This window comes from Rhea pennata, chromosome 2 (assembly GCF_028389875.1).
Source record: "Rhea pennata isolate bPtePen1 chromosome 2, bPtePen1.pri, whole genome shotgun sequence".
NCBI lineage: Eukaryota > Metazoa > Chordata > Aves > Rheiformes > Rheidae > Rhea > Rhea pennata.
The window spans coordinates 52,345,515-52,633,872 of NC_084664.1; the positions used below are offsets into that span (position 1 = coordinate 52,345,515).

Genomic DNA, 288,358 nt, shown 5'->3' on the forward strand with positions numbered 1-288,358 from the left:
TTTCCCTTTTATCAAATGGAAATTAAAATTGTATGTTTTTGTGGCAGTTTCAGTAATAAAAGCCTCTTTTTGCTTTCTGCTCCTGTTGCATATGGGACCCTCAGCCTCCAGAGTATTGACTGATGTGCACCAGCAGCCTTGAATAGGCTTCACATTGGTATGCTGGGATCTGGAAAAGGCATGTGTCTCTCTTTCCTGGCTGAGGATGTGTGGAGTTTTGCTATTGTTATCATTACAGCAGTCTTAAAATGTGTATTTTGAGTTTTAGGTTTCCATATAAGGTATACATCTTCTTAGGCTTTGGGGAATTAAATGTAGTGATCTGTTTCTCCCATAGTGAAGTTTATAATCACTTAATATTTTTTTGGTTCCTGTCCTCAGAAATTGGACGTTTCTTAGGATACTTAATAGTTCTTTGTTTTTGTTCTTTTCCCATTCCATGAAAGATGCTAGTTATGGGCTATACTTTGTCAAGCGTGACTTAAGTGCAGTGGACCAAACTGAAATAGTCTATATAATATTCATACAACATCAGATGGAGCAAATAAGTTCCCTTTCCCCCCTAAATGACCTAATTAAAGAATGCAGTGGAGATTATAGAGTTACCGTCTTCTTTTTTTCTTAACGAAAAACATAAAACCAAGTTCACTTCTATAAATAACTCATAAAGTAATCACGTAACTGTTTCTTAACATAATGGGAGAGATGTGTTAAGTACAAGAGCTTAGTCAGACTGGAGTTTTAACTGCTTCTAGATTTTTTTAGGGACTATGCAAATAAGGCATTAGTTTAGTGTTTAAATAAAGGAAATGAGTTAGGGTAAAAGCATGAAAGAGAGTCTCATTTTGAATAGTGTTTTTTGTTTCTTAGAATGTCATAAAATACCAATAGTAGTGCCAATACAACTTTAAACTAATATGCTCCAGCCCACAAATACTTGTGATTATAAAATATCCTTGTTTAGACACACATAGCTAAAAGCCAAAGACTGTATCAAAGTTTTGGCTGCCTTTTTAACAGAGGTTATAGGATCCCAAGTTTGTTCAAACTGAAATGTTAGAACATTGTGTTGCAAGCGAATTCATATGGATTATGTTTTATGTTGAACTTTATTCTAGTTAAACATGCATTCAGCGTCCCTCATATACTTAAAATTTTATGGACCTGTACACGTGTGCATAGATGCACAAAAATATATAGTAAATCTCTTTATAAAGATAAGTCTTAAAACATTTACCAAGCATCCTCTAGTGTCCTAAAGATTATACATTGTTAATTAAGGTGAAAAACATATTATTATCTCTGTACTATTTTGGTACCTGGACTGATGTGGTTTGGCAACATTCTATTTCAGATTTCTTATTAAAAATTATTTGTAAATCCACTCAAATTCCAGCTCTGCCACTTTTAACCCCTCTTTCTATGAGCAATATTAAAACTTTCTTTCCTAATAGTTCCTGATTCTCTGTTCTAAGATGATGATTCCAAATTGTGCAGAAACAAGACTGAATGCCAAGATTGTTTCATTCTGTAATTCAGACTTCTTGTCTGCAATGTTACTGTCCATCCACAGCAGTGCAATGGAAAGTATTTTCTCCTCTTTAGGGTTTGTTAAATTGAGAAACTTTCTTTCGATTTGCTTTTTCAAGAAGTGACACCTCTTTCACAGTGTCATTATGGATACCTTACAGAGTCAGGATAAGCAGAAGCTGGCTGCCTCTCCCCCGGAGCGTGGGGTAACCACTTCCCAGCTCTGAGGAGCTCTGATCCTCCAGAGCACGGCCAGCTTGGGACTGTGGAGATCTGTGTGGTTGTGGATATTCATAATATTGCAAATTAGAGATGTTAGAAAAGGAGTGAGCATGCATTGCATATTATTTTACACTGTATCTCTGATCTAGGGGTTGTCACCTTCAATTTTCTCTCTCCTGCAGGCTGTCATTTGCACTGGCTCTAGCCTTTCTCTGTGAACACTTGAGTTAGTTTCTTTATGTATTAAAATTATTTTAAAGGCACATTGGCTCAAAACAAGCACATCTCTATAGATTTTTTTCACTGTAAAACAGTGACAGCCATAATTTCCTACAGTTGCCATGTAATACTGTGTGACTTTTTAGAGAAGTTGTAATTAAGCCAATGGTAATTACATGCTAACTTAGGGCTGTGCTAGCACAGCACTGTACAGCAATGGGGGATCTTGGAGGAATCGAAAGAAGTGCAGTGCAGGGCGCTGATAGTTCTTCTTGGTTGCAGTTTATTCTTCTTGGTTCCTCCTCCTCTTGGTTGCAGCTTCTAAAGCAGCAACCAGGTGACATCCGCATCTGGTGGCCATTGGGCAAATGAATACAGTAGTTGTTCAGTTTCTAGTTAGGCAGGTCCCTGCAACAAAAGCCACTGGGACTGGGCAGGTGGGTTTTCCAAGTGAAGACCGTGGCCTGGGTGGCCGTGGAGACTGGGTGGGTTCAGGGTGTGGTGGGCACCTCTGGAGGCTGATGTTGAAGCACGTCAACAGGCCTGCGCTAGAGAGACCTTTGCTTGCTGAGCCATGTGAGCACCTCTTGGTGGCTAGACAGCTTGAATCTCCTGCGCTTTCAGTAAGCATTTAATTTCACTGAAAGGAAAAAGGATGAATAGCAGAGTGTATGCTGTAATCTTTGCCACTGTTTATATTTTGGAAACTTTATTAATCCAAGAAAGTATTTAGCCTTGTTATTTAGATCTATGATTCCTACTTGTTACTGAGCTGATGTCTGCAAGAAAAATTGCTTTAGCATTTGGAGACGCTGTGTATCGCCCAGTTTTATTCGAGTAAGGGAAGGACTTAGACGTTTTCTAACTTGGATCAGGCAATGTATCTTTTTCAAATTAATCAGAATGATCAAACAACATGTAAAATTCAGAACAGTCGTCTCTCTGTGCAGCCAAAATGACATAGGTTCTGCGGTTCCCTAACTGCAAGCTTGTTCTTCAAAGGAGTCTTGCCAATCTTTCTCGCTCAAGCCACAGTCTCCTGAGAAAATGCTGAAATTGAAAATTAAGAAATCTGTTTTTGAATGAGGAAGAGAAGATAAATAGTTACAGATTAAAGTCATTCAAGTTGTAAGATTCATCATGGCAGAGCAGATGGTAAGTGCTAAACATATTACCATTTCTATGTAGAAGTACTGAGTTTGCCATGTCTCTGGCCAACACATCATTTCTTCTAGCAGCCCGTCACCATGGGGAAGAGGGTAAAAGTACTCGACAGTGAGCTGGCATAAGCTACCTAGAAGTAGACCTCCACGCTGCCCATAAACTTTTATGCCACCAAACATGAGAATTAGTGGAATGGCATATCCTGATTAATTTAGCTGTGGATATTCTGGTCCATGCATATGTCTCCCTATCTTCCTGAGTATTTTGAAAATCTTTTCCTTACTAATGCAACAGGCCATTCTGGAAAAGAGTTGTAGGATTGAAAATAACTGGCCCTTCTTTATCCCTTAACAAAATGGGCACTACTTCCCTGTGCCTAGAAATGGAAAAGTCCATAGTTTTGGAGAGAGTTTATAGGCTGAAATAAGTAAGTTGCAAAATACACAACAAGAAGACAATCCCACAGTTCTTATCAGTATATGTTGCTGTGAAGAGTATCTAGGGTTTATAGAGTACTTTGCCTTTAAAATAATGGCAATTATTGCTAGGCTAGGAACAGAGTTAAGTGACCCTTCTAGGAAAGATGATAAAATGAGAGATTGGCAAAAAAAAAAAAAAAAAAAAAAAAAAAGAGTTAGGTGAAAACATGAGATCTTCCTTCATGGTAATCAAAATAATAAATAGGCTGTGCTATCTTCAGAAAGCAAATGATTCATTTTCTGGCACAGGGATCTAGAATTGGCTTCCCCTGAAAGTGTCCTCATCTTGAAGCTCTGCAGCCACCCTGAGTATTATCTGAATGTTATTTAAAGAACAACACGCCTAAGCCTTGAAATTCCAGTGAGTGTTAGTCAGTGAATTAAAATCTCATCCAACTGTGAACTAAGTATTGGAGATAGGTAGCTTAGTTAAGTGTGAGAGTTTTCCCCTCGGCCCCCCTCCATTCTCCTGTTCAGCACCAGGTAGCACGTTTAGGACATTATGATTCTGCAGGACATTAGACTCTTCAACCTGGAGGATGAAGGACAAGCTGTGTGTGCTTTATGCAGGGCCTGCCACTGTGGGACCCCTTCCTAAGATGAACCTGCAGGCTCCTGTGGCAATAGAAATGTTGCTATAAATATAGGGTGTGCAGGACAGGTCCAGGTTGTCTGTATGTGTAAGCTCCCTTTATACATATATATATATATATATGTATAAAAATCACTTGTTCAGTCCATTGATGGGGGAAGAGGAAAGAGTACCTGCAGCAATGGCCAGTATAAATAGGGTCTTACAAAAACATCTGGAGTTGCTAGTACCTGCTATATCTGGACTTCTTTTAAACACTGTTGGATACAAATGCCTTACTTGCTTGTACTGGTATGATACTTTGAAGAAACAAATATACTTCATGATTAGAGATAGCCTTTTTGCTTGGAGAGCTGAAACTGAGCTGGCACCTGATGGACAGACCTTTGGGGACCTCAATAAACCACCTGGTTGGTCACAGCCAGCAGCCTCCTTTAGGGAAGAGTTCCTCTTCCATGTACTATTTATCTACAACTACTCATTAAACACTTTCTTTCACTTGTCTTCACTGACATCTTCCAGGGCATATGCATCAGTGTCCCTGTGGAGCAACCCACTTGCTGTCCTCCAACTGGCAGAATATGAGGGTGGCTTTTCTGGGAGCCAAAAACCAGAATGGACCTGCTGGTTATTTTATAGCTTTCAGGGAGACTGAGTGTAAGAGGCAAATGCAGGAAGTCATTGACATATTTTTAGATGGAGAATAAGTGTGTGTGTTTTGACGAAAGATGCTGAGTATGGAGAAGCTGGAATTAGAGTTTACTTTAGATAAGCCTTAATACTAACTAAAAATAGAAATCAGTTTATGTATTGGTATGGACATCCTTCAGCAGGATCCTGATGGTTTCAGAAAGCCCTCTGTGGTTGCAGTAATGGCATCTCACAGCAAGGGAATCAAATAAATGCAGTGCACAAGAGGAGGTAAAAATAACTCCAGTTTGTGCCCTTTTGACAAGGTGACAATTAAACCGTGCTTGTTTCTCATGTTGCTGCTGCTGTCAACTAATTGTGAGCAAAGTTTGTTTAATGTGTCGCTCTGGGCTGCCTGGATTGCTCCACCGGGTGTCAGGTAAAGCAAGGTAATTAGATATCTCGCACGATCTCACGTGTGCCGTGACCAGCCCGGCCAGGCTGGTCCCAGTCACTTCAGTGATGGTGCTGGGGATGGGAGATGGCTTGCACTAGGCTGACATGCACAACCCTGTTACACACTCACAAAGAACGTAGGGAAGGCTGACAAACTGAATTTTTGTAATCGGAGATTAGTCTAAGATTCAACAAACTCTCTGTCATGGACCCCAGTCTCGCAGCTTAGCATGACAGTCGCTTTCTCTGTTTTGGAAGTCATCCTGAGCCTTTTCTTCCTTTCCTTCCTTCCCTAAAGGAAGCCCCAGTTGGCCAGTCCTCATTAATGAAACGGCAAGGGCTAGGATCCTTCAGCATTGCTTTAGAACAATGATGCTAGAAGTAATTCAAGAAACCAGCAGGTACTTTGCATTGCACTTCTATTTTTCAATTTTGCCAGAATACTCCTTTCAAAGTCAAATTTTTGTTTGCAATTACCTTTCCTAGCCTGATGTAAAAATCCAGTTCTCTGTCTGAAACTTGTGTTGTTAAATATCCCCCAAAGGCCAAGGATGTAGAATCACAACCCTGTGACATCTCCTCCAAATTTGTCCTATTTTCTGGTACTGCTGATCTATGAGATGACAAGGTTTTATTATCAAATTCTTCCCAGGACTTCTCTTACACCTGGGGCCAGTCATTGGGGAGTATGATAACACCACTCCTAAACAAGAGAGGGTAGCAAATTCTTTACCTTAATTCCATCATTTTGATTTGAATTATACCTGCAAATAAATTGTCCTAGAGCTTTTTTTTTTTCTTTTTAATTGCTGGCATCAGCACAATGGTCTTGCTATCAGGAGACTTGAATTCAGTGCCTTTCACATTACTAAGCTAGACAACTATACCTTTTCTGGCACATCTCATGCTTGTAAATCCTGTGGCGTCCCAGAGTTTGCTTTTCTGAACTACTGTGTACGTGTAGCACACACCAAATTAAGCCATAGCATATTAAACGATTTTGGAATAACTGGGTCACAGCAGGGTCTTGTATATCACAAATTATTTGGTTAAGGGCTCAAGCTTTGGCTGCCCATGCACACAACTGCAAAAAGTGTCATTTCTTTTCAGGAGGAGAGTGAGTTTGGATCTCTCGAACATGATAAATAGGTTATTGTTCATCTGAACTTTTCACACAAGTATTGTATGATAGTTAACATGTGAAATAATAAGCACTGAATGGCAAGCTAATGGAAAGCAGATGTGCCAAGAATTCCAAGCAAAATGCCTGAAAGCTGTGGTGTAAATTGGACCTTTCGACAAGTGGCCTCAACTCGTGTGACCACCAGGGTCTCAGAGTAATAGATTCAGAAGTGGAGGCTAACCGGGAAAATACAGACTACACTTCGATTTATAAATCAGTGAGATTTAGCATCTTACAGAAAAACCAGTGGATCACAGGATCCACCATGAGGCCAATATTTCACAACATGCTGGTACGTGCTCCCTGCCTTGTGATTTTTGTTTTGATGCAGTGAAATGAGATAAACGAGTTAAAATTTACTCCTACTTAAGCTAAGAAAAAAATCTGCACAATCCAGATCCATTAAGATTTCTGGGAATCCTTCCCTGAATTTCAGCGGGACATATTCAGGCTGCTGAAATAGATCCCTTTCTCCAGATTTTTGCGAATGAAAATAGAATGAAAGTAGAATGAAGTTGAGGATCGTCAATCTTTTTCAATCATAAGCTTTAAACCTTTGTCTTAAGCTGTAATTTTATTAAAAAGATACGATGTACAAAGGTAACGGCGTGTAAGATGGTGTATTTTTAAAGTCCCGTTAATTCCAGTAAGCAGAGTAAGATTTAAAATTTTCCTTCTGAAAGTATGACAGGTCCTGGTTTGTAATCCTGCGTTGGTTTTGCAGGTCTCGTTACAGTGATAAGCTGTGGAGTACGATAACAGCTCTGCTAGCAGGGAGGGTCTGGGAAGCACTGAGGCTATAAGCTTCCGTGATAACGTTGCAGAAATATTGACTGAGTCAGGGTTAGGACTGTAATGTGGCTTCCCTGCCTCTGGCTCAGCGCTTTGCGTGGCGGGATTACTGCATTGCGGGTAATGCTCGCAGAATTTCATTTACAGCTTATCCTTCTTACCGCAGGGTTGCAGCGGGCCTGGTTTCCTCGTGTCCTTCGTCCTTGGGATCCTTTGGGAGAAGGGGGGAAGCTGTCGGTGGTTTGCAGCACAGATACCAGCTGGGGAACAGGGTTAAGGTATTTAAGAAAACCGTGATAAGAACCCATTGTGTCTGTGCGTCTCAGGCGCCCCAATTCTTGTCGGCCTGAGGTTGACGTAGAACCTGCAACTTTCATGGCAGGCCTAATCGTCTCCTGGTGATGAACAAAGACCTGTAATCAGGAGCCCGATTTGGTTTATCATTTCTCTTTGATGTATGTCTCCAGGTAGCCTGGTACTCTTCCCAGAAATCCCAGGGTTGGCAGTAAACAGTAAAAAAGAGTTCTTCTGGGACGAGTCACGATTCCAGCATTCACCTCCTTTATTTATAATCCCCATGAGGTTTTTAGGAAGATTACAGAGAAAAGATACAGTTCAGGGCAGTGCCTTTCGAAAGCTAATGATGCTTTTTTCTCCAACTCATCCGGCACATTCAGTAGCCTCATCTAATGTGTGTTTAAACCTCAGACATAGGTGAGAGTTAGCTAGGTAGCCCACAATATCAAGTTAGAAAAGATTGGGATAATGCTGGCAAGTCAATTTGATTAAGAGTGTATCAGCCTCCTTAAGTAAGAGGGTATTAATGAGTTGTGTTTTAGGGCTATCATTAATTATATTTCTGGTTGCATTTAAATGATCATTTAGGAGGTACTGAAAAAGGCTAACTTTGGTGTCATGCAGTTAGTATTTCTGGAGTTCCTCTGTAGTCATAGGTGAGAGATGGGTTTTGTTGGTTGATCATTTCTGAAAGCAAAATGAAAGCAGCTCAGAAGCTCTGAGCTGGCTCCTAGTGGAGCTTCTCTTCTCCTTAGCAATCACTCTCGTACCTTGATAGCCCGTCTCCCTTGGCAGAAGGATTGTCATGGGATGTCATCTATCAGCGGAGATGAAGGAACTGGCATTTCTCCATCATTTCCCTTAAGAAAGGCCGCTGTGTTGGTGAGGCAGCTACTTAAGAATTCCCTCTTTTTACCCTTGGGTCTGAATTGGCCCAAAGCTGTTGACCCTTAGTGCACTGCATAAAGCACACTGACTAGTTATTGAAGAAAGCTGAACTGTAGTGAAAGACGGGTCTTGAGGTAACTACCTGAGCTGCATTGCATGTGCTTCTGAATATGTTGCCACATGGTTTATTTTTGGATTTATGGATTTTTATCCATAAGTCCTCCTATAGCCACTCTAAAATACATACATCAAAAGGAATAGTAAGTACAGAGAGGATTTAATTGCAATATATTGCCAAATAAAAGTGTATTTCCTCTGGTTATGATGATAAAAGCTTTCTGATCTGTTGATCTCTGTGCTCTGGTAAGGTTCAATCACCTCTGGCACATGATTTTATGGATGCCAGTGTGAAATAAATACGTGCCGTGACAGTTCCACTAGTGAAACCAATGCTAGTAAACAAAAATAATTCAAAATAAACCTGTATGTGTGTGCTTGATTCTACTGTGTGCGTGTGTATTTGTACACACACTATTTTTAAGTGTGTAGTATACAAATGTATATGACATAGTTGTAATTCTATCCATATGCAAACAAACATCTGATTGCTGTTGGAAAATATGAGCTACAAACTTGACCAGTACTTGCTGTTAGCAGCTCATCCGTAAGTGAGCCTGAGTCCCAGTTCATCCCAAGCACATGCTTAGCTTTAGATCTGCCATTCCATTCCCTTTAAGTCTATAAAGTATAAGCATGCATTCATATTTAAGGATGTACTTAATGAAGCACATAGCTGAATAAAGAGAGACTGCTGAATAGAGATCTGTTACGAGTACGAAAATGCAGAGATCTGGATCTACTAAAGAAAGGAAAAAATCTTTATCAAGGGGGGAAAAAATTACCTGATGGATTTTCTTTTTTATTATTTGGCTCAGATAAATTCCTTCAGTTACTGATGTATGGCGTATGTTAAATGTTCTAGAAATATGTTTCCTATTATATGATGCATTTTCATTTGGGCATGAACTGGCTATAAATCAGCTTGAAATATACCCCAATATGGAAAGCCAGGGCAAGTGTTTAATGCATAGTTTTCAAGGGGATAGAAGAATGGTGTCATTAAACAGACCAGTTTGCTTCTAAAATAGTACAACAAAGTACCACAAAGGCACAACTGATTTTTGCATATGAGGCTCTGAAAACCCTGGACTTTCACGCTATTTTTTCTAGCTATTATTATGAAAAGAAGATTTTTTTTTGATTGAATTATTGGCTCCTATACCCCTGGAAGATTTGTACCGAGTCCCTCTTCAACTCAGATAAATCTTTTCGGATTCTCAAGCTACTTAGAAGACTGTAGTAGAGCTCTACAAGGAAGGCAAGAAACAGTGGTTGAAGAGCTAGCAACAGCAAATAAAAAAAATTTGAGGGAATGATTTTTCTTTCTCTCCTATTAACTCAAGCAAGAGAACCAATTACAGCCAAGTGGGAGAGCAGAATGTTAGGAAATAAATGTGTATAAAATGCTAAAAAGAGATCAGCTTAAGCACCTCATTAAACTTTGCAGGAGGAACTTAACCTGAACCTGTTATCTATCAAAAGTAATTTTTCTTGCATTCTTTAATGTAAAAATTGAGGGAGACATGTCCTTCACTTAATGGGAATAATGTATGAAAATACTGTTAGATATTGTTCGTACTATGACAATTGCAGCCTAGTTTTGCCAATAAATCTAGATGCTGAAAATGATTTATGATTTGACAGGCTGAAACATTATGAGCTTAAATGTAGAGAGCTTCTCAGAGTGTAACTGCAGTTATTTAGGAAACACAGAGCTCTGTCCCTGTCTATCCAACAATTTCCTACTTCATTCACCGGCAGACACACGAATATGGGGAATTCCCTTTTTATGAATTATATTTGATATTTACCATATATATGTATATGAATGACATATATATATATATGAAATTAATGTATTTTTCTGGTCTTTCTTAGCTACCCCTTTTACGTGTTTATGTTAATTGTGAGGCAAAATCCTACCCTTTGGCAGCTCCAGCAGAAGGGAGAGAAGAGAAGGGAGGGAGAGGGAAGGGAAAGGAAGAGGAGGGAAGGGGAGGGGGAAAAGTCACCCTTTTCTTTACAGTGTAATGAAAAGTGGCTGAGCTCTTCTCTATGGTTCCACTGGGGAGAAGCCAGGATGAATCTTTTTAACAAAGTCCTATAAGAAGAGCAACTGAAAAGGATGCTATTTCTCTGATACGCAAGGAGAGCTACAGAAATTACTTGTAATGTGGAAACTATCTCTTCCATCGAAAGACCGCAGGAGTTCAGCTTCCTTAGCATCTCAAAGGAGTTCGAAGGTGGATTAGATCACATACCTCTGTAACCAAGTAACCAAGGAGAAACTGTACTTCTCAAAAAGTAATATGAAGTCAGAATATCAGGTTTTCTTTCGTGGTTTATGGTAAGATCATAACATTATCATTAAGACCTGATTTAAAACTGTAATTTCCATTTTCCTCGTATTGAGCAATAGTCAAAGAAATACGGGCAACACATGCAAAGAATTGGCCAGTCTCATACCTGCAGCGGGAAAGCGTTAACTTGAGCTGGCTTTAAGCATCGTCAGCCCTCCCCGGCACTGAGCAGGCGCACGGCGTCCCTCCAGCCCCAGCTCAGCTCCGACCATGGGGAGCTGGGGCAAGTTGCGGGCTGGTGACCACTGGTAAGAAACCCCACGCGACCATAATGTAAAGTAATGGGTATCTGGAAGAAGCGAGGGAAAACGTGGAGTTACTTGTGGATGGAGACGGGTTGACAATAGGCAGCAAAACCTCAACCGCGACGGCAGCACGGGAACACCGCTGCGGTACCTTGACCTAACTGCTAATCCTTGTGAAGAAAAGCAAGTGATTAGCGCGCCAGAAAGCAGTGCCCTAAAATTAAGTGAAGAATTGGCCAAAATAAGCAAAATGAGTACAACTGAGTACATATTGAGTCGAATGTGTACAGATTCGGAACAAAATTATAAAAAACTCACTTGAAAGGTAGCTTTTGGGGATGTGAAATTTCCAGGAGGGGAACTATCTGTTAATACTCAGTGTTGATGAACCAGGTCTAAACGTGATGTATACAATAAATAATGCAGACACTGGGCATTTTTTTCTTTCTCTTTGCTTAGTCAGGACATCGTCGTGCTGTTTTTTCCTTACCTCTACAGCTGAAGTTATTAATTAAAAAGTATTGTCATGGGTGCTTTTTTTCAATTTACAGTAACTTCTCCAATTCAAAACCTAATCTGGAGCCTGAGCTCTGCCAAAATACAGCATATTAAATTCCGGTAAAGTGCTTAATTAATATAGATGTGTATAAACTACAAATTACTGATGTAATACAGGTATACAGCCTCCTTAGTGCAAACATCAAGGTTTAAACAGAGACAATTGGTATTCAGAAATGCAGATATAGCTAATCCTAAATTGCATAGTTCCTTAACAAAGGGTTAGCATATGATTTAATTTGTTAGTCCTTTTTCTTAGGCTTTATTTTTACCATCATAATCATTTAAATGCATATTATCATTATTATTATACTTGTAGTTGCAGGCTTTTTCCAGTGCATGCTAGGATTTTATCAGATAAAACTAAAAGCTCTGAGCATGCAGTTTCTGCTTCTGCTCTGACAGAATTCCCATTGGTTTAAATGTTGTGAGATGACTCGAGTATTTGGATGCACATTAAAAAAAAATAATAAAAAAATGGATGGAATGACAGTGTTCCAGGCCTTTCTCTGGATAGTCTTCCTTGCCAAGAATGGAGAGCTGAATTTTTTTATGGACTGACACACTTCTGTATTGTATCACTTCTAACTGAGGTTAAGTCCTCCTGAGAGCACTCTGCAATATGAGAGACAAGTGTTTCATTCACCTGATCCAGCCACTTTGCTTCCCTCTTCCCTGTGGAGAGGAATGGACCCACTGGTCTCTCCAGCGTGTCAGCTCTCATTTCTTTAACAGTATTGGAGAGCTGTCTAGTGTCATTTGGTACTTTGGATAATTAATTGAAAAGCCCCGTCCCTTTCTTGCTTCAAAATGTGGAGAATCTGGCTTGGTTTTGCTAATGGGATTGCATGTCATGGCTGGAATTTGCTTAATCACTGCCTATTGACTTTCTGCCGAAACCAGATTACGTTTATCTCTATTGATTGCACAGTTTTAAAACTCCGGTGCAAATCTATTCATTAAATGTTTTAAATATTCCTGCTAATATGATGTGAATGGCCCGTTGTTTTCATGTGGTGCTCTAATGAGTAAACCAATTCTTTCAATTTCATTGTACACTAAAGGTTGAAATTATCGATAAAAGATTTTTCCTTTTTATTTGATGTTAAGCACCCTGCTACTATTCCACCCTGCCACTACTCCTGCCACACTTTTCTGGTTAATACTGGAAAAAATTCACTGTTTACATCTGTGTAACTGCAGATATGTTTATCTGTATATGTCTATATACACGTGGAGGTAGAACTGCGCATAGATAGGAACATAATGTGTAAAAACGAATGAGGCTAGTTCTAGCGTGGGCTAGGCTGGTGTTGTCTTGCTCAGCCAAATCTCTCCTGAGCTACTGGCGGTGTTGCTGGAGTTATAGCAAGCTAGAGACAAGGTCTGTGGAAGGAGGACCGACCTTTCGTTAGTCCAACTCATCTTTTAAAGACAACATGCTGCCCAGTCATTGCAGCGTCACTCACAACAACTTTACCGCCAGTAACTGATGACTCGGAGAAAGCCAACCTTTTCACAAGCCACTTGAATGAGAGCCTTAAATAATTATACCACCAAGCTTTATGTAGCAAATATAAAATATGTTATTGATCGGAAACTTCCATTCCTCCATTGATTTTTTTTTCCACTACAAAATCTATAATTATTGCTTCTTTATTAAACTTGTCCCTGGAGTATACTAACATCCACTTTCCAGCATCACAGTCAATGTGAATAGTAGTTTCCAAACTGCAACATATGGATATATGCATATATATATATACACACACACACATATAGAATCAAATGTGACTATAAAATCAGCCAACGAATATGACCAGGATACCAGTAATTGCCATCCTAAACACCCTGAGATGGCTGTCAGGCAGCCAGATCCCTAGACACTAAGGCATTTGGTCTGAGGATGATGATCAGGTGCAATGCTTACCAACAGTCTGGCGATGGCTTTTACCTGACAAGGATCCTCCCCTGGAGAAACAGATTACATTTCTGAAAAAGCCAGGCTGATGTTGTGAAACATCTTAGCACAAAAGTTCGCTCCCCACTGAACATGGTTCCTGCTGGCCACTCTCGGCACAGAACCTTTCCAGAAAATTAAACTTTATTAAACTTCAGCTGAGACCTCCTTGCACTGAAAGAGGATCCTATCTTCAACACAGTTTTCCTGCATCAATTTTCAAGTAGCCCCAAAATCCTGCACTCTTCATTAAAGTTCACAGTCAACACGAGAAGAAAATACCCTGTGAACCATCAGGGGTCAAATGGACCTCAAATGGGCCCTAGCAACAAATACTGATCTTGTCAGTGCATCTCCCATTGCTTGCCAGAAGAAGCAATTCCTACCCTATCAAAATGCCTGGACCCTATACCTTGGCATTTCCTAAAATCTAACATGTTTCTCCCAGCACACCTTCTCCTGGATGAGAGGAGAGCATGAAATTCAATAGCCAAAACAGGTGCTAACAACCAGCAATGCAACTCCCGGTTATTTCTGAGGGAACATTTCTTCTGACCTCCCAGTCTTGAACCTCTAGGGGGATTTAAAAAACACTTTAACTAGGATCCTGCACTAGAATGTATAACTTTACTGAATAATAAAACCCCGGGCTGTGTGAGTTTTATAGCACATAACTTCCTCCCCGTCTCCACTGCATGTGTGACCTTTCATCTCACCCCCAGGAGAGGCATAGCTTCCTCCCATTGCTCTTGCCCACCTTTTGCTGCATGGAGAGCTGATTAATTTTGCTCTCAGATAGTCTGACCAGTAAAATACTTAAAGCAGCTATTTCCAGCTTGTATTTAGCTGTGCCGGTTGCTGCTGCTTTCCCATCCTTGAGGAGTTCGTGTCAGAACAGGTAGGGCTCTTTTTTCTTTTTTTTTTTTTTTCCTCCCTCAAGTGAAAAAAAAAAAATCCTGTTTTTGCCACTGGCACAAATGACACACTGCCCGCACACTGCCCCGTCCCCGGGACGTGCCCGGCGCCGCTGCCGAGCGCCCCCAGGGCCGCGGCGTCGCCCCGGGCGGCCGCAGCCCGGGCGGCGCCGCCCGCGGCCGCCAGGGGGCGCCGCAGCGCCGGGCGGAGCGCGCAGCGCCCGAGCCGGGACGGGCTGAGCCGCGCAGAGCCGCGCAGAGCCGCGCCGAGCCGCGCCGCGGGCACAGGAGTGTGGACCGCGCCGCCTGCGAGGGAGAGCAGCGCCGGCTCGGCGGGCGGCGGCGGCGGACGGCGGACGGCGGAGGCTCCCGCTCCCGCTCCCTCCCACCTCGGGCTCGCAGGATGCCGCGGAGCTGCGCGCGGGTGCTGGGGGCGCTGCTGGCGGTGGCCCTGGCGCGCTGCTACAACGTGGACGTGGCCCGGCCCGTGGTGTACCAGGGCCCCAACGGTTCCTTCTTCGGGTACTCGGTGCTGCAGCACTTCCACGACAGCACGCGGTGGTGAGTGGCGCGGTCGCGGCGGCAGCGCGGAGCGGAGCGGGCGGCTCCGCGGGGCAGCGGCGCGGGGCGTTGGGCTTGAGCGCTCCCGTGTCGCAGCCGTCCCGGCCGGGCACCGAGGCGGCGGGGGGCAGCGGGACCTCGCCGCCTGCAAACGCCCGGGGTGCGCGGCGCTGTGGCAGGGTCCTTTGCGCGGTCCGCGCCGATGCGGAGGAAAAAAAAAAAAGAAAAAAAAACCCCCAAATTTAGCAGCTCATTTCCCTGACAGAAAATGCGTGCGGTATGAAATATGATAGGTCGTGCCGCGTTAAATGAGAAGATTTTTAGTAGCAGGAGCCTCCGGCGGGAGCAGTACGTTTAGCGTTGACAGTGCTGATCTGTGTGAAGAGGAGGGCTCTGCGCTCCGCGCTGCGATGGAGAAACGACCTTTGGTGACCGGAGAGCCGCTTCCAAACCGGGAGGCATGGGTCTGCCGTGTGCGCGCCCTCGGGCAGAGGGGGGCTTCTGCAGCCCCTCTGCGCGAGGTTTTTTATTTATTTATTTATTTATTATTTTTTATTAATTATTGGATAATGAACGATGGTATAAAGTTTTTGTACATCTCAAAAAAATTATGCAAACTGGCAAGCTTGTTGTTTTCCCTGTTGACTGAAAAGAGCCTTGGAACGTAGTCTGTCTCTCTCTTGTCTGGGTCAGAGGCTCTTTGTTAGAATTAAAAACTGATTTCTCTTAATTGGACCTAGCTGATGTCATCTGGTGCACTTTTAATGTGAGCAGGAGCCACTGCTGCCAATAAATGTCCACAAAGCTTGTCTTTATCTTTTACACTTAGATATGGCCCGATTACTCAGCTGTTGATGTTGGAACTGTAGTGCTCTGTGATATAAATAAATGTATTCATCCTGGCGTCCAGTTCTTTAAAATGAATTTCTTTCACACCCTTTAATTCACAAGTAGTTGTAAGCTTTGCCTTTCTGCATGAGGGCTTTCATAGCGCGTTCATTATTAAGGACTTATCAGAAGGCATCATAGAGGAAAAAAACCTCTTGCAAGAAATAAAAGCCCTCAGTTCAAAGCAATGCTTAACTTGTTGCAGAAACCATCAAAGGACAAAAAGGCTGGAAGCGACCTGTATTCGACCCAAATTACTGGGGATTCAGTGGTGTGAATGAAGCGCCAGTCTAGGAGGATAGGATGAGATGAAAACGATATAATTTGTTGCTCTTTGTTGTTTGGCTGGTTACATTCTGATCGATATTAAGGAATTATCTTTAGATAGTGTCTGACAGTGTAATTTTTGGACACACATCTCACTTTTGTTTGGGAAGCTACGCAAGGGATAAATGTTGGGTGCCCGTTTGAAGGCAGACATCTGAAAGTCTGTTCCTCAGACATTTTATTTCCCTCCAGCTTTATGAAAATGGAGGTTCTTCACAATGATTCAGCTGTGGCACCCAACAATAAAAAGTATCCAAAATCATAAACTGCTTTTAAAAAAAACAAGTTAGCTCTTAAAATGCCATTAGCAGCCCCTAAACATGGCCAGCATCAGCACTAGGTTACACTGCCAAAAGTGTTGAGGGTGGGATTGTCACCAGTGGCTGTAAAACGTCTCCTTCTGTTGCGGAACAAGGAGAACTTATTTTCATGGAGGCTTCAAAGTCTTGTGCCCAACAAAGGTGACAACAGGGACATTCTTGATTTTGGTTTACTGGTGTAACTGGCTATTGATATAGGTGTACACTCTAAAGATTGAGGGGCAGTAATGAATTTCTTCACTCTTAAAAGTGTATGCAGTCTTCCAGTTTTCTGAAGATGTCGTCTCTGGGTACTGGATGGGCATATTCTGAGTGCAGTTTTATTTTTTTGAATATTACTACCTAAGGTCAGTTTTAAACTGTCAGTGTTTAAAATATATTTTCTGGAAGGTTTAGAAGTTTGGCCAGCCTTTCCTGACATTCAGACCACCAAAGAATTGAACCCTTGTAAGTGCCTTTAGCTGTGCCCACTTCCTTTGACTGGGACATAAAGGCTTGCAGTATTATATATTACTGTTTTAAAACCATCTTCATGCTATATAGCATATTATTTCTTCCTACAGATATCACTTTGGGGCGTAAAAGTGTCTTCACTTTCCAGCTTAAAGTGATTACAGGTTACTCAATTCTTTTTTTTTTCCTTCTTCTTCTTCTTCTTCTTCTTTTTTTTTTTTTTTTTTTTTTTTTTTTTTTTTTTTATGCATGAGTGTAGAGGGGAAATAGTTAGCAGACATGTTAGATGAGAGTTTGGGGATCTGTCAGTTTTCCTTGTGTGAAGCTGTTGTGTGCCAAGCTATTTAGCTATTCCCCTGACTGGCTGGCAGAGTTACCAGGTGATGTTTTTTATCTTTCAAAATGGGAAATTCTGGTGGAGGAGTGAAATCTATTATATATGCAATATGCAATAAAAGTATGTTTCTATCTTTTCATGTAGCAAATAGCTCCTATTAATAGCCCAGAATTATTGTTTGTTTTCTGCATAATTTTTGTTCTTAGCTTCATAGTTTCTCTTTACCCAGAGAAGAGTGAAGATTTCAGTTTCTCCTGTCTGTTTGGCTTATTCACTACTCTGGGAAGATGTCTGAGTTAACTTTGTGCCACTGTGTTTTGGGCATATGTGGCTTGCTTGGTGAGCTATGCTATGTGAACCTGTGCAAATGGGATAGGTAAAATCCAAGGCTGAAAGGGCTATTGTTTCTCTAAAATTACTTAATTTGTTAATATGCTCTCAAGCTTTGGAGATTGTTTTTGTGATACTTATGGGTTTCTTACTCTTTGTTGCCCAAGGGCCCAATATTCATTCATCTACCTAATGCACTTCTGATCAGGAGAGGATCTTAGCTGAATTGTGTTCTCAGCCTTTTCATGTGCTAATATATATATGTCATGGTTTTACATTAAAGTGATACCTGGACTGGGCAGCTCTTGAACTTCAATGTTTCAGTCATTCATTTTCCAACACCCTAAAAGCACCAGTCCGTGTTATCTGCAATAAGCCTGCAGGTTTTCAGTAGCCAGTTCAGGGTTTGATGACTCTTGAAGATTTACATAAGCCAAATACTCTTGCAGTATTCTTGAAAGAAGGGCAGAGATTTTGGTTGAAATATTATCTCAGACAAATAAGAATAGTCAGGCTGCTACACGGCCCCAGACAGAAATTATAGTGGAATAAAGTATTCAGGCTCCATGACAGTAGTGGAGTAAGTTGGTGCCTTCAACCTGAAATAGTTAATTGCCATGATGCTTCCATTTAGGACTTGTTTTTACATGATTTTGTAAAAATCTTTTCTTGATTCTCAAGAAAAGTTTGTTATCTGCAGATGTGCTGAGGGTATTGTTTTTCTAACAATGTCTCTTGTTTTCCTTCCTTAAGCGGATTAGGTGAATGCAGATCTTGAAAGTTTTGCCTAGCTCTCAGAATTTACTGTTTTCAGCAGAGTAGGGAACCAGATGGTTGCTTGCATTTAGACCATAGACAAGCAGAAATGCTTCTGTTTTCTGGATATAATTCAGATGCTTGGGGCAAAGACCCCCAAAGTGACCAAGGATATTGCTTTTCCTACTTCTCTTAAGAGACCATTTAATAAGAAAGAAACAAAAGTCAATCTTGTCCTAATAAAAATGTTAATAATGTGACAGCTCTACTTTTTTCCCCCAATATGATGTTATTTTATCTCTCTTCTCCCCTTCCCTCCTTTCCCCCCCCCCAAAAAAAAAAAATCCAAAAATAAAAAAAACCCAGCCAGTGGTCACAACTTTATCCTTTCTGGCAGCACAGTCTGGCACAAAAGAGTAATAGAGTCAGTTTAGGTCCATGGCTTCCAACTATGATTGCTACAATAGAGAACAAGTCTGGTTTTGGGTTGTTGCTTCGCTGCTTGTGTCCTGTTCTTTGCCCTGCTGTGCTGCCCCTGAAACTGAAAGGGAATTTTGCATCTCATGCTGATGGCTGCATGTTGTGTTAGCACATGATGCCCTTGTGTGCAGCCAGAAAGGGAGCGATGGCTGGAGGACCAGCCTGGTGGAAGGTTACTGATGACGAGTTAGAGTAGCGATGCAGGAGAAGCTGCCACGGTGGTTTGGGAAGGCAGGAGCCTGGGTTTGGTGTTGCTGCTCACAAGTTGTCCCTCTGCTTCCTGAATAACAGCTCTGCACTCTGCACATAATGGACAAACCATAGGGATTTTCATTTCAAGGACTTAACGAGTGGTGTAGACCTTCCTGACAGGAGGAACTGCAATGGGCATATGCTGGGGCACACTCCTCCTGGTGCTGCTTTTGAAGTCTGCTGTGGCATGTGAAGCTATTTAAAGACTTCTTTCCCACCCTGCTACTTAACATTGCAGGGAGGTGAGGTACCTGTGTTCCCCAGTCCTTGAGCTATGACTGCCTAGTTGCTGCTGGCATGCTGTGGGCTGATGTGAGTGTGCTTGGCACCTCTCTGTGCCATCTGTCAGCTTGACATGTCCTTGTTCCCTGATCTTCCTGCTGAATATAGCATTTAATCTCCACCTCTGCTGGTCCTGAGGATCAGTCATGAGCGAAGCGATAGTTCCTGCTCTGCAGGAAGTAATTGTAGGGAAGAGTAGATTTTCCTGTAGCCAAAAAGGCTTCTTGCTGTCCATTAATACTGGTTGCTGTGGCATGTTCTCCTGCAATGTGACATATTTCTGGCTGCATAAGTACCTAATTCCTCCAGATAGATGACAGCATTTGTACTTAATAACCTGAGTATGAACGAAATAGGAGAAGGTTAAATAGTTTCTCTACCTGCTGGTCCTCATGCTAGTTTGGACCTCAGTACCTTGGTTCACAGAACCTGTGAGATGCAGGTGGTTCTTACAGATTTCTGTGCATGTCAAGCAATAATGACTGTAAAGTGGCCCCCAAACTTACAGCTTTTAGTTCCCTTCTGTTGAAAATAATCCCTTTCTCTCCGTGGGGTTTCCTGCTCAAGGCATCTCTGTGCAGTTACTCACAGACATCCTCGGGTTTTCTACAGGGGATTACAGTTGCGGTGAAAGCCTGCACTGGTGGATAATTTCTGCAGAGAGCACTGACCACATCGTAACCCTTTTGGTGAAAGGCTGAAAACCCACTGGGTCTTGCCTGCTGACAGTCCAGGCAGTCCTAAAGCAGTGCTGAAGAACTCAGCCACAATATTCGGCTCTTTAAACTAGAGCTGGTTAAACTAGTTGTAATGTGCTGGAAGGTTGCCTGATAATAGCAAGAGATCAGGGTTACTCCTCTGTGGGCTGTTTATGTATTTACTGTGTTTAGACCAGGCAGGAATCCACAGCGGTGAAATGCAAGAAGATTACATGCGACTCTTAAGTCTTTGTTTGGATATGTATTTGTGTTTTGGTATGGTACCAGAGAAAAACACCTTCTCTGGTTGCAGTGTTGTTCCATAGAAACTGCAGAAGACTTCAATAGTCTTGTAATTGATGAGGAAGAAACAAAACAGGCATCTGTCTTATTCAAACTGAGTTCCAAAATGTTAAAATACAGATGAATTTTCTGTCCAAGTCTGCTGAAAAGTCTCATGACAGATAAATAGGTGAGTTTCTTCCAATAATTTAAGCAGATGCTTACAGAAACTAATGAAAGTGTAAGGGAGTTTTTATTAATGAAGGTCCAGCTCATTCTGGATGTCATCTCCAGATATATGGAAGAAAAGAAGGTGATCAGGATTAGACAGCAGGGATTCACCAAGGGGAAATCCTGCTTAACCAATCTGATAGCCTTCTATGATGGAGTGACTGGCTGAGTGGATGAGGGGAGAGCAGTGGACGTTGTGTACCTTGACTTCAGCAAGGCTTTTGACACTGTCTCCCATAACATCCTACTAGATAAGCTCAGGAAGTGTGGGTTAGATGAGTGGACAGTGAGGTGGATTGAGAACTGGCTCAAAGGCAGAGCTCGGAGGGTTGTCATCAGCGGTGTGGAGTCTGGTTGGAGGCCTGTGGCTAGTGGCACCCCACAGGGCTCAGTCCTGGGTCCCATCCTGTTCAACTTCTTCATCAATGACCTGGATGAGGGGACAGAGTGCATCCTCAGCAGGTTTGCTGAGGATACCAAGCTGGGAGGAGTGGCAGACACACCTGTGGGCTGTGCTGCCATTCAGAGAGACCTAGACAGGCTGGAGAGTTGGGCGGAGAGGAACCTCATGAGGTTCAACAAGGGCAAGTGCAGAGTCCTGCACCTAGGGAAAAATAACCCTAGGCACCAGTACAAGCTGGGGGCTGACCTTCTGGAGAGCAGCTCTGCAGAGAAAGACCTGGGAGTGCTTGTGGATGACAAATTGACCATGAGCCAGCAATGTGCCCTTGTGGCCAAGAAGGCCAATGGGATCCTGGGCTGCATTAGGAAGACTGTTGCCAGCAGGTGGAGGGAGGTGATCCTGTCCCTCTACTCAGCCCTGGGGAGGCCTCATCTCGAGTACTGTGTCCAGTTCTGGGCTCCCCAGTACAAGAGAGACATTGAGCTACTGGAGAGAGTCCAGTGTAGGGCTACAAAGATGATCAGAGGGCTGGAGCATCTGCCCTATGAGGAACGGCTGTGAGAGGCTCTCTCTTAGCCTGGGGAAGAGAAGAGTGAGGGGGGATCTTATCAATGTGTATAAGTACCTGAAGGGAGGGTGTCAAGGGGATGGGGACAAACTCTTTTCAGTTGTCCCATGTGACAGGACAAGAGGCAATGGGCAGAAGTTGAACCACAGGAAGTTCCACCTGAATGTGAGGGGGAATTTCTTCACTGTGAGAGTGACAGAGCACTGCACCAGGTTGCCCAGAGAGGTTGTGGAATCTCCTTCTCTGGAGATCTCCAAGCTCTTCTGTCTAACATGCTCTAGGTGACCCTGCTGAGCAGGGAGGTTGGACTAGATGATCTCCAGAGGTCCCTTCCAACCTTACTGATTCTATGATTCTATGAATATTCCAGTTTCAAATCTCCAAATAAAACCAAAACAAGTTGTAGGTGGCAAATAGCAACTGGACCAACTAAAAAGCATAGGAACCTATAGAAAACCTCCAGCCTCCCTGAAGGTGACTTTTTCAGGGCATGGGCAAGCATGGGTCATGCCAAACAGAACTGGAGATCTGCAAGGGCTGCACCCACTAGGGAACAAGTGCAAGAGGGTGAGTGAATGACACAAGGTAGATTAATGCACGATGTGTGTGAGTCGTCGATTTGAATGTCCAGGCACTCAGAACAATCCCAAATTGATTTGCTGTTGGCACATGTCAGCAGTTGCCCTTACTGGCTGCTTCTTTGTGCTCTATCTGCATAGGGAAATGAGGACAAGTCTTGTTTTTGAAAGATGCATGCACTCTAGACAGTTTGGGTAATTTAATCTGTGCCTGTAGCCTACTCAAATCATTAATTATCACTTTTTCTCATTCAGCTTTTCAAAGAGAACTAATGAGTCTCTGTAATTTAGGCTTCTTAAACACCATCCTGTATTCTACAACCTAAGGTATTTTTTGTGCTAATTGCTGAATCAAATTTACTTTTCTTAGGTTGGAATAAAGCTTCATTTAAACCAGAGGTGAACGTGGTTTACGTTATCTTATTGTTATAACAGGTCATAGAAACAGTTTCTTGCCATTTGCAATTTGAACCAGTAACTCTTTAAGCTAGTAATATCCCCCCTTATTTATTTTTGTTAGACCTCATGAATGTCAATAAGTGAATGACATGCATTCATCGCCTGTGTAGGTTAAATGATTGGCACTTGATTTTCTGCCTGGTGCTGGTCTGTTGGGATTTCCATTTGGAGCTATTATTTCAGGCTCCTTGGCGCTTGCTCCCCAGTGTGTGCAGGCTTTGTAGGTTTCAGCAACTTAAGTATTTCAGACATTAATTCGTCTCACTTGTGAAAACATGATGTGCATTATGAAGTGCAGCCCCATCAAACTTCTGCAAACGTTAATCCTTAGCTTGTGAAACTTCGGAGAAAATAGCCACTTACCTGCATGCTCAGATATGTTTTTGTCACATCCTGTATCCAAGGAAGCCTGTATGATAGCTGCGGCACAGAACTACTGCGCGAGCTACTCTTTGGGATAGAGTAGGCTCCTGCTGGAAGTTCTCCCAGGTGGCTCAGGCTGATCCCAGGTGTGTGCATACGTTGTGACATAGCTCTCTTCACCTCCATATTTACCGTGATGATAGGGAGCAGTTGAGAAAGGCATTTTAAGTTAGAGGCTGGCAAGAAGGATGAGCAGGAGTCCTGTCAAGCCAGGAATACTTCCATTCTGGAGCTTGTGTTGGGTGATCTATCTGTGCCATGGGTGGGTTATGGATGTGGACCAGGTATGCACCAGAGCTTTTTATTCCTTTAATGACTAACCTGAGAGCAGTGCCCTCATGGTCAGCCTTGCCTCCCCAGTAACAGGCTTGTCTCCCACACGAAGCTTGTTCTTTTAGAGATGACTGTCTCTAATTCCAGCCCAGGACTTGCCTGAATGAGGGTTGTTTTATATACAAAAGCCAATACTCTGCCTCACAGTGCAAAAGTATCAACAGAGCTGATACTGGACTGCTTGGCACCCTGAGCTGCCTTCCTCCTGCTTAACCTCTCTCCTCACCCTCATGTGCCTAGATCCAGATTTGCAACCAGTTGAAGAGAAGACTGTCGCTTTCATGAGGAGACAATGCAAGGGCTCCCCAGATACTTGTGATTCATACATCCTCAAAAGCATCCTGATGCCTTCTGCATGATCAGCTGCTAGACTGCTAAATGGTTAGCTGGACACAAGTGATGGAAGTGTTCATCTTCTTTCAAGGATATGTCTAAGAGATCTGTGGTCAGAACTATGTACTGGTGTTTCCCAGAGATGCTAGCTCTCACATGCAAGATAAATAGAACAGGTTTTGTCTTTGCTGCTTTAATGATAAATGGTCGGTAGCGGTGCCTCATGCAAGAGATTTGTTCCTGGTTTTCTGAAGCAATAATTACCTAAAATGTTCTGAGCAGGAGGTGCCTCAACTTCTTAAATGAGCTTATTAATCTTTGGCTGTCTGGAAAGCCTGTTGGTTCAGATTGCATTCCCTTGTGGGCATGCGTATTGGCTCTGTGGATTTGGGGGTTGATAGGGATATAGCTAGAACTGTAGAAAAATGGATGCAGCTGCTCTTGTCTGTCTTCATACTTTTCTAAATGCTTTTTTCTTGGGGGGGGGGGTGAAGGAATTGCTTTAAATGTGTTATGCCCCTAATAGAAATTTAACTTGTTAGAGAGTTCATGGATTCACTGCAGAAAACTGCCTTTATTGTGTGTGGTGTTTTCAGTTCGTGAATCAATGTCATCATTTTACAAGGTCATTGGAAAAAGCTCTTTTTCCGAGGAAGCTCTGGCAATGTGAACCTTGCTGTTGTTTATTATTTTTTCTTTTCTCCTAAAATTAATCACTTGTTACTTTGCTTTTGGTTTCCAGGGTCTTGGTTGGTGCTCCCAAGGCAGAATCTAAGTACAGCACCTCTGTTCAGTCCCCAGGAGCAGTGTTTAAATGTCGAGTCCATACAAATCCTGACAGAAGATGCACAGAACTGGATATGGGCCGAGGTGGGTAGTTATGATGCCTTTTTTCTTTTCTTTTCCTTTCTTTTCTTTCCCCCTTTTGTTTTTTAAGAGCACTTTGGAGCACTGTTGCCCGTTCCAAGCAGTCTCAAAATGATAGTGTGTGGGATGGCCCCAGATGATGTGGTGATGGGTGCATGGTGTACTGTGCTATTAGCAACATAGCAATCTGTGGGTTCCCTCATGATGCAGTAAATGATTCCTTTTGTTTACCTCTAAAGGAAATAAAAGTTTCTCTGGGAGAGCAATGCTTGTCTGTTATTGCATGTGATCATGATTCCCTTTGGCTGCTCTGAAGTATGGTCCAAACCAGATGAAGATAGTGTTCCTGTTCCTAAATTAAGGCTCTGATCCAAAACCTTGTGCTGAATTCTGATGGAGAAATTTGGAGTCATTAAATCTTTCATTTCTTTTGGTGACATGATTCACATTAATGCTTTCTCTGCCTGTAGAAAATACATGTTAGTATTGTTTCACTAATCTTTTCAAAATAGGAGTAAAATAGTAATTCACTTTTAAGAAGTGTACTTGTGTTAAAGCAGTACTTTTGGCTAATTTTGATTTGTCTTCTTACCACCAAAGTGTTCATGATAATTTGTGAATTCATGACTACTACCTGACAGAATTAAATATCTGAGCCCCCCCCCCCCTTTTTTTTAAAGCCCACCATCTCATTTTCAAGAATAACTTCACTTGGACTGTATTCTGCAGGCAATTACACACATCTCCCATTGACTTCAGTGGCATTGATTATCCAAGCAAAGCTGTTGACATGCTGTAATAGCTGCTGGCTTTACACCCTGTTTGGGACACCCGGGTCTGTCTTCCACCGTGTATTTGCATGATGTCTAGTAAGAATGAGAGGATCATCCTGAGCAATGCACACAAGACTTAATAATGATGATGAAAGAGGGAAAAGGAAAGCACTCTCAGGTGGATGTTTGATCAATGCTCTCTTTTCCTATAGGGATTCTATAGGAATCTCATGTCTCCTTGCCTTCACTGCCTTTCCCCTCTCTCTGTAGGCAATTCCCGGGGCATGCTGTGTGGGAAGACCTGTAAGGAGGACAGGGATGATGAATGGATGGGCGTGAGCTTGGCCAGACAGCCTAAGGCTGGTGGAAGTGTGCTGGTAAGTCCACTCTTTTCTTTGATCTCATTAAAATCGTTGCTGCTGTCTGACTCTAATGCTAAACATGTCAGGATTAATGTGTTCAGTAGTGATTGACAGAGTCCAGCTTTACGGGCGGCTAATTCTGTAGTCCCTTCCTTGAAGCGGAAGGAAAATGAGCCCCAGCCACAAAACTTTATTTATAGAGGGAAGACTTCAAAGCAGTCACACCTGACTTGTGTCACACAAGGGCTTCCTCCTAAATCTGAGGGATTAAATCTTTGAACAGAATAAATAGAACTTTGAGGTATCTACTAGTTTGTCCCTTTTGCGGTTGGCCTGTGTTTATGTAGGGAATATATACTTGTTCGTTCTCCAGGAATGTGTCTATTGGGCATCGGAACTTACCAGGAAAAGTAAGATGAATGTTTGCAGCACTATTTTGTCTTGTTGTACATGAAATTTCTATTAATGAGGCAGAGGAGTTGAGAGTGGAGATAACTTAGTTTTGTGTGGGCGTCCTTGTTGTCTTTGAAATGGTTACCATGCAAATAGAGAGGTCAAGGAGAGCAGATGGGATCCTTAGGATGTGGAATTTATCTTTGCAAAACATTTCCTATGCTGGAAAAAGATCATAAAGAAAGCTGGGCAAATACCTTTTAAAAATACGTGGGTATATTGCAATCAATAACTGTGTCTGTGTTTACATCCGCTGTTGGCTTCTGACTGTCTACCAGATGAGTCTGCAGGAATGTGACCCAAAATGAAAATTTGCAACAAAACATACAGTGCATCATGTATGTGGAAAGCAAATTTTAAGTTTCTATCTGAGTAACCCTAACAACAATCTAATCCTAAACACATCCACTCAGGAGTTGGAAACTTACCCTGTCTTTCCAATGAGATGCAGAATATCCGTGGTACATGGAACAAACTATTCATAAATGTACTAGTGGCAAAAAAACTAGTGCAATAACTTCTGTGCTTAACCACCTATGTCAGTCAAGTGGAGAAAGCTACCTTGCACAAAGGCAGTCATCTCAGCGTGTATTTAGACTCCAAACAGTTATGCTACAACTTGGTGCATACCAACTTCATCATGGGGGGGGAGTAGGTGTTTTTTGCACCTTTCTGTGGTAGGCAGGGATGTACTGTGGTACTTTATCTGATTTAGTGTACAGCTTGCAATGCTTTAGAGGCTGATTGATTCTGGATATTTTAAGTATGTGCCCTGCAGCAGGGATGCGGGGAACACAGAGGAGCATAAGTTAAAAAAAAAATCCTCTCTCCCCATCTAACAATATAAACATGTGCAGCAGAACACAAAATTAAGGCATTCATACTATAAGAGCAGTGTATGCAGTTCATGTTTTCAAGGGATATCCCAATCTGTGCTTGAGCACAGGAGAGGAATAATGTGTGTTGCTTTGTCTTGAGACAGTGTTTTTGTGATCATCCTCATGATTTTCTGGGTATTTGTTTGAATTAGGCAAATGCTTGTCTCATTTTGAGAAGCTAATGCATGCAGCTACTTTTGGGCAACACTGACATTTTTGTCAATATGATAGTTACCTTGAGAATAGTGGCTTTGTGTATTTTGGTTCAAGGGAGAATGGGTTGCATCTGGAGCTGCTCTCTAGGGAGATGACACCTAAACAAAAGCAAAGAAAGGGAAGGGAAGCTAGTGAAAAAACCAGGCATCTACTAAGGTAAAGGCTAGCTGAGGGAAGGCTACAAGGATGAAATACAAGGCCAGATGGAGAGGGCTTAGTTTGAGAGGGGACTTTCACAGTCATTTTTAGGAGAAGGAAAACCCAAGTGAAGGTAGAGGAGAATTTGAGGACATGGCTGGGATTGGTGAGCAAGTCTGGAATGAAATGGTGTGGAATGGATGGAAAATATGAAGAAGCAGCCTTTTTAAAGTGACTTTTCCGCTGTGCTGAAGAAGGAGTGGGCTGCTTAACTCCCATGTCTCGTTGATCAATAGGAAGGCAATGTTTTAAGGGTAGCTGCCTGGACAGCTTTCATCAAGCACAATTCAAGCCTTCATCCCAAGGGCTCCCATGCTGCATGCCTGGCAGGATGCTGCTTCTGCCCTCCTAAACAGGAAGGTCTTTCCCGCTGCTGCCGTTGTCTTGTTTGCTCCTCCTGCCATGACGGGCAGCTTTCCCCCTCGGCTAAAGGGACTCTCCGTGGGGAGGGTGGTACCCCCTCTTGAAGGGCCTGAGCCCTCCTGCGAGGGGGCACATCAGGAATGTCAGACATAAAGCATGTTAAAAGCGAAGTGTAGCCCAAGGAAAAACCAGCACAGCTGGTTGGTATCCTTATTTTGCTGCAGCTTAGGTTGGTGAAACATCTCCACAAGTTCGAATCCTAAGCCAGCCCTCTCGCAAGCTTGTGCTGCCTCCACCAAGTAGATCACATCCAGATGTTTAGGGATGTTTGTGTCTAATTCTCATTGAAATCAGTGATATAGTTACCACTGAAGTGCTCAGTCTTATACTATTAATTAAACATCTGTCTACATCTGTGTGTACACAGGATCTGAAATAAGGAATACAGATTCTTCCAGCAATCCTTGGTGGAAAATACCCTGCTGTTTCAGGGCAGTGTTACACTCTATCTGAAGAGCATGCATCTGAAATACCTTTTTAATGCAAAAGGTGCATGATTTCCCTGTAAACAGATTGTTTGTGGTTCATGCAATCTTCTAATTTTAAAGATCAAGATTTCTTTATAATGCAACTCTTTTTAAAGTGTCTAAGAGAAATTCTTATTCAGAGAAAACACATTGTCTGTGTGTGTATTCAGAGCTGTATCTGCTGATTAACTTTTTAATGAAATTGTGAGCTAACTCTTGCTAATCTGGCTTTTTGTATCTTTGGTCAATATTGCAGACTAGTCATCAAAAATAAAACCAGCATTTTAAGCACTTTTTGCTGCAGATGAATTAATACTTATAATACAATAAAATTACCATTGCCGCCACGTAAAGTTGCTTTGCAAAGGATGCAGTGTTTTTTACACATTTAATGAAAAATAAACTTTATTACCTATATTTGCACTTGCCAATGACAGTACAAAGCTTGTTTATTCATAACTAGGCAAATAATAGGACTTCAGCATTCATTTAGGGCTCTCCCACCTTGCCTGCACTTGGAGAGTAAGAGGAGCTTTGCCCATGAAGTTAGTGCAGCATATCAGCTTGTCCTTGGTCAGCCCTGGGTCTGCTGGGAGAAGTGGTCTCCAGCAACTTGGAGCATGTACAGCCCATTTCATCAGGCATCATGGCAGTATTTACTGTGGCACTTCCTAGGGATTCCTTTAAGTCAGAGCTGTATCTTTGTGTTTAATAGCCCCGGCTTTTTTTTTTTTTTTTTTTTTTTTTTTTTTTTTTTTTTTTATGAATATGCCCAATCAGTTTTTTTAAACCCCTATGTGCTACTCATACTCATGATGTCCCATGTCAGGGAAGTTAGAGTCCCACAGTTTAATGGTGGACGGCATAAGGAAGTTGTTCTTCTTGCTTTGAATCTGTCTAGTGGCTGAAATTTCTCTCTCGTCAGCCTTCTCAATTGCCAGATAAAAATACTAACTTTGGTGAAAAGGGGCAAAAGGGAGATTAAGAATATGCTGTTTGTCAGTGAGGCTTAGCTGATGATTGCTAACATGGGTTGTGTTCAAGTCCATATGGTGCCAGCATGTTACTGAACCAGAGTTTTATTTTGTGTGAAGGAAATGAGAACAAAATAGAAAAGCATCTAATAATAATGAAGATTAGAACAAACGAGCAAGAAAGATTAGCTGAAAAGGCCGAGCAGATTTGCAGTTCAATGGTCTCCTGTCCTGGCATATGCCAGCAGTCAATATTTGCATTATTGTAAGTGCTACAATATATACAGCTGAGCTTGCCAGTTCTTTCCAAACTGAAGTGATGAAATTCATTCTTTCGGTTTGTGTTAGGAGGGGAACTAGAGGCAGCGCTTTCTGACTTGTTGATAAGTCACATCCTTTAATCTTGCTCTTCCTCAGTACCTGCCACATCTATCATTACAGTTTGTTTTTATCGAGTGTTGCCATTTTTCATTTCAAGTAGCCAACTTACTGGACAGTTAATCATAAACTGTGTGTGTGTGGCAGGGGAAACAACAACAAAAACTGGGAAAATGTCCCATCCTGGAGCCGCGGTATGAGGAGTCCAGGGGAGCAGCTACTGGGAAAGCTGTGGTGGAGCACATCTCCTGGAGCTGCGGGGAGGAGCTCTTGGCAGATGTGCCGGCTGGGGGCAACAGCGGCGTGCACGCCAGAAAGGATGGGGAGGAACAGATCAGGGAAGTGCTCCTAGCATGACTTTCTTTCTTCCCGTGCCTTTCTTGGCCTCCGCGGGCAGAGCCGCTCCTGCTCGGGAGGAAATGCTGCTGCTCTCCCTGGTTCTCAGTCATGCATGCTCCTTTGGAAGAGATTATGAGGTTAATTTATGTGAGTCCCTGGCAGTTTTTGAGAGAGAAAATATCAGGGAATTTGCAGGATCTCAATCCTTTATTTATATTTTCATAATTCAAAAAAAAAACAAAAAACCCTTTGATCTGTTTCCATTTCAGTTTACATTTGGAACTGAAGTTGAATTGCATGTTGCTTTAATGCTGTGTGTCCGTGTGGTACAGTCTTTAATGGGGCTGTGCACGTGTACATTTGTGCCCACCAAACAGGTCCTTCATGAGAGAGAGAATTCCCTGACCACTGTGAAAATAAAGGTTTCGTGCATTAGTGGTTTTCTTTGTCCCCCCCCCTTTTTTTTTTGCTGCTGGTGACTTTTGAATGAGGAGTGCATGGGATTAAAATCAGAACTGGGTTTTCTTTTAAAAAAGCAAATAATAGAGCCCCCAAAGATGCGCTTTACAAGTTTCCTTCGGTACATCTGGCTGTCAAGCGGAGAGCCATTGTACGCATCCTCCACGTAATGCATGGCACTCGGCGACGCAGGATGCAGTGCAGAGCTTGCCAGAGTCCCCGGAGTCCTTCATTATCCCTGCGCGATAACTATCTTCAGGAAATGCATGCTTCTGGTTGAGTACCCGAGCCTGATATTTATTGCTCTTCTAACTTCCAAGTGCAGCGCTGTTAACTGCAGAGCAGGCTTGTGCATAACTGGTTTTGCTCCATTTCAATAGAAAATGAGAGGGGAGTATTAGCCGTTATGTCTTTCTGGGGTCAAGTACACAGGAAGGAGCCTCTGCTGGCGGCTGGGTTGAATTCTGAGTTTCCCAGTGTTGACCCGTTTCCCAGGTCCTTATGGGGCAGGTGACTCAGCTGTGCCCAGTTTGCAGAGTTTTTCCCCCGATAGGGTGCTTGCAGAGGCAACGTGCTCAGCCCTGGGGTGGCGAGTCCGAAAAGTGGAGCTGGGCAAAGGGGAGGAAGGGAGAGGGTGTCTTCTCTGGAGAGGGGGGGATCACAGAGGTGGCAGTCCCTGGCCCCGCTGAACCAGCAGGCCTGATGCAAGGCCTCTGGGAAGAGCTGAAGGTATGTGGAGGAGACTGTTGGTAGCAGAGAGCTGGCTGTGTGCATATGGGGCCAAGCCTTGGACAATACAAACCGATGCATCTGTGCTAACTTCAGTGACTTGCCCCAGCTGGAGGTATGGCCCAGCATGTCTTAAAATTCAAAGCCCTTGCTGTTTTGCGTTACATTTCCTTGTATTCTGAGTAACCCTCCGGGCACAGGGCTATTTGTGGTTTGTCTGGCAGCAATGGAGTGTTAATTCTTGGAGCAAATGGATTCTGGGGAAGTGTGAATCAGGCTCTGTGCTGTTTGCGTGCATGACTTTGTGTGGCCATTGTAGCGAGTGCCGTATCCTGGTGAGACTGCTTTAGCTGTGATTTTGAAAGTTTATCTCATCTTCCACTATGAAGGAGAAAACATCCTGTTCTTTGTGCCTCATCTGCACCTTGACTCTGTTGCCACTCTCCTTGCTGCAGAATCTCTGGCATCTTATCTTCAATTCATTATCACTAACTCAGGTCCAGCTTTCCTGTTACTGGAAAAAAATCACCTCTTCCAGGATACAGGCCTTTGACTGATGCATCCTCTGGTGGGGTAACCTCTTAGTATGGCCTTAGTAACCCTCTGAGTCCTAGCATCCCTTCTGGTCTCCTTACATGTATTCTCACTGTCCCTTTTCCCCCATTTTTCCTCTTTTTCTGGCATGGGGGTTCTATTCATTGCACCTCTGTTTAGAAGAGCTTCATTGGCCATGAGGATTCATACAAAATGAGGAAGATCTTGAAATTTGGAGCACGGGCTCCGTCTTGCTCTGAGACCTGCTGATGTGCGTGACTAGGAAAACATAGGAAGACTGAGATCTGAGCCACCAGGTCAGGCAATGTCATGAACTGCAGAAGATTGCAGTAAGAAGATACTTTACTGAGAAAAAGCAGGGTGCAAGGGGAGGATAAGAGAGGATGAGGGGGAAAAGGTGATACTGAGAAGTCCTGCTCCTGCACTCTGCATGCCCTGCCTTGCTCGGAGGGCTGTCCTGTTACTCTAGGCCAGTAATGCCTGTGGTATAATCTGTTTAGGCCTGTGCACATCGCTGGAAAAACATCTACTATGAGACAGAGTACATCCTCCCGCACGGCTTCTGCAACATCATCCCACCCAACCTGCAGCCCACCGGCCGGAGGCTCTTGCCCTGCTATGAAGGTAAGGCGTGGAGGTCGCCTCCGGGCATATCCTCTTCTGTAATGGTCAATGTGTTTTCTGTTTGTTTCCAAAAACTGTCTGCTGTAACCCTCAGTGCTGATACTTTTCTCTTTTTGTTTCTGTGCCTTGAGGCACAGCTGGGAAGGACGCTGGTCTTTGGATAAAGTTTGCAGAAAAGTGCTGTGATTGAACGGATCCTGTGAATTACTGTGCACGGCCATGCTTAGTTAATACAAGAACAATACATTTTTGAACAGTGTTTTCAGGTAAAAGTTCTCTCCCTTATATGAATATCAGTAGATGTTGATGTGAGCTCAGACCATTAGTCATGGCCTCATGCCTAGCTGCACCCTGGAGTAAATATGCTGAATTGTGTTGTAGCTAGGAACCAATTTGTTCATCTTATGGAAATATTTTCCTTCTTGTGATTCAGAAGAAGAATACTGGAGGGAAAAAGCGTTGTTTGACACCCTGAAGACTTGTATGGCAGACGAGTGTAACTGCTGTCATGTTTCAGATATTGTAAGGTGTCTGATCCCTTTTGGGACCTCTGAAGGTCTGGGTTTACGTGGGCGAAGGGAGACGTGGAGAGACACGCAGAGAGCGAGCTCTGAACAATGGGTGACTGTGTCTGTTGTTTCTACGCTAAATCCCAAGTGTCGACTTTTAATTTTCAAACTCCGGTGCTTATGTGATTTTTGTATCAGATTTCCTTTCCCAAAGGCTTCAGAGACAGCTTCTCCTCAGTGAGCAGCAATTAAGTAATCCAGAGATATAAGTATGTTATTAGGAAGAAGATAGAGTATCATCTCTTAAGATTTTTCAGCCCCCAAACATTTCACTCGGGAAAACACCTTCTAGGGTTCCTTCTGTCTGTCTTGGGCATCATCTTTTCCTGCTCAGCTGTCGGAGCCTGAGGAAGCGTAGGAGTTTGGAGGCCAAAGTTTGATGTGGACAAAGCCTTTGATTTTCTTTTTTCTTCCTTTCCCTCCCCCCCCCCAAATTTGGCAGCAGCTGGTGACAGCCTTGCTGCTGACGTTAGTACGTGGGAGAGGGATAATGTGGTAGATGCCCCTGTGTCTTCCTCTCCTGCTGAAGAGCAGACTTGTCTCAGCTGGGAGGCCTGGGAAATGGGGTCTACCATGGAGCAGGGTGAGACCTGGTAGAGGGTTTCTGCTTCTTTTGGTGTGGTTTCTCACCTCACCTGGGGTTTTGCTCTGGGACCAGTGATTCTTTCAACCCAGCGCAGCCAAGGTGAAGCTCAGAGCAAACTAGGATGAGCATGTGTTGAGCGTTTCCCAACCCTGAAATTATTCATTTTTTGAAATCTGAGGGGGGTTGAGTCTTTCTTGAAGCAGCTGTTCCAGCTGATCTGCAACAAAATACAAATAAACAGCATAGCCTTCCTGTTCTGGAAACATCTAATTTTATTCATTCTTTGTTCTTGCCAGCAAAATCAGGCTAAGGCTTCGCACTTAAGCAACGCAACGTAAATCATCTGATACTCACTTTAATGATCACCACCTATGTGCAGAGTCACTTCCAGGGCGTCCCACGCACCTTTGCCATCACTCTCGCGTTTTCTTAAAAACTGCCAGTCTGAAATCATTGCAGAGAGGTGGTTCCTGGAGGAGACAACCCGCTTGTATTTTTCTGTGTGTCAAATCTTTGGAGTAAAAACTGTTGCTAATCTGACAGGATATTTGCCAGGAATTGCTAGAAAATAGAAATGTGTGGGCCTAGTGTACACGAAGCGGCCAGTGGAAAATTGGCGGGGCTGGTGCGGTACAATGTTGGCTTAATTTCATTGTATGCTAGAATGAAAATTGGGGGTTTGGGACTGAATCCCTCCACGCTGTCAGGTGTCAGGCTGCGAGGTATCACTGGGGATGACTGAATTTGCTTACTTCTGAAACATTCAGGTTTCAGTAAAACAAGCCCTGATCCTCAAAGCGAGGGATAGCTGGGATCCAGGCAGAAAGATTCACGGTTAGGGATTGAGGGCAATCCTCTCATTTTACCACCTTTGCAACTTTTCTGTCTTCTCCTTGTAGAAAGCGAAGGAAAAATCCTCCTCCATTTTAACAAAATGTGGGTTAACAGAAGCAGTCTGAAGGGGGGGGGGGAAATGGGAGTTTGACAGCAGTACTAAATGCAATGCGTAACGTAACCGAGGCTCTGCTAAGCTAAGAGCTTCCCTGGCAGCCGCCGGAGCCTGCCGGACTTTGCGGTTGCGAGCGCCGCTTCTCCGCGCGCGCCTGGGCGCCCTTGCATTGCCACTCGCTCTGAGAGTGTCTGCGAGCGACCGGGGGCAGCCTGGTGGTCTGCAGGCGCCGCGCAGCGGTGCTCCTGCGCCGGGGGAGCCCCGCGAGAGGCCGGCGCGGCCACGCGGTCCGCAGCCAGGGCTGGCCCTGGCCTGGCCGGCTGGGAGCACGAGCCCCGCGAGCCCTGGGAGGGTGCACGCGCGCGCGCCACCACGGGTTGTTACCTTGTGTGACAAGCACCGGGTGCCAAAACAGAGAGGAGCCCGACCTTGGGCTAGACGTACTTAATGCATACAGTATGTTTTTCTCCGCGTAAAGCAGGCTTAATAATTAAGGACGAAAGAGGAAATGGAAATTTCCTGACTGGGTGGTAGTGGTGCAACAGTGCAGTAGTCTCAATCCATCTTGTTCTTGTCCAGCTTCCTTGAAACAGCTGACAGAAGTCTGGAAGCTATTGAGAGCTAATGAGAACAGCAGCAAGCCGAAAACTTAAAGGCAGTCTTTCTGAGTAGGAACTAATCTGGTTTATATGAGTGGGATGTCCTTTGAGGTATAGTTGAGGTATGGCCTTCCAAGCTGTGGTTTCACTTGTTTAATTTTTTTTTGTTGGTTTGTTTTTAATGGCCTGCAAGAATAGGAAGCTGCCTATTCACTGCCCTGATGCAGTCGATCGGCAAAGAGGAAGGGCGGCTGCGCCTAGCGTAAGAGGTAGTCCAGCTCTACGGGGAAGAGATGGGCTGGTTTCCTAACCCTCTGTGGTAGAGCTGGGGGCGGAGGTGGGGAACGCTGATGGGCACTTTGGTTAGTAAATGAGGGGGCTAGAGCCTGCTCGCACGCCTCCCGTCCGAAGGGAAACACGAGTTTGCCCGCAGGGTCCAGACCGCGTTTGGTTTTCTGGGAGCCATCAAGACTTCTCTGCTTTGTGGTGTAAACCCAGTACCACAGCGCTTGGTCAGAAAGATTACTACCGCTTTCTCCCAGCGGAGTGAAACATTGCAAGATAGGAAAGAGGAGATCACAATTTAAACGGATGTTTTTGGTTTCCAGCACAAATGATGGTTTATTGCAGCCATCCATTTTGCTTCCATCTGGGAAGATGGCAGATAAAGTATTTTAAAGGGTTTTATTGCACTGGGGAGCTGACGGTATGTTATGGTCCTGGAGCTGGCTTAGACACTCTTCTCTGTTGTGTCAGAAGAGGTTGCAGAGTGCTGCCTTCTGAATCATTACACATGTCATGGCTTATCCTTTTTGTTTATTATCTGATTACTTCTTCCTCAGCTTTCGTAACCTAAGGTCACCCTGGCTACAAAACACTGCCATCTTTTGCTTGCTTGCTTGCTTTACGTATTTATTCATGGCATATTTTTGGAGTCAGGAAGGCGCTCGACTGTCAGCCCCATCTTACTTCTTTGTGCGGTTGCCTCAGTAATTAATTTGGTGGGTTGTGGCCTGTGTAAGCAGCGGTGCACGGCAGTGTGCAGATGGGTGTGAAGGAAAGACAGATGTGTAAAACCAGAGGAGCCATTTGTGACAGCAGTTGTATCGCCTGGAGCTACCTGGAAACTACTGGACCCACTCTGTGCAATATCAAGCCTCATGCAACATCTAAGCCTCATGTAAATCTTGATATTCGGGTGTGCAAAAGCTGTGATCTGACTTAACTACTGCATGGTCCCCTGCTGGCTGACCTTTTTACTGTATTGATGGATGGATGGATGGATGGATGGATGGAGGTATAGCATGTGTGACAGAGGCCACTGCTATGTCCTGGAGAGGGCACCTCCACCAAGGGAGGCTGGAGGAGTCAGAGGCCTCCAGGAGGCTCTGCGGGATGGTGGCGTCGGGATGCGTGTGAAGAGGAGGGGTGGCTTTGCGCCAGGTGTGTATTCACGTCAACGTTTTAATGTCTCTTCACAATTCACAGAAGCAGTGGCAATAGGCAAACTCAGAATCCGCTGGAAACGCTGCAATCCCTGCTGTCCACCACTGTTACAACCAGAGTGTAACCAGTTACTTAATGAGATGTAAGGCCATTAGTTGGGCAGATAGTACCAGCAATGTAAGTGGCTTAGGAATGCTGAATATTACCAAAAAACGATGAACTATGTCTGTTAAAAGGTAAGCCTCAGGGGATGTACCAAGCCAGTTTATTGCGCAGTCGTTGAAACCGCCAAATCTTTCCCATTCCTAACACATTGCAGTTAGTAATTGTTCAGCTCCTTTAAAGAATAATTGGTTTTTCATTGCCTGACAATGCGAACAATAATGTGCTTGTTTCTATTCTTTTTCTAATAAGTATATTGCAGGTGAAGATCAGCTGTGTTGTGCTCCTTTGATGTTGGGGCTTTTGTTTCAAGTTACTCCTAGATCTGAATTTGTATGGTTTTCTTTTCCTTAAAGTAGGCAACATTATATTATAATAAGAAACAAAACTATAAATTTGATTAAATTTTTTGAACTTGATTGGAGAACTAGTTTAATTTTTGTGCACGTATTCTTGTATCTTCTGAAAAACCTTTAAGAAAATCAATACTCTCTTCATCCCAAGAAACAAAGTAATTCTGTATGTTCATTAAATGCCTGACTGCACAAAATGTGGAATCATCTATCAACCCCGAATAACCACATTGTTCTATTGCTAAAACAGTTATGATTTCTTCTGTCATCATCTTGCAGTTTTATATTCACTTGTGTTTTATTTGCAAGTAAATTCAAGGGACAGCTTGTGTGAGCTGGATCATTTACACCTCCAAATCCTTGTGGATGCTGCCTTTCAGTTGCCTTCAGTTCTGCAGGGTGCTGGTTTGGAGGCAGAAGGCAAAGCGTGAGGCAAAGTATATGTCAAAACTGATTTGTGGGGCAGTATTTGAGGTCTCTATTTGTGCTACAGAGGGCTTGATGTAAGGGCCAACCATGTAAATGGGGTGCTATGAAAACAAAAAGCTCAATAAAATAGTTGAGTCATGTCTTTAAGCCAAAGTCTGTTTATCAAAGCAGAAAAGGAGAAGTTTGAAAATCCGATGTACAAAATAAGTTTAATTTGCCTCTCATCCTATGCTCCGGCATTCAATATGGTTATTTCATTATTTGCCTGACTTAAATCTTTCACTGCATAAATTTAAATATTCCATGGCAATTTTCCTCCTGTATTTCAAGATGAATTGTACTGGGGTTTTTTTGAAGGATATACTTAAAGAAACCATGAGCCAAGGCTAATACACTTTTTTATAGTGAAATATAACACTTATAAATCTATCAAAACATCAGCGGGGTTCACACGCAGCAGTCAGACATCTGCCACAGCAAGACATTCAGGTTTGCTATCCGAGTAAAAAGGGTTCGTGTCTATACACGAAATTGTAAAAAAAAAAAAAAAAAAAAAGTAAAAAAAATTGCAAAGCCAGCATTTCACAGCCTCAGCACGTTCTTCATAGCCATGAGATAACATAGCCGACTCAGCGTTGGTTTTACTTTTTATTTATTTATTTGTGAGTCTCGGCAGCCAATGGCTTCGAGGTTCAAGCCCCTGCTCTCTGAGCAGTCTGTCCCATCAAACCTCGCTCTCTCAGCAGCTGGGGTGACTTCAGCAAAGTACGGGAATTGCAAGCGTCTTTTCAGATGTTAGGGAGAGACTTGTCACCTAATTGATTAGATTCATAATGTTTTTACTAATATAAATGCTCAGAAAAGATTACTTTAAAATTGAGTCTTTTCAGTATGTTGTGCGTGTGTGTGTATGTATATGTACACACACACTATACCTATATATATACATATATATAAAAAATTCTATGAGGAGGCAACAGTCTGTTAATAATTCCTTTTGGTTGTCAAGATAATAAAATATGGCTCATGAAAAATGTACTTGGTTCCAAAGAAGGGGATATACTCAGTAATTTCATGGAAGTCTGTTATCATTAATAATGAATTAATGATGATTTTTTTAAAAAAAGCGACTAGACTATAAGGTAAATGCTTTTGGAGGCTGAATTACTTTTTTTTTTTTTTTTTTTTTTCCCTTCCCCCTGGTGCTCCCTTTGGTACATACTATAATATTCAGAAATTGGCAATATATTAAGTTGTTCACTCATTAATGTGGTAGATCTTTGAACATAACACTGAGGGGAAAGAACCCTGCAAAGCCTCTGATCCAGCTGTGCATTTCAGATCCTCCTAAAAATCAAAATACTTGGATTAGGGCTGAGGGGAAAAAGATTTTCCCATCTCTTAAGAACTTGTGTGTTTCTTTTACTGGAAAAGCGAAGGGATAGAGTAGGCATTGCTCAAACTTCACAGGAGAAGCAAAAACTGTGGGCACAGGGATTGAGGCAGCATCTCCTGTGAACGGTGAGCTCTGCACATGTGGCCAGGAAGAGCAGCATCCCCCAAACTAGGTGATGATCCCAAAGGGTCCCTCCATCAGAAATGCTGTGGCAACCCTGTACGTGCCCTGATAGCGCCGTTGTTAGCATTGCAGTGGGGCAAAAAAAAAAAAAAAAAAAAGGATTTTAGGCTCAGTTTTGTTGCCTGTTTTCTACATTGCCGCCAGGCTAAGTGGTCAGGGAAAGTCTGCGGTGAGGCCACGCTGTTGGAGGGACCTGTGGCCATTCCTCCTGCTGCTGCTCCTCTGCAGCAAAGCCTGGTCGACCGTCACGGCTGGCAGCGTCCTCTGCGTTTCTGAGATTTGCTGGATTCTTGACGTTTTTCCTCCCTTGGCCGCAGCGCGGGCGCCCTGCGGCTCGGTGCACGCAGTCCCCGTGGGACCGAGCATCCCGAACAGTGAGCCGACCTGAAGTGACCGTGGTTTGTCTTCTCCCCTTCTTCTCCCATCCAGAGTATAAGAAGAAATACGGGGAGGAGCACGGCTCGTGCCAGGCTGGAATCGCGGGCTTCTTCACCGAGGTGAGCAGAGACGCGCGCGACGCAGGGGTCGGATTTGTGAATGGGCTTCCCTTCCTGCTTTTCATTTATTTTCATTTTGTTTTTGCCTTGTGCACCAGGGAAGAGAACCAGAAAATATGACTTCAGCAGCTGGCTATGCACTTAGCACATTTCCTTTGTACCGTCCTAACTTTAATAAACACAGTGAGCAGCCTCCCATCTCTTATGTTTTCTGCCCTCCCACCATTCTGGGTGGGGATTTCTGTGTTGCAAACTTCATATGAAGTGTTTCACATGGAAACAGGCTTATTTTTTAAAGCCTGTGGAAAACGATGAATGAACGAGCTCTGAACACTGTCCTCAAGGAGTATTTTGTAGTATCACATACAACCCAGGTACATTATCACACATATCCCCAAACTTGCCTAGAGGTTTCTCTGTGTCTTAAGTTTAACTGTTATCTTCTGTGAGGGATGATGTCTTCCCTGAATTATTTTGTTTGTGCATATTGATATATTAAAAAAAAAAAGGATAGAAAACATTTCAGTCCTTCTGCTTCAGATTTTGCCATGTTGTAGTTGTATCAGAGGTGAATTTATTCGCTCGTGTCTGTGTTCGTATTTACAATATTCCAGGCAAAAAAGCTCTTTGAGCATCGAATTCTTAGTTGCTGCCGTGTCAGGTGGGTGCTGCCTTCTGTTTATAGATGTATTAATCTGTGCAGTTCGTTGTCTGGGGTGATATACGGAGAATCAAGGTGTCCTCTCTGAGACGGGATAAGGTGACTGCTGAGTAAATGAAGATGGTGGTGATGTTGCCCCCGAGGTACTGTGGGACGACTGGATGTTCATCAGCCACAGCTGTTTCCTGTCTCATCTGCTCTCTCGGGCCCGTTTCTGTTCCCGCGCCTTCAGTCCTCCTTCGCTAGCCCGGTTCAAATGATGTCTTTGAACTTTCGCTAACTCAGCCTGATGGGATGGCAGCTCCAGCGCTTCCAGACTGAGCAGGAAGTGCAGATAAATGGCTTTTTTGGTCAAACAGGCAAGCCCCCACTGTATTATTCTGTCCTGCTGGTGCCGCTCTTTCTGCCAGTAAGTGATCCCATGACCTCCAGGGCACAGCTGCTTCCAAGGGAAAAAAGATGTTGCCAAGCACATCTCGCTCTTTAACGGAGCGTTGCAGTCCTGTCCCAGGGGCTGGTTATGAAATTCCTTCATTTGACGCTGTCTGGAGCGGGAGGTGCGGTGGTCACAGTGCTGTTTTCCCCCCACCAGCACTAAACCTGCCTGGGACCTGCTGTGCTCAGGGCCATGGGCAAGAAAAAAAGGGGTTTTATACCTCAGACTTTGCAGTTTGGTTGCATAAAGCGATGTTTTACGTTAAAACTGATGCAACCTGTGATGCAATACGCTACTCTGCCCTGCCTGAGCTGAGAAGTGACTTGTGCTGAGGTCGTTGCGTTACACTTCTCAGTCACGTGCTAAGGGGATTCCTGCAGTTTCCTCGGGACTTGAGCAAAGTCTGTCCAAATTTAGGAAGCCAAGTTAAGAGGGTTTGCTCTCCTGAGCTTGGAACTTACTGGTTCAGGTTGCAAACCACTGGAATTGTGCAAATGACTGAAGTTTTGGTTTAGCAGCAAAATAGTAGTGACAGAAGTGGTATAATAACTAATTGGTCTTGCAAGCTAAATTTCAAAAGATATGTTTTTTCGTACTGAAGTCTTTTTAAAATTCTGCTTGATGGAAAATGTTCCTTCTTTTTTCTTTTTATTTTTTTTTTCCCAAAATGACATTTTTTCCCCCCTTTTAAAGACAACCTTAGGAGGAAATGCAGGTTCCCACTAGTTCCAGGGCTAGTGAACCTACCTAGGTTTAATGCTATCCAGGCTTAACTCAATCTTCTGCCAGAGGTATGTAAACCCACACCTGCCACTTTTTGGAAGGAAGCTCCCCTGTGAAGACAGGAGATGCTTTTGGGCAATGTGTTCTCAGTCAATCTTGTTTTGTTGTTCTGGTGAACAAACAAATATTTCACAGAGCAAGGGCTTGACCCTGGGTGCTCCACTGGGCTGAGAGTCATTACTACTTGAGTAGGGAAGTATTTTGCAGAGGAACAGGTTCACCCCGTTTGTCCATGGGCTGGACCTGGCTGCCCCGAGGTGAGCATCCCTTGGTGCTCTGCTTGGAGAACCTGCAACCACCAAACGTGCCTTCTGCTTGCAGGTGCTGAAATGCAACCTGGGTCATTTTGAATGTTTAGTCCTTCACGGTGCCCTGATTTGTCAGTTCCCTGGTGGAAAGCAGGGAGCACACCCTGCATCGTCTCCTCCCTTAAATTTTTTTCTTTACAAAATTGGTTTGTTATCAAAAAAAATTTTTTTGCGTGATGTTATCATTCATTGAAAGAACTGGTTGTCTCCCTCCTCTGTAAACAACAGATCACCACTGACCAAATGATGGTAGGACAGACACCTTGAGGAATTTTAAATAAGCATGTGCCTTAACCATGGCATATACACTGCTATTTGATGCTAAAGCTTGGTCCTAGAGAGTGGAAAAATGCATATACTGTGTTACCAGCAGTGAGGGAGAGGCTAGTCTTCTGCAAGCAGAGCACAATTGATTGGAATTAAAAAATGCACATTGAATATTGCAGGTCAGTGCATTAGCTCTCTAATTTTGTGTGTAAGAATACCTGTTTTATATGGAAGAATATCCTGGAGCTGGGTTTACAGGTTTATCTAGATTTCCATGTTTGAAAAGTAAAACAGAACAAGACGGTTTTCTTACAAATCTGTAAGTAGGAAGAATTTCCCCTCTCTTTATCGTGCTCTCCTGAATAACCAGCAAAACAGGGATATTTGTACTTTTTATGGCCTGGTACTCGATAAGGTGACTTGCATTGTTGGCAATTGTTAGAAGAAAATACTTTTTTAATCACTTTTTAAATTATTAAGTGCACTCTCCTTCAGTGGGAAAGAGCTCTGAGTGTTGCACACACAGCTGTCCTTGTGGAGTGAGCAATTCAGATGAGGGGGAAAAACTAGCCTTTTTGAGCAATATGACGTCTCTTATAGGTATTCAGGGGCAGGTTACGAGCTGCATCCAGGAGCGGCCAGGAAAGGTCACTCTGGAGGATATTGAAATGGAAGCACGTTTTCAGTCAGTTAATTTACTTCAGAGGCGGCTGGTCCTTACGATGGGCTGATATAACCTCCTGCTCCCACTCTCACTTGAGCTGCGCAGCTAAATCATCAAATGTTACTCCGAGCTTTTTCAGCTGTGCTTGGAGGTCAGCCAGCAATTTCAGCGTGTAGGGTTTAGCTTGGAGCTCACCTTATTTTCCTCTTCCCACCTTCTCCGTCATAACTACCATTTAAAATGTCTGTGGTATCTTTGCTGCATCTTCTCTGCTCTTGCTTGTGACTTCACCTGCTCACGAGAATGATGGGATTTTTTTTTGTCTGGGCATTGATTTCTTTTTATTTTTTTTCTCTATTTTTTTAATCAAAAGTGTTGTTCTGTGCAAGCTTTTAGCTTTGAATATCAGGTTTCAGTGATCTCGGTTCAAACATTAAAAATATTTATTTTTTTTAAAAAAAAGCCTCATTTCCAGTCTTTTAAAATCCTAAATCAGTCTGGGTGTCTATAATGAAACATAGTCAGGTTTGCTCTTACAGAGTGTTCTGTATTGTTAATTTTGAGGCCAGAACAGGGCAAACTGTTCCATCCTCAAATTACGCAGACCTCGCTCTTTGAGTGAGTGAGGCATGGCGGCTATTTAGCTTTGTAGTCATAAAATGAAAACCTGTCGTGATAGTTAGCCCCATCTTTCCCAGTGCTGGCTGGTGTAGCGTGTTGGCAGAGTTGAGGCACGCCCTGTAGCTGAGGGGGTCTGGGCAGACTAGCATTTCCATCACGTGGTGGAGGTCTTCACTTCTGCTTGGGGCTGCTAGGAAAATGCGGCAGTTTTGGGGAGGCGTGTTTTGGGGAGGACCATATTAGCAGGGCTGAGTTTGATAGCTAGTGAAGCCGTGGAAGGTCTCCTCTCCTGCTGAGGTGGTGGACCATTAAGCAACACTGAGTCTGTACAAAGTGAGACCTTGTATCTTCAGGGTCTGTGTAGTGACCTCTGTGTTTGGGAAGAGAAATGCCATCTGTGTGCACACAAAACGATGATTTTTATAGATAGACTTAGTGTTTTAAGTTAATGTCCTCTCCCCTTTCTCATTGCTCCATGAAGCATGAATTCCTTCTTGGTTTTGATTTTCAGCCTTCACACTCCCTTTTGGTTTTCCTGTTGTAGGAGTTGGTCATCATGGGGGCACCGGGATCTTATTACTGGACAGGAACTGTCAAAGTCCTGAATCTCACTGACAACATGTATTACAAGCTGAACGATGATGCCGTGATAGCCAGGCGATACACGTACCTTGGTAAGCCGCTCTTTGGTGCTCACTGCGAGAATGGGATCGGCTCAACAGCGTAGTTCAGGGCTTGGATGCCATAAAGCTGACACTGGTGGTTTTTGATGGTGTAGAGTGTTTTATGAAAAGCAGGAAAGGAAGAATGACTGGATTAAAGGGTTACCTACCTGGAAATATGTATAGGTAAAGAGGTGGCCAGAATATCCACTTAAAAAACAAAACAAAACAAAACATTGCCATAATTCTTTGAATAATGCAGAAAATGCATTTGGATGGAGAAGCGATATGGCTGGTGGTGGGCCTCCTGCATTCTTGCCTTTGCCCTGTGGTGGGCGCACTATGTGTCGCTGCTTAGGCTGTGTACCTGGTTGCATCTGCCTGTAAAATGGGCACAATGTAATTACATGACAGTATATTGCAGAGACTAATTTATTTGAGCAAAAATAGCACTGTGACTTGTAACAGAAGGAGACTGTGAAAGGATTGGCTACAAGTATGAAATTATCTGTTATGTTAAGACAGTAGGTTTTACTTGTTCTAAAATCAGGTAATATCACAAATGTAATTAATTTAAAGGATTCCTAATCCCTAATGCCTAAGACTGTTGAGACTGAAAAGATATTTCAACAGATAGCAGTTTGGTATGATTTGACTGAAGACTCACAGTGACGACCTCTTTCCCCCCTCCCCCTTAACCTTTAGTGTGTAACAAAAAATATACTACTTAGAAGGTGCTGTTTGGAGGTGGTTAAATGGGGAGTATATACATACGTTTAAGAACACATATAGGTTTTATCACTGATAGACCTGAATTATAGTGTTTATCATGTAGGCAAGAGACTCATAATTCAAAATGGAAGAGTAAATTAAATATAAGACAGCCTTAGAAGGAAAGTAAAGTACTTTCTTCTTCTTTAGTTATTATATATCATTTTGTCGTAACAAATAAGACCAAATCTTTGATCTCCTTTCAAATACGCTCTTTCTTTGATCTGTTCTGCCATTTTTCTTCTTGCCTAAACAAAAATCTTCTTAAGCCATTAACTTCTCTGCCCTCTTTGTCTACTGTCCCCTGCTTTCCCCCCAAGTTGAGAAGGCACTTAATTTTCCAAGCCTTTTTGGGCAGTGATTTTAACTGAAGGTGAACTCTTCCTAGCTGACGTGAGTCACCCTCTGTGATACTGTTCTGCAGTGATGTGATCTCTTTATTCTGATTGTGTATGCATGTGAATACATGTTTTTATTTTATTGCTTCCCTTTCCTTTTTACAGCTGGCTTCATGGTTACCTAACCGTTCCCCCGCTCTGTTTTGCTGCTACCTGCTCCTTGCCAAACTCCACCTGCACCTTTACTCTTTTGGCTTTTGGATGAGTGCTGGAGAGCTCGCTGTGATTTCCTGGGGTGATGTGCTCATGCTGAATGGTGGTGCGTCCTGGACAAAAAATAGTTGTATAATGTTAATTCTTCACAGCCCGAGAGGAACTGTGAAATGTGATGAGTACAATCCAGATGGCTGACCTGTTCCTCAGGCTCTTTCCTTTTGTGACTTTATTTATTTATTTATTTACTTCCCCTCTCCTCTCCCATCCCACCCCATCTCCTGCACAGGATATGCGGTGACAGCAGGTCATTTCTCTCAGCCGACTACCACAGACGTTGTCGGAGGAGCTCCCCAGGACGGAGGCGTCGGAAAGGTGTGACTTTATGTCAAACAATAACACTGTCAGGTGCAACTGGGGAAAAAAATTGGTTCAGTTCCCACAAGTTTGAGACACCAAGAGATTTTTGGCTACAGAGTAGTTTGGAGCACTGTGCAGGGGAGAGGTGAGGTACTTGGATGAGGTCAGCAGATTTCTCCACCTGTCCCTTCTGGTGCCTCACCTCCCTCCTCCCTCCCTTTCCTCTCTCTCCCACCCAATCCTTAAAATAGCTATTTTTAAAAGGCACTGTTGAGGTTTCTTTAATGCCACTTCTGCTTTGGATTTTTAACATATTACTGTAAGCCTCACTTAAGTCTTGCCTGGAAATGAGAAAACTTGGGAAAGAGAGTTTGTCTTCTGCTTGTTTTCTTCATACACTTTGCAATACTTTGCGTATGGACTGTTCCGTTATTCCCCTTAGGGTAGCATCTGAAATGGCGTGAAATGCCATTTACAAGTAGATTTGGTATCTCTTTTAAAACTTCATAGTATGTTGATGTTTCTTGCTACCAAGAAGACAAGCGCAAAGACCTGGTTTCCTCCTCCCAGGTGCTCTGTCGTGGTTGCTCCAATGCACTGTCCTTCCAGCTTGCTTCCTCTGTACAACAGATTTAAGCTCTGGCTAAGGAGGGGGGAAAAACAGCTGCTAAAACGAGAGTGCCATGAGAAAGCAGCTGGCTCTATAAGTTAAAGGCTGTTCTACCTGACGAAGTTGCTGTTATTCTCCCTCCCTGAGGGACGTGGGTAGCAGGAGCAAATGCCAAAGGGGGGTGCGAGGGATGTTGCGAGACAGTACGTGACGCTGGGCAGTCCTGCTGTGCTCTCCGCAGTCACTGATAACCTAATCCCGACCACGTCCCTGATAGAAAGTGGTTAACGCTGTCCCACCCATGTTATTGAGGGGAAGGAAATCTGAGACGCTTAACACGACAGTGATTTTCCAAAGTCACCGGGATTGTCCTCAGTGGAGCTGGATTCAGAGTCCTGACACCTGGGAATGCGCATCCACTGCTGGACGTGCCACTGCAAAACTGGGAGCCCTTTCTAGCTAGAGCAGTTATCTGCCATTAAATATGTGCTGTGCTCTCAGCTAAATATCGCTTTGAACTTTCTGCATCATCACCTATTAATAACTCACCACATACCCGACTACATAAGTGCTCGGCTCTGGAAGTAAGGGATCCTCGGTCTCACCGGTTGGGAAGGAGCCTGGGATTTTGCACGCCGAGTGAGCCAGCGTGCCTGCAGAAGCAAGTCCCTTTCTAAAAGCCGCGTGTTTTTAGGTTTTGGATTGTGGTACAAGATCTGTTACTGAAATTCTATCAATATTTTTATCTCTATTTTATCCTGGTTAAAAAGTTTCTTCTATGGAAACAAGCAACTTACTTTCCATCACTGTTTATGTCTATACTGGGGATTGCACAGTCCTTATGAGAAGTGTCTCTTTGCTTTTGTTTAACTTAAGAATTTTTTGGGGTTTCATCCAAGCTTTCAAGCTTTCCCACCACTTTAATGACAAAACTAGCTACTCCTGATTTCTTTTACCTACTATGACTCATTTGCCATCTTGTATCAATCAGTCTTATATGAATCCTGTAAACCATAGTAAATGAAAGAGAAGTCATCTGCAAGTAAACCTCTGGCTCAAAGCTGCAGTTTATGAATGAGTAACTGCAAACAACAGTGAAGTTAATTTATGTGGCAAGCAGCCCAGAGGTGAAGATCAATCACATTTGGGGTGAGCTCTCATATAATTACATTGGGAGGTCCTAATCCTCTATAAAGAGAACCATTTTAATGCTGATACAACTGGCGGGAGTGAAATTTGCGGTGCTGCTGTTTCTCATTCTAATTTACAGATCGTTTCAGACGGAAGCAGCGCAAATGCATTTCCTGGCCTCCCAGCAAAGGTCGGAGCAGGAATTCCTAAAGCACCCGGGTGTTTTGCCGGGCGGCACGTGCAGGCTGCGTCTTCGAGACGGGGAGGTTGGCCGAGGGCGCTGGGGCAGGATTGTGCCTGTTACGCCAGTGCTCGGCGTGGTGCAGATTTACGCAGAAAGGAGCCATGCTGAGGTGTTACGCGTTTTGTAGCCAGCACTGGTAAGTGTTGGTTAACTTTTTTCTTTTTTTCACTTTTCAGGTTTATATTTTCAGAACAGACAGGCGGTCAGGCTCTTTAATAAAGATTTTTCAAGCTTCAGGAAAAAAGGTGAGCTTTTTTTGTGCTTATGTTTTCATTCTGGGGGGAGGAGAGAAGGGGAAATAGTGGGGTCATCTCGGAGTATCACTTTTAATCCACTGCTTCATGACTTATCAAGCTGATTCTGTTTCTCCTTGTCCTCCCAGAAGATTTAAACATGTTGTACAGACATGGCCGGTTACACAGACTCCCACTCCGTTTTTTTTTTTTTTTTTTTTTTTTTCTGGGGTGATATTAGAATTAAGCTGTTTTGTTGAGGAGCAGCTTCATTGCCTTTAGAGGGAATGATTTTTCCCTCTTCCTGTCACGAATCAGTCCTGAACGTTGTTCTTAGGAGTGGTACTTTAGAGCTGAAAAAAAGAAAAAAAATCATAAAATTTAGTGGATTCTGGTGAATTCCAGCTGCGGGGAGTTGTGTTTGAGTGGGAAATGGCCTGTGCTCTTCACTAAGGATTTCCCTCTGTCCGTGGAAAGCAAAATGGACAGTAGGTCTAGCTGTTGGTAACAATAAAAGATGATTTATTTGGCAGTAGCACTCTGAGGGAAGGATAGCCCCTTCCTGGCACAGAAGGCTGAGGAGTATTTGTAATTGTCTGTATTCTCCTGCAGCGAGAGGAAATCCAGAAGAGAAAGGTCGCTGGTGAGGTCCAGCTCTAGCAAGAGTTGGCACCCTCACAAGGACCCAGAGCATTTGCCTGTACCATCAGGTTGGGACTATTAGCAAGTTTCCCCCTCCAAGCAGAGCTGCACTCTTTAAACACTCTTGAGAAGCTGGGGTAGACGAAGGTTACAAGAACGCATAGCTGGATGCTGTGACTTGTGTTTTAGGCTCTCTCCACAATTTATCTCGCTCTGCACTAGCAGAATCGCAGACCTTTTGGAAGGAAAAGACCTCCCAGCTCATCCCGGGCATCTCCTGTGTTTAATTGCTTCCTGTTCATTTTTTTTTCCCCGTTGACTTTTAAATGGCCCTTAGGATGTGCTCTGGGAGAACTATTCCTCAACCTAATAAACAGAACTATCAGGAAGTTTCCAGGTTTTAGCCAAAAACTTTCCTTTCTAAATTTAATTGCATTATTCTTATTTCTAACTTAATTACTTAATGTTTACATCCGTTGTACTTCTAGACTGTCATCTCTTTCTTCCCTAGTAGTGTCTGTCTTCTACAGATTCTGTAAAATCCAGACTAGAATTTATTTTGAGAGAAGCCCATCCTAAATCACCCTTTCTCTGGTTTTGGTTGAAATATAACCAGACATGCTCAGCAATGAGCACTGCTTGGAAATGAGCTCTCACAAAACCCTGTGTGAAAGTTCATTGCTATGATATTCTTGTTACACAGACATTAAAAGCAGCAGTTTCTCCCATCTCTTTTACTTGAGACTGAACAAGAAAATCAAAAGCAGAAAAAAGAAATGAAATGCCATGTGCCAAATGTTAAGTGCACAAACTTCAGGTTCTCACAGTACTGTGAACTCATCCACATTGCAGATGTACGATGTTACAGTTAGGTAAATAATAACCTTTCCCTGAAAACTGCCTGAATTCATAGTGAAATGTTTTTAAGAACTTTCACTCCTTACCCATGAGAATTTTATTTTAAAACACTAGTGGATTAAAAACAAATAAACAAATAAAAAATCCACAAGGGGACTTAAGCTACAAAATAACTAGAATCAAATGGTATTTGAGGTCTGACCTTAAACCCACACAAACACAAAAATCTGAATTATAAACTGAAACTTTATCCTTAACTTACCCCACTATATATATTTAGCAGCTTTTAAATCTTACAGACAGTGAAGAACAGAGATGCTGCTGTCCATCTCTTAGCAATCCCCATAGCCCTGGCTCATGTATCCTAACCTATCAAATGGGTAATGGGGCATGACAGAGATTAGAAATGAGGAATGTAAAAATTCGCAACAAATATGCAATTTATTCATTTTAACCTAAATAATTATTTTGTGCCCTCATTTTTTTCTTGCTATCTAAACAGCTTTTAGTCTCAAATATGAAGGGGTATCTCTAATTTTTCTTTAGCAATTGCTTTTAATTTGAGACTATGGTTAATAACTGCTCTCAAAATGAGGTGGATGAAGAAGAATTATGCCTTTTTTTTTTTCCTTTTAGAGTATATGTTGTTGTACCTTTACAGAAGTGGTTGAAATAAGGATGGAATATCATTCTTGTTTTTGGTTTCCTTTTTGTGTTTAAATTTGTTTTTATTTTTTTAATGTGGATGCCAGTTAGAAGATGGTTAATATTTACTATTAACCACTATCAAAAACACTTAATTATTTAATGAAATTAATTTTGTTAAATTTAAACAATTTTTAAAATCAAACAATAGTAACTAAAGATTGGACATGGCTTAGCTGTTTCTGTATCAACTAAAGAATTTCTCTTGAAAATCATCTTTTGTGCCATCTCACCTGACTGTATGTAAGAGAAAGTCAGGGAAAAGCTAAGATCAGCCCAAGACTATTACTGTTTGAGGGCTACAGATATATATGGTGAAATAGAAAGAGCATGCAGGGGAAAAAATATTCCACAGATGAGGGATGATTTTTAGATACCTCTTTTCTGGGAATATCTCTTTGAAAAAAAAAGAAAAAGAAGGGGGGTGGGCAAGGTATCCATGAACATCTGAGCAACTTGACTTCAGGTCCCTTTTGGAAGTCTACCACTGGGCATGAATAAATCATTAGGCAGGACTGAGAGTCCTGATTTAGGAAACTCATTTCACTCCTTCTTGATTTGAAGCATTTGATGAGTGAAAGCCAGTCTAAGGAAGCTCTTTAAATGTCTCACTTCAGCTTGTCCCAGGGTGTAAGTGTACAAACCATCCAAGCTAATGCGCTGTTACAGTAAAGTGTTTAATTCTTGCCAGAAATATCCCCTAGGATTTATCTGTAGGGGCACTTTTGAGCGATAAAGCAGCAAGTCATCATTTGAAATTACAAAAAAAAAAAAGAGCTCGAGCCTAAATGATTTCCTCCTGTGTGTGGGCAGATACTGAACGCTTTGTTGTGACTCGGCTTGGTTGCAGATGGGCTCTTACTTTGGCTCCTCCTTATGTGCAGTTGATCTGAACTCGGACGGACTTTCAGACCTGCTGGTCGGCGCACCGATGTTTTCCGAGATCAGGGATGAGGGTCAAGTCACAGTCTATATCAACAGAGGCAACGTGAGTATGTGCAGGAGAAGAATTTGGAAGGGATGAGGATGTGGGTCCGGGTGGACTAATGCTCATGTCGCCCCAGCGCTGCCCGGCAAAACTCGATGTCTCACGTAGCGGCGTTCTGGGTGTCTCTAGCAAAGCATGAAGTCACGGAAAACTTGTCTGCTATCATGTTTTCCCAGACACCAGCCCACATTCATCACAGAGCCGTGAATCTTTCGAGGAGGTCTGGGAAAGTTTCTGGTTTTATGTTGAAACTTGGCAGTATTTGTGGCTTTATATAGTTTGGATGCCAAAACCTAGTAAAAATCGGAGGCTTTGACTGAGTTTTGCTTTATGTTTTGGGTGGTCATTGGAAACTACAAATCAGAAAAAAAGCTGTGGGGATTTGGGAACTCTTGTGAAGAGAAACCAAAGGTTAAATTTTTGCTATCTTTACATTAGGCCTTATATGAAAGCCTTTGATTTTTATCAGCTGAAACTGTTGGATTTCACGTGACCCAACAGCCGTCTTAGACAAGTCTGAACTTTCTTGCATCAACAAAACATCATCATTATTATGGCATATTTTTAGGCAAACAATGATTGTTTACTTTTATTTAATGTTTGCATCCAAACCCTGCTGTCTCAATGGGATTGTTGTTACAGACTTAAATGAAATTGGTTTGTCTTATCAGGATTTTGAGAACTTTTATATAGGTGGTTTATTTCTGCATTCACCCAGAAGTCCTACAGGCAGCATTTGAGAGACTTCAAAATTGCTTTTGGTGTAATTTGATCTTAAATTATCAATACTCCTTTAAATAAGTCTTATCTTTTTAGGCTAAATCCACAGGTTATCCAACATTTTGTATTGCGGTGTTGCTATTTAGCCATCAAAATGGGATCCAGAATGCCAGAGAGATGATAACCAACACTGCCTGCTTACGGTGTAAATGTACCTGAATTATTCATTTTTACTGTGCAAAACAGTCAAGAAGCTAACAGGAATTTCTTTCACTCCTGCAGTAAGAGTTACTTGCAGGAACACTGGCAGGATTGTGGCCTTTCTTTTGGACACGGTTCTTTAAACCACAATTTCATTCTGCAGGCACTAGTACTTAAGACGTCATTGCAGTGCATCAATGCAGAAAAATGCATTATAATACAAGCATGCATCATGATGCTTGGTTTAATATGTTTCCATTTCCCCCCTTCCTATGAGTAGGATTGCAGAGAACTAAGTTGCACATACAGGCCTGCCTGATTCCTCTCCGTTGTGTTTCAATTTCATTATGTGGGATTTTTTTGAAGTCAGCAACTCCCTGCAGCCAACAAAAAGATTTTATTACATGTTTCAGAGGGCAGTTTACCCTCGTTCATAAAGGAAGCAAAAACAAAACAAAACATCCCTTGAGGTGGGTACAAAGTTGGGTTGTGTAAATACATTTTGTTTTCTTGTGGAAATGTTGCTTCCCTCCTGAGGGAAGACTACAAGAAACTAAAGCTTATGAATCTGACCAGAAAGTGGGTGGGCAAGAAATAGTGGATCCATATAAGGCTTCTCGTGGCATATGAATACAAAGCTGCTTGTATTTTGAACTTTTCCCTGTCTCTTTATTTCATTAAATATCTCTCCTTATTCTTCATTTCAGAAAACTTTTTGGAGGGGTTTGCTTTAATCTTTCTGTCCAGTGCTTAAAAAGTTTCAAATTGCCCAAATGTTCTCTGCTTAGGGGAAAATTCTACTGAATTCACTGGGGTTTAGCAGAATAAGCCTTTACTGAGGGTTTCATTCATCAGATGCAGTCTGCCAGTAAAGCAAGCCCTAGGCTGTTACATTTAGGGGTCTGGAAACCTTCACGAGCTCACCAAGTCCTGTGACTGTGAGCATTTTAGGTGCATCATTTGATTATTTGTATTTTTTTTAACCCAAAACTAAAAGACAAAAGAATTTTCTTTTTAAAAATAAAAAAGTATCTGCCTAAACTTATTCACACTAAGCCTTAAAAAAGGCTGTTCAGTTATAGCTGAGCACTATTGAATGTCATCTGTTAGTAATGCTGAGAAATAGAGATTTTTTAGAAGAGAAAGGATAAATTCTTGTTTCAGTGGATACTTGTAACTTTCTTTCCTTTTTAGTACTAAATTCCAAAAAGTGACTATCTACTAAAATTATCACTCTTGGGCAGTTTGTCTGTTTACCTGTTCACCTAGAGCTGGGAGCCTTCAGATCCTTGGCTCGCTGCCCTTGCCTCTCGGGGAGGTTTCTGTTTAGCCTGGCAGCTTGCATCGGAAATGCCACTTAGGGCTGTGGAGTGTGCCCTGAGAGACCCAGCCAGGCTGGTTCAAACCGCTGTTGGAGTTGATTATACTGTTTTTTTTTTAACCCTTTTGATTTACAATACACAAGCAATTTGTGTTCATTGGGACCTCAGTGGTAGGGCAAAAGTCAGGCTGCAGCTCCGCCCCAGGTGTTTCCTGGGAAAAAAAAATGTTTGTGAGTGTGTATGTGTGCGTTCCCATGAAGAGGCCTCATGTATTTTAGGGCTTACTGTGTTTTTTCTGAGCCTATTTTATTTCCTGTTTGCTAGGGAGTCCTGGAAGAGCAGATGGTTCTGGACGGTGACAGTGCCTACAACGCACACTTTGGGGAGAGCCTGGCCTCCCTCGGCGATATCGATGACGACGGGTTCCCAGGTTGGTGCGTTTTGTCTGTGGCACATTTCTCAAACAAGCTCAGGCTTAAAGCAAAGGACATCAGCAGAGCTGGTGGCGCTGCCGATCTCCTCCGTGCTGGCAGCTCTGGGACACTGATGGCCGGTCCCATGTGACATCGTTCCTCTGGACCCAGCCAACAACTGGGCTTTGGCCAAGAAGAGCCATGCTTACACATGGTTTGTCTGCTAGAGCCTTTTGTAGCTGATGGTACCTGATGTGCATTTAACTGACTTCCGTATAAGTTATGCCTTTCTCATTAATTGTAGTTTGCTTCCTTGTTGTTACTTTTTCTTCTCTTTTCATGTGTTTTGTGAAAGGCTTTAAGTTCCCACTACCCCAGAACAGAAACTTATGTCTGACCTTTTCTGCTTTCCTGTTCCTTTTTGTCTCCAAGCCTTTCCAGCTTTATTGGCACAATTATGTTTCTTATCATAAAGTGTAATTAAGAAGTAGCCTCTTACTACTCCTGTTGTATACTCTATTAATAATCTCTCTGCTTTGCTTTATTATATCCCTCCTCCTTTCACGGGCCATTTGGTTTGAGGCCCCGAGCTGTGATAACGATAGGTGAGAAGGAAGTGTTGACACTGGCACCTTTTCTGCCCTAATTTCTGGCAGCTCAGATTAAAGACTTTGGATTGATCGATACTTCATGTGTGCCTGGCTTTATTCCTTCCAAAACATTCAGGGTGCAGTTTCACATCACGCCTAATCCAGTCTCACTCTAGGTTGCCATCGCAAGTGATGGGCCAGTTCTTCTTCTGAGGTGGTACATGAATGCTAGTTGCTTCTTGTGTATCAGGTCTGGTGATCAGGAGGCTGCAGAGTGAATTGGACTGGTCCATGGATGTGAAGCCTCCAGGAAGAATTTACTTTTAGTGGCTGTGTAATCACTAGATCCATCAAGGAGAGGAGAGTGGGAGATGGGATCATTCTTTCTGCAGTGGTTTGGAGTTAGATTGGATCAAGCATAATTTGAAACTACATCCTCAGCAGCTCCTTCTTCTACCTTCCTAACCATTTAATGTAGCCAACTTATTTTGGAACCTGGGTTTTCAAGTACGCTTACTGTTATGCTACAGTAAATCTGTTTTGCCAAGGGTGTCTTGATTCACAAAGCTGATGTTCCCCTGGGATGAGGATTTTGATATGAAAGGATTTTAAATAGTCTTTTTGAGCATGACTGTTGGTTAAGGAACACACATTTTCATAACAAAAACACATGTTTCTGATTAGGCACACACACACACAGCCGCATGCATCTACAAATTTGTATACATTTACCTATTTTAAAATTTATTTTAGCATGAGCTCTTCATTAAATCAAACAAGTTTTTCTAGCCAGGCTGACATGAGCAGTGTGCTGATCATCATCATCATCATCATGGTAAGCTGTCTTCCTATAGATAGCTGGCGAGTAAAATTGGGAAAAAGTGGAGTAGTGGAATGGACTGTGAGATGTTTGTAATCTCTGCTGTTTTGCAGATGTTGCCATTGGGGCACCGAAGGAGGACAACTACATAGGAGCAGTGTATATTTATCATGGAGACGCCAATGGTATTGTCCCTCAGTACTCTATGGTACGTGATGCTGTGTTCTGCGATCCCCCTGTGTGAAATCACTCACCTGGGACCTGCAGAAATAAACCAGACTTAGGGGGCAAAACACTGTCATGGGATTTTTTGAACCTTGTCCTCCACTGTAAGTGGCATTTTTTCAAAGTGAATCCCTTTACAGGTAGCCTCGTGCAATTCAAAGACCGCGTACTTTTCTCAGTCACGGTTTGCAGACAATTTCTTCCAAAGCTTGCCCATATCCACACTAGGAGGTCAAATTATATTAGTTAAGAGATACGTTTCCCCATCTTTTGTTACAGTTTACAGCTGTGGCTTCCTCCTTGGTGCAAGTGGAGTCCGGGGGCTTGAATGGCAGCTCTTAGAGACAGTAGTGCCGCGGAGGAGGAAGGAAAACCGTTGGAGGGTACAAATTGCGGAAAGACCAGCAGAGAGTTAGGAGGCTTCTCTTTCTCCCCACAGCAGCAAGGATAGTGAGAAGAAAGAGGCACTTAAGTTTCTCTTCTGTTCCCTGCAGGAACTTCTTTACCGAATTTGTTGGCTTTCTCTTTCCAACATGACAATATATCACGCTGCAGTGTTGGGCTACCATTTCCTGACCATTATTCTGAAATAAAAACTAGGCTGAGATATGCTGCGGAATCTTGTGCTGAGCCCTGGATATGATGCAGTGCAATTTAGCCACAGTAGCTAGGCAGTAGAGAAAATAAATTCATAGTGGTGCTGCCCAGCATGTGTCCCCTAGTCTCTGTCTAGCTCATTCCTGTTTTCAGAGCCTGATTCCTCCCTCCCTCTCTCCGTGTGTTTGAAGTTTGAACTGTTTTGTTTTGTTGCTGGGTGGGATCCTTTGCAGTTAAATCAGTTTAAGCAGAATTAAAGAGTTTAGTGGTTGTATTGGAGACTCTTATAACAGACCACAGAAGATTAGTCCTCCTTCCTTTTACCATCTCTGTGCTATGCACTACATTTTAGAAAAGATGGTTAAATGCCTCTTCTGCTTCTAAAATGCACTGATTAGTGGTATGTGGAGAACTCTGTCCTGTTCTTGCTGAGAGCCACTGATCAGGAGTGTTTCCTCTGGCTTTTTAAAGCTTTGGGAATTTCCAGCTCCTGCTGAAAAGTATCAGATTTTTTTTCCCTTCCTTCTCATGGGGGGGATTGAGCATTTTATAAAGGGGCCAGATTAGCAGCATGGCAAGCAAAATGTCCCGCTTGCTATGTCTACCTCCCCTGGGAGCGAGGGCAGCAGACGCAGCGCACAGGACCTACAGGACAGAGCGCAGCTCGAGGGGGTGACAGGATGCCCTGCTCGTTCAGTCCTGATGTCGTTCCCGTCCTTACCTCGTGTCCTGAAGCAGCCGAGGGCGGCCCCACTTATGGGCAGTACTTTGGTGCCATTTCCTAGCATCTGCTGCAGGGCAGCGAACCTGCCACTGATTCATTTCCCACGTGCAACCAAAGCAGCTGTGCAGCAACTTCAGCTCTTTACTGACTTGCCCTGGGTTTGAACCTAGAGGTGAAAGACTTTTTGTATCTTATTACTATACCCCTGAGCCATCTTAATGCCCTGGATTTTCTTTTTAAAAATACGCTGAGAGGTTTTGAGCTTTAAAATAAGATGTAGGCCTGCAGAAAATGTGTATGTGTGTATACATATATATATATATATTTAAATATATATATATATATATACATACATATATTTATTTATTTATATATAAATAAAATAATTAGCTTTTCTCCCTTCATTTAAATTGCTGATCAGTGTTGTTGCCTCACATGCCCAGAGCCACCGTAGTAGTGGCTATGAGCAGAAGCAGCTTAATAGGCTTGCAGCATCATGTATGTGCTAAATAAATACTCTCCAAAGTAGGCTTTGTGGCCTGCTGTTTTCGGTCATGGCACTTAAAAGCAGAGCAGTGTTACACCTCTGCCTTTTAGACTAATAGCCTGCAGATGTCTGCTGGGATGTTTGCAGGCAAGATTTACCACCCTAACTGGGACCCCCACACCACCCCCCCAAAAAATGTATTTGCATTCGCTGATGTAAATGTGAAGTGGGGAGGACGGTACTTCCAGTTGTCTTAATCTTATCTGCCCTTGTGTAGGAAAACAGTGTTCTGCACATTGCAGAGCACTGATTTCCGTCTAAACTGGCTGCCAAGACTACAGGATAGCTCTCTTCCCCTCAACTGGTCTCTCTTCCTTTCTTTTCTTTTTTTCTTTTTTTTCCTAATGATTTTCCTGTCTGACTTTTTGTCAAATATTAATGACCTTTTTATAGTTGGGCCAAGAAAAGCTGGTAACATGTCACAAACTGTGAAGCACCACCAGCAGGCTAGGAATTATATACTGGGGTAGGTTTCTTCTTGTCTTTAAACATCTTCCTTCAGATTTTAGTTTGAATTCAAGTCTTGTACTGGTGGGACAACATAATGAGTAAGAGCTGGGAGACGTCAGATTGCTGCAGAAAATGAGATTTTGGTGTATTAATTTGCTTCAGACGAAAGCACTTACAATGCAGACAATCTAGAGAAGGGTTTCGTGTTAGTAATCAAAAAAAGAAAAGCTATGTTAGAAGTTAATCTCTGTATTGGGGAGACAGAAATGAGATACAGCTTCCATGCTGGCACAAAATACCGAGTAATTGCTGATGAAAAACAGAATTTCCAAGTGGAGATGAATATTAATCATTTTGACTTTGCGTATGTTAGCTAGCTTTGTGAAAAGAAGTCGTGCAGGATTTTCTGTGTCGTTTAATGATTTATTTTCTTAAGATGTAGTATAATACCTCTACTTACCTAAATGGAGTTAATACTTAAAAAAAAAAAAAACAAAAAAAAAAAAACAAGCACACGCATAAGATCGCACTTAAATTTCCGTTTTTCTTTTCCCCATAAGAAGCCTACTTGATGGGCGTTTTATTTTGCTTGGGTCCGCCTGCGAGGCGGAAGCCCTGGGTGCCGAGAGCGGCGTTCCCGCGCGGGACGCGTGGCCGAAGCGCGGGGCTGCCGGCCCGCCGCAAGGAGCCCCGGCGACTTGCAAATCAAGCTCCCAACTTTTCTCAGAGGCTCCCGTGTGTTACCGACCAGTTCCCGCTCGTGTGTTTTCTGTTGCAGAAGCTGTCCGGGCAGACGATAAGCCCGATGCTGCGGATGTTCGGCCAGTCCATCTCCGGGGGGGTCGATATGGACGGCAACGGTTATCCAGGTGACTCGGAAAACGGCAGACCGCGTCGCTGGTTCGGGTCCCCTCGGTTACCGGCGGCTGCATGCGCGATCTGCCCTTTTCTCCCGGTTATCCCAAGCTCCCCGTCAGAATTTGAGCTGGTTGCTTGATTCGGGTGCTGGGGCAATCGTGGCAAAGGGTTGAGGTAGGCGGCAGAGAGTGCTGTTACCCTGCCAAGGTACTAAGCTGCTTGGAGGCAGCTCAGACTTAATGATAAACTTAAAAAAAAAAAAATCACGGTAATAGAGTAGTAATGGTAAAGAAGACAATGAGGTAGAAGCGTGCTAACTTCACAAACCCAATCCTGCACTTAAAAGAGTTTTGACATATTAATGTTTTAATGGACCAACCGACTGCACTCAGAAAAATGCGTTTTTAGATGTACGCTCTGTAGTGCCTCTCCAGCTGGCACGAGGGGACTGCATTCTGTGCCTGCCAGACTGTCCTAGCTGCCTAACGTTACAATACGTTGCATTATAGATATGACCGTTGGAGCCTTCTTGTCGGACAATGTGGTACTTCTAAGGTGAGACTGATGCCGGTTTCCTCCATGGTTTTCCCTTCGTGTCTATGTTCTCCTCGTACGTTACGTGGTCTAAGCCCTCCACCGCTAAAATTTTTTCCCTGGTGTATTGTGACCAGAACCAACCGGTTGGATTTCTTTTTAAGCAGAACATTAGGGATCAATGATTTCAAAGAACGTGTAATCTAATTTAAACAGCATAGTAAGGGATGACAATATATGGCAGTTCTAAGACTATGAAGAAAATAAAGGTTTAGAGCCAAAAGGAGATATGTATTGTGTCTCAGAGCCCCTTTAAAAAGGTTATTTTTTACAAAAAAAGCTTTTCAAATTCATGGGAAGATTTTTTTTCCCTGGTTCTTACATTTACATAAAGTAAACAAATTATGATTTAAGGGAACAAAGCTGAGCAAAAAGCCAGCTGTTTACGATGCCAGAATGTAACTCCACAAGTTATGGAATGCATAATGAAATAAGAGCCCTCAAGGAAATGAAATATGGAGATGTTTTCAATACACACAGGATCTGGGCTACTGTTTCAAATGTGTAAGTGATGTGCAATTGCTTGTTTCATGCCTGATGGAGAGAGATGTGATGGCTTGATAGATCAAATTACAAAGGTTAGGGTAGGATTGGGACTGAGGCTCACAGCCCTGGGGAAGAGAATAGGAAGTTTTAATTTTGCTGGTAGCTCCATTGTTGCACTTTTTAATATTTAATGATAAAATCCTGTCAATAGTTAGATGTCACTGGGGAGTTCTGCATCTTAATGGAAGTTATAGGGATGTAGCAAGAATGCTTGAGTTGCAGAACGAATGTGCCAACCTGCGTTCTGTTAAGGGCAGGGAGAGCTTGACTCTATTTCCATTAAAAAAAAAAAAAAAAAAGTGAGAGAGAAAAGAGAGTAAGAAATGCTCTTGGTGATCAGTGTGGCGGAAGGTCAAGTCTTGTAAAGACGTTTCTGTCCCATTGCCATGCAGGCAGCTGTGCTCTGGGTGGGACTTGCAGCCCTGCTTCTCAGGAGCTGCTCAAAACCCTTCCGACGATTTCTTCTGCATTGTTATTACTGAAGGGCAAAAAAAAAAAAAAAAAAAAAAAAGGGAGGGGATTGGACTCCGGAAAGTTTCTTGTGATGTTTAAAACAATGTATATCACAACAGCAGGGTAACTTGAATTCAGGTGTTCAGTCACTGCCTGTTTCTGTATGTCTTTGGTGCTTTGTGGACTGACTTTATGGTCAGCCTGATTAATTACAGCTACTGCCAGTTGGGGAGTGTGTCACTCTTGCTGTTCAGATTCAGATTAGGATAAAGAAAGCATTTTTTTTTTCCTCACCCCTTCAGAAGTATTTGTGAAGTCCTTTGGCCAAAACCAACAGGGGTTTTGCCAAGTGATATTAAAGGCTTTTGTGGAAGCCACTGTGACTTGGGGCGGATGGTAGTTGCAATAGTGCTCGCGTGTGTTTATAGCCGTTTGACAAATGCATTGGTTTTTTCCAGTGACTAATCAAGAATGTTAACCTTAGGGAAAAGTCACACAGTGCATCACAGCTGGAGAAATATTTTTTTTTTCAAGATCAATTATAGCTTTTATTCTTTTACATCTGCCTAAGAATTTGGAAAGAGGTTTTCTTTCCACGGTATGAAATAATTCTAAGAAGCTCATTCTTTTTCTTGCTTTTTCCTTTTTTTCCCCCCTTTTTTATTCCCTTGCTCTCTATATTTCCAGGGATAGCATTTGTCTTCATCCTCCATCTTGAAAGGCCAACTTGCACTGTTGTTTTAGGCTGCGGTAAGAGAGACCGAGCAGCTGTCTCGGAGACTGCCGTTAATCTTATTCCAGTCGATATGAATTAGTTGTAACCACAATCCCTGCTCTCCTGTTCTCCGTCTTCCCCCACCTCCAAATTAAGTGGCTTATGGAGAGTGAGCCCTAAAGTGGTTTGCTTACACAGTCTGATCCTGGGTGGCTGCTGGAGCCACCTTAGAAATGAATCTGCTGGTTGCTGCACATTTTTTACTACTCGAGTTGGTTTTGGAAGAGCGTGTTCACCCCAAACACGTACAGGATTGAAGCCATGAAGAATAATAACATTTGATGAATTCTTGGGCTGGGATCCCTTGCTGGGACAGCTCTGGGAGCCTGGATTTCCCAGCTGTTGTCTCCCTGGCTCACTGCACTTGAGCATCGCATGGCGGGAGATCTGCCGCGGCCCCGTTGGCCCTCTGGTTTCATTCGCTGGGCACCGGGTAATGCTCAAAACGGAGTACTGCAAAGGCAAAAGAGTATTCGACTCTCAGCACCAGGAAGGAATTAACCAAGTGTTCCCTCTTCTAGAAAATATGACCGTGGTGTCTGTTGTCCCTCTTGTATTGTAAGAAAAATCAGCTATAAATCCATCTCTTACCCCTATGTGCTCTCCTTGACTATCAGTTCACAAATATAGCTGTTTCTGTGGAAACATCAAGGTCTCTGCTTACCCTCTCCTAACAATCCAGGCCCTTTAGCTAGCAATCACACTTGCATGAGGTTGTTGTTTTTCTTTGCAGATGTGCTATTTTTATTATCCTCTCCAGTCATCAGACTTTATGCCCTTTTTGCTGGAGATGATTGTTTATTATCGCTTTCACCAGATACCTGCCTGCAGTCTAAATATCTGAGCATTGTTCAGTTACTTCAAGCTGATACTGAGATTTTTTTTTTCATTCCTACCCTACTTGTCCTTACTAGCTAGGTAAAGTGCTAATTGTCTTAGAGTTCATATGCTTTCTTTTATTTTTAATGTCTGCTTGAAATTGTGCAATTTACTGAATTATTTTTCTTTGACTGAGAAACTTCCCCCGGAATTGTCACTAAATTCCATTTCTTTCGCGATCTCCAGGTCTAGGCCTGTCATTACCATGGACATCTCCATCTTCCTGCCAACATCCATCAACATCACAGCTCCTCAGTGCCATGACGGCTTGCAGCCAGTGAACTGCCTCAATGTCACAGCATGCTTTCGCTTCAGTGGCAAGCACGTTCCTGGAGAAATAGGTAATGTACCTTCACCAACGCAGGGCGTGGGCATGCCAGCAGGTAGACATGGAGCCAAGGGTTCCCTATGGAATCAATAACGGAGCCTTTCTGTGGAAGAAATTATTGCAAGGTGAGCTGGGGCATTCAACTGCAGAACATTGGAGGCTCCCAGGGTATTTTCTTGTGTGTATTTTTGCCTTCTGATGAGGATGAGGTGACATGGGGTAGTTTCCTCCTCCAGAGAGGAATGGGAAGGTATCCTTGGATGCTCCACAAGGCTAGAGAGCACAGAAGCAATTGATACTTTATAAGTTCACATCCCCTCTGATTACTTCTTGATAACTCATTGCTATATCCATAACCTGTACTGAGGTTTTTAGAAAGCAACTGAGACTGTAGATGATCAATTTGGAAATGCACAAGGAGCTCTTGAAACAGAGCACTGTTAAGTCTGAACTCCTGAGTATTATTACTGCTAGGCATGAGCAGATCTTTTCTGAGCATCAGTTTATCTATCCATAAAATGGTTATAAATAGGCCAATATTTACTTGATGGCAAGAATATCTTCCAGTTTGCCCACTCTCTCTAAAACACTTTGAGCTTCTCAGATGAATAGAGGTTTTAAAGTCAAAACTGTTGCACTGATGGTATTGAAATACAACCTGCATCTCTTAAACCTGTAAACCCCACAACATAAGATACTGTGTGAAGTGATATGAGATAGATACAGCATTTCTAAATACAATAAGGATTGGGCTTATTTGTTTCAGCCATGCTGTTTTACTTTAGCTTTGCTTTAAGAATGGTGGAGAACCTGCAGTTTTCGGCAAAGTGATGGTACTTTTTCCTTCCCTGTAAACACTGATGGACACTCAGCAGACAAGTGTCTACTTAAGTAAAATGTCTTTTTCTAACCGACTGAGCAGCAGGCAGTACAAAACACTTAGCTGTAGGTGCTCTGTTGATTCCTATCTGAAAATTGGTTAAGTCTACTGAATGTCTAGGTTTTCTTATGTTCCTGGGAGCACTGTTTAAAATGTTTCCTTTGCTTTAATTTCCTATCTCTTGACCTGTGGCTAGGAAAGGAGCTGCCTTTTTCTCATTTCAAATATACATTCCTCCATTTTTGGAAGAGATCTTGCTTCATCATGATTTGTAAGAGCCAGTTAAATTCCCCTCCTCCAGTCATGCAGATGAACCCTTGGTGATCTGTTGTGGTGAAAGCAGATGTGCATCTTCTTTGGCAAGTAACAAGTATCTCATTGCAGAAATTTCTTTTTACTATTAAGTAGATTTAAGTAGATTTTTTTTACTATTAAGTAGGTGATTATAAAACTTCCAACCATTGTCCTTTTGCACAATGCCTCTAGGCAAGCAATTTGTCTTGAAAATGTTGCAGTCAGAATTATCTGTGTGAAAACTCTTGGGGGCACGATTTGGATATAGTATCGCAAATAAGCTTTCAGTTTGTAATCTAACAGTAAATTCAATTTAATTATGTCCTAGTTGAAGACTTATCAATAAACAAAGCATGGAACAATTCATGGAACTACTTCAACTGCTCTTCTGTTGCATGGTTAAATATGGAAAAAATAAAAGTATTACTGTAAATATTAGCTCAGTCAGTTAGAGCGTGGTGCTGCTAACACCAAGGTCGCGGGTTCAGTCCCCATATGGGCTCCGCTGAGGGTTGGACTAGATGATCTCTAGAGGTCCCTTCCAACCTTACCATTCTATGATACTCTATGAAATACATTACTGTCCAGTTTGCGCACTGAAAGGAGTAAGGAGCTAATTTGCTGTATCAAAGTTTTGTGACGGCAGCTTTGGGGTTACTTCAGCTTCAAATGTTGGGGAACAATTTGATAGACCAGTGATAACAAAGGGCTGTTTTGAAAATGCAGCTCCCTTAAGACTGGTCAGTTTGGCCTTAAGACTCAGAACTGCTGGTTACTAGTGAAAATCGGGGCATTGCTGTTACTTTTGGCCACCTACAACAAAATACTTAGAAAAATAACTGAACATACAGGCAGAGTTCTTCTGTGGCAAATGTGTGTCTAAAATGTTTACTTGAATATGTGATTATTTCATTAACTGACATGTAAAGGAAAGCTGTCTTCATCTTGTAGTGCCTGCCGTTTACATAAAAATCCTTCTGCTGCCCCAACACTAGCTGCGTACTGCTGGTCATGGAACAGCTCTCTGACAATCTCTGTTTATTGGTTCTACTGCCAATGCAGTATAATTCCTACCCTTCCTGTGGACACTTTTTGCAGACTATTGTCTTCAGAAGTCTCAATTTATAGCTGAAAAGGTTGTGTCTGAACAAACTCAAGTGAAGCATGTGCTCTGCACTGGGTGCCGGTCAGACCCTTCGCTCTGTCTCAGTGCTTATTAGAGAGCTGAGTTTCTAGTTGTCTGTCCACTAACAGAGGCAACCTCAATTGTGGTACATCTTGGATATGTGAGAAATAGGGTATTTTAATTTTAACTCTTTATCCTCAGGGTCTCATTCAGGCTGCCCCTGCCCCACTTGAGGGGCTGCTGTTATGTCTCCTCTGGTGTCTCTGTATTTGCAAATTGTTCATGGCACACTCTCCTTCTGCAATGCTGCATTTGCTTTCAACACTTGCAAGGTGAGAAGGAAAGAAAGCAGCTTTCCTGGACAAGGCAAAGTATTGCATACTTTGTTCTTTTTTTTAAAAAAAAATCTTGAACTGACAGGAAATGCTTAATCCTTCCCCTTGAGCTTCCTCTACACTAGGAAATGGGTTGAATTTAGGTCTTATTTAGCTGTTGGCATGCAGCATGTTTCCACAGCAGGTGGTGAGCTTGCAGGATAGACTCACAATAATGATGAAGACATGACAAGGACTCTAGCACATGCTGGAAATAGTGGTCAAAGCTTCCTCAGGGCTCTGTGTACAGACTGTGGTTGAATCATGGGCTACAGCCTGCTCCACTGCTATTCACTGCTGTGGAGTGGCAATCCTCTGTTGTGAACTGGACGAGGTGTGTGTATGCTACAACGTCACTGCAGTTTTGTTGTCTAATGGTGCCTGATGCTTCACCTGTCCCTACCTACATCTAATGAGGTGACACCTGTAGCTTTGTAAACATAAGGCTGAGTTACAGCTTAGAAAGAGCAGGGATGAGGAAAAGGACTTCCCTGGTCTGAACGAGGCCCTTCTCTGTCCAACCCGTGCAGTTCTGGGTGACTTGAGCAAGAAAATGGAGGCTGCTGGTATCTCCCATGCATCAGGGACTGTTACTGCATTCAGCCCCACAGAAGAATGGAAATAAACTTCTGTCCACAATCTGGATAATTTCCTTTACAAAGAAAAGGGAATTTAAATGCCAGTGTAACAATTAGATGAATTGTAGTGGTTGTGAAAAGAAAGGGTTTTGGTTAGAGCTAGGCAGATGCATTAGAAACCTCTTCAAAGAGTTCTTTTTTTTTTTTTTTTTTTTTGTACTCCTCACTTTGGATGTACACCATTTGTGCAGTGAGCCATTGCTAGGGAACTCCAGATACCCCAGATTTTGTTGTCTGGAAGACTAATGAGTGATTTGGCATGGAATAACAGGTGGGTTGGAATTTTACTCTGGATCTGTTTCTAGGACACACCTGATTTCTCCAGAACCTGACAAAAAAGGGCACTCCATTTCTTGTCTATATCGCGCCACGGTTTGATGTGGGAGTATTATTCCCATCTCTCTCCTCATTTTTCCAGTCTGTTTGCACATAGGCCTGAATCAGTACTGCGGTCTGGATGTCCCAGAGGCCGTGTTGCTGCAGGGATGTGTTCTTCAGCGTGAGCCCAAGCAGCAGGGATGGCTGCCTGTTCAGAAGCTAGGGGAAAACACTACGAGAAAGGATTTGAAATAAAGTTTAAAGTAAGAGGAAAAGAAAGCTTTTGGATGAGGATAGTGTGTGTGTTGGGGGGATTGTCCTATGTATGTTGTCATTTGCTAGGGCAATTCTAAAAATGCTTTTGGTACTTAAGAATTTTCTCTTTAAGCAAAGTTCACAAATCACTTTATTCTCACAATTACTGTTAGAGAAGATGAAGGGATACCTTCCTCTGCTGGTGGCCTTTCGTTATTGTTCAGTAAATGCTCTGTTTTACCCCCAGCCCCAGAGTCGGTGCTATAGCTACTAGTTTAGCAGGCAGCTCTGGCTGTGTTCGTTCCTGCTTTGCCACGTGCTTTGTGTGCACCGCAGCATCCCTGCGCGGCCGGGAAGGGATGTTCTCCTCGCTCCCGTCCGTGCCACCGCTGCCTCCAGCCCTGCGCAGGGAACGTGCCACTTCTTAGCAAAGAAAATCCAGTATAAAATGCTCACTGCCGTCAACTCAGCATGTGCCTTACAGGGGTGGTCAGACACTGGCTGGAGCATCTTGCCTGCTCTGCCAGCTGATGGTCCTCTTGCAGAAATGACAAAAACATTTCTGAGGGAGGGAGCTTTTAACATTAATTCTGGGAAAGGAGTAGTCATTAAAAAAAGCAAAAAAAACTCCAAAGCCCTTCACCTAAGGGCTTGCCAGAGGATGAAACCCTTTCAAGGTATTATCTTTCTGAACAACTTACTCTGCCAAAACACAAGCAAAAAAAAGTCCCCGCAGAGCTGCTCTGTGATGGTCGTTAGGCCGATTCCGTAGCTGTGGTATTTGACATAAGCTAGAGAGTATCTGTATGACTGCTTTGAGTGAATTTGTGAATGTGCTTTTAATCAAAAAGTGACATACAGCAAATTGCAGTGAGGTCTCTGAAGTGAATTAAGAAAGTTCAGAGAAACTTTTGCACCAAGTCTTACAAATCACTAAATAAATTATTTAAATTAGTGAATAAGTGTTTGGAGGTGATACTGTTGACCACAGGATAAAATTAGATCAGAATTTATGGGGAGTATTTTATCTAGCATAAATCATTTTGGACTAAAATGAAATATAAATAAAAAAGCAGTAATTGCTGAGTGCCCTGTGGATATAATACACATGGATTTGCGCAGGAGCTGGTACTGGCTGCCATGTGCAAGCTTAAAAACTAATTAAGCCATTTATAAGTGGGTCATCTCATGGTACTCCCATTATTGGTTTAATGTCAGCTGAAATTAATACAGGCTAGGACCTGTCCTGAGAGAAAGGACCTCACAGCCGTGTTTCGCTTTACCATAGCAAAATGAGTGTTCACACTTCTGTTGCAGTTTCACAGCTTCCCTTGCTCTTGTTTCACTTGCCAAGAGAAAATGTATAATCAGCTTGGATTACTCAATCAGTAAGCAACTATTTGACTAACAAATGAGCTTTCTTTTGGACACAAATGCAAGCAATCACAAATCAACTGATCTTGTTAAGCTACTGATTCTGTAGCACAGCCAGAAAAGAGGATTTACAGAGAGAGCTTGTTAGGCTTGGGGTATGTTTTCTATAAAATTCTAGGGGTGTATTACCCAAAAGTGGGGTTATTGAGTATGAGTCAGTGATCTCCAGTTAAGGCCTAAATGCTAGGAAGATTGCAAATTGACAAAAATAATTGTCAGGAAATGCCACATTCTGGTTGACATTTGTATAGTTTATGTTATTTTAGATGGAAAACAAAGCTGAGGGGTGCATTTTGTTTTCACCTTTCCTGTCAGGAGAACAGTTAAAGCATCTCTTGTTTCTTTTTGTGGTGTGCGTGTTTCTACCCATAACTTCCTAGTGCTGCTCAGCATCCTCCAGGAAGGGCTGGGGTGTGTGGCGACGCAAAACTTGGGAGTATGTCAGTGATTGGGTTTGGCTGTGTGCAGCCACAGGAAACCCTGTGATTGATTGATGTCCTGCAAGGGCTGACCCTTCTTCAAGCATGCACGCCTCAGGGGGCAGTGGGCTCCTTGGGTGGGTCACTAGAAAATAACTATTGTTAACTGACATCCTTTATTTTCTTCTTCTTCCTTTTCAAATCAGGTTTGAATTACAACTTGACTGCTGATGTGGCAAAGAAGGAAAAGAGCCAACAGCCCAGAGTTTACTTTGTGACTTCTGGAGAGTCCGTGGGACAGGTCACAGAGAAGTTACAACTGTCATACATGCAGGAAAAGTGTGAGCATTACCTAGCATACGTCAAGGTCAGTTCATTCCTGTGCTTCCTGGCCTCGTTGCAATTCCACTTATTCTTTTTTCTTTTTTTTATTTATTCTACCAATTAAACTGGTGGTGTTTGAGTTCAGATGCCCTTGGTTCTCTTGACAGGTAGACGCTGTTTTTTTTGGACGTGGAAGCTCAGAACTTCTTTACTGTGCATGACTTCAGTGTGTGCACCTTTGGCCTTTTGAGACGTTTCCAGGAATATGTATTTTATTTACTTTTAATCTGGTGCATTTGTGTGGAATTTCTTTCTTTTTTTGGTTTGTTTGGTTGTTACATGCCTTATACTCAAAATAAGGATGCGAATATTTATTTTAGCAGGAGCAGCAGGTTCAGCACTTGATATATTAGTTTTGTGTAAGGTGTTTTCCTCAGTCTACACATGGGGCTTGTGATACAGTGTGAATGGAAATGAGAGGATAACTCTCATAATTTTTGTGTGTGGCTGTTGAGATGAGATACAATAAGGGGACCAGCAAGGAGGCAATGATGTCTATTAGGGGGCATATATGTCTGAGAGGAGACTAGGTATCTTCTATGTTTTTCTGCTTCTGGAACGACTTTTGTTTTTTGCTGTGGAAAAGCTCATTAAAGAGAAGGTAGACATATGAGATTACTGTTACTTAGAAAATCTGGAGTTTACTAATTCTGGTCTTTCTCAAATGAGCACATCTGGCTTTCATGAACTGAGTTCAATTGAAAAGAAGTATGTCCCTTTCTAACCTAACCCAATAATGATTTCTTTCATACCAATCCTGTTGTAGTCTTGGGTGCTATACAGAATTCATTAAAGAGAAAAACATGTCCAGGAAACAATTTCATTTATTGTAGCATTGATGGCTGATACTGGAAGTGCAAAGGTAAGAAATACTTTTCTGGAAGATTCCTGGAAAATTTGACTTTATAGGCAAGAGAAACATTTAAACATATTTAAATACATGAAAAATTTCAAGTAAAACAACTGGTAAAAACAAAGCTACTGACTTCTTATGTGATGTAAGTAGCTATTTTTTCCCAGTTTGTAAGAATAGCAGGAAATGTCATTTGTCTGTGTAAGGGAGAGTGCAAAGCAGTGAAGAAAGATAATCTCGGTGTCCTCATGGGAGAGGAGATACGGTCTGCAATGCTACTTGACATCAGAAACATCAAAGAAAGCCTTGTAGACTCTGGAGGAGTGGAAATGGGTTCATGATCTTTTGCTGCTGTCAATCCTTAAGTAACAGATAGTGAAAAATCCCCCCTCCTCAGCCAGCAAGCTCTTTGATTGCATAGTTTTGTGATGGAATGGATGATAGAAGATCTAGACTTTAAATACTACTTATTAGGTATTTCCCTTGGGCTTTCCTCCTCCCTTTTCTTTACTGTATGCCTGGTGAAGTGGCCTCCCTGGCAAGTTGGGAGAGCAAGTCGGGGAGCTGCTATGTAGCTTTGCCAGGAATGATGGCTACAGTGAGATGCAGAGCTCAATACCAGTAGCAGAGTTGATATATTTGGGTCTGTTGCTTTATTTATTTATTTATTTATTTACTCCCCCCCCCCCAAGCCTACTTTCTGATTTCAAGTTAAGAAACTTGAATGCTTTAGTACATGTGATTTCTATTATAGTGCCTCAGGTGTCATCTACAAAAGCTGTATTTGATTATTTGATTAATTTAAACAACCTGGGCAGGTTTTTTTGTTGTTTTTGTTTGTTTTTTAATATGCATCCAGTAGGGGATGTGCAGCTGGTGCCAGTGTTCACTAATTGCAATATTCACGAGTATTGCAGGTTTTCCCACATTAGTGCTTAACCGATGCCCTGCTGTTTCTTGGGAGGCCTCTGCTGCTGGACAATTCCTCCCCTGCCCCTATACAGGGCGACAACGCTAGCAGTGTAGACCCTCTGCTTGGACTGTGGAAAACCAGTACCAGCAGATGATTTTACCAAACAGGAAGGGTTTAGATCTGATCAACTCTTCTGTAAAAGCATTTATCTCTCAGTAGAAGGAACAGCAAAAAAAAAAAAAAAAAAAAAAAAAAAAAAAAAAAAAAAAAAAGAGAGAGAGAGAGAGAAATGGGAACTTGACACTAAACGAGGGTAAAGGAGAAGATGCAGAAGGCAGCAGAACAGAAAAGAGGAGGAAAATGAGTGGGCTTGGAGGCTTTAAAAATGTCTGCTTCAGCTGAGTATCTGGGCCTGCAGCTGAAATAAGTAGCTTTTGCTTAGCTCTTAAGACATGGCAGTGATCTGATGATGCTCAGAATGCTTCAGCTTTGTATTTGCTTCATGCTACCATCAGGACATAAGCTCTGGGGAAAATTTTGTTACCTGTTTGCAGTAGCTGCCTTGGCTGATTCCTGCTTTTGGAGGTTCCTCTAATATTTAGGACAGATTTGTCGGTAATTAGGACAAGAGAATTTGACACAGATAGCAAATCACATAGTGGCTGTAGATTTATGTGAGGTAAAATCTTATCTTCTGCGTTTTATCAGAAAGTTACAATAATGATGATGGTGAAAGCCCCTCATGCTATTGCTGCATTAAAAAAAAAAATTCTTAGTGCACTGAGGACCAGCCAGCTGGATGGTTGTTGCTACCAGTCATTGCTGTCCCTTTTCAAAGTGATGTTTTTAATAGCTTCAAATGCCATCAGCAGTTGTGCTACACATTAAACCAGACACAACATTTATGTTTTCCGGCGATCTTTATCTCGGTGAGTGTCTGGCTGTGTTGAATGGTCTCATGTTGCTCATTGAGTTAACTCTTGCTGGCTCTGGACACAGCTCGGGGGAGAATGGAGCTGTGAAGGGGCAGATGTGAAAGGTGGTGTATAAGGGCACACAGGCAAGGGGGTTGTGCTGTGCATGTATGGCCAGGGACATAACAAAATACAGAAATCACAGCACTGTTTTTGCTTGCTGCTGAATTCTGTAGATGAAGATTCACTTTTTTGCATCTTTGGCCTTTGCCTGGGATCACTGTTGCCTCTGGTCTCCGCAGAGACTCCGGGCTACTGATCACGCACGGTGTAGCCTCCAGTACTCACTGACTTTGGTCATTGTTTGGGTTGTGATTGTATCTCTCTCTGCTGTTTGATCTTATCAAAGGGAGATATGTAAATTAAAAACAATCTTTTATTCTTAACACACAGTGATCTGACTCTTTCTTGGAGCCCTGGTACCAAAACAGTCAGACTTTCTCACTGTCACAAGTGACATACAGATAGTATCGCCACAACTGTATGCCAGAAATGCTTGCTTCTGAAACGTGTCTGCCTGTGAATAAACATCTCTGCATGAAGGTGGAAACAAGCACTAGGTGTGCCTGGTGGTGGTACAGAATGGAGACACAGCCAGAGCAGCTCAGCCAGGAGCTTAGTTTGAGGGTTTGTTTCACAGGACTGGCTTGTCCATCACTGTCAGCACTAAGCCACTGAAGCTGTGACCTTCTGGAGGAGGTTTTCAGGGGCAGAGCTTGTCGCTGAAGTGTTGAGGTTAGGCTTGGTTGCTTCAGACTGAGCCTGGTTGCTCCTGCTTGGTGCGAGGCCTGTGTGAGACGCTGGCACTGAGCGATGGGTCGTATTGCCTGCGTGGATGGTAACTGCTGTTTTGCAAGAAAGGAGGTGATAGCTGGTCCTTTGTGGAGCGAAACTCCCCTTGGGAGTGAACCAGTTGGCTCTGCTTGGCTTGTTCTCCTCTTCCCCCTTGAACCAAAGCTGAGTGAATGCATCATGGGAATCCAGTGTGCATGAGGGAGAGAAACTGGAGGGGGGATAATATCTGAAGCAGAGACAGAAAAATGAAAAATTGGTCATGAATATGTAGAATTTCACAAGACTTAGACTGCTGGGCAGACAAAGGGAGCAATAACCTATTGCTGCCTTCAGCAGGAAGTGTATAATCACTGTAAGTAAGATGAAAGCTGCGTGTAGCTTTGCCAGGAATGATGACTACGGTGAGATGCAGAGCTCAATACCAGTAGCAGAGCTGATATGTTTGGGTTTGTTCCTTTATATATTTATTTATTTATTTAACTTTTCTTTCCTTCCTTTTTGCTGAGCTGACTGGAGCAACTATCAGGCTGAGCCAGACAGTCACACAAATGTTCAGTGTCAAAGGGCTCTGGGATAGGTGAGGCAATCATTAAATGCGAAGGTTGATTTACAGAAGTATAACTTAGTGGACAACTGTCTTCCAAAACTGCACAAAATGTGCTCATAATCTATTAATACGGGCTAATTAAGCTTGCCTTCCATCTAGCAGAGGTGAGTTGGCTGAGGACAGCAAACCTGTTAGCAAAATAAATGCAATGTTTTGTGTCATCTCACTCTGATATAAAGTGACCAACCTCTGCTCCTGGCCAGCACTGTATAGAGCTGATGTCCCACCTTGAAAAAGAAACCAGGGAAAGTAGAAGCTACTTTTTTACTGAGAAATTCATGTGGGAGAGGGAACAACAGCTCTTGGCTGCAGAGCTTTGGGTTCCTTTTTATTGTATATTAAATGCAGGGATTTCGATGTACTGGAACAACAGTGTTAGGAGTTGGTGGGAAGACTAACTTATTTGAGCTGAGCCTGAAAAATGTCAAAATTTATGTATTACCAATGACTATGTAGGTCTTCTGGCTTTTGGAAGATATTGCAAGGTTTAGTCTTGGCTTGCTCTTGACATCTTTAAAGTTTTAAAGTGTGAGCTTATACTTGGGGTCAAAACTGTCCTGCACAATGTGGCCAAAATTAAGCAGCCACCTTTTCAGAGGGGACCCTTGTTGCAAGTGGCTAAATGCTGTAAAATACATAGGCTGTTGAAATGTGTTCACTAAGGTTCGTAGCACTGCTATGCAGGACAGCAAGTCATGAAAGATACTGTGCTGTTAACTTTCTGGCAGCATAACTGTAAGGCCATGTGGTAGCCCAAAGGGTCCTGTGTCCCTGAGGCTAGTGAGTGAAGGCAGAGAGCTGTTGACCAGACGCTCTCCTCTGCCTGTCTACCCATGTTTTAAAGGAAGAAATCACTTTTTTCCCCCTTCACTGATAGATGAGACAACCAGGCCAATCACCTCTTTCTAGCTAGTGAGTGTTTTTGAATGTTTTTCTACTCTGTATGAAACCTATTAAAAAAAAAAAAAAAAAAAAAAAAAACTTCTCCCATTTCAAATTTTGGCCCTCAGCAGCAAAGTAATTAATTTTATGTATTAATTTCCCTTTCTTCTTCAATCTTTTGTATGAAAAAGGCCAAATAAGTTGTTTATGGCTCAGGCAGAAACTTAGTTGATCTATTAGACATGCTATATGAAGAATTGCTTAGTTAATCTCGTTTATAAAACCGATTAGAGAGATTTTATGCTCCTGAAATGGAAAAAATATCCTCCCGAAGAAGGCTCAATCTGTAGACTTCATGCACAGTGGCTACTGAGATTCTGCTTTGCCCATCTCGTATTTCTTTTTACCTGCTGTGTCCACTGCTAAATGCTGAATGGATCCAAATTTTTAATCTTGAACCCTTTGATATACTTATCCCTTTGATATATTCTACAGTGGGAAAGAAATGTGATTTTTTTTTTCCTAGTAGAGTCCCTCAAAAGTAGGCATTTCTTAAATTTTAACCGAGTTGAGAACTACTTTTACTGCATGTAAAACCTACATAACGGATGACATTTGATGGCTCTTCTAAAAAAAAATACAGTAGGAGCCATATCCCTAATTTTGTTGCCTGCCCATTGATGCATCTCGTTTGATACTACAGTCCCTCAGAAATAGATTTCAGTTGCAAATAAAACTTCTTGGAGGCCCAGGAGGGGCAGATTTACCCCTGGAGGAAGGATGAGAGAAGTTACCAGCGCTCACCCAGGTTTACAGAGGTTGTGCCAGGGGCTTTGGTCTTAGAGAATTCATTGCATTTCCCAGTGATGGCACTGTGAGGAAATGAATGGCCAAACAGAGATAAAAGAGGTGCTGCACTTTGTGCTAGGATAAGTCATTTCAAAAGGCAGGTAATGATGGAAAGGAATTTTTCACTTTTTCTGGCACTCCTGGTTAACCAAAGAGCTTGTTTTTTCAGGTGGAAGTAAGCAGCAAAGAAGACAACACTACTGTTTTAAAAACTTTCTACACTTTTTTTTTGTGTGTGTGTGTACAGAGTGAAAGAAGCTGGGCACATGATGGCATGTTGTGCTGTAAAAGTTTATTAGTACTTCTTAGGGGCAAATTTACACTTAGGGGGAATACACTTAATCCCGAATGCCAGACTCCTGCTACAGAAAATTACAATAGGGAATAGCTTGTTTGTCTTGGTGGTTTTCCTGTTTATAACACATGGAGGAATATTGGCCTGTGTGGTTATCACGGACACACACATGTGCAGGGTGCACAGCTTATCCTGTCCAAACTGGGGAGTGCCTAAAATTATCACCCTTTCATTTTGTTACCCTTAGGAAGGAGTGGGCAAAGCACTTCATCAGGAAACACTAGTGACAACATCCAACAGAAAACTCCTCTCCAGGCTAAAAAAAATAAAAAAAAAAAGCAATTAATTCTGAAGGCTGTGGCTTCTGGATGTGGTCCAAAGCAATAACCTCTTAATATTCAGAATAGACTTAGGTATCCTGGGAGATTTGTCCAGATACTGCCTTTGGTTTGCTTTGGTTGGCAAACAGGTAATGCTAATCCAGAGTTGTAATTCATATTGAAAGCACCTGGCAAGTGTGTTTGAAGAAATGCGTGAGTCCTGTGTTGTAGTTCTGGAGCTTTCGTGGCAGAAGATGCCTTCTCTCCCTTCCTTCCCGCCATATACCTTTGGTTATGGGACTGCATTCATCCTGGGCTCTCAAGTTCAAAACTGGTTGAGGAAAAGCCTTTTCCCATGCCATAACCCTCAGCTCGCCCCAGCCCACTCCACTCTGCGTTGCCATACGCAAATGACTAATTCCAGCCAGCATGGTTGTGCTGGGGAGGAAAAGTTACATCCTTCATCGTGCGAAGTGCAACTGTTGTGGAAGTATCGTCGTTGTGAAATGTAAATACTGTTTCTGTTTGTAGAGCTCCGTGACCTCTCCTTGGGAATCCCATTTATTTTAGGGAACGTTAAGGTTGCAACCTCACGTTCTTGGTACAATCTGATTGGAATACTTAGTGTTTCGCAGGAAAATTTAACCAGAGCATCTCCTTATTGGTTGTTGTGGAGGTATTGACCACTTATTCTGCCTAAGTTACATCTGCTAGTGTTCATGATTTCTCTTTGGTTCACAAGAGCAGGTTCCTGTAAATAACTTTAAAGTCCTTTGAAATTATTTGTGATCGTTTACCTTCTCCTTAAAAGCCTGTAAATTACATAATAATGAGCAGATATTTTTCATGCTTTGTATGCAATATCAAATTAGCTATTTTATTGCCATCTTGCTCTTCTAGATGTTTCTTTTTAAATCTTCATTTATTTGTATGTTTTAAGGCACTGAATATCATAGAATCAGTAAGGTTGGAAGGGACCTCTGGAGGTCATCTAGTCCAACCTCCCTGCTCAGCAGGCTCGCCTTGTGATATGTGAACATGCCCAATACGATAAAGTTCTGGTCCTGGCAGAGTCTGGTGCTTCCATAATAGCAAAAAATAATAAAAAATTAGAGAATCCTATAAGAGCTTAGACTGCATTTTTTTTGTCCTGGGTCTAATGTTAAATGCTAAACTGAAACATGAAGAGTTAGCTCTAAACTTAAGGGAATGTAATCAGAGTACATTAAGTTTAGTCTTTCCTTCTTTTGGCATGTGCACTGCATAACTTAAGACTTTCTTAGATGCAAAATAAATTTTAAAAGCAATTGGTTGAACTTGCCATGACTTAGTAATTTTTGTCCTACAAGCAATCACACTGCTCTTCTCATCTGGCAAAGCTGAGTGCAGGGGAATTGACATTAATGTAACTTTGGTGAGAAGAAGGGAGTGTAAAAATAGAAACCACTGACAGAAAGATTTAAGTTACAGAAGAGTATGTCTTATTTGAACTTACGTCTAGTTTCACATATTTTTGGCCTAGTAGGATAAAGAAAGCACTAAGTTAGACATACCGTTAGCTATGGAAAAGTGGCTTCAGTGGAGCCCAAGGACAGAGGTCTGATGGAACAACTTTCGAAGTCCTTTCTGTGAAAGAGTTTAAGCCCTGTCACTTTGCATGCGAATTTGGCTCATACGCTTGCTCTGTAAGCTAGAAAGGATGGGAAAATTGAAATGCCTGAAACTACATCCATTTCATCTTCCTTTTTATCCCCTGGGAGCAGATGTAAAGCTTTATCCCCTTTCATCTCCCCCTTTTCACTTGAGCAAGCAAGGGAGCACTGACACTTTGAGAACTGTCTGGATATCTGAGATTGACTTTAAGATACAGTGAAAGCTTTTAGGCAGCATTGAGGTTTTCAGTCCGGAAAATAGTAAGGAAATTCACGGCAGCAGAGTGGGAGCGAAGGAGCAGGAATGACCCGTGCTGGTTGCGCACCTCTGTGTCGCGGCAGTGCCTGTGGCGGACTCGAACCAGCGACGGCGCGGTCGCGGGAAGGCGGCTGCAGGGGACGTTTCTGGTCTTTCTTCGTTTGCCTGTGGGACTGGTGTCACGAAAACTGCCCCAGCCCATGCTGGGCGAGCAGCAGCAGCAAGAAGCACGAGCTCGGGTGGAGAGGCCCAAACACTGGCGTACGGCCAGCTGCAGACCCCTCGCCTGCGCTCTGCGCCGAGCGTCCCTGCCAGCGGACTGCAGCGCCAAAATCTGCCGTCGGCATCAGCAAGGGGCTGAGGAGCTCGCCTCGCTCGCTCCAGCCCCTAGCAAAATTCCTACCAAACCTACTGAATATTTCTGGGGCAGCTAGCGGGCAGGCGGGGGTTTAAGCCAGTTCGGACTGTGCTCGCGTCACGAGTATTTTCATTCCTGCTAAATGCACCGGGCAGGTTGTGCGGTCAGTGTCTTTCCTTTCCTGATACGTGTTGAGTCGGTTGTGGCAAAATGCTTCCCTGAAATGGAGATTTTTGCATGAAACTCTGCTGTGACACTGTGCCGGTTGCAAGCAATAAATATTATCCAAAGGGCTGGTTTTTATTTGTCCCTTTCAAGAACTTGGAGAAATGCCAGGATTTATTTTTAAACTTTATATAAGCAATTTAAATATTTGTGATGGCTCATTTTTCTTTCCTTGCTATTTTGGGAACAGCATTCATTTTGCCCTGTGTTGTTTCTGCTGCGCTTTTCTGATGTTGGTTTGCTCCCCTTCCACCTTGTATCAAAGTGCTCTGATGTCTGGTGACAAGTGAGGGCTGGTGGTTTCAAAACTAAGGCTGCTTGCTTCAGGGAACGAGCTCGTAACATATTTACAGAGCTTCTGGTGTACCTGTCCCCCCTGTCCCATTGAGGCAGCTGTTTGAAAATTAGTGTTTTTGACGGTATAATCTGTGCATCCCTTATTTTGGGGGTTAACGCTGTTTATTCTGCCTTGCAAGGACTGACCCTGAGCGTGGCTTGGGGAACTGCAGGGTGGGCAGCCAGCTTAATGCTTACTCACGTGTTACTGCCATCAGGCTCTTGGCTCTTCCAAGCCCTTATCGTATGTGCGCTCCTCCGATCCTTTAGTGCAGCGGTTCTCGGAGTATCAACCTTGAAAATGCTGTGAAGGTAAAATGCTGTTTCATTCCGTCGCTCTCTTCCTGAAGGCTGCGCGAGGGCCGGTGCGGTCCGGGAGCCGCTGCTCCGGGGGATGCTGCGGGCGCGGAGACAGCTGCGGCTCCTCTGCCGGACGCCGGCTGTGCTGCTACCTGCTTCGCTTGTGAAATGCAGCAACGCATCTGCCTTTAATAATGAGGTCTCCTACAGCCTGTTTATTTCTTCAGCAGCCTGCTGCATCAGGCCAGGGTTTGGGATTGTGTCTGGATGAGGGACCACCTTCAGCACAGAACCTGCTGTAAAGAACCGCAGTGCTCATGGCCAAAAACATGCAAGGAGACGGCTACCCTGACAAATGAGGAATTAGTAAAATTTGAATTATTAACACTGTTTTATATATGAATTTTAAATCTTTCTCAAAAGTAAAGTTTAGACTGAGGTCCTGTAAAAGAAGATTATTACACTTCCAGGTTCTGGCTTGCCTGTAGATGTGTTGTTGGAGTATTTTTGGAAATATATGTGTTCTTATTGCTTTAGTATTAGTTGGAATGAGGAAGAAAAGTCAGAAATAATGAGTAGTTTATTAAGAAAAAGAGATCATCTAAAGCTTGAAAAGACCCAGTCCAGGATTCACATAAAGCTTTCTGTTTTGTTTTATTTTGGATTTAGTTGCTTTCTTCATTTTCTGAACAGTACAATATTCTGCTAGTGGCCAAGAAGCAAAAATGAAACTAAGTAGGTATGAAAACCAACAATATCGGTGACAGACTAGATTGTTATGTATATTTTTTATGTCAGTATGCAAGGACTATTTAAATGAGTTTAAAATATGATGATATATTTCCTGTTATTATGCTTGTGTGTGTTCCTCTTCATTTTTTTTTTTCAGCTTCTCTCTGTGTTTGGGTTTAGAGGAATTCTTAGAGACCTGTGTTACGTGTGAGGTAGAGGGTAATTTAATCAGCCAGATAAAATGCTTATACTTTGCCAAGTATTTTGCCAAGGACTCGTTACAAAATCTATTAGGTTGATATCTGGAAATCTTTTCCACAGCTGAACTGATTTTGTTAGCAATGTTGTTTTTACTACCATGAAATCTCTCTTCGTTCTGCTGAATGCATTCCTCTAGTGCCAGGTTGGATGACAGGCGCAGGCTGCGGGACAAGCATTATGTAGCAGTTTTACCTTGCCAGCAGCTCAGCAGTATCCAAAGACGGTGTGGTTTATGGTCCCTGGAGAGCATGGTATGTAAGTTGGCCTTGATTACCATGAAGCCTCCTGCCAAATATGTCCCAGCATCCAGACAGCTTATTGCTCTATGCTGGACCTACGTGCAACTTTAGGTTTTGGCAGGGGTATTTAGCGTACCACCACTGCAAGCCACTTCTCTTCCAACATCATTTTGTCTGCTGACAACTGTGAAAACCATTCCTGGAGCTACAGATTACAAAGCTGCATATGAGTCTGTTAGATTACCTTAACCACTACCGAGCCGTTAATAATTGAAAGGTGTTAAGAAGAGGTGTGATCAATTTTTGCTTTCCTGTGTACCTTCTGCAGTTTTGAACAGGTAACACATTCTTCAGCTTTGGCCTCATCATTTGGTCTGTGTTCTGTCCTCAGAGAAGCTCTTCATTTCAAAGTGTTGCAAAAAGTGACTTTTGTTCATGCGTGGTACTGAATCTGAGAATGAAACAAAGACAGGACTACATGAAGCCGTGGGCTGCAAATGATTATCTTACATACACGGTAAACACATAGGATACAAAGTCTTAACTCAGGAGATTTCTTCACAGGGCAGATTGCTGGAACTAACTAACTAAATCTAAGTTCCCTTAGAAAAAGCCTTTGGGTCAAATAGTGTCTACATCTAAACTTTATTACTATTTTTACCCTTAGTTTACTAATATTTTATTAATACTCACAACTTTTTAGTATGTATTTTCAAATTATCCTCCACTTTATACAAGTCCATGCACTTTTGAGTAATAACTGGACTAAACTGTGGACATTCAAATAACAAAGCCTTCTACCATTCCCCATTTCTCTTATTTTGGAACAGCCGTCTTCATGTTAATGGAGATGGAACAATACTCATTTTTATGGTAATTATATTTACAAAAACCATCCCTAATCAAAACAACATGTTTTTGAAAGAGAAAACATGCTCAGAAGTGTGCTTATGAGACATCTGCTTGAGGAGAAACAGAAAGGGTTATTATACTAGCATCTAAAAAAATGCTAAAGAGACTTGAACTTTGCTGTTGCTAGGCATGAACAAACATAAGGTTGAACATACGTGTTCCACTCTTCAGATGTGATAGTGTCACGACTGCTGGTACTTTCTTGATGTGTTGGGATGTAAATTGTGCCATGGTCATAGTTTGGGGTGATCTAAGAAAGGAGAACTCACCGATGGGACTGAGAGATGGCTGCAGCTCTTTGAATACAAAGTGCTATATTCTGTAGTTAGGTTTATGGATGTAATTGCGAAGGGGGAGGGGGATAAACATCCATGACTTTCACCTGCTGATCTATACCACACAGAAGCATTTACTGTCACATGCAAAAATAGTATTCCAGACCCTTCCCTATGGAGACAGTGGTGAGGAGAAGGTGAGTGTGACACTCGAAATAAACTCTGCCCTTTAGTTGGAAGGCGGCTATGGAGATCAATGCATGGCCTGTAGTCACAAGACAATACATGTGGATCTGTTTTGTTTGACCACTTAAGTCCCTACCTACAGCTGATTGAAACTTTTGTTACTATCTGCCCGAGTTTAATCTGTGATTAAAAAGTGTATTGATGTTTTAATGTTGCATTCGCAAATGGATGTTTTCAATTGACTGTCCTCAGATTTTATCTGAAATACTGAAAACAGGTTGTTTTCCTGTTCTGTAGAAGAACATGGTATTTCTAGGTAATCCCTTTCCCAGTAACACAAAGCGATGATAGGAAGCTCGCTGAGCTGCAGCTCGGTCATCAACGCTCGTTATGTCACAGCTTCCCAGGTCGCTGGGGAAGAAATAACATCCAGCAGAGAATCCACTCTGTGTCCACTCAAAGAGAAGGTAGCGTGACTTAAGACACTTTTAAGGTGTTTATCTGGCACAAGGTGCCAACAGTGATCACCTGATAGAGGATGTGACAGCAGCAGGGGCATAGATGAGGCTGATGAACATGGCTGGGTGATATTAATTTCACCACACTTCTTGTAGCTACTCACCTTTGGTTGCCCTTACAATCAGTTGTGAGCAACAAGTGTTTTTAGGGCATGATTCCCATGGCTCACTTAGCAGGTTTTAGGGCCATTCACATCTCCCACTTAGGCCGAGACAGGTCAGACTGCATTGCCTGGACCTCCACTGACTCAAAGGAAAGCCAAGGGAGACTTGTTGGAGGGAACATCTGCCTTCCAGATGTGTACATTTAGCCAAATGAATCCCACTGAATCCAGTCCAGTGTTGTCTGACATTACTTGCAAGTTAAGAAGGAAGAATGCTCAGTTAGTAATGATGCACTGATCTGTTTCCAATATTCTGTTTATGAGTGAATCAGATTGAATTTTAGCCAACTTGAATAGAGAAGTGGTACAGTCAAAAACCCACAATATTTTTTTTAACTCCCTGCAGTCAAATAACTAGAAAAAATCAAAAATTTCAGCCGTAAATCTCAACATGAGACAAACGTGGTCTAGTCGAATGAAAAGGAATAAAAACTAGCACAATGCAATTGCCACCATGTACTCCTGTCTTTACTATCTTCTGGTTGTATGCTAAAGAGATGTAGGAGTCTTTTTTACAAGCAGATCCTGATAATTTTCTTTGGCCTCAGTGAAATGTGATATGAAGGTTCTCCATACTCAGCAAATGTGTACTCTTCATTACAGCTGGCTGTCCTACATGTCCCCACCTTGCTTTTAAAGTGGCAACCAGCATACTGTGGGAGTCAGTCTTAGCCTTTCTGTTGGTTCAACAGTAGTTGGATCAGAGCCTTGGTGAACAACTCAACATCTGTGAAAGATGTTAGCTAAATGGTTTTAAATAGTTTATATTACTCTTGCTCAAGAGCTTATTGGTAGCATTGTTATGGTCTACTTGCTTTTCATGTCTGAAATGGCTGTACAGTTACCTTGCATTTGAAGCCAATCATATTTTACACCTCATCTTTTGAAAATGGAGTGGGCGTAAGGGTAGAACCTGTTTTGTTGGAAATGGGATCTACATGAACATAATAGTACAGTTCATTTACTTTTCTTCTGTCATCACTTAAGGTTTGGAGAACAGATTGTGGAGTATAGAAGGCAGATTATGCAGCATGGGAATTTAATGCAAGGGACTTGCTGAGGTTTGTGTTTTGGACTCCACCAGGATCAATCAAGCAGCAAAAGCTTCTGGCATTTGTGTCTTCAGTTGTCTTCAATACTTTTGCAAACAAACCTATAGGAGTAAAAGAAAAATAAATAGTACTTTTAGTCTAAGCACCCAGAGGTTCTTCCAGTGTAGTATGGAGAGTACATTTCTTCTACTCTTCTGTGAAAACTCTTTTCCCTTCCTGACAGAATAAAAACCTATTTTATTGTGGAAGGTGAAGCTTAGTCAGAAGGTAAAAATATGAACTGTGTCTTCTGATTTTTGATAAATGATGGCTGATGTGGCTTTAAGAGCTAGTGAATAGATTTGTTCTTGTTTTGTGGTTAGTCGTATCTCAGGAAAGTTGCATTAAATTTTCTTGAGTTTCTCTCAGGCCCCTTAAGGAATAAGGTGCTGATGAAATGTTTATTCTCACGTTCCAGTGTTAAGCAATTGAGCTGAGATTTTTGTGTTAAGATTTTTCTGACTCGCTTGCTTTATCAGAGTTATTAATAAAATCTTTCAGATCTTTAACTATAGTCATAGGAAAATAGGGGAAAAATAGCTAAAACATGTTCCTGAGCATTGTTAAGTAAAGCCATGGGAAAATTCATCTCCTTTGTTCTCTCTCTCTCTCTCTCTCTGTGTGTGTGTGTGTGTGTATGTTGGTTTTTTTTGGTGTTTTGTTTGTTTGTTTTTGGTTTTTTTAAGTTCCAGGTAGAATTTGTTTTGGGTTATTCTTATTGCCTGATAATTGAGTGGGTTCATAACAAGATAAATGATAAAACCCACTTAATCCATCCTAAAAGAGTTTGCTATCTAATTTTAGATCTGCTATTAGAAAGAAAGGAGGAGGTTGAAATGAAGACGGCAGCACCATCCCTCTGAAAGACTGCAGTCTAATTTCAGAGAGAGGTTGTTGGTGTGAGACTGTCTTTACTATGGTGGGAAATTGCTGCCTGTAGAGAAGCATCCAGTAGAGACTGGGAGGGTGCCTAACTGATCTGATGTGTAGATAAAAGCAGTTTTCTATTCAAAAGAAGTATTAATTTCTTGTGAAAAATTTGGCAGTCAGCAAGTTGGTTTTCTTTCTTTCTTTTCTTTTTCTTTTTTTCTCTCCATGGAAATCTTCATTTTTCTGTAGAAAGCAAGCATTTTCAGGAAAAGAAAACCCTACTGTTTTTCCCTGAAAAAGTATTTCAACAGTTTTACTTGCCCTGTTATTGAGTAACTGCCACCCTCTTCAAGGCAAAATGGGTAACTATTGAAACGGCTGCGTCAGACCTAAATAATCCTTGTAATGCTTGTGAAGGCGAATGAAAATGTAGGGCTTGTCTCTTTATTGCCGCTGTGTTGAGGCTGGTCCAGAATGTACCAAAATCAGAGGAAAGAGCTGTACTAATCTGAAAGGGCTTTGAATGAAGGACAGGATTTCCAATGCCATGGGGGGGGGGGGGGGGCTGGTGGAGAAAGGAGGAGGGCCAGGAGCTGGAGGAAGTCTAGGAGAGATATTGTTACTGTTGGTGAGTGAGGATAAGGAGGTTGGCAGTGCCCATGTCTGGGCAAGCCTATCCACCCTGGCTGGACCTGCAGAGCAGCAGCCAGCTGGATTTCTAGGTATTCAGCAAAGCAAAGAAGGTGCAATCTGCTGCCCCAGCTGGTGCCACGTCTGCGGGTGCTTGGCACCGGCTATGCCCAGGCTACGCATGGTGGAGTGGATCCACGCTCTGCTCTGCTCATGAGTGCTGTCAGGTTCCTCTCCATGTCCTGGTAAGGAGCATCTCATTGCTGAGGGGCTCTTAGCAGAGGGATCTGGGTTGCGAGGGTCACGTGCTGCCCATGGGCCAGGCATCTTCCATCACTGGGGGGCAAACATGATGATGATACCAAAAATGTTGAGTTAATTTTGGCTGACTTCAGTCTGTCCTATTCTCTTCTTAACTTCCTAAATGTGTGCTAAGGAAGTCATTGCAACACGCTCTCGCTGTCTTTGCTTCCCCACAGTGTTCGTCTCAAAAGCTCTAGAGGGGCAGAGACGGAACTTCTCTAGTTTTGTGCCAGTTTCTCTCAAGCCCAGACTGTCACAATAAAAATAAATAATTTTTGGCCCATAAATCACTGCTTTCAGTGGAACATGATGGCACTTTCAATTTTTATTCATGTAACCTTTTGGTGCCTATGGCAAAATGTAAAATTTGACTCCCTCCCTGCCTTTGGCTGCAGCTTCTGCTGAATTCATATCACATTTCCTCCCTCAAAAAACAGTGAAGAAAACATCAAAGGAAATAATTGGAGATGTGAGGAATGGGGCAGCAAGCAAGGAAGGTCAGGCAGTTTGCCTTCAACAAGGAAAGGACATTTTAATCTGCAGTGTCTTCGCTGCAGGGGTTAGATGGTGGCGATGGAGGTGGAAGGAGACCTGGTGAGGGCACGTTCCTATTTCTCCCAGTAGCAGCTTGTGTCTGAGGAAAGCGTACTCTCTATTTATATGGTCACCACTGCATGCTTGACAGATCTCATTTGCCATCTCGTGAATGGAAAAGTTAATCTCAGTGTGGTGGTTTATTTTTAGTTTGTCTACAAAAAAGTAAAACGAAAGAGGGAGCAGAGTTGGCCTCACATTATCCTGGATTAAAAAGTCTAATTTTATATATATTGCAAAAGCTTTCAGAGTTTATTTTCACTCTTTCCTTTCTATAGTAAACCACTGCTGCTTTTAATGTAAAAGCAATTCCTTCTCTTTTCTTAGCCCTGAAACATTCTTTTGAGCTTTTCCTTTTAGAGGTTTGTTTTTTTGCCTCATTTTAACCAGTAATCATGATTTAGAGGAAGGAATTTGATCCCTGGGAAGATTGTGAACAGCAGATTTAGAATCACAGAATTAGTAAGGTTGGAAGGGACCTCTGGAGATCATCTAGTCCAACCTCCCCGCTCAGCAGGGTCACCTAGAGCATGTTAGACAGGGTTGCATGCAGGCGGGCCTTGAAGGTCTCCACAGAAGGAGACTCCACAACCTCTCTGGGCAACCTGTGCCAGTGCTCTGTCACTCTCACAGTGAAGAAATTCCCCCTCATGTTCAGGCAGAACTTCCTGTAGTTCAATTTCTGTCACACGGGACAACTGAAAAGAGTTTGTTTCCGTCCCCTTGACATCCTCCCTTCAGGTACTTATATTTCTTAAGGTACCCTCATTGCTTCTTCCTGTGGCTCTGTGCTTCTTGGCACATTTCCTGAAGGAGAGGTAGTTCAGGTCATAGTGATTGCTTCTAAACCTGGAGGAAAAAAAAACATTTTTTGTTACTGATGGGGTGAACTTTAGGAGGATTTTCATTCCTGATGTTTGGCTAGGAAAACTTCTGAATACCACCATTTTTTTTGTAAGCATCTTGGTAGTGTTCAGGAAGTGGCAGATGGGCAGGCAAAGTAGAAGCTCACTGCCACCTTACCCAGAGCTTTAACTCATACCTTGGCATTTTTTCCTATGTTATGCTCAGCAGCTCCTCTCAGAATAAGATGGAATAAAATAGTTGGTAGGCCATGGCATATTGCCACGTGAACGAATGGTGGGTTTTAACAGCTTCCTTAGGAAATATAACGGGACAAGTGGAAACATCACATTTTTTTAGAAACCAAACTTACTTACACTAAGTGGCTGATGTTTTCATGATGGTAAAATTTTGTAGCCCTTGTCTGGTCTGTAAAACCAAGTATAGGTATAGAGCAAATTTCCTAATGCCATTGCACAAAGCTGCCTCAGGCCATTGCGTGGGAATTGCAGGGGAGAAAGGAGTGTTTTCCTGCCCTTTTTCTCCTGCCTGCTTTTCTGTCATCTGTTTTATGTGAACGTTTGCCAGCTGTGCCCAGGGCCTGAACTGAGGATGTTGTTCATGCTGGTACTGTCCTCTGCCATCTCTGTACAGCTTCCATGGTCCTCCTCTGGAGGTGTCCATGGTCAGTGAAGTCCTACTGATGCAAAAAGCAGTGCCCAGAAAACACAGTTTATTTCTATGGCGGTACCCGCGGGAGGGGAAGCTCAGGGAGGAAGGTGTGTTTGATACTTAAAAAATAAAATAATCCAGAGATTCCAGCTCAGGGTGAAATCACGACAGGGAATTTTAATTTTTGTTTTAAACAAATGACCTTCAGGCACTAGAGTGCCATTACTGCTACGTGGGTGACAGAAGTGGTATAAGCCCTATTCTTGGCTCCTCGTGCATGTAATCTTGCTGAAGTGAGTGGAGCTGTGTGTATGCGTAAAGCAAGGAAACTTAGTCTCGTAACTTCTTACTAAGCTGTTCATATCTTCTTGTGAAGATTTGTAGCTGTACAAGGAATATTGCCCCAGATCAGCATGACATTATTTTAAGTATCAGAGTTGCATCACTCAGTGGGTGAAGGGAACCCTGACGGAGCAGGAAGCAAAGATACAAACTCACACACCCACCACTCTCACCATCCTGCAGCTGCTTCCAGGGGTCCCTGTGGCATGAGGCAGCATGCAGAAAGGCAGAACCATGCCAGCGAGTTTCTGATGGCCGAGCCGTCCTTGCCCTGCTGCAGGAGGGGGGAGCGAGCGGACTGCTTTCACGGTTGTACGTAAAGCAATGCTGTGGGTTGCATTGCCAGTGCCCAGCCAGCTGTACCTACTGGTGTGGACTGTTGCGTGCATCCTATGGAAAGGATGTTGTGAGTAGCCTGGTGTCTCTAGGATGCCCAAATACACTGTATGAGATTGTATTTCTCCTCTTATGTAGTAAGAGAGAAGCTCTCAGCTTTGAATCTGTGTAGAGGTTAGATGGTACTCCCCTCACTCTTGACACGGTCTTTCTCTGCTTTCCATTGCTGGTCTGTTTTTGGTGTTTCCTCACAGCTCCTCCTCTTGTTGCCTTCTTCCTGCATGAGGCAGCCAGGCTGGATCTGGTCTTTCACATATTTATGGCCCTGCTCCTTTTCCAGAAGATGTCTGGGACAGCCACCAGTCCCCCTGGACAGCAATGGCAAAAATGCGTTTTTTTTTTTTTTTTTAACAGCCAGGCTCTCACTGTGTTCTATGATTTCCCTGACTTTCATTAACCATTTAATGCCATCATATATATGGCAGAAAATAGTTTTTCCCAGCTATCTGGAAGCACAGTGCTGATTGTATTATCTAATACAGACATCAAGATAATCAAATTTCCTTATCTCTAACACTTGTTTTTCTTGGCTTTCTTGGATTCTTGGACTCATGTCTTGCAATAACATATGTAAAGCTATGTGAAGTCTCTCATTACTCTCATAGAGGATGATGAGTATTTAGATAGCTGTCAGCTCAGACTTTACAAATTACATCAGTACTTTTCTTGAAAAGATAAGTCCAATACTGCTGTTCCACTATTCCCAAGTACTACCCTTGTCTGTTTACCTTTGTTCTTCAATTAAATTTTAGGTATTTTGGCACATGCGGTTTCTTTCAGGTCTGTGTTTGGACAACATCTCCTTGTCTTCTATCAGGAGACTGAGATTCTGTATATTCTGATAGTACAGATTACTGAGGAAAAGGATTAAACATTCTGTTTTGGCATATTTACAAAAAGTAAAATGATTGCTATTTTTCTTTTGATTTATTTTTTTAAAATTTACCTCATTTTCCTAGGAGGATTTCCAAGAGCCTAGGGTACTGAATTTGAAATGAGAAATGTGATGTTAGAAAGTAGAACAATATCCTTTTGTTCCATTGCTCCCCTCATCCATGGCATTTTAGTTATAGAAATTGTATGATATACTCTATTTCCACATAATAGAGATAATTTTCAGATGGTGCTTCAGACAAAGGTGAGAACTACTTCAAGACTTTTTACTTTTGCTAATACAGGATGGAGAGGAATATTTCTACCTGTCCAAATATGATGGGTAGTTTCTTTGAGAGAGGCAAAGTTGTGCTTAATGAACTAATCCTGTGTACGTGTATGTCTGTGTATATATATGTATAGTGTTTACTGAGCCATCAGTGGGAAAGAAAGCAGTTTCTCTCTCATTCGTGATTTTCATCAGAGTTCACTTTATCAGGGTCAAGAGTATTCCAAGGATTTAATTATGCAACATATTTTCCTGAGGATCCCATGGGCATCTGTACAATTACATGCTAGTGCACTCCAAGACTATATAAACAGCATGACTCAGGACGCTCTGTCTGAAATAAATGTAAGCCATGACCAGGCCCCATTTAAGCTAAATATAATTTCTTCATCATAAAAAGAAAAAAAAATATTTCTTTTTAAAACAGACCAGGTGCTTCCTTTTATGCAGCAGGTATCTTATTTTAGCATTTCGAACTGCAGCCATAGGTCCTTGCTCTTTTGCTTAATGTTGGTTTTAGTCTTGCAACTGTCAGTTTAGGTGCATTCTAAACAAACAAAAAAGAGGCTTTTTTTACATCAAAAGATAAACCAACCCATGAGGATGCTTTAACTAGATAGCAGGAGTACAGTTGTAACTGCAGCTTCTTGTTTTTTAGAAATAGACACTGGAAGAAAGATTCCTTCTAAGGAAACCACATGAGGTGTCCTACTTGATAAGGAAAGATTTACTGAAGTGTCTGCAGGTTGAAAAAAGATTCAGCCTGAATGAAAATTCCAAGAGGAGAAGATGCAAGGGAAATCTGAGCGCAGAGAGGTGAGGGGTAAGCACTGAGCAAGGTGCTTAAAAGCTGGAGGTGTTTCTCAGTCAGGTCAGAGCAGCTCTGACATTAACTGTTTGTAGGAAATAAGAAGAGCGTAAGTCACGTGTTGCTCTGCATGGCTCAAGGTGTCTCTTTTGAGCAGGATGGCCCCGTTTCCAGGTGTCAGTGATGTGCTGGGATTCTTCTCCCCAGGAATTCTTGGGGAGACTTGAGCTTTGCATTTGGTAGCAAGTCAAATACCAGAAATAGCAGCCAGTCTGCCCTGTCCTTTTACAGGCTTATGCTACAATAAAAGAGTCCAAGTAGCATCTATGGAAAATTAGTACTCAAGTCAAGTAGGATTTCTGCATGGAAATCTGTAGACAAAACTGCGTTTCTGTAAGGACTTGTTCCAGGGTTGGTTTCTGTGTTACCAAGTCAGACTTCTGTGAGTCTATCTACACTGGACTGTAGTGTTTTTTAATGTGCTAGTGAGGACATGTGAATGAATGCTTTCTGTATTTTTATGCCTGTAACTCATGGGTTGTCTGTAAAAGAAATGGCTTTTATCCTTCTTGCTTGTATGTGTGTGCAGGTAATAATGAAGACTTCAGAGGCCTCCCCTTTCAAGATACCACTCTCAGACCTTCATTTTTCTTTCTCGCCTAAAAAAGAGAAAAAAAAAACTCTTTACATTTCCTTGTCTTTTGAGTGGACTCTCTGAGGAGTTAGCCCATCTGTAGGCTTATTTTCAAGAAATGGAATTTTTAAAAGGTTTCAAAAGTGTGGAGTGTGCATATAAGAATATGGTAATTGTGTCTGTACAGTCTGCACAGTTTCCCTGATGAGAAACAGCACAGGCAATGTGTCTGACACCATCTTTGCAAGTGGTGCTGCATTTATTAGCTTAAAATACCTATTCACTGTGGAAATGAATTTTGTCTTTTGGGAATGTGAACTTTAGGACATGCAGAGCTATGCAGTTATTAGTTTTTTTTTTTTCTTTGTTTTTTGCCAAGTAAGAAGTACAGTGAAAACAGGAACTCTCCAGAATATATTAAATAATTCCTGCTTCTATCCCAAAGCTTAGTGGAAAAATGACCTCCTGGATGAAAAATCCAGACTTGAATTCATTGCTTCATCTAACCCAATGAAGCTGCTCTAATAGCTTTTCTGGGCTACAGTGGATGTTCACTACAGTTTTGTAAGTCTTCAGACAGTATATCCATACCCAGTAGCCAGGTTGTTGTATGGATCCATTTTTACCAGGGTTTTCAGTGCCTTTCTCAACTGATTTCATCCACTGTCCTAAAAATTAATCCTTTTGTGGCAGAGACTGTGAATCTAAGAATTATTGGCAAGGTCTTAAGCTCTCTCATAATAAACATGCTTTACCAAGGAATGTAGGAAATCTTGTAAGAGTTGCATAAAGGCATGTGTGAACCAAAGCTTTAGCTAGCATTGGCCTCTGAGGCTGGACCACCTCAACTCCATTCCAGAACCAGCACTGTGGTGCCCTGTTCATTTGGGAAACTCAGCCAGCTCTTCAACTGCAAGTCTATATTGGCCAGTGTCTAGCAAGAAATGTGGACTCAGTGAGAAGTCCATTACAAAGAACAGGGAAAAATGGTTTGTGTTAGGTGAAAGCACCTGTGCTTTCGTACGTGACACTAAAGAAAAATCTGTTGTGCTTCAACATCCCTGCCTTGAATAAAGATTTTGAACAAGGTTTGCTCGTGAGGAATGAATAGAGATGATTCCTTCAGTATAGCTGAGCATGTTAACTAAAAAAAAAAAGAGAGCTGATCTTACAGGTGTCAACAACAGGTGCTTGTAAATAAAAGTAAAGCTTTCGTATGAGTGGTGGACATTCTAAAATTGCTGTAGTTGTTGCAAATGAGCACACTGTGGTGCTGATCTTGTGTACCAAGGAGTTAATACTATGCAGCTTTCTACTCAAAGGTATAGCTGTTACTTTATTTTTTTTTTTTATTTATTTTTTTAAGTGACTACTGCCTAACGTGAGGCAGGGGATTCTCCATGAACTGTCCTAGTGCTGCCCATTTTTTTTACAACAATACCCAACTACCTCTTTACCCAACAATATGTATTAAATTATTTCTCTAAAGTGCCTATTACCTTAGCTTGATTGAAATTAGATTTCATGTGCCCTTTCAGCTCTATCTCTTTGATTTTTCTATACACTTGCAAATTTCATCATGGTCTTTTCTAGTTTTGGCTAAACTTAATAATTTGACATCATTTGCCGCTTCACTGCTTGCTTATTTTTCCCAATCATTAAAAATTGTATTAAATGATGGTCTTAACTCTTTGAAAGCCAGACTGCACTCTTAACCTCTTGCTCTATCTCTTCTGTTAATGGCTTAACATGATAAAAATTCCTGTATGAATCACCCAGGGAAGACAGAAATATTCATATGAAAGGCAGTGCCTGGAGCTTGGACCTGAAGACTATGGAAATAAAAGCTTTTAGAAAGATTGTGATGCTACCAGGAATTTTCCTTTGTTTAATTAAAAAAAAAAAAAAAAAAAAAGGCAACAAAAATTCCCAGTATATGTAAAGGCAACAGAGAACTGTAGGTGAAGATGTGGGTTGTAATATATTCTCTTTTTATAAAGAAATTACTTTTTAGAGGATGGGATAGTGAAATTTCAAATCTTTTCTCCTCTCAGCCATACTGCATGTTTTATAAATAAATGATTTTGCAAGAGCTGAAACATATCCTCTGAACATCTGCAGTGAGGAAGCATCTACCTGTCCCTATGCTTTGGGTGGGTTAGGTCTGCGCTGGTCTGGTCTCTGCTCTGGTTCAGTGCCTAATCTGTCTCACAGCATAAAAATAGATGCCAGAGCATTCAGTGATCCCTCCGTGGGCCTCTGTGAGAAAGCCAGCAATTTTCCAAGTGTCTCCAGTTTGACAAACGCGGTTGCCAGCACACCCAGGCAGTTACCACCTCCAGTGAGGAAGAGGTCCTGGCCGGTCGTCTCCAACGCGCATCCCGACCGTCTGAACGGGAGGCGTCACCTCATTAGCTGCTACCACGAGCAGTCTCCATCTCCTTTGTGAACCCGCCAGCAACTAGCCAGTGTGTGACAAGCGCTCCTGACCACCCAGTTTGTTGTTTAAATAAGCTAGCGAGTTTAAGGACAAAAAAAAAAAAAAAAAAAAAAAGGAAAAAAACCACCCAGACCCCTGCGCCACCACCGCCAAACTTGGCGTGTCCTAGGGAGCTTTGTTTGGCGCTGTTGTCATTTCCCTAAGAGGAAGTATGGTTGTATGTTTGAAGTCTTGGGCTTAGAGTGCAGCAATCTGAGTTCAATTGTCAGCTGAAAAGCTGTAATCTGGTGTGAAGCTGGAATGGCTCTTACAATTTTTCTTTTGGTTTCTTATTCTTTGTAAGTCACCCTGCTCTCTCGTCTGTGGTTTAGCGTGCCTATACGCTCTGCAGGATTAGTCTCTAACTTGGTTGCAATTCCTATAGTGATCGTTTGCATTATGTATTTGTATTAGAGCAATGATAATTCTCCGAATCCAGCTGTGAATTCAATGCAGTTCTGCCAGACAAATTAATTTGCTTCTTTTTTTTCTTCTTCTTGTACTGTTTCATCCCCTGCCTTGGGCATTTTGGCAAACACAAACAGAGACCAAATCTCACTGCCACAGGCTGCTGTGGCGATGGCTTGGGCAAAAGCATGCAGACTGTTTACTCACAAATGCCAGCGATGTTGTAAGAGACCGAGCGCTCCTGAGTCCTGGCCAAGGCAATAGATCACAGAGATGCTTTTAAGTTGGAGGAATTGATTGTTTGCTTTAAAATTCTTCTAGTCTTCCATGCATTTGGAGTGTGTGTGTGCTCGCATCTGCCAGCTGGGATGCATCAGCCTCATTCTGTAAATACATTTTTAACAATACTTTTAATCATGTTCTCTATTTGGGATCTTCTGTTGCACTGTTCCACCCAAATCTGTTTTAGTGCTGTGTCCAGCCTCGGCTTATACCTTGTGTGCTCAGTTACAAGTATCTGTTGATGTTTTTCAACAAAAGTAGAATAAACATCTATTTGCCCAGTTGATAGCAAAGAAATGCACTGAGTGCCTCAAGCTACTAACACCTCAAGCTGTGACCTTGCTAGATTTTTGTAAGAAAAACAAGGTCTAGCAAGCTGGGAAACTGTGGGAAAACTTAAAGTGAAGACCTAAAAGCTGTAGGGAGGTGGGTGTGAGGCTTTGGGTTTTGGCATTCCTGCTTAGCAATGAGCCAGTTTCCCAGCGTGATAATACTTTGCTGTTGTAGGTGTTTTTATTTCAGACGCCACCAAACCCCCAAAACTTAAGGCTTCAATTATCCCCCCCACTTGACTTAAGGCAATTAACTATGAAAAGTTGAGGGCCTCATTACCACAGTCTGCCTGTGTTGCTAAAGGAGTGAGGCAGAGATCTCCTGGAGGCAGGTGACTGCGGATCTTAGTGACCAGAGAGAGTGCGTAAGAAAGAAAAAACACCAAAGCATCCTGCTCCTGGATCTCAGTTGAAGGTGCTGAGCTTAGGCTATCGCAAGCCTACTTTTCAGGAGGTAGCGGTCTTACAGGTATTGGTGGAGCCAGTTTTTCACTCGCACTTCTTTGCCTCCAACTGCTTGCTCCAGCTTAGCCCCAGAGAATGACCAAAGGAGGCAGAGATGAAGTTTTGGCTAAAGGATTAGGCGAGGAAACAGCGTACCTCACAACTTTTTCCCCGACTGGCTCTCAGGGACCTGAGGGATGGGCTTCAAGAAAATCAGAGCTGGCTAACCAAGCATAGCAGGAGGCACCTGTCTGGAACTGAGCTTCCTGTAGGTGCCAAAAGGCTACCTGGGTTCAAGAAATGGTTGTGTGAATCCATGGCATAAGACTCCAAAAGAAAACATAAAGATACAGCCCTGGACTCAGGAAAACTTCAACTACAGATTACTGAAAGCTGGGACAGTGTGTCAGGGAATTATCACTGTATTATCACCTTTTCTTTTACCTCCCTCTGCAGGTATTTGCCATTGGCGGTGGCTGGGAATAGGCACAGGTTTAGAGACTCATTTGGGCTTACCCAGTATTCTTACCCTATATTCTCACCACATGAATATTTTAAGTTAATTATAGTTAAAACTCGAGGGTTGTAGGAGATTCTTAATCAATTCTTAATCGTACTTAAGTTGGAAGCCAATTTCAAGTTGGCTGACTAGCCATTTCCAGAAACCTGTTACATCAGTGTCTTTCATCCAAGGCTGAACTAAAAATATTTTACTATGATTGGTAAAAAGATATGGAAAAGTTGTGCCTGTAGGCAAATTATAGACAAGCTAATCTGCCACAGAAAAGGCTCTTACATCACATCAAAAGGAGGAAGTTATAGGTGAGCTAGGAGAAGAGACAGAGACAGAGTGCTTTAACCTGAGGAAGGAACAGGAGAGTTTTAAAGCCCAGAGAAGCAATTTTCAATGGGTTGCAAGGCTAATGTGGACAAGTTAAGGCCAAAGAACTGTTGTAGAGAACATTTCCTCTTACTGTGGTTGTTCCTCCCAGTTTTTTCTAAGTGTCTCATTAAAAAAAAAAAAGGGGGGGGGGCAAACTTCTGAAGCTTTTTTTTTTTTTTTTTTTTTTTTTTTTTTTTTTTTTTTTGCAAGTGTGTATTTGTTTCCAGAGACCATGAGGGAGGGAAGGGTTCTAAAGTGAGTGTATTGTTATTAAACAATCCTAGCTTCTGGCACTATTTTCTTTTAAGAAATCAGGTTTTTGCTCTGTTTCCTGTTTCCATGTACAGCTGGAAGTGCTCTTATTAACAAAATAGGAAGCAAACATTTTGTTAGGTTGCAAGGGACTTTAAAGTGAAGCTGGTCTGAAACACCTCCCTCTGCCTCCTCTTGTTTAATATTTTCTTTCTCATCCTAGTTATTGTTACAGAGGTCCTGGATAAGTGTTTTTGCAATTAGGAAAAGAATGCAAAAATATGTAAGCTGTTCTTCGATTTTTATTTTTAGTTTTAAAAATAGCATCTGTGTTTGCGTCTGGTCAACAGGTTCTCTGACAAGCCAAACAAATTCTTTACTTTTTGCTGGCTCTAAAAGCACTTCTCTGATTTAATAAAAAGGAAAAAATGCTCCCAGAGGCTGAACTAACTTTGGAAGCCTTTTGTATTCTAGTATTTAGCATTTAAAAGAAGAGGGGAAAACCTGAACTCCAGGGGGAATGAGCAGGCTCAGGAAGACAGCGTGATTTCAGACGATTGAGGCCCTGGCAGACGGTTCGTGTGACTGGTCAGGCAGCTGAGAAGCGCTCCAGAAAATCTGATTTTACATGGGATAGCAAAGAGCAGCTACAGCTGACGGCTACGTTCATCTAATTCTCCGAAGAGAAGAAAAAACAGTGACTGTTGGCAATGCTCAAACATCTCAGCATGTTTGGCTAAAATTGTTAGTGTTCCTCTTTCCTGGTATACGCAGAAATACTGATGACGGTATCTCCAGGATTCAGACTGCTCTGGTTGTTTTCATCTGTGGAGTCCCAAGAGCTTCTGTGCAGACTGTTTTGCCTGTGTCACACACAAGTCCTTCATCTGGATTTTTGTAGATCTGTCTGTGTAGAAGTCAAGGGAGGCATTTTCCCCCAACCCAGCAGCAAATGTCACTGAAAGCAAATGGAAAAAACTCTTTTTGATTCTCCCTGCTCAGTTTCAAGAGTTGATGTGAAAGACTGAAGGAGTGTGATGAATCTTCTAGAGATTATTTCAAAAAAATATAGTGGCAGAGGGGAGACAGATGATGAAATCTGAATAGTTTTGTGCCTTGAGGTCATCACTATTGTATGCTTCCACATCCCAGAAACTGCACTTTCTTAAAAAAAAAAAAAAAAAAAAAAAAAGGGATGCCCAGCCCGACGATGATATCTGCTATTTCTATACACTGTATTGAGTTTGAGTCCAAAGAACTGTAAACTGATTTTTCACAACAGGATATGGAGTATAGGGACTGAAACACAGATACTTCTGCTCTGAAAAGAGGCAGCTAATGTTTTTCAGGCTTGGTTAGCAGTGGCTGGGAGCAGAAAGGAAGCCAGAACAATGTGAAAAGCCAGATAAGCAGTCTAGGTGGAATTTAGACAGCTCATTAGAGGAGATCCAGGAGCAGTGGAGAGAAACCATCTTATGGTTTTAATGGAGATACCAGCTTTCTGATTCATTTGCAAAATAATACTTATAGTGGTATGTCATTTCCTTATCTCATGAGCATTGGCTAATTAAGGGCTACGTTAATGCTAAATGAGCTTTGATGCAGCCATACACTGGAAAAAGTGGATGGAAATGGAGAAGGAAAAACTAAAAATGGGGGAAACCATCTTAGGAAGAGTTCCCTCAAGCATTTTCGAATGAAATATTTCAATTTTGGTGAGAGTGGATTTTTTCCCCTCATTTCAGAAAGGTTTTTTTCAGAAAACCTAATAGAAACAAAGAACGCAGCTTCAAAAGCATTCACAAAACCAGTGGAAGTAAGGGTAGGTGGTGGTCTGGTTTTAACACTTACTGCTCTTTCACTTATCAAGTAAGTAGGATATTAATCCTGGATATGAGAGCAATGTTAGATTCCCTCTCTGCCTGAGGGGATGAGGAAACCAACTTGAGAAGCTGAAAGATTTATGGAAGATTGAGTCCTGCAGTGGGGATTCACACACAATAAAGCCATGCAGAATATCTCAGTTGGTCTTTTTATTTAAGTGCCCTTTGGAGATGGTCTTCCTTAGGCGTCTCTTTCTTTGTGAGAGATGAATTGTAAGAGTTGTTCTCAACTGAAGTGGCAGTGGGGGATGTTGTAGGAAAAACTTACACAGTGAATAACCGTATTCACATTTCCAGGACCAGCTGGTATTCGCTCACAAGTTCTAACGGAATGCAAATGTGAAATAACAAACTATCGATTGCGGTTTGTGAACTATCACTAAATTGCTTTTTGCTATCAGAATAACGGCAAATGAGATGTAAATGCAACAGACTCCAACAAAACTAAAGAGGAGAGTCTTACTTCTTTATGTAGTCTGATGATAGAAAGTATAAAGAGTAGAGCTGATAATGTTTGCAAATAGTATGACAGAATGTGAAAGAATCTCTATAGCTTTCTTAGGGGGGTTATCATGCTTCACAAATCTGTTAAGAGTTCATTGAGCTCTAATTCAGTGAGGAAAAGGCTCTGATTATGATGTAAATGAATTTCTAAAATGTTTTTTTACATACCCTTTCATTAGGGAATTCTGTAGGAAATTAAGCCTTGGAGAGGAAAAATATTATTGTGAATTAGTAACTGATTGAAGAATGAAAATAAATGGTCTGTTTTTGCAGTGGAAGAAGTTTATCTGTGGGGCCTCACAGAGTGTTGGAGTGTGCTTTGTAAATCTGGATCTGGATAAGAGATGAGTGACGAGGTGACAGTTTGCAGATGACACTGAAGTGTTCAGGGTAGTGAAAAAAGATGATGTTCCACTATTACAGAAAGGTTTGACAGTCACTGGCCAATGAAAAGGCAGAGGAAATTTCTACTAAGATGCATTTAGGGCAAAATCCAGCCCTAAATATATAGGTGCCGTTTTAGGGTTTAAACTGCTTATTAGCATTCAGTATGGAAATGTTGAAGTTGTTATGATTAGCCCTCTGAAAATGTCAGCTCAAAAAATGGCAGCCAAAAAGACGATTCTTGATAAGAATTTCTTAGGAGAGAAGTAGGGAGCCAGACTGGAAGTTTATTTGTATTCAGGATATCTCTGTAGTGTGTGCATATCTTGAATATTGTTTTCCTTTCTCCTCTTCAAAAAGGGTACACCAAAAGTAGAAGTAGAAGAGGTTCAGCAAAATAAGGACAGTTAGAGAAGCTGTATGATTTCAGAAAGTGATTGGGCAAATTTGAGGAAGAAAAGTTTTTAAGGGCTAATAAGAAAAGGTTTGAGAAAACCACAAAATACCTGAACTGAGGTGTATATAGCAGGTCTTTTCTCTGTTGTTATAGTCTCCCCCTCAATGTCCTGTGTTCTTGGCTGAAGCTGCATTTCTCACCTGCTGTGGGAGGACCCTCATTGCGAGAGACTCTGCTGTTTTGGAGTGAGCTTTGTAGTCCATTAATGCTGTTCCACTTCATATCAAGTATCGTAGTTACTGGGCAGAAAAAGTATGTCTTTTGACCAAAACCTGATAAGTAAATCATGGATTTTTGGCTGTGTCCTGAATTGGGCTGAGAGTGGATATGAACTTAACTTGATCAGGTTGCTTCCTTCTTGTGTCAGAAGTAGTGATACTTTGTGGGAGAGGAGGATTGGGAAGCAGTTTAAGGTTTCCCTGAGTAGTTTTGGCTGAAAAAAAAGTGTTCCTGCCAGATGTGTAACATGAGTAAGATGGGGACAACCATTTCACCTCTTTATTGTGGAGTTTACATGCTTGTTGGTTCATCCCAGCTTCAAGCAAAAGGGCCTGCAATCACCATCAGCCCAACTCACAGTGAGTGCTCAGGTATTTCATACAAGCAGAACAGTGTTGCAAGAAGGATTTAAGAAATCATGTATCATCAGGACTGGCTGATCCCCAGGAGGCTGGATATCACTGCTGCATTGCTTCTTTTATAAACCTGATGGGGAGGAACAAAAAATTGATGCAACCACTCATGAGTGTTCCCTGCAGTTTCTACCCATGCAGGGTAATTGGCTACCACCTTGGTGAACAAGGAAGGAGATCTTGCTTTTTAACAAAGTGGCCTGCCTGGTTGCCGCTCAGAGGTTTTCTTACCTGTCTGTTGACCTGATCTTCTGTTGTGATGCCCATCATGGTCCTGGCAGAATGTACTAAGCAACTCAGGTTCACTTTTGATCATTCTTAAAAATCTAAATTAGACTTTGAGAATGAAAAAATGTGCATGTGAATGTGAAAAGGAAGGTAAGTATGCAAGGGAAGACAAGTCATATTTCAATGTTCTGTTAACATTACAGGCATGAAATATGATTGTTTATAGTATTTGGCAGGGGATTTCAGAGCAGATTCTTTGCTTTTGTCTGCAAGGGGTAGGAAGTGCTCAGGCCCTCACTTGAAGTAGTTATAAATATTAACTTTATAAAAGCAGTGTTGAAACTTGACAGAAACCTGTAGAGCCAGACAATGGGACTCATTGATACAAATATATCTGGGAACTAGCAGAGCTGTCAATAGATGAAGAAGAAGGAGTCTTAAGGCTTTGTTACTTACCTGTAGTATTGCGTGCAAGGTAAACAGGATTTTTTGTGTTGAGTGCTGTTTTGGTCTCATGGTTTGATTCAGGCCCGTCTTATTAAGGTGCACTTCAACATCTGATTGTGGCAGGGAAAAATCATCTTAACATTGAATTAAACTCACATGTTTGTGTTTTCAGTGCTGTGTAGCAAATACCTGCTGTTGTATTTGCTAATCTCTAGAGGTATTGAATTCAGAAAAGTACGAAGGGAGGGTGGGAAAGCAGCATGGTGAGTGATTGCTGGTTCACAAATAGTCTTTATATATGTTTAATTTCTGTATCCACGTGAACTGCAGAATATACTGTCAGGTTGAAAGGAACCAGATATTTGCATCATTAGGAGATAACGTAATGACTGTGTTTTACTGAAAGGAATGAAGTTTTAGTGGCTTAACAAATTCTCTGGCAGCCTCTTCTTTTTCCATACCAAACACTTTCTACCCCCCTTCAAACTGCGAGGAAATCTTGCAACTCCACTTGTAAAAAGTAACACCGGTGAGCTGACATTATTTAGGAGATGGGAGGCACAGCAGTCGCTCCGGGGAGAGCGCAACAGATGTTCCTTCCTAAAAAGGACATTCTGTACTCTTTCTCCAGTGCTCTGGAGTCTCCAAAATACTGTATATCAAGTGCTGTAGCTCTGGCGCAGGATACTTGCCATTAGGTATTTATAGTTACTCCTACACTAGATGACTCAGCCCCTCTTTTACACAGAAGAACTTGCTTGATTAAAGTGTTCCAAAAATTGTCAAGTGGGAAAACTTTACAATGGAAATGGATCACACCCCGGGGTTTCGCAGCTGTCTGTATTTTGATTCGCTGATGAATCTGGTTACTTGGGCTCTGTTCAGTGGAAACAAACAAACAAGAAGAAGGGGTGCGAATGCTGCCTCCTCACGAGCCTTGCTCTAAAAAAGCCCCAGCGTGATGTAAGGACACACTGGGTGGTTTTTAGGCTGCCACTGGTTAAGGTCTGCTGCGGCTGATGAAATGTCCACCGTAAAAGAAAGCTGCTGTAAATGTAGTCAAGGAACAGTGCTGTGTTAAACCTAAGTTTTGCATTTACATTGACATTAGAAGAGGCGAGTCTTCTTGCTGCCATCCCAGCAACGCACCTGCTCTGTTACGTGAGGTGTTTTGCTCCATTTGGTATGGTACCAGCATGTTTTTAGACAAAGTTCTGTTAATCTGGTGCTTCATTTAATCAGCTGCCAAACAAGGTGATACTGAGAAATTGTGGGGCTACTGCACAAAAGGAGTGGTCACTGCTTTATTGCTCCCCCTACGCTTCCTCTGACATTTGGAATAACACTTGCTGTCTGCAGTCCAAAGCAAATAACATCCAACTAATAATAATTTGATTTACTGGAAGTTGTTGATAATGTGGCGGCAGTGTCGTCTTTGTGCCAGGAATGTACTAATATCAAATTTTTGGTTAAAAGATGAAGCTCAGGATAAGGGAGTGGTGGAACAAGCTTCTGGATGTACTGTAAAATGCAACCAATGCTCATTTTATCTGCCAATTCTGGAGTTATTTTATTTTATTTCATTTTTGTAACTGTCCTGCAAGGACTGTGTTGTCCTATCGCAGTGTTCAGTCATTACACGTGGGCTCATACTCCTTCTTTCTGAAACCAAGCGTCTTTTCTCCAGAGCTTCAGTTCAAGCACAGGATTTAGAGCTCACAAGACACTGAATTAGCAAACTAAAGCTGCAGTAACAAGACCCAAGTGTTGCAGAACAGTACAGTCACTAGTACCCAGTCGTGGCAACCAGAGTATATCGTATGCAGTCACTTCCGTGTTTGATTAGATAAAAGTTCAGTGTGCTGTAGCTCACTGTCTAACTTTCACATGACTTTCAGTTGCACCAGGACACATCTAACTACTTCTGTACTTTTAACCTTTCAACTTCCTTCTTCTTGAGATGAAATAAACTAGAGGAGTCAGTGGGAACCAGATGACTTGTAGAATGGCAAATGTTTAAAATTATGTTTTTCCTTCTAATTTTGCACAGAAATACGATGTTGATAACTGGTAAAATCATATTTCTTAAACATTGCCGTTGACTTGATTCTGATGACACAAATTAGTGTCTAAGGGAGGAACCAGAAGACAAAAGGTCAGAGATTAGCTTCTCATGAAACGAGTAACTCTGTTTTTTTTTTTTTCATCTGAAATAGTTTGTCTTTGATTGTATTTTTTTTTCCCCTTCATATTTAAAAATATCTCCAAGGCCTGTAGATATGTAGTTTCCACTTGTGTTAGCAACAATGCTTATGATCTGGTAAAAGTCCATGTGGTTTCTTTCTTTTGCTTGTTTTTGCTTTGGTCTAATAGCCCACTGTGACTCCTTAATTTTGCAATTCTAATCATCTTATTTAGTAGCTATTCTTTTTGTTCTTGCTGCTTTTTATCTCTGATTCTTTCATTTGCTCTATAGCAGCACTCAAAACTTGTGCCAAAATTGCATCATCCATTATATAATTGAATCTGAAAGTAGCATCAGCAAACTTTTTCCCTTTTTGATTCCTTTTTAATGTGAACAGCGTCTTGGTCTGGGAAACTGTGGAGGATGAAACCCTCCAGTACGAGCTCTGAAGTGCAAGGTCTCCTTCCGTTCCTTCTTGCTTGGTTTCATTGCTCACTTCATATGCAGCTGCTGTGATAGCCAAAATTCAGTTTTGCATCGTAAACAACAGCTGTAAAACAGAGGAGCAAGTGCTAATTAACCTCCTTCCCTTCTCTCTAGGGTTCTTTTGAAATGGCAACACATTATAGAGGAAAAATATACCCCCTATCCTGGTCCCACCTCATGTAACAGTCTGTACCAGGGTTTGGGTAAGGCAGCTGCACTGGTGGCTGTGCCATTGGTACACGTGGACTTGGCTTCAGCCCAAGCATAAAGCCCTTGGTGAGAGCAAGACAACTTTTCTCACCATGGGATGCTCCTTCCGTGAACCTGCCGGGCCCTGAATACACAGTGGGGTGGAGGTTAATTCACTTGAATGGGTGTTTGCGTTAGCGCCCCGTTTATTCTGAGTGTAGTTTCCTTTTGTAATAGGAGTTAAATGATGTGCAAATTACCCTGGAGCCAATTTAATATATCTGTGAGCCTCACAGGAAACAATAGCCTAATGCCTTGTTTTAGATGAGATGTTTTCCCCTTGCTAATAAACAGGATGACCATAGGAATTTAGGATGAAAAATATTTGTGCTTAGCGTTTGCATGGTGTTTTTCTTCTTCAGAGTGCCTTGCAGGCATTACCTAATTAATCCCGACAAAGTTCCTTTAAGGAAGGTGAACAGTATTGTCTATATTTTACAGATGGAAAAACAAGATAGCAAGACAAAATAATTTGCTCAAAGCCACAAAGGAAATAAGTGTCAGAACAGCAGGATTCACACACTGTAGCTTTGGCTGTGTTGCAGGTACGGTCCAACAGGAGCAATAGGATGGTGAGCCTCATCCTGCCTGGTAGAGGCAGCACCTGCGGTACCTTTAGTGGTCCTAGTGGCTCTAGGTCCTGAAGACACTGGAGATAATTTGTATGAAGAACAATTACCTTTGTTTGCCTGAAATATATCACTGCCAGAAGACTACGTGTCTCTTGAGGGAATTTCTTGTAACACACTGCAGTGGGGAAATGACCTTTCTTCTTGGGTTTCGTATTCTTTTATATACTGCCGAAGAAATCACGGTCTAGGGTTGAAAACAAAACTAGGCGAGGAAAGAAGACAGTGTTTTGCACAGACTTGATAGCTTCCTGTGACTGTGTTTTCCCTTGATGTAGGTATGTCTCCAGTCAGGAGATTTTGGCTGATTTTGGTGGAGAAAGATGGCTCTACTTCGTGCACGTGATTCCTTTGATGCTTTGAAACCTCGCGTTGTTCCGATTTGGAATGAAAACGTCAAGTGTCAAATCTGGTGCTGGAAGGGGGTCGCACAGTGGTGGTCAGGGTCTGTATCATCCTCTTCTCGGCATTTCTGCTTTTGAGCCGTGAACTCAGCCAGCCGGGGGTCCCCAGCCCGGCGGTGGCGCGCGTAGCTGGCAGTTGCCTCTGCGGTGCCCGTGAAACCGGCCCAGCACGGGATGTTCCCGAAGAACAGGATGCTTCCCTACAAACAGTCACAAATCAGAGTGCGGGGCTGGTTTTCACAGTGTTTTTATAATCGATATGGGCAGAAGGGCCCGTGTTAATGTGCAGACACAGGCTGCTGCTGCATTAAACAGCACCGGGCAGCGGCGCTGGCCCTGGGCCACCGGCAGTGCCGCTCCGTCAGCCGCGCGTCTGGAACCGTTGTGGCCCGGCTGTCTTTGCTCAGCGATTCCCGGGGAAACGCTCGGGGAGCCGGCGTGGGCTGTGCGGCGTGCGCGGCTGCTCCGTCTGGGAGAGGAAGGGAGCCGCAATAAGATGGATGCGGCGGCTCCGCGCCAGCTGGCCTCGGCGCCAGCGACGCTCGCGGGCTCGTTGCATCTGGCAGCAGAGACGCAGCCACCCCGTCCTGATGTATTTACTTGTGGTCTTATCTGACCCCTTCCGATGGGCTCTGCTCAGCCTCCGGAGCTAGTGGGGATGAATTTGGCCTGTTAAGGATTTTTAAAGGGATTAAAAGCTCTTCTTGATTTATTGATTTTTGTTTTTCTTAATAGCTCTTCCTGAGATCCGAACTCATTTTTGAAATGACTTTTTATTTATTTATTTTTTTTTAATTCAGCATTAAGTTAAAACCAAGTCTTTAGAGTATTTCTGCTTGTAGCTCAGCTTTGGAAAAGCAGCAATTTGGCCAGTGGGGTATTGCACGCCGGTAATAGCACTGACTGACGCTCTGCCATCTCCTTGGCTCTATCAAACTGCCACTCAACCAAGAGTTAAAGTATAGATACTGTCCTTCATGCTTGGGCAGGAAATGAGTCTCTGGGAAGCTTTGGATCTGTGCATTTGTTAGGCTTTCATGCAAGGCTTTCAGGGTGGAAGAAGGCGGCGGCACATTGGTGTAAGTGGAGGGCAGTGGCAGTAGGAGAGAGTTAAGCGATAAATGCGTGTTCATGCGGCACAGGACGTCGTGCTTTGGTAGGATGGATGTGATGAGAGAACATACGCTCTTTTCCACTCACAAACATCCAGAAATCCTTTGAAATACGAAACTGCAGCTACATATTTTTCAGTGAGGCAGTTTAAAACTAGCTCGTATATCTCTATGCAGTCATACTCTTGATATGTAGCACAGATCAGTAGATAACGATCTCTTCCAAATCCTACTGATTTCCATTTCTTTTGTGTGAATGTTCCTTGCTTTGCAGTGGTCTGCACGTTCCTCATTTTCTGATAAAATAACAAAACTCTAAATATAGAAAGGTTTAGGTTTTTAAGTTGTCTACACCTTGGATTTGCAAATGAACTACCTTTATTAAGGCAATGAAAAGATTTAGAAGTTTACATGATTTTTCCTTTCCTTTGTGTTTTTTTCACATGAAATATGATGCTTCTGAAATGCGTTTCTTGGAATAGGTTAAAAGACGGCGCTCTTTTTAGAGCGTAGAGAACTGAACATTTATTATGAATATCATGCCAAGGAGGGAAATATTTCTTCATTATTATGTTGCGCTTGAGGGTTTCATATTATTAAGTTTTAGGAAACTTGACAAGTTGCAGTTTGTCACCGGCCTTTTTCTGTAACACACACAGTGATATATCAGAGCAACGTATGACCTTGCCTGATTAAACCCCCAGGACCCAAAACCAGAACAACCTTTCTGGGCAAACCATAGAGGAATCCAGAAGTTACCCTAAACCCAAGGCCTTTGTGTGCCCATCTGGTGACCTTGGAATGAGTATTTAGGTTGGTCAGATTGACCAGAGCTGGGTATTTTGGCAACTTTCTTTCAGATAACATTTAGCTTTTAAACACAGACATTTTGGCAAGTGTGATGACTTTCACAAGATGAACCTGGTGTCCCATCACGGACAGTTCAGCACACAGACAAGAAAGAACACGTGCTTTTCTGATGGTGCCATGTAAGAGTCGTTGAGTGGCATTTTCACTTTTGGGATAAGAACAGTCAAATGTGAGAGGCAGAAACTCATGTGGCTCAAAATAGTAGGAATTCTCTGGGAATAGCTGGATGACTTTATGGATTTCCATAAGGAACATGAAGAGGAGGTTAAGAAAAAGGTATTGCTAGGGTGTATTTTTTTGTAAAGAAAGCTTTTTCTATTGGCAACTGTTTTGGACAAAAACAAGCTTAGTTTAGATATAGAACAATCTGTAGTTAAAATAGGCAATTTCTCATCTCTTAGATACCTGGAAGGAGAAATTTCACAATATTGTGAAGCCTTCTACCACTTAAACTTTGAATGACTGCTAGTAAGCAGTAATGCTTTTCCATATGAAATTCTACTGCCTCAGAGATTTCTCCCACAACTCCTGAAATATACTTAAAATTATCAATCGAAACATTTATCTTTGCGTTTTAGTTTTTTTCTGTGTTTATTGGAAATGGAAGCTGAGTGGAGTGATAATCTCTGCAGTGAATGATGTTTACAAGTGAAAGAAAAGCTGTAATATAGGGAAGCTAAATGCGTTATACCTTAAAAATTACAAACAATAGGGAGTATCTGGGGTTTACAGGAAAGAATAAAATATACGTAGACATTCATGTAACCTTGAGAAAAGGAACTGTGCAGAAGTAGAAAAGACAGCCTTTTAAAAATTTATAATTAATACCCAAAGGTTTGTCTGAACATCAGAAAAGTTCAGTGTTTCAAGCTTTGGACATTTAATGATTAGAAACATTAGAAAGCATGCTTTTTCTGTTAGGATGCATATGTGGGAAGAGACAGCCTGGAAGAAAACGATTGTTTATGGGTTTGGGGATTTTGGGGTGTATATCTGCTTAGTTAAGAGCAAAGAGGAAAAAAAGACATCGTCGTCATCGTCATAAACTGACACAATTCTTGTCTTTTCTCTCTCTTCAACTGTAGCTTTCAAAACAATCTATAGTTGTCTATAAAAAGGATGATAGGTATGAAATATATGGCAAAGTACGCTCTTGTATGTGTGCATTCCTCCTTTTTTGATCTCACGTTCCTGGCCTATCTGTGAACTCCCCATAAAGTTTTATTTTAGCATGACGTGATATATGGACATTAGAGGAATGAGAAGTTCAGTCTTGAGTGAGACAGTAGTGGGTATGAGAGTCTTGTTAGTGAATTTTCTAGGACCCTCCCCCCCAGTTGTGGTCACTTGTTTTTTTTTTGTCGGTCTCAGACTAAATTTTTTTTGTTTGGGACAGTAATTTCCATGGGAAATGGCTGTGACTTGGTCCTCTCATTTTTATGTTCACTTTTTTCCCCCTCAAAATTCAGAATCAAGTATTTCTAAATAAAATGAAATAAAAAATCTTGGAAGTCCTTTCAAATTTATCATTACAGAACCACAAAGAATTCTGAATAAAATCTTATCCCCAGAAGAACTTTTTTTTTTTTTTTTTTTTTCCCTCCTACACCTTGAGTATAATGACTTTTGTCCTTCTGCCAGATGGGAAGGAGAGCAGGCTCCAGAGTCCTGCTTATCTATAATTACAGGCATAATCTGCAGTAACCTTCTATCTCAAAGAAAATTGGTTAAAAAGAAAAACAAGAAGCTCTGGGAAGCAAGGGATATAGACTTTATATTTAAATAGCTGACTGATAATTAAGTGGTTTGGAAGAGGTCAACCAGTTCTTTGCAGCAATATTTCAAAGCTCAAGTGACCAGAAATAGCACTGTTTATTCTCTTGTAAATGTGAACAAAATGATAACTTATCTTTTATTTCTTTTTTTAAAAAAATGGATGCTTAGTTATACTACAAAATGATATATGGGTGAGTTTACCAAGATTTATTTGTTGGCTAAAACAGCAATTTCTCTCAAATACATAAAAAAAAAAAAATAAAACACACATTTTTAATTTGGAAAACTTTTATGATTTGGAAGAAAAGAACCAACCCAAATCTCTAACCATCTGCAGAAGATATGTGAAGAACAACTAAAATGATGTATTCAAAAATGTGGCTAAGTAGGTACGATTACCTGCTTAATGCTTCCATATTATTGCCGTTTTGCTGACTTGGAATCCTCAGAGTTAATAAGCCAAATCAGTGGTATGGAAATTAAAAATAGTAACTGGTATTGCCATAAAGCTGAATTCTGTGCAAGTAGTCAGTCAGAATACTTGTTTTTAGCTGCAAACAAAAAGATGAGGTCAAGCCCCCTCCCTGGACTGTCTGTTTCTGCTTGGGCTAAGCAGCCCCTGTGATTGGTCTTAGACTGTAACGTGGGGGCTGAAACATGTCTTTCTCAAAGGTGGGAAATAAGATGTGGAGAAAGTGTTCAAAGTATGCATTTTTGGATGGCTACTGTATCTCCTGACCCAAAGGAGGACTGGAACCCAGTCAGGTTATCCTCAGGAATTTTCTTTGGGCTGTATTTATTGTTGTGCCGCACCGTGACAGTGGAATCTCAGAAATAAGTGTAAATTTAATAGCCAAACAAAGCACATACTGCTTTCCCCTCCAAAGATTTATTTTTTAGCTGGGTTTCTACACTGTGGTGGAGGTCTGGGAGGTTGAGTTAGTTGTGTACATCATTAAGCCTGGATTTTTCAACGGGGACATTCCCATGCCATGGTGGTTGGCCTAAGTGACTTGAGTGGAGTTTTTGCATTTGCCTCTTCTCTTCTTCGTTAGCCCACTACACACTCCTGCTGAATCCCAGGTAAATTAATACCTGGGTCCTGTGATCAGGAGTATGTAAGTCCTATCGAACCTCTTGAAGGATTGGGACTTGCTGGGTTTTTTGTTTGTTTGTTCTTTTCCCCCCTCATTGATTATTTAAGTGAGAAGAAGGAGGTTTCAGTTTGGGTAATGTTGCACTTAATTCACAAATATCCTCTAACTGAGGAGCCTGCATCCCAGCAGAGAATATGATCTATATAGCTTTCATGCGTCTTCCTGACCCAACCCTCCACCACTCTGATTAAGCAGTGGGAAAGGAAAGAAAGCCTCCCTCAGCTTTCCAAAACAATTGCAATACTTTTGTTCCTCTTGCTTTAGTTTGGCTTGCAAAAATTATAGCCTTGGCTCGGTAGCAACTGCTATAATTACAGCTGCAAAAAGATTTCAATTATAGCACGCTGTTTTTCACGCTATCATACCTTTTCGGCAGATTGTCTTTTGGGGAATTGAATTTTCCATTTGCAGTGTCTCTGCGAGAAATAGAAGAAATGGGGCTTTCTTCACTTGTGCTTAGGTTTAGCCAGGTTGGAAAAATACGTGCATGGACCTTTTTTTTTTTCTTCTTTCAACATCTGCACAGAGAGCTTGCATTCGACATACTGTGTAGGCATAAAATCTGAAGAAGAAATAGTCTTCCTTAAGGAGTGTATTTTAAAAGTTTTAAAAAGATAACTGTTTACAACTAAATTCATGGTAACAAAATAAAGACCTGAAAGGTCTTTTTTTTGAGTGCCTTCAAAGGAAGGGCTTTTACAATCGGAGCCTGAAAAATGTCCTTTTTCTATGTCTGACTGTAGTTAGGGGCTGGCACCATATAATGAGGATGCCCCAGGGACCGTATGGAAGGGAGAGACTGCATATATCTTGCTCTGAAAGCAGCAGAGAACTGACTTCTATTGACATTTGGGAAGTATCTATGAAAGACATGAAGGTATCAGGGTAGGATGAAATATTTCAGTCTTCCATAGCAGCTATGATAATCGCCCAGTCTGTTGGGATGGGGGAAAAGGGGGAACACTGTGTATCATTAAATACCTATTTTGAAAGGAAAAGTATTTTGAGAAGAAAACAAGAGTGGACATAGCTATGTGGAATTCTTTTTTTAAAAAAGAAAAAGAAAAAAAGAGTTGCTACTTGCGAATAGTAGCCCTACAAGATGTTTTAAAATATCATTCCCAGGTGTTTATGGAGTGAGTTTGGGATTAGGAGGCTGGTCACAGTGATGGAGGACAAGTCAGATTTTGGATTTAATCTTGTGAGGCTGGAGTATGGTTAGTCCGGTATCGGTGCCCTGAGACGATGGGAGTGTGAAGGAGATCTGAACGCCAGTCTTGCTCCACCTCATTTGAGTTTGTATTAGATTCAGCTGTCAAATGTGAGAGTGCTGTCAGAACACACAAATCTTAGGTAAGACGTCACTCCACTCCTGATGCCAGCCTGCCATCAAAGTAGAGATTGACGCCTAGTTTGGGACAAAGCCTGCTCTGCTGGCAAGTGGCACGTTTTGACTTAGCCGATTTAAGCCTGAACAACAGTGAGAAAACAAGGGCAGAGTGCTGACTGCAGCAGACGTGCAGGGAATGCGCTTCTCAGAAATCCCTTGCCAAAATCAAATAGGGGCCCCCAAGGCTAGAGCCCACCATCCGGATTTGTTTGGTGCTGAACCTGAGAGCCAAATACCCAGCACCTCTTCAGCAAGTCGTCTAAGCAGGAAATAGAGACAGAATATGGTAATGTGCATGAGCTTTTATTAGACGTCTGGTAGATTTTTAAGAGTTTTTAAATTTTTTTAAAAATAAAACAAAGTTCCCTTGCCAGGCTAAGAGATTATGAAGAGCCTAGAATTAGTTTTTGAAGAGACAGAGGTCTGTAAACTGACTCCCAGTAAGATCTGGAATTATAAGACTAATGAAAAGGAGTAAACATCCAGCTTTGACTGAAACACGTATCGGGAGATACAAACCTGTCCTTTTTCAGCGGGACTTGACAAATTTATGGCTCACAGCGCACCCTTAATTGCTGAGAGCACAAAGGCGTCTTGTGAAGATGCTGGATTCCTGCAGGCGTTATCTGATGAGTGCTGTTTACTGCTCGGAAAGCCTGGTGAAGTTGTAATCTCTGCACTTACCGCCTGGGTTGGAGTCTTCAGGTACTACCAGGGGAGGGTGCTGGAGCCGGTTTGCTGTGTAATCGCAGAAAAGCAGACCAAGGCATTTCCCAATAGTGGTTGTTAGAAGCAGGATGCCATTCGTGTATTTGCTTTTTCGCATGGGTACTTGTGCATGAGGAGGAGGTGAGGAAGGATTCAAGAAAGCCTCTGGGTGGGTAGGAAACCATTTGATTCATTATTCACAGAGCCAGAACTGGTTGCCAAGACAAGGAGATGGCTTTTCTAAGCCTTCCTGCATTATCGAAAGAGTAAGAGGGGGAAACTTTCCTCCCCAGCTTTGAGTGAGGATTCGCTCCTGCATGTGACTATGCACTGCCCTTCCTATGGGCTTACCATGATGCTTGTCAGATCCCACGGTGATCTGTTTAATTTCACTAATCTGGCAGATAATCATACGTTTTCTTTGTCTCCTGGGCTGGTTTCTCACCAAAGAATTGGACGAAGCGGAGGAGGAGAGCAGGGACCTGCTGCTCTTGTGGGTGCAGCAGGTTGTTGGGCTCACCTGGCTGTTCTGTGAAACGTCAACTGGGGTACTCAAAACAGCATTTTATGGGATAATCTGTGCATTGGATCCACAGAGTGGAGACTGAGGCCGTGTCCCTGTTTCTGCTGCTGTGCCGTGGCACACCACTCCTTCTGTTATGCAGGATGGTGAACCTGGAAACGAGATCATTGCAGTTATGCCGGCTCCGAGCAAGCATCGTAGTGACAAGGCTGGTGAGCCCACTTTTCAGCCGAGAGACTGGCCCTGTCCACCCTGAGAATGAATATGGATGCGAGGGCTGACCTGATGTTGCAGCTTGGCGTTTTGTAGCACGTAAATACATCAGTTGTCACTGGAGAAGCGTAAGAGCAGCCAAGACTAAAGCTGAGTAGTAAGAAATCTAAGCCAGGCTTTTAGGAAGAGATGGGTGAGTTGCAGCGCGACAAATGAACGTTTTATGGTGGTATTCCATACTGCTTTTTAGGTTTCCTGTGAAAACCATTTCACTTTTCGCACTGTATTTGTTTCATATATGCTCTCTTGACCAATTTCTCTACAAAAACATAGCTTCCTCCATTACACTGTTACATTTGTTTGCTACCTGGCTCTCCAGATACTTGTTTTAGTAGAAAGAAGTGGTTTTGAGAAAGCTAGGGTATACTTTACATACGATTAGTTCAGAGTCCAGTTGCCTAGTTTCCTAGTTTTGATTAGTTTGTTTCCTTTTCCTTCTTTTTTTTTAAAAAAAAAAAGAAAAGAAAGGCTGAATAGGCTGAATATATGAATTTGTAGCAAGCAGATAGGCAAAAAGTAAGGAGAGTTAAAACAGTATTGAGTTTTTAAGAATAGCTTCCAAAGCGAGAATACGTAGTGTCTCCTTTTTTTGGTTTAAAAGATATGCAGTGTATGTCTGAGCATTTTATATATAAACGACTCCTGACAGTTCTGTTTTAAATAGTTGTGGAGGTGTTCTTTTGGCTGACCAAAAGACCAAGTACTTCCATTAAACAAAAAGCAGCATAGAAGTTTTATAAACCAAAAATGTCATTTGCCTGCCTTTACTGCAACTGTTCCCATATTTCTTTGCCTTCTTGGCATATCTCTCCTGTGTTACTTGTCAAGGCCTCCTTATACTCACTTCCCTCCAGTAAGGTTTAAAAGATCTTAGCTGAATTAAGAGTGAGTTGAGGAACCATGGGATGGACTGGTCTGTTTTTCTCTTTTTGTATTCTTTTGAAGGAATTCATATATTCTTACTCCTGAAAAATATTTCAGGGTAGGGATATCATGTCACCTTCTTAAATCCATTGGATATTATGTTTACTCCTTATTTGAATAATATGCCTGACAGAAGGAAAGATCTTGTTTAAAGGTCTAAATTGTATACAAACTTGAGCAGTGGCTGGGCCGCATAGTCTGATGGTCTGAGGATGGAGTCACAGCAGGACACAGAGGCAGCAGCAGGAAAACTGCAGAGCCCATTTGGAGAGCGAAAGTTGACATTAAATGGCTGAAAGAGCTTATGAGCAAGCTGTGCTAGAAAGGAGCTTGAGGATAGATTTTTGCCTTCTTTTATGGCTATTTTCAGAGAAACGAGACTTTGCATGTGAATAAACAGGAGCTCCTAACTCCATCTGCAGTCTCAGCTTCTGACAGATATGATTATTTTAGTAATATTATTTGGAGGGTATGTCCAGTCTTCACTATCGATGACTAGGGTATTCTCTCTCTTATTTCATCCTTTTCAGATGGTCTATATTTTTAGGTTGTCATGTGTTTGGGGATTTCTTTCTTAATGCACCATTTATTTTCTGTGGGATTGCCTAAAGTGATTCCTAGTAATAATTTATATTCAGACCATGTATTATGTCTATCTTGATAGAAAGCTGATTTAAATTGTATGTAGGATTTTTTTTTTTGATGTATTTAAAAAGCAGATATTTAGTGCAAGCCCAGTAGGGATGACTGATAATTAAGTAGAAGAATTCCTGAATCTTTCAGATGTCATCTTTTTATAATAAATGGTTAGTATGTTACAGTGTGGTGTAAAGCATCATGAAGAGAGGCAGAATATGTTAAAGTAAACGGAGGCCTATTTTGAACCATTAAAATCCTTTTATTTTTTTGCCATTGGCTCAGGACTGGGTGGCAACATGTAATGTTCAGAACTTTCCAATGCACAGAGATGATCAGAGCAGTAGAGACGTTCAAGGGCAGATTTTTGAAAATAGATGCTTGAACTGCATTTGTGTTCATGTAAGAACAAAATAACAGTTATATGCATGGTCAGATGGACGTGTGATAGCTTGATTTATGTGCTAAGCCGCAGATTTGTGAACCCAGAGGTCAAAGAGAATGCAAATGTGCAGGTGCAATTTAGGCAAGGATTTGTAGAGACAGCTAGATTTGGCTAGTGGCTCGGTTCAATGTTTTAGTGTGACAATATTCCTTTGGAAGTTGTAATCTGAGATGTCAACATGCAAACCCTTGGGTCCTAAGAGTTGTTATTTGATGAGTTTGGTATATGTCTACCCAAGAAGCTGGGTGTTATAAAAATGTCTTTCGTGATGATCGAATGCTTTAAAAATAGCTATTGGAGGTGAACAAACACGAGAGCTATGTGAAATACCACTTTCTGAAGTGTAGAAGGTTTTGGTTTTGACATATCACAACTGTGGTTCAGGACTGCACAGCTGTAGTGGGACGCTGGCGTTCACCTACATTTCTATCAACAGTTTCTATCAGTTAGGTGCCTCAGTTTTATTTTCTACTCCCCCCCCCCTTTTTTTTTCCCAAGAGAAATAATTTCCAGCCTTTTGTATTGAGTAATCCAGATTCTGTTTGAAAATGACTGCTTTCTTCTTTTGGGGCTTCCAAAGAAGGAGATTAACAAACTCTCATAACTACCATTCTTAATCCTGGAATAGCAGTGACCTCTCCCGGGTAGCCACTTTTCATTTTAAATCTCATGTACTTTAGCCAAGAATGCATACTGGTAAACCTTCAATCTTTGTAATTTCATCTTTGCAAAGTAGATAACAGTACTGTGGTTGATGTAGTATACAGAGAATACCACAAATATCCCAATTAATTACTTCCTCAAGCATTAAGGTTTAGCAACACTGTGTTTATCTGTCTTGCTCAAGTATGTGAAGTTTTAGTAAATTGTTTCATTCAGCTCCAATAAGCTGTGAAATTGCTGGCAGTGAATGTTTGTTACTTTAGGCTCCTCAGGAGGATTTGTAATATATATTTATGTTGTTTTGGGGATTTCTGTTTAATTTTTTTAAATGTCCTTTCCAAAGAAAAGATGTGGCTGTTAATTTGGTCAGCTCTAAAGGTAGACCTCTGAGATTATATGTGCTGCAGAAGAGCAGTTAAAGGAGTGGAAAAGTCAGTTGAGGCTATTTCTACATAATGGAAAGAGTTTTCCTCTCAGAGGCTTTGGAAAAACTTGCTGGAGGTGGATACCTACTACCGTAACATGATCTTTATTTTTCCCTTTTTGTTTCCTTTTCAAATGTCATATGCGGAGAGAAGTCTCCTCTTTACCGATGGACAGTGGTAAAAACAGACTTTTGTGGAAAGAGAATTACACCCACTTTAGATTTAAAAAAAATCATTCTATATTTTTAACAGAAGAGACAGAGCTAATTAAGCCACCTCTTTTCATGCGGTCATTTAAGGTCTCATTTTGTTCTTTCTTGCCTGACTGTGGTCTTTTTAAAAGGAATCACATCACCTGTGGGTGGTCGTAAATCATTTCTGCCATCTAGGTTTGAACGCCTACTCTGTTGCACGGGAGCTTTTTGAAGGACGTTTTTCCATTCTTTGTAGAAAACTCTATTTCCACTGAACTTGTACTATACTAGTAAATCCAGAGTACAAATTTGCCTTCAAACAGTTACCAATATTGTGAGCCCTTTATAGTAGGCCTTATGAAACTCAGACTTCTCTTAGTTGTGTTTTTTTTTTATGATTTGAGATTGCAGAGATTTCAAGCTATCACATGTGAAATCATTCTGGACAGCTAGAAGCTGAGGGTTGTTCTGACATACCCATTTGCCTTTACAAACCCAGATGAAGAGGTGCAGGGCAATTTCAGAGAGATTTTGCAACTCATGTTAGTTCCTGTATTGTTCTCTAAAATAATAATGCATTTCTGAAATACTGCCTGACTATTCTGTAGGACCTGTGATTGGGGCATCAGTACTGGGCAGTGCAGCAGCTGTACTTTTTCCCCTTGAGTTTATGTGGGAATTTTTTCCTCTGTGATAATAGCCTCTTCAGAATAAAATTGTGATGCATTAATAAAATAAATCCTAGCAATAATATTGGCCCATCAGTTGATCATAGTGATAAAACTGTTCCTACAGAAAAGGCAGAAGTGCTTGATTAAATACTTATGCGTTTTGAAAGGAGGAGGAAATTGCATGAGGATTATGTTTTGCTTTTAATACATTTGTAAATATGAAGGATGTCAAATAATGTTTATAAGAAATAAACACATTAAAATGGTCTAGAGACCTAAGAGTCCCACAGACTGGCTGAAGAGCTCTTTGGCTCCATATTGTTAACTTTTCCTAAGTATTGCAAAGCGAGGGAAATTCCAGCAAGCATTAAGGGTTCTGAAGTGTCAGTATAGCAAAAAAGGATGGAAAAGCTGATCTGAACTATTGACGTTTCTATTATATCCCTTGTACAATGATGTCAGTCTGTAATATGTTGGGTGATTGCCCAGGAATTTTAAAGGAGTAAATACAGTGTTATAAAAAATATGAGTTAATAACAAAATTGTGAGTTTGCTCAGTGAAGGTAACTGTGAAGATGTAATATGGGGTTGCAATTTCATATAGTGCTTTAAGTGCTCTTATAAAAGACAACAAAAAAGTACAATACATATTGTACAATATTGTACAATAACAGTATATTAAAAGATTAATAATTGGACAGCAGGCTGATCTAAAAAGGAGTTGTCAGTGGAGGGTTGTTAAGTGGGACTACATCTAGTGGCATTCTTAAGGGATCAATAGAAAGCTCAAAATTAATCAATATAGTCATTAAGGATCTGAAAATAAATACCAAATGTCATCGTCTACACTTTGTACATAATACAGAAATAATTGTTTAAAAGGTAGGGTAGGGAACTTTTTATACATTGCTTTGGATTAACTACTAGGCTGAGCCACTCAAGCAAAATTTATTTTAATGCGGCTGAAGGTGCGGTCATACATGTCAGAATGAAGAATGCAGGTCCTACCTGCGGAGGGGGAAGGGGTTCATCTCAGGGAAAGCGGGGCCTTTGAAGAGAATTTAAGGGTCGTAGCAGACCTGATAATTTAACATGACTTCCCAGCACGATGATTGGCAGAAAGGAGTAATAATGTCTTTGGATGTATGAACAGAGAGAACCTTATGCAGAAAAATCACTCAACAGTGGACCATTGCTTAGGTCAGCACTAGGCTTCTCTATTCCCCTATGAGACACCTTCTGTTTAGATGTTAGAAGCAGCTATAAAAAGTGTTCAAGAGTCAAAGCAAAGGGCTCGCTTAGAAATGTGAAGTGGTCACAGCGTTTATTTTAGTGAAGGCCAAGAGGGGCCTAAGGAGAAATTTACTCTCAGTTAAGGGCTGTGTCATCTAGCAGAGAAAAATGTGACTAAAAAGCTATGTCTGAAAGGTGATGCCATGTGCACTTAAAGAAGCCAGATCCAGGACTTTTAAGTTCAAAGATGATTACTATAAGGATCAAACTGTATGCACTTCTGGACAGCATGCTGTAACTAAACAAATGATTTCGTTTAGAGGTTTACAAAATGATGCGTAATATCTGGGCTATACAAGTGGGCAGACTAAACGATGCAACTGTTTTTTACTGCCTCTTGAGATCATTTATTTTTACGAAAAAAGGAGAATTTCAAGGAGCGTCATTACTTCCTCAGTGTTTGTCTGAGAGAGTCTCCTGTTGATAAAATAGGGACAAATTATAACAGAGCAGTATCAGGTTTTGCATCCTGGATTTTTTTTTTTTTTTTTTTTTTTTTTTTTTTTATGTTGTACCAAATCAGATAAATAGAAGGGACAAAACTCCATAGCCAGCAGGGTTATGCCAATTTGGAAATGTGCAAACCCTGGGAAAATGTGTTCCAAAAGTTTAGGCAGTAAGAAAATTAAAGAAAGACTTCACTCCTTAAAATGAAACGACCTCAGCTTTGGCCTAGTTTTATATCTACAGAAAATATCTTTATGGCAGTTGGTGCTGAGCACAGCTACAAAGCTGCTTCTGAGCCCAGCTCTGCAGCCTTGAAAGCTGGATCATGTAAGCGTGGTAGGACAGTGCTGCATGGTCCCAAAGTGGAAGGCAGTAAAGAGCTTTGGAGGCGGAAACAGGCAGATCCAAGCAGTGCCTCTGCTAGCTGGCCATGACTGAAAGCTGCAGGTGGTGGGGCTCTGTGGTGACTGCCAGGGCTCTGCGGTGGCCAGTGTGGCCCTTGTACTGGCCCCTAGCACCAGACAGGCTCCAGATGGCTCATGCCTGTGACTCGGAGAGGTGCATTCCCCCCGACCCTGGGAAAGGGCATAATGTAACAATGCTCTGTGCTGTAATTTCTCATCTAGATTAAGGAAAAGTTGCTTTCTACGGTGAAAAAGTAGAACTAGTGAATGAAACCATCAAGCTCCCAATAGTGTGAATTTTGAAGAAGTGCAGGGCAAGGTACTTCTGGTCTTTAGGCACCATCGGCTACTAGTGATGCACACTTTAAGGCACACTGTAGGCATTTCACAGATGACATTGAAAAGTTAGACAATGTCTTATCTGTGGAATCATAAGAGTATTTCTGTGATCCGATGAAATATAGTACTTTGTCCTCATTAGTTGTGAAGGGCCATGGTTGAGTACAGGCTAACTCTACCCTTTCCCAGCTCTGCTAGACTCTCTTCCCTTGCCCCAGAGCATATTCTAGCCATTCGTTTACATTCATCGCATATTTTTCTGATGTACTCTTCCATGTAGGCTGTAAGTTTCTGTTTTGTGTTGTGAATATGAGAGCTGTGGCTTTGGGGAAGTGCTTCTGTTAGGGTGAGAATTCTTGTCTTAGTGGGTAATGTATAAAATAATAAGTAACCAAATGCAGGCCGCAGATTTGTAAAGTGGCAATGTATGCATTTAATTGTACTCATTTAAAATGCTATTATGGTGAAAGCAGTATTGCAGTCTTAAAGCACCGTTTATTTCATTCCATGCAAATGTACCTGCAGCTTCAGAGTAAAGCTCACAGCTTTGATCTGTGGGACCATATTATTAGCAGTTATCTGTGGAAACATTTGCCATGTTTATTTTTAAAGCCAACGGAACTCAAAGGGAAAGTTTTGTTTTTCCTAGTTTCCCCTGAGAAACACTCATTCATCCTGCTCCCTTCCACGTTTTTGAACAATTGCCCTTTGTCATCATACCATATCCTCCCAGGCCTGGCACCTCCGAGACCCAAGCAGCTGTATCCGGTTGCATGGTTGCCGAGCAGGAGAACATTGGACGCTCTGGCTCTTCACAGTTGCTCAGTGAAGCAAAGGGAAAAATCTGAAATGAATGGCAAGATTTCACGCTGGTTGTCATTTCAGACCTAAATGTGCTAAAATAACCCCAAAATTCCTGAAATATATTCCTATTCTTTTCTCTTCTTCCTTTAACTTTGGTGTTGGTGGTGAGCATGGTCTCGGAGCCTTTGGAGAGGAGGGCAGTGGCAGAGCAGTGTCCAGATAATCAGTGGGGAGCAAGGAAAGAGGAGAAAGGTGATGGAGAAGAAGATTACACCAAGGCAGGATGATGCTGAGGTGACCATCAGTGTGTAGAGATTTAGCTGTGTGCAGGAGACCTGGACACAGCACAGTTTGACTAAATATCCTTGAAGGAGTCTATTGTGCATGTGCTATATAATGGATATTTCCTTCAGACTCTTCCCCTCAGTATTATTTGGTTAATAATATTAGTTCTTGGGAATTAATAACGGGATTCATTCTGTTAAGTGACAGAATAGTCAAAATGGGAATTTGTCATCCTTAGAGATCCATTACTTCTAGTACAGTATTGTTCCCTAACCCTTTTTGAGTATCACAGCTCATATGTGTATACTGAAGCCATTACGCATGGGAATGAAGAGTGCAGATTGTTGGTCCTGAATTCAGAATCCCACCCAGAGAAAGCAAGGAGTTTCCTAGAGTTTGCACAATGTTCCTGTCATATGCTTTTATGCAGTTAGAGAATTGCATTTAATTTTCCTTTCTGGATGTATTACATGCTTAAATAGTCAAACTTGTAAAAAACGCATTGAAATAAATTTGCTTCTTAGTTTCATTTAAAGGCATTAATTTATTAATGATGTCAAGATGCAGTGTGAAATTGAATACTCGTGTTTACACATGTCTAAACACATATATATGTGTTACTGATGACTGGGCAAGTTGGTATTACTTTTACTTAACCATGCTTGGTTAAGTAACCTAATTGACATGAAATGTTCTGATTATCACTGTTGGTTGAATGTTTTTTAGTTTCCTTTTTTTTTTGATAAAATATGCTATTTTTGTCAGAGTGAAAACATTTAGAGAAATATGCAGATTTCTTTGAGAATTCCTGAGAAAAGACTTTCCCAGATGAAAATGAAAAATATCAGGGAGTTTTATTTTGGAACAATTTAAGATTTCACTTTGTAATTAAAAAATTAATTTGGATTTATTCTATTGAAGAAGAGGAGAGAGTAATGCTATAGGAAACAGTCTCCTGTAATGATATGCCCCAGATCCAGGTCTGAAATACCAACAGTATGAGAGTTACCCTATCCATGAAGACTACACAACAAAACTTCTGTAGCTGATTTCATACTGTGTAAAAACTAAGGCTACAGATTTTGCGCAGTCCTATTAGTGAAGAGATCAGACAGACACAAGTGTGGCTGTATTTTTTTTTTTAATGCTATACTATAGCAGTGGGTCATTTACCTAGGATTCTGATAACACCATGTTATCCTCCTTGAAGTACCCTGTTCTGTGTGGAAGCCATTTCCAGGCACACCTTCTCCCATAATTTCATTTTAGGTAAGCTGGAGAGAGAGGCTTTGAATAGGTGAAACACAATGTCTCTGGAAAATTGGCTGGACCATAGGTCTCAAAGGGCAGCAGCGGACAGTGGTTCAAATCCCACTGTTAATAGTGGTTTTTCTCCAGGGTCCGTTCTGGAACTAGGACTGTTTGATGCTGTCTTTAACAATCTGGATGATGGAACAGAAAGCACCCTCCACAAGTTTGTAGAGATGCCAAATTGAGGAGAGTAGTTGAGATGCTGGAGGACTGGGCTGCTCTTCAGTGGGACCTAAACAGGATGCAGAAATGGGCTGACAGAAGCCCTCAGGAAGTGCAGCACAGGCAATTAGGGAGGAATAACACCTGCAACAGCATAGGATGGGACCAGCTAAGAAGCAGCTCTGCAGAGGAGGACCTGTCTGAAGGAGTCCTGATGGACACTGGGTTGATGAGTTACTGAAGTACCCCTGCAGTGAAGAAGTCCAACCGTGTACCAGGCTGCATTCATAAGAGTGTAGCAGCTTATCAAGGGAGGTGATTATTCTCCTCTCTGTGCAGCACTTGAGAGCACATGCAGAGCATTGTCTCAGGTTTTGGGCCCCTTAGTATGACAGACATTGCCATGCTGGAGCAAGTCCAGTGGAGGGCCACCAAGATGGTCAGAGGGCTGGAGCTCATGGCGTAACAGGAGAGGCTGAGAGAGCTGAGCTTGTTTAGCTGGAAGAAGATCTCGGGGTGGAAGGAATGAGGATCTCGGGAAGAAGAGCTTAGGGAGATGTTGTTACCATCTTCAGCTACCTCATAGCTGGTTACAGGGAAGACAGTGCTAGACTTTTCTCAGAGGAAGGATAAGAAGCAATGCCCGCAAGCTGCAGCAAGTGAAATTCCAATTAGACATAAGGAAAAAATTCTTCACAAGGAGGATATGCAAACTGGAACAAGGTGGCAAGACCAGTTGCAAAATCTGTCTTTGGAAATACTCAAAAGCCGACTGGACCGGATCCTGAGCAAACTGGTCTAACTTTAAATTGGCCGTGCTTTTCAGGGGTAATTGACCACATGACCAAAGTCCCTTCCAATCTAGATTAGTCCATGATTGTACAATTCTGGGGCTTCCCATTGCACTTATTTCCGCCTGTAGTGTATTTATTATTAAACACCCTACAGCAAAATAGTTAGCAGGACTATTCATTTTTATTAGTTACCATTTTAATGTTTTAGGGGTTTTATTTATTTTCTTTTTCTTTTTCTTTTTCACTTCCACTATCTTTAGGCATTGTCACTAGTAACTGTAATCTTACTAACTGTAAAATGTGCAGGTGTTTGGATTGGCACAAAAGACCATGAGACTCTGTGCTGAGAAAAGGGGAGGGTCGCATAAGTGAATTTGGCTATAGGCTTGCAGAAGTATTTTAGGCTAACATATCTTTTTATACATGAATGTCTTGAATGGAAAATTGTTTTCTGATCTGCTAAATTGTTCAAATATATTTTTTCTTGCTCTTCACAAAACTCAAAACATTGAGTTTTCCCAAAGTTCCTTCTCTTGACTTACCCTTTTAAGCAGAGTGTAATATCATCCATGTAGGATGAAAGAAGAGAAGAAAATTACATGACAGGTAATACTTCAAAGTCAGGGAAAATACATTTTTTTTTTTGCTGAGCTGGTCTACTGGGCATCTATGGCAAGAAGTGTGAATTCTGATATTAACCATACGGGCTTCACGGTAGAGCATTACTGAGGTTTTTAAATTCGTGTGGCAAAACAGACAATTGTAACATGTTTTCCTTTTACCTGTATTGATTTTAAATTCTACCCTCAAGAGGGTTACACTAATAAATACTATCTTCTCCATTGAATAATGGAAGAACAGATCTAGATTGTATCTTTCCAATACTCCTCCCTGTCCCGTGTTGTGAGAGCTATCCTTTCTCCCGTGACTGAAAGAAGAATTGATATTTTTGTGTGTAAATACCTCCAGATTTGTTAAGTAAACTGTTCTTATCTTAATAGTATGTCACTGCAAGTAAATTAACACCGTTCTTACGCACTCAACCTTTCACTCTCAAATGCACTCAGGCAAGCAGGCAGATAGTGTATTGCTTTCTCTACAGGACTTCCTGATAGGACTATTCCTATCAGCTCTGCTCAACAGAGCTAAAATACTGTCAGTAAAAATGTCGATGATAACCGTCTTTCATCTCTATCTGTCCTCTCTTACTGAAGATGATTCTACTTGCTTTCAATCGTGACAAAATGCTGCCTTTTTTTTTTATTTCACTGTTTTATTTATGATGTTGAGCTCAAGTAGGACATTTGCATTTGTTCCATACATGTGTTTCTAGTAAAGCTGTAGTGATGAAAGGCTTTTTGACACAGGGGATTATAAAACCATATTGGCAGGCATTCAAATCTAGTACCTTAAAATGAAGCATCAGTCAACATATTTCTGGCTTACTGCTATTGTGATATTTCATAACCATCTAGATCTTCCGTCCTACTCCCCCACTCTCTCAGCTCGCAGGAGATGTTCAGCTACCTGATCATTTGAGAGATCAGGGTTAGAGATAAGGGAACATCTGGACATCTGCTGAGCAGTACAGACCCGGGATTTTTTCAAGCTGCAAATCTAGGGAATGCAGCAGGATAATCTCATTCAGTCCATAGATGTTTGACCTACTGATAGTATGGTACCTCCAAGTGACCTGCTAGATATGAGAGAGAGATCTTTTACGAGCGCATCAGATGAAATGTGTAATAGGACCCAGAGCCAAGAAGGGATATGGATCATGTCTTAATTCACATAAACTTGTATTAGGTACTTACACAGATTAAAAATTGGTAGGCACCCTTGAAAAGAGAGTAGACATTTACAGCCAGAGACTTGATGGGAAGCTGATAGGCTGTGGGAAGCATTGAGGACAGGAGCACGTCTTACTGCCTAGCCCACTCTGGAGCATCTACATCAGCAGCACAGCTTCTGGGAAAAGCCTTTCAGTTACTTGGCCATTGCCTCTTGGGATGCTTCTTGTGAAGGTGCTTCCACCCTTTCTTTCAAAAACAGAAGAAAAATCCATCTGGGGAGAGGAGGACAGAAGGAGAGAGGGCTGCTTGCCGTTATGTAGCAGATCAGTGGTTTACATCCTGCTGTGTAGGAGAAGCAGTCTGAGTTCAGGCAGAGATTTGTTCACATGATGCCTACAAGCACCTGCTAACAAGCACTTGGGTGTCTGCTCTGCACCTCTGATGTGAGCCACCATCCAAGCAAGTGGTGATGACTCCTGGCCCCCTGGGGCTGTAGTTTTGGGAATCGGCTGGGAAGGCCAGTCCTGGACACCAGCCCCTGGCTCTGAGGACAGCTTGTGTGTTAGATTTTGCACTGAAAGTTTGTTGGATGACACGTGTGCACAGCTGGTTTTATTCCTAGATATATGTATACAAGCAGAAAGTGAGAGACTGAGTAAGCAAAATGCAGTATATAAATGCTAATGTTGCTGTGCTGTTTTGACCAACACCCCAACACCAGCATGGACATCCTGAATTTATAACATACCCTGGACACCCTGAGGCCCAGGGGCCAAGGATCTTAAACTCCTTCTCCTCTAACAGATACATCCAGACAGACCTCTCGAATTTGGAGGGAAATTCTGTATATAGAGGGACAGGTTGTTGGATTAACTCAAATTCTGGGCCTGGTGCATTTTAAGACATTATTAAAGGAAATCTCTTTAAAGCTTAGTTTTGATAAAATCTCATATCAGCAGAATATAAAATGCGGTAACACCAGCAGAAAATACAAGTATATGATAGTATTACATGTGTGCAGGAAGAGTCTGGATCCTAATTACTGTCTCAGTTTAGCATTTAATTCCCTGCTGAAATACATCATGCTTTCAGAAAGAGAATAAAAATTGAAAAGAAAAAAAAAAAAAGAAAAAAGAAAAAAAAATTGTTACTCCATTGTTCCTTCTTGGATTCTCTTTTTTCACCTAAGTTTAATTCTGCATTTCACAAATACTCTTCTGCTCTCAGGCTTTTCTAATTGTGTGAGTCTCGGTGCTGTCAGTACTGCAGTCGCATGTTGCAGGGATCACTTGTAGCCAGCCTGGTACCCTGTAAAGCTTCACATCTGAGTGGTATTTTGTTCAGAAAGGAATAATGTGGTTTTAGATACTGAAGAATTTTCTTTATTCTGTTCTTTTTAAAGAACAAATTTTAAAAACCCTATAAACTATAAAAGGCTAAAAGTGAACTATAAAGAGGCAAAAGAATGGATGATAAAAACATAGTTTAAAAAGTTAGTCTCCATAAAAGACCTAACAATCAAATTTATAGATAGAACATGGAAAAAAGGGGCTATTTGAAACCATAGTGTTATCATGTATTTTTCAGTATTGAGCTGTAAAATCAAGGTCTGAGCTAAGTAACTAATAAATTATGTTTCATTTAGATGGCATTTAGTGGCTTCTCTTCTCACTGATCATTGTTGAAGGATTATCAGTAATATGTTAGTGCTAAGTCTTTGTAGCCCGTGACGGGGAAAACTCACGCTATTGATAGCAATCGCTTGTGTGTCACCAGCAAGCTGATAGTGGAAAACCAGGCGTGGACGTGGTCAGCAGACTGACTTAAATGCCGAACGAGACCGTACTCAGCCAGGTTTGGACCTGGAGCTCTTCCCTCGCTGCCCTGGGCTGTCCTCGCCAGCACGTGGGCTCCTGGGTGCCTGGCGTTTTTCTAGCACAAAGGTCTACCAGGACCTGCCTTTTTCTTTCCTGCAATGCCTTTCCTGTTATCAGTGTTTGAGAGAAGGGGCTGCCCACCTGGAGGGAGCAGTTATGCACCAGATTAACACACCTGGGAAGAGGCAAAGGAAATACTCCGTTTCTTTCAGACAGTAACTCTGAATGATGCTGGAGTATGCGGCACCCTACAAATCCTTTGCTCTTCTTTTCTGCTCTCAACTTCGGGATTCTTCGGAAGCCGTGTGATGTTTGAAGTCTAGCAACAAAGGGTATTCGCCTACTTGTTGAATTGCAGCTGTCACTAGATCTTGAAAGAAAACAGAAGCATGTATTATTGAAACATTAGGCCTTTGATTGCCTTCATATGCTATTAATTTCACAAAAAAAATTGCCAATAATCTTGCAAATGAGCTTTTGCCAACCAAAGCAGACTTCTAGTTCTGCCTCATCTCTGAAACAGAGTTTGCTGTTATTTTTTTCCTCCTTGAAATGAAGTAATGCCTAATGAATATTATACAAATATATAGTTCATGTGCAGAATGGAAACTAAATCTTTTCTAGAGGATTTTGACATAGCCATATTTTGTCTGCCCTTGCAGTGGGAGATATCAGTGCTGGAATTACAACAATCTGAAATAAATTGTTACAAGTTCTAGAATGTCCCTATGAAAGTAAATGCATGTTGGAAAAAGGGTCTCCTGAGGGCAGAGGTGGTTGTTCTGGTGCAGGGATTAGTAGAAGGCTGAAAGTAGTAACTTGGCCGTAACACTGGGATTTGCCACTGAGGGATCAAAAGTCGGACTTCTCTATAATAATTTTGCAAGGAAAAGGGCATGTAAGCTGAGTTCTCGGTTACTCATTTGCAGGTGATGTATGCATCCATTCCTCTGAAATGGATGCAGATCTGTCTTCCAGTTTAAAGTCCATCTGTCTCAGTGGTGCTTTTTACTGAATTGTGTGACACTTAAGTCTTCTGTCCTAGATGACTCACAGTTTAGGGAGGGAGACTGAGATGGTGGGAGAAGTTAATGTATTTTAAAGTCATGCATTGCAGTCTTATTGATTTGTAAGCCATAATATACCTTTATTAAAATCTACAGATGATACTTGATATGATAAAATGTGGAAGTGCTGGCTTTGGGCTTTGAAGGCCAGAGGAGGTGTAAGTCATTTTTGGTATCATTGAGCAAGGAATTGTTTATCTGTAGGCACTGAGTGTAGAACTTAAGGTGGTAATGACCTGTAAACTGATTAAAGTGTTGTGCTGGCTAAGCAATTAACATGATGGCTTTATACATTTTACTGCATTAATACATTATCTATTAAACTTGGGTTGTCACATTTATTTTGTCTGTATTTAAGCTTGTAAAAATGCCTATAGTCTATTATTAGTGCTTGTTTAAAACTTGAAATAAATATATTTAGACCAAAATTTTCAAGCAGAGTGTTTTAAAAGCTAAGTTCTCGAATTCATTCTTAGTCATCGAACTAAACAAAGCTTAATTCTCAGAAATACTTAACAGCCTTATTGGATTTGATAAAAAGCTGTGAAATTATACAGAGGTTGCTCTCAAGATCAAGCCAGGGATAGTAGAGAAAAGGGCTGGCAGAGCATAGAAAATTCACAAAGGGAAATAGGAGAAAACTCCAGAAAGACATGAGTGAGGAAAAGAAGCAAGGGGCAGGCATGGCAGTAGTGCTGATAGTTGCGTCTGTTTCTTTGCTCAGTGATAGTGAAAATGACTTCATAGTCACTGATATTTTGTTGCTCAAAAAGGCCCACGTTTTATAATTTTCTTCCTGCTGGACTGTTGTTGTAGATTGAAGGGATTATTTACATCTCAATTTATTTCTCAGCCCATTGGCCATAATTAAAGATGGAGTTTGGCACTCTCCAGAGACACTGCTGGAGACTTGGATCTTGCCCAAGAAAGTAGATTAGATGTGGTGATTGATTGGGCTCAGGCATGGTCTCTTCGCTGTGTTGTGGCAACGAGCCAAAAGACAGCTAGTGATAGGTGCTCCTTTCACAGCTGCTCACACCATGAGAGTTACCTTACTGTGAGAGTAAATCCTTTTCCTTGAATAAACCCCCTCCAAACTTGCCTGAGTTTGTGATGTATGCATGCTCTTGGTAGCCCGAAGTGAAACTTGGAGAAGGCGGTATGCCTTGCAATCCGTGCCCCATATTTATCTTGTCATGATGTGTCTGAGCCTACGCTGGGGAAAAGCGCAGAAAGTGGTTTCTTAGAAGGGTCGCACTCTGTCTTAGGGAGGGAATTAGAAATAATGTTCAGAACCTTAGCTTCAGTATTTGACCAGGGCTCTGTGACTCCTTTTCAGTTTCTTAAGAGCTTTTAAAGCTTCTAAAGCCAAACAGAAATGCCCCCGTAAATCTAACAGAGGCTCACTAGCCCCCCCCCCCCCAATAAGCCAGAAAACAAAAAGAAAGAAATCTATGGCTGTGCCCAGCTTCTACCACAGCATTGGAAAAATACGTATTTTTTTGAGATGATTGTTTCGGGACAGGAAATGGCAAGCATACTCTCTATTAGGATAAGCTTTCAAGACCAGAGTGTCTTTTGAAACTCTTTAAGCATCCTGTTGCTTTCTTAGATGCTCTGAAAAGCGACACTGCTCTTTTAAGATTTTGGATGTCTTTGGCTTTGCATTGACCTTGTGTGTGCTAGATACTAAGGAGGGTGCACCCTGTAATACCATCGAAAAATGCCCAACTTGCTTATTCCAAAGCACCTTTTTCTTCAAATCAGAATGACGTCATGCAACGTGCCTCACAGGGAAAGATAAAAGGTCCACGCTAAGGACCTAACAGACTAGGGCTGTTTCCATTGCAGAAAGCTATGCTGTTAGAAGGGTAATTTACTGAGACTGGAGCATATAGATTTCCACAAAGGTCTTATCAGAAAAGTTTCTTATATCCAGAATGAAACCTGGTCAAGGGGGGGGGGGGGGGAAAGAATAGAGAGAAATTGCTTGTAAGAAGAAGAAAACTACATAGGCTAGCTTTTTGTCATGTATTCTGTGGCTGTGTGTTGTTTGTAATTACTACTCACTGAATCCTTGTTACCTAGTTGTTTCTGTTGATAATATGAACCCCTTGGATGTTTCACTTACGTGATGTCCTCCAGAACACTTTTTGATTAATGAGGCCATGCTGTCTGTGTGCTATGATGTGCCAGAAATGCTTTTTCATTATGCAGATGCATCTCTAACCTTAGACACTTCTGCAGTATAGAAGTGTCAAGGTGAAAAATGGTAGATATACATAAAAGCTGCTTGTGGAACTTATTTCCTCCATCAAAATCTACTTAATTAGGGCCATATAATTGATGTAAAAAGCCACAAAAGTAGTCTCTTTGATTTGAAGGATATTTGAGTGCTTCTGTCAAACCTGACTGCCATTGCAACCTTTGAGCTCCCTTTTAGATACCAGAAGCACTTAAATATGTAGGCTGTATCATCAGTAAATGGTTGAGAAACTAGAGGTAGTAGGTTTGGTAGATTGTACAAGAAAGAAATTGGGTGAATTTCCAACATAAAAAAAAATCATTTTCCAAATTTCATTTGGGTAAATATTTAGTATTCTTGTTATGTGCTTACATTCTAGAAAGTCTGAGATGTGCCTCTAAAACAGAAATGTCTTGTCTCTGTCTTACTGAAGAAAAGTCCCACAGAGTGGCTTTTCTGTGTTTGCAGGGCTGGGAGCAGAAGGGACTGAACATGTGGCAAAATTAATAACTGGGTAGCATTCATACTTTCATCCTTAATTAAAGCCAAGTGGGTATGTGAAATACATTTCCCCAGGGTTGTGGTGGGGGAATATCCACACATGTAATTAATCTAGCTGCTGGAAGTCACAATTTTAGCACCAAAATAAAGCAGAAAGAGGCACCAGTGAACAATACGGGCACACTCCAACATTCATTGAAGTCAATGGGAAAGTTGTCTTTTGACTTAAAAGGACATTAGGCTGAACCTTGCAAGATCATACTAAAACACTGAGAAGTCATTAAGCACATATTCTTGCCATACAGTAGTAACAGAGCTAGAAAAACTATAGGTGGATTTTAATTAAATCAGCTGCTTACACTTTTAATTGCTCAGTGCTCGCAGAGTTGGTTGCATACAGTTGGATTAGGTGGTGATTTGCCTGATGATTTATTGTGTTACGCTGTTGCTTTATGGCATAGGTTTTTATAGTCTTGTTTCTGCATATATATATATATATATATATATATATATATATATAGTGCTCTCGCATGCTAATAAAATCCTCATTTAAGTTATTACACATGATTTTCTGTGAGGGAGGAATTAATAACTTCTGTGAGTTTTACTATTGTTATTTTGTAAGTTTGGTATGGTCCAATCCCTACCCCTTGGGGTGGGATTGTTGAAGGGCATGAAGTCATCCTGCTCTCTTCCCTTGAGAGGACTGGTGTGCTTTTTAGGCGATGGGAACAGGGTCACGTAGCTGTCCAACTTCTGTGTGTCACTACTTCTGCTGTCTCTGGAGGCGATTGGTATTTGTTTCTGAGACCATGGTGGTACCCACCACTCCAGACAACCCAGAGTCTGAACTTTAGGTAGATCAGGCTTCCACTGGATATAGGGGACTGGCAGAGTTTGGTAACAGGATAAGGAAGTCAGGAGCTAGCTGGATGCATGAGAGTAGAGGAGGGTTAAACATCATCTAACCTAGTCTCTGGTGTTATTCCCCAGTCTCACCTGATGATTTGTGAATTAGCCTTAGTCCGGTTTCAGGAGAGGTCTGTGTCTAGTCAAAGGATTAACAGAGGGAAAATGTTTGCCTTGAGACAGATCAAACAGGGTCATTGGAAGACCAGTTAGTACACAGCTCTTCCACGTCTGGAAGATGCTATTTAAATGGTGTTGCTTTAAAATTACTTGTGCTTGGTAGGCTGTGTTCAGAGGACACTGCTAAGAATAATTTAGGTTGCAAGTCAAAGTTGAGGAGTTGGACCATTTGAAGATTTGTCATGGTTATTTAAGGTATTTATCACCTCAATTTTCTGTGTTGAATTCACATGAAATATTTTAAGAAGCTAAAATTAAAAGGCAATGCTTGCCCCTGGAAAGGTAGCACGTTCACCATATCTTTTTTTTTTTTTTTTTCCTGGTAAATTGGCATTTGGAAGTCTAGACAGAACAGAGTGCAATTAGCAGTTTATCCTTTCACAGAAAAAGAGCCTCAGGTTTTGTGTGTTGTGGCAAATGGTATGAGTTTTGTGGCTTGAGCTCAAACAACAAGAAAAGATAATCAATAATAAAGATTCACTCCACTAATCAAATAATGGGGCCCAATTTAATATGTCTGGGAGATTTTTTTTTATAATGAAGCCTAGAACGTAGAAGCTAAAGAAACTGAAACACTTGCTGTAATTCCTGGAAGTGTCACTGCCCCGATGGTAGGGAGAGTTACAAATTTTGGTTTCAGGAAGGACGCCGTTAATATAGGAAGGCTATGTACTAATGGGGTCCTTCGTGCCGGAAGACGACTTTTCTTCCCCCGTATGTTTTCAATTTTGTTTTATAGCCACAGCAGCAGTACCTTTAGCCGTTCATGCATTTCATTGATACTGCGAATAAACCTGAGCAAGATAGAGTTTTCTTTTTTTAATGGGTGGAGCTAACCAGAAGTGACCTCAGCCTAAGTCTAGGATTTAGAAGCCCCACAGATGAAGATTTACTCTTTGTTTCCAAATTTTGCAGCAGTAATGATAACACACCCTAATTTATTATATCTTTTAAGAAAATGTTTTGGTTTTATTGAAAAATATTTGTTTTTACAGCTGTAGCAAATGTGCCAATGACTTTAGTGGAACCAGGAACGGTCCCAGAAGAATACCTATTTTTCTGCTGACTTTTGTTTTTTTGATCTTCTGACTTGTTTTAGTATAATGTTCTTATTCCTGTTTGGCACCAAGAAAAATGAGAGGCATGGAGAAGCCTACTTCCTCTCTGCAGTGTTGTGATACAACTTCTTGCTGACCTTGTTATGTATATAAAAATCTGCTTAAACAAGACTGTCACAGGTAAATTTTATATTCATTTTATTTTACAGAAAAGAGTCAAAGATGTGATATCTCCAATTGTATTTGAAGCAGCGTACAACCTTGGAGAACATGTGATAGAAAGTGGAAAAGAGGAAAAGGAACTGCCTGCTCTCAAGCCCGTTCTCCGTTGGAAGAAAGGGCAAAAGATAGCGCAAAGGAACCAGGTCAGGTTTGCACTATATTATTTCCTCTAGGAGGCTCGTGGCTGTCCGATTCTGCACTGACAGCAGAAGCAGATGTAAAAAGTGATTGCAAAACTCAGAGGGAGGTTGGTAGACAGCACAAAGTGTTGGTGTGTGCTTGTTTCAAGCTGTTTGTGCCAGGTGATGAGAGACTGAATGTGCTAAAGGATGAGAAAAGTCCTGGTTCCTCCCTTTCTGTTGGAGGTTCTCTGTGATGCTCTTCGAAGAGTTACATTGGAAAGAGAGCTGGGGACATGGCTTCGTTCTTCCGAGAGAGTTGGCCGCAGGAGAGGATGCGGGAACTTGCCCTTCTGCATGCAGGAGAAGCGGTGTACGTCTGGGGGACAGAATTAAGGATAACTTGCCCGGCCCACTGCCCTCTTTTCTGAGGGCTCTTCGTGTCTCGTCATGTGGCAGAGGAAACCTGTTTCTGCTATTACTATTGCTGGCCACTCTACAATAGGATTTCTTTCCCTTTCAGAGAAAGGAAAGCGTAGGTGTAACTATATACTGACGGAGTTCTATTTTGCTCCCAGCCGGTCCAAAAAAATCCTTTTCTCATTTTGGTAAGAGCAAGAGAATTCCCTGGACTCTGCCACTTAGAGAGTATAAATCCTTCCTCCCTCCACCCTGGCCACCTTTTTCACAAGAAAATGTAATGTATGTGATGATGCTGCATGTCTGTCTTGACCTCACTAATATCATTTGAAAAATGTTGTCAGTTTTGGCAGGTTTCTACGGAAGTGATCAGGGCAGTGCTTATGAAGGTATTAAGTTCCTTTAGGGTTCATGAAAATAGGCAGTCATATTGAGTAGAGAGAGCCTGTTAGTGGCCATTTGAGGGAAAGGCTGTAGTTTGAGCTTGGTCTTTGGAGACATAGGACAATCTGCTGAGGAAGGAACCTGCAGCCCTTCCACCCCAGAGCAGAGCATCCAGCCATAAGGCTCAAAGCTCTGTAGGGAAATCCAATTTCTTCATTCTGTGGCTTGCCGTAGCTCTTGTTCCTTAGAACTGCAGAAAAATTCAGCTTGCAAGAGACTTTTGGAGATCCAATTCCTTGCTCAAAGCAGAGCCAGCTTCAGAGTTAGGTCAAGTTGCTCAGAGTCATATCTAGTCAAGTTTATTTTCCAAAACATGCTTATAGAGTTATGATCTGGCATTGCTTATGAATATAAAACTTTGTTATTAAAAAAAAAAAAGGATCTGAAAAGCCTGTCTGGAGTTTCAGGCTTTTATCAGTGGATTGTGAGATCTAGTTTTTAGCCTTGGAAAGCTTATCGTCGGCAATATATTAAGTGATGCTTTGATCATTATCTACTATATTTCTTTCTGATGCTACTCATAAGGATATGTTATTCTGGTGAAGTCTGCAGGTCCCTGAATACTACTGAAAAAAAAAAAGTAACTAAAAGAGATTGCTTTAAAAATCTTGTTCAAAGAGATTTGCCTTGTCAGCTATCCAGGTATTTTGAACTGTATTTGGCTATAACCCTTATACTTAAAGAAATGAATATTTTTTGAAGTATGCCTTATTTTTATAAATGAATGAATGAAATTTTAATCTGATAATTACTTATTTTCATAAAGAGGGATTTGTGTGGCCATTAAGTATCTAAATGTTATATTGTTGCAAACATGATGGGAATTCTTATTTCACATATTTGTATACTAAATTTTGCAACCTGTACAATGTGGCGAAAATCTGAGTCTTCTATGAGCTGAACTGCTTGTGTGCTTTAGCATCAAGTTTAAACTTAAAAGGTCCTGTCCAACCCTGCAGGCAAGGTCTCAGGTCTGCATTAAAATACCTAAATGTTTAGATTATAAACAGAAACAAAAATATGCTGGGAATTTCCCTGACTTATTTTCTTGTGTAATTTGGATGAGAAGAAGCGAGTTTAACAATTCCCTTCCATTTGCTTTCCAGATGTTGTTCACTTAGCTTTGCAAGAGAAGGATTTTGACAGGGGGAGTGACTGGAAGCATGCTTTCAGCTGAGGAAGTGGGCAGAGCTTCAGATTTACTGTGACAGTCACGGTGATAAAGCCTCGACGAAGTAGCCTAGGGGCATAGTGACAGAGTTCTCAAAGGCTAATTTCATGGGAAAATCCTTACTTAGCGTTCTCTTTTAGGCTTCTTGTCATGTTGAAAATAGAAATTATTTTTAAAGACCAAGAGGCGTGGTAGGAAGCAAAGTTTACGTAATAAAGGATTTACATTTTCAAAGACTGTAATGATTCTGGAGGGACCTTGCATTGCGGCAGTCCAGTTTAACACAGCTTTAGTGGGGTCTGTTTTCACAGATCCAGCACACTCTGAGCATCAGGTTGTGGTAGCATTAAGGTGGATACTCATTAAGAGAAGCAGAGATATTGCATGTCCCTTTTGAAAACAGTAAGATGGATGTGGGTGGATGGACAAACATATTTGTGCTAGTAATGAAGTCTTTTAATATAGCTAGTGATGTGTGGTTTTCAAAAATCCTAAATTCTGTTGAACTAGTAAGAGGTAGCATTTTAAAATCTAAAATGTTGCATCTGTTGCTTCAAGACACCAGTCCCCACTGCTGACAAATAAGGAGGTAGGAAAGCCACCCAGTGGCCTCTTGAAAATAGAGTTAGGGATTATCTTCAGCTTTGTAGTTCTTTATAAGACTTTGCTCCAATGCATTAAAGAGTCATCTTGAAAATAGTGTTCATAGGTAACCATCGGTGGGAAGGTATAGCTCTTGCTGATGACATAATCACATAAAGGGTTATGTCAGTTATTCATGCCTTTTATCAGTAATATTTTGTTTAGGAGAGAACAGTCTGGTCCTGTACTTGCTTAGGCCAGAACAGAGCTGGAGTTGTAAAGGAGTGGATGGATGGAGGATGCTCAAAATGCATTTATTTGTTGATCATCTTTATTGTAAAAGAAGGTAACTTTTACTGTAAGGCACTGCAAAATACTTGTATTACAAAAAGTAAAACTATGAGTGTTCATTGAAGGAGGCTGCTTCTGTTTCTAGATGAATTGTCCTTGAAACAATCAGAATATGATAAATAATTTGAACTTCTGATAGATCTGAGCAAAATGTGGGACTTTGCATATTGCCCATTTTTGACAGAAAAGTAGCAAAAGGAAATAATGTAATTAAGCCGGCCTGAGGGACTGTTTGGCCCAGGTTACAGTAACAATTGACTTCTCACTGACTTATTTTCTCAGTTTTTGTGAGTTCTTACCAGGAACTATGGTATAAATGTTTGGGAACAAAAGCAAATACTTGGGGGTCATGTGTACAAGTCTATTGATACCTGCCTTAGCAACTTGTACAATTTTTGGGTGGAGACTGGCTGTGTGGAGAAGATTACAACTTTCCATATTGCACATGGCCAGCCAGCTCAGTCCTGCTGAAACAAAAAAATCGCTGATGGGTCAAGATTGGGTGGGGAAACAAAGATTCTGCTTTTTCTGTGTGTATTATGAACTTTAAAACGTCCCACCCTGAGGATAACTTTCCATTAGCTTCCTTCTTGCCTCCCAAATCCAGTTGCTACCTCTGTCCACTGGAAAAAACTAATAAATCTTCTTACTTCAGGAAAATTAATGTGTATTTAGAACTTTGTTTGGTTTAGTTTGTCATAAGTGGTTTGTACTATAACATTTATTTTTGTATACTCACTGTATAAATACATGTCAACCAAGAAACAGAAAGATCTCCTGCCAAATACAGTGGGGATTTGTTCTAGTAATATCCAGTAATATAACTTAGAGGTCAAAATGTGGCATGCTAGAAATTTTTGTTTTAAATACTGCAATAAAATCACCTGCTGTTGTGTGGATGGAGGCACCCTGTCGGTATAGGAAAATATTCTCGGTAGAATTAATTGCGTCAACATCTTCAGGACTTCAGAAACAATCAGTCATAAAACTGCTTTTAAGTTGCAAAAAGAGGCAGATGTTTAGGACATTCTGTTCCCAACTGTACTATGGACTCACATTGAGAGCTTAGGTATAATGCTGCACCTCTGGGTGAGTGAGGCTAAGCTTTTCTAGGATAAAGTAAACCTCACCTTTCTAAAGCAAAAGACTTTTGGGGGAAATAGTTGTTTGAAAAGCCAGTTAAGTATTTGCACATAAATACATAAGTTTAGTTGACAGGTATGGTAACGTATAGGAGGATTTTCATGAAGATGAATTATCAAGACCTTTAGTAATCTTGGTTTTCTGCACAAATAATGTCATTCTTTATTTACAACATTCTTCCCTTCTCCCATCCACCCAAACACACATCTCATGCTGAGGACAAGGCAATGGCAGAAGTAGACAGCCTGAAATGTGGTGTTTGTGTATACCATGTGGTCTGGGTTTGTCAGGTACCTTCTCCAGATCACAGGAGACTCTGTGCCAGGTCTCTTTGGGTAAACCGAACTGTGCCTGGGGACATGTTTAGGTGTGGGGATGACATCCCCTATCCTGGGAAGCTGCTGGGATGGTTCCTGGCATGGTTTTAGGCTAGGCTAACTGTTGCAAACTCTTCCCAGGATCAAGAGTTAGGAGGTTTGAAGGGTCTTTTCTGTTTTGCACATCTTCACCCTGTTTTAGAGGCCAGTTTAATTTGCTAGTAGAGCTGTAGCCTCAGTGGCTTAGTATACCTGCAGGTAACTGGATAGATGGAAAGACTAAAGCTTAATTGTCTTATTCTCAGCCACAGAGGGAAATCTTGGAGAGAAAAAAGCAATGAGTCTAATTGCTGCTGTTGTAGATGAAACTTCATGCCACTGGACTATCTTTCCTCTTTGGGCAGGCTCCCAAATTCTCTCCTACATTTGTTCTTACAGAGATTCATTCTGCGCCACCCTTCCTACTTAATTACCACTGTTTTCCCTCCGGTTGGGGTGGGATTGCTAGAAGCGATGAGATCCTCTCCTCCTCCTGCCATCCCTTTGGTGGTGTCTGTCTTTCCTCTAGACATGTTTGGTCAGAGTCAGCGTTTAACTGGCAGGGACCGGGTGCTGTACATGCCAGGAAATCTGAAAAAGACCCACCCTGAGCGTGTACTGGATTAGGCTGAGTATTACATTTGCCTACTCTTTTTTCTTAAATGGCAATAAAGAGGAAAGATTTATGACTCTGGAAGAGATTCAGAACTGAACTAGAACAGCAGGTGTCCAGATGTATTGTATATCTGAAATGTTTATAATTAGCAAATTTGTTTAAGTAAGAATTAGTGGAAATCAGTGCCTCTGATGGTATGCTTTTTTTTTTTTTCCTTTCTTTTTTTTTGGTACTCATTCTTAAGGAATGACAAGCTTGGCCAGGAAGTGTCCAACTTTTTCATGTTCCTCTTTAACAGTAGAGGAAAAACAACATAACTGAGTATATATAAGGTATGTTTAATCTCGAGGTTCAGATCTCATGGGCTTCCTAAAAACCAATGGCTGATATCACATGCTAATAAAAATATATACATGTGTGTGTGTTTTTGTGTGTATGTGTACATGTATATGTGTATACCTATGCATATATACTTGTATACACCTTTATGTGTAGGCTATGCACATGTGCCAGAGTAAGGTCAGAGTAAAAGATAATCTTATTATGTGGTAGAACTTGAATTATCTGTATTAGTTTAAAGTTCATAAAATATATAGGTAGAGAAAGGAGAAGTGATCACATGAGCATTTTCAAAATGAGCCAACTTAAAATGCTTTGGGGCAATTTCTATAGTTCAAAATAACAGCCTTCATTTCATTTCGAAGCTTTTCTGTGGATGAAGAATTGCAAGGGTAAGAAAAAGGGAAAATTTTTAGTTGTATATGGAGTTATAAGAGAAAATTATAAGAAATTTAAAAAGCAAATCAGTCAAGTGACAGCCTTGGGAAACCAGGCTTCATTAGTTCAGTTTGTACATTTACAGCAATGATGTGAAGAATCAGTAGGGTCAAACTGGCATGTTTAACATTTTGAGAGCACATAACATAATAGTTTGCTGAAAAAGTTCTCAGTTCAGAGTATCTCCATGCCACAAAGTCCTTCTCAGTCCAGAGCAGCATTCATAAGGACAAAACCGCTGAAGCACAGGCGTGCTTTGGGAGAGGACTTGCGCGTACCCTTGGGATTCTGAATGAACTAAGGGGGGACATGAACTGCCTAGCTGCCGCTTTTAAAAACTTTTCTGTGTTTCCAGCTGACAAAACAGTTGCCACATTTGATTATGTATTTGCATGATGAGTAGCAAAGGCTTTGACTCCTATGTTAAAATGTTTAAATATGGAAGCATTGTGGGTAAAAAAGATTCATCTTCCACAGTTCCAGATTTAGTAGTAGATATAAGGGCATTTAGAGTGGTGAATGTTCCTGAATATCATTAGAAATCTCTCCTAAGATTATATAATTGAATTATTTTGTAGTCATCCAAAATAAATGGAAGACCATTTAAGACAAGACAGGAAAATATATTGAGAGCTATGCTCCAGAAATCCATCCTATAATGGTATTGGGAGATGGAACAATTAACCCAAAAGATCCTTCCTGCCTATTGTTTCATGGATTTATGAGGTCTGAAGTCTTGTAAAATGAGAACACTATTTGGATGGTTTGAACTGTTAATGATTTAAAAGAGAAAAAATTGCCTCAGCCTGAAAAGTGAATGAGTCAGACTAGAAATCTAATAAAGCTCTGAAAGACTGGGGGCATATTTCTATTGCCACCAATTGTAAATCTTCGCCCCAGGAGAATATGAGGACAAAAGATTGCACTGTTAAATCCATTCACTGCTGTGAGCTATAACTGGTATACATATGCTTATTAATTTCTGCTCATTCTCAATGGCTAACAGGTTCCATTCCTGATCTTTTGCCTACCGCTGATCTCCTTTGGGAACTCCTTTTCCTCTTACATTTGAATGCCCTCTCTCACTTCGCTCTTGGTACCCACCAGCCTCACTTTTTAGCATGTGCTGAAAGGTACAAGTATCAGGCTACAGCTGAGATGGAGGAGAAAGGGTTGCAGTTGGCCTTAGATGACTTGACAAGTGGCAATGAGCTAGTCGTGAGCCTTAGGCCCAGAGCTTTCCACTCAGTGAAGTGAACTGATTTCCCTCTGGCCTTCTCCATTTGGAGCAATTCAACTCTACATGGTTTGCTCTTACTTAGCTGAATGAAATAATTATTACTGCTTAGTTTGTGTTTTCATATTCTAATACACTATAAATGAGCATCTGTTTTCTTTAGGGGAAAACATGCTCCCCACAAAGTTTGTGTGGGAGTGGGGGAACTTCCTAGCTCATCTCAGTTGCTTTCACCTTTTTGGCATTGAAGTGGCTATTTGGTTTAATTCTAGGATTCTCTTGAGTGCTTATTTCTCACATGATATTCCTTCCTTTGTCATGCATTTTCTCCAGCAGTCCCTGGAGATATTGCAGAAATAATGTGTTCTTATTTTAGCCAGCACATCTGATGAAATCCTGGAAAATTTTTCAGGATATTAATTGCTTTTCTAGAGGGAATTTAAATCGACCTTTTTGTACTTGGCTCAGCGGGATGTTTGAATGGAGTTTTTCCATCAGTAAATAGTGAAACAGAGGATGATGTCTAGGTAGATTCGGTAACTATATCTGTGATCAATAGGTATTGGGTCTCTGCAGGTAATAGCTTTATTTTGCAGGCAACTTGAAATTTAAAGCCAAAATAAATAAGTTAGGTCTAAAATCAGGCTCCTGTATCTGGGTTCAGGCACATTAATATATATGTTACTGCTCTGTAAAATGGTAGAAGAGGAATATTTTTTCCTAGAAAAAGCAGTGAGATTTGCTTATGGCTCCATATTTTTAAAAACTGGATCACATATTCTGGTCTCTAAATAAGGACCCAGGAACCTAACCTCTTACCAGATAATGTGGTAATAGCCACAACATCAAGATCTAAGTAGTAAAGAATTGCTAGACTAACAAACTCCCTTACCCTACATCCTTTAAACAGATGTGCTTTTGTTCATGATTTAATTGCTAAGTCATCCTTACATATACCATACGGTATGGTGACAATTTACATGAAATCAGTGTAGATGTTGGAATACTATACTCTTAATACAAATTATTTTGAATAACCTGATTTATTTCTACTGAAGTGTATGGCAGAGTTCAGGAAGCTGAAGGAATGGATACTCAGTTACTGAAGGCCAGCTCCGCTACCTTTTCCTTTTGAGATGCACTCTTAAATATTTGTGGACTGATTTGCTGTTTCAGGTCTGATCTAGGGTGAATCTAGCCTGGTCATTTTTTTTTCTTTTCTCTCTCTCTCTTTTTCCTTTTTTCATTTTTTTTAATCCAAATCAGAAAAGGACCATGTTTTGAAGAGTTCTTTCAGGAATCCAATTTCTCTCCGTTCTCTTCATGTGTTGTCAGCTGTCTCTTTCCCTTTTTCTGTGAAAGAATGGAAGCAATTCTTGCTGAATTTCCTGGCAACCTTGCAAAGTCTTGATTGCATATTTTGGCTAAGACCTGATATTTCTGTGTGTTTCCCTGAATTTTGAGGGTTAAATATCTTGAAATACCTTTTTTTTCACTATGTTTATTGGATGATTTCCAGTATTTTCTATGGGCAGGAGTGTCATAAACACAGCCTTTTTCAGTTTTCTGTTTCCTATTCTCTTCCCTACTCCCAGAAACATAGATGTGTTTAGTTTTAGGCAGCTATTGGAAGGAACTGAAGTGATTTAGGGAGTCAGGTTTGAAACCTCAAATTGCTTCTCTGAGGAGAGAGCTCTAACCATTAGGCTGAAGTCAGGCACTTTCTTGTGTATTTTCCTTCTAGCTTCATGCCTTTGTAGTGCAATGTCAGCAAGAACGAATAGGAAAAGATTGTCACCCAGCAGCTCAGTGTTTAGGATGCTTTAGAGTACATGAACTATGGATACAACCTCCTTCTCCTTCCTAAGGCAGAGGATTATAGATGTACAGTCTACATCTACACAATCTAATGTGGCCTGTACCACAAAATGTAGAATGCTACTTTGTGCCATTCTTCAACCGATGGTCTGGACACAAAGGTCTTTACTGTGAGGCCCTGAGCTGAGTGCCTGTCTAGATGCATCCTCCTCCTCAGCTGGCACTAGCTCTCTTCTTGGTGTCTGTAGTGTACAGACATACCTATTCACTCTTTATAATTAGTGTCTTTTAAGTTATGGTTTCTGAATTGCCCTCGAAAGGACTTGGCAACATGCATCCGTATCTACTAACTCTTTAGGATTCATCTGCCACTTTTACTGGTTTCCCTAGAAGCGTCGTCTTTTCTACCCAGAAGAGCTGTCAGGCAGAGTTTGAGGAAATTGCATGTTTGTCCAGGATGTCTGGTGATCTCATAGGAAGTGCTGCGGGACAATTTCAGGAGCTGCCAGGTCCTATGCAACAAAAGAGAAGGCAGAGAAGAATCACAGATCCTAAAAACATTGGATTTACTCTGTGTTTTGCTATAGATCTGGTGATGCCAGGATCTGACTAGCTTGCTGTGCATATGCTGTCATTAGCTGGCATTGGTTCTCTGCTTGTACTGTGAACGTAGCAAAAACATTGGGATTATCATCTTTGTCCTAGTGAGCATGCAAACATCTATTTATCTCTCAGAAAAACCTGACAGAAGTATTGTGGCCTTGATAGAAGAAATGCAATTGTATTTCTCTTTCAGGTCACTCAGAACAATTTTGTTCTCCCTTCCTCCTCTGCAAACTCTTCAAAAAAGATACCTTGAATTTTTCATGGGTATATTTCTTATGTAAAGAAGCTTCCTGACTATCTCTGAGAAGCAGTGAGGTACTTGGCGCAATTTAAGTGGACTCCAGTAAGAATCAATGGATTTTGAACTTCTGTAAAACCGCTGTTCTAGACTACTTATCTTCATGTTGGATAACAGTAATTTCAAAAATTATGCAATATTTCAATAGCTCAAATCAATTTATTTTACCCAATTTCTCTTTACTCACATCTGGTTAATACCTGCAGCGTAGTGGTATGAAAATTAGTCACCTTATTTAAAACTTCAAATATATAAAGAGCTCTCTAAATACCTAACAATGTTATTGTAAAGTCTGAGCCACTTCTAAGATCTCATGGAATTAAAATTAAATTCAAGATTATATTACATTGGGGCCTATGCATATTCTGACAATGGAATTGTGCTCTAAACAACATGCAAATGTTGAGCTAGTAGTTTCTGACCCAAAGAAATCCCAGCCCAAATAGACTAAGTAGAGGCATATTAAGAAAATATGTAAGTAATCTTCACAAATGTTATAATGACTTACAGTGTGTTTACTTCCTAATTCCTTAGGAAGGATTTGGACATGCAGGAATTAGCTAGAAAGGCAGAAGAATCAACAGCTTTAGGGGATGAAGTGGGGAGAGGCCAACGTGGTGGAAGAGAAAGTGGAGAGAGCAGATTGCTTTGGCTGTGAAAAGTGGCAGGGTTGAGGCTCTAGCAAGCACACAGGCAAGGTGGGATGCAGTCACCAAGGAAATGGTGGGAAATAGCAAAGTAGTCCAGAGGTATCATCGGCCTGTGATGGAGCTGGCTGCTGAACCAGCTCCAGCAGCCTGAAGGCGTCCTGGCTGTCTGGGAGTTCTGGCAGGACTGGAAATCCTTTCTCCCTCAAACTTAAACAAGTTCAGGAGCCTTCACAGAAGCAGGATTCACTGCTACAGAATTCTGCATTGGGGGCTCATCTGTGTTTCTTTCTCCTATCTCAGTGCTGCATAGGAACTTGAGTTGCTCTGTAATAACAAAATATTCCTAATGTATTTCAAAAGAGCTTGTGATGTAGTGGAAGAGATATGTGCTCCGTAGTTTTAAGAAACAGGGTATTTGTTCATTCCTGCTGAACTATAGATTTAGAAACAGAGTTCCAGGATTACTAGGTAGTTCCTTAAATGTATTTACAGTACTGGATTCTTTCAAAAGTGTAGGTCATACCTGTGATCATCCTGTTCACTTTGCTAAGATTTCTGCAATGCAAAAAGGGAAATTGTCAGGCAAGGATATTTCTACAATTTATTTTTCTTTCTCCTCTGAACGTCAAACAATCTTTCCTATATATAGCTACTCTAGTTCTTGAGGATTAATTCTGAGGACTTTGAGGCCATATCTCTGAAATATCCCACGTTTTGAGAGCGATTCCCATGCCAGCTCCTGTCTCAGGACTGGGTTGTCTCATGATTGCTGCCCTTTGACATAGTAATCTTTATTAAGGAGAAAGTATAAGTTCAGCATTTGTGTTTAAATTCTCAACAATTTCCACTTCTGAAATTCTGAGAAAATGAAAGGTAGGAAAGGCAAATGAATGGACAGTGTAACTAGCCCTAGATGAACTACCCACCTCCTGACTTCCTTGCGTCCATCTTCTTGTTGGAGCTTAGTGCAATTTACAGTATAGTTTGAAATCTGCTAGTCCAATCCTAACCAGCTTCACAAAGGTCTGTGTCTGTTTGGAGAGCTCAGATAGTATAGAAAATGTAAAGCTGGCTGTCTCCTTTGGTCTAAAGACTCAAAGTCTTTCTCCAGTGCTGATGCAATTGGGCAGTGCTATTCAAACATATATTAACTCTTTATGTCTTTTTTTTTCCCCCCTAAGTCTCTGCAACTCTGTGTAGTCTGATCTTAGTCCACATCCTACACAGATCGTCTGTCTCTTTGGATTTGTAATTGAAATATATTTACTTTGGAGATAAGAGTCATGGAACCAAGCTTGTAGAAAGGAATATTCATATTAAAGGAAGATACTCATGGAGTGTCAGTTTTCCTAGGTGAACATATATTCCTTAGTCCTCATTTGGGGCATTTGTCCTTTGAATATTTCATAAGCTGAAAAGCATTACTTGTCCGAGAGAATGAACCCTGCAGCCTAAAAAGTCTAGTCAGCTGTCCAGAAAGGTATTGGTCGCTGTTCTCAATAGTGGGAGAATAGTAGCCATGACCTGGACAGAACTTGGATTTGCTGGAACCAGAACTATGTTCTTGCCATCCTACCTCGCTCACTGATGGCTGCCTCATTTAGCCATGATGAATTTCCATAGAGATTTGCTTAGGCTTATATAGATGCCTTACTTTTACTCCTTTTCTGTCAACATGCCATTACCTTTGCCGCTTAAATGGTGTGCCCATGCCTAGTGATATATCTGCCTTTTACACATCCTAGTTTTATCGGTCCATTTAATTTCAGAAATGGTGGTTCCCATTTTCCCAGAATTCACAAGATTGACAGCAGTTCTGTTGCAGTAGGATGTCATCGGTGTGTCACAGTTGTTGTAATTTTCTGTTGCTTGTAGGATATGTGAAGTGTTTCCTACCATATACAAAATCTAAAAAATGATTTAAATCTTTATCTTTACTGTAGGTCAGTGAATCCTTTTGGTTTATGATTTCTTCTATTCTAGTTTTTAGGATTAAAAATAGTTTCATAAACAATTTCTTACTCTGTTTCATTTCATGAACATGTGTTGGGATCAGAAATAAGAGTGCCAGAAATACCGTATGAGAAGTAATTCTTGTCAGATGAGAAGCAGGAGTGGATTGAGGATGAGAGCGTCTGATTTTGGTGAACCTTCTTGTTCAATTATAACAGAATAAAGAGGTTTCTGATAAAAATGAGATTTGTCTGCCTTTGAATTTCCTTAACATTCATATTGTACATTTCTGTGTCACAAATTTCAGTGTTTTTTTCATTTCATCCAAATATGTTACTTCTTTTTTATGAGAACTTTGATCTTATCCTTTTCATGCTATAGCCATACTTTTCTCTGTTTTTTGCAGACTATTTTTGAGAGGAACTGTCAATCTGAAGACTGTGCAGCTGATCTGAAACTTCAGGGTAAATTATTGCTGTCTAGGTGAGTGGGTGATTTTTTTTCCTTGTTCTTCTTTCCTGCTTGTATGTTAGTCATTTTATGTAAGAAGTATTGAAAATCCAAAATATGAATACAGATATTTTATATCTTATTTCAAACTAGAATGATGATGATGACGATATCATCTTTAGTGCAGTAAGATGTAGAGAATGTACAAAAAGTGTACTACCCGTGGTGGTAGGCTCTGTGCACATGCTAAGTAAGATACAAAGAAAAAGCTGGTGAAGAAATAAAAGCATAGTGGAGGAGGACAGGAAAAGTGAAGAAACATACCCAAGTCAGGTCCTGATCTGTGCCATTTTTCAGAAACAATAAAACACCATTTATGGCATGGTATGAATCAAACTATATGTGGCAAAGCATTTTCATTCAGAAAAAGTGTCACACAGAAAAATAAAATAAGCAACAACTTGGAATATGGTAAATTGATTTAGCTGCTCTGTGATTCAAATTATTTATTTTAATTTCTGAGCTTGTGTGATTTTGTTAAATCTCATGAAATATTGCCTTCCTTTTGTTGGTTTCTTTCTGTTAATAATGTGTGTGTGTGTGATTTCACTTTCTTTTGGAATAATAAACCCTATTAAGTAGAGAAGATATGTTCTGTCTCTTTTGACTGGTGATCCTAGGAAAATGCCGGTTCTTTGCCAGTTATTCAGTTTCTGGATAAATGAGGCTAATGGTGAACTTCATACATCACTTCATTTTTTTTTTCCCAGCATTAACAACATTTTTCAAAATGTAAGTGCTGATGTGAGTTGTTTAATTGTGTTGTTTGCTATTTGATGCAGATCTTTTCTGTGAAACACTTTGCTCTCAGGTCAGATAAGAGAGGGGAAGAAACTGCACTACTCTAGAATAACAGAAAAGAAAAGAAAAAAGTAATAGTCGGCAGATATACACAGATTTTATATAGATCCACAATGTGCTGTAGTTGTAGTTGGAGACAAAACTGAACCAAAGTCAAATCTGAGAAGTTATGGACTTCTCCAGACACTACTGAAGTCAACAGGAATGTTTCACTGCATTGGCTGGGACCTGGACTAGGTCTCAGGTTGCGGAGTCCAAGCTTCAACTGTGATTAGTCTGGATTTTTGACCTTTTGCTAGAGGTTAGTGGTGAGTAAAATGTATTAAAACTAGAATTGAAGACCTGTCCGTGTGCACTGGAAAAATAAATGAGGGATTTTGTCCTGCAGGTGAGGGATAATCAATAAAAAGTAAAGGACAGGTTCTAAAAACTGTTGTCAGTCAGTGCATAGCAATTGCAGCAGTAAGAACTGTATTGAGTGATTGGAGCGTTGAACTATTTACTTTTACAACTGTTATTTATGTTATCATGGCAATTTAAAAGCCTCAACTGTCAAAAAAGCTTGGTTATTTGAATACAGTACAACATTCCTACAACAAAATGTTGAACCAAAGCTCTCAAACCTTTTTTACTCAGTGACATTGAGTCCTGTTTGAGATAAACAGGATGTCGTCAAATCAATCAAGTCTACAATGAATGGGTTTCCTTTGGGTAAAGGGCTGTGTCAGCCTCAGTTATTAAGAAACATAACAGATGATTGAGCATCTCTAAAGAAAGCAGAATGATTTTTCTGTCCCTAAAAACACAAAACATGCTAAGCATTCTGATTTTAGGGAAGTGCTTGTCTTGAGTATGGTCATTTTTCCAGCCCCATATACCTCATGCTAAAGAATGCTGTCAGCAGTTTTTCCCATTATTCCTGTTTATGTAAAATCTGTGTACAAAGCATGCTTTCGTAGAAAAGCATGAACAGTAAATCTACTCCTATATGCACCCAGAAACTAGGCTAGCTTTGTTATCAACAAGGCTATGGGAATAATTCTGTCTCAATAATGATGTCTGACTAAATCCAGTGAATTTATTGGTAGAAATTAAAATCAGGAATGCAATTAGTGGACATGTGGATGCATTGGATATGTTGGGGAAGGCTTTCAGAGATGTTTGTGCTGTTTCTTGGATCTGCTGCATTCTTTGAAGATGTCACTGAGCATGTGGACGGGGTGATCCGGTTGATGAAATCTACCTGGGCTTCCAAAAGACTTTCATAAGGATTTCTCACCGAAGGTTCACAAAGAAAATAAGTTGCTTAGGGCTAAGACTTGTAAGTCTAAGTAGTGCCTGAGTGCTACTTCATAGTTCAAAGATAAAAAAACAAAGGGTGGGAATAAATTATCTATTTTCCTGATGCAGAAACCCCCACTAGTGTTTGTGCTAGAGACAGTGATATTTGACATATTCATAACCAATCAGGAAAATAATTGCTAAAAATGAACAGCAAGATGATAAAGTTTGCAAATGATACTAAGTTATTCAGGGTAATGGGAAGAACAGAGTAACAAAGCAATACAGTGTTGAAAAGCAAAATGCAATGAAGAGTATTCTTCCTACAAGAAATGGTTAGTATGGATTCTGCTTTTGGAGGTGTTGTAAATGTTGAGCATTTATGTGGGTTCAAAAAAACCTAACAGACAAAGTTAATGGAAGAGCTATGTAATAGGAGTAAGTGTGAATGCTGGAGGCTGTAGAAATACGTCAAGAAAATAACATCATATACTTGCCTTGTTCTTCCATATGCCTCTGCTTTAAAAATGTTTGGATACAGGACTGTGAACTAGATGAGCTGACTTAATCTGGCTGTCCTTACACACTTTTCGTTCATTTGTAGCATGTTAGGGCCAAAAGCTGTACAGACAGCCATGTATTGTGTATATGATGTATATATTGAGCTTTGTGCCTCACGAGATAACATGCTTTTGAACATGTGTTGGTTAGAAAATCTGTGTGCATAGGAAGTTAGCTACTTCTCGGGTTTCATTACCATCATGAGCCTTGCTTGCTGAGGTCGCACGTACAAGCTCGGGTACCGCACAAGCTGCTGTAACTCAGTTCCCCAGCAATGTGTTGGAATCAGTAAGAATTACACAGTTAAAAGATTGCACCCAGCTTTGAAGATGCCAAAACAGTATACCAAGCGACTATTAGAAAAAACAGCCTGTGCTGGCAAGAGTTAAACAGATCTGCACAGACTGTGTGATTTTGGGGATCTTCCTTCCCTTCCTAATGCTTAGTCATGTGCCCTCAAGTGGGAAGCACTGCACTTTGATTAAAACAAACAAACAAAAAAATAGAGAGTCCTGGATGTTCAACATGAGCTGAAAACTTTGCCATAGTTCTGACCAGCTGTGATTGGTTTTGCCTCGTCTTTTCCTGTTAGGGAGGCCGTTGAGGTGCTTTTGCATGTGGAAACTGTGCTGCTGGGTGAGTTGAAACTCTTCCCTGTGAAAGTGGTAGAGGGAAGGCAAGGAGAAGAGAGCAGGACTGCTCGAAAATTGGAAATGATAAAAAATCTATTGCTGCTTCCGCTGCTTATAAAAACTTTTGTGAAGATTAGTGGGAGGGAGGATATGTTGGTGATTCACATTTTCTGTTTTTGTTAATACTTTTGTGATAGTGAAAGTGTCCTTGAGCACTTGGGCTGAAGGTCTGGATTACATGGATTACGCCGGAGTAAAGAGGAGTCTCAGTGCACTTATCCTGAATAGGAAAGGGCTTGTTTTTAGCTAACAGTGAATCTCTCTCAAGTCTCTCTTCAGGCTCGTCTGCTCTTGTTAGTGTCGGTTTCAGGTAAACCCGCTCACCTTTGTTGTAGGGATGGAGGGTTGTTACAAAAATGGGGGAACCAAACACTCCTCGTCATGGCAGATGCCATGAGGGGCAGCAGTCATGGACTGAGGCTGGCAGGTTCAGATCAGAGACTGGGAAATTTTTTTCAGTTAGGAAGTTAGTGCTGCACTGGACCTAGTTGCCTGCAGAGACTGGACTCCCTGCTGTGGCAGCATCTTGGGACTTGGCTAGATGAGGTCCCAGCGCAGCTGATCTCCTGTTGGCCACAATCCTGCTTCGAGGAGGAGGATGAGGATGAACTGTATGATCCCTCAAGAGATTGTTTCCAACCAGTTTTCTGTGTGTCTCTGACTTTATTGAGGTGAATCCTCTTTGTAACCTGAGTGAGATCTCTTCACGAAAGAACAACCGCTCACCAACCCACAGCCACCAGCTTAGGGCCATCGTGGGTCACTGGCCAGTGCTGTGGCTGCAAACCTGCCAGTGGGGTTCCTTACTCTCCTTGATGCCACCTCTACCAACAAGGACATTTAGCATCACTGGAAGGGGGTAGCAATGGCAGGAGCAGGGCCTGATGAAACAGGCAGTGGGGAAATAAACTTCACAGGGCAGGCATAAAGACCGAGCACACAGGGCAGCTGAATGGCGGCGTGCTGGGGTTGCCTCCACAGGTCTTGCCAGTGCGTGGCCTGGATTTATTAGTAGGCGTATGAGTGCTGTTAGCATACAAGTGCAGGTAGCAGCTTAGAAGCGGGGGGCAGAAAGGATTATGCTTAGTGAAGGGGGTGGTGGGAGGAACGGAGGGGCAGAAGACAGGGAGTTCATCTTTTCAGTCACGGCTATTTGAAATCTGATTTTCTTAATAGCCATGTGAGGTAATGTCCCATTTTTTAAAAAAAGATTGAAGATACTTTTAAGTCTCCTCTTCAGCATAAAAAAAGATCTATAAGTGTTGCATATAGATAACTCTAATGACACAATCTGAAACCATAAGGGATACAGGAATAGAATATTTTGCAACAGGATTTTTTTATATAGCCACAGCCTTTGGGACAGCAATAGGAAACCAATTTTGCTTGCCAGCAATACAGATCTGAAAAGCAAAATGCATTTAAGAGTGTTTTGTTAGCTATTATTTCCAAATACGTTTTTTAATATTAAAAATACCTTTATTACATATCATGCTTGACTTGAATGCCTCACTGTTTTCTCAGCACAGCAAATATCTTTTCCATTAGGTTTATGTAGTAAATAGCATGTTTTTATTGAGCGTCCCTATAGCTACTTATAGAGAACCTCATGATGTTCCTCATGATGTGCTAGATGAATCTCTGAAGTGTGTTTTGTTGAAGGTTTAGACTTTTCTAGCCTTAAAAATCTACTCATCTACGCTTCTGTTACTTTCTGTGAGAGAAAAGCAGTCTCGTCTTTGAAGAAGAATCTAAAACTGCTAGAAGAGCTGAGTAGACAGGAACATAAATCTTATCTGCGATGTTAAATGAGCTTCAGGATCTGATCTGATACCTATCCATCTGATACACACTTAAGTATCTCTCTGCAAAGGCGATAATAGTTAGCAAGCTTTGTTCTAATGGGAACTGGATGAAAACCATAAAGGAGATGTTTGAATAACAGGGTGTTTGAAGAAACAGACTTTCTTTCAGCTATAATAAACAAACCAGCTAAAAGACCAGAGCAGAATGGATGGTGGCTTCCTTAGGAGATGCAGCTAGAGAGGAAAACCGGTATGACTGTGTAAATATAGTGACAGCCTGTGTCCCACAGTGAATCGAACATCTTTACGGAAAACAAATAATGCAAGAAGAAGAATGATGTTGCAGTGCGTCATGTAGCTGGTGCTTTCCAGCATGAGTGAAGTGAGCTGGGTGCATGTTACGTAAAACAGTTTGTAAAGACAAGACTGTGAGCCTCCTTGGATAGAAAACGTCATAATAAATGTTGTTATTCCCGAGAAGGCTCTAAGAGGAAGTCTGTGTCCCATATATTTATGTGATGTAAGCTTAGCCTTCATCTGTCATTAGAAATAGGATTACTCATCCGTTGGGCTACATTTGCTTTTATGTTTGACTGCTTGGAATATATAACTTTTTATTATATTGGTTTAGAGCATCCTTAGCAGACACCTTTTATTACAGACTCAAATTGGCCTTTTTTTCCTTACAGATTGATCAGAGTTCCCATATATATTGCTGCAAATAATTTATGTGGAAATGTTGAGTTGTAAGCAAAAATCAGAGAGAATCAAAAGGGCAACGGCTGCATTTTACAGACTTTCAAGTTTTTGCAAATTGTTTTGCATTGAAGCCAAAGCTTTCAAAAGCCTATTGTGAAATGAAATTTTTGAGAAATGTCCTTTCTGCAATTGAAAGGTCAGGCTTGTGGCTTGGGTCATCTGCTCCTGTCAGTCCCTCTGGAATTAGCCAGCAAATGAACAAAAACTCAGTTTGTCAAAAAATTCATCAAATTTGAAATGTTTCCATTTCAATAAAGTGGTAATCTATGATAAAAAAAAAAAAAAAAAGTATTGCCAGAAATCCTTTGGCCAGTTCTACAGAAGTGTTTTTTCCCCAAAGAAATTCCTTCTGTGACTTACTAAAGAATTAACAAGATTTCTGCCAATCCTCCTTTTGTTTCTTTGATCTGTTTTGCCTTATGTACTCAATAGGCAGGTAAATGGTTAGATACTGGTCTTCTGGGATGTAATCTCAGAGGACCTAACCCAGACCCCACAGAAAACACAGGGGAGAGCTTGCCACTCCCCTCCCCCCCCCCCGCAAGCTCACTAGACTTTGGAGTAACTCTCAAGTTTATAATCATATTATTTCTATTTGTGAAGAATGAATAATTTCACATGGGTGACTAGCTGTGCAGCTGATAGAGGCATGTGACTGCTTTGCAAATGCTACTTACAGATGTAATAAAGACTGTACTAGTGGACTCAGTAAAATTGGTGGCAGGACTCCCACTGATTCACTGGGTACACCATTAGACACTAGGCACTTGGATTTGAAAAATGAATCTCAGCAGTTTTGTTTTGACCTGTCAAATTATTACAGAAACTTAGCTGAAGGAATCTGGAAATCACAGATAAAAACACGTGTTATGACAGCTTTGTCCAATTTAGTTTTCACCAACACAAGCAATAATAGTGCAGAACATTAGTGCAGTAACAATGCAGATAGGCAGTATATTCCAAAGGAAGGAGCAGTAACATGAAGTTTTGATTAAAAACATAAAAACTTTTCTGAGTGTATTTTATGAATATAGTAGTGTTTTAGTGATTTTTTTTTTTTAAATAAGGGTTTTCACTGATCCTAGGCTTTGTAAACCTGTGGAGAAAAGCTACAAGCTTGTGGTTTAATGTGGGAAGCAAAGCTGTTTCATAAATTTGACCAGGCTCACGCCTCAGCGCTTATCTCGCTTTGATCAAACAACAGGAATTTGTTCCCAGATAGGCCTCACGTTCCCAGAGAGGCCTCACGTTTCATGGCCTGCCCGTTGTGGTTTTATTGCCCTGAAGTGCATCTTAACACAACATTGGTGATGAGGAAAAACAATATCCTTTCATTTGGAGTTTAATTACATGCTCAGATAGTATCTATTTTTTCCTTCCTCTTCATTCATAGCAGATGAAGACTTTGTTTTCACTTGTTTTATCTTTTATATCTTTCATTGAACTCGCACCTCTTTCAAATATGTTTTTGACACTCTGTTTATCCTAGCCAGGCTACTCTAAATAGCGGGGCTATTCAGATGGAGCTGCTTATCTGCTTCATAAAGAAGAACGGAAGAGCAATGAGCAGGCACTATGGTTTAGCATATCTAGTGCTAGGAAAGTGCTCTTGGGCATTGAGTTGGGACCTTGTTTGTGTAGATACTAATGTGGATATTCCTGACTTCAGGGACACAGATACAGAGCCCTGACTGTTCCCATGAGAGTCACGTGCTGCTTGCGAGTCACTTGATCATACCCAATCCTATCCTAAGGTCAGATCTTTCTAAGTACCAAAAGAGGGAGAGGAGAATGGGAAAACATTGGAAAAGTGCATATGAGTAGATTCCTTTCTATTTTCTCAAGAAATAATGCCAAGTTTCACACTGTGATTTAAATGATTTCATAAATCATAGCATATTTTAATGCTGTTTCAAGGTAATTTGGTGCATTGCAAAAGAAGAAATGAAAAGGCTTATTATTATTCCATTTTGTATATATTAGTACATTTGTAATTGTATTTAGAATTAAGTCTGGATGGTGAATCCAGGAAGCAGAGTTCTGATTTCTAATTTATCTTTTACCTACAACCAGTTGCTAGTGGATTGAATGCTGCGTTTGTGAGGCACATGGAAAATTTTGTTGTAGCACGTCCAGGATCTGATTTGCAGTTTCCTGAAAGGGCTACCCAGCAGTGCCAGCAATTAATCAGGAGGTAGTACAAGCTGCAGTGGGAGCATCGTCTGAGGAACGAGTAAATGTTTTCCACTGTTGAGGGTGAATGGGGATGAAGAAGTGGTTCTTTGGTTTCCATCTGGCTAGTTGCACAAAGAGCTTCATAAATCTCTCAGAAAATAAATAAAGTCCAATTCAATAGCCGTGGCCAGTCCTGTTCCTTTTGAACGTATGATGACTGAACCCGTCCAGATGGTAATAGAGCCATCAAGTGATGAGTGGCAACAAACCTCAATATTCCGCATGTAATACAAGAATACAGATTTCCACTCTGTTTTTTTTAATAACAGGCCACTCATTACCAGTCAGGGGTATCGTACAAGCCAGTCTTGCCACTTAAATACTGCCCTTTGTAAATACCACTTGAACATATCTACTGGATTAGAATTTTATTGTTTGATTGTTTTATTTAAACTCAACCCAGAAGTGATGTGCTTTGGTATAATTTGAGTTTATTGTTGAACCAATGTATAGCCTTGCATTCTTTGTGAACATCCCAAGATCATTTTTTTTATGGACCTAAGAAATTGCAAGGCACTGTGTTGCTTCTTTCTCTAGCAACCAAAGTATATAGCTAGGGAAACCAAAGTTTAACCTCTGTCAACCCTATCATATGTTAGATGCCTCAGGTTGAAGTTCTTGATGCTGGATGGACTACAATGAAAAGCTGATGCACTATTGTTTTGTATTTCCAAACTACATCTTAATAGATACACACACACACACACACACACACACATTTTTTTTTTTCAGTTATCTTGTAATGGCAAAATCTGAGGTTCTTTGTAGGTCAGCAGGTAAATCACTTTGCTGGTTCTGAGTGTGCTATAGGGTTGGAACAGAGAAAAAGTGTTGCCAGTACTTCAGTGGGTGTATGTTGGTTATCATGTTTGACATTTAGACATAACTTTTTCATGACGTATAGTACCTGCTACTAGAAAACAAATTTCCTAAAGTAACAAACCTATACTGTTTCTAAACAATTCATCTCCAAACTGGTTTTTATTGACTACTAAAAGTGACTGGTGTGTAGGGCACTGGTCTCCCTCTTCCAAACTCAGCTGAGTATGCTTTCAAATCACATATTGCGCCCCAGCATTCCTAAAATGGGACAAACAATCCAATCTGTCTAATCAGATTTAAATAGGAAATCAGTTTCTGAAGGCAAAATTTCTCTGGTAAAAATGTGGCTTATTTAGTGACCTAATTCCTAGAAACCATCTGTTACAAAGTGCTACTGAATCCCTCCTCAAAATTCACTTACTCACCAGATCTATGGACAGTAATCTTCAATGGAAACTCTTCAAGTATTTTAACAAACAAAAAAACAGATTTTTTTTTTCGCGTCAAGTCGTGTATGTAACTTCCAGCTATGTGTGGCAGTCTATTTCTTTTTATCACTAGTAATCAGTTTTTGTTTGTCTTCCAACCTTAGGTTGCAGCCTTACACAAGTATGTGTGGCAGTAACTTTGTCCCAGGAGCATGGTGTCATCGGTGGCAAGAACACTGCTCATGGTTACAAAAGATGCTAGCTTGTATATGTATCTGAGTATGTGTATGCGAGTGAGAGATTAGATTTTTAGCTTCTACAGATGCTGTGGCTGATCTTGCTTTCATGTGACAGTGTTACAAACCAGGGTAACTCTGTTCGGATGAAAAGCTACTCTCTGGAGTAGAAACTGTGTGTAGCGGAGAATGCTCCTTCCACATTGATTCTTCAGTTCTGTTTATAAAGGGTTATGAGCATCTGGGTACAATTGAAATTGCTGTTAATAATAGAAGAAATGCAACAGACTTCTGCAGGGTGAGAGGATAAAGGGTATTTTTGTGTGGACATTGCCCCCTGCACAGTACTTTTAATTTAGTTGTGAAAGTTTGAAGACATAGGTGGCTGGGTGTTACATGTATTGTGTAGCTATGGGAGATAGATGAGTCCCTTGGGGAAGAGAGGGTAAGTCCCAGAGAAGTTTGAAAATACAGTAACTAGCTGTAACCTATATACTTAATCTTGCAGCAGAATTCATTTCAATAGCAGAATAGAGAACAAAAATATTTTCCTAGCGTGTGTGTGTTTTTCCATTGTTAAGCATTCAAGTGCATTTTTTTTTAATTAAGATATAGGAAAGTTAACTGTCTGTGTCATGTTCCTGAGTTGCAGTATATATGGGAACTGGAGAGCTGGAAACTGCAGCCCTGTTCCACAAGGGCACAAGTGGGAGGAGTACCACTTCGTCCGCTCCTCTGGGGCACGGGGCTCACTGCAGTGAGGGCGTTTTTCATACAGAACAAGAACATTCAGTCCTTCCCTATGGAGGAAGATTGGCATATTATTATTCCATATTCATTTGGAGTGATGCAGGCACAATGCCACTCCCAAGCTGCACTCTGCTGTCGCAGGATCTCTGTGGGCTGCTCCCCAAGTTCTCCGTTCCTTTTTCCCTGCAGTGTCGTGTTACCTGCTACATACAGAAGACTGGAAAGCAAGATTTTCAGCTGGAGAAACAGAGAAATGGTAGTCCTTCTTAGAGTTCATCAGTTGTTCTAAAAAGATTTTGGATGTTGTCCTGGATTTTCTGACAGTTCAGTGAACTTGGGTGCTTTGTGCCAAAGTAACATTTTTAGAGAGATACTGAGGTTTGGTTGAGTGTTTCAGTAGCAGAAATTCCTGACAGACTCTGTAGCCGGCTGCTCTCCCCTTGACCACGTGTGAATGAAGGACACTCCTGCGGCCGTGCGTTGAAATCAGAGCCGAGTAATTCCTCCCTGCTGGTGCTCATCACTTGTGGGTGTACCCTACTGAGGGATGTGCCACCGCTGAGGGCATGAACCAGCTCTTAAACTACTACGGTTTTAAGTGAAATCCAAATCTGTTCACCTCGCACTGAGAGCAGCAATGTCTGCCAGAGGAGTGCGGTGGGCGGCTGGAAGCGGTGACGGTTTCCGTCTCCTGATTCAATCTCTGCGTCTGTCTGGGCTCCAGCCTTCCTAGCTAGAAACCTTGGCTTTGCGTGCTGGGCCCAGAGCTGATTTACCACAGCCGACTTAATGCAGCTCAGCAAGGCTGCAGTAATCGGCTGTGTGAGGTCTCTTTGCTCGCTTATCCTTCAGTGCGAGAGAGGGATTGCAGCAGCCTGGCATAAACCTTGGTAACTCAAGCATTTGCCTGAGTCCTTGGTCTAGATTTAGATTGCCTTTGAACTTTGCAGAGAGAAGTGGCCTTCAATGCACATGTGATGGTGTAACCGAGCAGGATAAAATTTGATAGTTGTACTCCCTCTGGGGTATTTACTTGGTTTTGATTTATTTATGGGGCTGCTACTTAGTTTTCACTGAGACTTCAGAAGAATTCCTAGAAGATCAGCTGAGGGTTTCAAATTTTCACTGGTTCTAGTTTGCATAAGTGTTTGCAAAACTTCCCCCGCAGTTTTTCTCCTCTGTAGAGGCTGTGATAAAACCCCATCAATAGGGTGATTTTCAAAGTTGCTGCTAAGAGTTTATGGAGACAAAATCTGTATTCAGAATCCCACTAAGTGACACGAACAAGGGCCATGGGGAAGATACTGGCTATTTCACAGTTCTCATTCAGTGAAACATAAACCAAAATCCATTGCTTCATTCTATTTGCTCCATTATTTAACATACCTTGCCCATATGAAGGGTGGATTCATTTGTTTTCCTGTTCTGGAGGGGGGCAACACGTCTTTAGTGACAGATTTTGATGTGGCAGATGCTGGAGTGGGATGGCACCAGATTGGCTTGCACATGGCAGCAGGCTCTCCATGTGCTGTGACCTCAGCTTTGGGGCAGCAAATGCAGCCCAGGAACTTCCTCGCAAGTGAGGAGATTTCTAATCCTTTCCTTATGCAAGGCAACCTGATCCATTCCAGGTGTACACAGATTTAATGACTCAGGAAAGTACTCCTTTAAAATGAGACTTACAGCACAATCTTGTACAGCCTTTCAGAGGAAGATCTGAAGTCTTCTGTCAGCCTCCAATCAGTGAAGTCTTTCACGGAGTTTAATAGCAAGTGAATTTTATGTAGGAGCTGTAATTGGGGGCAGCTAGTGTCGTCTTAGAAAGTAGATTTTCTTTCTCTGTTGAGGAAAATGTTGCTATGAACACTACCATTTTGGTTTGATGTTCTTTTTTTTACGGATAGGTGGTAGCTGTAGAAAAAACTAACACTGACTAATAACAGTTACTTTAACATTATTTTTTCTGGGTTTAGTTTTCAATAGGATTTCACTGTGAACATTTTTTATTATTCAGGAGGAAGGTCAGCATTCTCAAAGAGCTTTAACTTGTGTTATATCTCAAAACGCTACCGCTACAAATTTAGAGAGGTTTTTTTTCTCATTTGTGTATCACACTCTTAGGTATAAAGATGTTAATGTCAATGTTGACATCAAATCATGGTAATCAGGAGACATCCATGTGTAGTGTACATTGCATTTAGTATCAACTCTGCGTAAGATAAATATCTTGTAGCTTCCCATCTCTTACTAAAGTAGATACTTCCACATTTTGCTTATGGCATTGATAATTGTTGATTTCGTTTTTTAGGTGATTATAACAGATGATGATATAAACTTCATGAGAAGTATTCCACAGTAATAAATGGTTGTTTTTTTGATTTCCCTGGTTCCAAATATGTGCTTTTGATTATTAGAAAATCCCAGCAGATTGTTTTGTGCATCTTGATAATTCGTCTGCATCTTAAGAGTAAATGTTGAAGCTGTGGCCAAAAGATTTAATACTTCCTAGTACTCTCATGTAGTCGTCCCCTTACTTTTGTATATAGAATAATGCTTATTAGTGCAAATTATTGTGACTTCTCAAACTAGTTTTTCAGTGGATCTTGCTTATGAATGCCTTTGCAAATGCTTATTTGCACTGATAACTGACTGCAAGAATGAACCATATGATTTAGAAGTGTCCAATTAGAGGTAGGATTGGTTGATGTATTTCCTGCAGATTTATATCTGTCTTGTAAGAAGCTGTCATTGAAATGTAAGCCACAGTTTTGGGCTATAGTAAATGAGTAGAGATCATCATAAGTGAAATAAGTAAAAGAAAGGATCCTTCTTTTGAGGTTAGAGATCTTTTAGGCAAACCTGACATTCACAAATCCATGGGCCCTGATGGGATGCACCCATGAGTACTGAGGGAGCTGGCAGATGTTATTGCTAGGCCACCCTCCATCGTCTCCATCATCACTGTTTGAGCAGGAGGGTTGGACTAGATGATCTCCAGAGGTCCCTTCCAACCTCAATCATTCTGTGATTCTGTGAGATTCTGTGAGTCTGTGAAACACAGGATTAATGGCTGCATTAAATGTAAAGTACTGAAAAATTACACTCACAATCTGTAAGCATCAGCTTCAGAGACTGAGTCTAGACTGTCATACTCCAGATTTCATCTTACAATTATCTGTATTGATTCACAGTGAATTACTATTGTTTTAATTCAGTCATTCCGTTGGTATGCCACTTTCTGAACGTGACTCCATTATGTTAGGTCCATCGTAAACACCCAAGGAAAGATGAGTCACGTTCAGTTGATGTTTATTACAATTTTCATACATTTTTTTTACTTACACTGGTTTCTAGATTTTGTCTGAGCTGCTATGCCTTTTGTCCTCTCTATAGCGTAACTCCAGGAGGATTTTTGAAAGGTTACTGGAATGTTAGAGTAAGATTGTGTTATTGAGAGACTTAAGTGCATTTGTATTTATATGTGGCATAACAATATTTTGCTCATGTTGCATTTCCTCTGTGCAATTATTTTATAGTCCTCCACTATTTTACTCTCAATAAAATCATATAAACAATAAGTAATGGGAAATGATTTCATATTAAGATTATAGGACTTCCTGACAGTCACAAAAGACAGTGCCAGAACCAGGAATTCCAGTGATGCTGCTTCCCTCTATGGCCCACTGCATTGGGCGTATAGTACATCCTTGAGTTATTAACCTCCAAGCTCTTACACAGTTGAGTTTTGACAGTCCTGTAGCAGGAATGAAGGAAGAAAGTGTGAAAGCCACCAAGAGTTAAACTAACGTAATTGTTTCTGCCTACAGTGTTGATGACAGAACTGCCTATCTGGCGCTGGGAGCAGTGAGGAACATCTCACTTAACATTTCGATTTCTAACATCGGGGATGATGCCTACGACACCAATGTTTTCTTCAACTTTTCTGGGGAGCTCTTCTTCATCAAAATGTGGCAAAAGGTAAGAAGGGCAATTTTTGCTGTGAGCAAGTCTCCTAATATTAAACCAGTTTACTTGCAAGCTGTAGGGATGCAGGGTGGCCTGGTCCACATAGCTGAGACATTTGGGAATTAGTTCTTGTTATCTTGGGCTTGAATTTATTCCAGATTCTTTAATGAGGTGGTTTCTTTTGTCAGTTTAATCTATGTAGATGATATCCTTTGTGCTTCTGTAGAAGACAGCACTGTTATTTGAGGTGTGCTAAAGAAAAAGAAAGGCTGTTTGGTTGAGGCGGTTAAGAGAAAATGGAAGACTTGTTGGAAACCTGTCGGATACAGGATATGTTATTCCTACAGTGGAGGTGAAGTACAAAGGCTGTTTCCAGTTTGAGTGGAGAGGGGTGCCAGGCTGCCTTCACCAGTCCTGGTCACCTCTTGTCCTGAGTTCGCAGGTTTTCTTTTTACAGAAGCCAAAGTACAGGGCTGTTTGGTCAAGGATTGGCCAAAGGGTGCAGCTCTACGTCCAGGAGCTCAAAAACACTTAGGATTTCTCCTGCATGGACACAGCAGAAAATTTTGAGCTTATGGTTTAGGTTGAAGTACTTGGCTATTTTCATAGGCATAAGCATAAGTTTCACCTAGAGATACGTTGTTGAAGTATAAACACTGAATCAAGCTTGTTACAAGCTGTTGGCCCCCAAACTTTCTAAGTGAGAGCAACATGTGAAAGCAGTTGTGTAAAATAGGAACTGTACAACATTAGCAACATTTTGGCTATTTTTCTGCTAGTTTTTACAGTGATTCATCTCACTGCTGGAGCTCTACTACTCTCTATAAGCCATAAGAGCAATATTGAAAACAGTAGCATGACTGTTGCAAAGTGGGATGAACTTAGTCCATTGAAACAGGGGCATTTTGCCAGTATTTGTCATTTTTTATAAAGAAGGATTATTATTCATTTCAGTTATTATAAACCTCTTAAACTGACTCATTATAATAAACCAAAATATAATTTCTAATACATGTTAATTCTCATGGTGTTCAGTTTTGACTATTACATCTCTCATACAATTACAAACCTTGGAAGGTTTTCTTTGTATTATAAACCTTATTTTCAGACACTATGTGTTGCAAGTGTGCTGTTTATCGGGATAACAGAAAAAGAGAATAAACCAGAAATGTCTCATGCCAATATGCAACTTCTCCTTAATGGAAGTTTTACATGAAGACTGTCAGGGCCTGGCCCAGTTCCTACTGAAGTCAGTGGGAGGGTTTCCGTTGTTTTGCACTGGAAAAGAAACAGATCTTGAGGTACGTTTTTAGCAGGCTTTTCTTTTCTTTTTTTTCCCGTGCTTATGTGTTGAATATTTTACATACAGAGTTACCTGGAACACCAGTTGGCTGTGTTGTTCTTCATGGCCATCACTGTGAGGGAACTAGCTGAAGATGATACACTGTTTCTCCATGGTATTTTACCTTAGGCCTGTGTCTAAAGTGGGAGTCTAAAGCAGACTCGAAACAGCTGTGCTGAATACTGCCTAGAAAGAGCATTTTCTGGAAGTAGCTGATGCTGTTGTAGGGTTCTCTCACTACTCTGACTCCTCTGCTAGTAGAAGCTTGCATTTTTTTCTAAAAAACAAAAAACAAACAAAAAAAACCCCAAACACACAGTACACATTAAGCAAGCATGTAGGCTCCCTTCACCATTCCTTTGCAAACAGGGTCATGGTATAGTCTGTTATTATTCCTGTGGTTCCGTTGTTCTGATAGGGCTTTCTTCTGATTATATTACCAATGGTTTGGAAAAACAGGAGCAGGGTTTTGTTGGGCTATTTTAATTTCTCTCAATTAGCTTTTGCTTCAGGATGAGCTAATGTGTCTTTGGCCTCACCGTTTGTTCAGATGAGAAACTGAATTGTAACCTCATAGCCTCAATTACAGTGTTACATTTTCCCTAAGCTCTCTGAACATTTTTTTTTGTAAAATATTACAGACTCCATGTTGCATAACCTACTCCCATCCCTTGACATCTATGTATAATACATACCGTGCATGTACTTTAAATAGATTTTGTTCCTGCTTGAACATTGCCCAGGCAAAAATCCAGAACATAAAGTCTGAGTAGAAGTGACGACTCATAAGATTTGCCTTAGTAGAGCAATTTCAGAATCAAGAGCTTCTTGTTGTGGGAAACTGTGCAGCAACTGCTGCTTAATGAATATCACTTAAATGGAAGAGAACAGTCTTTTCTGTGTGGTTACTTGATACTTTTTCTCTAAGGTTTCTCTAAGTTGTCTTCAGAGAACAATGACCACATGATGAGCTTTTATTATCGGTCTCTTTAATCATTTCAAGATGCTGTGAATCTCCTGTTTGTTTTCCTTGCATCTCCAGTGGAGTTTCTAGTAAATAGAATACGATTTTCTTATCTAGATGGGTTACACTGAGAATTGAGAATGCAAAAGTTTAATGTTATTTTTTCAACAATTAGCTTCTTAAACTAAGTAAAATAGGAACATAAACAGTAGTTGAGAGAAAATGCCATGTAATATATCGAAAAGAAAATGATGGCCTAACTTAATAATAATTACAGTAGCGTTCAGTTAAATGCTTTAGTGAAGCATTTGCTTTGTTGAGGCTGAGATTTCGTGAGCTGCGATAGATGGAGTACCTGGCAGGGCTCTGCTGCTTGTCAGGGAGGTGAAAAAGTGTTCACATGCTGATATTTAAAAAGCTCCATTTATTCCACTCTCTGATTTTCCTTTTGCTCTGCAGCCAGTCCTCCCTGGTTCCAGGGATGGAAGCCCAAGGTTTTCTTTCCGCTGCTTCTGACGGACAGTCCTTTAATTGAGAGGCACAGTGTGTGGCGCGCACTTCAAGGGGCAGGCTTTTCATCCCTGCCTACTTTCCTTATAGCATTTCTTACTCTGTCATCACTACTGCCATGTAAAGGGGCTGCCGTCACAAAAGTGTCAGCACCCTTCACTGCTCAAAGCACTCCTCCCCTGCTGTTTGAGTACATGAAAATTAATCCAGGGGAATGAACATAAAACTATAAAATACCAAGTTTATTAACTAAAGAAATTCCTGAAGATTTAAGATATAATTGTGGATTTCATCTGTAGTGGCTTAATGTACGTATTCTTCTTCATTTTATTATCATTACATTCTCTACATTGTAGTTATGCTGGTGACCATACTGGTTACTGGGGATGACAGCACTTACATTGTTTTTACTGTATTGACTAGGAAGCAGAGGAAGACCCTGCTTCTGTGTAGAGGAGAACTCCAGATTTTTTTTAATCTAAAAATTTATTATCCCATAATCTTTGTCCGGCTTCAGGGATGCATTCTGTTTCAGAGCTTGAAAAATCCTCTTAACAGAGGGCAGGTATCACTTCCCCGTAGATGAGAAGGCAGAGTGGTGTTTGTGTGTTAAGGAGTCTGGAAAGGGAATTAAAAACTATTCCTGTTAATTTCTTCATCATTTTGTGCCTATTGAAGTTGTGTCACTGCCTGCTGATTTCTGTCTAGCATGAGGGGAGGGACCTTTTGCCTAAAACGCTTGTCAGCAGTAGGTACTCTGCTCACCATTCATTAGCTGCAGTTCAGAGAGGAAGGGTTTCTTCAGCACAGTTGCAGAAAGAGTGCTCTAAGCTTGCTGGCAGTGATATTTAACATTTTTCTGAGATTTCACAAGAATGCTGGTCAAACAGCTGCTGCTGAAAGAGGAAGTCCTGTTTTTCATCTGCTCCTGGCCACAGGTCCAACTCTTCTCCCTTCCTTCTGCTGGGTTAGTTTTTTGCATGTTCAGTGAGATTTGCTGGCTTACTGAGGGGTGAAACGGGTATGAGATAAGTGCAAAGAAAGCTACAGAAGTACGTGATCAGGGAGTTGAGGTTGGGAGGAGGGCACAGGCAGGACCATATCTTTGGCAACAACTATTAAATCAGCTCAAGTATAACATAAATTTTACAGTAAAGGCATAAAAATACCATGTAGCATAATAATGGTAAAAACAATAATAGCCCAATATCTGTGGTGTTAATCTCTCACTGCTCTTAAAGTATTCCGCAAGGGCTGGCTGGAATCTGAGAGCTAACCCCACTTCAGTGCTGGCTGGAGAGGGAGGAGATCAGGAAATCCCACTGCTGACAGTCATTTCCAGCCGGGCATTATTCCTTTGCTTCAGATAGGCTCCCAACATCCAAGGCCAGCTGTAACACTCCTGCTGCTTCTCGCAGCTTCGCAAGCAACAGCTGAGGGAAGTTAACAGGGCTGGGCCGGGGCAGAGAGAGAAAACAGCAAGGTTATGGTTTTCTCCAGCGCACTTATTTCTTGTAATTCCTTAGAGGGTGTGCATCTGAATCTGAAACTTTTGTGCTCATTATGAATAGTCTCATATTTTGAGTCGTGTTGCTTACGTTCTGGGGTTTTTCTGCTGATAAGTAACGTGATACCGGCTCTTTCTCGGCTAGCAGAGAGGTCACACACTTTGGATGCGAACTCCTCCTTGCTCTGAATGTTTGCCGGTGCTCTCTTGACTGAGAAAGCCCAGAAGAGGAGCACACGCGCACGTGGAGTTTAATTTTTTCCAAACTGGAAATTCTCTTGCGCTGATTTCCCATACTGCTCATCCTTTCTAAGAGTTTTAAGGCTTGTGGGAGCTGGATACTGATAAAACACAAAAGCGAAAGACATGTGCCCTCTTTTACATCCAGCTGTGGCAGTGTGAGGAATTGGTTATTCATTCCTGATTATTCACTGTGGCTCCTTTTTCCAGCTGTTATTGCCTCTTTGGATCCACTAGCAGAGAAGTTAGTGTGATCACTCTCAATTCATATCCAGCTGAAACCTTTTAAATCAGTGGTTTGAGTTAATCCGACTGATTTTGTGTGGAGTGAGCTGGAACTGCACCTCTGAACCGCTCTGCCAGAATGTCAGAGGGGAGTGATGCCAAGTTGCATGCAAGCTGTGACCTCTTCCACTGACACAAGCACATCTGGAAGATCGCCCAAGCAATATATCACTTAAGTGAGGGGATTTGAACCCTTTTTCCAGGAGAGTTTTTACAGCCAGGACTTGAGAATATCAGTAGTATGGTGGGACTGCCACATGCTCCTTCTCCATTTCCATGAATAAAATGCCTGACTTTTGCTCTAGAGTGCACCAAAACATTTTTCATCCCTGGAGAAAATTGTTGAAGTTCTTAATTGGAAAGAAAAAGAGACATGCAGTTCAACCTGTCTGACTTCATTGTTTATTTTAATTTTCCTTTTCTGTGAATGCTCAATGAAAAACTCAACTTTTATATTTCCCTAGGGATAAGTAAGGAGCAACTCTTTTTCAGACCAGAGGCTGTTACAGCCATATAATATCCTCCTAGCAGGTAGGAATTGAAGTTTAAACTTTTGATCCCGACTTTACTCTTGGGATTCACTTATCACTCCTCCGTTCAGGGAATGGACCTTGAAGATAGGTTTTAGTTGTGTAATTAGTACTGGTAGGAGTCTTGTAAATTTACATACATTCTACTCCGATTTATCATGTATCTCTAATAAGGAATCTTCTGTTTTTTTTTCCCTAATGAATAAACTCAATGAATAGAATGCGGAATTTGGCATGTCTCTTGATTTGACTATTTACTTATGTGTAAAGAGTGGTTTTAGGGAATAGTCTGGGATGCTCTGTGTGACTTGGATTATTAATGGAGGTTTTGTTTGACTGTCTAGCCTTTGCTCTTCCCTTGGGGCTGTGAGGAGAATGATTTTTTAAAGAAAGAAGAAATATGTGGATGAGCACATTATGTGAATGTGCATTTTGTAGAGGCTAGAAGAGAGTGCTGTAGTGAGGTATGCTGACAGTGATTCCCAACCCACGTTCTGGTGTACCACCCAAGGTGGGGTTTCAGCACAACTTCTACTTGGCCAGGACTTGCAGTTTCATCTCCAAGGGGTGCAGAGTGGCTTTTGGAGCCATGCACGACACCAGGGTACCTGGTTGCTGTTGGCATGCAGCCAGTAGCTCCACACTGAGCTGCTTCCTCTTCTGTGAGATCTGGAACCACGCAGAGCTGGGAGCTATGGCCACGATTGCATCAATGTGGGCCAGGACGCAGGGCTTTTAAAATCAGATTTGGCTGCCCTGGCTGCCGAGGTAGAGCCATGCTGCTATCTCTATTAACAGCATTGCTGGGAGCAAGGAAAATGCCCAGCAGAGAGGGCAGGGTCAAGCCTGCTACAAGCTCAAGTGATACATGTATTTTAAGTTGCCGAGTCCTATGGCATGTTGTACCTCCCTGTGCCACATGGCAGGAAGTGGTGGTAATTGTTCTCCTCCATCTAGTGTTTCAGGTATCCAATGTGAGGCTAATAGGTTCTATAAGTAAAATTGAATCCCTCTTCTTTAATTATTCTTTATAAACACAAGGCATCGTCTTACTGTCATGCTTCAGGCATAGCCATTCTGGAGTCAACAGCAGTTTTGTCTATAGAAAGACTTGAAACCCAGCTTTGTGTTATTTCATTTGCAGATCAGCAAAGGCATGAAAAGTGAACACCTTTTAGGTGAAAATCCAAGGAGGGGCCAGTGCTGTTGAAGAAATTTGCAGCTTTGCTTTCCTTCGGGTTGATACCAGTGCCCTATGATACTGTGACACTCTCATGAACTTCCTGCTTAATACGGGTGTGAAAGAAAAGTCCTGACCTTTTTTTTTTTCTTTTGTTTCCTCTCCCTATTTCTTGCTCATTCTTTCCTCTTGCCCTTCCTTCGAAAATACAGTAAGAAAACTCTCAAGAGAATCTTAATTTCTTCTTGAGGATTACGTAAAGCAAGCTCCTTCCTATCTGCACTTCTCCCTGAGTGCAGCTGAAAGGTAATGGCTTAACCTTGGGTTCAGCTGGGATCAATCTAAATTCATATTAGCAGAAATAGGCATGTTAAACTCCTCTCTGAAGATGACCCTGGGGCCCCAAATCCTTCTTTATTTTTCTTTCTTTTTTTTTTTTTTTTTTTTTTTTTTGCCTTTTTTCAGAGCACCAGAGTAGGCACTTCTGGGATGTTTGCCCCAAAGCAGGGGAGTGAGCAATGCAGAAGGAGCAAGGCAGAAGGGCAGGGAGGAAAGTACTGAGGTGAGCTCTGCATTTAGGCGAGCTCCACTGTCCCATGGGGCTTTGGTGGGGGTGAGCCGGGGACCCCGTCCCCGAGCCGTCCCGGCAGCTCCCGCCCCAGGTTGTCAGCCACGCGCTCCCCGGCCAGCAGCGTTTTTGCAGCCTGGCTTTGGGAGGAGTCCAGAATCCCCGTGTGTGACTTTTGACTGTAACCATCTGCAGAATAATGATTCAGTAATTTCCACTTAGTGGGGGGAGAAAGAGTACACTAAAATGCTGTTCTGGAAAGTAGAGCAGTGCCTCGTGAAGTAAAGCCTTACAAGCGAACTGCTAAGCTTTTGTTAAAAATAAATCACCAAAAAACCCCAAACCTGTTTCAGTATCCTATATAATATAGACAACGAATTATTATATCATAGAATTTCAGCAGTGTCACTAAATTAGGTAGTACCTATCATGTCATGTGTTCTTGCTGGGAAAAAGTCCTTATGTGCCTTTTGTTCAAATTCCTGAAAGAGAAAGACCAGAAAATGAGAACCCGTGTGTATTTTAAAAAGCATTCCTGGGGCTTTAGATTTGGCTTTGGGAGTTGGTGGCTGTGGGTTGCACTGAGGATTACTCATTACAGGGAAGTACTCGATGCCAAACTCATTGTTATACTTGTAAGCTTAGTATTCTTTTTCACATGTAAAAATTACCACCAGGGAAGAAGGGATCAAGAGCTTGATTTTCTTGATTGTGTTTCCCAATCCAGATTGTTTTTAATGTTTTTGTTTGTGAGTTTTTTGCTTTGCTTTTTCATCACAGTATGTGTAGCTGATGGCAACTGAATTTATTTACTGAACTTTTTGTGAATTTAACCTTTAATTATAAAACTAAGTAAGAGTGATTGCCTGTATTTGAGTTGCGTAGACCGATATTCAGCAAACTTGATGGCTTACGCACAGGAAGTTGTCTGGCAGTATACTGCCAGACTATGTTGGTGTATGTTATCTGTGCTTTCAGAAATACCATTAGGAAATGAATATTGATTTCTGCCACTTTATTTTATTTTATTTTATTTGCTTTTAATTTTAAGGTAAGCATGTTTTGAAGATAGATTGCTGTTATTTTTTAGTAATAACATGTATGACCAATGTGTTATCTGTAATAGCAGAAAAACAGTTCTTGATGTTGGCAAGCATCTATGATTTAAGTGTTACATGCAGGGGTGTGTGTGTGTGTATGTATGTGTGTATCTACATGGGCAGCTAAGATGAGGCAAAGTTCTTTCTCCTCTAATGACTTGTCTCTGATTTTTGCTTGGATTATCTGAGAGCGTGGACTCATATACCTGAAAATGTAGTGCTGTTATTAAGATTACCTTTGTATTGATTACCTTTGTATTTCTATGTGCAGAACATGAGGGAATAATCCAGTTTACAATACATGTTCATCCACAGTTTTTCTAAATTAAAGGTGTAATCAAATGCAATGCACTGTTGAGATTGCAAAATGGAATTTGCAATTTCATCGTACCCATAGTGATATTAAGAATATAGAAACATGCCAGTGCGTAATTCTTTTCTTATGAGTCCATCTTCACTCTTACGACTTAATTTTCTTTTCTGAATAATTGCATTGTGTGTGACAGCATTTGATTCTACGAAGCATCTGCAGTTTTGTAGATAAAAGCATTATTAGGAATAGCAAAGCCTGGATTATTGCTAAGTTTAGCTGAATTTTTGTCATAGCGATTTTTGGAAAAAGAGCTGTATGGTTCCTTTTTAAATATAACTGCAGGAGCTGAAAAGCCTTGTTTTTCCCTTAGTCTTTTTTTTTTTTTTTTTTTTTTTTTTTTTTTTTGGTGTGTGTGTATGATTTTGCTATGGTTTTGAAATGTGGACTCTTGAAGGATGTGGTGAGGGTGTGGAAGCTGCCATGGTTTTGGTACAGGGTCAGTGTATGTACTAGCCAATGTAGTGTATTCTAGGAGTGTGTTTTCACATTTCTGTGAGCAAAGGCTGTACCTGGGTTTGCAGATTGATCTTTCTGATAGCACCTTACTTAACCAGGCACCATTTTGTAATGCTTTGGCATATGTGCAACATGGGCTTTTTCCGTGTTGTGCCTCTGTTTAAGTTTTAATTTTTCATGAAATCTGTGGTCTAACTTGAAAAATATTATGCTAATACATTATTATTAAGACTGGTGGTGATGCACTGTGTGTAACATAGGTTTTGGTAGATTTTCTTTTTTAGGATAAGTCTTGTAATCAATGAATGTAAAATGGTTATAAATGTATCTTGTGTTTAATTTTTTTTAAGGGCTTCTTTTGCAAGGAGTGGCCTGTCTTGAATTTGCTACCACAGTTGGCTCACTGCCCAAAGGTCACCTATGCATCGGCCATGGGCTACTTTGCAGAATTGTGCGACCGTATTGGTAAAGGTACAAATTCTAAAGTAAAGCGTGAGTACGTGGAGGACACCACCTTGTTTGGATTAGATTTAGTCCGAGTTTCCAGCATTGTATTTGGGTGTATTGGTAACTCACAGGCTGTTCTCCATGCTGTGGTACTTGGGGTCAGCACTGGTATCCCTCTGGAGGGGAGCGCCCAGACCGGTGCACTGGGCGGAGAGGAGGCTGCTGAGTCAGTTTTCTGTTTGTCTAGCAGATGGTAGGAGTTGAGCTGGCCAGCTTACTTTCCAGTTATTTTGTTCCTGTTTATGCATGTTCCTGTTGGATGCAAGAGGCTGTTGCCCACGTTGTGCCAGGAAGGACATTATGTGCCTTTAGAAGGGAGAGCTCTGCATCTCGCGGAATAAATGAGAAAGAATATTTCAAGTGATGACAACAGAAGATTTATTTTCCCATGTGGCTAAATAAGATGGGGATTAGGGAAGGCATCTAGGCAATTGACTGACTGGATCTAGGGAGGAGATGATTTTTTTTTCCTGCTGTCTATCCTAGGAGGCAAACAAGAGGAGGTGGTCCTTCACACTTCATCTGAAAAAAAATGCATGGCTACTAAAGCAGTTTGTTGAAGAGGAATGCGCAGAGGTTTGGGAAATGCACGGAAAGTAGCTCTGACTGAGGTCGTTTTTGAGTGAACAGTGTTTGGAGGCAGAGAGAGTATGTGAGGAGAGCCTAGCTCTGTAGCTTTCCCCTGCTCTCATGCACTTCCCTCAGCACTCTGGTCTTTCCCCTGCTCCATGACGCCCATGTCAGAGACAGGGCTGGTCAGACGGATCTGTCTGTCAACTGGATTTGTTCCTCGACTACCCCTGGCAGATACTCAGGGACAGGGGGAGGCGGTGGTGGGGCCCCCTCCTGGGCTGCAGCTGAGTTGAACTGGCTTTGCAACCCATGACTCTGGGCCTGAAAAATAGGACTATTAAATGATCTGTATGATTAGAATTCGTGTTAGAAATGATGGTTATAATCTTTTCCAACATTGAGCTGGAAAACTCATGCAAAAGTAAATGGTCTGTATAAAAATCTATTGAAAAGACTCTGCAAAAGTTATGTTCTGCCTCCGCAGAGAACGTGTTGCGCACATATTTGGCTCCTCAACTGTAATATCTGCTGATGGTAATAACCTGTAGGATACAAAATACCTGCTGTAAAATGGCTGTGTTCAGGTCATTTGCAGTGTGTGTGTGTGTGTGTGTGTGTGTGTCTTATTGGTTTTGGCTCTAGGAAATACAGTTTCTTTTACCTGGCTGCAAGTGCACAGTTACCTTTTTATTTTGCCTTATGCCTTGCTAATGAATGGGACAGCGTATGTGTGTGTCTTCGTGGATGAAGGCGATTCGTTCACAACCAGTACCGTATGAGTAGACCAGCAGTGTACAATACTTCTGAAAACACCAGATCAACTCAAAGATCCTGTTTATCCCTGATCCTTTTCTGACTAGGGAAGATTATTCTATCAAGTCTAAAAACCAGACACCTCCCCGTGTCCTCTCATCTCTTTGGACATGTTCATTGGTGGGTTTCCATCATTTTCCCCATAAATGGGGGAGGTTTTTGTGGGGAACAATGCGGGAAAGTTTCTGTGGATCCCACAGTTTCTGTGATGTGATCATCATTTCTAATACAGTCATGACATGTCTTTCTCCCTTTTCTCATCGGAGCTGCTTGTGTAGGAGGAAATAAAATTAATTGGTTTAGGGTCATGAGGTGAGCCAATGGCTTAATCCCAGTGAAAAAACCAATATGCTTCTGGCTATCTACTTCAACTGGAAAATAGTATGGGCAGAGACATTAATAGTAGACCTCAAATGAAATTTGATGTTAGCTTTTCTCTTTCTTTTTTTTTCCTCCCACTGCCTCTACATAGTTTTGAAATGCTGCAATCAAAGAGTAGCGCTAGCAGAGGGGCCTGTTTATTGTTTTAGCCAGAGAGTTCCAAACAATGCATTCTTTCCCTTTCTATTCCAGGCAATAATGACATTTTTTCCATTATAAGTACTTGTTATGTGAAAGACACTTGTTTCTTAATAGAAATTATGAGTCTGATTCTTTAATGAGTATTACAAAAGACAGGTGAAAACTGGATCAGTGGATTATTTTTTTAAAAGTTTGAATTTGTGCAGGCTTAGAAAGCTGTTGGTTTTTTTTTTGGTAGTGGTGGATGTTGATTACGTTAAATGACTCAGCAGGTAAGTCGAGCTTGTGAAACTGTCTGGTGTTTCAGGTTGGCTGCCTCACTTTGAATTTTTGATCATTTCCTTGTGCAATAACAGTAACTGCCCGTTTGTACAAGCAGGCAGCTGTGTTGTCCCTGTTTTTGCTGCTTTTCTAATGTGGGGAAGTGATGCTGTGAACAGGAAAGGACACTCTGGAGAGAGGGTTGATCCTAATGCACTGCTTAATGAAGTTAAAGTACCTTGCCATAGCTTAGGATTTTTTTAAAAGGATGGAAGGAATAAAGACAAGATCAATTTAATAGAGGGAAGGACTAGAAATGGATCCAAGTGCATGCAGTGTTCCCTGCCAGGGCCTGCTGAAGAAGATCTTTGTGTAGATACTCTGAAGGACAGAGGATTTCATCTGGATTCTGACTGTGAAAAGAACTCTCTTCCTTTTTTGGTAGCAAATGAATGAATCAGTGGGGCTGATAGTGATCTCGCTTCAGCATTTCCCGGATCCTTGCAGCAGAGACAGGCAAATTGCATCCTAGAGCTCCCCCCATAATCCAGTGCCAAAGGCAGTTACAAGCTATGGCCCAGCAAGGAGGGGCTTTTGCAGGGTTTGGTTTGGGTGAGCTCTCAAGCCCTTGGTGGCTGTCCAAAGCCTTGGATCAGCAAAGTGCCCAGGAAATTGTGAGGCCAACGGCTTCCTGTTGGAGCATCCTGTGCTTCCTCCAACCAGCTGAGCCATTTTGCTGTCTTGTGCAAGCTCCTCTTGCCCCCATCAGCCCACCAGTCCTCCTCCTGGCCAGGGCTGGGAAGGGTCACGGATGCATGGAAGTGAATGGTTGGAAAAGTCAGCTCGAACTTTCTGTCCCTTGGAAAATATTCACTTTGGGCTCTGCTCAGGAGCTAGGCAGGCCTTTGAGAGCCTGATATGAGCCTGCCTGGACCAGCAGAGATGGGTGCAAGTGCCGGAGTGGAGGTAACGCGTGGTCCCTGGGATGTGGAGGCAGCCGCTGGGCCAGAGCCCCGTGGGGGAGCCAGGACATCACCTATCCCATGTGGTGCCGGCTCCCGCGGAGCGAAGGGGTGCCCGAGCTACCTCCATGCTGCCCTCCCCATCTCAGTGGTTTGTTGAGGGAGACTCGGCATGAAACCCCTGCCAGGCAGCCTCAAGCGTGATTTGGCTTCCTTTCTTTAAACAAAACCCTTTTTGCTCTCAGTTGGTCTCTTCCGGATGGGTCAGCTGGCCCTAGCAGGGCTGGGAGAATGGGAAAAGGCTGGCGCAGTTGCCAATTCTGAGTTCCCAGACTGATGATGTCACCAATGATGTCATTTCTCAGATGCTACTTGATGCGAGGGGAAGGCGACCTCAGAAATGCAAACTTGGCATTAAATGCCGTATTCAATAATATGTGGATTGACTGTGATGAGAAGTATTTCACACCATAACTGCTTTGTACCTCTGGGAGTCAAAAGCATATAAAATGCAAGAATAAAGCCCTCACCTCTGTTACATCCTGCAAAAGTCTGGATTAAAAAGATCACAGCTAGTGTCTATCTCCAGCCTTTGCTCACGTGGGCAGTTCCACCATGGGTCATACACTACTGTGAAATAGGCTACCGCCATGTACTTTGAGAGTACTAAACCACCTAGCAGTATGGCACACTGTGGTCAAGCTTAAAGCACGTTCCTTATACTACTAATAATAATAATTGGCTCTTGCCTGAGGATGCTCCAGTCGAGGCATTTTTGGGGCAGGTCTGACCTTTAAGCTACTCCCACGCAGTAGAGTTGCAGCTGTACTTTAGCACCAGTCATGCAAGGGAGATGGTGAATTTTGGTGACGTGCCCTGTGTTATTTCTGATATCTTGAGGAAGTTAAGTTCAGCAGTTCTCGGCAAACGTGCAGTGGAAAGATTGAACTTGTATATTGAAAAGTGATGTAAATCCAGTTGGTCTGTTCAGAGTGAGATCTGTGCTGGTAGCAAAGGAGCTAAAACCTCTCAGAGTGGCAATAGTATGTATTAAGTTACCAACCCCTCCTTGTTACCTTCCAGCTTCACTACCTGTCCTGCAGGTTTCTCAAAAGATGCAAAAACGTAATCAGTTTTGTTTGCATGTTCTAAAACTTGTTTTGGGGCTTAATCACTTATGTAAACTGAGCTAACAGTTCCTGCGGTTTCTTAGGCTTTTGAGGTGGTGTGCTTCAAAAATTTGCTGCGCTAGCTTTTCCCCAGTTAAAATAAATGTTTGTGTGTGAGAGAGGAAAAAATAAGAATGTTGGGAATATCCAGTAAATATAAAAGTTTTGTTTTTCTCTTGTTCTTTACTCGAAGATTTCCTGTGCTGGTTGGGGTTGGTGATCTCATGATCTATAAATAGGTTCCATCCAGGGAGGAGAGGGAAGAGAAGGGAGGCTCTAATTAATTATATAGAAATAGTCATTTTCTCAAAATAAGCAGAAATCCAAGATGTTTGAAGCTAGGCTTGCTGGGGCTTGGGGGTGGGGTGTGCCTACAGCATTTACTAATGAGATCATGGAATAAGACAGGAAATCTCTAGCTAATGCCAAAGAAAACTTAAAAAAAATTCTTTTTATGAAACAACTGTTGAGGTCCCCCTCCTTATTTTCAGATAGTGAATTAAAGGATGGACAGGCTGACACCCTGGTCCATTAGGTCTTTATATGTGCAAGCAGTTGCATGCATGTCAGTGTATGCAAGTCTGTGGTTTTGCTCACTTAGGTAAATGTCAGCGTGACAAGGGTTATTCACTGGTGAAGCAGCAATTTGTGGAGCTGCAGAATTTTTATGTGCAACATTCACAGTTACTGGTTCAGTTTAAGGGAATATGTGTGTGTTGAAAAGTAGAGGAAAAGTCTCAGTCCCTGTGACACTTTAAAACCCTCACAAAAGATCTTTTTATTCCATGATATGATTTGATTGGATATACAATATTCTTTGATACTTATATTCAAGAGAATAAATAGATCTTAGTTCCATGAAAACATCTATCTGAGCAAGTCTATATTGAGTCTGTATCTCCCTCTCTGTAGTGTATCTCTGAACAGGTAATGATTAATAATAATTTTCACGCAGTAGTTGTTATTGCTGCTAATTTATGGTTGAACTGTCTTTCGCATTAGTCACCTGCGTTTGGAAATTATTTACAACAAAAATTATAATTGTGAAGCTCAAGTGACAGGGTTACTATGTTGAAGGAATAAAACACATCTTAATTTGTTTCAATCATTCATGTTTTTTCTCCCACTGTGAGTGCCTTTATGGCACATTTTGATGTTGTTCAGTTGAGAATTGCTTACAGAAGAGCTTCTGAATAAAAGCTGCTTACATGAAATTACCAGGGAAACCATGTTTCAAAAATTGGAATAAAACTCATAAGAATTTTGCTCTCAGATGAGAAGCTCACTGAAATGTATGTGAGCATTTTTCTTAGACTTTAGATTGATTTTAATGCCGTGGTCACCTCTGCTGGATCACTTCAGTCCACATTCACAGCTATTATTGGCCTGCAGGTATTAGTAATAGGATCTTTTTTCCTATTCCGTGTTGTATGCTAGGAGCACGTGAGATGTCCTGTGGCTTTCTTAAGTTGCCTCATGCCCTTCCCAGCCTCCGGCAACTCCATATGGAAAGGTCACAGTCAGAAAGGAGTGTTTTTAATGGTGCAGAGTCTTCCCTGCGTCACACGATGGGATTCCTGTATCCAACCTCTGTGTTCATGTAGTGTTAGGAGCTGGTGAAAACTGGCTGTTGACAGTGGTAAATGTTTGGGTTTGAATACTTTGTGTGTTCGTAAATCCTGAAACAGATGAGTTAAAGAAAAAAATTGGCTCAGTTTATGAGATACTGAGATTTCCAAACATGAGCTAGTTGCTGATCACTTCAGCATTCAGTGTAGTCTAAAGGAGTTGAGGGAAATATGTGCTTGGAAGGATAAGGCCCAGAAACTTAACTAAAATATTAACTATTTGCTCAGAAAACAAAGAGTGATGATGAAGCAGCAAAGCAGACATCAGATTGCCAGTTGAAAGAAAAAAATAGAGGGACAAATTGCTTTGGGGGATTTTAATTAGAGTATTTTTAAAGAGGTATTGTAGGTAGATTAGACTCACCATTTCAGTCATTTCAGATGGCAGATCATCTTTTACTTTAATTGCTGTACAACACCAGAAGGAATTCACAGTTAGGGATACCACTGATTCTCTGTGCATTCTTGCAGTTTAAAATAGCCCCATATTGAAGAAAAGCATGATATCTATGGAATTTTGTATTTGAAAATCAGTGCTGTTAAATGCACAAGAAGGGATCTCCAAGATTAAATTACTTAGAGCTGTGTTTGCTCATATGCATAGAAAACCTCAGGCCAGACTGGTCTTTTCTTTAAAGAAAATCCCAAACTTTTAAGATCTAAGGCATTCCCAACTGCTTAGTAGGTAACTATGGCCCCTGTTCTTTGGTGATGCAAGTTGCTGTAGAAAAAGTAGTACAATGTATTCTGGTGGTGGTTACAGCCTTGTTAAATGAATTAAGAAGTCTTAATATCCTTGAAGTCTCGATTAGAGCATTAAGAAGACTGTGAGACAGCAAGAGTTAAGGACAGAATCAAAATAAAAATTATACCTTCAAAATCCTAGGAAACCCCCAGTGGGGAAAATTTTTGATAGTATAGCTGAATGGCCCATACCAAGAGTATAAAGAGTAATTTGAAGAACCCATCTCAAACACCATCAAAGAGGTGAGCTTTTAGTTTAGGTTAGTGAAATGAGGGGTGGTCGTGCTACCAGGCTTTGCCAGCTAAGGAAGCCGATTACCAGCTGTGTACAGACCTGTATTCAGTGATACATCTTTGTATCTTCCAAAACTCAGAGGCACTTAAAAATGCAGTGCAACTGTAAATAATTGCCCTGTTGGATGAAACAGAACATCCAGATGTGCATCTAAACTCTTGTTTGGGAAAGTGTCCCTGTTCACAAACATAAGTATTGAAGTATGAATAAACACTTTTATAAATATTAAAAAGGCACAAAGGTAGCAAAAATTGATTTTACTAATACTGATATCATAGAAGATAGTCCCAGTGCCTGATTTAAACCTCCAGTTTTCGTGCGGGTCAGATGGCCCAAATTTCCAAGTAACTAGAGGAGAGAGGTAATTATATATGAAGTGTATATATACTGGAAAGATTGGGTACATACATCATGTCTAACTTCTGAGGCTAAGTGAAGCATCAAGTGAGCAGTGCAAATATCCTTCCTTTGTGGCATTTTCTTAGCATATTCATTTTAGGACTTCTCTGAGGAGGATAGTGTTCAAGGCCCCATGTGGTGTCAGGTGTGAATGTCCTCAAACAGGTAGGTGTTATAGAACAAGAAAAGCAATAATAACAATTATGTCTGCTGGCAACATGCACAGGCTCTCTCTGTGTTCACTCCTGTCATCCTGCTTTTGTACCCTTTGGAAAACCTGCAGCAGCATGACAAAACTTAACAAGTCAAATAATTTCTCAACAGTTTCAAAACAGGGGTGTTCTGCCAGCATATTATCAAGGGTTCCAGGACATTTTCTCCTGTGTTCCAGAGTGTATGTGCTAACAGCTAGGATTTGCAAGGGAGAATTTTTTTTTACATCTAAACAAGAAAATGCTGTAGTTTGAGTATAACCAAGGAAAGAGGGAAAAATAAACTGCTGGTACATGTATTTTCTAGTAAGTCTGTTTTTTTTTTTCCTCTTAAAAAGTATACAAGATACCTTAACAATTCTGTACTGAAGATGTTTTCAGTACCTTTCATTAGTGATTTTAATCAATTCAAAAATAACAGCTGATCACAAGACTGTTGAAGAGGGTTGGGTCATCAGCACAGGCTAACTACCAGGATTCAGTGAGGTACTAGCTACTGATAAAGCTGAGAGTTAATATAACTTTCTCTTGACTATCTTTGTATGATTTCAATAAAAAAAAAAAATACTAAGTGCCATATCCAGCACATCATTTTGCCAAGTTCTACAGGTTGAGTATTTTTCTGGTGCAACTTCCTGTTGGCGTTTAAGCTGTGGTGTCTGCTGGTAGCTTGTATGCTTTGAAAAGCAGAGCTGGCAGGTGGTAAATAAATGATGGGATAGTTGTATTCACACCTTCTCTGTGAGAGCATGGACCAAGACAAAGTATAACGCAAGTGAACTGTAGTTCTACGTTTGCATGCTTTTGCTGATTGCCGTAATTCAGCAGAAAAATTGTCAAATAGAAACCTACTGCAGATGGATATTGATGGGGAGAGAATAATGAGCTGGAGGAGATTACCTGAGGGGATGCCTAAGGTAGTAGGCTTGCAGTCGGTCATGGGGGAGGACAAGGTGTGCGAGCATGCTGATGAAGTATGCTGGATTGGAGACAACGTTAGTATGGAGGAAAATGATGTAATCATTGAGGAAGAGTTGAAGGACTTCTTTAAAGTAAGAGAAATAAAAGCAGAATGTGAGTATATGAACTGCCAGATCAGGCTCATAAAGAGAGATTTTTTTTTCCTGAGGTTAGATATGACTGAGGTAGAGAAGGGTCAGAGTGTATTGGCTGATCAATAGAAGTCATCACATATGAGTGACATGATGCTGCTGGGGGAAAAAAAGAAAAACAATTATGATCTGATTTGGAAACTGTTATTCAAGGTGAAGGTAGGGAAGTTTCAGCTCCCGTGTACTGAGCTCTTCTGAGGTGCCGTTCCATGTTTGTCTGGTTCTGGTCATCCTCATTCAAGGCAGGGGAGCTTGGTGAGGAGCGACGTGCTGCACTGTTGTGTCAGTGTGAAGACTGCCGCGGGAGCGGGGTCTTTAACCGGTTGGTTTGTTTTATCCTGAGCCAGGAGCCATTCTGTCACCAGGGATTCTCTCGTACTGTTTTCCTAAGACATTCTCTTTTCCTTCTTCTTAAGCCTTCGGTTTGGCGGTTAACCAAGTTGAAAATGACTCTGCTAGGTCACAATAAAAAAATGCTAAAAAAAAGTTTAAAACTCTCTGATTCAAGAGGAAGGGGAACAAGTGACAGCCCTCTTTGAGTAGAGTTTGGTTCTAACAGTGGCCTTTCACAGCATCACACCTAAAATGTATTGATATGCTCCAGCTGGTGTTAGTCCATCTTCCTATCAAGATGACGTTGGGCCCATTAAATACTATTAGGGGAAGACAAGCTTTCTAAATGCCAAAACACATGCAGTGAAAGGCTGGTTGGGATGACCTATTCTAATACTGAACAGTTATTTTCTTAGTGATAACTTACTTTATGTGGCCTGAAAAATAGGCGGTACTCTTAGAGTTCAGTTATGATCTCTGTGATCCGGCAGCAACGGATCCTGGAGCAAACTCCAGAGTTGCTCTGTGTCTATATCCCCAGACTAACTGATTTAACCCTAACTGATTACAGATAGGTGAAGTCAGCAAAAGGATTCTGCTCTTGAGTTATAATGATCCTGTAGTCCAGCCTCCCATCTATATCATTAAAATGCTCTACTCGCGTTGAAATACTTTCCAGACCAAGCTGGATATGTTGTTTACCTGTCTTAATCAAGTTACTCTGTGAGCCGTTAGCTCTCCTCTGGTTATATATGTGAGTTGCCTTGGGCAGTAAGGGCTAGATTGCACTTGGTGTGTGCCTTAGGGATGAGGCAAGGATATGAGGAGATCTTGCTCCTAAGCAAGCCTTGCTTTCTCGCCCTGAGATCAGGCATACTCAGAGCTTCTGTGCTCAGCAGCTCTCTCCTTCTCCCGAGACATATACTGGCCAATTATACAGGTAGAGCAGATAGTTGATGTTGCCCACTGCAGACCATACAGTGCGCCAGGCAAATGCCTGAAAATACGGAAGAGATAGAGTTGACTGCTAAAAATATGAGCATTACTGAAATATTTTCCTCCTTGCTCAAATCTTTAATTTGGCAAACACCAGCATTCCCAGGTGTGATTCTCTACCATACTATGTTAATATAGTTATTACCAGCTTCATGTACTCCAGAGTGAGCTGAAATCACACACAATATTTACACTTTCAAAACAAACACATCTAGAAGTAAGACTGCTTTGTATCTCTGTTCATACCCCTGATTATATTCGCTGAGGTCTATATTTGCCAAACATTACACCGCAGAATGTAGAGCTGTTTTTTCACCATATGTCTCTTATAATGGAATTGTCTTTTTAAATATTCCTGTTATAATTATCAAGAACTTTTCTTTCTGAGATAAAGAACTTGGAGAAGCAGACTGTGAGCCAGCCTAAGATTCATGTTTCTCACACCCAGGTCTGCAATTATTATGCAGTAATACGACAGTTATTTGGCTAATTAGCTTGCTGTTTGACTTTCCCAAGAATATGAAATATTTCAGAGAGAAAACAAAGTTTTCCAGCCATAAGGCTTCTCCTCTGTCTAACTGGAGTGGAAACTTCCATCCCCTTTGGGTGTATATTGTAAGCGAACTAGAAACTCTGCTATGGAAACCCATGCAGTAAGCTGGGTTCTCAGCTGGGTTGTTATATTGGCATGGAGAAGTACGAGCACTCGGAGTGTTACCTAAAATCAGCAAGAAGTGGCATCCAAAATTTGTGCAAGCCTTAAGTCCCCCTGCCTCCATTCCCTGTTAGTCAGATAACAGCACCAGCCCTTCAGTTTGCAGGAATATTATGGAAATTTAACTCTTTTAGGGCTTGCACAGTGCCAAAATGTTTTTAGAGCTGAACACCCATAGGAAATCCCATGAAGAAACAACTCTCCGTCTCTCCAGAGCAGTGTGCTGTAAATAAAGCCAGTGAGTAGGACAGTGAGCAGTGAAGGAAAACCAAAATATTTGCTCATTAGTTGCACTTCTCCATCCTCATCACGAAGCAAGGCAAGGAGTCCATGGAAAAGTTTTCTGAGTGTAATTTAGAAATGTGCGGGTGGCTGAACCCACGTGGTGCAGGCAAGCTTATTTCTGTTATTTCCCAGCATTATATAGTTTGACTTTGCGGCCTTGGTAACGTTCTACTAGTATTAATCGTTAAACTGGATGGTTATGTTAATGAAGCCAGAAGGTTGCTCAAGTCAGCTCACTACACTTACTAAGCTGTTGTAAAGGACAGCAAAAGTGGCCAGTGCAACGCTGTCTATCGTTTCCGTAACAGGCCGTTATAAGCAAGTGGCATCTGGCTGCCTGTTGTCAGGACTGAAGAGACAGGCAGCCGCTGCCTTGCAAAATGAAGAACTGCACTTCTTCTGGTATCAAGATGAGGGTTCTTTCTGTTATCGTGTTTTTTGACATTTCTGAAGTGATACGGCCTTGAGGAGAGAGGGTGGCCTCTTGGGTCTGTCTGGCCACTGTCACCACCAGACAGCTATGTAAATAGAAACCCTTCATGAATGAAGAGAGGCTGGGAGTTGATGAAAGAGAGTTCATAGGTTGCTACAGCTAGACAGCAAGGGACGTTTGAACAACACAGTACCAAGAATGTTCCCAGAGGAAACAGCTGTGAAATTTTTCTTTTAGTTACGCAGCTGCTCGGAGTTTGTGTTCACTTGATCACTCGCGTAAAACTGGAGAACCTCCCAGATTGCTGAGAGGAAAAGGCAAATGAAGGGAATGCTTTGCCTGTGAAGCACTTGTTCTGCTGTTTGACTTAAATGTAGAACATGAATCTGACACGGCATGTGAGGATGGCAGCTTTGCCCGATCAAAGATAGATACTTGATTTGCTAGGCAATATCGTCTTTTGTATGCTCGGAGATAGAAGTCTATTAAAGATTGCAAGGAAAAGAACCGTGGAGAAACTGAGCACACAGGCCACTGCTCCGATGTTCAAGTAGTACTGGAATAATTTCATGCCATCAGACATTTCACAGCACGCAAGGTTTTTCTCCTTGCATTGTTTTCTTTTCATCTGAAAGCAGTGAAATACTGTAGTGTCTGAGTCAGCTAGATAAGAAAGATAACATTAGGGGTGTAATTTCATATGTATGAAATGAATTCATGAACACATGAATTCATGTGTTCCGTGATTTTGAAGATAAAGGAGAATCTGAATGTCGTCAGCCTGATATTTGAGGTGGTAGTAGTGTCTTTAGAGCACTAATGCTTGGCTCAGCTCATGTGTCAGTGGGGGCTAAAGAGTTCTTCAGCCCAGTCTAAAATAAACACTTACACGTGGCCTGCTGAATAGTTTTCTAGACTCTGTTGATTACAGCTGGAGCACTAATACGTAGATTGTGTAGTATTCATCCACCATGTAGGCGTCTAAATGGACATACCAGACTCTGGAGCTGAATCTCACGCTTTCTGTTTGGTGAGATGAGCCTACCCACAATGACTGAGCACAAAACTCTTCTCTGAGATCTGGAGGTGAGAACATGCTTACCAGGAAGCAGGCGCTTATTTTATGGAGCAGTAGAACACTTTGCAAGCAACAGCAGCATTTCTGTTGTATCAGTGGAGGCAGCAGTCAAGCAGTATAAGGCTGCCATAACCTTCTTCATTTGTGTTATTGACAATGTTCTCTCAATAGTCTCTCATTGTTTATTTTGAGGAGAGTTTTTATCCCTCCAATTTATCTATGATGCTGTTGTATCACTAATTTGGTACCCCAATCAGCATGGCCCATCCTGTGGACCAGAAAAAGCAATCAAGGCAGTGAATGATACCAAGACCAGATGACCATTTTCTCCTGCATCTGTGCATGGCCTGGTTCAATCACTGTTGCCCAGCACAACTCTCTTTTTATGATACTGTAATGTAGAAGACTACTTTGGGGGACCTGTAATCTGGACTATTTGAATGCTATCTTTTAATAACCATGGGAAATGACTGGTGACCTGAATTATCCAATAACTTTTGACTCGTCTCCTGACTCTAATATACTTATCCCTGCAGTATTTCACTGTCATGTTTTTCAGAGCAATGTTGTGATATTTGTCATCTTCTAATTGTTAATATTATGAGGTGGAGTGAGAAAGTGCGACACTGCGCTTCTTTTCTAATGGCTGTTAGTTTTCTGGGAGTAACAGTGCTGCAGTGGGAAATTTTTTGTTTTCTCTCTAAGATATTTCATCACAAGGATATTTCTTAGTAATCTTTCTTTTCTTCTCCCTCAAATCCATCATCTCATTGTCTATTTTATTTTCTTAAAGGAGGAGCTGGGCATTGCCTGTGAGTTGCTCGAGTCAGACTTCCTCAAGTGCAGCGTGGGATTTCCTTTCATGAGATCAAAATCTAGGGTAATGTCGTCATATTTTCACTTGCAGAGTGATGATGTTCACTTCCCTGGCTCCAGGGAGTAGTTGGGAGGGCAACTGCTTTGTTAAATGCCTGTGACTGATATTTTTTGTAGCTTTCCAACCAAGATATTCAAGCCTTTCACAGTTACGGGAAGGTATTGGTACTCTTTTCCACTGAATAGAGCCGATGACAGTACCTTATCTGCTGCAATATAGTGCTATTGAAAGATGATAAAAGAGTTTCAGCTGCCAAAAACTTACATTTCCTCTGCAGAAAATTGGAACAGGACTCTATCTTATTTGTGTTGCCTTCCTTGTTTCTAGTTTTGCTGTCTTCTCTCGCAGAAAAGTGTGACTGAATTCATACAAATAAGAATGAAAATGTTATAATGACTTTTTGTATTATGGTCTCCCAATAACTTTTGCAGAGGGTTTTATACAGGTAGTAGAAGATGAGCTCATATATTTCGAAATACATCTGGGTCCTTTGGGTCATAGAACAGATCTGTATAAATCATTGGTCAATCTCAAAAAAAGTGAGAAGAAAAGGGATAGTTTCAGAATGACTTGAACAAAATGAGTTTGGAATTTTTCAGAAAATATGACTTTCAAAAATTATTCCTTTCCATTTGAACTGACATATTATTTCACACCACATGAAGTATTTTAAGTAATTTTGGCTGTAACATACTCTTCTGATTTTTTTTTTAAAATAGGACGGTAAAAATAAATTCAATAGCAAAATATTATCTGGAAGGTAAGAATCTTAGTGTATTCTGTAGTAGAGGAGGTGCTCTTAAACATATCAAAATACGCAACTTTTGTACAGTTAGAGCAGGAAAATGTATATGTGAAGTTTCAGAATAAATGTATATTGAAGCAATATATAGCATCACTAAATGTCACTTTTTTTTTGTGCAGTATGAGTTCAGTGTGATCTTTGACACGAGCCACTTGTCTGGGCAGGAAGAAACACTTACTTTCCTCGTCACTGCCCAAAGGTAAGGGAACCTCCTCATGTTGTGATGACTTGAAGGCTCTTTGTTTAATGAGGGTTGCATTGTATATGTATGACAGTCATGTAATAGAAGTCCTAGACACACATGTATATGTATAAAAATGAGACTAAACGATTGAAGCTAAATGCATGTATTTTTGTAACATAGAGGAGCCCTATAACTCAGTCTCCTGCAGAAATGGGGAGGATGGTGCTTGGACTTTGCCCGCTAGGCAGTTGCAATTCTGAAGGAGCATTTTGTGGTCTCTCAGTCGGAAGGTCCTTGTGTTTCTGCACCCATCCTTTTGGGCCCTCCATGAAGCTCAGCTCAGCTGCACTTGACAATCAGCACCAGGCAGACCCATTTGTTCCAGCTTTTGAACAAAGTAAGTGTGCTTGGATGCAAACCAGAAAAGCTAAATGCATTCATCAGATGGTCAGGGATCTTCAGTGACAGTTTCCAAAGTTGCATATTCATTTTTCTCCCTGGGGATCTCCAGCAGGGTAGGACAGAGTGTATGAAACAGCTGACAGGGCTACTTCCCAAAGGGCTCTCAAGCTTCATGGGACCAGCGTGATGCCAAATTTTAACTGGCAGTGATATGATGTGGGTACAGGGATTTGATCAAGGGCAAAATAAAGGGTGCGACACCTACTCTGTGCCTCCTAAGATGATTTGGTGCAAAGAAGTGAACTGCCTTGTTCGCAGGCAACATCTACATTTGCATGGGAATTAAAAGTAGCATGGCCCTAATAACCCTGGCCCTAAACTGCTGCTCCAATGTGTTAAGTGTGTGACTGGCTGCTGCTTTCACTTGCTGTGTGAATGGCCCGTTTTCATACCCATCTGTGCCAAAATAAAGATCCCTAATCTGAATTCTCCTGCCCAATGAGAAGTTGCCCTGCAGTGCAGCTGGAGATGAGAGATGAGGACTAGCAGTTGCTGAGTTGACTGCCCTTGCAAGGCATAATCTCTGCTAACACCCTCTGTTAACAGGGGTGGGTGGGGAACAAGATCCTGCAGCATGTGGTTTGGGTATGAAATACTGTAAGTGAGACCTTGCAGCAGAGGGGCAAGACTGTGTCTTACATATTAGGGAAGTTTTATTCTCTGTAAAGTTCATCTTGGGTTCAGATGACCTGTAATACTTGTAGGTCAGGGAGATCTATCAAGAGTTGCTGTACAAATGCCAGCAGTGGCAAAGATAAGTTGATATGGCTTTAAATTGGCCCAGCTGGTGATATCCAGATCATCCCTCTCATCTGCTTGCCCTGCATAGCACAAGGCTAGGCTTTCCTCTGTAACCTCAGGTTGCTGTGCCCTATCTGTGAGAAGGGTTAGTTCGTGCCTTTAGATGGGTTGAGGAAATAGATATTGGCATAGTGCAGATGCCTAGAAGGGTTCAGATAAGGTTTCTTATTTCAAAAGGAAAGTTTCTTATTTTCAAATGTCTGGACATGGAGAGATTCTTGACTCTAGCATGCTGTCGTGGGAAAGTAAAAATTGCCCTTCGAGTGTCCACTTTAACCTGTCAGTTGTAGCTACTAATTTGGCAGCAGCACATATAACAAGAAACTGATTCTGTAGTAGGTGACAGAAATCAGGGGAAGGACTAAACATTAGGTTTATTCTTCTTGTAAAAACAAACAAAAAAAGCTTTTCTAACTTGGTGGAGTGAAAAGACTTTCTAGATCCACCTAGCTATATTCTCCTTTTCTGCCACTAACTCTGCTCCTTTTGATAAGCACGCACGCAGCAAACCACCGGTGAAATTCTACTTACTTCCCCCCCACCCCCATGGTATCTTGATATTTGCGTTGGATGAGAAATGTCTCCATCTTGGACTTTTTTTTTTTTTTTTTTGTTTTGAGCCTGTCCAGAAGAAAAGCCTTTATCACATAGTTTTTTAGTTTTGACTAGGACTAAAAGTTAGTGGGTTTTTCCTTCTGGACAATAGTGTTGTTTATTAGCAGACATAGCCAGTGTGTCCACTGCAGAAAGCTGAGCTGTATGTATGTAACCAGCAGGCTCTGTTTTCATAATCTGATTGAACAACTGTCATCATCTGCAAGGTATCATCTGGGATGTTTTACAGAATCACATACTGCCTGCTGTAGCCTCAGTAGTACTATCTTAAAATAAATAGGTTCACATCTTTTGTTTTGCCAGACAACTTAATTTGCAAGTAAATTTGATGAGCTGTAAATACAAAAGTGATCCCCGATTCATTACTGAAGAAATTGGAAATATATGTAACAAATATCTTTCAAGATTGTTCTTCTGCAGTGTCATACACCAAGCAGACCTATGATCAAAATTAGAATATTTGCAAGTTTGCCTGCTGGACATGCATTTCAGGAATCTTTTCCAGAGTTAATACTGAAGAAATTACCGCTGAAATGTACTGTCTTAAACAAGAGATGATCACTCACTTTTCTCTTTCCTTCTTCTGCACTTTGACATTTGATGTGATAACCTTTGAAAATTAAAAGAAAAACTGGAGAAAAAAATTAAATTTGACTCAATGCAGGTATATAGGAAGTGGAATGGTTGAGTGGTTTTGGCTAGTTCGTTATGAGGGTCTAAGCCACAAAGTTACCCGTAGTGGCACCAAATTGGTGCTGCTGTACTGTGAAGCTGCCCTGAAAGCATTATTTCATTTACTGAGTCTAAGCTTCGGTGAGACCCCTCCTAAACTGATGTACAGTGAGGCTGGGAAAAAAATGGACCCTTTTAAGTCTCAATGTCCCTGTTTCTGTCCACTGTGTACAATGCTTGCTGTAGCTTTGCACTTCCATTTGGCTTCACACAGTGCCTTGCTCAAAGGTAGGTTTTTCAGCACTTGCCTGATTGTGTCACAACCACAGAGAAGAGCCAAGAAGAACATGCTTTATGTGTGTGCCCTCTCCAAAGTACGATAAACAAATGTAACTCTCAACCTTTAAGAGGCTTCTTAAGGAGTGATAACATCGTTTGGAGAGGCAGAAAAATGGTAGCTCTGTAACTGTGTGATTTATTGCAAAGGCTGTCGATTTACAGCATGTCTTTTTTCCTTTTTGACACAGTGGAAACCTAGAACGCACCGAGTCGCTACATGATAATACTCTAACCCTGTCTGTACCCCTGATGCATGAAGTAGACTCATCTATCAATGGGTAAGTACCAGTCATCAAATGAAAACAACAAAAATAATAATAATCCTAACAATAACATGTGAGTCTATTACAGTGGAAAGTTGCATTCTTCTCTTTGTTTATATGTAGCCAGAATGTTGCTTTTTGCTTGTTTCTCAGACTCTGGAAAAAGGGACAACCTCATTTATTATCTGAGAATTTTATCATTCCTTTCATTCCACCACTGTACCTCTTTCTTGCTCTATTTTAAACATCATTAATTAATTATCATGAAATTTATAAGAGGTATTTTAGGGATCTTATTTAAATTCATGTCATTCTTGTGGATATGATGGACCTTAAAATAAAATGAGAGAAAGTAAATCACCTCTTGTTCCTTAGGACATGCTTGAAGGATGTGGTTGAGAATTGGCAGGCCAAAGGTTAGGGTCAGATGTTCTGGGATTTTAAGGAGCTTGGGGAGGTCTAACTGCTTGCCTTTCTGTTTAATTTCACAATCAGAATTTGCTTCTGTTCCCTTTCCCACTGTCTCTGCTCCCTGATCTGCACAGTGTCTGATAACAACCAAGAGACCTCACTCGCTCTTTTGACCGAAATGCTTGTATAACATATAGCACTGTCCTCTCCCAGGGGCTGGAGATGTGCCAGTTCCTGGTTTTGTGCTCAGAGGTCTTGCCTTCCCCTTCAGCATTACAGATTTAACTCTGGAATCAAAGATTTGGGGTTCAGTCCCAACAGCCGGACTGTGCTCGAGCACAGGCAGTGCTTGAGTTGGAGTTGGGTGACCTGGTCACAAGAGATGAATTAGCATCCGCATAGACTGAGAAATTTAACACTTATCTTTAAACTGGAGAAGCAAAAGCTCATCAGCAGAGTCCCCAAGAGGTCAGTGTCCATTCAAGCCACCATTTATGGCAAGCCCCTGTGAGTATGTATTGCCTAAATGACCAATGCTGTTTGTCATTAGTATAAGATGATTTCCTGACCACCATACTACGTGTGTGGGAAAGGAGTTACCTGCACTGACATGTGGTTTGGCTGAAAGGCTGAATAAGCTCAGATTCATGGGCAAGGCTAGGTTTGATCACATAAGGCTGAATTCCCCTCTAATTGCATAGGAACAAAATACCTCAATTACTGCCACAGCAGCCACAGTGGTGGAAGAAAGGTTTGAGCCTGCTCAGGGAGGTGAAGAGCACTGTCAGACCTCACAAGATGACGAGCAAGTGTAAAAGCTCCTCCGTTTTGAGAACACAGTCTCAACATTGTATTTCGGCTTTTTTTGAATGCTTTTATAGTTAGAGATTGTGTAGCAATTTAAATCAACATATCCCTTACTTCTGAGTGCTGTGAGAGCTTTACAGATATAAAAGCTTTGGTCTATGTCTTTAGATCTTTGTTTGTCACCTAAAGAATATCATATGCCAAAAATGTGGTGCACCTTGGGCTTCTTTCTTTCTCTTCAGAATATACTTTTTCAAAGTATGGAGCCTCTGAATTTGTAAACTTCATTTAACTGACTCTGTGGATTTTCTCCTCTGACATACATTAAGCTTAGCTAATGTAGCACAAGAATGTGAGATTAGCAGGAATAAATTGGGTTTATTGAGGGAAAAAAATCCCAGGCTTGGAAATAGTAGTAATATTTTTCCAGCAGTATATTTTTAAAGAGTATTTTTGTTAGTTGTTCTGTATCTGAGTCTACAAGAGAGAGGACTTCACCCCGATCATAAATAACCCCCAAAGGCTGTACTTGGGAGGAGCCTTCTGGCATGACACTTTAGATAGGAGCAGTAAATCTGTCTCCTGCTGTTTCCCCTCACAGTCCTTGCCACAGAAGACAGCCCAGGAGGAAGAAGGAGATGTACCAAGGCAGGCTCAAAATCCAGGCTCAAAAACGTGTGATCAAAACGGCAGCCTGGGAAGAAAGCATGGTTTTAGCTAGACCCTCACCATAGTCTGTCTGAAATGCCATCAAAACCCTTTCCAGCCAGTGGAAGAGGCCTGAGATTAGGAGGCACAAAGGATGATTAAAGCATTTTTCATCATCATCTGAGGGATTTTCAAGTTCTGTGTTGTGCCTCCAAGTCTTCCCTGATAAAAACTATCCTGCATTTTGTGCTTTAAGAAGAGAAGAGTAGTTGAAGAGCCTTGGCCTGTGCCACTGTAGCTCAAAGCAAGTCATAGCCACCTCTATGCTTCCCTTTTATTGTCTGTTAATTTTAAATGTTGTGGAGGGGCAGATAATTAATGAATTGCTTATTCAGGAAATGTTCTGTAAAATCATAGATAGAATTAAAATGTTATTTGCATGAATATATATCTGAAAGTATTCCTATTCCTAACTGCTTCCTCAGATTAATTTAGTAGCACCACAATCTCCTATGTAACACAGGCTACAGGACTTGCAGAAATCACCTGTGGCAGCGGGCTGTGGACAGGAGATTTTGTGATGGGAAAGGAGAAAAAGAGATATGTAATCAAAGAAATCTGCTTCACTAAGAGTATGTTAATCCTGGTCAGTTGAGATGCTGTTTGCGTAAGCTAGTGTTGTTAAGAGGAAATTAAATGACAAATACTGGCTTAAAGTAGAATGGTTTCAGTCCCTGTGGCTGAAAAGCAATAGCTTTGATTCCTTTAGCCACAAATATATTTAGTTTTGATGATAAACACAACTTACTAAGTCAGTATCTTGTCCTTTCAGAGAAGTCTTCCCTACTTCCTTTTTCTACGGTGATTCTGTGGGAGCATCCAACTTTGTTCAGCTGGAAAACCATGAATGTCTTTTCCAGTCTCTCAACTTCACACTGCAGGTAGAGTTGATCCCTTTTTGACTGCTTGACAGTGCTTTCTGATTTTATACTGCTTTTATTTTGAGCGTGAGATGGGCTCTGGTGCATGTTTCCGTGTCACGGTACGCTGTGCGATGCGTGCTTGGTTGGATGCCGTATTTATGGTGTGCAGCGGCGGTTATTTCCTTATCCGAATAAGTTATTACAGGAGTTACAAATAGGGCATCTCAATTTGATAGGAATGAAGCTGCTACCATTTGTTTCCATTTTACTTTTCGTCACATGTGAGGGAAGAGCATGAGTTATCCAAGTTCCACGTCTTGGATGCAGTGCCAGGTTCAAAGGGGACAGGCAGTTTTTCTTCTGTGGCAGCAGCACCAAGCGAAAGGGAAGGCAGGCTTCATCCAGGTAGGTGAGCACATACCTGCCTGAGGGAGTCTGACTTTGCTGTATGGCCCCTCGTATGGAAGTACTGCTAGGGGTCTAGTGCAGGGAAGAGAAAATAATGCTAAACAACAGGTATGAGGAGGGTTCATTAAATGTCTCTTGGTGCTATTCAGGCATTTTCTATAGATTTTGCTTTCCGTGGCAATTAAATGCATTCCTGAGAGCCAAATGTACAGAATACTTATTTTAACAAGCTCTTATGATGGGAGCAGAATGAGCTTGTTTCACAGCCATGACCATACATGTTACAAGCACTGCAAGTCCTTTTCGACCACTAGATGGAACCAGGGAATGATAAATCATGCAGAAGTAGGGGAATCGTTTGTTGCGGAAAATAGCCTTTCCTATTTTTTCCCCTTTCTCTCTCGCAGGCATGAATGCCACTCAGCACATAATGAATAACACATGTCTGCCTCCATGGACAGACTGTGGTCCAGGGCAATTAAGCCCCCACTGTCATGCAGTGCCCTTAGCTATTTACTGAAAAGGAGTGAAAGCAGGATTTCAGGACATTGAACCTTTGTGAAGGAGGCTATTAATTCTTATGATTCTCATTTCATTCTTGAGGGTTTATAGGTCTTACCCCCCCCCCATCACCAGTTATTGGTTAAAAACAGATAAAGACCAGATGTATGGACGGTTTGACTAGATGATTATTTTCAGTAAAGCAAAGTGATAATGGGTAAGGAAGAGAGAATATTTAGGCAGAGCCACCACTCATCCTTCTCCACCCTCCTGACTCTCATGCAAATATTTATAAGTTGTAGTATTAAGAAATTCTTTTTCCATATATAAATAGAAAATTGCACTATAACAAGTCACAGATCTGCTCTCTAGTAAAGTGGTAAACCTCATAATTGTGTGTATCAGAGAGAAAACAGAGGTTCAAATTTGGCAAAGCATAGTTTGTTATCACTGTTTGCATAATTGTTTTTAATGATTTCCCTGCCATTTAATAAACTTCTCTAAATGGAGAAAATAATAGGTTCTTAACCAAAAAAGAGATGATTTACAAAAACACAGAGCTTTATGGAGATCTTTTATATGTGAAAATCTATACCATGTCAAATGTTAAGAGATCCACCTATCAGTTTTGTTCAGAACTAAGATATACAATCAAGATGTCTCTTCTGCAGTAACTCTTCTAAATGATCATGATGAGATAATCTTCTTCTTTTTTAATGTTAACGTGATACATCATGTTTGTATTTCATGCAGCATTTACCATGCTCCATTGTAGTAAGATTTCTCTCCCAGCCTGAAGCCTCAGGGTTTCTGTAAAGATTTGGCATCGTGCACCAGTACTCTTTATCAGTCAGACATTTCAAATTTAAACAGTGTTAGGAGAATGAAAACCTATTGTTTTTGTCTATATATTTGTACTTTATGCGATTGACAATTGGTTGCTACATCTTTAGACGATACAGGATCAGTGCACATAAATATTCTGAAAGGCTTAATATTTTTACTCTATGTGCTTATGTTTGTGTCTTTAGAAATACCTAGGAAATTTATTTTAATTGTGAATATTCTATGGATTTTTTTTAAACAAAATCCCAGAAAATTTGGAGTTTTCACTGGATACTTTTCAGAGGTGGACTGGAAATACTTTGATTTATTGTTGAAAGCTTGTGAGGAGATTGGTAAAAAGCCAATTTTTCCACCTTTATTTATTTTTTTTTATTTAATCGAAAACTCCAAATCTTGAAGTGAAGTTGTTCACATGGATTTCCTGGCAGTTCAGTCCGTAAATGCACAGTCCAATACTCAGAGTCATCATTACCTTGACTTCTGCTAAGAAAAGCACTTGCAGAATGTAATGTTGTGGTTACCAGATGGAAAAGGGGATGTTGATAGAGACCACAATATTTTCTGCGGTCTTCTGGATTGTGTTACTAAAGCACTCAGAGTAGCTTTAGCAATGTGTCTGTACATAGAGTAGAAGTCACATACCATTTATATTGATGACTAGTAATTATCCTGCAAAACAGCTCTCACTTGATACATGAGCTGTGGTTAAAGACCGTCAGATAAGTGAAACCTTTGACTGCATCCTGATACTTGCAAAAGAAGTCTGGAGAGGTTGAAAAACTGGCATGACATACTATTCATTTTTTTTTTGCGAATTTACCTATCCTTCCAGGTCTAGTTCTGCAGTAGCTTCCCGTTTATGAAAAGCATTTATTTATACCTATGTTCACTCTTAAAGGTTTACAATGCAGGACCAAGCGCTCTCCCTGGAGCTTTTCTTGACATTTCATTTCCAAACCGCCTCTCTGCCACTGGAGCTGAAATATTTCACGTTCAACAGATGATGGTGAGTACTTCTCGGTGTGTGCTGAGCTCAAAGAGGCCCTGAGAGATCTCAAAGAATGAATCAAAGAGTATCCAACAGAACTGGATGAATCAAGGGGGTTTTTAGGTAATACACAGTTCTTTGTAGTTGATGTCAGATAAGTAGCTATGTTGAATGGTTTAAGAAGTGCAAGTTAGAGCCCTGCCAGCTGTTAATTAGTGTCCCTTACCTAGGGCCAGCAGCCGGTGTGCATGCCTGGTCTGTCACAACTCGGTGTAAATTTGGGTTAGTCTAATCCTGAAGGAAATGTGGATAATTCTCAGAATCACGCCTTCAAATAGGATTCAGTCTGCCCTGATTAAATAGTGGATGTAGTATCAGCAGAATGTGCTACCAAGCTGACTCATGTTCCCTGTTTTTTCATATCGTCATCTGCAAAAATGCTAGCTAAATCTGAATACAACATCAATGTATATTATTCTGTAATTATAGCCCATATTATAATTTTCTCTTTTTGACTGTTCTTTTAACAAATGTGAATAAACCACATTTTTTCTTTCAACATAACATTTTTCAAAAGACGGTTTTATGTTAACTACAAAGAAACCCAAAATACGTTGTGGTAAAGGAGACACATTCTTAGATTTCATTTCTAATATTTATTTATTCCTTTCAAAGCTTTTATTTAAACACTGAAATTTCATTTATACTGTGGTGGCCAATAGAGGGAAACCTTACTACTGAGGTAAATTTATCCCTGAAATTCAGAGTGCTCTGTTTTGTGTGAGAAGGAACCAACTCCTTCCATCAGCTCAGGAGCTACTTGAGATGAAGTACGATATTTCCTTTGTGGCTACTTTTCTAGCCTTTGGCTGAAAAGTATTACCACTCCCAATATGCAGCTAACTGTATCACTGAATCAATGTAAATACAGATCCTGTAAGACCCTCCTAAGCAGGTATCTGGGATCTGTGCCCTGCCAAGCTGTTGAAAGGTTAAAGAGGTAGCTATATATGACTAACAGGGTGCTGAAGATAGAATTGCCGAGAAATGGATTTGGGATAACCAGCATTGTATGAAGCACCAGCATTACGTGGACTGAGTCAATTCTCCAGCTGGACTGAATTAATTCTCCAGCTTATGTCTTATTTTCCATGGCAATGGAAAATATTTTGTTTAGTCCAGCCTTCTATGAGGCAGATAACCTTCTCTTCTGACATATCTAAGCCCGGGTGTGATGAATTCCTTTCAGGCATTGCTTGTTTCTCTGCATTGACTCTTCCAGAGTTCTTGGCAAAATGTCACGGAAAAGACAACCTGGTTTGCATGCTTAATCAACTGTGATGCTTGCTACCCATGAAGTGTACAAGTGGTAATTTTCAGACACAATTTGTCATCCTTCCACTCCCAAGACCCTGACTTCCACTGCCAAGGATAGGCTGAGTTGTATGGTTTTGAATAGCTGTTAGAAAAACAAAGCAAAAAACTTAAACCTTGGGCTTAGCTTGTAAAAGGGCTGTACGTTTTTCATCGCTGTTACCTCTAGCGGCTTGTCTAAATGAGGTCCAGCCCGGTCCAGCGTGGCTTTGGGCACTATGCTAGAAACACTTGCGGGATCAGGCTCTCTTTTTCCCGAGCGGCTGGTTGTGTTTCCCCCAGCACTACTTGACATCTTCCACTTTGCAGTTTGTAAGAGTTTCACACTCCCGTTGTGAAGCCTATTTGCATTGCAGGCCACGTCTAAAGAGTGGTGGTAGGCAGGCGTGGTGTTACGAGAAACGTCTATGCGATACACTGGTGTCCCCCGGATCGTTTTGACCACTGTTTTGGGGTATAAGGTCAGTAGGATTCTCGTACACGGCTTTCTGAGCACCTCTGACATAGTAATGAATTTGAGCCGAGCAAATCCTCCCTGGGGTAGTGGTTTACAGATAATGAATTGAAACACTTAGAGCTAAGTGATTTGCCTGAGATCACACGGGAAATTTGTGTCAGAGCCAGGCACTGAATCCGCGTCTCCCCAGTCTTAGTATTTTAACAGGAAAAGCATCCTACTCTCTTTCATCTTACCTCTCTCCCACTGAGCTTTTATTGACTGAGGAAGGAACTAAAATCATGGAACTTTTCAAGGAATCTTTTCTTAGACCAAATAGCCTTAAAAAAAAAAAAAAAAAATCCCAGAAGCAGCAGATTGGAATGAACTTTGGAAAATGGGTTAGAACAGCTGTTTTTCAAAAGGGTAAGCATATTCATTAAAGATTTTCAAGCTTTTGCTTATTCTGAACTTCCCAGAGTCTAGACTACAGTACAGAGCAATAGTATCCTTTCAGACAACGCCAAGTTGTCTGTAATTACACCTTTTCCAACCCTTCTAGGTGTCGGTATTGCCAGACATCTCAGAGTAGCTGTCAGAGGATTCGTGGTACAGAGGATTAGGAGTTGACACTTATTTATAACTGATATGACATTTGGGAGTTGAAGCCATCATCCTCTCATATATAAAGCTAAAAATGCTTTTGCTAGTTCTCTGATGTACAATACAGCAGTGACATTTATGAGTGAAAACACAGAAAAAACATAGGAGTATGTGTCTCAAATATACACATAGCACATGAAATTGTGCCAGGAGCTAATTCCTTCATATTGTGTTGACTTTTATAGTCTTTCCTTCAGTCACAAAACATAATAAGAGAGTCACATATGGCCCTCTAGAACTGTCTTGTATCTCTGGGAGGTGTTAATAGGAGTTATTATCTTGCTGCCTTTAGAGGAAATGACAGCTCTCATGCTTCCTCTGTTCCTGTTGCTCTAAGCGTTAAAGCAGAAACTGCTTTAAGATTTTCTTCTAGAGCAATTCAGGTCACAAAGATGTTTTGATGTTTGGAGGTTTGTTTTAGAGATTCTCAGGCCCTCTTTGAAGGGCTTTGGGAGTTTATACAGCATTTCCCTCAACAAATCCCATAATAAATAAAGGAAACAGGTCAACAGTAAAAAGCCAGGAAAAAAAAGGATACTTGAAAGTAAAATTTCTACTAAAGAGGAGGTTTACTTTTTTTTTTTTTTTTTTTTTTTTTTTTTAGTTTTAACAGAAGGAAATGCTAGAAATTTTACAAGTGATTATAACTATGGAATTTCCCTGTTGATGTTGATTTTTACACAGGATATACTCAAAGTCTGCAGTGATAATGACATTTAGAAGCATGAAGTAGAAAAGACAAATTAATACTTGCTTGTATTATGCATTTTTGTATTTGCTTTCCTGTGGAGGCTTCAAGCTAGGTTAAAACATGATTAATGGAATACTTCAGCTTGTGGGTGAAAGTGTTGTGATAGGCAAAGCGTAAGTGAGTACACAAAAAGGCAGAATAACATATGCGATAGGGACAGTGTTAACCGAAATGTAGCTTTCCCACTCTCTAAGCCATTGATTATCTATTCTTCACCAGAGGAATGTACTGCTCATTAAACTTGTGTGTGTTTTGGTTTTCAGCTGAAAGATTGGTAGTTTCCTTTGAGTATCAAACTAATTTGGAGGGCAAGGGAAACATTACTTTGACTTGTCAGCCAAAAAGCTGCTTTCTGAGGCATTCAAAAAGATTTTCGCAATGGGAGTTCGTACCAAATCAACCAGGGTATTTCTGTTTCCTGAAGCTGTTGATAAATTAGCAATGAAGCCTGGATTACTCTGCTGATGGTATTACAGAATTGGATCAGATTGTTCCCTTCATATTTATTTTATTTTCAACAAAGGTAAACACAGTTATGAGGAACAAGAGACTAACAGTTGGAAACCGAGTTTGTCTGTTTGAACTGGAAGCCAAATGTAGTGCAAGCAGATGATCCTCGCTCCAGTCTTGGAGGGGTGATGCTCCACGGGGCTGCCAAACCGTTTAGACCCCAGTCGGACAATTGTCACTAGCATCAAAGCACAACGGTGTTAACCCGGAGCAAGCACTGCGTGTGCTTGTGGGTTTGTGGAAAGAGCTAGCGTCTGTTACAAGTATCCTGCAGGCCAACAAGCATTTATTTTTAAAAGCCTGTTTAGGTGACTCAATACTGAGGCTATGAAAAACTGTACTATTATTGATACTGAGATGGAAATTTTGCTAGGAACCAAAATATATACACTGGAAGACAGTTTCTGCAAAGAATTTGCAGTCTAGAAATGAAGGGGATTTCAGAGGGAGGAGGGAGAAGGAAAGAGTATCTTCAATTTTCTCATGAGAAACTAAGTCAAAGCGTGTAACTTTTGAAGTCTAAGTGTAGGAATTATTGTTGTTGTAATTGCTAGTAATAAAGTACTATTAATTACTATAATGTAATCACTGTAGTAATTGATGGAGAAGGGTTTTAGACTCTTAAGTTAGGACATAAACTTAGAATGTGAGAATAATCTTGAGAGAGAGGAATGAGTTAAACCTAGATTTCATGAATCCCAGTCCCATTAACCTTGAGGCTGCCAGTTCATGCAAGTCCTGTGTTCCTGGTACAGAGTTTCTGTCATGCTATGATTGGAGAGCAAAAAGAAAAATCCTTCTGTTGGAAGGACAGGCACAGAAGTTCTCCAGATCTCATCTTGTGCATGGTGTGGTCATTCTACACCTCTCCTTTTTCTCCCTGGGCAGGTGAGACCTGGAGCACCCCACTATAACAACTGGATATCAGTAAGATTCCAGAAACAATGAAGAGCTGGATTGAAAATAAATTAATGACATGGAGGAATTGAAAAGAATTCCTTTTCCAAGTTGCCTTTGATGTTAATGACTACCTTAGCATGGGACTTTAGAACAGCTTGTCATGTTTAATAAGGAGAAGTGTTGAAATAAACGTTATTTTCTTCCAGTGAATGTTGAAACAGAAAAAGTAAAATGGAGCCAGTCCCAGAGCCTCAAGTCTTTCCTGGCTGATGACAGGTTACATTTTTAAGGCCAGTTTTGTATAGCTCTCATGCATTTTTTTGCATTTTTAAAACCTTAAATTTAATTCTTGCTTATTATCTGTAGGATGCTTACCTTCAGGATAAGAACAAAATACTTTGGCAACCCTTCTGCTGATATTTAAAACCATAAGCAATGGGAGACTGTCAGAGCTCTCAGCTTTACTCCTCTTCAGGTTTGCAGAGGCAAACCTATGTATCATTATCTCCCTGTTGAAAAGCCCTTGTTTGTTGACAGACAGTTTAAAATTGTTTAGTTTGTTTTTTGAAGTTTCAGGTCTTGACTCTGAAAGCATATATACGCAGTCCCAGCATGTGAAGATATAAATATTTGCCGATAGCACTTTATGTAACAAACTGTTGTTCCAGCAGCTGGTTCTACTGCTGCTGATTGCCACCACTGATACAAGGTTTATATAAGTACATTTCAGAATTGCAGCACAGATAATTTTAGCCTTTTGTATTAATCACCCTCCTGTGGTCACTTCATTTCATTAAAGGTTGTACACACACTTGCACACACAGAATTTGGCACTGCATTTAAAGACATAGCTAGATTACTGGAGGAAATTATTCATTCCAGGGAATGTATTGTACTGAAACTTGCTGACCTTCCTGCCTACTTTACTTTAATTTCTTCTTTAAATGACTATTCCAAAACATTTTATGTAGGCTGTTGGAGGTGCTTTTCCTCACCCCTGTCTAGAGCATCTTCAAGATACTGAGTCATCTCGCCTTGCAGGAGAGCTCTGTCACTTGTGGGAGGGACTAGTGGGTCCAGACTGGCTGCAAAGGGAGAAGGGGGCACGTGCCACATGCCAGTCACGGCGTGGGAGCCAGCACTCCAAAGCAGCTCAGAAAGATCTCCCTCTAAGTGCCTTCCTCATGTCAGCACGATAAACTGAAGCTGTTTCCAGTGAAGAGGAACTTAGCTCTGATTTAAGATATTGTTACACAGGAAGGGGTGCCTGGCCATAAAATTAAGTTCTTTCCTGAGTTAGGAACTTAAAATAAATTCAAATTAAAAAAAATAATCTTCATGTTTTGCTTTACTGGAACCATCTGAGTCACTGCACAAAGGCTATGCCTTGGTTAGAGTTCACTGTGTTTACAGTGCTTGAAAATAATCTTTTCATGCATTGATGGATACTGCCTTCAGGAGACAGCAAAGTTACATAAACATAGCAGGAAGTTTTCTGTGATTTCCTACCTTGGATTTTTAAATGAAACCACATTTGAACAAACTTCATGACATTTCGTATTCACTCTGTCCAAATCTTCTTGCAATGAGAGTGCTGCAGGATTAGCATGAGCAGTGAATTTTACAAGGATACAGGATAAAAACAATGTTCATGGAGGTACATTCTAGATTTATGAGGATAAGCCTATCTTTAAAGAAAGACTGGTACTGTAAACGTCAGGGTCATCCGGACAAGGTACAGCAGTGCAGAGGGAGCCATCTGTTGAATCAGAGCATGCAGCACTTAACATGTGACCTGTTCATGATTAACTCCTAAACCAAAGAAATAAGATTTGTCAAATTACTTAGTTGTTGAAATTTTCCAGCCACTACCCCCCCCTCAAAACTCATGACCTGTCAATATGACATAGGAGTCTGATTAATATCTTGAGTCAGCTGAAAGCATTGCTACCTTTTGAACTGCCCATAGTTCCTATTTTCATGACTAAATACATGAATTTCCAGTTTTGAAAAAGATGGCTCATTTGCCTTTTACACTGAGATGAAGAAGAAGCTTTATCAAGTAAATTGGTTATAGATGCGAGCTCTTACTTGATTCATCAAGAAAGCTGGAGTTTGGTAAACAGCACATTAATCAGGAATTTTACTGAAGTATAGAATAAACAGTAGGCCTTTTGAAAGCTTCCCAGCTTCTGAAGGAACTATTGAAGGAGAAAAGGGTGACAGTCAGCCATGTTTTTCTTATTTTATTGTATTATTTAAAGGAGTTTCAGAATTGTATCCTCTCACTATTTTCCCATTGGTGAAACTGTTCCTGCCACAAACTAACGAAGGAGATTTGAAAGAGCTGATTAATTCTTTTAACGTATCTGCCTCCTTTAAATACTGATTCATGAACTAGCCCTTTTCTTCTATAAATACTGTGAAAGATCTGTGATTTAATATAAATTTGGGAAAATAAGGAAAAAATATTTGAAAACAGTGATGCTTGTTTATATAAGCTCTAGCTCCTGTTTGATGGAAAGTGGGTTCACCCCCCTTTTCATGTATCTGAGTTAAAATGAGAGTTATTGAAGGTCTCTCCTAACTTTGGAAGTACATCATTCCAGTATTGTGTGATATAGTGGGAAGTATCAATAAACCATTCTTTCCCAGAGAGTCCTGGCAGAATAAGCGCTCTGGTGATCTCCTGGAAACAAAGAGAGAGTCCTCTGTCTAACTTAAAATACCCCAAGAGGGTGGCTCATTTCCTCTTGAAGTAAGTATCTGCAATAGATCGGCTAAATCATCATTGGGAGATCTCACCTTCTGTCCATTAGCTCTAGAGAGAGTGTGGGGTGACTGCTTTTAGATATCTTTGAGATAGTTTCAAGTATCTAGTTTGGTGAAACAATCTATCCAACTTGTTCAGACCCCATAAAGAATTTATTTTTCTGCACACTTTTCAGAGCTTTTCATCCTCACATTAACGCAGCCCGTGAAGAAACTCCAACCAGTGGGTAAAGGAAAAACATACATTTATTTATACTTTATGCATCATGTAAAAGGCTGTAGAAACGAATGTACTAGACGCATGTACAGCCTTGCTAAAAGAGAGCACCGAACTGCAAGTGATCTCAGAAGCTTTCTAAAAAGAGATGTACCTTAAGATTTATTTAATGCCTCATGTGTTGATTAAGCACTTTGTAGTTCATAGCAAGGAGAAAGAGTGTACACGTCAATGACTCTTGGATTTTAGCTGCTAAGGGCTGATATATTAGGAGCACATAACTGTTAGAGGTAAACTGTCACCTTAGTTGCCGTGTAAGATATTGTTCATTTTTAGGCTTATACCTTCTGTAGACAGTACAGATAAATCATGTGGATGCTGTCGTCTTCTCCCTGTGTTCATGTGACAGGACTGTCTAAGAAAGAAACCACTCTCTTATGAGCCATGAACTTTCAAATCAGAGTATCTTTACTTTTCTTACCTAACTAGACAAATAACACTAGTTCTTGCAAGAACTAGTGTTATTTCTATGAACTGCTGCTCAGTATATGCAAAGTAGTTGCAGAACCAAGTCCTGTAAGGTGACAGTGGATGTTGCAGGATTATGCTGATCTAACCTGATTAACAGGTCGTTTAACTAAACTGTATGGCTAAGGGTACCAAAAATCATCTGAAGGTATTGCAGTGAGGTTAGCAGAGATGTGTGCCCCCAGTGTTCTCCTTCCAGCTGAAGGAGCAGGAACCAGATCTACAGTAGAATACTGCTATCAATTTAATGCTTCAGCAATGCCACTTCAGAGCTTCTCTCTTACATCTCCTGATAGACATGTAACTATACCTGCTGGGTTTGTGGAGTACTCCTTTCCTTACTAACATTGCTGTTTTCTAGTCAAAATCTTTCAAGTGTTGTGTAACATGGGTTAATTTTTAAAGTACTTTTCTGTTGTTTCAGTGGCTCTTAAATTTATTGCCAGAATCAACAAAACTGCTCTGATTCAAACATATTTCATTATCTGTGAATATTAAACATTTTTGGCATATGCACCAAGTACTCATATAACATATTTACATAACTTATTTGTCTACTGTTGAAAGTCTGACCTTGTCTGGAATTTCTTGTCAGTATTATTATTATTATTTTTTAACCTCTATGTGTGTGACATGTTAGCTTAACCATGCCTATCAATTCATCTCTACTGCATTCACCTGCTACAGAGTGAATCAGTTATCATCTTTGAATCAGGTCACATGTATATGTATTTTACCTGATATTAAGGTAATGTGCTACCCTTTGCAACAAGGACAAACGAAAGAGGATGTGTTATTTGTTATCCTGCTTACAATCTTGAACTACTGATTAGGCATGTGTGCATGAACGGAACAGTAAAAGACTAATAAGAAAGAAGAAATGTGTAAAAACTATTTGGCAGCAATTTTGAGATGACTACAGCCAGTCTGTCCTTTGGAGCCAGCATACCCAAGGGCTGATGAGAAAAGCATCCATTTCAGGGTTGAGCAATGTTAACAATTTTGTGAAACAACTGACCTCTGTTCAGACCTTGAGTGTGTTTCCTGTAGCCAAAATTGCTCTTCCAAATAGTTGGTGTTGAATGATGCTTTGCCTGAACTTGCCCCCATACTTTTTCCGTGTTCAAATGTGGGTTTGAGTCTGTCATGCACTCAAGGCTTGACCATGTGTTCACACTTGGTTTGTATTAGTTTACTTCTATTTGCTTCTAGATTCTTTCTAATAACTGATGATGGTTTAATTCAGCAGAGGAATCCAACTCACAAGAAAAACCTGTAATATTTTTATTTTTATTTTTCAAATTTCAATGCTATAATGAATTTCTTTACATTAGTGGATATCTGGAATCCTCTATGAGGAAGAGGCTGGAGATCTGGTTTTGCTTGCCTATTTGCCTTTGTAAAATATAAAACATTAGATACAGGATTAGCGCTCGGCTTCTTAAAATTGTACTTAATGTTTCCCTGGTAGCGAGAGCTACTTTCTTCCCATTTTTCAGGCTCATTCCTCTAAGGGATTCCCATCATATGCAAATACTTAACTTCATGCCAACTGCCAATTTCTACTGCCCTGTGCTTGGCCCCTGGCTGACTTTTCCAGCTTCCTGCTTGGAATTTGCATTTCATTTCCTTCTCCTCAGTTGCCATCCTGTGCAGGATACAGCACTCTGGAAAAATGGAGGGTCTCAACATTGATGTTTAACTGGTTGAGGTAAAGCCTGGAAGGGACCACTGGCTTCCAGCCAGTCCATGAAGTTTATGTTACAAGCATTAGGGCCTGGACCCTTAACATATGTGCTAACATAACTTGACATTTTGTTGAAGGCCACAAAGGGTTGTTAGAAGTTGCCACATACTGAGAGTAGTTCCAGGTAAGCAGAAAGGATGTTACGTGCACTCTGAAGCTTAGGGAAAGAGCTGATGGTAGAAAGGGAATGCGCTGAGGCAGCACGTGTAGTGTATCTTCTAGAAACCCTAAGCCCACGAAACCCAAGGCTGACCTGGGTTAGAAATGTGGGAAGCTTTTCATTAGCAGCTCTGGTTTACCCCCTGCATTCCCAGGCTGACAAAGCCAAGGGGACACCTGGTAATTGTCCCCCTTGCACTCGTACCACGTTGCTTGGTATCACCAAGCCAGTCCCAAGTGTTCTCAGAATTTCCTACAAGTGCAAGGAAAGTTGGAAAGGATGATCTCTGTTTATGTAATAAATCAAACAAGTCATTCCCATCCAGCCCTATTAAATATCTTACAGTTTTAAAATATCTAATATATGTAGAAGGTACCTGCATTTTACATACAACTGTTTCACTCTGAAATGTCTTCCCAATGTTTTTCTTTCTTAAGGATGGTGTAATCTGATATGCCAGAAATCATTCCTACTTTATGGCTTTGCCCCTGCTCCCTAAGACTTTTCAAATGTTCAGAGTCTGTTAAGAAAGTCCTATGGGAATTTAGTGCGTGTTGCAAATATACCATTCTTACAGAATGGTATGTTTTCTCCAGTGGTTACATCTCATCCCCAAGAAGCTTAGTGGTTTATGCTGATGACAAAAAGTTGGCAGAATAACCCACTGTATAAGCTGTCATATTAAAAAGTTGTCTCTCAGCCAGGTTTATGGGATTTTTAATGAAGCAACAATTTATGGTAAATTAACAAAGCCAGAGGCTAACCTGTCTCTGAGCATGGGGCCATTTAGGGATACGATAAGTGGTATAGGGGGTGATCTGCTTTTCTACGTGATGATGGAATAGTATTAGTAATTGGAGAGCTATGGTAACCTTCAGAGGCCCATTATGCAAGGCTCTGTCTACAGTCTGTGTAGTACAAATGCTGATACCTGTATCTCTTCATGTTTGTGCATGTTGCATGTCTATGCACGCATGCTGAATAGGAGAACACACATGTATATGTTCAGGAGTGAATAGTGATTTTCAATCCCTTAGATTTTGGACATCCATTTCTTTCAAAGATGGTGATTTTACAAAAGTGTCACATCCACATTCTGGTATCAGCCCTGATCAAGGTGTCTAGGTCAAGCACCCAAAATAACTCCTCACTCTTGAACATTTAACTGGGTATTCTGGCATCCATTGGTGTTCAAGAATGCAAGTGAGAACTGAATGTAGGCTGTGCTGGCTTTTACCATCCTGATATACTGCTATATTTTCCTTTTCCTTGAGGCTGTATTATGTTTATAAAGGTGTTAAATTATATAGTATTATAAAGGTGCCTTGAACTTCTAATAAAATTAGAAAAAAATAAGGCATATGATGCACTTAGGTGTTTTGCAGCTTATGGCAAGATGTCTCTGGAGGCTGGGAACAGCATTACGCAAGGAGAACCTGGTGAAAAGAATCCATTGTCAGTAAAATCTTGTGTGGAAAAATTTCCAGGAGTTGGAAGGCTAGGAATAATAGTTGGTAATATTTAGTTCTGGATCACAAAGATTGTACACTCTTATACTGAAAAGATTGATCATATATGTGGCAGTGTAGGTTGTATATGACTGTAGTACATAGAAGAGAAGAAAAAACAGAAAGTAACATAAAACCTTTGAAATTATTTCCATGCCATTTGTTCACCACACAAAACTGTTCAATGAAATTTGTTACATCAGATTAAAAAAAAAAAAATCAATTCTAGAAATAGAGGAATTTTAAGAGGTCAAGACTACTTCTAGATCTTTAGTTCCAGAATGATTTGCTTATGTAGAAATATAACCACTCTAACACTAACAAATGTAATGAGTTCTAGGTGTCCTGATTATAGGAGTTAATGTAACATCTACATGATAAGAAAAAAGAGAACTTCTTTGCAAGCGTATATAATGTGTATTTGCTGCACCTTTGGAGTTATTACTCTTTGCAGAAGTTCTACTGAGCTGAAGACCAAAGTGTGCCTGTATTAGCATCTCTCAGTTTAGACCAGGTGTGAGCTTTTAAAGTGAAATTCTTGGCCTTCTCCACTCATGGAGCCATGGCTCGCATAATAGAGCACACAAACTGGATTTCTTTTGGGGTGAAACTAAGCAAAAAGATGCTCTGCAGCAATGCAATTAGTGTGCTGCAGCCATAAATGAATGTTCAGGCCACAGGACTAAACTCAGAGCAAGCTAGAAATGTAAATAATATGGATGTCAGGTGCTGAGAGTGTCATGCAGATTGACTCTTCTGCCCTTCTTTTTGGCCTACACTATGTGCCAACATAGACTTTGTTTAAATATGCCTGGATACAGATTTTAGGTATACTTCCAGTATGGGAAAGTTGACTGTGATTGCTGCTGTGCCAAACTGTATCTCTCTCCGTATCCCCTACACTGCGCTGAAAGCCTCTCACTCCTGTTTCCTTGAAATGTTAGAAGATGCTAGGAGCCAGGTCCTGGGAAGATCCCTTTTGGAGTAGTCCTCCTCTGCTTATAGGTTGTCCTGGCCTACATGGAAATTTCCAGAAAATTCTGGTAAACCATGTCCCTAGAAACATCAAGACTTCATCAAAAGGCCTGGCTACTTACTGCATTTCAAAGACTTGCATGTACTGCCACTTGTAAATGGGTAAGCATTTGCTCTTAAAAGCTCTTAAAAACTTTTCCGGAGATTTTCCAGAGATTTTCTTTTCTGTGTACCATATTCTGAGCAAGTAGAAAAACGGATGCCTGGGTTAATACTATGTTTTGACAAAGAGAGGCTCAAACATGAGACCACATCCTGATTTGTATTTCAGAGATGCGGTTTAGTCTTGGCATAATGCACGCAGAAGCTTTATGTTGAGCTTTTGTTTAAGAGGCTGATTACCCAGAGCTGAATTTTGCATTGAAAACAAAGTTGAATCAAAATTTACTATGCTTAGTGTTGTCCTGCAAAGATCTGGCTGGTTGACTGAGCCTTCCCTTTATGTGTGTAACAAGTAAGAAAAACAAATGTTCTGAAGTATAAGTGACTTGATAGTCAACCTAAGGGAAAAAATCAAACAATTTTGGCCAGCCTTTTGGATGCTTTGCAGTCCTTCATTCTAGCTCATGATCTACTCACAAGCTCAATCTAGCATATGATCTACCTGTTTCAGAGATTCGTGTTACTTTTTTCTTAGCTGTGCAGCTCTGCTGTTTCTGAGAGCATTAAAGTGCTTCTCAGCTGCAGTGCATCCTTTCCTGCCCACTGGTTTTCAACATATGCTAATGGATCACAGATTGCCCATGAGTATGACTTAATTGCTGCTCAGCTGAATTCACCCAAATTCTGCCAGAAAAATAGCAAGTGGCATCTACCTTTGGCTGCTGAAACAGGCTTTTGATGACCTCCTGGTCTCTTCCAGAACAGTGCAGATGACAGGGAGGACTCAGTCCTGCTTTTAACTGCATCATTGCATAGGATTACTGCATAGTTGGTGGAGAGAAAAAGGTATCTCCAAATTCAGACTTAGTCCTCTGGAGGTGTTTGTTCAGCTAAAGTGTTTTAAGAAGGGTGAGATGTATCCAAGCTTCAGTTTTAGAAAAGAAAGTGATTTTGAGAAGAAAGGACCAGATTTATGTTGCTTCATGCCATATAATTCCTTTTGGTCTTCTGAAATATTTCTGCTTTAGTTTGTTTGTGTATTATGTTTGTTTGCACAGGATATAAAGCAGGACAGTCTGGAGAGCATGCCAAAAGTTGGGATAGTGCAAAAGCTCGTACTGTCCTTTTGGTATCTGTTGCATGAATTTAATGACATCTGCCCGAATGTCCGGTAATTCAAGCTTTCATGAAGAAAGAGTAGGTATTGAATAGATCTTGGCTCTTTACTGCTCTTCCTTTAACACAAACCTTCTGGTTGATCTGGATCTAATTCTAACATGAAAGTTCAAAGAAAAGAAATGTCAGTGTGCTCTGTGAATCTCTTGCATACAATAAATCATGCAAACTCATTCTAGGTGATCTGGACAAAAGGAGAACATCATAGTCTTAATTTTCTGTTGATCCCAAGGAAACTGTAAACTGGATAGCTACTTGTATCTGTATTTAATGGGAATGTAAGAACAGATTATGTAAAGGCAGATTATGAGGTACTATGTCAAAGAACAGATTATGAAGTGCTTGTGGACCAGTGATGCAGAAGAGGTATCTTACCAAGAGATGTGGCCATCACTTGTCTGGAAGACAGTATTTAAAGTCTAGATAAACCTTTGTTTTTTTGTTTCTTTTTTTGGCAACACTTCAGCTAACTTTCCTAAAAACTGTTAATAAAGGGTGAACTAAAAATATGCAGCAATTTTGTGCTGTAACAGTTTTTTTTTTTTGCCCTCTTTCAAGGATTTGTGATTTGAATAATACAAGTTTTCTTCCTCAGAATAGAGGACCTGCTTAAGAGCAGATTATATGATAAGAATGTTGGGTGGTAAAGTAGTTTCTGTGAAAAGTTCCTTCCCTCACTCTTACAGCTTTTAAGGATGGGGGCAGAATTTGCTGATATTTTATTGTCTTTGTATTAAATTCTAGTAGATTTTCCTTAGTGAATATTCATAAGCTGAAAAAAAGAAAGAAGAGTTTTTCAGTGCAAGTTTATCTTGATTGAAAACCTGTGCTCATTTTATCAAATCTTGGTAAAATCTCTTCAAGCATTAATTCTTCTGTCCAAGTAAACAACCTAATGTTACAATAAGTTTTCTTCATTTTTGTTATTTGTGACAAAGGTAGGAGAACAAATTTTGTGTCTAAGTTGGTGCATTTCACAAAGGTTTTGTTACTTCATTTGTTCTGACACGAATTGTGAAGCGATCAAGTTGGCCAAATCACCAAATAATACAATTACATTACAAAAAACGGATATGCAGAATAATGCAATGGACTTAGTGTTACATGATATTTTGCATCTTTGGCTGAGATTTTTCTCCTGTGTCTTCAGACATCTAATTCACAGGCATCTACCTCAGAGCTAGATAATATATGTTTATAACCTATCCAGTCAAGAGAAACAAACATTTCTAAATTATGATTTATCTGACTTATTTTAGATGTGTGCCTTAGGATGAATAGACTCCTAAAGTGCTTGTTTCTCTCTGTTGACTCTTAATAGGAGTCCAGACATCCAGCTCAGGAAAAGGTGCTTTATTTGACCAAGTAAATCCCTGCCTCCCTGTTACGCAGTTTTAATTCTGAGTAATAATTGTAATTTTTATTGTGCTTGCAGGTTGGTCAGGACAAAGGAAGCTGTTCGTTTCACAAAAACCCCAGCCCATGCGTCATTCCTCAAGAGAATGAAAATATTTTCCACACGATATTTGCTTTTTTCACAAAATCTGGCAGAAAAGTATTGGTAAGAAAGAGTCCACCTATGACAAACTTAAGGATATGTCGTATCTTACAAAAGATTTTGCATGGATCAGCATGAAGAACGCCTGCAGATAGCTCATTACAGAGTACTGATTTTGTGCAGACTAATATGGATGTCATGGTTGGGGGATAGTTAGTGCTTTCCATTATTGGATTTTTACCTTTTTTTTTTTTTTTTTTTTTTTTTTTTTTTTACCTTTTATTTTTTTTAACCTCTGCCCCCGTATCTATGGTGGGCGTGTGGGGTGGCTGGGCTCACGCTGGGGCTCAGCGCCCAACCAGGCGCAGAGGGCGACCGCATAGCCCAACCCTGCTGTGCTGTCCTCTCTGGCTCCTTGGGATCTAGCTGTCTTCAGAAAGCTGCTGCTATTTCCTGTGCAAGTGGATTTTAGCAGTTTACTGTGCATTTTCTGAGTCAGTTGGAGCATTTACTGTCACAGAGTATTTTCAGCCAGTTATTTCCTCCTTTTCTGACATGCCTAACAGCTTTTTTCCTATTTCCTGTAGGACTGTGAAAGACCAGGCAGGTCGTGCTTGATTATACGCTGCAATTTAAGCTCACTAGCAAAAGCAGAGTCCTGTGATATAAGTATTTACACACTGCTGAATACTGAGATACTGAAGAAGGTAGGTGCTTCCTCAACAGTTTTTCTTTAATACCAATTTATGTATGCCTATTTGCATCAGCGTGCTTGAGACTTGCATTCCTTCCTCTATTTACTAGTGTGTTATAAAAAGTCATGGTGTCAAAGAACATAGATCAATTTATGAACAGTGTATAGGGAGATGTTAATCTTATTTCTTGCCAATTACATTAAGACAGAAATAAATCAAGTGGAGAAATTTGTACATTGAGGAAAAAATGAGGCCCCTCAGTGTATGTATAGTGTTAAGACTAGAGACTGCTAAAAGTTAAGGGAGAAGTAGATTAAGCGCAAATAAACTGTGACCAACTGTCTGTCATTTCCTCTCTGTAAACGGAGATATGGCAGTTTTTGTAATTTTTTTAGTCCAAATGATTAGTATTCAAAGAAGATGCAACACAGCCATAATAACACTGAGCTTGACATTCGTGACAGGAAACAAATGGCTACAGGTTAGTTCTCATCTTTTTCTGAAGCCACTGAATGAAATAAATAGCAAATCTTCTAAATTTCTAGTGATTTACTGCATTTTGCCCTGTTTCCCTGTGCTTAGAAAAATGCTGACTGGGAACTTACGGCAAGATTCTGTAAGATTATAAGCATGTAAGGTAATTAGAGAGAAAGAAGGCTGTTAACATGAGCCTAATAAAATAAACCTGTCTTTGATAGCTGCTAGCTTAAAAACATTGGAGAGAGCCTTTTCTAGAGAGCTGTTGCTAAAGCAATTGGTAGCTTTGAGCCTTTCCAGCTGAAACCAACTATATCTGTTTGATAATAGAGAAAATAGGCCAGGCCAAAAATTTCAAGTATTTGTGTTGTATGCACATAGAAATGCTGAAATATGTGAACAAGTAACTGAGTACACACTAAATATACATTTGGGAAATTCAGTCCTGGGAGTAGCCAGAACCCATCCCATCTGCTAAGTTGTTCTAGGATGACCACTAGCAGATCTTTAAAAGGTGTACAACACTTACCCGTGTCTTTGGGTCAGTGTCCTCAGTATATGCCATTTTTTACTTATCGTTCACTCTCCCCAAAGTGAACAGCGTAAAAATGGCTTAACATGTGCGTTAAAATGGCAGCTTATTGGAACATGCATGTTAAAAAGCCCTGCATAAACTATAGGAGAAAAATATATTAATATGGGGGGATATAAATTGCACACTTAAGCTATTTGCAGTGCACTGATTCAAATAATTAAGCAATTTTTGTCTTGGGCTGTACTAGAGTCTATCCCAGCTTTCCTGTATCTTTCTCTCCTCATTTAAAAAACAAATACGAATTTGTCTTCGATGGTTAATACTGAACTTGCCAGAGTTGACTGGCAATGTTCTATCTTTCTTCTGCTTGTGTGGTAAATGTAGGGAACATTAAACACATCATTTTTATTTGGTCCGTTTTTCAAGTCCAAAATACCTGATTTTGTTGTGTTTGCTTTAATCTGAGATAATGTACTGAGCTTTGTGTATGTTAGGAGCTTAACGTGCATTTTTCAAAGCAGGATTTTAGCCTGTTTTAACTCCCAACCCAAACTCCACTGAGTGTTACCTAGATATAGTTATCGCACTGGCAAATGTAGGATTTTTATTTTAATTTATTTATTTTTGTGCTTTCTTCCCACCCCAAATCCAATACTTCCTGTTTTTACTTCACAGGACAGTTCATCGGTCATCCAGTTTGTCACAAGGGCAAAGGTGCGGGTGGATCCTGCCCTCAGGGTTGTGGAGGTGCCCAGCGGGAGCCCAGAAGAAAAACCAGTAAGTGAATAAGTCTGGAGAGAAAGGTTTCCTGATCCCATTGGGGAAGAGATCATTGAGAGAGCTCAGCAAGCTGGAATTTGTGGATTTAGGGGTTAGATAGTACATGAGCATGCTCAGACTTCCTCAGACCAAACTAACTGTGCTGCTGTGGGTTTGCTCACTGGGATAACCATGCCATCACTGTGAATGATGTTATGTGGAGTAGACAAGTCTGTCTTGTGCTAGCCAAAATTGTAATAGTCTCTGGGATAGCTGTGCCAAAATTAGGTTTAACTTCCTGCACTGAGGTTAATGTCTGCTTTAATCTATTTCAGATTTGCCTTGAAAACATAGTAAAGACTTGAAACCTCAGCAAAGTCATTTCAGATGTACCAATATGAAATATTTAAAGTGGTAATGAATAATATTCTGGGATCTGTGAAAATGGGCAAGGGTCTAACCATTCAGAGATGCATATAACTGTTCCTTTTTGCCTAGTTGCTGGAATTCATGTATGACCTGATACTACATTTCTTGTTGATCTGCATGAAGCTGGGTTGAAAATTCAAGTGGAAACACTGAAATTCAGGGCTAATTCACTATACGGTTGTGGCTTGAACAGGGCTGTATTTACAATCTTCTGGAGAAGAAGGAGATGTTGGACTTTTGTAGTCCAAAAATAGGATGTTTCCTACTACCAAGTGGCCAAACACTTTGGGCACAAAAATTGTGTGAATGGCCATACCCAAATTCAACTTTCTTCTTACCTGGTGAAATAAATTTTAAGTGTTATTTTCTGTTTCACACTTACATGAGGATCAAAGTTAATCTGGGCTGCTTTCAATTTCTTCTCTCTCTGTATTTTTGGAACATGATCTAGATCCCACCTCTCACTTATGCCCTTACCCCGAATGATTGACATGACTGCCAGCCCATGAAACCATTCTCTCTCACTGACTCCATCTCAGAGAGAGCTATGAGGTTTGAATAGGAGAGGTACTGAGGTCAAGGCACCTCAGGAGGAGATTGACATCCCCCACTAAAGCACTAATCTGGGAGATAATGGATGTAAATCCCTACAGTTAAAGAAGGAATTGAGCCTGCATCTACATACTACCTTCGGTCTGAATGCTTGGAAAGGGAAGACACTGGTGAAGCGATCACCTTCACCACCATCGTGTCTGCAACTCTAGACCTGTTCCCGTTTCTTTTTTTAACTTTCTATTTTATTAGAATTGCCTGAAAAAATTATTTTGTAGGACAGGGCCCCATTTTTTTCTCTGTTTTATTTTCTTTGTCATGTTTTGGGACCATCGTAAAGAACATGAAAAAAATAGGCTTGGCAGCTGAACTGAAGAAGTCAGTTATTCACATAGCTAGTCTTCCCTGCTATATAGATGACCTGCAGCCCTGACTGTTAAGATACTGCTAGATCTCTGTTTAGTTCAGCAGCTTGCAGATAGTGGCTTATATCTTGCCATTTAATGGCTAAATTTCATTAATGACTGAAGTAGCACCTGACTGTGATACCCATGCCCAGTCTGAAATGGGAGAAGCCAGGGTGTCTCTGCTGTTTATTATGCTCTTTGCAGAGTTTTAGAATCTTTCAGAGTGATGGACACGATGTAATGTATGTGAGATTACTATTATTTAATGCTCAAAATTTAGAACTGCTTTTATCCAGGAATGCAAACTCTGCTATAACTCATTGTTATCTAATGCTTGGAGAAAAACAAACAAAAAGGAAGAAAATACCCCCCTCCCCCCAACATTGTCCTTTTCCTGTTCCCGGAAAGCTTTTCATCAATTCTTCAGTTGCTACAATTACAGTTCACAGTGTGTGCTAGGAAGCTTTATTAATCTTCAAACATGAATGCGCTTCTAGTTCCTGGGAAGCCCTAGCTGTAAAGAAGCGTGCTTAACGTATTGTAGTCATGTAACATCAATTTGTAATTTCAAGTCTTTTCTAATACGAATGCTATTTGCTCTCTACTTTATGTGATTTCCATATGTCTGCTGACTTCTCCATTGCTGTATGTTTTACATAGGGTCATGTTCAGGGAAAAATTTAAGACATGTGGTTTGGCTCAAGGTATTCATTTTTTTCCCCCCTCTCTTTTTCTCCCCTGTCTTGTGGAATGCAGAAGGAAACAATACTTGTTGTAAGCCACAGTTATTCAGCTGGAACTAAAGACAGGAGAGATAAAATGTCTCATTCTGTTTCCCTTTCATTGACCACTGGCTGCTGTACGATATCCATTTGGATAGCAGCTCCTTCTGCTGTTGTGCATGGGCTTGCTGTGAGTCTGCTTATGAAGATGTTCCCTAACAATGAAAAATAATTTTGTAGACACTTATCATGGGTAAGGTAATTTTGAAAAGGCATTTTAGATGTCTACAGTTTAAATATAGACTTATTAAAACCATTTAAACTGTTCTTTAGAATTAGCTGCCTTTATTTCATTGGGCACTTTTATACTTTAGTGCACAGAGTGCAAATTGTAAAAAAGAGATGAAAGGAAAAGGAAGACTGGTATCTGTGATGCCAGTGTAGTAAGTACAATGGCAAGAACATCCATTTAAATATCAGTTGGGTGATGAACTGTAATGGATTATCTGCAAAGGGGATACAGAAGCTTCCGTAAAGATCTGTAAGTTGGTACCAGGCTGTCTTTGAGAACATTTTTAAAACAATGCAGGCTTGAAGTATTTGTTGTTTTTACAGTTTACTACAAACCATTTCTCTGGATTTGGATGACTGATATATTCTTTCTCTCTAGTTATTATAGTCTATTTAAACTCTTCTGGTATGGTATTTCCAGAAGACACACTTTCTTTTCTTGAGCCTATATATTTCCATGAAGATTTGGCTCTCTTCTTTTGTACGTATGAGGCAAGACCAATGATGAGCTCTAGGAGACCGCGATGATGAAAGATGAGATCCAAGGGTCAACATCTTCTGCTTGCATATGGGAGGAGGAGTGCTGTTATGGAGCATAAGGACTTCCCTCCATGAGTGCTGATGGGAAAGGGAGAAAAGGCTGAATTTCATTATGTTGAAACCTGCCAAATGCTCTGTCTCTCTATCTTGAAAGTTAAAGAATATGAAGTTGAGTAGAGCAAGGGAAGATCCAAGCTAACATGCCTGCACCTCCTGCAACAAAATGCCCTGTAAAGCTGAAGGTTCCTGGCTAGCTTACAGCTGTCCATTTTTAAGCTCAGCACATGCATACCTTCCTCAAACCTTTGAACCTTTCTCTCCTCCTGGGTAGAGTACACTGCTCTCTCATTTTCAGACCTGTCATCCAGGGATTAATTTAATACAGGCAAGTGGTTGTCATACATGAGTTTTTGTATGAAGTTTAGTTATATTTATGTTCAGTGATATACAGTCTAGAAAGAAAGAAAAGAAATAAAAACTTTAAAATGTAATCTACTGTGTGAAGACTTTCAAGGTGTTCTGGAAGGTCTTTATAACAGAGGGATTTATAGGCATATTCACTTGCCTAATCTTTCACTGTCTGCCTGCAGCTCAGAGGACTTTGGCCTGTTCTCTGTGTCTGAGTTGGAAGGAAAAGCCTGTGTTACTTCACTGCTCTTTCCCTTGTCTCCGTGTGGGACTTTCCAGACCTTTTGTGAATTCATATGGGAATACCTGTTCCCCCTGCCTTTTAGGAACACAGTTTAAGGCTACTATTCTCTACAGCTTAGCTTTGAAAAGAATATAACATCCCAGCGTGGCTGAGCCAGGTGAGAATATCCTCTGGAAGCTTCAAAGCCCTCTTTCAAGTGGGTTATTTGCTACCTTACTGTTTTCATATGTTTTCTTTTTCATTTCATTATTTTACCTTTTCAGCTGTTACTGTAACAATCCCTTTATAGATTTACTGTGCAGTCTGGCACATACAAACACCCCATCGGATAAAGGAACAGAAGTATACACAACACTAGGAAAATACAGATACTTTCCTGGTAATAGAGGCTAACAGGTAGCAAGGATACTTCAGGTTTGTGTTCTCTGAGGACCCTCAACCCTTTTGTTAATATATGGAAATATATATGTGTGTGTGTGTGTGCGTATGCATGTACATATGTGAAAATGGTGTCTTTACTGGAAGTCCTCTCTAGTAAAATGGCACTTGATTGGACAAGTCAATCAGCAGTACAGTGTGGCTTGAAACACGAGAAATGTTTTGAGTGATAATATAAAACCAAAATAGCAATTTTTGATAAACCTGTGCCTCCCATTAGAGCTGTCTTTTCTAATACAAGTTCATAAAAATCACTTAGTGTGGATAAGAAAAAAAAAGAAAAAAAAAAGGAGGGAGAAATGAAAATTTTACAGTTACCCATTTCTAGCTAGTTTTTGCTGAGCTCTGTTGCTTATTTTCAGGAGTCCCAGTTCAGGGGTGGGTCCCACTTAGGCACAGTGTGAACTTTAAATATTTGCAAAAATCCTACTCAGTTAAGTCCTTGCCTGAATACTTTTCTGAAATAGGGCTAATGTTTCAAAAGTGCTAAGAAATTCTGATCCCTTTGAGTTTGTTCCTAAGACTATCAGAAATATAGCAAGTGTTTGGCACAGGTAGAAGATGTCGTCTTTGGTTGTAAGAGCCCAGATTTCAGAAGGCAATAGTAGGATGCAGTTCTCTGTTACTTTACACCAGAGACATTTCATTGTTTAAAAACTTGATTGGTTTTTGCTGTTATCTTCTGTATCAGTAACTTATGTCTCATGACTGTGGGAAACGCGCTGGACTGGAGACTGCTTTATTCTTCCCGTCGCGTTAGCTGCCCTGCAGGAGCCGTGCCGCAGAGCTGGACCGGAGCGAGGGGCTGAGATTTGCTCTTTCTCAGACTACTCAGTTGTCAGAGGCTCCAAAGGCAGGAGGCGGCTGGCGCGCGGCTTCTGCTAGCATCAGCGCCTGCCGCCCGCTCCCCTCGGGGGCGGATGGCTTCCCGCCTCCCGCCGCTGGCTGCGGTGGCTTCGTGCTGATGATCTGGATGTGTGCTCCACGTTGACTGTTTGCCCAGTCTGGTTCGTTTTGGGGTTTTTTTTTTCTTGGTTTTGTTTTCTTTGTTTCCTCACCAAAATTTGTTGCTATGACCACTTATTAATGTGGCCTGTATTTGAGAGTGCTAACATACAGCGTTAACATTTGTAACAACCCTGCTCTTCTCCAAACCACAAACTTATGAGCAGGATTCCTTATGCTTGTAAGTTCAAAACCGCTGGAAGAAAACAGGTTGATAAGGAGCTATTGTTACTCTGTACCCATTAAGTTACTATAGCTTGAGCTGTGGCTGTGAAATCTGCTGCCAAATTATTCTAGCCAGTATGTTTCAAAGCTGAAATGTAGGGCTCTTGCCATAGAGATGATGTATGATTTGATCTCTGCAACTATTCCTGGCTCTGCCTGTTGATAGTATGAAGTACAGAACTGTTGTGACAGAGGTTGTGCTATGTGAACGTTTATTCTCTGTGCAGTGGAGAGAAAGCACCTCATTTTGCATCCAGTGATAGCTTTAAAAGTCTCTGTTGGCAATATCTAAAGTGTTAGAAGCATTTTTTCCCCTCTTAGAGTCAGAAAGAAAAATAACATGAGTACGTTATCTTCTAAGAAACAGTCATCTGACCTGTGTCCGTAAGATGGATGCGTAGCCTAGCCCCCGTGAGAAATGGACTGCTATATCAGATTGTCTGTCCAGCCTGGCTCAGAGATAGAAGGAAGGCACAAGATTTGGTCTCTGGTATCTCTCTCTGGTATTTTTCTTCTGCTAATCTTGGCTGTAAGGGAAACTCTGCTGACTTTGTGTCCAGTAAGATATCTTGAAAAGCCTTATAAAGGCTTTGTGCTAATATATGAGTGTTAAAATGAGTCCCTTTCTTGAGTGAAGAACTGGTCTGTGTTTGAGAGCTATTTTGAGAATTATGGTGATACTTGTTGCAGGAATATGTACAGGAATCAGTTACAGGAAAATGGTATCTATGTATAACGTCTTTTCTGTCCATTTTTTACATTTTCATGTCTCATTATCATCAAATGCCTGATTATATTGAAATGATAAGAAATCAGTTTGTGTAAATCAGCAGTGTTCAAATTCCTCTTCTAGAAAAGTTATGGTCCTAATCAGCAGTAGTCTATGAAACTGCGAGGTATATTTATGAATATATTTATGGGAACACCATGACAAAATATAGCCCCATCAATCTGGCTTCCTTGTATTTAAGCCTGTAATTTTTACGTGCATTTGCTGAAACTTTGTAAGCTTACAAACTCTTAGAAATGTCCACTTTTTGGACCTCTGGATGTCATCCTGTCTCACTTTGCACCGAAAGGATGGAGAACCAGTGACCTCTGTGGGCCCCTATTCTGGTGCTGCCCTCACTGCCTTATTACAGATTTTTCCCTAATGTGCAACATGAAGCTCAGTATCTGTTGTATGCTATCACATTGCCTTTGCTATCTCATTTATGGCACCGAACGATGTCACTAGTGAGCAGAGAACCTTTAGAGGTCATTCCTGGGCTTTTTCAAAACAAGTATTTTAGAGTTGCATAGTCCTATCTGATTCTAACCTCTGTTTTTCACCCAATTTTAACTACTTTTTTTTTTCTTTTTTTTCCCTCCTGGTTAAAGAATTGATTTAATAATCCCTGTCTACCGACACACTTTTGAAATTTTTAAGCAAAGATGAAAGTAGTTTGTGAACAAGGGAGCAAAACTCACTGCTTTGCCTTCCAAAGCAAACCAAACCAAAGCCAGACAAAACAAATATACTACCTTTTAAAAAATCCCTGCTGCCTCACCACATTTGCTGGATAGTAAATTGCAAAATTTAACAAAGAAAAAGCCCTTATTGAGGAGAGAGAATTTTTGAATTTTCCACTGAGAAACTGGTTTTGAGTGAAATAGGAGATAGGAAATTCATCAGTATTATTTGTTCCCCTTTTCTTCTTAAAGCAGACCATTAAGGAAAACTCTTCATAGAACATATTTCTTTGCCATACAGGCGATATAAAAAATGCAGAGAACTCCTATCTGCATTCCCAGAAGAAGAATCTATGACTGCATGCACCCTTTTCTACCACCTCTCTTATAAAGCACAGCAGGGAATATTCACATTCAATATGAATATTACCCATTTTTTGCGAAAAAAAATAATGAACTCAGAATCTGTAGGATTTTTTATGTGAAGCAACAGGGCATTTGGCAGAGCTGAGAACATGATGAGTAAGACAAGCCACACAAGATGTCATGGTAATCTGTGCCAGTCCGAGGGACAGAGCTTTTCATGCAAACCGCTGTGCAGTTTTGGTGGCCTGTCACCAGGAAAGGCTCAATGTCTGATGTTGGGGGGAGAACTGGCAAGGTAAGGGTTAGTTTAGAGTCAGAGCTGATATCTTTTGGATTGTATGTATAGCTACTCAAATTCCACTTGAAAGGAAAGCTTTAAATTCCTTGCAAAAAAAAATAGATGGAAAGCATGAAATTAAGGGCACATTCCATATTTGTTTGACAGATGAAATATGATCAGTGAGGCCACCAAGCAATGTATTTAATGAGTATGAGAGAAAACAATGCAACTTCCAATCATAAAAAGATCTTTTTCTAATTGCTTTGTAGGTGGTCTTTGAGGCTTTACACAATCTGGAGCCTCGTGGGTATGTTGTCGGATGGATCATTGCCATCAGTTTGCTGGTGGGAATTCTCATCTTCCTGCTGCTGGCTGTGCTCTTGTGGAAGGTAAGATAACAGATGCAACATAAACATCCAAGTTAGTCCCCAGAAAAAAGCTTGAAATTGCCCATGCATTTAACGTCTGCCTAGTTTAGGAATTAAATAGTTGTCCATTCCATTACAGAAGCTGTTAGCCAGCAAAAATATTTTCATATCCTTTTCATATCCCTTTTATGAGGGACAGGGAGAGGCTCCTGATGTAGAGAAGAAGTGGTAAAGTGGATTCTTTGAGGTCTGGTTATTAAAGGTTGAAACTTTTACTGCTGTTGCAGGAAGAAGGAAAATCCTTCTACAGACCTGCCCTTATCTCACACTTACATACTTGGCGCATCACTGGTTTTCTGAGGCTCACTGATTTCAACAGGGTTTCCTGAAAATCAAGTGAACTTTGCTTGACTAGCTAAAAGATTGGATACATGCCTAACAAAAACCAGTAGGCAGCTACTGTATTCAAGAGGTAAAGGCATGAGAGGGATGAGTATCCAGGAATGAATTCTTCAGATCCCTCTCACTCTTTATCTCACTCTCAATAAATAAATAAATAAAGTCACATATGAGCAAAATGCATTACTAGAGCAAAAAGTGCCAGTACCTGTTAAAAGGCAGCCTTCACGCCATCTCTGTTAAGATACAATTCTTGCACCCAGACACCGCTACATGGTAGAAATGGGCAGATGCTGACACTTTGCAGCAGCCATGTGGTGTGGTGAACCTGAAGGAGTTTGGAAGTATTTTCATTCCTCAGTTCCCTGTTACCAATCCATAAATTTAAAAGGCCACAGTCAAGGTCAGGGACTGTCTTTGAGAGAAGTAAATCCCAAACGCGCACGCGGGACTGAGTCCAAGCTTACTTTGCTTCCCATGGCAGCGGTCCAGCAGCCTGATGCATGCTGCTTAACAGCACGTGGGCTGCATGGGGCCACTTGCCGGCTCTGCTGTGTTCGGAGGTCACGGCCGTGCTGTGCTGCGAAAGCACGCGTGGCTGCAGGTCACACCTCAGAAAAGTGCACTTGCCAATCCTGGCTAAAAACAGGCATGCAGTTCTTATTACAAATTATATGGGTCCATTTATATTATCAATTATATATCTACTTCATAGGTTATGTAGATATTTTGTGGATTATAACCTTAAATAATTTTTTTAAGGTCAATTATGAGGATTTTTAAGTGTGTACTGGCCAGGTCAACATAGACTGTGTTTTCCATTTGGAAAACAACATTTGACTGTAGTCTAGAATATTTAAATATCTTAAATTTCATAGGAATCGTTCAAATACACATGAGGAAGATACCATTTTGTTCCTTGAGAGCCTTGAGGGAAATTCCCAGTGACAGCAACAAAAAATTAAAATTAATACCAGACTATAATTAATACCTAGTGCCTTCTGCATACAGGTGTTAAAATGCTGAGGCAAAGCAAGGCAAGCTGATTTGCCCGACGTTCTTCAGCAACTCTGTGGCTGACAAGGCAGTAAAAGCCGGGTTTTGTGAGCTGCGCTCAAGCACTTTAGCCACTGAGTTGCATGGTTATTAGCAGAACAAGCAACGTAAGGCTTTGTTTTAGAAAAAGGTGATTAAAAGTGGGTAGCTGCTAATATCAGCCAGTATTTTCATTTAAAGTTTGGATCATAAAAATACTTTGCACTCCCTAGCTGCTGTATTTATTAAAGTCACTGACAAAGCTAAAGTTGTCCAAGATAAAACTGACATGGGAAAGTTGCAGTCTTAGAGAGGAATCTTAATTGTTTGATTGTAAATATTTATTAGTCAAAATTGGCTACGTATATCCTACAATAATTTCTGAATTTTGTATATGAAGAAGTCCAAACAATCTTATACCAGAAGTGTTTTGGTTTTTAACTGTGGAGTGAAAGAGCAGCTGTAAGTTAGATGGAGCTTGGGGCATTTTGGGAGTGTTATTATTGTTAGTGTGAGCTCAGAACGTCTCAGATCCTAGGACTAGGCTATAAATTAAATGATACTTTTATTAAGAAATTAACTAGAATTAACCTGTGGTCCTGGAAGGAAACTATTCGCAGAGAACAGAGTGGGATCTGGAACAAATGCATGATTAGCGAACCAAACACTGGCAGTCGGGTAAGACGTGTTGGCACTGTCCGTGTCTCAGGCCCAGGAGGAACGTGTGTTCTCACTGTGTGGTCGACGTTGCGGCGAGTGCTGCGGCAGAACGGACAAAGCACTGAACGCCCTGGCGTTTCACACACTGAGTAAACAGCTAGTTACAGTTGCAGAAAAATATTAAAATATATCTAAATATTTTGCATTATATAATCCTCGAATTAACGATGTTAACGAGAATTAGATCTCTTGGAAATTCCAGGCTTAAATCCTCCTCTGAATTAGAATAAAGTTATTGCACGTGCAATAGAATGAGAATAGTAGTTAATTTGTTATTTGTAGGTCTAAGATTAAGCTGTTTAGGAGCCCATGTAAATGGCAGTGATTTAAATGCCTGGTTATTTCACTTCAAATAAAAGCTGTTTATTCACATGTGAATTTGTGGGGTGAGCAGTACCAAGCCTAAACAGTAATGATGCCCCAGTGCATGGCTGCAGTCCTGGGCAGCTCTCACCAATATCTTCCTCTCCTCAATGGTGACTTTTCACTGGCTTCTAGGAGATGCCCTGTGTGAGGCAACAGATCAGAAAGGCTTGCCCTATTTTTGCATTGGAGAGCTCAGCTGTCTCGTGACACTCATGGACACTCATGTCCTGTTCATCTCTTCCTGGCTCCTTCAAAAGTGATATGTGGTCCAGCTCTTGCCAGTTCCTCTGCATATCTTGCTTTACTTGCTCATGCCTTGAGGTTGCTTGTGGGCTGTAGGCCTTCCTCTCTTGGCATCTCTGGTGGGCTAGCAGAGCTTGAGGGGCTCTTCGATCATTGCCCACAGCAATATGTTTTGCTTTTTACCATTAGTGATTGAACTGCACCTCTCAACCTGTTGCACCTCTGTGGTGGCCACCAGATGCTTGTGAAGAGTGGAGCAGGGGAGGAATAGACTGCTGCTTCAGACCAGTTATCCCATATGCTCAGTCGTCCCCTGCCTCCCAAGCAGTGGCAACTGTTCAGGAAGGAAAGGCATTGTTACAGCTGGATTTTTTTGAGGGGGTGCTCTCCCATGAGCAGTTCCCTCAGCCGTCAGGACTGCAGCCATGTGCAATAACAAAACGACTATTCAGGCATGTTGAATTTATATGCACTTAAACCAAGGGAGAGTTGGCACATAGCATGTAAATGAAATACTGAAGCATAATATATTATAACACAATAAATATTAGTAATAGCAGTACTAAAAATTCTGTGAAGTATTTTTACATTTAAACTGACTTGAGTTATGGAGAATTTTTCAATCCATATCCTTGTAGGCAAAATGTAGAGGAAATAAGTAAAAAAAGAAATGTTTGTGTCCAGAGAATATCGAAGAGGGATTGTGTCACTGTGTACCAGAAAAGACACTTGGGCAGTTGAGTGAGTTGTGGAGACAGTTGTAGGATCACAGAATCACCAGATGGTTGAGGTTGGAAGGGACCTCTGGAGATCATCTAGTCTGATCCGCTGCTCTAGCAGGGTCACCTTGAGTGGGGTGCCCAGGATCATGTCCTGATGACTTTGGAATATCTCCCAGAAGGAAGACTCCACGATCTCTCTGGGCAACCTGGTCCAGTGGTGTCACTCTCACAGTAAAAAAGTGTTTTCCTACATTCAGACAGACCATCCTATGTTTCTTTTTGTCCCCAGTGCCTCTCGTCCTGTGACTGGGTACCACTGGACTCCATCTTCTTTACACTTTACCTTCAAATATTTATGCATGTTGTTAAGATCCCCAGAGCCTTCTCTTCCCCAGGCTAAACAGTCCCAGCTCTCTCAGCTTCTCCTTGTATTAGAGATGCTCCCATCACTTAATCATCTTTGTGGCCCTTTGCTGGACTCACTATCGTAGACTTATGCCTTTCTCTTACTGGGAAGCCCAGCACTGGACCCAGCAATCCATACATGGTCTCAGCAGTGCTGAGTAAAGGGGAAGGCACACCTCTCTCGACTTACTAGCAATGCTCTTCCTAATGGATCCCAGGATACCACTGGCTGCTTTTGCCGTGAGGATGCATTGGTGGCTTATGTTTGACTGATTGTGCACCAGAACCCCCAGGTCCTTTTCTGCAGAGCTGTTTTCCAGCAGATCAGCCCCCAGCTTGTACTGATGAATACGATTGTTCCTCCCTAGGTGCAGGACTTTGCGATTTCCTTTCATTGAACTTTATGCAGTAAAACAAGTGATTTACAAAACAAAAATCTGTTAGTCATTGCAGTAACACTATTTCATTTCTCTGCGGCATATTTTACACAGATCGTACTTATCTAGTCATTCAGTTTATTTCTAAATTGAGCCTGTCCTTGTGTTATCCAAGCACTGATTTGTGTTAAATGACATTTCTAGCACTATTCTACAGCTTTTGGATTCTTGAGGCAATTAATTGATCTCCAAATGTTGTAGGTATACCGTATGTAATAAGATATACTTCTTCGAAACCTTGGATTTCTGACAGGGTTGCAAAGAGAAGCGCTTGCATAATAGCACACGCATGTTGTTTTTTGATTACCCAGAGGGTTCTTGCTTTTCAGCATGAGGAAGATAGTGTTTATTTTCTTTCTGTCCTGTAAGAATAGTTTGAAGAATCTTCCTTTGTTTTTTATTACAGTTATTGTGAACACGTCTCTTAGGCTATTGAGCTTATAGATAGTCCAGACTTTGAACTGGCTTTGTCCAGTGGGGAGCGTGAATCCTTGTAAATGCTGAGTTCATGAAATCCTCACTTAAGAAGCAACTGTATACATGGATACAGTTGTTTGCTAGTGCCGCTTTAAAGGAAAAATTTTGAAATATGAAAGCTTTTTATAAATACAGAGCTCTTTAAAAAAGCCAGACAAACTCAAACAGAGTTTTTAAAGATGTGTTCAGATATACTGCTTGGAGAAGTCCTATGACTTTTTTCTGTGATTACACAAATGTCTTTAAAAGAAGAACACTTGCTTTTGCCTACGTGCCGTATTTCTCATTGCCTTACCTATTGTTTGAGAATTCAAAAAAGGTCTGAAGCTAGCTAAGGCTAAAGCCAACTTGAAATTCACCTATGTAGTAGAAACCACTGTTTTTCCTCTATTGAAAGGAGACACTTTTTCTTACCTCCCCACTTAGGGCCTCAAACATTAAGTCTTTATACAATGGGCCAAAACATACAACTCACCATTTTCCAGGAGAGGAAAAAAACTCTGCAATTATTCTTTGCCAGTGGTTGCTCTCTATCCTGTGTTACAAGTCCAAAAACATTTTCTCTGTGTTTTATCTACAGCTCAGGTGGCAGAGGCTAATTGCTGTTTCCTGGCCAGACCATGTACTGACATCCTTTCCTGGTGGCCAGGTTTTAGAACAGTGTTTCTGCAAAAGAATAAAATTGCATTTTTTTTTTTTTTTAATTCCAGAGGAGCATAGGCACATACAGTTATAGCACAAAACCTGTTTGGGTTTCAGTGTAGCGGAGAAGCCTGGCTTTCCTGTACCAGAAGATATGTCCTCCCACATAATCTTTCAAGCAAGAACATTTTTCAATGGAAAAAGTCTCCCAGCTAGGTGTCATCCACCCATTGTCACAGCTGTGTAGTTCTTAATAAATATTTTGGAGCTGGGGTAGAGAAACCTGTGATATTTCATATTTCTGATGAATATGCCTATTCATAACTCTCATTCTGCTCCCATTCTGTACATGTAATTCCAAGAGCAAACCAGTATTTTCTGTGGTGATGCTATAAAATCAAGATTCATTAAAAATTTTAGAAGAATTTTCATGATGTTTAGATAAACAAGGTTCAACATGCTGTGATGGTTCTTATTAGGGTCTACTGTCTGGAAAGGCAATTATTAAAGCACAGAAAGCTCTTTACTATGGAGATGTAGATGACGTCACTGACTGTCTCAAATCTCATGAAGGGAAATGTATATATTTCTTTTTTTGCTTCTCCAGCCTCTGTTCTCAGTTCTAAACCACATCAACGCAGATTCCTTGCACTTTATTCCAAGTTCCTGTGCCACTTGGTGCTCTCTCATTTTTCAGATTATCTCACTTATGGAAGTATGATCCCTACTTGTAGGGACCTACGTAACACATACATGCAGGGACCATGTAACACGTACACGTCCCCATCTCTCTATCAGAATTGCAAAAACTGTGACTTCAGTCATGATCTATTTAATTTCTCTTTCTGTACTTCGCAAAATTACTGCATTAGGTGAAGTTTGTCTGATAAACTCTTCTAATTTTGCAGCTGTGTTTCACAAATTACCCATTTAACTAGTTCCTTGCTGTAAGTTGTTCCTTGCCATGTGAAATGCAGGCTTTTCAGAGTTACTGCCTGACATTTTTATACCAGTGGTAACTCAGTAGACCTAAAATTGGGCTTTCTCATTGTTACCATGCTATAAATAATGTAGTCATGTGATAATTAACTTTTGTGAGTCAAAAGCAAAGCCATGTTACACTCCACCCTCCACCCCAATTGTGTTTGGTTTTTCGTTATGTGTAGCAGCTTTGGAACCTGAAGGAATGGGCCAATGGAAGGGGTTGGTCGTCTATATAAATAGTGACATTCTCACCAGACAGGAGTTAAGTGCATCGTTTGAAGTCTGTTGTAATGAAAACACAGTCAAAACTGTGTTTTATTTTGTTTCCTTTCTGGGTGAAAGTGGGCATCTCCAAATGTTTTCATACCTCAGGCCTCCCAAGACCAAGGGACTGTATTCTAACAACACAGACTCTGATTTTTATTTTTATTTATTTATTTTACAGTAGATTATTTGAGTGATTTGCTGTGTTTTTGAATTCTGTCTACGTGATGCAGAAAGACTGGTTTTGGATGTCTCTGCATTTGTTCTTACACAAGTAAATGGTTAATGCTGCTCTTGCAGCCAGAATGCCACCTTCCCCAGTGAGTTTGCTGGCTACCACGTAGTATTTGTTCACCACCCACAAGAGTAAGGTTGGCAATGTTTCAGTGGTGGTGTATCTCCAGTACTTGTGAAATGCCTTTGTTATCTTTCTGGATAAAATGAGCTATGTAAATGTACAGCAATAATATTGTGGCTCTGTTCTCTCTGCTCTCAGCATCCTCCAAATGAGAGCCGTGCATGCCAGGACGCCTTGAGAACATCACAGGCACTGCAGCTATGTAGCTTTCATCCTGGCTCTGCACGAACAAATTGAATCCACTGGCAAGAGAAAAGTCCTGTTGTGGTTCAGAAAGTCTTTTTAAAAAGCAGAAAAATAGCCATCGTTTTCAGGAACCCAAACCAGAAGAATGATATGTGCGTAGACTGAAAAAATGCAAATAAATACCCAATTTTCCAAGGTTCCCACGACTGGAATATAACATGTATTGATTGGAAGTCATTAGCATCCCTCAGACCCAAATGCCAAGAAAAGAGAAAATGTAACTTGCATAGTCTGAATTCTCTCTTCAAGCTTGGTGTCACAATGGGAAATGCTGTGTTAAAACTTATACAGCCATTTCCTCCTGCTTTTACCAAACCCCTAAAAGTAATTTATTCTGATAATTATGGACACAGTACAACTTCTGTTCAGATATTTTTGGCAGGTTAAATATATCTAAATACAATTGTGAAATTACTTTTTTTTATTGATTCCAGGAATGGTCTTTAATGTTTAGTCTCTGGTTTTCAAACAAAGCCAGAAATATTTCAGTAGTTTTTCTTTTTTCCTATAGAGAGGAAATGGCAGATATGGATTGAGATATGGATTAAATGAATCACACTTGCAGAAATGCTATATCTAATGACTGTCCTGTCCACTGCTGACATTTAAGAAATCAGTATATAGTAATTTGTCCAGACATATCAGCAGCAGACATTGTGTTCTTTCCAATTTTTGAAACCGATAACAAGAGAGGAACTTTGGATGACAACTGTGCTCATCTAGATTTTTTAAAGAATAAACTACTTAGTAAAATTTTGCAATAGGAAAAGATCTTCAAACTATTTGGGAGTGTTTACAAGTTTTAATGTTGGCTAATGCACTTTCTGATTACATTTATAAGCATGTTGGTAACATCTGTTATGCAAGTTACTATACACAGTTACCATCCTGCAAGAAGTTCATACTTTCATTAAACTCAAGTCACCAGAAGAGTTAATAACTCAGTGCTAGGCACTGCAAGATCTTTAAATATTTAGTCATTGGAGTTCTCTTTGTTTGTAAAACATTGATCTTCCATAACAAAATATATTTTGCATGTACAAATGAATCAAATGTCAATTGAATATCCTTCTTGTCTGAGGCAAATCAAATCCTACCCGGTAAAGATATTCCAAAGTTGGAGACCATAACTACCAGTTTAATTCACTTCATTAGCAGATAGGTCCACTGAAGCCAGCGGAACAACTCCTGGGAGAAAAGTTGCATGAGAGAAAGTTGCAGGAACAAATTATTGATGGCTGGAGTTCCACAGGCTGTCAGCTTGGTGGCATAGACATGCCATGCAGGTCTTCATGTGACTTTTCACATAGTGAATTGCATTTCCTATGTAAAAGTGAAAATAGCAAGGCACACTATATTTGAAAGGCACAATACTGAATTAGATATCTGTACTGGTATCCATCTCTGTGTGCAATTATTATTATTTTTTTTTTTTGCACAACTAAACATATCTTTCACATGTATGCTGCTAGTTGGAATCTGAGTGACTATTTTGAGTACTTAGCCTTTGTAACTGTTTCTGAAAATTTAGCCTGCAAGCAGATGTAAAGCATTTGGTTAAATAACTAGTTTATTAATGGCTGTATGAGATAAGTTTATGAATTGACTGACTGTTCGTAGGAAAAATAAGAGCATTTTAAGTACATTTATTAATTGCAAAGTAACGTTACAAAGTAACTACCTAATAAAATTATGTTTAAAATCCATGCTTATTTTACTTAGAGTATTACAGAATAGGTTTTATTCTTCTAGTGTCTATGGAGGATTATAGCTCATCACCCTAGTTACCAACAATAATATCTTAAGTCAATTTGCCAGGCTGTATGAAACTAAGTTGAAATTAAGTGGTATGGTGGAAGTTTGTGAACATTGCGAATTCTTTTCTGCCACAGCAACTTCTATCTGTTGCAATGAGTTGGGAGTGGATACAGATACTATGTTTCAAATTCTTCCATAGCAGTTGTACAAAGTGATTATAAGGGAAATTTATCTTTGCCTCAGTGCCCCAACTGCAAAATTGTTACCTGAAGCATGTGTACTTACTTTTATGCACGTGTTTCATTGAGCAAAATGAGGATCTACGTTACAGAAAAGTTAAGGGTTCCCTCCCCACACCAAAAGTCAGTGGAAGACTGGGTAATCAAAGCCAGATTGCTAGGCTTACCTTAACCACAGTATCATCCTTCCTCTCAAATAGTTTCTCCTTTAACTACAGCCAAACCGTATGGCCAGTTTCCAAATATGCATTTTCCTCACAGGGGGGCCCAGGCAGTGGCAGTTTGCCAGTCCTCTGTGGAAAAGCTGATACACAATATCTGTACATAAACCCTCTGTACTGGGACAGGAGTATTTTGATTGTGGAGAAGGAAATGATCCGTCCTCTTGGAGTTGGTGATTTGCCAGAGTTATCAAGGGCCATGCAAACCCAGTTGCAAAGCATTTTTTTCTGCCTTCCTGGCAGCAGTAAAACAAGATGATCTTAGTAGTTAGTGGTTGATTTCTGCATAAGGAAAAAATATGTGGTTCCAAACTCAGTAGCACCATTGCTTTGTGCAGATTCAGAGTGCCACTGGATAGCTAGTTGGTGGTATCTTGCTCAGTCTGAGGTTCCTGGCTCCCATTAATTTCCTCATGGTCTGCATTAGCTGAGTAGAGGTTGTGGAGTCTCCATCCTTGGAGATGCTCAAAACCACACTGGACATGGTCCTGGACAACCTGCTGTAGATGACCCTGCTTGAGCAGGGTTTTGGACCAGATCATCTCCAGAGGTCCCTTCCAACCCCAACTGTTCTGTGATCTTTCGCTGTCTGTGGTGCTGTTTATTAGAAGGGTTTGTGGGGCAAACTCCTTAAAAAGATGAGTAGAAGAGTAAATTCTTTCTGAAGGGGCATGAGGGAAATAGAGACCTCTTCCTAGATTCAAGATGAATGGCAGTAAAATATGTACGAAGTAAATCCAGACTGCAGCAGATATGATCAGATACTGCTTGCAGTGGGTGAAGAAATAGTATTATAGAGGAAAGATGGCTGGTGATTAAGGCACTGAACCCTGAGTATCTTGCTGTGAAGCCTAGTGCAATGGAAGTTTTCTTCAGTGATTTTTTTTTCTTTTTTAACCTATACCTAGATATCTGTACATAATTGCGGTCTATGTGTAGACATCAGTACTTAATTGGCATTTGTTTTTTCTTTTTAGCTTGTTCAGTTTTATTGTGGTTAGTAACCTCCATTAGAAGAAGTTTACCAGAAGAATCAGACTGATGTAAAGCAACACTTTTTGTGTACAGCTCATTACATCAGTATGCAGCATAGAAACTGAATAAAAGAATTGTAGCTTGCTGACTGACATTATTAGAAGAAGTATCTGTTATAGTTCTGGGTTCTGTCTGAACATTGTTGTTCACAAAACTATTCTTATCTCAAGTCTTAATGCTTTTTTACAGCAGTGTGCAGCTTGCCATATTGTGTTTTTTCTTGTTTCTTAATAGATGATATTAATGGGAAAAAGCTTTTTAATTTTTTTATATGTAATGTAAGCATTCATCTGTTATACATACTTTAAACTATTTTTATTTGTTTTGAAGAATGAGCCTAACTGGGTGTGAAAAAAATTCTTCAGATAGTTACTTAACGGTATCTATACAAAGGCAGTGGTATTACTTGCTCACCAGCTTTGTTTTTTTTCTCAACTGCAAATCAAATTTTATTTTGTAATATCCTCAGTCTTCAAACATACTTGTCATTGGCACCCTAGAGAGAAAACCATAAGATGGTACTGTAGGTAAATGTAGTTAAATGTTTATACATTTTGAGCTTAGAAGTCCAGTAAGTCAATGCCGAGCCTTTGTTTGGAGGTAGCAGATGAGAGTGCAGAAAATAATAGCAGAAAGAAGAGTGGTTTATTGGGATGCTAACTCATAGAAGTCACTCTGAGGTTTTCAGTTTGTTTGGATGCTAAAAGAATGCATCTTTATGCAAATGTTGTTAGATATGACTTATCTGTAATTTTTAGGGTATTTAAATCGGACATGACAGCAAAAAGGGGTTGTGTATAATAGTAAAAGAGACTTTAAATACTCAAGATTGAATACTGTACTGTTGTGTGCCAAGAAATAACTTACAATAACAAGCGTAATTCTCCAGACTACAGGTAACACAGATTTTCTATTGCTTTATTGTTTTGTTTTACCAGAAAGATGCTCTTTGCTTGGCAATACTGTAGATGGCAGTAAGGTTATGCTAGAAAAAGATGCACAGACCGGAATAAGTAAATTGGAGCATACATATAAAACCTGTTGATAGTTTCAGATTTTCAGTCTAAACTACTCTAATGCTTATTTGAAGTGTCTTTAGTGCCTTTAGAAAGGACTGGTTGTTGTTTGTTCTGGTAAGGACTGAGTCAACTTTTTATTTCCCTTCTGTTTGGTCCTGTCTGAATTTGTTTGGATTTGTTTAAGAACAAGCAGACATCACTGCAATTTGTCATGACAAACAAAGTGGAACAGTTTGTAAGTTTGTAGAATGTTCTCCTTTTCCTGGTGTGACGGGTAAATCCTGATAGCCCTAATATTTTGGAATATCCTTGTATTCTCAGAGTCTTAAATGGTCCTCTTGTTCCTCTGTGCTTGCATTATAGAAGAAAAGGTGGGACATGATGCCTTTAACATAGCAGTTCACCACTGGTGAGGTCCACCAGGATTAAAGAGTAAAGCATGGCCCACGCTGAGCAGTGTCCAGGTCCCAAGATGGGGCAGTCTTATTATCTTGGCTGTGAGGCAACGTGCCTGGAGCTGGCAGCAAGGACAGGGAGGGAAGCAACAAGGAAGTCATAGCAGAGTGAAGAGACACCAGCAGAGGTTGGGGAGATGGTGCAAGGAGGCATCAGGAGGCGATTGAAAGAGGGAAGTGGCAGGGGGCAATGCTGCAGGAGGGAGACAAAGATTAGCACCAGGGACAGGAGGGTTGGGATAAGAATGAGAAGAAGCTGGAGTTTATGTAATGTGAGTGAGGGATACAAAAGCTCCAGGATGGAGGCAAGGTGGAGAGGTGGGAGCAGTGAGGTTCACTCCACACAAACTAGGAATTGCCCTGGTAGTCCAGCTTCCCTTAGCCCTGGAGATTCATCCCCAAAACAACGGTCCACCTGAGTTGTTGAGATCTTTCTTTCAGGACTACTGACCCAAAGAGCCCAAAATTAGAGTGCTTCCTCAGCCTTCCCAAAGCATTTTCACATGACTGAAATGTTGGCTGTTCTTTGCTTTTCTCATTTACTGCATTGCATTTGATGGTGGGTCCCTTACGACCCTTCAGCTTCCACAGTGCTCTCTCTTGGCCTGGTTCCCCAGTTGCTCTCCTCTGGTGAGTGCCTACCCTGTACAGAGGTTTACTGATCAGAGCATTGAGTCATCAGTCCTTTCCTTGACTGCAGTGTTGTGCGCTCACACCTTACATGGTGGAGTCATGGCTCTACAGCCTCTTTAGTCAAACTGGACTTTATTATATGCATATGTGTGTGTGTATGTATGTATATGTATACACATACATATAAATAAAATATGTATATGGAACACAGTTTGGGAGCACTGAACAGTGTTGGAGAATCATTGCCCATGGGACGTGGGTTGGGCACCATTGGCCCATCTGAAACAGTATCTGCACAAGCGAGATTATGGCAATAGTGTACAAGGTATATCTGAAAATCTCTCCTCCTTTCCTTGCTTAGAAGCCAGGATTGAGTCCCAGCAGTGCTGTTCTCACTGGGTTTTCCAAATCCCCTTAGAGACTTTCCAATAGTCACAGAAAAGAGATCCGATGCTAGGTCTGCCCGGTGTCAATTCTACCGCAGTGACAAAACAGCTGGGAGGTACTCGGTCCCTGTGTTGCAGCAGTTCTCTCATCTTGGTCCATATGTCCTTCTCCTTATTACCCCTGTGTCTTCTCACTCTCTGAACTCACATGTTCTGTTAATTTTGGTTAACATTGCTGTTCTTTTAAAGCCAAGTGGTTTATTGTAGGGAGACAGATATGTGGATTGTGTGGTCTCTTGTGAAGTTATTACTATGTTGTAATTCCTTCACAGTCATTAAACAAACAAACAAAAAACAACAACAACAACAACAACAACAACAACAACAAAAAACCAAAAACAAACAAACAAAAAAAAACCCTTCCTGATGGTAGTGGGGGCTTTATCACATTCAGTGGAAATACACTGTGTTGACACTAAGGAAAAGGGTCCCATTAACAAGGCATTTCCTTGCCTTTTGCAGGGACAAATACATATATGTATTTGCATGTGACAAATACATATAATTCATGACCGCTATTTTAAGAAGTGTCAAAAATCTTAAGGTCCAGTTTCGCTTTTCTCTCTCACTATGTTTGCATGTTTCCACTGAAATTAATTGCTCTCCCTTTTCTAGTTTTGAATTATCCACATCACTTACAATGAGTGAACATATATAGCTTCATAGCAGAGAACACAGCATAGATGCAAGATTTCAAGCTTCGGTAATATTTATTAAGGTCTCCAGCTCACTTTTTTTCTCCTACTGGAAAGCTATACAAAAGCATTCTATATCCAGTAACAAAATAGTAAAATACCAAAGTTATCATAACCAACTTTTAAAGATAATTCCTGAAGCAGATGTTCACAAACAGACAATTTTTATTAAAATAACAGTGGGAAAGAGTTTGCTTTTGTTTGTTTGGCCCTGGAGGAAATTAAAAAGCTTTTTTATAATTTTGATTATAACTCAAAGTGTGCATTTTATTGTACCAAGGATGTGGTTGTATGAAGGATGGAAACCTTAAGGGTCTAAAAGCTGTTTTTAAAAGCTGTAAATTGAACTTCTCTTGTTAATCTTAGGAAACTAAGTCCTGTGGCAATTTTCTTCTCTAATGTGCTGAACATGTAGGTCTGTTCCAAAAACTGATGATAACAAAAATTGCACCCACTTACTCAACACATCTGCTCCCTGAGCATATGCGAGGTGTATCTGCAGATTCCTGTGACTAAAATAAGTACTGGTAATTAATCCTACCAGTGCAGAACAACATTGGAGGAGTGAGTTCTAGTATGTTCTTTTTTTATTCCTGACCAGGAACATGGTTCACTAGAGCCTCCATTTTAGGCCATGAAAATCTAGGAAGACTTGCTATCAGCTTCAAATTTCCACTGATCCAGAGTACACTGATATCAATGGTGAAATTTCACTGGAATTTGATGATGACACTATCTTGAGGGTGTCTTCTCAAAATATATGCTTTGCATTAGTATAACCAGAAGTACATGCATGAAATGTTTATTACCGTTAATGATATTTTACTAGCAACAATGAAAAAAATTGATTCAACTTTTTTAGAGCAAATTTGAATAACACGGAACCAGAAAATTTCTAATTCTCTTTTTCTTAATTCTTGAATACACTGGCCTGAAAGATACTGGGAGATGAGTGAAACATGGTCCTACAGAATTCAACAATGTTCCTTTTGTGAGGATATTTTCAGAATAAAATCACAATTGTCAATAGCTTTGTATGTACTGAGCAGCAGCTAATGCTTTGCTTACAGTAGATGGGAAGGAGTAGCCTGTGCACAGGACTCTGAACAAATCATTTCTGGGCTCTCATTTCAGTTATTCATGGAGCAGGGGAGGGAGCTTGGAAAGATCAAGTGACTTTCTTGATCTCTGTAAAGCTCGGATTATGTACATTGATGTATATGCCTCCCTATTTATTGTCTGTGTGATATACAGCTATGTACCTAGCAGGATACACCTGAGTCCAGATTAGGTGCTGAGACCGATTGCCATGTACATCAGGGTCACGTTGCAGATTGTCAAAAAAGGGACCTGTTAGACCGTGCTACAGCTTCTAGGTCCTTTACATAGCAGCTAAACACAGCAGGGGATACGGGGTGGTGAGAGGATGGTGCTTGTCTGGTCTCGTCTTGCTACAAGTTCAGGATGTGACCAGGGAGTGCTCATGTGGACCTGGGCTTTAGGAAGCTCTGCTGGATGAGCACAACCTGCCTTCCAGGCTCTTGCGAGTTAAAATATACTTGAAGAAAATTAAAGTTGGTAAAGAACTTAAAAGCTGAACTTAACAGAAACTTAGTAGTGACAAAACAGCAAAAAATGTTCGTGCATATAGCCAATTTGGGAGTAAAGGATGGCAATAACTGTTTGAATAGAGAAAGACTAAAGCATCATGTTTTACCCAGCAGGAGTAAGAAAACAGGTTTAGAGTGTAGGAGTTACATAAATGTTTAATTATGATGAACAAAATATTGACTCAGCAATCTCAGTGGTGTGCTGGTAAATTTGAGGAATTATTCTTGTATGCTTACCAAAGACTATTATTAAAATCATTTTTGTTTATTTAAAAGTCTTAAAAACCAGAGATATGGCAGGTTTTTATCCAAACTGAAATGAAAACTATTTACATCTTTTTTAACCAAGTGTCAGGGTTGAGGAAACAAGAAGATATGCAGAAATGATAATGAGCCCGGCAACATCTTGAAAGCTTCTGGAGAAGTTACTGCTGATGCTCTGCATCTGGTAGCGTAGGCTTGTGTTTCTCGTTGTGAGCTGCAGCTTACATGACTGGTATCAATGGGACAAAGGAAACCATTAAGCAAAAAAGAGTCTAAATCTATACATTTTCTCCAAAGCACCTTAACATAAATGATGCTTAACTGTAAAATTCTGAGATCTGAGCTTACAGAGTGATTAGTGATGGGAAGAGAACAGATTAGGACTGGTGCTTCTAGAAGCAGCTGAGCCAATCTGAGAGTGGACCTCTTCAGAAGTGCTGTGGAGCACCAGTGATAAACTGTGCCGAGTTGCATTTAAGAAGGAGTCTTGCAAAAAAAGGCTGAGTTTGATGCTGGGAGATGGCCATATTGTATACCCTTGATCTCTTTTCTTTGATGCAGTTGTGGACATTGAGAGTTCATAAACCTCTGGCAGCATTTATGCTAAACCTGAGGGCTAGCCTAGATTTAGGTTCAGATCCAAGTTTTTTGTTAGTCCTGATGTTTGTTTGGAACCAGGAAACCTCTATTTGTCTCTTCTTGTCTGTATTTATTAAAAATACTTTATGTGAATTTTTTGAAATAATGTTTCATATAAGAGGACTCTCTTCTCCAAATAGCTCAGCTGTAGGAAAGCAGAGAACTCGTGGAGTTTGGGAAGCTGGTTGTAAATGTTCTCGTTTATATTGATGTAAACAAGGAGCTATGTTTCAAGGCTGATACTAGGAAGAAGTAGATATTAACACTTGTGCTGTTTTTTGGACACCATTTTCTGACAAAGTAGGTTTTAATTTTATGATACTATGACACTATTATTTATCACTGTAATCTCTTTTTTATTTGCAGATGGGCTTCTTCCGCAGGAGGTACAAAGAAATTATTGAAGCTGAAAAGAACAGAAAGGAGAACGAAGATAGTTGGGACTGGGTCCAGAAAAATCAGTGAACTGCCAGCAAAAATCGAAAGCCCAGTCATGTGACACGCGCCTGCTCGCCTATAGGTCCTGCTCTCGTATCTTCCATATGTGGAAGAAGGAATCTTCTCCAGATTTTTCGGAGACCCCATTGATGCTGTGTCTTTCTCACTCTAACAAGCTAGGGAACGTATCCTGAGGCAACCACTGCAGCCATGTCAGGTGACTGGTGCGATTTACACTTCATTTAAGAGCTGAACTTTGAACTTCGGTAACCAGGCTGCAGTGCAGAGCAATATTTATGAATCCAGCTATGTGGTATACCCTCAGGGGAGGACTGTTACCTAAAAATATTTTTTATAAATATAAGCTTTTTATATTGATTATGTCTTTATATTTGTATCAATGTTTTATAGTTTCTATTGAATAGCTATATAGTTCACTCAAGCACTGATATCTGGCTAAATCCTTGGAAATACGTATATGTGTATATAAATCTTATTGTACTTCTAAATTTCAATGCAAAAAAGAAAAAGTTTTGCAGATAAAAGTAGCTGAAAACCTCATATACTTAATTCACAAGGCTTGGTAATATTGTATATAGAGCATTTAATGGCAAGAAGCCAAAGTCTTTTCACCTTTTTTTGGGTGGGTGGGGAGGGCATTGAGTTTGGTGTTTGATTTCTAAACTGAAGAACCTAAAGTGTTACATATATGCGATGCTCTGTAGCATCTGTCGAGTCCGCTTCCTCAGTGACACGTACGAGGCTCGTAGCTCGCCGTGGCCGGGTGCCTTCCCGTCGCAGGGCGGTCTGCACCGAAGAGCGCGTCAGAGACCGCTTGCCTTTGGGAAACTCTCCCCTGTAGTCTCCAGGGCTTCGATAATGGTCGAGGACTGCACAGGCGAGATACCGAAAGGGTCTAATTGGGCCAACCACTACGGCATCGATGAATTCCTTGGAGTTTGAAGGAAAAAAGAAAAAAAAAGAAAGAAAAGATGGGGCTATATTAATATTTTAAAGGATAGTTTTTAAGCTACTGTTAATGGTTGTGATCTGTTGCTGTCAAAGCAAGTGACAAATGGCTGCAAGCTGTGACCGTTATGCCTGCCCTGTGAGTTTTATACCTGAGTCGTGGGTTTGTTTACGTCGAATAGATGTGAGGGTTAAAATGTATTTTGATTTTGAGGTTCCATATGTGGACGTTTCTAGTACTGAATGTCATCATGTCTTCATCTAGTATTAAAAACGGGGTTTCACTGAGGTGCAGACGTTACTGGATCTCAGATTGCTGCTTCTTTCAGAGGTAATGCCTCAGCAAATTGTGTGCTGAATTGGAAGAAACTCACTTATAATTAAATTTAGCCATGTTTCTTCAATAAGCTTTTGGGTTTCTGAATAGAAATAGTGTAACTGCTATAAGACTTGGGTGTAGATTCTACTTTTACTTTGCAGCTTGTGTAAACAAGAATAAACACGAAATAATAGTCATGTTGGTATAAAATCCATATGAGGGAAAGAAGGATCAGGCTCAATGATAGGAGATGGAGTAACAGGAATAAAAGGCTGTAGGATGTCCCTTTCATTAAGGGTAACATAAAAGAACTGCTGGAGGTTTGAAAATTGAATGCAAGGACATGCAAGAAATCTGCTTAAGTACAGGTCTTATCCTTGCTCTTCCTTGCAAATTCATTATAGCTTTACATTTAAAAAAAATTAACCACATTCATATTCATGCTTGCTTTCCCCCCCCTCCCCCACTGGCATTAAGTGCCCTCTATTACTACAGTATTGATCAATATTTATTAACTTATCTGTCTGCACCCATTAGGCAGAAGACAGTTTTTAAGTGAATGAAGAGTGTTGAGTCAACATTTGATAAGCAAATCTTCTAGTCTATTCAATTTTCTTTCTTAAAACAATCGCTACTGAATAAGTAAGATAGATTTTGTATAGCAAGTCATCATTTAAGCCAGAATCTGGTCCACTATAAGCATATGTAGTTGGCTGCTGCTTCATCATGAAAGAGTGCAAAAACACAAGGCTGATGGTCTTTTATTGCACTACTGTATTATAAAGTATTGAATTCCTTCTAGTATGATTCATCTAAATCCAGTTAGTTTTACTAGGAGCATTTGGGCCTAACATATCTACTGCTGTTGTTGAAAAATACCTAAGAATGGCATATAGAGGCTGGAGACAAAATTAGATCATAAATATAAATGGAATATAAGAAATTGGCCAAAGTATATAGTGAAAAGAAAGAAATCCATTTGTTTTAAAACAGTGATTTTCAGTCACTGAACAAAAAGCTGTTTAAAAAGTAAAAGTACTTTTAAAAAGTAAAAGTTGAAAAGTAAAATTTGTCCCCAAATAATATTGAGGACAAATGAAACTATTTGTGAATTCAAACTGAATTTGGAAAGTTTCAATAAAAAAAGGAGAAAATACCATTGAAAATTTGAAAATATCTCATTCCCACTTTTTTAAATAAAAATTTTGTTTCAGGAATGGCAAAAATGTTTCATTTCAAATTTTTAAAAACAAATGTAACTTTTCATTTGAAACCATCTTTTACAAATATGTAAAGAAAAGATTTTAAAAAGCTGAACTAGCCATTCAGCTTTTCATACTGAGTTGAACAAATATTTTTGTTTGATGCAAGATAAAAAAGCTTGTTGTCATTTCATTAAAGTAAAACAAACTGAGATTGAACCTAAGCTGGATTTTTCTGGTCTCTAAATTGAGATATCGGTTATTCATCCAGCACAAGTCTTCATTCAGTGAAAATCAGGTCATCAGATAGATTAATGACAGATTCCTGAAATAGTCCGTAATTTCTTAGTGTCATGACTGTCAGGTACTTAGAAGTCCTGTTGCCACCGATAGTTCTGCTTTTATACGTATACCTACTCTTCATAATTTTCTTCTTGTTTTTGGCATATTCCGTTGTAACTCTTGCTTAGTTCCAGGTAGGATAGTCAGATCAGATACCAATACACAGTATTATAAACCTGTAAGTTCTCCTTTCCCCGCCTGAGGAGGGGAAAAAAATAAAAAGGCAAGACAAACAAACAAGTCTTATTAATGCCAGTTGTTTGCCATCAGTTTCTACTTCCAGAATTCTTATGAAAATGTAATATACTTCAAGAATGTGTAGCAAATAGCTGTGCTATAGATCTGCTAGTTTTAAATAAAAAATCTTAATAAATGTATCGATTACTTTGGAAATTGTGTCAAAATTACTTTGGAAAATGCTTTTGGGCCCTGGAAGTTCCTATCTGCCAGCTGCTTTTTAATTCCTTTGCTCTCTACTGGTTGTGCGGTAGAGCTAGTGGAAATCTTTGTTCTCTGGTGCTTGGCCACTATCAGTAACATAAACGTCATCCATAATTTTCCGAAGAAAGCTAGTTTTTAATTTATACAATTACAGTGAGGAAGTCAGCAAACTGTGTAAGGTGCAGGTTCAGCGGAGCAGCCTCTGAAGCCAGCTCAGAAATCAGTTGCGTGATCTGAGAGAGCAGGTCTGCTTGATGTGAACCCCAAGCCTCTGAACCACTTCAACATGCCTTTAACCTCAAGGTGGGAAAGGTCTTTTGCAATGCTGGCCAGTTCAGACAACCCTCTCTCTACCTTGATACGTGAATAGGAGGGACCCCCATTAGCAGCCAGTGATGTGCAGGTAATTTGGATTGCTGAAAGCAGCAGTTGCACAAAGATTATGTTTGAAAATATTTAGTATTGACTTTCTTGAATGTTTTCTGTTTATGGGCACATTTTGGAGTCTTGCACGAGTTTCAAGCGTAGTAGCCATGTGATGTGGGTATATATAACATTGCTTTCACTAAGGCATTAGGGGAATCATAGAACTAATTCCTGCTTTCATCGACATTCATCCTCTTGCTAAGGTTTCTTGGATATAAGTGAAAGTAGGATTTGGTTCATTTAGAGTAGATTGATTAAAGTGGCATGATGACTGTAATTGCTTTTGGAGCACAGTTTGCGTACGCGGTAGGATACCCACGCCATTGTCACTCCTTTCGCTGAGAATGTCACTCCTTATGTATTGTAAAATTGTATGTTTCTTTTTGTGAACTTGTGGTTGGAAGAATGTGTTCACGCTTACTGATGTCACCTGCATTTAGAAGCTCGTGTTCACCTATATTCTAATTCACTTGCACTGTTTTGGAAATGTCAGGTTTACAAATATACAACTTTTTTGAATAAAAAGTGGCTGAAAATTATCCTTATAATATACTTTTGTCACTTACTGTCCTTGTCTGGTTCAAATATTTTTCTGTTTGGGGGTGAGACCTTTTTTCATTTATGTTTGAATTAAATGGTATGTGCATGTGTTTATCTCTGTGGATAATGGATGTCTTTATCATAATTCTGTGACTTGTATAAAACTAAGATATTTGGAGACTAAGAATATAACTAACTTGACTACAGTATTGTAAATCCATGGAAATAAAATAATTGCAGTGGAAATCATTTCTATTTCACAATATTACACTATCACACCAAATAAAACCCCGTGTGGTGGTGATATTGCCATACAGTAAGATTGTCAACCTGCATAACTTGTTTGAGTTCTTTTGCAGTCCTGTGTGAAAGTGAAATTTTTCAGCTTCATGTATTTTTTTTCCTACAAGGGTTTATATTTCATGGATAGCTAAATAATATATTGGCAATATTTTCTTCAGCTGCATATATCCCCACAGTTACTTTGTCAAAGTGAGCAGAAACTGGTTTGAAGCAGTAAAAATGCTGTTTTATTTCTATGGTTGTAATCTCTCTGTATTTCTAATACCAGTTAGAGGTTCTGTCAAAGTTTTCTTGGCATCCTGAGACAGATGAAGTCTCTGTAGTAAAATATGAACTGACCTGAACCTTCGTTCTTAAAACAAAACCGCAAAGCGGAACCTGAAATTTCAGCCTCTCCTTCTATTCTACTGTTTCCTGCTTTTTGCAGAGACCCTCTGTGCGAGCGTGTAAATGTTCTCCAGTTATACAGGACTCTTCCGTTTTGCCTGCGTTAGGCTGCCAGCTGAATACCTTGGAGCAGACCAGGCGGAGTGACTCGAAATGCATTTTTATTGGTGAAAGACCACGGTCCTGCAAGGCCAGAGGCGTTAGAAGCGCTCCGAGCGGGTCCGGGTCGTGGTGTGTAGCTAGCACCCTTCAGAGCGAAAACAAATGTTCTCGATCAGGAAAGCTTTCTTCAGGGGAAAAGAAAACATTGCCGGGGACCGGGGGGTAGGAGGATGCTCCCGCAGAAAGGAATGCGGTGCAGGGTTTGCTTTGGAAGATCGGTGGAAGCTTTAGGGAGGCAGCAGCTAAAATAATAACCAGAAGCCTTCGGATGTACTAACACCTTTCTGTTACCAGGCGAGCGTGCTTGTTTGCAAAGCCAAGCTGTAAAGCGATTTCCCCGTGCAGGGGAGGCGAATCGATGGGGTATTACTGCCCTCTGTGGGTCTCTCTCCCGCTCGCTCCGTCGCGCGCGCTCTCGTTTGCTTTTGAAGAACGGCGATGCAAAGCGCTTTATTCTGCGTGCTGCTTTTGATGGTAGCGACTTTTAGGAAGCGCTTAGGCGTTTTAATGACAACGTGACTTTTCTTTAAGAAACGGTAGTGTTTCAAACCTCAAATTTTTTGCAGAGTTATTTCTGCCAGTTTCACCAAGAAGAAAAAACTAGATGAAAAGCTAAAGGAGAAGAACGTTCTCTCACCTCGGGACAAAAAGCAGCCGATCTGTTAGCACGCTGCTCAGCCTGGCTCAGGCTAGGGAGTGGAGCTGGCTCTGACATCTCGCTTTAGTACGCCGGCCACTGGCCTGCTTTTAGGAGTGGACTGAACGGGCTAACATCTTCCCTATATAAATAAGAATATATTCACTAAGGAGAGAAGTGGCTTTTACCCACACCTTTTGGGTCTAGCAGAGTGTATAATGACCCAAGTTGTCCTGGGTAAAGTGTTTTGCTTTTGATTAAAATTTTGAGTCCCCGTAACACGCCAGATTGAGTGCCAGAATGGCAAAGGAGAGTGTTGCGGAGTCATTAGAGATGCAGAGCAAATCTCACCACGTTCCTCAGGCCCCAGCTGGCTCGCTACCAGAATTAAAATATAACAAAAGCACCTACTCTGTGACGACTCAGATGTGCAAATGGATTTCAAGTCATATGGCTGCTCACTTCTGCATGTCCAAGGTTTTAGCATTTTAAATGGGTGCAACTGGAGATTTTTATCTGCAAGCAGTTTTGACAGGAGCAAAAGTTGATAGTGGGGAAATGAATCATCCTAACAAAAGAGCAATGGGAATTATTTTTTCATGTCTCAGCCATGCTATAATTTCCCGTGACTGTCTGAAAGGACTGATTCATGAATTTCCAGTTCATTTCTTCTTTGCTTTTAATGTAGTTTGTGTCATTTGAATGCCCGAACTTCTATATCTGCAATGTTTTGCTAGGTTAACCAGCAATTCAACAGCTGTAAAGAATCAGAAATTAATGAAGTAGTAACCCTAAGCAGAAAGTTCCCTTCTGAAGACATGTATTCAGATATAATATATTGATTTTCATGAAATTATTCTAGATTTATGCCATCACAAATGAGAAGGAACTCAAACAGGCTCCCTTGAAGCTGAAGGACACACATCATGAGACCAGCTTTGCACTAATCTGCATAAGTGGTAATGTACAGTAATTTCTGTCATTTAAATAATATTCCTCTGGGTTTGCTATCTGAGAGCTGTGTAATTCAATCCTAATGATGCTGCTCTGTGCTGTATTTGGAAAAAGAAAAGGGATAGTAAAAAAAGTGATTGCTTTATTCAACAAAGAGAGCACTTCAGGGAGAAAATATAACTTGTCCTATACCAGATTCTCCATGGAGATGGGGCACTTGAAAACTGAACACAATCTGCCCCTTATCTTTAAGGTGAATAATCAGGTTGACAGCTAAAATTCCTACAGTATATTTGAACAGATTTTACTGTGTTGATTTTAGGAGAATGGAATAGAATCTGGCAATAAAGTGTTTATTTGGTCAGAATACCTGCTCAATGTTAAACTTATGGAATTTATATGTAGGCTTTGATGCAAGATGGCAGAATTAGAGTAAAATACTTTCCCATTTTAATTTGCAGTGTATAAGGTAAGAGAGACTGCAACTTAACAGTGTAAGAAAATAAAATTATTGCTTGTGAGACTGCTGGAAGCAACATAAAGGCAAGGGGTTGCCTGTTTCCGAGGTCAGACTATGTCCATGGTATGACCTACATCAAGGGAGAGACCCATGTGTCACCTTGAGCAGGTGGCACATGTCACCCTGCAATTACCTTGTCTCATGCTCTACTGCTGGCTCAACAGTGCTTGTCCCATTTTCACACTCTCTGTCCTGTAGAAACTACTGACTTTTTCACCTCATATCTTTCCAACTTCTCTCTCAGCTTCACAAGTGCTAATGACCCTTTTCTCTCAACTTCTCTGAATGGCAGGGCTAACTTAAATTTAAGCGATTTTTCCTAACTTGCAGTTAGCTAGAAATATATTGTGTCTATTTCAGATCCAAAGACAGATCTGTCCTTCTGAAAACTTGTCAGTTTTCCCAAGTATATCGATAGATCTAATGGAAGGTGTGACTGCTACCTGCAAACCTGTACTTCCAGTACTCGAATGTCAGCATGTCCTAGTTTGCACTGCCTAGCATACGTGCCCAGCATAATCCTAATCTGGAAATGCTCTGTACTTCTGCGCAGTACAACAGCTGATGAAATTCTGCAAAGGAGCTCAAGGCCTGCTGGAGGTTATACTAGGCACTGCTTTCTTGTTCTCCTCAGCTTTCTTTTCACCTAACCTATCAACCAGATTAAAATACATCTTATCAAAGCACTAATGAATGTGAAGTCTGAGGTAATGAATTGAAAGGTGGAGTATCCATTCTGTAGAAGAGTTGTGTTCTTTGTGAGGAAGTATGTTTTTATATGTATAAACACACATACACACACACACGCATTGATGTATGTATATATGTATGTGTGTATATATATATGTATATATATGACCGAAGCTTATTGTGGAAATGAACAAAACTTTTTTAAAAAAGACTAAGCCTGCCAAAGCCCTTCAGAATAATGTAAACATTTTGTTTGGAAATTCAGAAATGCAATTAGGAGCATGAGATTGGAAGGTCCTCAAGTCTGCTCTTCTATTTTCATTGGCAGCTACTCCGTATATTTCCTTTCATGAACTAACTGAACAAGCTCCAGTTGAACCAGTTAAATTTCTTTCCTTTATTATTCTTGCTGAAAGACTAGTCTAGCACTTCACTTTCATGGTTTTATTAACGGTCATTTTCATCTCAATTTGTTCTCACGCCAATATAGTCTTTTAACTAAATAGTTCCTTTCCTTCCTCCCTGTTTGGAGTTAACTTTTGTTGAATATAGGTGACCAGAACAAGACACCATTTTCTAGATGAGGTATCAGATGCCTTGTCCAATGCATTGTACAGTACCCCTGGCTCTACAGGGGTTGCCAGCTTCCTGCAAGATGCTGTGAGCTACAAAGAACACTGAACTCTGAGAGGTGGAAGCACAAACAATTTTTCTCAAGGGCTTTTCCCTTACCTTTTTGTGGAGTCTGGAACCCAGAGTTCACATGTCCCCACAGAGGAGAAGGTTGTACTGAGAAGGTGAGAAATATCCCATGGCCATGCCTTGAGGTGTCAGTCTTCAGAGCCTGACACCTTCTCCTCTTAGGTGAGCTTGAAGGGAATCAACACAGCTCCCCGTGGGAGACTTTGGATGTGTTCTGGCAAAAGTTAACTGAAACTGATGCACATACATAAAGCATATATTGATTTCAAATAACTGATATTTTCATCTGAAGATTCCTAACTAGTGCTGACATTGTGCTACATGACCAGAAAACCTACTGTTCTTATTTATTTTTGGAGTCTTTCCTTGTCATCAGACAAATGTGTTGTAAAAACAGAAATTAAAAAAAAAAGAACTTCTAAGATATAATGCACTTAAAGCACAATTAATTATTGCCCAATTACTTACAGCAATGTGTCATGGTCAGAAAGGACTGCTCTGAGATGTTGAAGTTGTCAATTATAGCTGATAATGAAGGGGCCAGGTGCATGTTTTATTTCACAAGATAAATATCTTCCCAGATGCTGAGTATCTGGTAGTTCATAACCACATATTTTTTAAATGTACAATCTTGATGTGCCAAAATCACCTTTAGTACGTGCTCATTTAAGATGCCTTTGCTTTTGCATAAGGAGATCACCCATTGAACAGTCTGCTCCTCTTTCTCTCTTGAAGGCTGGGCTATTTTATCTCACCATGCACTGGAAATGTTACTTCAGTTGGTTTATTTTGTTAATTTTCTGACTAGAAAAGCTGTCATGTACTTCTGAGTGCTGGCATACCGTACAGAGAATGTATTCTTACAACAGGGTGATAAGATTTGAGCAGGTTTTTTAATTAATGTCTTGTTTTGGCAACAGGTAACAGAAGCTGACACATACAATGAAGGAGACAGTGTTAATTATCAAATTTCTCTTTGGAATAATCTTATTCAATAAAATGAAGAACAAAAGGGCCAAAGTGTAAATCGGTCCAAAAGCCCACATATTCTTTAAGGGAAAAATGGTATGAGCTAAGTGCCATGAGAGAATCTGGAGTTTCATTTTTTCTATCTTATTTTTTTTTAGCTAGTTAACTCTTGGTGTGTTTACTCCTTGGGAGCCTAGCATTGGGTTTAGGCTATGGTTCTTGGAAATTTCTTGTGTGCTGTTGACTAACTCAGTTCAGAACACTATATGAGTCTGTTATAAATTCAGCTTTGTATTTATATATTTCTTACATTTATGGTTGTAAAGTTTTAGGTATATTTCTGTAACAGTGTTCTAGGTGAGTTCTAGAAGGATTAAAATGCTTTTGTAATGATACAGCACCCAATTGCTCTTGTGAAGAAATAATGCATGCACAATTTTATGTTGGGAAAGTGTCTGTCCTCAGTAGCTGGGATGTGCACACATAAAACGTGGGGCATTCTCTGTGTAGAGATTATACAGGAAGATACTCAGATTCTACCTCAGTGGTTTTCCTTTCAGTGGGAAACTGACTTACATGTAGAAGAAAAATTCAACTAGCAGTCATTAAAGGAAAATATGCCAGCTGTGTCTCGGGAAAACCCAGTGATTCCCACACTGGAGGCAGGATGAGCATTCTGGGGAAAAGTCACTACCCTCTTGGCCAACCCTTTTTCTAGGCGTCTTCCACTGGATGCTTTTGGGGTCAGGATGATGAGCAAGATGCACCGTAGGTTTGGTGCAGAACAGGTATTTATCCATCGTTATGGCTTGCAACTAGCCTCTGCTCAGGCAGAGGCTTCCTTCTTAAGGGAGCTTTTTTCTTTTGTTTTGTTTTGTTTCAGTGCTTATAATTATTTTTTTTTAAGTCTTCCTTTTCAGAACTCTGAAAAAAAATACAACACTGTGATGCTTCTCTATTTTCATATAAGCCAAATGTAAAATGTAATCTGCCTAATAGAACATAGTATTAGAGCATAAGGAAGACCAAGGCTTTTTTTTTTTTTTTTTTTTTTTTTTTTTTTTTTTTGCTTGTTTCTTTTAAATCTTGACCTCTATGTCTTTCTTTTTGTGGGTAGAGTGTGGGTTATTCTACTAGTTTCTTCACCTCCCCCAAAAACTATTTTCAAGGAAAACTAGGATCTCAGACTAAAATTATGATAGGCTCCCCAAGATCCAATATCCCAAATACCCAATGTCCCAATATCATTCTGAGTCATCACCAAAATGATATCTAACCATTCTAATAGGAATGTTTGTTTCCATCATGCAATATTTTTGCTTCTGGCATAGCTATTTATAATTTGTTTTACCATCTAGCATCCTGCCATCATACAGCAAATAGCAAATACCTTCCTTTCCCCCCCCCCCCGAACATATGTTACTGCAGCAAAACATTTCAGATTGTTCCCAGAGGAAAAAAGTCCTTCAGATGCCAATCAACAATATTAATAACAACAAAATGGATTCTGTTCTGCCTAGCTCATCCTAAAAGCTAAAATGGTTCTAAAGTCTAGCCAGGAACATAACTGAAAGCTAAAGGTGTCCGCCTAAAGAACATCAGAGAATTGTAGATTGATTACAAATCTTGAAATAGCAGGTGATGGCTGCTTCTTCCATGTCTTTGTGTTGCAGCGATTGTGTAAGGTGAAATGCTAATAAATGTTCTTTTCCCCCTCCCCTCTTTTTTTTTCAGAAAAAATGTCATTTTCTGAGAAGTGGTTGAGTAAAAGCTCTGAAGGGATGAGTCCTCTCACTGGAGAGCAGGTAGGCTCCCAAAGTAGCAGGATATTGGGTAATTTAAATGCATACTTGGAAAGCTGAATAGTGTCATATTCAGCTACCTGTCTCCTGAGCTGTTGTTTGTACATTAATACTACAGTAGCACCTAGATGTCCCAATATCTAGCCCCTATTTTGTGAACAAACCAAATGCTCCAAAGCTGCTGTAGTGTTAGGAGTCCTATAGGGTTTTGTTCTTTATCCTACAGACTCATCTCAATGGTGTAAAAATCTACTGGTCATTGAAAACTCCACCATCAAGACGAGGAGCATGGGAAAAGAATGAAACTCAAAATTTTGGTTTTAGGAAAGAGTAACATCAGTCCTATGATTTAAAAGCAGTTTGCTTTACTGTAGTATAGCATTCTGTTTGTAATTCACTTCTGAAAACACTTTGAATGATAGAGTCACTTTTAGAATAGTATTAATTTTGATATCAGACAAGTTTTGATTGTAATTCATAGTTAATAGCCTGCTCTAATTTACTAAAAAAATCAATCATCTAACTTTGCAAAATAAAGAATATGCCCTGTTCAAGTACTAGTATGATATAATAATCTTAAAACTATGAGCTATATACTATGAACTATAAACTATAAGGGTTAAGAAAATATGAGTCATGTTCTCCAATGTAAAACTCACTTGTCCTGAATTTGAATCACATATTCAAAGTCGCCTTGGATAATTAGGATAATCTCCTTAAACTGCTTGTCTTTCATGATGCCTAGAAAAATACCACAACAATATCCTGCTGATCACTTACTGTAATGCCCTGTTTCGTTCCTTTCTATCTGTTTATTTTATCAACCTGGTGCCCAGGAGCACAGAAACTGCAGAATTGGTGGGGCATGGATTCTTTCTGTGCTATATGGCAGGTCCTCTAGGAAATTTGTGGTTTCTAGTAGTGTATTAGGGATACAGCAAACCACAAACCACTTGAAACTTGTTTAGATCTTGAATCCTGGATGGAAAAAAAAATGATGTTAAAGCACTCAGTTGTTAAAAAAAAAAAAAAAAACAGTCTTGCTTAGTTTAGGTGCTTTCATTTCTTTATGGCAAACGCTTCCAGCACAGCCGCAATGGAGGTAATTGCAAGCAGTCCGGTGAATGTAAATCTGAGAAGGATTAAGCCCACTGTCTATAAAGCTCATGTAGCTCTCAAGCAATCCAGCAGCGATCAATTCATTATCATTATAAGCAGCCTGCCAAAGAAAACCTACAGGCTATTGAAGGCAAGATGACTGTAAAATTAGAGATCAGACCAACTCTAATGTTCACTAATGGACATGAACATTAGCCTTGCAGCTTTAGCCAACTGTGCTGAAAGAGACCCTGGTGACATTTTCGGATAAAACACATTAGGGATTGAAGATTTTTTTTTTATTTAATGTATTGAATTATTTTTTATTGGGAGTTAAAGTGGCTGAGGAAAGAAAGAAGTTGGAAAGGATATTGGAAGTGGAAAGGAGTAAAGATTGCCCACTGGCTTGCCTTCAATATTCCTTTCCTAGGTTTTTGCAATATTCAGCAATGGAATCTCTGAGCGAACATTTTCTTCCCACAAAACTTTATTTGTCTGCCTTATAGTCCAGGGCTATTACTGTCAAGTACTACATGCCAAATGAAACATTGGAGGTAAAACTGACACCATGCAAACTCAAAAAAGCCAAGTTTATGTGTACAGAGAATAACTCACTGCTAGTGAGCAAATATTGAACAGTAAGTAGAAAAAACAAATAATTTCTGCTCATTTTCATTCTCTCCTACTTTTCTGTGAAAAAAAACAGGAATGCCTTCTTAACAGAACAAAAGAAATATTTTTACAGTCTTTAGGAGGCAAGTAATCTCTGCATAATAGTAATGAGAAAAAGTGACTTGAAAGATACCTTCCTGTGTAAGCAGAGGCCCAATTCCCCCATTAGATTTAGCATCTTGTCAGGGAAGATACTCCTCTGCAATTATGTTTTTGGTGCAGAAATGACATGGAAACAAATGAACAAAATTATTAAATTATTGCTCTTCTTTTTTCATTTATGGTGCAGTCATTATTCTGCCTAAAGTCCTTTTATGCTATTAGCTGTCTTTTTTTTTTTTTTTTTTTTTTTTTTTTTTAATATATACTGCTTTATCATGTTAAATGTAACAGATTCTGTTATATAAACTAGCTTGGCCTTAGCACTGGAAGTTACATGCAAAAGCCTGGAAAGGACTTCTCCACTGGCAGCCGCTGTGATTTGGGATTGGTTACACATTTCAGACATTTATTGTCTTTGCGTAGACTTCAAAGAGAGCATTAAGAGAAACTCAAGGTTGTTGAAAATTTGTCCTTTTACTGATTTTTCTAAAAAGCCCTCAAACAGAAATTTCTTTTATTCATGCCAGACTTCTGTGTGGTTATATACTACCACAGCATATTTTTCTTTTTCCACATAGCATTTTTGCTCAAGTACTCTATACAGCTAAAAGGGACTCACTGCTATTTGCTATAGTTTCCCTAGGGGTGCTTCCCAAGGCAATTCCCCCTGTTCGCAGCCCAAGAAGCACTGTGGGATGCTCGGGAGCTCCTTGCACATGCCTACAATGTCTGCATGGTTTACAGGGTGAAATCTAAATTGGCCTCACTGGCTTCTCAGGATGCTCTTCCCAAAGACAGGACTGGAAAACGGGCTCGATTCAGAAATGCAAGCGGGGACCCATGATACCCTCACTCCTAAGGAGTAACCTTTACTCACAGGGGAGGTAACAGGAAAAGAGAGATGGAAAGAGGGTGGCAGATGAGATGTGCCTAAGAGTAGCCGGCAAATAGAAAGAAATCAGGGAGAAGCTCAGCATTATTTAGGTCATTGACTAAACTGGCCCCATACAGTGTATTTTCAAAACAAGTGCTAGACATGAAAATTTTCTGCAATAGTTTTCTGGTCCAAGTCTTGGAGGGCATACAACTGAGACATACTTCTTAACACTAAATGAATACTACCGCAGTCTTGACTGAGGTGGAAGATATTTGAGATGCTTCCCAATCGCTTGTTGTATTTTAACACTAAGGCGTTTCCTTCTGCTTCCCATAGTCTTAGTTATTCCACTTCTGTTTTTGCAGATAATATTCTGATTGCTTGTGTTAGAATAACAACAACGTGTTGAAGAAAGTAATGGAAAATTGAGAAAAGGACTGGTCTCCCCCTTCCTCAATAAATTTTGATAGAAGCCATAAATGATTCACATAATGGAGGGGGGATGGAGACTTGCCTGACCTCTTGCCTAGCTTAAGCTGTTTAGCTTTACCTAGTTATCACTATATTGATGGAAGCCCATTACTTTAGGGTTAGGGGAAGACAAGCAAAACCAATGTTTACGTAGCAGAAAGCAGACAACAGTTGTGTTGAAAAGCAGTCACAAGCTGGGAAAGAGCAGTGAAGGGGCAATGCACTATCTTTACATAGCTGCATGAATGAAAATTAAGTATGACTGTACCAAAACTGCTTCCAGGACTTGAGCTGAAATAAGCCCACTGTGTGCCCCTGTCAGGGGACCCTCGTACTCTCTGAGCTGCACTTTGAGACAAATGCATGTTTTAAGGTGAAATTCTGGCCCCTTGAGATTACAGAAATTCATTATCATTGATTTCGGTAAGAGCAGGGACTTAACCTAAATATTTTATGGCACCATCACATACTATAACATCTTATAATTCTTGGGGGAAAAATCAGATATTCATTTGTGATGCCATGTGGCAAAGAATATGTCCATATGGCCGTGTTCACAGGAATCAAACAGATAATGCCACTGAATCCCGTAGACACCACCATGGCACAGCCCTGCGGAGGCTGAAGGAAAAGAAAAAAAAATCATTGATTCAAATGAGGCCGGGATTTCATCTCATGTTTTTAGTGTAGCAAATGTTATTTCAAGCCCACACAGAGCCAGCATGAAGACAAAATTACCACAGGAATTTGTTATATTCGTTACTGACCTAGCATCATTAGTTTCCACAAGTGTAGCTATCTAGAGGCAATAAGAAGAGATTTCTGTTTCTTTCTTTGAAAAATGTGAATTTTATAAACAAAATGACAAACTCTTCAATGAAAGAAAGTCATATAGTGCAGGAAGAATCACAAATTTTAGGAAAGAGCTAAGAGCTAGTGCTGAATGCAGGCAACATAGCTCCGCGGACTAGAAGGCAGGCAATTGCTCATGTACGTGGGAATTGAGTAGAGGAAAGGTAAACAGGGCTAGTGAGATTTCATCTGAAAAGGAAAATTTAAAGCTACTGAGGACAGAGTGAGGACACTCAGGGGCCATCACTGGACTTTGTTGTGAGATGCTTTATCTAGATTTGCTTTTTTTCTTACCATTGATTGGTCTTCATTTTCGGAGTCTTTGGTGACCTTCATATTTGGTTCTTCCCTCCCCCCAACCCCATTTGAAGTTAACTGCAATACTGATTGCAGGCAGTAATATCTCTCACAATAAAAGAAAAAAAAAAAAAACAAAGAAAAAGAAAGATGCCTCCCTTTTCTTTTGCAGGATTTAGTTCCACTCTAGCACATTGCTCTTAACTTGAAATCGGTTCTATCTGATTTACTAAGTATCCATGGGAGAAGAGAAAAAAAATATAACAGCAGTTTTGTACATGGAGGTGTAAAAGTTGTGTATATTTGAAAAAAACTAGACAGAGCCAAAAGACTATGTTCATTCTGGGGTGATTTTCTTGCACTCCTAGTAGCTACATTTTCTCAGGTTTAGGCACCGTGTTGGATTAGCAGGAGCGCTCAGTGCGAGTAATCCTATTCTAGAGCGACCTCTCGTGCCGTTTCGGGTAACTTCTGTTTGTACCGTTCATTTCTTTTACTCCATTTCTGATGAGATTATGAAAATGCTGTTGAACTGATTTGGATGCTGGTTTTGCTCTATGGAGCGAGCTCAGTTAGTTTCTCCCCTTTTGCTTGTTGCTTCATCCTTGTGCCGCATTGTACTCTCTTTTTTCCTGAAATCATTCCAACAGCACTAGCAAGAGGACGACCCCCCCCCCCACACACCCCTTAAATTAATTTTCATGTATATTCACTTCTGTTTGGAGTCTTCACCTTTCATGAAATGACCAGATGTCTCTGAATGCCTGGAGCAATACTGGCATCAGGAGACATCGCCCCCATCCTGAGTGACTGCAGACTGAGATGCCAATATGTTCTGGTTTGTAATGGATGATTGATTTGCAAGGCTGTTTTGCTCTGATTCTCCCTTGCTTCAAGAAGCACTGGGCCTTTTTTTGTTTTTTCCTTTTTATTTCTTTTTATACCACACAGTATTTCCCCTGTCTGAAGTCTTGCATCCTATAAATCCAATCATATTACTTCTCTAACTAGCTGCCGTTTTCTTCATGATTTTTTTTTCCCCTGGAGAGGTTCATACTGTTTGAATCTCTAGTGGCAGTAAAATCACACTGGGGAAATAACCAGATCCATCACCTAAATGTCTTTGAATGTGAAAGGATTCTCCATGAGGGAGGAGATGGAGGCCTTCTCCTCCACAGCAATGTGGACACAGCACCGTACTTTATGTCTTCTCCTTGAGCCTGCTATGTTCCTCCTCCTCCTCCTCTGGTCACTTGAGTCAGATCCAACCTTCACAGGACTTTGAGCAGTCTCCCTGAAAGGTTGGCCACAGCGTGTGCTTGAAGACAGAATTTGCATAGTCAGTTCTTCCTTGGTCTGAACGTGTACAGCCATGATCTGTGTTAGAAAAAGTCCTGCATATCCAGTGAAAAGACCAGAAAAACGTTTCTTTGTATAACACCTCTCTGAAATATCCGTACAGGCCAGCTAACCTCTGGAGAGAAGCCTAATAATAGCCATGCAGTTAGAGTCTGGACCTTAGTGGCAGTTGGAGCAAGACTGGAAGTAGGATTTAGAGGTTATAATCTCCTATTTACGGTCCTCTGTCCTTTCCCCAAGAATTGAGTATAGCTTTGTTGAGCAACAGTAAAATCACTAATTTAATACATTCCAGTTCCCATGAGTTTTTTAATGCATGCTGCAGATTAATTACACAACTTTTACAAATAGCAGAGACTGAGCTTTTAATTCCTCATGCGGAGGAGAGTGCACTAGAACATAACCTACCAGCATACACATTACCTTGCCATAAAGACTTTTTACGCTGGTCTGGCAACAGAAAGGAGTCTCAGAGTAAATGGGAATCAGATTTCCAGTGCTTTAAAGCGGAAACGGGCTCCCACTTAGAATGGTCACAGAACAAAGCCCACAAATGACCTGCTGTTAGGTGCCAAGGCTATGAATGTTGGACTGCTATTTTATTTTTAAAAGTATAGCTTTCTTACAGGGCTATGACTGGAGTTCCTTTGGATAGTCACAGATGAATAGAAAGCAGTGACCCATCTAGTCCTTCACTCACTAAGGTGAATTTGAGTTTTACCACTGCTTTTAGCAAACAGAGGGTCTGACATTAATTCTTTTTTTTTATTTTGAGATCATATTCTCACTCAGTTTATTATACTAATCTATTTTTCTAGGAAACAACCTTTTTGTGTTAAGCTCATATTTGGAAACACTTATTCATGATTTCAAATACCCGGCTGCACTGGAGAGCTGCTCGTGGAGGATTTTTTGGATGATCCTCAATAAAATCTCATGAGACTGCTTTTGTGTAGAAGAATAATACTTTTCATCCAGAACCGGAGAAATCCTGCTGATGTACAGTTTACCCATAGAGGTCACTGTGATCCAGGGATTTTAATGAATCCTCCGTGGCACTGAATGAAGTTTGTCTGGAACATGCAGACCAATGTGACTTCCCGCTGGCTGGGGCTGAGTGTAAAGTCTGCAGGCGTTTCGTAACTCTAATATATATATATATATATAAAAAAACCCCAACCCCCCAAAAACCTTCCCCCCCCCCTTTGTTTTTCTCTTGCTTTCTCTCTTTTGCTTCCTGAATTTTAAGACTTACAATTTAAACAGATCAACTCAGCTCTTTTCAGATGAACTGATATTTACTTTTTTTTTTGTGCTCTCTTTTATTTGAACTTGAAAAAAAATGAAGCATAAATGTGGCCAATTTGATGTTAATTATTTCAAATTCAGGATAGAAAGTCTTCCTGGGTAAGGCTTTGGGGTTCTTCTGTGCATATTCTTCTTAGCAGTGAATTTTATTGTGCTGCACAATTTAGGCTGCATTTGATCTAGCTTTTTGGCAGTAACAGCATCTCCTATTCTTTCAGCATATCATTTGAGATTTTTCTTTTTAATTAACTCTCTGGTTTCATTGCAGACTGCTGGTAGCACTGAGGCTTGGTAGTTGTATTAGAAGTAGAGCGATTTGAGAGTATTATGCTACTATTGCAAGGGTTTGTACAAACACTTCTGCACACTGTGGAGTTACTTTTGTGTTTCAAAACAACCTCAACTAGAATTGTCTTCAAATACAGTGTCAGTAGCATTCTAATGAACTGCAGTGTAGTTTGATTTGAGGAGAATACCAAAATGTTCTTCCTGCAATCACTATTTTTCAGGTTTTCCAGGTCTGCTGAAAATTTTGAAACTTGTTTGAAATATGAACTTTTTTTGTCACAACTCTAGAAAAATACTTATATTTCAAAATGCCAAAAGAAATCCAGCAGAAATTCTTTTCTGACTCCTTCTCATTATAACATTTTGATCATATTCCATGGTCTTCCCACTGAAATTTGCCTGAGCAAGTTCTACCATAAAGCAAATGTGTGTAGTCAAAATAAGTGAAAGAGTAGCTGGCCGAAACTTCCTCTATACCATAGATGTTGAACCTTTTACAATGAACAAGTTTTAAACATAGAAAAATATCCATGGCTAAAATAAGTGAAATGGTCTATCTGAATATGTCCCTTCTATATGACATCCATTTTAATTGAATAGAGCAGTATCCCACTTTAGCATCATATTGCAAAATATGCAAATTTAAATGAATAATGGATTTAATTCTATTAGAAAAGAGATTAAAAGTAGTTAAACATGTCAGCCTTGATTCTGCTCTATGACTTGTTAGTGGAGACAGAAGTGTATGCTTCTCCAGTTGATGAACTGTTGTGCCATCAGCAGCCACAACCCTCTCTTGGGAACCTGCTGTACTTGCAAAGCCAGGCTATTACATTTTTCCTTATCTGAAATGATTTTTAAAACAGCCCCAACTATTTAATACTATGTGTGCTGGTGATAATGTTATGTTCATTTGTTTTAGATTGGCTGAGTACTTAGAGGAGAAACCACAAATCCAGAAAGCCAGGGTCTTGTTCCTTTTTTCGTGCCTTGCTTTGCTACAGACTCTTGGTAAGTCCTCTAGCAAACCACTTAAATTCTCTATATCTTGATTTCCTATTTTGGACAAGATTCAGCATAGCTACACGTGCAAGCATGGGCTATATGTTGTGGGAATGACCAATTATTAACAAAAAATGGATAGTGCTATTTAGACAGCCTAGAAATTGCAGGCATACTAAAATATCCACTAACTATCTGATCGAATAGCTGTGATAAAATATCACACTTGTTTAAAGAGGACATATTGCGAAGTATGCTATAGTTACGTGGAAAAAGGGAAGAAATGCCACTATCATAATTCACTAAGTAGAGATAGAAGTACAGAAATTGACCTTTTCTAAGTTCTCAGCATGTGTTGCATTTGTTGGAGGTGGGCAGGGTTTAGGCCTAACACTTAATAGCATGGAAGAACTTAGTTGGGAAAAAGAAAATGAGAGAGTAATGTGCAGCTCTAAATACCTTCTTTTTCTTGCAAGCAAAGGAATGAGGGCAAAAAGTGTGACTTTAGGAGTCAATTGAGTCAAATAGAATAGGGCCTTCTTCAGTAAAGGATTTAAAGCTATAGCTTGGGGACTGTAAATTTTTCAGTTGACTACAAGGGAACTAGTCACACTGTAAAAAACAGGGAAGTGCTTAAATGTCCTGTCAAACTGGAGTTGTGAGCCTCCCCTCTTGCAACAGGAGGCAACAATGGTATCATTGAGATTAATGCAACTGGAAAAAAAATGAATTTGTATATTAGTGTGTGTTATGTAAAAGCTTAAAATGTAATTTTTGCTAATTTACTAGTATATGAAGTTATCCTAAGAAGCAACATTCTACACAGGACTTTTTTTTTTTTTTAATCCTTATTCTTTGTATTTCCTTTTTCACTTTAATCAAAAAATCTTCTTTGGCTGCTGCTGCATTAAGAACACTGTAAGCATGTTGAAATGTGAAATTACTGGACATTACTGACAGACTACCCATCCTCAACCACTCTTTCCATCATGCTTTCCCTATGCATCTAAAGCTATAGTTTTCGTGAGCCGGGTTTTCGCTGTGTGACAGACCCAAGCTCTTTCCTACAGTTTTGATTTATCAAGTGTCTGTGACAGACCCAAGCTCTTTCCTACAGTTTTGATTTATCAAGTGTCTGAATTACTTTGCAACTGCTTCTGCTCATGATGGTCATCTCAAAAACAAAATAAAACAAAAGATTGAAGCCATACCATTTTTTAATATACAGTGGCAAAAGTCCTCCCAGAGCCCATCCCACCTTTTTGGAGATGTGGTACAGCTCTGAAGAGTGCTAAGTCCCACTTTCTGGATTTTTGCACTCCCCTTTAGTGAGAGGATGATGTGTTTTATAATTTAGGCATAACATCAGATGGGGCGAGCAGATCCGGAGAGATTTCTTGGGGCTGCCAAATTTGATACAGTTCTGTGATGGAAATTTCTTACCAGTGAGAAATCCTCCCATTCCTTACTCCCTTCTCATCACCAGAAATGTGTCTGTTCCTCTGTCTGGGTCAGCCCACTCCCTGGCAGACTTGCAGCTCTCCAGAGGAGGTAGGATGCTGAAAGGGAGGAGAAGAAGATCAAATGGAAGGATTTCCTCTGTCCTCAGTAGCTCCCCACCACCAGAAGTGGTGGCTCCTCTCCTCTTGGGGGAAGTGTGGGGTCGAAGCGAGGCCTGTGGGGGCTCCTGGCGGCCAGGACACAGCAGGACCATGCCTGAAACACAAGGAGAAGGGGAGAAGAAAGGGTGTGGGGCTCCTTGCAGCATCAGCCTCGGGTCCCCAGCCGCCACACCTTCCCCCATTGCTGGGCACAGGGGTGCACGAACTGCCCAGAACGGACTGAAATTACTACAGGAAAATGCTTGCATTTCGTGCCGGAGGCATAATCCAGATGAGGATTGTTTTCGCCCTGATGTATCTATCTGCCGCACTAGACTTGAGTTCACCTTGTCGAAGAGCGAGCACCTGCCATTTCTTGAGAAAACCCAGGCTCCGCTGAGGTCCCCAAGGACCCGGGGGAACGAGCAGCATGGCAGCTTGCTGGGGCACTTGCTGCTGCCAGTGCAAATCGAAGCGGCGGCAGCGGTGGGGGCCCACCGATGCCCCACAACAATAGCAGCCAACTGCCACGGGGAGAAAGCAGCCGTTTGCTGTGCCAGCTGCAGCCCGAAATTGCAGAGGGCAGAGGGGCAGGAACCAGCCAGGGGGTCAGGAGCCCGCAGCCTTCAGGGCCACGCTTGCCTCGGTGTGACTCCACCAAGGTTCAGGGAGAAAAGCTGCCAAGGAAAGCTCATGCTCAGACATGCCTCCATCTCCCCAGTCTTCCTTTGGAGGAAAAACCTGGCCATACATACAACATTCGTTGAGGAAATCACAAGTCAGTCGTGCTCTTCTCATCTCTGAATGTGCTGTAAAATCAAAGCTATAGGCCTCATCTTGTCCTTAAATTTTACACTGCACTTTGTGGTCTTCAGTGGAGTTGTTCTGGGTCCATCCGATCACAACCAAGGCCGGTATTTTCTAGGTCATGCCTCCAGCAAGATCATCGTTCACTGACGCTCTGCGCGAGTGGCTGGCAGGGCTGCGGGAACTTGTCTCTGCTTTTGCCTACGAAGATGAATCCTGTCTGTCCTTTTCTGTCTCCCTCTCTCTAGGTGAAGTTCTCAGACCTTCTGAAGAAATCCCATTCTTTTCATTTTGGTACTTCAGTCCCGTAGGCTGTATGCAGCTGTGTCAATGCTGGAGAACAACACCGAATCCAGGGGAGCGTGTACAGCAGAGCGCACTTTTCACTCAGGGCTTGCCAAACGGCCACACGAATTCTGCTGCGGACAGACATCAGTGAAATCTGCATACCCAGTCTTTTCCCCAAAGCTTTTCATCATTAAACTTCAAGTCCTCGCTCAAGATTCACTAACTGAATCTGTTCCTAAAGTGGAGCAGCAAGGCAAGCATGAACACAGAAAACCAACAACCATGACAGTGAAATATCCCCAAAAGGGTCAGGGCATTAGTCCTTACCGCAGATATTACTAGGTGAGATTCTCAGATGACTATGAAAAGTGAACGATGGCCCATGATATACACATCACCTTGACACCTGAGAGATCTTCAGATAGCCTAAATTACCAGTCCTGTCATTCTGCCCGTAGCTGTGGCCCACCTCCATAGCTTCAAAGGAAAAAGGTGAAAAAAGGCCCCAGAAAGCATGCTATGTGTCAGAAGAATTGGATACGGGCAATGGAGAGGTTCTTTTGATCCACAAGGTGACCAGCAAAAGATCTGAAATATGGTGTTAATACACTATGACTATTTCAGATCACTGATGGGCAATGGTCTCCTTCCAAATCGTTTTGGAGATCTCATCACATCAGCTATCTGAGTCTCTTATACCATTCCCTTCCAAAAATATGTGAGGCAAAACCGAATTAGAGAAAAGGAATGTAGATGAGGTAGTAGCTTACACCAGACATAACTGGGCGGGGGGGGGGGGGGGGGGGCGGAGATAAAATCTTTCAGACACATGCGCTGTGATGAACAATGTATGTAGTTAGGGGAAAAAAAAGAACAATACCCAACCCCTAGAGGAGGTGTTCTGTAAGGATTGCTGTTAGACAGCAGAAGTGACTTTTTGGAGATAAGCAGTCTACAGTCCACTCATCTTCAGCAGGAGAAGCAGGGATGTACAAATCAGTGAGAAAATCAGAGCAAACATATGAGTACCAACAAAACTCTAGCCAGGTGGTAGCACCTGGAAAAGCAAGCAGTATAGGTGTAGGAAATAATTTCTTGGTTGAACCTTTGTTGCAGTATACATACTGTTATAAGAAGAAATGAGTCAATGTCAGAATGACCTTACTGGCTATTTACATATTCAAACAAAGATTTCATATGAGTTTTCTATCAGACATATTAACAGGAACTGTAAATTTGAAGTGAATATTAAGAGGAAAGGTGACACTTATAAATACAATCATTTACTCGTACCCTGATTCTCAGTACCCCTGTGATCCAGGTAAGGCAACATTAACCAAATGACTTGTGTTTCCAGTAATAACTAGTTGAATCTGTTCAAAATGATGTCTTAGATGGTTGTCCAGTATTACTTATGAGCCATGTTCATTTAGGAAAAATGGTAGCAAAATTTGTTCAGTATTTACAATAATAAATGCAACAGAGAATGTATAGAAGTGATTTAAAAAACTGTGACATCAGCTAAAAGTAGGAAAAACTATATGGCATTTTTTCCTAACTCTTCAACAAGAACTAAAAAAAAAAAAGAAAAAAGAAAAATGAAAAGGAAGTTGTTCAGGACAGAGGACAGATTGCAGATACAAGACATCAAAATTTCTTAAATAAATTAAGAACTGTGAATTACTTGCTAAGCTTTATTCAATCCTCTGCTGTATGAGAAGGCAACAGGAGACTGTACTTGATTCTTCTACCAGTTTACTTCAAGAGATTCATTCATACAATGAAATCTTTCTCCTAAAGGAGGAAAAAAAGGGAGAAAGGAAGAGGAATCTCTGGCTGGTACATCGAATTTTCCATCTGATTTGTGCCCAGTACATGGGAAAAACATAGCAGATTGCATGTTTTGTTTACTAAAGAACATACACATGCATTTAAATCACTTACAGCTTCCTTTTTTATGATGCAATTGTGAATTATGTTCTTTTTGCATTTGTAATTAGAGGGCAGAACAGATGCGAAAGTTTAAAGTGATGTGTCCATTAAAATAACCTATACTGCCAAGTAATTGTTCACTATAACGAGGGAATATGCCCATTTTAATAGTTCTTTTGTTCCAATTAAATACATTGAAAGGACACAAGTCCTCAGGAAATACTGCCCAGATTGTAGAAGTCCAAGAACGGTTGCCCTGGAGTATTTTTCCTTTCTTTTAGAGGAAAAAGAATGATGCCACTGCCACTATGTTTTACTCCAGTATAAGGCATCAGCCTGACAATTCAAATTCAAGAGAAGTTTTTTTTCATAGGAAAGCTTTTGTTTTCTTTAGCTGAACTTTTATTCACAATGGCACTTATGCTAAGAAAATATTTTCAAATATTAGCTATTAAGTTTTTCATTTTGAACGAGACTAAACAAGTACTCAGTTTTTGATCAAAGACAGCTGCCCCGTAATCTGTAGTTATGCTTGATTGAGATAAGCTCTGACAGCCAACATAACAATAGACAGACCATTCTTTAACATATTAACCCTTGTGACCTAATTAGCCATCCAAAAAATGCAAATAAGATCCTCAGCAACCTTTCTAACCATTCGTTTTTCAATGACATTTGATTTTCCTTTCGCAATGTCAATGCACTTGTGTTAAAATTTTAAAGATGTTTAGCCTTTTTGCAGAACAGATGCACACATTAAGCACTTGCACGGCTCTAATTGAAAACCTCTGTCTTTAGCCACCAGTGCTCACAGCAACATTTGCAAACTCAAGGTTGAAGATCTTGGCTAAACAGAATGTTAACCATCCCGACTACATCGTTTACACATTTGCTGATGATCAGTAAATACAGTTGAAATTGTAAACAGGGAATGGAGAGGGGAGAGCAGGAGGAAAGGAAGAGATGAAGGAAGAAAGGGAAAGCTGAAATCACTGTGCCCTATTCACTTTTAGAAAAAAAAAAAATCTGTGTTTTCCCGAGTCATTGCAAAAAAGCTTAAAAGGGATAATTCACATTATAGGATGCAAAATGTAATAATGAGAACAAATCGCTGCCAGTGGCAGTTGGCATTACATTATTTGTGCATGTCAGTTGTAGTATATTGTGAGGCTCTTTTTTTTTCCCTCTTTTTCCCTTTAAAAGCAAGGACATAAGATCCACTGAAAGTTAATACTGATATTCTGGTCACAGAGATTTAGATCCATAGCTTCATTGGAAGATTTGATTTAAGTTTATAGAAATCCCAGCAGGGATATACTTAACTTTTACTCCTGTTTTTTTCCTAGTAATGTGATCATTTGGAAGTGTATTGAGTCGCTTGCTGTTGCATTCTGCAGTGACCCACACAATCAAAGTAGATATCCATTTGTTGGTCCTCTGTCGCCATTTGAGAGTCAGCTTTCTCAATCTCCATCTTCCTGCGAGCACTTCAGGTGTGCAGACTGTTCTTCCAAGAGCAGAACAGGGAGCTTTCAGTTTGAAAATTATGTTTGTTATCTCTGTATCACATAAATAGGAACCCAATGCATTTGAGTTTCTTTTAACTCAGTAATGGAGTCACATCAAGATGAGGAGTCATACGATAAGAACCTGATGTTCACTCAGCATGTGTTAGTCTAAAGTGCTCTGCCACTGAAGTAAACATAAAAAACCCTGCAGTCTAAATTCTTGATGTAGTTGCGAACTCTCAAAGAAATGTATTTCTTGAAATTTCTAGTGTATGAAAAACTATGTGAACATCACTGCAAGCACAAAGCATCACAAAACTTCCACTGGCATTCACTGCCAAGAATGGCAGATGAAATTCTGAGTAGTACAGAAAAAAACAAAACACAATGAGCAATACCTCATGTGCCCAGGCCTCAAAAAAATCTCCCGAGGCACCTGTCTTTTTACTTGCCTTTTGATTTTCTCAGAAAGGAGGTCTCACTTGCTGGCTTTTTCCTGGCTAAAGACTTACATTTTGCTTTCTTTTTCATAAAATGGAAGGTGAAAACGCTGACATAACTGTATGATTCTAAAGTGCTGGGATTTCAAGAGAATCCCCATATAACTCTTAATTGGCAAGAAAATCACAAGAGTGTCTTCAGCAAAAGATGTCTGTGATTTTATCATGAGGCTTGCGACACACTCGAGTGTATCTACCCAACAGTCGTTGCTGTGATTGCAGCATACCTGAGCTGGCGTTGCTCTCAGCGTTACAGGGAGCCGTGGCAGCGTGGAGCTCAGCAGGAGCTAATCTGTCTTGTTTGTCTGTAGGGTAGTTCTGCCTCCACACTGCTGCTAGTTTAAAACTAGCCTGGACTGTGGGCTGAGCTCACAGTCTCAGTTGTGACTGTAGCGTAGACACATATTGTGTTTCTTTGCCTAAGAGAACAGAAGACAAATGGGGATTTGCTGCAATCTGCATTAGGAGGTTTATTCACTGTAAGTGTTAATGATAACTGGAGAAAAATAACGTGCCAGAGTGTGGTTACAGCTTACGCTGTCAGGGAACACATCTCATCGCACCTCTGACCAACACAGCTGTGCTGTCAGAAGTCTATAAGATAGAGTTGGCCTTAATACGGGAAATGAATGAAAAAAGAAGATAGCAACCATTGGCAAATGTAATCAGAAATGACAAGTTTTTGCTTGATCACAAGTATGGCACTGATGAATGATGTCCCAGGAACAAAGTACTGCTCCTGTTTTGGAGGTCTAACACAGGAACAGCTTGTTTTCTGAACTGCTTGGGCATTTCAGATCATAACCACAAAGAGTGTTTGCACCTAACATGTGCTCTTTAGTAGTGCAGTTTGAGTTTAATGTAGTATTTTCCACAGAGGAAGGACTACAATGAATGTCCTAGTGCACAGAATGAGTGTGCTATGATATCAATTTTTAGGCTGTAACAGGATTAGGTATAGTTCTGTAGCTTTGCCAGTCTTAGAATAGCCAAAATCTTCCATGACTAATTCACTGACAAGGATATTGCCATTTCCTTTGCTCTTTTTTTTTTTTTAATAGACTGTGTTGTGTAAAAAAATATGAAAATAAATGGCTTCAGTAGTGTGCTGAGTCAACTCTCTGTGCAAGTTTATTTTGTAATCGAAGGATCAGACTCAGGAACATGTCTCTTAGATAGGATCGCTGCTGCATGTCACAGCCGCAGTTAGCAGTGGTAGTGGCATGAACAGCAGCAAAGACAACTGCAGAAATGGCAGCATAGGAGGCAAGAGCACAAACACTGTGTTCATCCTTGAAGGCAAATACCCTGAGGAAAGTAGTCCCTCGGGATACTTAAAGCATTTCTCTGAGGGTGGTGAAACGAGAAATATTGTAGATCAGCTGCACGTATAAGTTAAGTGCAACTTTAGTGGTGCTTTTGGAGGGAGAAAGAAGCTGGCTGATGATAGGTTAGGACAATGCAACAATAAGATGTAACAGGCCGTCTTCTGCTTAAAGATACTGTTGAAGGTCAATAGTAAATTCATTTAGGACAGTGAGCTGCTCTTGATGTGTGATTTTAGGTAGAGGCAAGAGGAAACATTCTTGTTGCTCTAGTTGTAAGACCCAAATCCTTGCTGTCATCTCCATTATATGGTGAAAATACTTCCATTGTCCACATCCAGGAGGCAGAAATTGCCTCCAGGGGCCAGTCCAGAGCCCAAAAGAGCCTTTGGACATCCAACCGCAGGTCTGCAGAGTTGGCTTGTAATTTGGGATGGGTCAGACCCGCGGACTGAGCCTGGTGAGATGACACAGTCTGGAGGAGAAAGAGGGTTGCTAATGGCTCTCTTGTGAGGAGCTTGAAGGCCCTAGATAATACATATATGAGTACTGCTAAAGTCAGAAGCGAAACAGAAGTTCAGAGAGAGTTGAGTGTTGGATACGGTTCCCAGTAACTGGAAGGGAAGCAAGGCACGAGCTGTTCCTTGCAGTAGGTAGGGAGATGCCTTTTTTTCTTCTCTTAACCAGAGGAGAAACTGAGCTCTGATGTGCCTCTTTGCCTGTGGGAGCTGACTAACAGCTGAGCCCTTGGGCCTCTGGACAGCAGGGAAGCAGCCAGTGCAGAGCCGCCTACGATCCTTACGCAGAAGATGACAGATTGGCTTCCTAGCACTGAGCATTAGGCATCTCGTTGACCTCTAATTCTGCTGGCTATGCCTGTGGGGAGATCTGGGTTGGATTTTTCAGTATTACATACTTGTGGAGGGAATTTTAACCCTTATGGGAGAGTGATGTTCAGCTGCAGTAACACTGAACATCACTCTTTCTTTCTTTCTTTCCTGTTTGCCCATGGTTCTGGATTTTTAAAACATCTTTATTTTACTGCTGCTTTGTCCTGGAATAAATGCTTATCTACATCTTCTCTTGCTCCTGAATTTCCTATAATTGTGTTTATGGCTAAATCCTTGATGCTGTTGCAGTACAGTCAAGTGTTGATGAGGTCCAAAGGAGAAAGAAATATGAAGCGAAGGCGTGGGAACCGGAGCTGACCAATGGAAGGAGATACTCAGCCACTGAGCAATAATGCCTTCTTGCCTTTTAGTGAATACTAATGCTGTGTCTGTGGTTCACTTTGTCATTTAGTAGAGTGTAGGACCTTTGCTATATTTCCCCAAACAGATCACCTGAGCTATTGATACTGCTGGACTTTGGTGGTGTTCATCCAAATTGTTATTCACATAAGCTTTGCTTTGGCTCTTCAGGCATAATGGACCCATTGCTGAAAGATTCAATCGCTCTCAGCAACTTCAAGAGCAAGCTCAATGCACACCCTCACCAGGAGGTTGAGAACCAGGAGGAAAGGTGTATCTTCAAGGCACTCCCACAGTGACAATTACCAGCTGTCAGAAGTGGTGTCAGAGGAGCAAGGGTCAAACAGCTGGATAATCCTAGGAGCAGAAGATGTCATCTTTGGAGCTGCTTCAGCTGTGACTTAGATCAAAGATAAGGGTGCAGGTTTGGGATAGGAAAATGTTCTCCTTTTCTCCTTTTGTCTATTAACTAGAAGTACGATGTTGCAAATGAATACAGAAATGAACACAAATATGCCAAAGGATAGTGTGTGACTAATTTTATTAGCAAAACCTTTCCTGATAGTTACAGGAAAGGGATGTATTTAATGCCAGCAGGGGCTGTTGTCCTATAATGATACACGTATTCTAAAAAGTCCCATTATTTGTTGAATACTGCAATATAATTGTTACTTTCCCTTAATTTTACTGTTTCATCATTGCTATTTCACAATCGTTGTTGTTATGTTAGATATTTCATTAACTTGACATTTATTATAACAGCTAGAACAAAAGTGGTTTGTTCAAACTGTAGGAGGTAATTAATAACTAACTTTTATTATTGTGTTCCTAATAAGCAGAAAAAAAAGAGCATTCTTTTTTTATGAGTAACAGTTCTGCTTTGGAATATTTCAGAAACCTATTGGAGTGAGTAAGGACAGCCCTGGACACCTACAGTGTCTCAATCAGAGGGTGACAGACGCTGCAATATCATACACCCTGTCTTCAGTATGCTGCTGTCAGTCACTGGTGACTGAAGCTATCCGTGGTCCATAATAATGCACAGCTGCTGTGCAGAAGAAATACCGTAGCTAAACAAACACGATGCGGTGCTAATCATTTAATTTGTTCCTGACATCTTAAAGTTCTGATAATTTCCTATTAAAAAAGAGAGAGATTATTCTTTCCAATGTGTTAAAGTGATTTCATGAATTGTCTGTGTAACCCTCCTCCATCCAAATAGTCCTTCTTGTGGACTTCTTGGAACTGTTTGCATGAGTGAAGATATCAGAACTGAGGCTTTCCAGGTTATTGTGTTTACTGTTAGCAGTCTGGAATTACACTGGAAAATGATGGGTTTTAATTTCTCACTATGAAATCTGCTGTATAAGCAGGGAGCAGGTATAAGCTGTGCATAACCACTCAGCTAAGTGAGAACTAGTTTTTAGGCAAAATATTCACCAGTTCACTGGGCAAAGGTTACAGACATAAAGCAGTAAGGGGAAATCCTTCAGCACAGACCTTCTGGAAATGTAAGGGCTATATCCATTGACTAGTCTTAAGGTCCACTACAATAAAATGAGAGGCATGGCAGAGTCCCTCAGCTAGATGCCATCAACAAAAGACTTAATCAGAGTCCCTGCTGAGAAGTTTTCATTTGATTTCAGAAGGAGTAGGACTGGATTTAGACATCTGAGAGCAGTTTTATCTCTGCTAGAAAAATAGCTCAGGACTAAAGCTTATCTTTTGGGATGAATTCCTACCCCACTGGAGTCCATGACAATTTTGCTATTGACTTAGGTCAGCTTGAGATTTTATTTCTAATATTGTTTAACCCATCTTTCATTAAAAAAAGAGAAAAAGACAGGAAAAAGCCTTCCCCTCCCTTTTTTTCATACCCTCATGCAATATGCCCACATGCACATCAAGTGTTTTTGGTAACTCTTATTTCTTGCCTTTGGGCTTGATTTCAAAATATTCAAATATATTTGGCTTTTGTAACTTTCACTAATTAAACCATCTAAAGCAGATGGAATTACAGAAATTACAGGGTTTAAAATATCATCCTAATTGGTTTACGATCTATGTGACACTACAGTGCCATTCAGACTGTGTAATGTATAAGGACTGCACAAAAGAGAAATCTTGCCAATTAATTTTCTTAAACTCCATTATCTGCAATTTTCCCTTCTTTATAATCTCCTTTCTGTTAAGCTTTTCCTGGTATATGGCTTGCCGTATGAAGGCACAAAGCATCCTGTCATCGTATTGGGACGTCTCTTCCTGTTTGCTGAAAAACAAAATCATTTATTTTTCACCTGCAGCAGAACAGACAAGTAAGTGAACTTAAGAGGCACCAACAGCTAGATGGTGTGGAGCAAGAGAAAAAGCGCAATATGCATTAGAAATGTAAAATAGTCATTGTGCACTCTGACACATTTTCTGACGAAGGCGACTGGAGAAGAGGTAGCAGAAGGTCCCGTTTTCTGAAAGCGTGATCATGCGAAGTTGTAACAATACCGTGTTTTTCTTTCACAGAGAGAGAGAGAGAGAGAGAGAGAGAGAGAGAGAGAGAGAGAGAGAGAGAGAGAGAGAGAGAGAAACCTTCTGCGTCTTTAAAGTATCTCATTTTGCCATTTAGACACGATTTTTAAACTCAGTATTCCCTTTTGTTGCCATGGTAACAGGTTTTGGCCCTCATGGTGACAGAAAAGTATCTCAGTTCTTGTTCCTCTTTGAACGCATATGTTTCTGTGTATAGCTGTGCAGGCAGAGGGAAGGAAAGTGTGAGAAGATCGCACCCTTCAGAGCAAGGTAAGTACTCGTGCCAAATAAAGTCTGCAGCTAAGGAAATAGCCTGCAGCAGGGACAGATTTCTCCCTCTACATCCCCGCGTGGACTCATTCAGGCTTCGGCTCTCCCTGTTCCAGATAGGATTGCTCCCCCGCGTGCCTCGCCGTAGCACCCCTCTTATCCCGCGTGACATTTTGGGGACTTCTTTTTATAGATGAAGCAAGTATTTCACTGAAATCTGTTTTAGGGAATTCCTATGGAGCTGGCTGTTTGCATCTTCCAGCATTGCAGGGGTCAGTTAAGAGAACCAATCATCTGCTTTTAAAGCTTTACTAAAAAAGAAAAAAAAAAGGAATAGAATAGAATGGAGAAGCAAGAAAGAAGGAAGGAAAAAAGAAAAAGTGGACAAAAAGTAATGTTAAATAGCATGGAGCATGACTAATGGCACAAGCATGTTAAAATCATTGGGAAAATGTCCTTGGAAGACAAATGAATTTTCAGCAGAATAATTAACTTAATTAACAAATTTGCATGCATATTCATCAGGCTATTGAAGTCTTTCCAGCACAGCTTGATGAGCATTGGTGTAATAATTGTCTCATTTACATTCTGCAATCTACTACAATTTGGGGCATGCAAAAAAAGCCGACCTCTTCCCTTTGACTTTCTTCAGGACCCTGACCCTCCTAATAAACACATGCAAACAACATGTAGTGTCCATTGCTTAGCCCCGCGTTCCACCCTTTATCAGTGAGCCTGCTTTCACTCCGCCACGTTTTCCTCCCTTTCACTCCCCACTTCCTTTGCTTTATTTTTTTTCCTTTGGCCCAGGTTCTCTGTTTTGCCTCTGCTTGCTCTCCTGGGTAAATCTTGGCACCAGTTCTGACTTCAAATCTCCTGGGCCGCCAGACTGCATCATGTAAAAATTGCCATTTTCCTCTATCTCTGCAGGGCAATCTTTAAAGGCAGTAAGGTGTGACGCTCCAGACTGGCAGCTTGGCAAGAAAGAGCCCATGGATACCAGCACACAGGAATCTGGAGGGTTCACTCTGACAGGCAGTCAGTACTGGGAACAAAAGGAATTAAAAAAAAGGAAGCAAATATATTTTTACATATTGCAGGCATATGGCCACAAGACCAGCAGAAATATATTTAATTACTGATCTTGTGCGTTAAGCAGAAATAATGTACCAACAGCAGTAATCTTGTTATTTTTCTCCCCTTAGATTAAAAAAAAAAAAAAAGTAAATGAAAGGGGGCCTCTAGAATATGCTTGGTTAATTGTGTTGCATTTCAGCTCCATTTACACTTTTTACCCCAATTTTACAACCGCTTGCAAATAGAATCTGATAGCTCGATTTCATACTAGCATGATTTTTTAGCATGATTTTCTTTGGGGATGTGGATGGGCATTTTTAAATGCAGCTAAGCCATTTATCAGCCTTCCTGTTGCCTTCATTTCTTAAAAAATCAAACACTTAAGTCATACTCTCTTAAGTCTCTACAGAGCTTACAACTAGGTGCAAAAGCAAACCATGTTAAAGCTGAGTAAATCTATAAGGGGTGGTGTCTGAATGTTTTGTACTAGTTTCTGTGTACCTCTGTTGACCTCTGAGATGCTCCTGTGTCTGAAAGTGTGCTTGCACCCCACGCCAGATGTCTGAGCAAACCTGTCTCTATTTCCAGCTGAATATTCTAGCACAACAGAATCTAGAAACCTCAGTATTCCATCATTTCAGGCTCTTCCACAGCTTCCACCAGAAGATGTGTTATGAACATGCCTCATAAGCATCAGCAGGATTGGGCCTTCCACAAAAAGGTGTTGTGGCCGTTCCCTTCTGAACTAAGGCTGCTGCTGGGCTCTACACAGCAGATCACAGTCCTCAACCTGGGGCAACCAAGTATAATTCCCTCCTCAGCCTGATGGAATTCAAACCCAACATTACCTTAGCAAGTGCTCTAAACAGCTGAGTATGGACTATTTTGGCAAGGGAGGAGGGCATCTCTGCACCTCTCTTGTTGGACTTACACTGTTTGAATTTAAGTAGTACCTAGAGATGACAGCATATCTGTGTTATGGTAATAAAGTTATCAACCTAAGACCTGTTGCAAGAAGGTTAAGTTGCACTAACTCACTTGGTGCAGGTGAATTGTGCCATCAAAGTATGACAGGAGTGAGTTATAAAGCATTTCTCTGCCAGCAAAATGTTTTCTATTGCATTGGCCTTTCTTTGTAACGCTTGTGTTGTTCATTTTGCATTGACCCTCTTATGTGAATTCTGGGTATGCTACCTAGTCACAGATATCTTAAAAAAAACATTTTTTTCTAACTCCAGTGAGAATTACCAGTCAATCACGAGATCTGTATTAGAGTGTTCCTTGTTAGCAGATTTGTGGATTATCCAAGTCTATAAAATAATGATTACACTTAACACTGGGCAGACAGCATGTTCCAACTTGATCCTTTTTGGTTTATACAGAAGGTTTCAGCTCTGTTTTTTCTAAACAATGCAGCGTATCCTCACCAAACTTCCTGCTCTTCCTTTATGGAGGACATTCCAAGAACTTTCATATAAAGGCATTCATTAGTTTGCAAGTTCAAATTAATTAAAAACTGGGTCATTTAAGAAATCTAGCATCTGTGTCATTCTTCTCTTTGTCCCGGATGGTCTTAACAACATAATACAGTAATTTAAAACTTTTCATATAAAACTAATTGAAATCTTATGTTTAGTCTGCATATGAAGAAATTAGGTTGTAATGAAGCAAATTTATTAACATCTACTGTTTCTAATTGTTGTGAGTATTATAGGCTACATATAGGCTTTGGTCAACAGTTTTTATAACTCTTAAACTCTGCGAATTCTGCCAAGAAGCATGCTTCCGCTGCTGTTAATTTGCATGCAGCAATTCCACTGATTTTGGTGGCTTCAAGGAAACTCCACATGTCCAGAGACTATTGCTATGCCCACTTGTTACTCCTCTAAAAGATTATATTGCCACCTGAGATCACTGATTCGAAGGCTCTCATAACACTGCTGCTTTTGCATTCCTGCAGACTGAGACAGCAGTGCTAGAGGAAGTGAGGAGGGATCATAACGAGAAACCCTAAAGGACAGAGACCCTGAGATATGCATACTGCGCTAGATGCAGAAGGCATTGAAACAACTCTGTCTCAGTACTGTGATCATGAAGGGAAAAATAAAATCTTTTTTCCCCCTTAAAAAAATCTATTAAATTTAATCTGAACAGCTACAAGAAAATGTCATAAAATGTCATTTTGAGGTAAGATCTTTTTGGAATACCCTTTCTTGAATTCTTATCTCGCTAAATTAATCATTGGGATTTGTAGCATATAGTCTGAGGATAAGAAGAATACTTTCTTTTATATTTTATTTATTAGCATAATAAATAAAATACACTAATATGAAGTTTTGATGACTAGAGTAAAAAGCATTAGCCAAATATTTATTTTGATATGAATTTTACCACTTTTATTTTAGGATTCTGTAACACTTCCAAAACCTTAAGATTCCCACATCAGGTTACTTTGAAATTAAAATATCAGTTAAAAGGAAAAATCAAAACATTTCATATTGCAAATCTGAAGCAAGCATTTTGACTTTTCAGGAAAACAAAACAAAACAAAACTTGTTATCATCAGGTGAAACTCTTTGCCAGCTTCAACAAGACTGTGTTTTTTAAGGCTTCAAAACTGCATTTGCAATGAATTTCCCAGTCAGAGAAATAAAATTCCGAGCTCTAAAGCTAAGACCCATAGACGGGCCCCACATCAAGGTGGAAGTGAGCCCAGGGACTGGATTTCTGAGTTCCTTGTCCCAGCTACACCCTGTGAACCCAAGACTCTCACTTCCATTCTCCTTTACTCACAGACAAAAGTACCGTTCATTTTACACACCATGGGGTGAATCCCCAAGTACCAGGGCTGATGCTGCAAAATACAATTGACAGTGAACCTAAGTTATGCAGCATCACCTCCCTCCTTCCCCTCAGCAAGGGAGGAGTAACAGATACGGGAGGGCAGGGGGAATGGCCAAGAGGAGCAGATGTCGGGAAATGCTCTGCACGGAGCAGCGTCCTTCATCAGACCAGCAGGTCGGAGCGCGGCTCTGCTACTCTGCTCCCTTTCCATGAACTGATGGTAACAGGAGTGTTTTGGGCAACAAAGGAGAAAATAACTTTGGAGCAAAGATTCCTCATGTGGATCTGAAAGGAGATTTTTGCCAATCTTCTCTTTCAGTGTTAATTTATTGTTGCCCTATGCCTATCAAAGAATTTTCCTTTTGTTTTCTAGCTAATTAAAAATTTCACTTCATCACCACTAATGGCTGCATTTTCCTACTCACTTAATGAGATTAACTTTTTAAGAGTTTCATTTGTCTGGTACTTCATGTTTCGTAATGTAATATTTGGGTTTTTAAAAGTGTGTACTCTAAGTTCATTAGGAAGCAAGAGAAACTAGGGGAAATCATGTCTGCTAATTTTCTGTGAGAGAAGAAAATGGAGTGACTTTGCATCCTCTACATGGTGTCAGTCGATATATTAATCTTTAGATATGCGGTTATCTGAATCTTCCTTTCTAAAGAGGAATTACTTAACAACCAATACGTGCCGCTTATGATAATTAGGAAAAATCGGGTACCAAGAGTGTGTGACTGGCCATTTGGACATAGCCTGAGGTGCTGTGAAATAGAGAATACAGGTCTGTTTTCATAAATGGTTCATACATTATATCACAGCTTTATCACTTGTACTTATGTTTGTGGGATGTCATAAGAATTGCTTAATGCCTGTAATGTACCTTAAAGATGAGAAGGACTGTGAGTATTCAACATTACTACTGCTAAGTGTATTTTCTGTTTATTGTGAGGCTACAGATTTGTCCGATAACACCAAGCAGCTTTATTATATATCTTATTATTTTTCAGACTTTTTCTAAACTGATTCTCACAATGACAACTCTATTTTGCAACTATGAATGGTTTGTGCAATGAATTGTCATTCTTTTTCTCTTTCTGGCCCATTAGGATATACAGCTTAGCACTGGCTATATATGTAGTCTTTAAAAGCACATATTAATTCATAGTTTAATTTGTTTTCTTACACGCTATCTTTTAGTGTTTTCAGCTGGACACATTCCATCTACTGAATACCTGATGGTATGAAGCACCAGCACAGTATCAAGTATTTTGATAGCTAAAGGAAGCAGTTTACTCTTATTGCCATCCCCTTACTTGAGAGTCAGGTTTGGTATTTGGCACTAAAATCACTCACTTAATATAGCATGTGACCTACACATTCCTTGGCATTCTTAAGGACTGATTCTAATGTCCTTTATGGCAATCAGGAAGTTTTAATACATAACAAATAGCCACTTGGATGACATCGGAAAGCAATTTTTTAAAAGTGATTGTTCCAGGCTTCCTTCAAATTCTTACAGCTCAGAGCCCATTTCTCAATTGCTTTAAATAGTATCTACCCAGGATTTGGCTGGGGAGTGAGTGTGAGGTGGCATCATCCTGTCTGCTGGCTGGTTCTCACGGCAATTACATTCCTACTGCTGAGAAAAGTTTGGAGGCAGAACATGCTTGGCTAGCAGGAGGTTCAGCTGGAGGACTGTGACTTTCTGCTACAAGAGAGGATGAGGAGATTTGGACTAGGGGTTGAGTTTTTTTTTTTTTTTTTTTTTTTTGAGACGGGGAAAGCCTTAGAGATTACCCCTGCTTTCATAGTGGGTACAGATCTTTAAAGTGGTGACAGGATTTTTGGCATACCTGTTGCTTTCAATGACTAACCAAGAGGTATGGAGCCTCATTCTCCAACATGACTGTTTAAGATTTCGGATCAGATGCCACAAGCTTTTTCATATGGCTATGTTTGCAGTAATAAAATAAATATGGCTAGAACGATTCTCTGGCCCCCAAGGCCATCTGACCCTGTAAAGCCTGTATCCACATTATTAGTATTTGAACCATGCCTAGGAAAGGTTTGGGGCAGTGCTAGTTGGCCCAGGCCAAACCTGGGATACAGACTGATCTGAAAATTGAAGGTTAGGCTTCCAGTGCTTAGGAATATTCTTTAGCATTATTTAATTTACTACCATAGGCTAAGTCACACCTCAATTCTTTGTTTCACCAGTTGACTAATGGAGATAGAAGATGCTAGCCAGCGAAGGAATAATAGAATCAGAACTTCAATTTCACAAACAGGGAGTCAAAATCATGATTCCTCTGTCCCTTAGGGAATGCTGTTGGAGTCTGATAGATTAAATGGCCTACACACTCCACTAGTATAAACCAGCTCATGATTTAACCTTTATCTATCGTCAACAATAGACCAGAACATCAAGCCTTTTCCAGAGCTTCATATTTCTTTTTAGTGCAAGAATAAAAGCTTCTTACAGCAGTAGAGAGAGACTTCAGGTTACAAGATGGGTACTTTAGAAGATGCCTGACTTAGTCAAGAGCAAATAGAGTAGTAGGCAGTTTCTCGAACTTGCTGGTAGGATTTTTTTTGACACCATACTTTGTGCATTCTTGTCATGCATTGCCAACATGCCATATGCTTACAACACATGGTAAAAGCATGGGTAAGAAAAATGTGATTGCGACATGTAAAGACAACTCTGGATCCATAATATTTCTGAGATAAAATACATTTGTGCATTTGTTATATAAATGTAAAGGATTTTTTTACCAAGAGCTTTATATCTTTGGAAAGGATAGAGTAATTCCAGCTCAGCAGACTCCATACAAAGAGTACAAGGAATGTATCAAGTGCTTAGGAGTCAAGAGTTCAAGTTGATATCTTACCACTGATTTTCATGGGTTAAGTCTAGTCAGTAGAGTGTCTTTTTTCAGTTAATTACTCTATAAAAGAGATTTTATTATTTGTTTGTAAAGCGTCCTGAAATTGCATACAGATACCAAGGAAGCAAAGTGTTGTATTTATGATTTAAATGTGTAATGACCAGCTAATGTCTCCTGGTTCTAAGTGTACAAAGAGTGGCATCCTCTATCTGGAAGGTCTTATAGCATGAAAAGATAAGATAGAAAATGAGTGGGAGAGAAAAGGAGCTAATGAGATGTAAAAAGATTTTCCTAAGGTCAGTCAGACAACACTCAGTGAGAAATTTGGATTAAAATCCAGGCTTCCTGCATTCCTGACCAGGCTCAGATTCACTAGACCTTGCTGTTTTCAGCTATCACCGCTGCTTGTCTCCCCAGAGCACTGGGGAACATAGCAGTTGTCCTTGTGTACTGGCATATGGGGCAGACTCCTCTTCAGAAGTTGTTGTAGTGGTCTGAAGGGTTGAACGTCTTTCCAAACATGTCATTGATAAAGCCAGCTACATTCAAGAAAAGTGTGTGATAGGAGAGAATATATATGAGAGACTGCAGTTAGGAAGCTTAATTAACTGACAAAGTTAGGAAGATTGTCTCTGCAGGCTCCCCTGTGGTCATGCAGAGGAAGAGGCTCTTTCATACGGATATTCAGTGAAAGAACATCACTACGGTGCCTGTGTCAGACAGATCTTACATGTATATGTATCTAGAAATACGGATGTTAAGGCTTGGAAATTACTTGACACAGTTGGTTGAAGAATATTATGTTATTTATCCCCACTAAAGACATTAATGTGAATGCAAGATTGCCTGCCACCAGACATGAATACATCCTTCTTAAAGATGAAGCATAGAATACAGCTTTTGTCACAGACACTCAGGCAGAAACACTGCATACCTGGCGGACGTCCGTTCCTTGTCTTTCTCTCCTACCTCCTTCCTCTCTGCAGGCTACTGGGTTCGTCACAAACTCAGAAAAGAGAGAAAGGAAGGCTACACTTCATTTATCATCCCTTCAAACTTTAAAACCCAAGTGGTCCCTCAGATCAGACACGTCTGATTTAATTCATTCATCTAACAATAGAAAACAGAGCCAAGGCTAACATACATTTTTGTTCATTTACTGGGCCCCCAAAGGGTTCATAATGGAGTTTACTGATACCTTGTTGGCAATGATGGTGAAATACTCCAGACTTTTACCTCCAGAGATTTCAGCATTCATGCTGACAAGAGTGCAGATGAAAATATTGCAGAACTGATGCCTTCACTTCCCTAGCTGAGTTCCTGGGGCTTGATACATTTACTCACATGCAATTCTCAGGCTAACTTAAAAGGATTCTACTGAAAATATCAGACAACGAAACTGGTCCTCCCTGGCTTATGAGAAGGTTGTGAACAATTGGTGCTGCTCATGGCCAAAGCGAGACCTGCCTTTTTCATGAGAGGAAACTTACCTTTCGCCTTCAAACATAGAATAATGCAACCTAGACAGAAGAAATTTATTTTGGGTACTTCACTTCTAGTTCCAGAGTCCCCTGCAGGGTTCCTTCTAAAAATAATGAAGTGTGCACTTGTGTCGCACAACGATGAGTTTTCTCCTTGCTGAATCTCCATGTGCGGGGACTAGTGAAATGTAAGGCATACATAACTTGCAGGCATAAACAAATGTCAGGTGAATCCCTTAGTTGCTTCAGACTACATGTGACCTCTTCTGTGGTGGCCCGCTTCTCTAGCATAAACTGTTGGCTGAAGCTATGTTTGAGTAGCTGTACAACTTAGGAATGTTTGTGGATTTTGCTCAGAAAGGTTTCCCGTGGTGTCACTTCTGAGTATTGTCTTCTATCATCTCTACTCAGCGTCTGCATATGGTGACTGGTCTATTTAAACAGGTTTCTGTCACTTTGGACTGTTTCCAACAGCACAATGTATACAATATCTCTTTAGTATTTAGGCTGCCACTGGAGTGTGGCACAACACCAGAGTATGGTCCACAGCAGAGGCATGGTGCAAATGCCAGCCGTTCTCCATCCTGCATGGCTTGCACAACAGCAAATCCATTCTTAATTCTTGATCCTTGAATTCAAGTCACTCGGTCATTGTCCTAACATTTCTAAAGAGATTGTTTGTTTATAGCTGCAGAATGAAGATTGTTATAATGGCTCAGAATTTAGGTCATGTATGAGCTTTTGTAAGACTAAAGCTCCTTTGGGCAGGACTAGCAATGCAGTGGTAGTCAAAGAGTTAATGAGAGCCTGCAGGCTCAATCAGCCCTGAAGGTGAGCAGCTGATGGAGTTACTGACACACCTAAGGGAGCAGGAGCTGAGAGGAGAGCTGATAAGGGGCCTAAGGAGATGAGACCGTAGGAGCTGACCTTGACTGTTTTTATTTTGTGGCCAGAGACCTGGTTTGTTTCCTAGCTGTTTCCTAGGAGAGCTCTGTCTCCATGGGTAAAGTGTCCTGCCTCTTCTCCCATGTATCTAGCGTTTGGAGTTACAGGGGATATTTGCCTAAATTCTCCAGAAGAGTGGAGTCTCAGAAGAGACATCCAGTATGGAAGAAATAAAAAGGTAATGTTTAAAAATGGAAGGAAAGAAGCAAGCAGCTGAAAATAGACTGTTAGGGTATGAACTAGTGGAAAAGTATAATTAAAAAACTGGCTGCCTGAGACCATATAATATTAGGAAAAAAAGTGAGCAAGTAGTTGCTGGTTTAATAAGGTGGTCTTGCATTTGAGATCTGAAGTTGCAAAATTTTGAGACTGTTTAGACTCTGGAAAAGGCCAAAATCAGCTTGCAGGCTTTCCTGTTGGTAGCTAGGTCCTGAGTATGCAGGTATTCTCCTGACACTCTGCCTGCCAGGCACTCATCAAGCTGCCAGATCAGGGTGTCTTGGCCCTAATGGGAGTGCATCCTTGAGGGAGAGAGCATGGCTCTTGGGTCTCCAAGAGAGCAGTGGCAGTCCTGTAACTTGACACCCAGTTGTGATACAGCTTTTGAAGATTAAATCCTGGTAGGATAGTAAGTGCTTCCTTTTAAGGAAGAACTTATAATGAGAATTTTGCTCTTTTCATTTTGCTATCAGATTCAAAGCTGGATCCCTCCTGCTGTCAAGGTTTTTGAACCTTAAGATATAATTTTGATGGATTTATCACCAGCAACCCTCTGCACACTGTTATTTCCATCTATTTCTGGACATAGTTGCTGTGTCGGGGTAGCAAACAGTAGGAGAAGGTATTAACTTAAATGAGCTACATGAAACAGATTTCTGTCCGTGTCCCCTCGGCATTTCTTGATAACAACACTGTCAACAGATCTAAACATTGTCAAGATGTGTGAAAAGAAGCTAAGTTTATGCCTATGACTAGAACTTTTCAGAGAATGGGCTTCAAAACTTTTCATAGTTTTATTTTTTCAATCATCAGGCAATATTTCCTTGGAAAGTAGACACTTTCTGTAGAAAATTAACTTTAGTCAGAAAGCCAGTTTTCTGTCAGAAGAGAACTTCACTGGAAAAACGTTGACAAGCCCTTCTTAAGGATATAGTTTCAACAATTCATTACATAAATTACTATTTGCTAATTGAAAACAGTTAAATTTAGGCTTGTGTGAATATTAGCAGACAACTCTGAATACAGCTTTCAGCAGGTACTCCATCTTTTACAATGCAGATGACTCAACTCCCACCAGATGCTCCATGCAGGAGGTACTCAGAGTAGGTAAGCAAGAGAGAAAACAATTTTACGTATGATATTTCTGCACAAAGGATAAAGTTAACCTTTGCATGGGCTTGTAATGCATTTGCACAGAGACTAAATACTGTCACAGAGTTTATCATCTTCAACACTAATACAAGTCTTCCACCTCAGTTCCTGCAACGTAAGTAAATTCCCACAGCAATGCATATGTGCAACTACATGTGTGTATACTTGCATTATAAAATGCCAAAGAAAAACACTCCAACGCACACAATGTCCCCCCTAGGGAGAGGAGGAGGAAAGAAACCTGTGACAGATGTTAGTCTTGTTGATTACTGCCCTATTGGAAGGTGCTCTGATACTATAGCATGAATGCGATACAAGCAATCAAATAGATGTACTTTTGTTAAATTGTCAAATTTTTAGTGCTCTTTTTCTGAGATCATGTTAAAAATGACATGTGGATCTCTGAGTATATTTTTCCAAGAAAAGCTTTTATGTGAATGAAAAACAGAACTTAAGTGGACTGCGCTTAAATGTTAGTTCTTCTTAGCTTGTCATTATTGATCAACTTCTGCTCACCTAGGAAACTCAGTTACGTCTATACGTTTCTGTACATTCTTTATTACATTTGCTGTTAAATATATTCCATTTTACTGTATACATTTGGCACTTGCATACATTTCTGTAGAATAGGCAATTCACACTGGCCTGTTTTGCCTGCTCATCTTGGGCTCAAAGAAATTTTGAGCTTTTTCTGCTTGTTGATTCATCCCAAGACAGTGAGCTTGATCCAGCATTGAAGTGCTTAGTGTCAGAGTGTTAGGGAGCAAGTGGTTTCTCCTTGCGCCATTCCTTTCATGCAGAAGCTTCCCTTACTGTAAGTTAACTTGAGCTTATGATGCTTATCTCTGTTTCAGTGGCCAATCTTTGCTGTCTTCTCAAGAGCTTTTGAGCAGACCCAACACCCAGACTAGGAACGAGGAGGTGCTCTTTGTAGAGGGAAGGAGCTGAAGACTTTTCTATTGTGGTGAATGCAACCTACGTGACAGGAGTGATTTTGATGGGCTAAATCACACTTGTCAGAATGCTGAATTCAGGCTGTGCTGAATTTAAGCCACAGACTTCAGTGAAACTCTGTATATGAGCCAGCCAAACAGTTTATAGCTGGTATGTATGCATGTGGTTGATGATTGTGTTTTACCTCTGACTCCAGAGATGGCTCCTTGGCACTTCTCCATCAAAGAGCTCAATAGTTTGTTTTCAAGAGGAAGGGTGAGTTTGAGGTCCATTAAACACAGTGAAATTTCCTAATGTATCACAATTATGAAAGCACCTGTGCTAGGCTGAGCAACTTTTTTTTTTCTTTTTGTTGAGTCACTGGATTAGATTTCTTAAGTAAATGTGCTTGTGTGTGTTTATAAATCATTTTAACAAATAAGCAGCATTCCAAATTACAATTTACTTTCTTTAGATAATTTGATGATTGCAGCATTACTTACAGTATTTATATGAGGAAATTGGCAATTCATAAATGTTAAATTATACTGTCTCTGCATATTTGCCAATTGCATAAAATTACTGAACAAAATCCTGCAACCATCAAAGTAACATAGCTTGAGCTACAGCAAATCCGGGAATATAGCTATCTTGTGCAATGTAGTTCCAAATAAGCTAATCTCAAATACTGGCAGTGCTGTGAAAAGATACTAACTGTTATTCGAAACTGATAAAGCCGTGTCATGACTGCAATGCACCAGGGTAATTTACTCTCCTCAGGACTGTTAAAGACCTTCTAACTATTTTTTTCCAGCTGTGCTCATATTCAAAAGCTGTCTTTTGTTCCTGCCATTTTTGGAGCACTACCTTATCTTAGTTGTCTTATAAAATATTCTGTTGTTCTTAGTTATTACCTGTGACTATCTTCTTATTTTTATTTTTACTTTTATATATTTTTTTTAACTATTCAAGGAGGGCTCAAATATCTGCTGTTTTTATTTTTCTTTAATGCTCAATCAATGCACAAGAAAAAGCAGAACTGGAGTTCTGGAGCAATTGAAAAGTACGTTTTTTTGCTAGAGGAAAAATAAAAAATATGTACTGATAATAAAAACTTTCAATGAGCAAAAATATAGATGGGCTGATTTGGTGTCCTTACAGCCCATACTTATTGACGTATACTTATGAGTAAAGGTATCTCCTTCTCAAAAGGAAAAATATATATCATGTGCTCCTTGAATCCCAACTACTTCCCCTGAAAAATAGAGGTGAGGTTAATCCATCTTAGTTATTACTTTCTGAATGTATTTGCTTATAGCCCTTTCCAGGTTGTAGAAGCTCTGAGCTCTCTTGATGAAAAAAGGAGACAGAATGGGGTTTTCTTTACAATTTGGCTTTTTTCTCGCCTGAATGTGGTGTCCAGAAATGCCAGAGACTAGCAGCACAGTCTGGGCTTAAGTGAGAGAGGCAGAATGTCAGCATATGGATTCCTCAAGCAGCAATCTGGTACACAACTTTGTTATCAAGCCAGGGAACAGGATAGGGCATTTGACCCAGCAGTCTGTCTTTGCACAAAGAGGTTGCTCCCTGGAATTAACTGTGATGGTCTTGAGTTTCCAGTAGTGGTAAGAGGCTGAATTGGTAAATTGCAAAAGTATTTCTTTACCATTAGATCCCAGTGAGATCCTTGAAATGTGAAGGTGCTTGAGGGTCCTGTATTTGAACCTTGTTTTATTTTTATTTATTTATTTAACAGAACATGAAGGTATTTAAACTGTGGTCTCAATTCCTCTTCATGAGGGTCACAATCTCACAGTTAAATTCTCAGGCAGTAGTTATTAGCATTTTGCCTTTGTAACCATTTTCTAATCATTGTGCAGACAAAGTATTTCAGGATAAGAAAGTTACTGTAGTTTTTAGCAAGTACCTCAGGCAATTTGCTGACATATATCAGTGCACTTGTCAAAAGCTTTGACACAGATGTCTAGTTTTGGCAGCCACAGAATTTGAATATTCTACCCTAGTACATATCTATTCATAGAGTCAATTCAGATCCGGTGTAGGTGGGTGCAACTTCATTGACTTCAACTGTGAGGCAGCCGCCTGCACTTGAGCTGAATTTAGGCTTGGAGAAGTGTGCCTGAGAACAGCCTGGAGAGTGCTCGAAATGGTCCTCCAAGACCTGTGGCCATCCTCACCTGTGAGTGGGGTTGGATCACACATGTTCTTGAGTCATCAGAGCCAGCAGCAGCAGCGACATGTTGCCTTTCCCTTCACCTCTTCTCTCCTTTCCCACCTCCAGGAGAATAATTTGGAAGCAGAGCCCACCCAGAGTGACGGTGTGATTGTGGTTGCTGCCATGCTCTGTTGCCCATCCTCACCCTTGTGCTGTCATCTCACTTCTATGGCTCACCTGAGAGCAACCATGGGTGTTGGGACTCTTTCCAGTGCTGAGGGTTTTTCAACTGCTGCAAATATCCCAAAAGTCAAAAACATTATTCTTCATTATCCCTCTGGCCAGCTATTGTAACTTTTTGCAGCAACAAATCCCCAGGATTATTAATCATAACTATTACTCACTTAACTGAGCTTCTCACTAGTTTCCCAGTAGGCACTGAGAAGGAGGATTTCTCTTCCACCCTTGGAGGAGCAGCCACCCCAAACTGTCAAAGCAATGGATGTCCAGGCTAGCAGAACAGAGGTCCTTTGTCACCTCGATTGGTCCCAGTCACCTTGTTACCCACTGTACTGCCAGAATATGCAGCTTTCCCTGTGCTCCCCTGAAACCCTCTGAGTTTCACATTGCAAAGAGGACAGCCAGGAAATTAGCACCAACAAGATCAGCCTTAACGTACCTGCTAATATCCCATGGGCTTGTGGTGGCTGGTGCTGCCTCTGCAGCTGTCACTTCCCTGCTCAGTGATCCTCCACACTGTAAAATACACTTGCGCGGTTGGAGAGGAGAGGGAGGGTGTCCCTTGTGTTGCTGGGAATTGCCTCTCCTACTCTGTCCAAATCCAGAGTCATCAGGTTCCCTTCCTGTGTATTGGGTCAATGGGGCCTCATGGATGTGTTTTAATTTGGAACAAGAAAGCCAATATTAGACAGTGTTAATATTTCCGGGGCGATGGGCTTTATTAAAATTACAGTGATCTGCTAGTCTGACTTGTTTGAACAATGCTGAGATGAAGATAATGGTGCTGTTATAGATATTTATTTGTCTGTAAGTAGAAACACAGTGGTCACGGTACATTCGAATATGTCACTCCATATCCTGTCTAGATTTGATTTTTCTCAAGGTGATCATGAAGTGAGACCCCCTGGATCAACATAATGTCTTAGCTTGCAAATTATTGCATTGAGCTGCCCTGACTATTAGAAATAAAACACAAAATATAGTACCACATGGCACAGATCATACTTTAGTTTGAAGAACACAGTGTTAATTTTATGCTTTCCTTTCACATAAACACCCTCACTTGCACCTTAACAAGCCCCCAAACATTGGTTACCAAACGACCACATTATATCACCCCCCCCTTTTGTTCACTCGCTATAAAATTGAACAACTGGGACTGAGAGAATTTGGCCTCGGTCCAAAACATGGCTAGATGCATCTGCATTTGGCTCTGTGCCCAAAGATATAATATTCAAATGTGAGTTGTCCTTAATTTTTGTTTAAATCATCCCTTTTACTTCATTTTTTTTTCCTGGGGAGGGTGCACTGCTTGCAAGATGTTTTCCCCCTCTCATTGTCAGATTTTTTTTATATTGCTATTTCTTTCTCTTCTTTCCCTGTGGAATTCAAAAGAGATGAAACCCAGTAGGACTGTTTAGAAATTAAATGAGGCCCCCTAGAAATTACTCTTTTAGAACCATTTAGCATTTAATAAAGAATGGTACAATTTCTGTATCTTCTTTTAAAGCCTCCTATGAAATACAGTGGGAAATCTTAATTCTTTGTGAGCCTTTTATAAAAGGACTGTTATTACCTATGATTTTTAGGGGTTTTCTAATCAGATAGCTTTAGCTGATAGTGCTGCCGGTTAATAATTATGAATGTGCTCTGTGTAATAAAGGGGTAGAAAGTCAGAGCAGACTCCCCCTGACTCCAGCGGGCTTTGGATCAAGCCTTGGATCAAAACAAGTTTTTGCCTGTAATGGAGTAGCACACAGAGCCGTTGTGCATGAGGCTGCTGGTGACTGAAGCAGGGCGGAACTTTGAAAAGTTGCACCGTACAAAATCGGAGGCAAATTCAGTGCCGTCTTGCACTACTCCCTTCGTTCTGCCCCAAATTTAGTGACGCAAAGGGTGTAGGTCGATGGGGAATGTGACCTTCAGCTGAAGGAACATTTTCTGTGTTTTCCATGCTTTAGCTGCTGTTATTAATACTAATAATGCTTAGCAGTGGTACCAATTAGATTGGTGTAAATAGAGATTATAATGTGGTTAGGGATAACGCAAATGACGATACGTGTATTTAGTAAACAAGACTGTCAGTATGTATAAAACATCAGCAACACGTTAAAGCTTGATATTTCATAAGACAGCAGAGCATGGGGATTGCTTTGAGAAAGCAAGTTGAAAAAAAACATTTCATTTATAAATGAAATGTGTTTTAGTGTTATAAACCCCAGCAGGCAATTCACTCATTGGGGCTAATCATTCAAAATCTGCTCTTCTTTGGTAACAAGCTGAAAGAGAGACAGTGCGGCATTTCCAAAGACATTAGGGGTTTTCTCAGTCCTTAAGAACAAGATTCTTTCATTTTTTATGTTTTTTTTTCTGATTTAGAAAACACTGTCTTGTGTATCTGGAGAGTAGTCCTAAAAAGGTAGATTTATTAACATTTTCCAGATTTACGTGAACCAATATGCAAAAAATGACAAATACCGAGATCTAAAATACATGCCAAGTATGGCGGAGGAATTAAGTGTCTTCCTAAGCTACCTGATCTGACAACCCTGAGTGAAGTATTTAAAGCCACATATGATAAGTAATTGTGAATCAATTGTTTGAATGACTGAAGCAGTTAACAAAAGTAGTTTATACTTATTGTCAAAATATTTTCGAGATTAAATTGTTCATTGTCTCTTCCAGGGCTATTGTTACTGTTCTCTTAAGGTACTGCGATCAAACTGCAGATCTGTAGCTTATCGTTGGGGCTGACAACATGGATTAACACATGCTTAAGCAGAGGAAGAGGTTTAGGACTTAGTAGGTGGATGTAAAAGCTTGAGTCAGTTTCGGTAAATGCCGATCTCCCCGAAGTAATGAGGTGCAAAAAAATCCATTTTGTCATTTATGAGAGTGCGGCATTTACTGAAACTCAGTAAAAGAGACTCAAAAAACCCACTTGTTCCTAGCTTGGTATTGTCTTTTTTTCCCTAGTTTTCCTTGTCTTTGTATTAGACTGTGGGGTTTATTTCAGCCCCTACAAACCTGGGAGACACAGTGGCTGTGGACACACCACATTCAGCATCGGAATGCAATGAAACAAAGTCCCGAGAGATGTTATTTAAATACTTGTCTATAAAATTCTGCTTGCTCTCACTTGCTACTTGGATTGCAATTTGTGGTGTTAGGAGGAGACCCAGAAAAAAACAACTAAAACTGTTAAAATAGAATGGGCATAACAGCATGTTCTCTGCTTCTTTTACTAGTTTCAAAAAAATTCTCAGTACAAAATGGAATTTTACTTAAAGGTACTGAGAAGGTGTTTCCTGTATTTCTTAAGAAATATAATAAAGGCCACTCAGTTAACTGAAAAAATACAAGTGCAATACCAGAGTTCTTTTGTACTGACCTCACAGAAAGTGTTGAGAGTTGCTGATCAGGCCAAACAATATAATTTACCAAAAAAAAAAAAAAAAAAAAAAAAAAAAAGTGCTGAACCTAGCGATAGGTGAAAGCAGCAAACTAGATGTCCATCTGTATGGAACAGAACAGTCAGGATTTATCTATGTTAGCAGGAGTATTTCTCCTAAACGGATGCTAAACATCTTGAGATGTTCTTACTAGAAGATAGCATAGCTAAATATTTGATCATATTGAATCTGCTTGGTGTATGTTTTATATCTGTCATGGTAACTCCTACAAATGAATTATCACAAGTGTGAGCAGTTTCTTCCTTTCAAGTGTAGGTTTAGACCAATAACTGCTACTCTCCCTTACCAATAGCAAAGAGGTTGCTGGAAAATAGCATCAAAATAATATTGCATTTCTTAAAAAAAAAAAAAAAAAAAAAAAAGGCAGTGGAGGCAGACTAATTTGTATATGCTGCTGTTAAATTATAGAACAGCACCAATGAAGCATGAGTTGTCACCTGCTGACATTTTGTTCAACTGATGGCTGCAAAGCAGAGTGTCCGCATGGTTAGGCACTGATGTCAGGCTCAGTGGAGATATGGAGGTATGGAAAGAATAAAGATCAGATAAAAGCAGATGCTTGGTATTCTTTGACCACCTAGGTATTGCTACTTCTCCATGGGATGATGTGTTTGTCCACACCAGAAAACTATTGCTGTAGACCATGGGGATATCATACCAGGTAGCCCTCCAGTTGCACAAACCTTTGGGTCTCTTGTGGAAAAACAAGTGACAGTTCCTCAAAATGCCAGTGTGTGGTGAGGGCACCACATCAGCCATTTTTATCAAGACATCCAGAGATTTAGCAGAACCAGAGCTGCCTGTGACAGTCGAGCCCTGGGACAGGGAGATGCATCTAGCACATATCATCACAGCCTCCCAAAAATGATGCTCCTGTCACGTGTGGATGCAGAGGTCCATGCGTTACTGCAACTGAACATTTCTGGTGGACTTAGTAGGCTGTTGATGAGAATCTGCAGTTGTACATAATGTTCATGTTGATTCATCAGTGTTATTTTTGAGACTGACAAGGGAAAAGGTTGTGGGAAATACTCCCTTGTGAGACTGCTGTGAGAGGGTTGACCACGGTGGCTGTGTTGCAGAGAGGCTCATGTTTCCCTATGCTGACTGGCTACAGCTCAGATAGAGCTTGTAATGAATTGCTTGGCTTTGAGTCATTTCTGAAGAATGCAAGTATCGTGCAACTTCCCCTTACTCTTTATCAACAAATGCAGATGCTGAAGTGTTTATAGTTGTGTTTCAGTGTGCATGCTTGCTTTCTGCTTGGGCTCATCATGTGTCTCTTGCCTGACTGCTGTCTGGGTCTTTCCTACAGCATCCTCTCTGTAATGTCTTTGTGCGGTTTCCTACGTTAAGAGCTATGTCGTTTCTCCTTTCAGCTGCCACCTCCACAACATTCCAGTTCCTGTTAAAGCAACTCAAAATTCTTCTGTGAAATCTTTGACTGATTGCATTATGGACATCACGGAGCTTGGATGCATATAATATCACAGGATTGTGCAGTGTATCGCTAATTTTAGGTTACAAGTTTTCTTATGAACGAATGAACTTTTCTATGATTTGCAGAGTTCTTTCTTCGCTTTTGGTGCCACCTGGTTACTAGGAGGCACTGGCTGCTTTGACTGCTCATTTGTTCTGGAAATTGTTTAGGTTTATCTCATGACAAATCTTTTGAAATTATTTTTTCATATAGTAACTTTGAGTTTTCTCACTATAACTTCTCACATCATGGCTAGGAAGAGGCTTTTTTTCCTTCTCAGTGGGAAGGAAGGTTCCTATAACCTCTCTTTTCTTCATGATTTTGCTGTCCCCTAAGGCTATGGCAGCCATTTCTTTCTGACCTTGCCCAGTGAAATCCTGAGAAGCTCCATGGACTGCAATGAATGCAGCTTTTTGTCTGAAACTCCTAAATCCATCTGCAGCAGTTTTAAAGAAGATGTTGATTTTTTTTTTTTTTTAAACAATAACGAAGAGGTAATGTGTGATCCTTAGGAGATAGCTATGTATACTTCTATTCTAATACTTCATTTAAGGACAAACATAGGAAATTCGTTATATAACATACATAATGTAACAGCCAGAGAATTAAGTTAAATTAACAGAAGTTGTGTCTCTTAGTAGAAAAAATGTCTAAAAGGGAAATCCATACTTACCTCAGTAATAACTTTAAAGGGTAAATCTTGTTTAGAAATTTTAAATAGTTTCAAAATTGTTTCTAGAAACCTGGTATCTTTTTAGGAGATCCCAACAGCCTGCAGTAAAAATTCCTTATGTTCATTTTTTCCTGTGAGCCTGTAGCAGACTACAGAGCTGCATGTTATCTCCTAGTGTCCAGGAGCCATTCCCACGGGGTAGGCAGGGCTCAAGGCTGAAGGAGCAGTAATGCAGGGCTTTCTTAATCTCACAGATGCTTTGTGGTCATTGCAGACTCTATGGGAGAACTAGTATAAAATTACTAATTCTTGCAACTGCTGGGTAGTGTAAGTGCAAGTCACTCTGTTTTGTAACTGGAATAGGGATGCATCTGACTTCCTGAATGCAGACTGTTATTTTAATCCCAGAGAGCTCTTGGCACTTCCAAAATACTTCAAGGGAAAGACCTAGAAAATTACTTTAAAAATGAAAAATGGATTATTTTGAAATTGAAGACTCCTTAAATCAGGGAAATTAAAGATAGCTTTGCTATCATCAGAAATGATAATGCCGTATGGGTGTTTCTCCTTCTCTTTAACTTCACTCAGTCTTTCAGCTTTCCAGTACCAGTAATGCCAGAGATCTGCGTTGCAAAAAAGAGGTAAATTTTATCTGACATCTCTGCTTTTCTTTCAACGAACTGTTTCTTCGAACCCACATGGGAACTGATAGGGGTTATTCATCTGAATGATACCTTAATTTAGTTTAGTTCTATGAGATATGTTTCATCCCAGCCACACAGCCTAGAGAGGTGGATGAGAGGCAAGGTATTAATCAATACAATCTTTCCGTGCTAGTTTCAAACGTGTGGAAGACTCTAGTCGCTAAAACTTGTATAACATATACGTCAATGTTCATGACTGAGGGCTCATGTAGGTTATCTTTCAGGAATCTGTAACTCTGTCGAAATGACCATGGTGGGAGAGGAAAAAAAGCTAAGATGAATAGATATTTAGGTTCTTAATTCCTCTTCGGCATCTAATCTCCCATAAATTTCAGTGAGATTTTAGATGCCAAAGCAGAAATTTGAGCCTTGAAGCTGACTGCGTAGGCTCCTAATGGAACTTCTGATCAGCATGAAGATAGTTTCAGTTACTACAAAATAAGACTGCCTTCTGGGGAAATGAATTTAAGGTCTCTTACCTGTATAAAATGACCACACAGCTGTTTGCTAAAATGCCATTTAAAAAAAAAAAAAAAAAAAGGCTCGGCTTCTGAGGAGATAGGACCCTAGCTTTGAGCGTACAGATAGTGACTAGTCTGGTCACAGCACCCTTATTTTGCAGTCTGTTTTTTTTTTTTTTTTTTTTTTTTTTTCTTTTTTTTCTTTCTTTCTTTCTTTCTTTCTTTTAAGCTGTCACATAGAAACCCCTGGTCACACACTATGTTTATCTGTTCTGGTAGCCTCCCCTGCATTTGCCTGTGAGTGGCAGCACAAGTTGAAGAGTTAAATGCCTCTGTATGGAGTCAAACCTCATTCATTTCAAAGTATTCTTCTGCTCAGAAACACGATCATAAAAACAGCATGTACATTTTTTTGTGTGTGCAGTTTTGTTCCTTTCTAGTTTCTGTATCAAGTGTGTATTATATTAAAACATTTTTCCATTGGAAACAATCTTGCAAACTCAGCCAAGAGTCCAAATATATTCTTCCTCAGTTGTTATCTTCACCAGCTGTGAAAACGCAACAGGTCAGATTTTCCCCTGTCTGACTGCTGCAGACTTTCATTCAAGGTTAGATTTAACCCACTACTCATGTACTTAGAAATCAGTTGTCAGTGCTACTTCCTAAAAAAAAAAAGAAAAGAAAAAAAAAAGAAAAAAACCCCAGAGCCCAGAGCCAGGCTCATTCTTAGCCATTTCGCTTCTGCAGGACAAACAAGGAGAAGAAATAAGAATAGCAACAACAAAGATTTGATACTTAAGCAGATATAATTTAAAGATGGAGATAAAATATATTGTACAGTGGCATTTTTTCTTTAGTGACAATTTTTCAGCTTTATTCAAAGTACTTATAGTCTTAAAGGATTGAGGCATAGCTTCTTTAACAGTACAAACGTTCTGTGTTTTGCTTTCCCCAAAATAAGTAATATCATCACATATTTCTTCCTTTGTGAGATATGCAGTTTTCCCATAGGAAAAAATAATAAAATTCCCTAATAACTTTGTTAAATTGTTTGCAGGTGTCAGTCATAAGTATAGACATGAATAAACCAAAATAATGGTTGTATAATATTAAGAATCATAAAACAGAAATACAGCATGAATAAACTGAAACATCAAGGGGTCCTGAATGCAATTGCAGTCTTTTGTTGCATATGGTAATCTCTGGACTGTGCATGTTATTTCTCGTGTTCTAATGATAAAGCAACATGATACAATTTCATTTTAATGGGGAGTAGCAGCAGTTAGTAAACAAAAATATTCTAGTCCAAAATAGTTTCAAGGACTATCTTCTTGATATATTGCAAAGAATATTTCTTTGTTTTTTTTGTCATCTACCTTAGCGAAGTACTTTGATTCTTCAATGTAAATTGTATTAAACTTTCTTTATCACAGATTATATATATATATATACACATACATATATATATACACATACACACTCTCTCACCAAAAAAGCTTGCTAGAACTCTTGATATTTAGCATCAACCACAGTATCTACTGTGCACTTTAGTTAATTTTTTTTCTTGATGCTGCAATGGCTTTCTTAAAACCAAAAGAAAATGTATTTGTTCTGTTGGAAGGTGACTATATCCCTTTTTCATGTTGCGTCATAAACAAATACGGATGCGTGGGTTATTTTCTTAGACCTCATGGAGGCTATCACTGATGAAATAAACACTGAATTAGTATGCTCTTGCTATGAAGAAGTGAAGGAGAAAAAATTATCTTCCCAGTACTTTGTTAAATAACTTTATTTTTACATTTTCATATTCAAACTTTAGTGGACACTTACAAAAATGTAAATACTAATTTCTAGAAATCAAAATCAAGTTATTAAAATATGGAAACGTTAAATGCCTCAATAAAATGTAAGAGATATTGCATACTTAAGCAAATCATCGAATACATTGTCCAGATTTCCTAAACTGCACATAAGTGTCTGTGCAGTAGGGCACTCACCATCAAAATATTTTAGCAGCTGGGTGAAAATTATCTTTTTACAAAGTTCTTCACAAGCCTGATGAGTGAAGTGCATTTATCCAGTAGCTCAAACCCCTGATGACAGGGGAGGATGCAAGTAGCTGATACTGCGACGCTGAAACAACCCTAGTCTGAGAGCAAATGAAGCCTGCTGCTCAGCAATGTTGGAATTGAGGAGAGGTTTTTCCTTACTGGCATTAGCCATGCTGGAGGGTGGCTGTGCAGGATCCTGCCCCACTTTTCTCCCACTCCAGGCATGCCCTCTGCTCTGAAAGGTGACAAAAGGAAACGCAATGCAGGTGTTTCAGCAAACAGTTTCAGCAGACCTTTGAGGAATGCTTTGCTGGAGAAGGAAAAGCTAAACCTTGCCCCTTTTGGGCCGCTCCTACGACAGCCTGAAGCTATAAGTTGCTGGAGATCGCTTTTAGTGCAAGGCTCATAATTTTAAGAGTGAGGACTGAGATAATGTGCATGGGGCCTTGCTAATGATGCTAGAAATCTCTTGAGGGGTTTCTCCCAACATTGCTATGTGTAGAGTACTTCCATGAAAGAGGCATGACTTTGGATGAATTGCAATGTGCTAAGAAAGTGCTGCTTAGATAGTGCTTCCCATCTACCCCATCAGCAGCCCTTTCTGTACTAGTCCTGGAAGCTGCTCTGCTAATAGATTGGCTCCTGATATGGTGTCTGCAGTCCTTGAGCAATTATTTTTGCTCATTTTTTTGGCTCAGAACAAGGACAGCTTTCTGTAAAGTAAGTGCTGGCTCAAGCATTCTCTGCTTTTTCCCTGTGTGTGTTTGCATGTGTGTGTAGTGGATATATAATGATGTGATATCTCTGCAGAT

General features: G+C 40.6%; 1 protein-coding gene across 1 annotated transcript; it reads left to right on the plus strand.

Moving 5' to 3' along the window:
* The first annotated feature begins 14,901 nt into the window (after positions 1-14,901).
* Positions 14,902-233,679, plus strand: ITGA9 (integrin subunit alpha 9). The gene is made up of 28 exons (XM_062567896.1): positions 14,902-15,170; positions 24,646-24,773; positions 25,814-25,920; positions 32,475-32,598; positions 39,700-39,767; positions 44,052-44,181; positions 45,781-45,866; positions 48,013-48,081; positions 51,125-51,262; positions 53,830-53,935; positions 55,442-55,536; positions 58,650-58,740; positions 59,239-59,284; positions 62,163-62,317; positions 68,249-68,409; positions 130,690-130,845; positions 143,650-143,726; positions 157,951-158,101; positions 180,975-181,061; positions 181,983-182,062; positions 185,125-185,214; positions 187,898-188,006; positions 190,642-190,749; positions 206,046-206,171; positions 206,696-206,815; positions 208,491-208,592; positions 216,203-216,322; positions 232,980-233,679. The coding sequence occupies exons 1-28, from the start codon at positions 15,013-15,015 to the stop codon at positions 233,076-233,078; spliced, it is 3,087 nt and encodes a 1,028-aa protein (XP_062423880.1). The 5' UTR covers positions 14,902-15,012; the 3' UTR covers positions 233,079-233,679.
* The last annotated feature ends 54,679 nt before the right edge of the window (positions 233,680-288,358 follow it).

What these genes read in the sequence shown, in the direction of transcription:
- ITGA9 (XM_062567896.1), top strand. Translation starts at nt 15,013, where the DNA reads ATGCCGCGGAGCTGCGCGCGGGTGCTGGGGGCGCTGCTGGCGGTGGCC. An exon ending in AGGACGGAGGCGTCGGAAAG is followed by an intron (nt 45,867 to 48,012) that starts GTGTGACTTTAT and finishes TTCACTTTTCAG; the next exon opens with GTTTATATTTTCAGAACAGA. An exon ending in CGATGACGACGGGTTCCCAG is followed by an intron (nt 53,936 to 55,441) that starts GTTGGTGCGTTT and finishes GCTGTTTTGCAG; the next exon opens with ATGTTGCCATTGGGGCACCG.